Consider the following 241846-nt stretch of genomic DNA (forward strand, 5'->3'; position numbering starts at 1 on the left):
CGTATATTTGAGGCACCTTATTTTCAACATTTTTTGCTTTAAATTTTTCTGTAAAATTTTCCCTAAATGGTTCCTGAATAGCAGAAAGCATTAATATTCCTTGATCAGCTCTAGTGTGTTGTTTCACTATTAAACTGATAGTAGTTTTTCCAGATATTTTCTAATGGTTAATAAAGCAAATGGAAAATATTAATAAGAACACTCAAATGTGGGTTCTTATTTTATGCATTTATAAAAAGAATCTAGTTGCATGCAGAAACATAGTATAATTTTTCATGTTCCAAAATGGATTTCACAGTGGATTTCAATTTTCAGTATTTTAGTGAGCCCATTTTTACAGATGCTCTGCTATTTGAACAAGTTTGAAAGCCATTGTTGAATGGTCTGGATCTTATGCTTAATTCCTTATAGTACAGGATGAGTCAGGGTAAGTAATAGTGCTATTGGGTAATACAGTCAAAAAATAAGATTTAGATTTGAACATTCAAAGCATGTTTAGTTCCTGACATTGCCCATGGATTCTTTTTTTTCTGTACAGCTTGAAAATAGGGATTCTATTACATATTTAAGAAGTATAAAAATGTCAAGAAAGTTGGATAATATCTTGCCTAAAAGTGACAGGACAAGAAACAAAATTTGGGGAAAATGGGAGGGTTGTGTGTAAAATATACAAGTAGAGTTTTTGTAACAAAGATAAAGGAATGAGAATAATTAAAAATAAGAGAATAATTAAAAATAAGTGCTATTTAAAAAGCTGGCTTAGTTGAAATTTAACAGAAAACATGAGTTAAGAGGGGTCCCATTTTCTCTTAACGTCATTACTTCCAACTCTGACTTTATAATCCAATAAAAAAGGCCTATGTTCCATCTCATATTCTTCATAATTGATTTTCAGGGAGGTAATTTGTCAGGCTAGGAGGCGGTAAAACAGCAGTTGTTGACATTAGGCTAAGACTTGCGGCGGGGGAGGGAGCTCTTTGCTCATTAGCAGGAACCGTGTCTATTTTATCCCTAAGCCATTAGAAAAGTCTTGTACTTTGTATACAGACATTAGAGTGCAGTTGTGACTTTTAACACAGTGCTGAAACTTGCATGTGTGTAAAAATGCAGATTCTGATTGAGTAGGTCTGTGATGTGTGGGGCCTGATAGTTCATTTCTAAACACTCCATTGTGATCCGTACGAATCCTGATGTCTGTGAACTGCACTTTAGTAGGTAGGCCCAAGAGGCTTCAAGCTGTGAATTAGGTTTTGATAACCCAAGCAGATTTAAGTCTTTAGAATTGTTCCCACAAAAGATAAAAGGTAGTCTTTTTTAAAATAACTTCTTCAAATTTATGAGTTGGGGATGCAGAATGGTCTTGAAGGCCTCAAAATAAAGTTCAAAATTTTAAAATTAAAAGTAGATTTTTGCCTCATTTGGAGCCTTTTTTAAATATGGAAGATTTATGTTTTTAAATAGGCAGTTAAGTGTTTCATGTTATGAAGAACCTTATTAAAGAGTTGGGACAATGTGAATCTTATGTATATGTGGATTATGTTCTGAATTTTTTGTTAATAGAAAAGTAGATTTTCAAATATTAGAGATACCACATTGAGTCTCCAAATGAATCTTGCCTTCTAAGTTATGGGATTTTATTAATAAACATTGAAAACAGACTACTACTACCTAAGACTAATTTGCAGGTAAAGTTAGCAGTGCCGTAAGTGGTACCTGACAGATGTGCCTTGTTATTTTACTGAAGAGTTCTGGTGACTTTGCTGTTTTGTTACATGGTTGAAAATTTCTATTTCATTGTTAAAATGGAATTTGAAAGATAGTTGAATAATTTGATTCTCTAAAAATGAGTTTTTCTTGGCATTCTGTTAAGATGTTTATTTCCCTTACATATTTAAATAGTCTTTTTGTAAGAACTGCCCTCATCCAAAGCACTTAAGAAAGCCAGAAGTTAAGTAATGGCTTTTTTAAATTGGTTTATCAAAATTTATTGATTGCTTGATCTGTAAAACAAATCTGGGCTTTGTGGTTTCTAATGGCTCAATTAATGATAGATATATTACATATCAGGCTTTGTATATTGCTTTTTGAAAATATCCATTAAAATCTGAGTCATTTGGATTTGAAGATCTGTAGATATTTGAACAGTAGTCTAACAGAATTGAGTGTATACTCAGTTCTTGGAGTGGAATGTTAAATTTTACAATGTGGTCTTAACCATTTTTTCCTTTATATGCCAAGCCTTTCACCAAAGAACAATTGAAAACAAACATGAAGTGCCAAGCTGTAAATGCTTATTCCCCTGAAATATACCATTATAATAGAAGATAATCTCTCTCCTTATCTGAGAATATAAAACGGAAGGCAGTGTTTTAAGTTGATGTCACATGGAAGAGAAAACCTACGTAGCTTTTATCCTCTACTTGTGGCAGAGGAAACATCTTTAGGCTAGTGTACTCATTTATAATTGTGGATAAAACTAAGCTTATTAGCACACTTATATGCTGACAGAGATTGATGCACTGATAAATGATAACATGAGAAAGGGAAAGACAGATTGGGCTGAAATATTAATAAAGTGGTTAGGCCATTTAGTATAGGGACAAACAGTCCTATATGCTTTGAAAATAGCTGGCAGCCAGTGGTATCTGAGAGTCATTCTGTACATAACAGTACCATAATTAATGTTCATAAATACGTTGGGTAAATATTAAAAATATACATTATTTAATACTCTGCCCCCAAAAAGCAGTAAATTAAGAAATAATTTCCAACAAAAGGCAGTATTATTTCTTAAATGGATAAAACTACATGTAACTATAGGAAGTTCACCTTCAAAATAGTGTCCAGGAACTGAAAATGGAATATGGTGTAATAGTTATTTTGACAGTTATTTTGATAGTTAATTGAATAGTTAACAAGTTTCTAAAGAATTATTTTTATAGAGTGGAAATTTTCTAATAGGAAAATGGAATTAAGAACAGAATCACTTTGGAGTGTAGAAACTGAGAGATGGCAGTCTTACCTAGTCAGTTTTGAATAGAGCAGGGGTTGACAAACTACAGGCTGCCACCTGTTTTTTATATATCCTTTGAGCTAAGAGTGGTTTTTACATTTTCTAAATGGTTGAGAAAAGTCAAAAGAATAATATTTTGTGACACATGAAAATATATGAAATTAAAATTTCACTGTCGGTTTATAAAGTTTGAAACACAGCCATACTTATGTACATATTATCTTTGGCTGCTTTCCTGCACCACAGCAGAGTTGAGGAGTCGGACAGACGGTAGGCCTGCAACACCTAACATGTACATATTTACTAGCTGGCCCTTTACATAAAGTTTGCCAATCCCTGTTAGAAAGGATAGTTTTGTTCATAACGTGGCATGTATTCAATTTGGTTATTTGCTTGTAGCTGGCAGATTGAGGATCTTGCTTCCTTAATCTCTTGATTTCTATTGCTGTTATTTAGATTTTACTTTGTAAAGTGTTCCCCTGATTACATTTTTTCTTACTATTGCTCAAATGCACTATACTAGGAGATACTAGTACTTTGTAGGTACACTTTTTTCTCCTACTTAAACTTAAAATACAGTTACGTGTTTGCCATGGATGTTAAGGGACCATGATGTTTGAGGGAAAGGCATTTGGCACTAATTGGTTAAGTCACAACTGTGAAATAAATTGGAGGTTGGGGAGTTTGCTTTCTGTGTTGGTGAGTAATCGATTGCTTTCAATCTATCTTAACACTACCTCCAGAGGATAGACTTGATTAATATGCACTTAGAAAAGACTGAGAGAAGCCAAATCAGTCATTTATTAGCCCTGCGATATTTTTCTTCTCATCACTTGATGTATTCTAAGAGAGCTTAGTTTTACATTCAGAAAGTATATTTGATAAATGATTTAAGTTGAAACTTCACAGAAGCACCTGTTACTTCCCATCTACAAGTGCAGTTGAGGAATTAAGGGTGCAGCCAGTTTTATTTGTATAATGCTTGTACAATGTTTGGAGCAGGCAGACCTATATGAAAAGTGTATTTTCAGGTTCATTATGACTGGGTTGAGGGAGGGAGAATCTATCTGATCCACAGTAAAACTTTTCATGATCTATTGAGAGCTGACTGTTACCACTTGCCAATTGAAACTGGGAAACATTTTAAAGAAATGCACTTTAATCTGAAATAAAACTATAAAAACTAAACAGCTCTGGTCCTTGTGTTTTGTTTGGTTTTGGTTTTTGGTTTTTTAATTTTTTTGTTTTAATGAGACCTGAAATGAATAAGAATAGCATAATCCAAATGCCTACATAAAGTGAACATTGTATTCCTCCACAAACAAGTGAACCATTCATATTCTTGCCCCTTTTATGGCCTGTTTTTAACCATCAAGTTTCTTGTAATTCGTAATTTCATGGGTTCCACACACTTCTAAATCCATATTTCTTTTAAATAAGAAAAAAATGAAATAGACAGTGATGTTGAAAGATACTGTAATACTTTACTATGCCTGCTCTAACAGAGCCACAAATAGTGGCTTAAAAGAAATTTACTGTCTCAGTTCTGGAGACGAGAAGGCTGAGATAGGATGTCAGCAGGGTTGGTTCCTTCTAAAGGCTGTGAGGAGGGCCGGCCCCGTGGCTTAGCAGTTAAGTGCGCGCGCTCTGCTGCTGGCGGCCCGGGTTCGGATCCTGGGCGCGCACCAACACACCGCTTCTCTGACCATGCTGAGGCCGCGTCCCACATACAGCAACTAGAAGGATGTGCAGCTATGACATACAACTATCTACTGGGGCTTTGGGGGGAAAATAAATAAATTTAAAAAAATAAAAAAAATCTTTAAAGGCTGAGGAAGACAGTTCCATGTCTCTCCCCTAGCCTCTGGTGGTTTGCTGGCAATTTTTGGCTTTCCTGGCCACGTGGAGATAGCATCCCCATCTCTGCCTTAATCTTCACATGTACTGTGTGTGTGTGTCTATTTGTCCAAATTTCCCTTTTTTATAAAGACACTAGTTCTGTTGGATTAGGGTCTACCCTAATGACCTCATCTTAACTGATAACTTCTGCAACGACCCTATTAACAAATAAGGTCACGTTTGTAGGCACTGGAGTTAGGACTTCAACATATAAATTTGAGGGAGATGTGAAAAACCCTTAACATACATTTCACAAGTGTAACATCGGGTAGTACTGTGGGCACTGGTCATCAAGAGAACTGGGTTTGAGTTGTGACTTGAGTGTAATCTACAGATGTCATTTGTCTCTTTTATAACCTCTTGAAATTAGCATGAATGTCTAGTCACAGGTTCTTTGCAGCCTTAGGTCCTGTGAGTCTGGTAGTGGAGAGACACACAAAGGACTTCCCTGAAAATGGAGACCCAGGAGGATGGCTAGAAAGTTGAATGAACAGGAAAACTTGAACACTAGATATTGTCAGTGTGTTGAGGTGTGTCAATTGTGGTATAATAGGATTCATTTTAAGGTAATGGGAGGAGAGCATTGGTGGGGTACAGATGGAATAAGATTAACTATGAGTTGATAACTTTTTTTTTTTTTGGTGAAGAAGATCAGCCCTGAGGTAACATCCATGCTAATCCTCCTCTTTTTGCTGAGGAAGACCGGCTCTGAGCCAACATCTATTACCTATCCTCCTTTATTTTGGTCCCCCAAAGCCCCAGTAGATAGCCGTATGTCATAGTTGCACATCCTTCTAGTTGCTGTATGTGGGACGCGGCCTCAGCATGGCCGGAGAAGCGGTGCATTGGTGCTCACCCGGGATCCGAACCAGGGCCGCCAGTCACGGAGTGTGCGCACTTAACCGCTAAGCCACGGGGCGGCCCTGAGTTGATAACTTTTGAGGCTAGGAGGGGAGTATAGTAGGATTCTCTGCTTTTGTATGTGTTGAAAATTTTCCAAACCTTAAAAGAAAACCTAGAATTAAGAGATTTATGTTTTTTCTTTGTAATAGCAACTGCTAGTGTACTTTGGCAGCCTTATAAACTGAATAGGAAATTTAAAGACTAAAGCATTTATTGTTACAGACAGCATATACATTAGGTGTTCCCAAAATTTTGGGGAAAAAAAATCTCTAGTGCACGATGGGATTGTTGCCCTGCTTAACCTGGATTTTTAACCCATTGTAAGCGGAGATGGAAGACTTGGGAGGGAATAGTGGCGCTCTCTCCTACCATTAGGATGCTTAGGCATGGTCGCCTTTTTCTTGAGACTGTAAGTTTCATAAGAATACCAACTGTCTCTTGTTCATCAGTCGAACCCCAGCATCTAGCACGGTGCCTCCCATACAGGTGTAGTCACTGATGGTTCACAAGTGTGTGCCCTCTTCACTAGTACTCACTGTGAATCTCAGAGAGACTCACAGAAGCTTGAGGACAGCAGTATTACTACAGCTCTAAAGTAAGATGGACAGATCTTTTGCTTTTTAGGAAGGATACTCTAAATTTAAGCAATAAGCCACTCTTGGTTGGCACTCCACCCTTTGCCCATTTAACACCTTTGCCACATACTGGCAGCCCACTGGATACTGATGAGAAAGATCCCCTGAGGTTAGGTTTAGCCCCCACAGCTGTTTCTAAAACTTTGTAAGCCAAGTCATAAGGAAAGCTTGCTGAAGACAGGTACAGATAGACTTTTGACAAAGCCTGCTTGTGCATTTTTAACAGTCCTTTTTTTTTAAGTTTGATTTTTTTAGTGAAGTCTAGCGTAAGGGATTTGCTTTATTGAAATGTTTTATTTGTAGATCTTAAAACTATTAAAAATAAATAATGCTCATTCCATCAGCGGCATTTGTTGCAGAATTATAGATTTTATTAGTTACTAGCTTATCACCAGTTTATATTGACTATCAGCTTTATAACTTCAGAACCAGATTAGAAATAAAAGCATCAGCATTCAGGAAGCAAGGAAAAGGTGAATGTCTCTGCTGTTTTTCTCTTTAATGTGTTTAACATGTTCAGAATCCTTGTTTTAGAAAAGAAATACTCTTTAAGTATTAGTCTTTAGGAAGACTCTGGGTTGATCCAGCAATAATATAACATTGCAGAAACGTTTAAAATATCTATTCTGAAATTAAACATTTTAAAACCCAAAGGAAAATTTGATAATGGCAATTCAAAAAATATTGAACCTATGGGTTTAATGTTGTCTCAAGTTTTATGAGCAAGTCCAGAAAATAATGAGGAAGTAAATGTAGTTTAGTAATTGGACAGATTAGTGATACTAACACTTCTTTTCCTGGAGAATTACTGGGGTTCATATGGAAACGAATTCAGGGATGGTACAACCATAAATCATACTGACACAGAAAAACCATTAGGCAGCTTTAGAACTTGGCTAACAGTGGAGAGTTTAAAAGGATATACTGGCTGCAGGAGGTGTAGGTCCTGCAGACAGCCACGGCGCTTTGACATGCCTAAAGAGCTTCAACGTAGTTGGCTGGGAGCATGCCAGTCCTGCCAGTCCTCTGCACAGTGCCATACATCCAACCTTCATCAATAGCCTGAACATTTACGATCGCATCTCCACCTTTGAAGGACACCTCATCTGCATCAGCAGCCATATAGTCGTACATGGCACGGAAGATTTTCTATTCGTGAGGATGGAAAAAAGGAAAAAAAATATATTAGATTTGCAACAATTAATCTGAACACCTCATTTTAAGGTCTCTTATGCTTACTCCACAAATTTAAGTTGCACAAAAGAGCATGCGCAACCACCACCAAGAAAGTGAATAGACAATAGGAGAAAATATTTGTAAATCATATATTTGATAAGAAATACTATCCAGAATATATAAAAAACTACAATACCAAAAAAAAAGGTAGGGGGAGGAGGCAAAGGATCTGAATTCTCCAAAGGAGACATACAAAGAGCCAATAAGCACATGAAAAGATGCCCAACATCATTAGTCATCAGGGAAATGCAAATCGAAACCACAATGAAATACCACTTCACAAATACCAGAAAGATGATCAGCAAAAAGACAATGTTGGGGAGGATGTGGAGAAATTGGAATCTTTACAAACTGCTGGTGGGAATGTAAAATGGTGCAACCATTTTGTAAAAGTTTTGGAAGTTCCTCCCATGTTAACTATAAAGTTACCATATGACCCAGCAATTCCACTCTCAAGTATATACCCAAGAGAAATGAAAACATATGTCCACATAATAATAACTTGTACACCCATATTCATAGCAGCATTATTCACAACAGCCAACAAGTAGAAACAACCCAAATGCCCACCAACTGATGAATGAATAAAGAAAAGGTGATATTTCCATGCAGTGGAATACTATTTGATAATAAAAAGGAATGAAATACTGATATATAATACAACAATGGATGAACCTTAAAACGTTAAGTAAAAGAAGCCAGTCACAAAAAGACCACGTATTGTGTGATTTCATTTATATGAAATGTCCCAAATAGGTAAATCCCTAGAGACAGAAAGTACATTAGTGGATGCCTAGGATTGGATGGAGAGGGGAGAGAGAGGGTCAGGATGGGGAGTGACTGCTGATGAGTACAAGGGTATTTTTTAGGGTGATAAAAATGTTCTAAAATTGGATAATGGTGGTGGTTGAACAACTATGTAAATAAACTAAAAATCATTGGAAATGTACATTTCAAATGATGAACTTAATAGTATGTTAATTATATATTAATAAAACCATGTATGTGTGTAAAAAAAGAATGTGCTTATTTTATATACAGCCTTTTTTTCCCCCTTTTGAGGAGGTCAGTCTTGTGTTTTGGAGGAGAAGAATTTGAAAAACCATAGCAATATTGCATGTCATCTCTCACTTTGGGAATTTGAGAATATACCAGTAGTAAAAGTTTCTAAAAGCTATCCTTCACGGTGTTAAAAAAAAATTGTAACATAGGGGGAAGGGGAAATGGGGAGTTACTAATCAACGGGCATAAAGTTTCAGTTAAGCAAGAAGAATAAGCTCTAGAGATCTGCTGTTCAACCTTGAACCTATAGTGAATAGTAATGTATTATACTTTTTGAAATGTGGTAAGAGGGTAGATCTCATGGTCAGTGTTCTCATGACAATACAATAAAATTTTTAAAAATTGTAACAATTTAGAGATATACATAATAAAAATTGAAAGTACTCGAATTTTCCTTTTTTTTTTTGTGAGGAAGATCAGCCCTGAGCTAACATCCAATGCCGATCCTCCTCTTTTTGCGAGATATGAGGATACTGACAACTTAAATGGAAGACCTTTTTATTTTTATTTTATTGTATTTTTTTGTGTGTGTGAGGAAGATCGGTCCTCAGCTAACGTCCGATGCCAATCCTCCACTTTTTGCTGAGGAAGACTGGCCCTGGGCTAACATCCATGCCCATCTTCTTCTACTTTATATGGGACGCCACCACAGCATGGCTTGACTAGCCGTGTGTCGGTGCGCGCCCAGGATCCGAACCTGCGAAGCCTGGGCCGCCGAAGCAGAGCACGTGGACTTAACCACTGCACCACTGGGCCAGCCCCTCAAATTTTCTTTTTTTTCCCCCCTTTTTTTTATTGTGAAATTTTTGTTGTACATTATTGTTTATCAGTCACCATATAAGTGCATCCCTCCATCCCTTGTGCCCACCTCCCACCCCCTAGCCCCTGGTAACCAACAAACAGTTCTATCTGTGCATGTGTTGGTTTATCTTCCACATATGAGTGAAGTCATGCACCGTTTGTCTTTCTCTTTCTGGCTTATTTCACTTAACATAATACCCTCCAGGTCCATCCATGTTGTTGCAAACGGGACGATTTTTGTCTTTTTTTATGGCTGAGTAGTATTCCATGGTATATATATACCACATCTTCTTTATCCAATCATCAGTCGAGGGACATTTGAGTTGCTTCCATGTCTTGGCTATAGCAAATAATGATGCGATGAACATAGGGGTGCATAAGCCTCTTTGGATTGTTGTTTTCAGGTTCATTGGGTAGATACCCAGTAGTGAGATAACTGGATCAAAAGATATTTCTATTTTTAATTTTTTGAGGAATCTCCATACTGTTTTCCATAGAGGCTGCACCAGTTTGCATTCCCACCAGCAGTGGATTAGGGTTCCCATTTCTCCACAGCCTCTCCAGCATTTGTTGTTTTTTGTCTTGGTGATTATAGCCATCAAATTTGCTTGATAGGAGCAGCCACTGGTTAGTAATTTGATATGTAACCTACAGGCATATCTTTTGCATTCTGAAATATACACACATATATTCATATTCTTTTTTTTTTTTTTTTTTTTGGTGAGGAGATCAGCCCTGTGCTAACATCCGCCAATCCTCCTCTTTTTTTTTTTTGCTGAGGAAGACGGCCCTGGGCTAACATCTGTGCCCATCTTCCTCCACTTTATATGGGACGCCGCCACAGCATGGCTTGCCAAGCAGTGCGTCAGTGCGCGCCCGGGATCCGAACCAGCGAACCCCGGGCCGCCGCAGCGGAGCGCGCGCACTTAACTGCTTGCGCCACCGGGCCAGCCCCATATATTCATATTCAAGGATAGGTTTCCCCTTCCCCCCTGCATAAGTGGAACGATACTATAAATAATAATCTGACTTGTTCTTTCCTTTTAATATAGCTTGGAGGTCTTTCCATATAAATATAGATCTATCTCATTCTTTTTACTGCTGCAGAGAATTTCATATTTTAGTAATATCAGAAATTATTCAACCATTTCTATTTTTCTGGACATTTAATTGTCACCATTTTTTCTTATACTAACCCCCTAGTGTTTGTCTTTGGGCAAATATTTCAGAAGAAAGAGCTTTTAAAGCTGAAAGTATTAGGTCAAATGGTATGTGCATTTTAATTTTTTTAAAGAAGTTCACTACTATAATGTTCTAATATGATACTTTATTATTGTTTTAATTTGCATATTCCTGGTTAATGGTCATGGAGAACATTTTTTTTGTTCTCCATTTTTACTTCTTTTGCTGTAAATTGTCTATTCATATGCTTGGAGGTCTTTCTTATTTTGAGGGGAAGGGGAATAATTTGTTAATGAATTTTGGAGAGCTTTATGCTTTTTAGATATTAATCTTTTTGTTATGTATGCAGCAAATATTTTCTCCCAGTTTGACGTGTTTTTTTTGTTTTAAAAAAATTTTTAATTTTATGCTCAAATCTGTCAGTCTTTTTCCTTACACTTCTAGATTTTGGAACTTGCTAAGGAAGGCTTTCTCCATCCCCAATATTATAAAAGTAGTCTCTATTTTTCTGTAGTATTTTACCGTTTTGCTTTTGTATTTCCTGCTGATTTGTAATTCTTTTAGGGTCCATTTCTAGACTTCATTTTTTAAATCTATTCCCATGCTAAATCCATATTTAATTACAATAGCTTTATATATATTTTTTGCTCTTATATGGTTAAGTCCTTTTCTATTGTCATTTTCAAAATTTACTTGGTTATTCTTGCGTCTTTACTCTTTCAAATAAATTTTAGGATTAACATACAAAAATTTTTTAAATGCTATTGGGATTTTGATTGGAATTTCCTTGAATTTATGGATTTATTTTAGGAGAAATGACAACTTTACAAGATTCCCTTCCTGAAATATAATGGGTCTGAATACTTATTTAGATCTTCATTTATGTCCTTTAGTAAAGATAGTTTTCTTCATACAAATATTGTTTATTTAAATCATAAAGAAATATGTTTTTGTGATGTTATGAATGAGATTCAGAGTTTTAAACTAAGAGTTTTAAAGTAGTCTGGTGAATTGCAAACATGATTTGACTTATCTCTTCAATATATTAATAGGGTAGATCTAAGATGCATACATATATATATTCTTTTATGTGTGTGTGTGTGAGGAAGATTGGCCCTGAACTAACATCTGTGCCCATCCTCCTCTATTTTGTATGTGGGATGCCGCCACAGCATGGCTTGATGAGCAGTGTCTAGGTCGGCACCAGGATCTGAACCTGCGAACCTTGTGCTGCCAAAGCAGAGCACATGAACTTAACCACTGTGCCACCAGGCTGGCCCCTACCCATATATATTCTTTTTTTTTTTTTTTTTTTGTGAGGAGATCAGCCCTGTGCTAACATCCGCCAATCCTCCTCTTTTTTTGCTGAGGAAGACGGCCCTGGGCTAACATCTGTGCCCATCTTCCTCCACTTTATATGGGACACCGCCACAGCTGCATGGCTTGCCAAGCAGTGCGTTGGTGCGCGCCCGGGATCCGAACCAGCGAACCCCGGGCCGCCGCAGCGGAGCGCGCGCACTTAACCGCTTGCGCCACCAGGCCGGCCCCTACCCATATATATTCTTGAAGAATGATTCCAAGCAGCAAATGTTTTAGTTTAAGATAGTGGGTGGGACCAAAGAACCCAAACTGATCATTTGCTTTAGGTTTTTTTTTTTTGTTTTATTTTAAATCATTGAATAATGCTATTCAATTGAGTTTAGTAATGAAGGTTTTCTAATATAACTGTTAGTTAACATGAGATGTGTGGTAAAACAGCATTATATAAAATAGAAAGTTTGATTAAAAAATACAAAAGACCAGACTACCTATAATCGTTTTTACACACATCAAAAAATAAGAATGATTTGAGCACGTTCTTTACTATTTACTTACTCCAGCAGTAGATGGATGAGACGGGATAGAGGATACCGTTGTCTGTTGGGTGGCAACTGAAGATGACCGTTGTTGGAGCTCTACGGTTTTTGCATGTTTGTAAGCTGAAAGGAAGGGAAAACAGTTGATGAGAAGAAAACGTGGCTATTTAACACCATTTAATCTGTTTAGCAGCTGAGCAGTGCTCTTTCCCTAATTTAATAACAATGATTTCCAAAGAAGGAGGCATGAAAATGCAACATCTAACTTCATGTACCTCTTCACAATTCTAGTCCTTTCTCATTAGAAGAAAGGATCCAGATCTTTTTTTTGTTTTTCTTCCCCAAATCGTCTCTTATAGTAACCTCCGGTGAGCGGGCCGGCCATGGAGGTCATGGTCAGCACCATCCAGCTGTACCTGCTGAGGCTGCAGAGAAGATGCCCCCGTCGCTGTAGGTGGAGAGGCGGTGGTCGGCAGCTTCTGAATGCTCAGACTTCTCCTCGCCGCCGCTGACGCTCAGCGCGCTGGCGGATCGCGACTGCTCCCGGCTCCGGCGCTGAGCTTGGACTGGAGGAAGTGAGATTGCCAGAGGGAGCGGAGGTGAAACTTCTAGAGCACAGCAATTGAACCTCAGTTGGTGTTTGTGTGTTTATTTGTTACCAAGCATGGTTTTAAGTAGATTTTGATGGATTAAATGCTCAAAACTCTTAGGAGGCGGTGCCATCTTCATTTTCCAGATGAAGGTTTAAGTAAATCACCAAAGTTCACAGGACAGTGAAGGGGTACAGTCAGGCTTCAAATCCTGGAGTCTGTGCTTGACCGCTACTCCTTCCCTCCACCCTGCCCATTTTCACGGCTTACCAAAATGAATAGATTGTAATTTTCACATTCAAGCTCCACCTTCAACCTCTCCAGAAAGTTCTCCCTAACTTCCAAATTAATTTAGATGCCTTTTCTTGGTGTTTCCACAATCTGTGTGCAAACCTTTAAAATTGCACGTGTCAGGGTGTAACTACTGATTTTCTCGTCTCTCTTCGTCAGTAGTCTAGAGTATAAATCTTTTGAGGACAGGCACTACATATTATTTTATAATACGAATAGAAGGCATCAAGGCATGCAGCCTATTTTGTTGAATGACATCTTCCTTGCCATAAGAGAGTTCGGAACGTCGCTCAAGGTCAAATCCATTCTCTTCACTCTGCCTATGTATTTTTTTTTCATTATTTATCCAATAGAAAGATGTACTACTTTTTTTCTTTAGGAATAAAAATGATAATAATGAGGCCTGGAGAGGATTTACTCTGAGGCAGTGAAACGATCTTTCCCTAACTTGAACTTGTCTAGAAAATGAGTTTGGCCCGCTAGTCATGCTGAATGGGCGACTCAGGAAATTGAAAACCGTGGAAGAAAGGAACCTCAGAGACTGAAAGTCATTGACTCTAGCCCACTAAATGATAAGCCTTTTTTGGCATAACATACCATTAAGCATGTGTAAGCTTCGGGATTGAATGTTGTCTTCTGCTGGATCATAGTCAAACACTGAGCCAGGATTAGTACGCCAGACACGTAAACCTGAAAGTGAGATTAAGGATCAGAACAGATGTTCTTGGACTCTTTCAATAACTTGGAAACCAAGCCATGAACTTAGCCAGAGGAGGACTGAATAACACGAATTTAGCTTAGCTTCTAGTCATGTCTTCTCCTCAGAGGAGATCAAAGCATAAGGCAGAAGAGATGTCAGCTTTGCAAACTGTGAAATAACAGAGGTTCTTTCACACCTAATGAAAACACAGGTTGAGGTCCTCTATCCTTTGCCTTGCTGTAGATAATGTCTGTTCTTCTACTGCCCTTAAAGTTGATTTCCCCTACTAGGCCTCAGTTACCTGTAATAGTTTCCTGATCCTGGTCGTTCCGTTTTTGTTCCATTTCTACCACTTTTCTCTGAATACCTCGGTAGGTAATGTCACTGAAGTCCTGTGTGTTCTTCTTTACTCGTTCAGTGATAGGGTCTGTCACCACTGGTGTGAAGCATCCCTTGTGTTTCTCAAAGTCTTCATGATATTTCACCTGAAATTTCATGAATTCACTTTGTGAAAACATGATGGTGTGATTATTTCCTCTTTTATATGTTCCAACAGGCTGGCCAACCAATACTAAAGAATTCCTGACTCACCGCTGAGATGTTGCGTTGGGTCTCCCTCACCCGTCTCATCTCTGGGGTGTCCAAGACATAGGCAGCTCTGCCTTGTATTTGTTTCCGGAAGCTATCAGAATAAAGAACCTGATGGAGGAAAGACCATGAATGAGTACAGGTCATGGTACTATCCTAATTCTGAAGCCTCATAACCTTTCCAACAGATGGTGATACAAGGAGCTGGGGAGGGAAGCTTGAGTCAACTGAAAGGACCCAGCGAGACCCAAGACTAACAGTGGAACAGGTTAGCATGAAGATGGATGGGCAGGGCTCGCATCAGGAGAGAAAGAATTTGTTTTGACTTTGAAAATGTAATTTTCATTTTCAAAGGAGAAGGGGTGCAGTATAATTGTGAAGGGAAAGGGAAGAAAGCGGTCTCTTGAATTTGCTGGGAATTGTAGCACCAGCGTATTGGACAGTATTTGGCGCTAAATGTGATACTGACATTCAAAAGAACTATCATTTTTCATAGGTTTATGTCCAGATTTCATAAACCAATATGCTAATACAGAAATCCAAGTCCTCCAGACACGAAAAACCCGAAATATCAAAGCCAAAGAAGGCATCCATTTCAGAGTATTACCTGTTTCATAGAGTACCTTAAAAATAAGGAGCAGAAGACGGAGCATGTTAGGAAGTCAATTTGCTACAGGTGGTTAAGTAAGACTACCTTAGAGTAAAGTAAAAGGGAGAGAAAACATTGGCAATTAACTGGTTATGTCTTAGTATGATCATTTGGAATTTAAAAGCACAGTTGTGTTAATTTTAGTGTAAATTTTCAGTTGACTAAGGAAGTGCACATTTTTATGGTGTTAAAATGTTATTTTCCAAGAGGTTGCATTTCTCTTTTTTCATTTTAGTACGTTTTCCAGTTGAATGAGAAAGGCACGTTTTTATGATGTTAAAATGTTATTTTCCAAGTTTTTGCACTACTCCTTTTTTTAATCCTAGAAAATACCGAGCTAATGTTTTCTTGGTTGCGCTTAGCTCTCTCCATCTCTGGAGTGACAGGTGTCGAAGTTGCTTTTCTCATATTCTCTTTGTACAATACCTAGAGGAGCCAAGAGAGCATCCAGACATCAGAGAGCAGAAAACAAATTCTGAAAACCGTCATCTAGCTGGGGTTATGGCTCAACTATATCACACTGTGTAAGAAACACCTCAGGAAGATAAAGCCATTAAAATGTTATTGTATAAAGCAAAAGGTGAAGAAAGAATTCAATCAGTTTGAGCTGGTGGGGTTGGGAGGTTGTTTTTAAGTGGGTAAAAAAGAATTTTAAAAGATAAACAAAAGTTTTGGGGGAACTGTGAGATAAATTAGTGGTATAACCATGTTTGCCACGCTTGTTAAAAGTGTAACAATTTCTTTTTCCCTCTCTGAAATACCGAGCTAAAGTTTTCTTGATTGCGTTTGACTCTTTCCATCTCGGGAGTAATGGGTGTGGGGGTGGCTTTCCCCAGGTTCTCTTTGTATAACACCTGTGAGATACAAAGTTGGACCCAAAAATCACTAGGAGGCAATATTCAGGCTATTAAATAGAATGCAATTTAGGGGAGAAAACTCCAGGTTTGATCTATTACTATTAGTGAGAACAGCTCTCAAGAAGAAAGCCTAAAAAACAGTTAATGGCAATGGTAAGTGTAGTATGTCATTTAGAGGAGATTGTAAAAAACTGGCATTTTGTTTGTTTTTAACCCGGGGTGGAGTTAGGAGCAGGCCAAACTGCAGGGGTTACTTGGCAAAATTAAAAGCGCTTTCATTTCTCAAGACAATACCGAGCTAATGTTCTCTTGATTGCGTTTGACTCTCTGCATCTCTGGAGTGACAGGGGTTGGGGTGCCTTTCCCCACAGTTTCTTTGTACAAAACCTATGCGAGTCCAATGGATCCAAAAAGCCAAAAAGAAAAAGAAGAATTACAGTTACCAAAAGATTAGACGGAACAGATAATTTGTTACGAGGCTCAGGGCGCCAAACCATTTGGGCAATGAGGTTAGATGGAAAAAAATATGTTTCCAAAGGAAATTAAGTGTATTTACAGCAAGACACACATTTCTAGGGTAGGACCCTGCCCTGAAATCCTTGCAGCCTGCAAGACAGAACCGCAGTGTGCCCAAAACGGATGAAAGACCACGTTTGCTCTATGGCTAGTCTATGAATTTCAAGCACCGGACAGATCATCTAAACAGGACTTAGGGGCCTGGGCTTGAATGACATTCAGAAGGTGGAAGCTGTTCCCTATATAGCAGTGGGGGACTGGACCTTTTTGCAGGACTTAAACTCACATAGACACATCAGTAAAATCGTGGGCCCTCAACCAAGAAAAGGATGTCTCCTACTCTTTTTTTCTTACTATTATCTGTGCTCTGCCTCTTGCTTTAGTACAACATCAAACTGATCAGAAAGGCACAATGTTTTCAGCAATTATATCACTATCATGGTAAATCAACAGGAAATATAGTAACGCACCATGACAAATCCTCAACCTCAATGTCTCGCCTCAGTGTCATTTTTGGGGACACAGGAGGTTTGGGAAATGCCATTCAATAGGCAGAATTCTGTAAAAGTAGTGGTTCTCAAAGTGGAGTCCTGGACAGCAAGGTCACTTGAGAACTAGCTAGGAATGCAAATATTCTGGCCCCACTCCAGATCTACAGAATGAGAAATTATGGGGGCAGGATCCAGCAGTCTGGTTTAACAAACTCTCCAGGTGATTCTGATGCACACTCAAGTTTCAGCAGCACTGCACTCAAGTATTGGAGAAACCTGCAGACAGTGTAGATGTGGAGGGCCACAAGGTTCTTCATTACGTAAGCTAATGTCACCCCCACACAAACCCCCATCCCCCGGTAATCTATAAACATGTATAATATCACATAGCACAGAAGCACAGGAAATGGTTTACTAAAGTTAGCAGTGAAAGACCAAGATAAAGACAAAAAAACTAGAATTGGTAAAACAAAAAGCAGTTCGAGTGACACGTTCTTTTTTAAGTAAATTAATAATCATTTGCCAAAACCACTACCGGATCTTAATTTATGTCATTATCCCTGAAGGAGAGGATCAGGGGTTATTTTTTTCCCAAGGTCTCTTTGTCCAAATCTGACAGAGCAAATTAGAACCTAAAGTCATAGGTGCAAAAACACAACAAAATCACAATTCCAACGTTCCAGAAAGATCCCAATTACACCTATCATGCCACCCCCAAATTTCATGTGTATATAAAACAAAGAGACCTTGGGGGGTAGTGGATAGAGAGTAAGTTTGGGGAGACATGAGCAAAAGGATGTTTTATTGGAAAATCCGTTACTTCCTGATATTAGAACTTTCAATTATGGATTAAAGCAATCTTGTTATTATGGGGTTAAGGCCAGGAGTAGCCCTATAGTAAGGAAGGATAAATGTGATAAAGAAAGTCACAAAACTTAAGTTGTCTTTAAAAAGTAGGATTAATATGTATTATTTTAAATCATTAAAGAAGTAGTTTTTTCTTTCTTGCCAAAGTACCGAGCTAATATTTTCTTGATTGTGTTTGACTCTCTCCATCTCGGGAGTGACAGGTAAAGGGGTTCCCTTGCCCATGTTTTCTTTGTATAACACCTGTGTGATGAGAAAGCATCCAGAAAAACAACCGTAAGTAACATTTCATTTGTTTTGCGATTTTAAGGGGGAGTTCAACTTCCTTGCTACCAAATGACACAGTAGTTCAAGAAGCCAGGAGTTATATGCTGATAAGATGCCACGTATTACTTTAATGGCAGCCATTCTTGGGATGGGGAAACTGACTCTCTAGGGCAGTAAGGACTCAGCTGCTGGGGAAAGACTGTCAGAGTTATCCATGTTATTTTTTCATTTCTATGAGCATGGTACCTCCTAAACAATCACATGGGGATTTGAGATGGTTAGAACTCAGTTTTGCTGTTATCCAAGCGAACTAAAAGACAAGTGGTTTTTTAAAAAATATTTTAAAATACCAGGTGGAATAGAAATCAGAGTTAACTCAAATAAAAAATAATAGAATCCATAGTAGTATTATAGAAATGCAAAAGTATGTCCATTTGCTAAGTGAGGTATATTAGAAGCAAAGGAAAGGAAGTGGGTTTAAAAAAAGAATAGATGTTAAGTATCAATTTAACTATAGGTTAAATGACATCTTTTCCCTTTCTCTCCAAAATACCGAGCTAAGGTTTTCTTGATTGTGTTTGACTCTCTGCATCTCAGGAGTGAGGGAGATTGGAATTCCTGTCCCCAGGTTTTCTTTGTATAGCACCTGTAGGATAAGACAGCATCCAGAACAAAAAGAGCAATCAACCACTTTCACTGTCTTGTGGAGCAGTTGGGAATAGAAGGGCAAAGAGGAAGAGAGCAAATTAGAGGAAGGGAAATACCAGAAGCTTCTAGATCCAACCTGTATGAGCCTAGAGACATCTTTAAAAGCAAAGAAATGCAGGAAAGAGCAGCAAAAACTAAGAGATAGGAAAGGAAAGTTTAGTTATTTTTGTTGTTTGAACTAATCTCTGCAGCGCTGAGTGACGGAGAGCACCATGAAAGGGAACAATTAGTCCCCCCAGCTTGTTATGAGGAAGGAAAAAATAAAAAGGGCAAGAGACAGAAGGAGAGCCAAGGAAGTTATTTTTGATTTGGAAATGTTATTGATAAACCACATAAGGACATTTGGGTTTTATAAACATTGCATATATGAAGATACATACACACAAATCTTCTTTTGTCAACTTTCAAAAGAAGTCAAAGTATTTAATTTTTAGTTCGGGTGAACATATTGGGAAGAATTAATTATTTTTAAGGCAAATGGAGAGCAATGACAAGATGCTAAATAAAGAAACTTGAAAATATCTGTACAAATGCCAATAAGGATAGAGAAGGTTAGAATAGGAAACGAGGTCAATAGTCTGATCTTTGCAGAATAAATTTTTGTAAGTTTTACATTCAGTTCAAATTTGCCAAAGCAGGATAAACGTGGGTGCTTAGACATCGAGAATGTTATGTTTTTAAAGGCTGGAATATACTACTGAACACTTTTTTAAAAAAAAGTCAAATGATTACATTAATATTTAACCAAAATGGGAAAACTGATTCATACGAAATGGCAGCATTAAGTTGCAAATAAGACATGTCAACGTTTTTATTGGAATAAGCTGATTAGATTTTAAAATATAGCCATTAATCTTTTTAAACGTTTTAAAAATAAAGGGATTTTTTTTCGTTTAAATACCGAACTAAAGTTTTCTTGATTGTGTTTGACTCTCTCCATCTCTGGAGTGATGGGAATCGGGGTCCCTTTCCCGAGGTTTTCTTTATACAATACCTGCATGACACAAGAAAGCATCCAGAAAAAACAAGAGCAGTCAAAACAGCCCTTTCTTCTACCTTGTAGGGAACCTCGTATGAGACTACAGACATCAAACAGGAAGGACATTCACTGAGTCGACCTGTCTTTTCCAGCACAGATCTGGATGAGAACACATTCCATATTTCCTTAGCTAAAGTGCCAGTGTATTTGATGTTCAAGTTTTACACTAACTCATATATTAAATGTTTCCTCTGTCAGGAATTAAGGAAAAAAATACAAATAATTTTATAAGAGCACTTAAATTTTATAATATAAGAGCACTTAGTGTACAACAGAAAGATTATTTTTTAAGATTATTTTTAATTAGATTGGCAAATATTTTTTTCCCTACACAGAACATCTGTTTTACAGAATAACATATATTTAAAACCCCAGACCAAATCTATGCAATATGACAAAATTGGGTTTCATTGAGTAAAATCAAGTTGTAAAAAAGTGGTCAAGTCTAAAAGTCAATGTTTTAATACATAGTACTGTTTATTTCCCATAGTATCTTAAAGGCTCTCTGCACACACCTAAATGTGCATACAATTTTGCCTAAATGCAATCTGTGTAAAAATTAATACAAATGGTTACTTTAAAAAAGAAATTGTCCAGGATCATTAAGATCTCAAGTAGATATATACAATAATATACTTACTCTAATATAGAAGAAAATAATTAAAAAATAATTTTTAAAATTAATGTAAACCTTTCTAAAGAAAGGAATAATAATAATAATAATAATAAACCCACAGGGAAAACAGTGACTATACCATTCCAAAAGTAATATTAACTTACAATGAAAATTTAATAAAATTAAAAGATTGTTAGTGAATAGTAATTAAAAACAAAGGAAAACAAAACAAAAAGACAGTGGGACCAAAGAAAGTTACTGATCTAACTCTGTGAAAGAATCAAACTTTCAGAAAATGTTTAAACTGACAATTAAAAAATATTTTGGTTCCAACCTCCCCCACCCCCTAAAAAAAATCCAGCTCAATTTTCCTGACATTTGATTCTGCATCTCAAGTATAAGTGAATCTAAGATCCTTATATAGAAGTTTCACAGACTATTATAGAGTTTTTCAGCAACAACAATATTAATAAAAGAGAAAATAAAGTTAAATATAAACTCATTATCTGATTTGTGTATTTAAAAAAAGTCAGAAGGTCTGGATTTCTGCTCGTGGAATGGCTTATTTAGGACAGGTATCAAGATAAGATTGCTTTGGGTTCTGACACTGAGCGATTTTCTTTCTCAGTGCTGCTGTTTATCCAGACAGGATGGATGTGAAGGTAACCCCTGTTCCCAAGAAAGAGACATATTTCTATATGTGCCATCGAGTACTGTCTTTTCTTGCAACACTAACCCAGAAACAGTAAATAAAAAAGTTCCAAGTAATTAAGAGCTACATGGGTTTTTTTTGAACACCAATTAAATTGAAAAATCCCAGAAGTAAGATAAAAGGTGAGACGAGAAGGAAAGAAACCAATTAAAAGTTTTAAGGGACTATTATAGAAAGTATAACATGTTAGAGTCAAATGGTGAGTAAAAGATCCCGAAAACAGAAGGATTCAGTTGATGAGATTTAAAAAAAAAAGAATTTGTTAAATTGATTATTTTAAAGGGACTAATAGTGAGAACTTTTGTTTTATGGAAAGGTATTATTGTTTTTTTAATATGGAGTTAAAGGAGCTTTCTCCCAAATACCGAGCTAAAGTTCTCTTGATTGCGTTTGACTCTCTCCATCTCAGGAGTAACAGGCAGGGGGGTCCCCTTGCTCAAGTTTTCTTTGTACAAAATCTGTGTGCACAAAACCAACAGTCAAATCAGCCTGGACCCACCCTTTAGGTAGACTTTTAAAATAGTCTCTAAAAGTATTTTTGTTTGTTTTCATGATGATGTAAAATAGGCCTAAATAACTTTAAGAAATAGAACAAGTATAGACCATCTTTGGACAATGTCTGTCTCTAAGTGGCATCAATACAGACACAGCTACCAGGCTGCAGGCAAGAATCACTTACTTACATAGGCCTTCTCTCAAAGACAGAAGGATTAGGCCTTATTAAATAGCATTCAAGTTAACTGAAATTAATATCCATAATGAGTTGTTGATAACTCTAAATTAGGGAGCCAAAAAGAGACAGAGAGAGAGAGGAAGTTTTGGGGGAATAACATAAATATTAATAAATCTTAAAGGCTAAATAAATATTAGCTTTCAATGACCCTGAAAATATTCCAAAGGAAAGCTCATTTATATCTTGCCTGGTACAAGAAAATAGCTGAGGCAAGTAAGTTTGTATTTCTGAGTTATTGTGAATTGCTATGTTGTCTTTTGAATGAAAATGTTTAAGAATCACATTCTTTTAAGAAAAGCTGCAAACACAAAATATACACCAGAGTCACAATAAATACAAATAGAATTCCAATTCACATTGTCCATTTTGAAGGGGTGTTAGATTTTACTTTTGACTTGTGCCACACCAGTTAGAAACACCTAGTGTTACTAGAGGAGGAGTTGAGGAAGGAAAGACTGAGTATTACAGGTTTTTAAGGAAAGGGATCAATAGCTATGTTTCAGGAAAACTACAGTCAAGATTTCACACCAGAACTAAAGTAAATACTAAAATTAGATTTGGGTTGAAAACTGAGGTAATATTTGGTATCATAATTTTCATTATATGAATTTAGTAATTTTACAGGAAGAAATATCCTATGTTTGTAATGTGTTAAAAATATTATTTTGAAGGATTAAGGGATTTTATTTTTTGCCCCCTAAGAAATACCGAGCTAAAGTTCTCTTGATTGCGTTTGACTCTCTCCATCTCAGGAGTAACAGGCAGGGGGGTCCCCTTGCTCAAGTTCTCTTTGTACAAAATCTGTGTGCACAAAACCAACAATCAAATCAGCCTGGACCCATCTTTTAGGTAGATTTTTAAAATAGTCTCTAAAAGTATTTTTGTTTGTTTTCATGATGATGTAAAATAGGCCTAAATAACTTTAAGAAATAGAACAAGTATAAACCACCTTCGGACATTTAGTCATACACAGCACGATGTCTGTCTCTAAGTGGCATCAATACAGATATAGCTGCCAGGCTACAGGCAGGAATCACTTACTTACATAGGCCTTCTCTCAAAGACAGAAGGATTAGGCCTTATTAAATAGCGTTCAAGCTAACTGAAACTAATATCCATATTGAGTTGCTGGTAACTCTAAATTAGGGAGCCGGAAGAGACAGAGAAAGAGAGAGAGAAAGGTTTGGGGGAATAGAAAAAATATTGATAAATCTTAAAGGCTAAATAAATATTAGCTTTCAATGACCTTGAAAATATTCCAAAGGAAAGCTCATTTATATCTTGTCTGGTACAAAAATATAGGTGAGCCAAGTAAGTTTGTATTTCTGAGTTACTGTGAATTGCTATGTTGTCCTTTGAATGACAATGTTTAAGAATCACATTCTTTTAAGAAAACCTACAAACACAAAATATACACCAAACAGAGCCACAATAAATACAAATAGAACTCCAATTCACATTGTCCATTTTGAAGGGGTGTTAGATTTTACTTTTGACTTGTGCCACACCAGTTAGAAACACCTAATGTTACTAGAGGAGTATTTGAGGAAGGAAAGGCTATTACAGGTTTTTAAGGAAAAAGATCAATAGCTATGTTTTAGGAAAACCACAGTTAATATTTCACACCAGAATTAAAGTAAATACTAAAATTAGATTTGGATTGAAAATTGAGGTAATATTTGGTATCATAATTTTCATTATATGAATTTAGTAATTTTACAGGAAGAAATATCCCATGTTTGTAATGTGTTAAAATATTATTTTAAATAAGAATTAAGGGATTTTATTCTTTGCCCCTTAAGAAATACCGAGCTAAAGTTCTCTTGATTGCGTTTGACTCTCTCCATCTCTGGAGTGACTGGCAGGGGGGTCCCCTTGCTCAAGTTCTCTTTGTACAAAATCTGTGTACACAAAACCAACAATCAAATTAGCCTGGACCTATCTTTTAGGTAGACTTTTAAAATAGAATTGTAAGCGACCATAAGTGAGGCCATCTTGTTACGCTAAATGGCCCCAGCCCCTCCTCCGTGTGACTACTCGCTGCTCTGCCCGTACTCTAAAAAATTCACATGTTTTCCTGATTTATGGCCTCTGCTTACGTATGTACTCCCCAATAGCCTGATAAATTAAAACTTTGTTCTATGAGTTTTTCTCCAGGAACAGTCTGACCACAGGCAGGAAACACACCTCCAAGGTATCCATCACCGATGACAGAAGAATGGAACAATGTGATGCCTGGAGCCCATCATGCCTGGAGACCAACATCCCTGGACCCCCTCCTTACTTCCCATTTTCCCTATATAACTGCCTCAAGATTCTATAATCCTGGAAGATGGGTGTTTTGAGACATTAGTCACCTGTCTTCTGATTTGCCAGCTAATCTAATCTAATTAAACTTCATTCTCTATCCCTAACTCATTGTGATTAATTGGCTCAGATCGTGGCAAGCAGAGCAAGCCCACTGCTGGGTAACTGTCTCTAAAAGTATTTTTGTTTGTTTTCATGATGATGGAAAATAGGCCTAAATAACTTTAAGAAATAGAACAAGTATAGACCACCTTTGGACATTTAGTCACACACAAGATGATGTCTGTCTCTAAGTGGCATCAATACAGACACAGCTGCCAGGCTGGAAGCAGGAATCACTTACTTACATAGGCCTTCTCTCAAAGACAGAAGGATTAGGCCTTATTAAATAGCATTCAAGTTAATTGAAATTAATATCCATAGTGAGTTGTTGGTAACTCTAAATTAGGGAACCAAAAAGAGACAGAGAGAGAGAGAGAGAAAGGTTTGGGGGAATAAAATAAATATTGATACATATTAAAAGCTAAATAAACATTAGGTTTCAATGACCCTGAAAATATTCCAAAGAAAAGCTCATTTATATCTTGCCTGGTACAAAAAAATAGCTGAGCCAAGTAAGTTTGTATTTCTGAGTTACTGTGAATTGCTATGTTGTCTTTTGAATGAAAATGTTTAAGAATCACATTCTTTTAAGAAAAGCTACAAACACAAAATACACACCAAACAGAGCCACTATGAATACAAATAGAATTCCAATTCACATTGTCCATTTTGAAGAGGTGTTAGGTTTTACTTTTGACTTGTGCCACACCAGTTAGCAACACCTAGCGTTACTAGAGGAGGATTTGAGGAAGGAAAGACTGAGTATTACAGGTTTTTAAGGAAAGGGATCAATAGCTATGTTTTAGGAAAACCGCAGTTAAGATTTCACACCAGAACTAAAGTAAATACTAAAATTAGATTTGGGTTGAAAACTGAGGTAATATTTGGTATTATTTTCATTATATGAATTTAGTAACTTTACAGGAAGAAAAATCCTATGTTTGTAATATGTTAAAAATATTATTTTAAATAAGGATTAAGGGATTTTATTTTTTGTCCCCTAAGAAATACCGAGCTAAAGTTCTCTTGATTGCGTTTGACTCTCTCCATCTCAGGAGTAACAGGCAGGGAGGTCCCCTTGCTCAAGTTCTCTTTGTACAAAATCTGTGTGCACAAAACCAACAATCAAATCAGCCTGGACTCATCTTTTAGGTAGACTTTTAAAATAGTCTCTAAAAGTATTTTTGTTTGTTTTCATGATGATGGAAAATAGGCCTAAATAACTTTAAGAAATAGAACAAGTATAGACCACCACACAGCACGATGTCTGTCTCTAAGTGGCATCAATACAGATTATAGCTGCCAGACTACAGGCAGGAATCACTTACTTACATAGGCCTTCTCTCAAAGACAGAAGGATTAGGCCTTATTAAATAGCGTTCAAGTTAACCAAAATTAATATCTATAATGAGTTGTTGGTAACTCTAAATTAGGGAGCGGGAAGAGAGAGAAAGTAAGTTTGGGGGAATAAAATAAATATTGATAAATATTAAAAGCTAAATAAATATTAGCTTTCAATGACCCTGAAAATATTCCAAAGGAAAGCTCATTTATATCTTGCCTGGTACAAAAATATAGATGAGCCAAGTAAGTTTGTATTTCTGAGTTACTGTGAATTGTTATGTTGTCTTTTGAATGAAAATGTTTAAGAATCACATTCTTTTAAGAAAAGCTGCAAACACAAAATATACAGCAAACAGAGTCACAATAAATACAAATAGAATTCCAATTCACATTGTCCGTTTTGAAGGGGTGTTAGATTTTACTTTTGACTTGTGCCACACCAGTTAGAAACACCTAGTGTTACTAGAGGAGGAGTTGAGGAAGGAAAGACTGAGTATTATAGGTTTTTAAGGAAAAGGATCAATAACTATGTTTTAGGAAAACCACAGTTAATATTTCACACCAGAACTAAAGTAAATACTAAAATTAGATTTGGGTTGAAAACTGAGGTAATATTTGGTATCATAATTTTCATTATATGAATTTAGTAATTTTACAGGAAGAAAAATCCTATGTTTGTAATGTGTTAAAATATTATTTTAAATAAGGATTAAGGGATTTTATTTTTTGCCCCCTAAGAAATACCGAGCTAAAGTTCTCTTGATTGCGTTTGACTCTCTCCATCTCTGGAGTGATAGGTGTGGGGGTTCCTTTCCCCAAATTTTCTTTGTACAAAACCTGTGAGATACAAGAAAGTACCCAGAAGACATTCAAAACAAGCACAAAGATTAAGGATGGGAGACATTTGGGGGCAGGGGTGTGTGTGAGAAGGGAGTTTTTTAGTGAGTAATATTTAGTAAGGATAATGCTTTTACTTTTTACGTCACAATTTTAATGATAAACTCTACGCTACTAATTCTGGGAATGAAAAAGTACAACGGAAAGCAGTGAGTTATCAGATATGAGTGTAAAGATGAGGAATCTTGTGTTAATTCTACTTACAGTATTTCAGATCTAAGTACTCACACTTAGTTGTTAAAAGTGTTAAAATACTATCAGAAAAGTGAGTCACTTCGTATGAGTCTAGACAGTTTGGGTCAGGTAAGAACACACACACACACACAGAATTGTTGTTAAGATGTTACTTTTTAAAAAAGGGTGATGGGTTATTCTGGTAATTTTTTAAACGGGAAATAGAGTTTCTTATTTGATATATTTGTAAATACCGAGCTAAAGTTCTCTTGATTGCGTCTGACTCTCTCAATCTCTGGAGTGACGGGGGTTGGAATGCCTGTTCCCAAGTTTTCTTTGTACATAACCTGTAGGAGATAATTAGATCCAAGAAGGTAAAATGACCATGAATCCTTTGGATTACTGCTACATGTAGGCTATTTGGTGGAAACTCACAAAAACAATCCCGCTTTCAAATATGACACTCAAGGAATAAGGAAAAGAAATTGCACAAATATGTGTGTTCTTTCTTCAAAAGTAGTAATTTTACTGCCTTGAACACTGGTTACTAAATTATGCATTTCTATAGTCAACACATAGTGCACTTTTAAAATGCATTAATAGCGGTAACAAATTCGACAATGAGAAAAATCTAACCATTTCATAACATCTAGTATTAGTCCCTTGAATATACTAGACCCACAGTAGATTTGTACTTAATAAATAGGTTGCTTGATTTAGAGTTTTCTAATCACATGATACTCTATTCCTTCAGGGTTGTTGAGAATTTTCTTTGTATTTTCTACTGAAAATTCCTAGCCGGCTCCTTGTCTGTAGGCACCCTTAATGTGAGGAGACAAACAGTTTGTTTTTTCAGGAAGAGCGTCTTCCCTGAAACTGATGATTGCTGGATCATGTAAACTAGTACTTTTCGAAATGGGAGAAGTCCCTATTTGTTACGGGTGGTATCAAAGGATTGTAAATTTTAATGAACTGAGTAAGGAACCTCTGAGCCTCTCTCCTCCTTCCTTTCCTCCTTCCCTCTTAATATTAAGAATTGTCAGCCTAAAGGAAGGCATGGATTCTTTTCAAACGGATGGATTCTATGGTGTACTGGAGCATGGGGTGGGGAGCAACATGAAAAGCCCAGGGGTTCGTGGCACAGATTAATTCCTCAGGTCACTGACAAACTAGTGCTGGTATCTTTGTTTTGCTGGGGAACTTTCAGAGATTGTTAAAAACCTACCATCTTGGTACAAAGTTGTGTTTCTTTACCCAGCTAGGCAGCAGAACAGATCACGGACAGCAGAACAAAACAAAATCAGAGAAAGGTAAGAAGCTGCAATCAAAAGCGACAGAGGAGCTGCGGGCTAGTTGTCCTGGATTAGTGGACATGAAACTCTAAATGAAGTGTGCGCCACCAGGAAGCCAGAGTGTGAGCAGGGAACGAGGTCTAAACAACGGGAACGACTTGCAAGAGAAACATCGAGTGTCTTCTAATGGAAATTGAGTGAGAGTTCAGTCCTCCAGTGACCAGGAGAATCTCTAAGACCAAGGGCCTCACCTTTTATTGGCCATAAACTATTCCCCAAACTTCACACAGTCTCTTGCTAGTAGCCAGCAATTGCTGAGAATCTGCTTATGGACAGAAAGTGTGTGTGTCTCGGGGCTGGGGGGAATGTTGCAGAGGCAAGGCTAGCTGGACGGAAGGTCAGGAGAAATGTGTGTTTCACTGTTATTTCAGGTGTGGAGGACACCCCCCTCCCCCACACACACATTGTGTACAGGTGCCTGAAATTCCTATTAGAGAAAAGGCTTGATACATAATACACCCTGTGGGGAAGTGGCACCTTAAACATACACTGCATTTACAAGGAGAGAGCAGAGGATACAGGGCAAGAAATCTTGAAAGGGAGGGGAGAAGGCTGCAGAGACTTCACAAGTCTACCTAGGGTCTTCCTGGACGGTGGAGAATGCCCTGCGAGATACATACATGCATACACGTCTGTGTGTCTATATAAAAATTCATTTGATGTTACTTGTATGTTTGTATGCATATGCTTTTGGTTAACTAACTTGAGATCATCCCAATAACCTCATTACTACTGTTGGCACATTTTACTTTAGAAACCGCAGGCATGATGATTAATCAAGAAGCCAAGTCCCCCTCCTTGATTACGTGAAAACAGAGGTTTCTTATCTACTTTTGCAACCCTAGTGCCCTCTCAGGACTGGGGGAGGATTCACACCATCCTCAAAGCGTGGGAAGCCCTTGGTAGCAGGAAGAAGGGAGGAGATGAGCTAGCGGAGCAGTGGGGAGGTGGCTGGTTGCACAGACACGCTGAGAGTGTGGGCCACTACCGAGCTAATGTGCTTCTGTGTCTCCTTGACACGTTTCACTTCAGGCAGGTCAGGGACTGGGATCCCTTGTCCAATTGCTTCCTTATACTTCACCTGCAGATATGAAAATGGGAAACGACAGGTATTGTTACATGCTAGGTAGTTATTCTTTCCAGCACATGCATATGTTTCATTAGTAGCCCTGCAATTTAAATAACATAAGCTGTGCACTGAGTGGGAATGGTGCCCCATTCCTACGATATTGGGTCAGAGGAGAACTATGCCAAGGACGAGGACACTTGGTCTCTCTCCTGTGAAGTTATGGGTGGGGTAGAGGCGGGGGTCACTCCTTAGATTATGACCCCTTATCTTTCTTGTGTCCTCCAAAGTTTTACACCCAGCAGTTCATTTGACTAGGACAGACATATTCACATACATATGTCCAGAAAGGCTGATTCTTCAACTCTAACATATTCTGACTTTCTTACAAGTGACAAAATTTAGTCAGGCTCCTCTGAATCCTCTTCCCAACCAGGCCTCGACTTTTGGACTTCCGTATCCATCCTTGCTTTGCTCAATTTTAGCAAGAATTCTGCTAGGTCAGTTTAGCCAGAATCCCCCACGCTCGATATCTCACCACCCTCAATATCTGACCAAATTTCTCAGCCCCCCCATCCCCCAGGTGAGGTCTGATCACCCTGCCCTACCTACAGCAAGATTCCTGTTAGGTCGGTTTAGCTAGAACACCCCCACCCCTTCCCTGATGTTTTCTCTGAGTAATTTTCCACCCATTGATGGTTCTCTCCCCACCAACCCACCTTTGGCTATAAATTCTCACTTTTCCTTGTTGTATTCGGAATTGAGCCCAGTTCTATACTAAGATCTCTTTTCCTCTATCACAATAGTCCTGAATAAAATCTGTTTTTACCACTTTAACTACTGTCCACTCTGGTTTGCTTGGGCACAGCCCTCTCTAAAACATATCTAAAACATTAGATATGTTTTCCATATCTAATCTCCCCTCGTAAAAACTGCTGTGACACTGCACTATCAGATGACTGTAACCACAGGCACGTATTTTAGCAACTTAAGATGATTCTGGTGCCAAGGTTCTGAATGCAACTCAGACACCAATATAAATTATCAGAGGGAGGCAGACAATATTGAAAATGAGTCCATGGTGGGTGTCTTTACCGAGCTAATGTGGTCCTGTGTTTGCTTCACTCTCATCATCTCAGGTGTCTTTCCAATTGCTGTTCCTGGTGAGACATCTTCTTTATATAAAACCTGGGCATTCAGAATCAGGACAGTGTTACACAGAAGAAAGGAAACCTCAGCAATTCCTGGAGAAAGACTAGGAAACATGGCTTCTGTGAAAACAAAAGACACTAGAGAATGTTCTTAGGCAAATGTCAGAATACCTGATGTGTTCCACATCAGTATCAGTAATTCAAACCATATATACAACACAGAGCACTTTCTAGATCTTGAGATTTCTTTTAAGATTATCGTACTGTATTAACACAGAAAGCAAAAACCTAGAAAATGTTGATTAACAGAAAACCCCTCCCATATGAAACACAAAGTCCGTTAAAGAAATGCAGTCAGTCAGTTATTTTGGGGAGGGATAATTAAAGAAATCACAATGTCAAAAAGAAATCCATCTTCCTGGAGCAAGACAACACATGTTACTGCTCTGGGATTAAAAAATTTAAAAAAAAGAAAAATTTCTTTGTTAGCAGATTTAAGCTGTTATCTAGAATGGTGTCCAGAGTGAGGATTTTAGAGCAAATTATGGGGAACTTTAACAAATAACCACTAGTATTAACCAGGGAGGTTAGATGTTAATTGTCTGAATCAATGTGAAGCTAGTATATTTTTAAAGAGGAGAACGGAATTATTAGGTTAGCATTAAATGGAAAATAAATAGTAAATATACCGAGCTGAAATTCTTTTGATTTTCTTTAACACGCAGTATTTCTGGCGTGTCTTGAACAACTGTAATTTTTCCTTTACTGTTTTTAAGGTCGCACTGGTATTGGAGCTATGAAGAAAGAGTAAACATCCTGTTAAGATTTCAACATTGTTTTATATATTTTTAATTGTCCTATATTTTAATTGTCCTATATTGTATAAAGGAAGTTAAAATTCTATATTTTTAAAAAAATGTCTATGCCACAATAATCATGGTCTGATAGCCAAAGGGAGATTCTTTTTTTTTTTTTTTTTTAAAGATTTTATTTATTTATTTTTCCCCCAAAGCCCCAGTAGATAGTTGTATGTCGTAGTTGCACATCCATTCTAGTTGCTGTATGTGGGACGCGGCCTCAGCATGGCCAGAGAGGCGGTGCGTCGGTGCTCGCCCGGGATCCGAACCCGGGCCGCCAGCAGCGGAGCGCGAGCACTTAACCGCTAAGCCACGGGGCCGGCCCCAAAGGGAGATTCTTTAACAAGAATTTTGTGGAGACACTAACTTTTTGTGTGTGTGAGGAAGATCAGCCCTGAGCTAACATCCATGCCAATCCTCCTCTTTTTGCTGAGGAAGACTGGCCCTGAGCTAACACCTATGCCCATCTTCCTCTACTTTATGTGGGACTCTGCCACAGCATGGCCTGACAAGCGGTACGTCAGTGCACGCCCCGGACCCAAACCCAGGCCACCAGCAGTGGAGCGCACACACTTAACCGCTACACCACGGGGCCGGCCCCATTGAATTACTAATTTTTTAAAACCCTAAAACTTGTAGTGTGTCAAATTAGGTTTTTTAAATGTATCCCTTGCCTAGAATTAACTTTGAAAAAGACAGATGTCACCACAAATGGACGATGGTGATAGTTCATATTAAGTGCCAGGAAGCCACCAACAAAGTGACAGATGGGTCCTTCATGCTATGATTTGGGATTGAAATATTAGGTGAGCCCAGAGAAGAAGGGGGCACACATTTCCCGGGCCGTGGGTGGGAATTGTGGAGGGCTGCTCCGTAGTCCCATCACAGGTGGGATACCCAAGTGTGTATGCCCAGAGGCATCCTCCTTGCCCTGCCTCATCCCAAGTACCAGTGGCCTGTGTCTTAGATGCAATAAAAACTTACAAGGCTGAAGTTCTTTTGGTTCTCCCGGACTCTCTGCATCTCTGGGGTGTCCAAAACCGTCTCATAATATGACATGCCCTTCTCTGCATCTTCTTTGTACTTTTTCTGGGAATAGATTCCAGAAAATAAGGATGGTGAACACTGGAGATATGGGCCAGTGGGACCTAAAATAGCCCTTCCTGCTCAGCAAAGGGAAAGCACTTTGTATTTTCTTCACTGTTCAAGGATGCTAGGAAGTTATAAAGCAGAGCCCTCTTGGTCAGTGAGTGCTATGCCTTTTCTTTCCAGAACTGAGCCTGGGCATTTAATAGGACTCACTGTCATGGCAAAGCTGGCAGGGGAGGCCCTTGCTGGCTAGTCCACATGAGGGAGGTGACAGCCAACAAGGCTCCTGGCAGAAAGATGGGTATGCCTACAGTGAACTGGATGGAGCCAGACTATTCAACAGCCATGTGGAGAAAAGCAGGGTTAAGAGCCATCAATAAAGCCTCCCAAAAGCCAGTCTTAGCTGGTGACAAGGAGATTTTCCCTGAGCTCTGAGCAGGTGTGGTTGGGGTTCCTGGCTACAAGACTGAGCAGGAGGGCAGGCCCAGCAGGTGCTTCCAGAATACAACTCTGACGCTGCAGAAACCAGCTTGGCAGGACTGGCAGCTCTGCTAAACAGACTTGGGGTCCCTACATGATCAACTGACCTGCCAACTGACTGGCCAAAGACTGCGCTGAGCCAGCCATCACTTTTCTTGGTCTTTCCTGCCCCCGCCTGGCCTTGGTCATAGAGATGTGCCCAGATGGGCTGCTCGTCTCCCAGACACCTCCGCAGTCAATCCCCATGACTAAACTAATTATCTCCAGTTCTCCTTTGCAGTGGAACACTTACTTACTCTGCCTTAGGGCCTGATTTTTCTTTTACCACTTGTCACCGAGTCCTTCCATTTTTCTCTCTAGCTTTATTTAGCTCCAGTTTCTTCCACTTTTCAGAGAAGTTTGGGTGTGTAGAGCTGAGGGCTGAGGAAACAGACTAGCCACTTTTGTAATGGGGATAAACTATTCTTTCTTCCTATTTATCTATCTCTATCTATCTAAATTATATTATACGCAAATTTCATTTAGAAGTGTTGAATAATTTAATCTCCTCAAGGACAAGAAACAAAGAAGTAGTTTCAACCAATAAGAGATTTCTGCCTAGATTTTGTTCATGCCGCAAGAAGCCAGTTAAAGCAGATTTCTGAAAGGAAAGGGCAATTCACCAGGAACAGATATTTTCGTACAGGAAAAAGTCACTGGAATGACTCTTCTTAGTTATGCAAATGTTAGCCCACAGTTCTCATTGTTTTGGGAAAAGGGTAGAACTGGTCCTCCTTTTCTTTTCTTTTTTTAAGATTAGAGAGCTAGTGCTAGGCACTAAGACAGGTGATCAGTCCACATGTGGAACTTGGGTGTATTCTAAGAGGAAAGAGTCCCAGACTCCCTGGCATTAGGAAGTATTTAGTATATTATCCTGAACTTGTAGGTCAGCTCACACTGCTTCCATTAACCCCCAACTATGAGATTTAAAAGTTATAAAATACATACTCCCCAATGGAAATCAAGAAGCAATTTTATAGAAAGTACTAGCACCATTCCATCACTCAAAGGTAAACACTAATCTAAATTGGGAAGGAAGTAACATGCCTGGCCATATTTTAGGCCTTGTGGAACTAGCCAGAGGAACTAGCCAAGGCACTAGCTAAGGAAAACCCCAAGAAAGCAGAGTAAGTGGCTTAATCTCTCTCCAGAACAGGCCTACACTCTGAGGTTTTCTTAAAGATCAGCAATGTCAAAAGGCAGCAGGTTTATGGCTGGAGAGCCTCTCACAGCCCCAAGAGTGTTGGGCTCCCTGGCTCCCTCAGTGAACAAAACATGGTAGTTTGAGGCCCATATAATTTTGGTAATAAAATTCTCTCCCCCTCCCCCCAAATAAAAGACTCATTTCTCCCATTTGAATATATCTGTTTCCTAATTAAACCACTCTCTAGTAATAACTATGTTTTTCATGTATAAATTTATGATATAAAATTATATGTTGCCAATAAAAGATTTAAGTCCATGATTTCCCCAACCTGATTGGTCATTAAGAGATCATCTGTGGAGATTAAAAACAAACTGTCAAGTTAATAAACAGAAACTTCATTAAATTGGAGTTGGGAGGCCAAAAGGGTGAGCTCTCACGTCCAAGAGGAAGAAGAAGGACTTCCTCTTCTTGACTGGCAAGAAGTTCAGCCAATGAGAGACTGTCACAACTCAGCCTAAGAGAAGCCACTACACATCAAACTCTCAATTCCTCCAATGGACTCTGTGTTTACAACTGCCCTCTCAACTTCCTCTTCCCCTCTGTAAAAGAGTTTCTCCTTCCTTGCTGCTGAGGGACTTGCACGTGGCTCACCATGGTTGCAGATCTCGAATTGCAATTCTTTGCTGATCCCAAATAAACCCATTTTTGCTGTAGAAATAACTAGCTGTCTATTTGTTTAAGGTCAACAAAACAAACACAAACAAACAAATAAAAACAGATTTCCAGGGCCTACATTAGCCTTACTAGCTTCGAAATTCCAGGTTGGGGCCAGAAAATCTACGTTCCCAGGTGTTTATAAAGCATAGCCAGGTCAGATAACTACCGCTTTAGAATTCACTGATCAGAAGACAAGCAAAAATTCTAATTTGGGGCTACTCAAATAAATTACAGACTCCTGATATCATTGAAGATTAAAACAAATGAGGGTATATCCTGGTGTATGAAAGACATCTTACTTTTCTTCATTTTTCTATTTGTAGGAAGATGGAGAGTTATCTGTTGTGGGAGGAATCAGGATTAGATTGTGTGGTTGGTGTTGACGACTTAATCTCAATCTTGTTAAAGACAGTGATAATCCAAATGTGGATTCTCTACTTTGTTTCTTCCAGATTCACACACAAATTTTACATCCACATTATAAGAGACTTTACATGTTAAAATATTGATTCATTAACTATGGGTGGTACCATGTAAGAGTTCTTCAGTACCTTAATATTCCCTCATATAATCCATTTTAATTCTGATACAGAAATCTCAACTATGACTCAAACTTGCATCATAGATGAATCCCTTCTCTTTTATTGGGCAAAATTATGATTTGAAAGAACCTACTTATGTATTAATGGAAAGACTTTTGTTCTTCATGATTGCCATCAATGAGTGATATTCTGATGAATGTCTTTACCTGGCTTGAAAGGTTCTTGACTTGTTGCGCGTGAATGATCTCTGGAGTATCAACCACAGAAGTGAAATTGGCTTTTTCCATTTCTGCTGATTGCTTATACTTAATCTACAAAAGAACATTCAACAACTGGGTAAATGTTTACAATGTGTACAACATTTGTTGGCTTGGTTTAATTAAGAGGTGATCAATATTTATTTTCCAAAAAGATTCATTCATTTGACATTCAACAGATATTTTTTTCTATTGTGTTTATAGCTTTATCCTAAAGAGTGAGATTCAAAAAGAAAGGTTGTGTCCTAGCTGTTGAAAGACTTACTATCTAGTTGGGAATGGGGACCGGGAAGGGGGAGGGTAATAGGAAAGGAGAGAGATAATCAATAGATAGTAAGGCATGGATTGTTTACATATATAAGAACTAGAAGAAGGACAAGTAAGCAAAAGACCCACACCAATCAGTCTAAGACAATGTAGGACGCCTAAAAACTGTGTTTTAAATTTAGGTCTTGAAAGGAGGGAAAGAAAGAACTTTCAAAATATTCTAAGCAAGGAATTCTTGGTGCCAAATGAGGAGTGTATTGACTAACAGACAAGGCCAGGATGTCAGAGTCCACTCCAGCTCCAAGCAGCTGTTTGGTTCCCCAACTTCTGCCCTTTGTTCTGAATATCTCCTGTGGCTATGGACTCAGACAGGCAGACAAAAGCCGGTCTGGCGAAGGGTCCTTGATCCTTCTGTTGGAATGGATCCCATCAGGCAGTTGTTTAAGAATGTCACTATGTGCTTGACTATCATTGACCAACAAGTAAGATAATAGAAGGACAACATTGCGACCTTTTAATAGCAACTACTTTTTTGAAAGATCGACATGGAATAGTAACACTGACCTGGCTGGCAATATCAGTAGCATTCCTGGCCCTCATAAAGTCGGGAGTTTCATTGGCCATGGCATTCAGGCCTCTTCCTTTGACTTCTAGCTCCAGATCTCTCTTATATTCTTTCTATAGTAGCATTAAAAAAAAAAGTTACCAAACTTCCATGAATAGGTAATAAATGTATAGAATGACCATAAATCCACATAATATGCCACGTCAGTTGTTAGTGTTCACATTCACCATTCCATGTGGTAGGATAGAGTGGTGACTACTGAAGCCCACTTTAGGAAACTACTCTACTCATGCCAACACGAATCAACGTAAGGCCTGCTTTTGAACACTTCTAGCATTCTCTACTTAGAAAATTAAAGTATAAAGCAAATTTTAAATCTGATTTGCTATATAACTAGGATTGAACTTTGGTGCACATCAATCAGTGTGGTGTTTTAATTTAAATGAGCACACCAAAAGGATCAAGGTTAAATCAAATACTATTAGATAAATAACAGATTATGATAGCCACTATAGACACAGACTGTTATAATATTAACTCATCAGAAATTGAGATATATTTTATTTAATGGTTAATAACCATGTTGGATGTAGAATCTGACGTTCAAAACTCTCTTTTTATTTCTTCCCTGGTTTTTTTTGTGTAACTTGGCTGGAAAGGAGAAGATGCTCTGTTAATTATGTGCATGCAGTTGGCTGTGGGCTCACCTCATTAAGGATATGAGTGGCGTTCTTGGCTCTTAGCATGTCAGGTGTGTCTTCCATTTCACAGAGACCCTTCCCACGGATGCTTTCCTCTAGATCTCTCCTATATTCTTTCTATATCACAAAATAAAAGCAACAACATGACAAGAAAGCTTGGATTATTCCTCTTAGGTGAAGAGCCAAAAACACAAAAGACAAAACACCCTTCCAATTTTAAATATTTATAGTTTAATAATTGAAGATATGAATAAAGGCAGGGTATAAGCTTCATCAGTTAATAGTAAATATCAAATAAGAAACTAGAGATTAATATAATGCTAGGGCAAGCACACATTATTAGGTATTCAATTAGAAAATTAGAATGAACATGGGTGATAGACTAGGTAGTAGTACAAAACATGTGAACCCAACTTGAAACCCACAAAGTTAGGTGGTGATGAAGATGGTAGAAGGAACACATTGATAAGTGTCATTAGTGCAATTATTTGGATCAAGAAGGAAAGAAAAGATCAAGTGGACACTACCTCACTGGCTATTTTGGTTGCATATTTGACATGTAATAAAGCTGGTGTGACCTCCAGGCCAGTCAGGTTTCTGCCTTTAATGGACTCTTCATATTCTTTCCTATATTCTTTCTAATGTGAGTAGAAAGGAAAGACAAGTTAAAAAAGAATCTTTATAATAATTTATTTCTCAATTCTAGGAAGAAACAAAATTATAACATTTTCTTTCTATGTACGGCCTCTTAAATTGATCATAGTTCTGCTAATGGTCACACATTTGAAATGTGTCTGATTGTTCTGGAGATACTTTGTTTAGAGTAAATGGCCCCAAGGAGACTCCTTGGGGAGACTCAGAGGTTGAGAAACTTTGTTGGGTTCCTCATTCATCTGTCTAATATTGTGACTGGGGCTGGCCCACCAAAAGAGCAGAAGGACAGATGTGCCATCAAGACTCTGAATCCATTGTCATCTCTTCTGATGACATTTTTCTTAAAGTAACAAAAGATTTTACTTTTGAATTAGAAGTGACTCAAGGGGAAAAAAAACAACCCAGGGGAAGGAAAGCTTACGGGAATCAAAGGAAATTTGGACTTTTTCATAATCATGACCTATTATTTTTAATCATTGAATAGATAAGGTAGGCAATGAGGCACAGAGAAATCCTAAGGCTTTGTCCATTGTTGAGAGAAAGGGCCACAACCTCCCCCATCTCCTCTCCAATCCCTGGACTTGGCTGTCTCACCAGGAGGCATGGAATAAATGTTAGAATTTTATTTTTATAATTTTTAATTTTGATAGAATTTTAAATTTATAGAAAAGTTGCAAGAATAGTGCAAGGAACTCCCATAGATCCTTTACTCAGATTCACCAACAGTTTGAAACTATTTTAAGCTTTTGATTTTCTGGCATTCTATACATTAGAAAGCTCCACACACTGCTACTTTTATTAAAAACCATTTATCTTTATAGTTGGAGATATGCCGCATGGGGGAGAGGCAAAAAGAAATCCAAAATAAGCCTGTTTCCCAATGAAAACACCTTTTAAGATTCAAAATAAGATTCCATTCTTCTCCGCTACTGGTTAAAAAGGAAAAATAAAAATTTAGGTGCCTCTGCTTACATTTCTAGAATAGGAAATCTGGCATCTTGACTTTTGATGTTTTGATAAACATCTTGATCACTAATCTTTTGTCTGACTTGGGGCTTCCTATTAAGAGAAGAGCAATCCAAAGCCAATGCTGTGTCTGTGCAGAGGAATATAATTCTATGAAAATGATAGTTGAAATAAAACATATATGGTAAATATTTACTATTAAGACCATTTTTTATAACTGAACCATAGGATTTCTGAGATGAAAACTATTTTAGTGATCACAAGTTAAAAAATCCCATCCTCAACAACTTTTGGATAATACAAGGCTGGACATATTTGTGGGCAGAGTTTGTTTTCATCCGTCTGATGGTATGTTTGCTGTGTGGCATGTTTTTGTAGGACTCACCCCGCTTTGCATTTGCTGAGACTCTTTGGCGGTGATGTATGTTGGTGTTTCAAAGTCCAACATGGGCTTTCCTCGTTCCTTTTCATACTTTTCTTTGTATTTCACCTAGTGATGAAAAGCCTTATTAGATATCTCTCCTCTCTTCAATTTGTAGACAGAAACCAGTTTAGGATTAGTATTTTTTAGTTGATACATTATATCTAATTGGGTGCCATCTCATTGCCACTCAAAACAGTTTCCTGTTGTGTTTCAGATCTAGAACCTTTTTGGTGCTGCCTGGGGGGAAAACACCATTACTGTCTGCAAGGCATAACCAGGATTTGTGTTCGGTTCAAGGAGACGAAAGAATCACTGCAGAAGAATTTGCTGAGAGAAACGCTGATGCAAGGAAATGCGTGGGGAAAATCGCCCATAGATAAGATTGACCAAGATTTACGAAACCGGTGGCCAGATAGCATTAATGATTATTCTTAAAAGTCGTGTAGATAAGCAATATATTATCAGACTCCCACTAGGTGCCTTATAGATAACATCTCTGATGCTTGGGTCACCATGGTAACAGGTGCTTAAGGTGTTTTTCAGGAACTGAGGGTCGAATCCTTGTCCAGTTCAGGCCAGTTAAGACTATCAACTCATCAAATTGGGCCTGCATGATTAGGTGATAGGTGACCCTTGGACAACAGGGGGCCAAAAACTCCACCCTCAGATCATGCTAATGCCACCATTTTGTGAACATACATCCTATGAAGAGCCATGAAGCCTGACTACACTTGTATTGATCATCTATTACCTCACTTCTCCTTACCTCTATTCATCTATCCCTACACTTTGGACAACTTTGCCCCTTTATCCCATAAATATCCCTAATCCCCATTTTCAGGGAGGTGAGACTTGTTCTCCCATCTCCTCACTTGGCTACCTTGTGAATAAACTCTTTCTCTGCTGCAAACTTGTCATCTTTGTGATTGGCATACTGTGCAGCAGGCAAAATGAGCCTGGTTCAATAACATTTGAAATGTGTAAATGTGAACATTTTAACCATAGCATTAATTGATATTTCCCGTAAAATCTCCAGTTTTTCTTTCATAAGAACTTTTATCAGAGACCTGGTGTCTTGCTTGAATAGATAACACTTGCAACTTTACTTATAAGTCATTAACTCTATCTGGGTCATAACTGATCACATATTTAATGCAGACAATGTAAATTGGTATAAAAATGAAAACTAGGGGCTGGCCCAGTGGCGCAAGCAGTTAAGTGTGCGGGCTCTGCTGCGGCGGCCCGTGGTTCGCCGGTTTGGATCCCAGGCGTGCACCAATGCACCACTTGTCAAGCCATGCTGTGGCGGCCTCCCATAAAGAGTGGAGGAAGATGGGCATGGATGTTAGCCCAGGGCCAGTCTTCCTCAGCAAAAAGAGGAGGATTGGCAGATGTTAGCTCAGGGCTGATCTTCCTCACAAAATAAATAAATAAATAAAATTAAAAAAATGAAAACTAGTTTACATGTTGACTGACTTACTAATAAACCTGACATTCTCAAAAGACATCCAATGCTATTTTACAAATACAATATCCTCGTCTTCATAACATAATTAGGAATGATGGGATCATATAGATATTCATATTTTACCGAGGAGAAATTGAAAGACAGAGAGGCAGAGGCCCTTGTTCATGTAGCATCTTAATGGCAATCCTCAATCTCAGCTCTTTTTCTTGCAGCAAAACGTTAGAATAGAGGCCTGGGGCACATGCTACTTTAGAGATGACATGAGGATATTTCTAGTAATTTAGCTCTCTTGGTTAATGCCCAACAGGGGGCCTAAATAATGCTGAATTTGTCATATAGGAGGTCATGTGATAGCAAGCTCCTTCTCTAAGTTCTTTCCTCTGAGACTCTTAATTATTTTACAAATTTTGCAATTTCTTAAATACCCAGCGACTATTTCAATGGTGGACCTGATCATATCCTTTCTCTGCTTAAAATCCTCCTAAAGCTCCCTATCACTCATTATAATGTTTGCTAACCTGGGGTGCAGGCTCATGGGGGCACATCAGTGTTATTGTAAGAGGGTTGTCCCCCTTATATCATAATCTTTATGTTTCCACTCCCTGTCGGTAACCTGAATAACACACATTGCATGGATACGCACTATTTCTCCACTGCACGTCAATGCTGTTATCATTTATAAAATAAAATTTTGTTCCCAAATGTTGCTCAATTCAAAACCCCTTATATCTTTGGGCATTTTCTTAAGCAACGGTTACTAAAACTATAACTACTACCTGGGAGGGAATCCATGAATGTTTTTTACATTGGAGATGAATGTGCGTTAGGAAAAAAGTCACTCAATCTACTTACTATACTCTGTAATTCTGAGGCCTCTTTCAAATGAAGCTGCTCCAGGTTATCGGGGATTGTGTGGTAGTGGCCTTTACTCTTCTCGTAGTTCTTCTTGTACTGGTACTGAGGGGAAGTTGGCAAAAAAGGCACATTGATGGGAAAGCTGCTCAGCATTCCTATTTTTCCTCTTTAGATTAGACATTTACACCACAGCATCATCAAGACCAAATTAAAATCAGCAAACACTAAATAGGGGATTAAGAAAAAGTTTTAAAGGCTGAAAGTCCATGTTCAGTATTGTCAGTTAACACAGGATGTAAACACTTAGGTTATACGGCTTATTCAAAGTAGGTTTTAGAAGTGAAAAGTTAAAAGTGAAGGAAATTATTTCAAATGGTAATTCTGTGTTCTTAGAAGGAGGAAAGCGATTGATTAATTGGAAAAAAAAAGTTTAAATATTCTAAAAATAGAAGCATTTTTATATTCTGAGAGGTGTTAGAGTCAGTGGAGAATTGGTAGATTAGTGTTGTAATTTGGAAGAAGGCACTCAAACAAAAGAAGAGCTTTCTAGTAAATCTAGTGCCTCAGTTGTAGAGAAGGTGATGAATGTGAGCTCAGAGAGGGAATTTAGTTGCAAATGGATGAAACAAGCTGTTTCTGGAGCAAATGGCTGAACTTACAGAACTGGCAAGATGGCTTGTATTCAGGACATGATTCATTATCAGAGATTCCTTCATGTCAGTCACAGGTTTGTGAAGTTTCTTCAGGTCAGCCTTATATTTAACCTGTATGTTAAGGGGAAAAAAAGGAAATCACATAAATAGGAAATGGAAAACAGTACTGATGGAAACCCTAATAAGACATCCCATCCTGATACAAACACTGGAGATGGTGATGAAAAACTCTACCTCATTCACAGTAGCCAAAAAGTTGAAACAACTCAAGTGTCCCTTGACAGATGAATGGATAAACAAAATGTGGTATACACATACAATGGAATATTATTCAGCCATAAGAAAAATGAAGCTCTGACACATACTATAACATGGAGGAACCTTGAAAACATTATGCTAAGTGAAATAAGTCAGACAAAAGAGGACAAATATCGTATAATTCTACTTATATGAAATCTCTAATAGGAAAATTCATAGGAATAGAAAGTAGATTAGAGGTTACCAGGGGCTGGGGGGAAAGGGGAGTAGAGAGTTATTGCTTAATAGTTATAGAGTTTCTGTTTGGGGTGATTAAAAAGTTTTGGAAATAATGGTGGTAGTTGAACAACATTGTGAATGTAATTAATGCCGCTGATTTGTACACTGAAAAATAGTTAAAATAGTAAATTTCATGTTATATATTTTACCACAATTTAAAAAAACATACCTCACTTGCGAGATTATTAGCATCTTGCATGACTTTGTAGAGCTGGCTTTCTTTTGGATTGTATTTTGGTGTCTTGCCCTTCTCTTTGTTGAAATTTTCTCGGTACGTAATCTAACCGCAAATGCAAAAATCCAAATTATTCCTTAACATCAATTAATTTGAAGACTGAGGAATGGAGGAAATATAAATGCAAAAGAATATGTGTTATACTTAAATGATCATATGATTTATCATCCAAACTAGGACACTTTTATGAGTAAAAGGAAGCACTATTAATAATTATATTGGGACAACAGGCAATCAAGAAAGAGATCAAGTGATATTGTATTTGCTTGCTCATTTTTATATTACTCAGAGGTATAAAAGATAATCACCTCTTTTTAAATGCAAAACAAAAATAAGTGGAAAAAGGCTTCAAACTAAATTCAGAGACGGGATCTAACACATTTGATTCGTTATGTAATATACATTTGATACATTTACATAAAATGCAAAATTTTGGCCCTTCTAACTGCAAAACCAAAAGCATTTCAGGTCTACTGCAAGGAGTTCAAAGAGAGGCTGTAAATGATAAAGAAGAGTGAGAAGTAAGGAATCTGTTAAATTTGGAGAATTTATTGTTATTTTAAAATAGAACTTAGGCTATATTATTTTAATTTTTTTAAACTTGGCAAAAAATGGCATAACTTCTGAGTAAAAAAAGTACAGAATTTGGGGGTTGTCTTCAGTACAATTTTAGGCTAGAAGAAAGAAAGAAGTGAAATATTTTAGAATAGTGAGAAAAATAAGATTAAATATACTTTTAGGATACATAAAAGACTATGTAAAGGATGAAATAACTTCAATTTAAAAAATAAGCACAATGCCAGCACTAACGGTTCCTCAATAAATGCAATTTGATTGAATGAACGGAAGATATAGTCACCATGGCTAGGTAAAATAGCTAAAGAAGATGATTTATTTATAGAAAAATTCAACAGAATAAACTGCAAGTGACAGAAACATTTCTTTATTGAAAATCAGACTGATGCCTTTGTTGATAGTATTCTAGGATGAGGTCCAGAAGTAGAACTCCACTAGTTATTCACTCTAGGAAGAAGGAAAAATGAGCTATTTCTCGATGTTAGCCATCTAAAAGGGCAATATTTGACTCTCCAGGAAAACTAGAGTTTCTGTTATTGGTATGATGAAAGCCTCACATCTTCAAAGTTAGCACACCAAGATCCAGTCACCCAGATATTTCACTCTGCAGACATTTAAAATCAGAAGCCCTCATGCTTCATGACTTGACTTCACTTGCCCCCAAGTTTACATATCCAGCAGAACAGACAGGAAATGAGATCACTCAAATGCTAAGAACAATGAAATCTGCCACATCAGAGAAAATGCATTCACAATGCTGAGATTCATTTATTTTGAATAAATCTACAGCGGAAATACACGGGAAAAATAAGCATGCAGAACAGTACAACGTGATGCAGGCACACTGAGACAGACACACAAAGGAGGAAGCAGAAACACAACACAATAGGAAAACAAAATGTAAATGAATGCCACAATGGCCCTTCTCTGAAAGGAAATTCACTCTCAAAACGAAGAAATGAAAAGCCTGCTAAGGAAAGCAGGAGGTGGTGAGCTGGTGTCTGGACCAAAACGAAACTTTTCTTAAGGGATATAGAAACCCATAAGACTAAGGCTGATACCAAGAGCTGTGAAACACAGAAAAGCAAAGTAACTAGATGTGCGGAGTCAGACTGGGGAAGAAAAGATGCAAAGATGTGTCTCAGATGAGAATAAAATTTGCTTCTTTTAGAAGAATGGTGAAAGTCCTCTTTTCAACTTTTAGAAAATAACCGGTTTCTGAAGAACTACTTATTTAAAGAGCAGCAATTCCATTGGTCTCACTTCAGTTTCTTTTTCTTCTATTAATTTCAAGTAAAATAAAATTTCCAACTTTTTAATTAAAGAAAACTTATTCCTCCCCTCTCCACAAGAAGGCCCCCACACAAATGCAGCCTGGAGCAACTCTGGATGATATGAATCTGAGGTCAGAGCCTTCCTTTTTGACTGGATCTCCTTAAGAACGACTACATTTTGCATGATAAGGACACACATCAGATTCAGGACACCAGGAAGTCTTAGAATGGTGTCAGACTAGGCAGTAAGCGTAGTGAAACTACATACATGTGGCATTATGGAATGGTAAAGCTCTCTTTTTCCTGTTAACCATATAAGGCTGAGAGGCAACCATGCAAGGCCGTGTATCAGCAAGAGGCAACACCAGTGTTTATAATCCCATCAGGCTCAGATATCGGCCTATTATGGATGTAGTAGAGGAAAGTGGTTTTGAATCAATTATTCTTCCAAAATTTAATTGAATTAAAGATCTAACATCCAATAGTTCAGCTCCTTTTCAGGGACTTGAACTGTATATTGGTGCTTCTAAAGACTGAAGAGCAGGTCCAAGAATTAGACAATGTGTTGCTGTTAAGACTGTAAAACATAGGATGAAAGAGCTGTGAGTGAAAACATTTTAGGTAGTTTATTCTGTTGATTCATAGTATGCCTGACTTGAGAGACTGTATTAAATACCAGTCTCAAATATACCAAACATTAGCAATGGTAATCAGCAGAGATTTTCTTTGTGTGGTTGAGATTAGATTCCCAGTTCGTTTTTGTTTCATCTTTTAATTTGATTGGTATCAGCAACCTAAAGTACATTGGGAGGCTATCTCCAAGTCTACTCTATCTTCCTCTTCTAAGTGGCATGTTCCAGCGGGAAAGTTTCATGCAGGAAAAGATGGGTGTGTGCAAAACTATATCCTCTGACAAATTTCCACAGCATTCTACACATTTCAACACAAAATCAAACGAAAAGAGTGCAACTTGGTCAGTCACCTGACCAAGGCCAAGAAAGGAGACGAGAAAAAGAGAAAGACAGAGATATGGGCTTGTTGGTGTCAGTCTTACATCACTGAGGAGCGCATTAATTTTCTTAAGATGCCTCATCATAGGGGTGTCATAAGATGCGGCGCCGTGCCCCTGCCCTCTGCTTTGGCCTTTGAGGTATTCTGCCTAGAGTATGCAGTAAGACAGCACAGTCAGAACAGGGAGGGCCCACACACAGGGGAAGCCCCCTTGGGCCAGGGGCCACACCGTGAAGCTGTAAATCCTGAGGCAAACCTCTCACAGGAAGTAAACCCAGGAAGGTGAGCTCATAAAAGGATCTGGTTGGGTCTCATTCTCCACCTCATAGGATTCACTTAGGATTTAGAAAATTGAGTCTCTCTATTTTCAAAAACAGCAAAGTCTTCAAACTTTCAACATCAAAGTCATTTCTTTGTTTTCAACTTGATAATGTTATGACCTCAGAAATTTAAAAACATACCAAAATTTTTTACATTAAAAAGATCTCGTTACATTTCATTACTCCTGTTTTTTGTTGGTGATTTCACATCTTGGTCTCAAACGCTTATACAATGCCATTAATTTATAATAAAAATACTGCATGAGTTTTAAATTCAAAAAGTTTAAAAAAATCATATTTGCTTGTCATCAGTCATCTGAACCTTTTGTCTCTTCCTAATTCTGACTTGTTTTGTCACTTGATATTACTACTTTATATCTTCCAAAAGATTGGAATCTCATGTTTGGTATTGTTGAAAGTCATATGTACAACAACCAAATGTATCTCAACCCATGTCTTCGAACAAATACTTGAGAGAACAGATAATGAAGAAGAAGAAGGCAGGATCTCTAAACGGGAGAAGAAATAAGATATTCATGAGCTCAAGTCCTAGAGGACTAAAACTTGCTCTCTGAAAGATCTGGTGGTGGATTACGGAGTCTCTGAACTAAAGTCTGAAACCTTGTCATATCTCAGGGGTATGCTAGATAATTGGTCTAACAAGGGAAATTAGGTAATGTGGCAATCAGGTTTAGGCAACACATTTCTGAGTCCACCTTCTCAATAATAGGAAATCTGCTAGAATGAGGCATTCCCCCTCAGCACCCTGTGCATACCTTGATCAAACACTTACTCCAAATTGTACTTATTTATCCATGGACAGATAGTGAGGACATCTGCTCACCCCTAGTTCTTAGCATAGGCATTCAATATATGTATATTGAATGAAAGAATAAAGGTGACTGCATCTGATTGGGTTCTAGAAGGTAGAATTTCATGGCTCTTGCAGGTTAGCAAGTTCCCACAGGTGACTCAAGTATGAATCAGGCCCTTGGGATGTAACTCTCAGTGCCTGGGGAGAGGTTCCAATAGGACCTCAGGAGCTGATGTTTGTGTCACGTGAAGATAGTAAAGCACACAAACACCTAGACACATACCCATAAATGGAAAAGTGGAGAATGCGAAAGGCCTAGAGATGTTAAAGGGAAACAAGAGAGAAGGTCCTTAGCACACTTTTCATGATAGAACTTTCCAAAACTCTGCAGTGCCATCAAAGACCCATATCTCTTTGGTTGCTAAAATGGCACCTTCATTCTGGGAATTATTTCTTCCTGCAAGGTTTTTCACATTAGAGCCGCTGCTTGTCCATCTGTGTTACCTGGCTGCTCAGCTTGGCTGCCTTCTTGGCCATTTCAATATCTGGGCGACCAAGCATGCTGAGCCCATGGCTGCCCTCCTTCCGGTGCTTGGCTCTGTACTCCACCTGAATCAAAGAAAACCAAAATGGGCAATACATTCTAGGTGGTGGGTGCCTTGTACTCCTTTTTGGCAGTGACCACTGGGGACGGGGTACATTTTAACTACACCCTTACCTCACTGGCCTGTTTGGCTGCCTGCGTGGCCTTCTTGATGTCTGGTCGATCGGCCACTGTCGTGTAATGAAGATTTTCTTTGGCACTTTTTCTGTAAGCAACCTTTATTTGGAGAAAAAATATATTACTCACTCAAGAGAGTGCTGTCTTTCCAAAAGTCCTCCTTAAGCACAAGGGACCTTTTTATTAAAACCAAACCAACTCTACCACCATATTTTTTAAACTACCAGATGTAGAAATTAGGGCGACTACTCACTGGAACCAGCTTGACATGCACGAGTTTGGGGCCCACTGGCTCAGGGGGCCCCCCGAGAAGGTGGAGAGGGGAAACTTACATCACTCTGCTTCTTGGCCACTTCCATAGCATGTTTCACGTCTGGGGGCTCCAGCATGATGGAGTAGTTGGATTTTCCTCTCTCCTTGACAAACTTCTTTTTGTAATTTGTCTAAGAAGAGCCAGAATTACTTACGTGAGCAGAGGAGGCAGGAATAGAATTGATTTACTGGAGGAACTGTGAGAAGATCTCCAGGAAAATCCATGGCTCCCCATATTGGCATCAGTCTGGAACTTAGATCTCTGTTCCATATTCTAGTTCTTCCCTGGTATTTCTGTTCTGGAACCCAACACTTGAACCACACAGTAATCTTTGGAGAACTGACTACAAGCAAATTAATCTCTTTCATTTACCATTTCGACCTTTTTAAAACATATGGAACCATATAGGTTCATAAAATATAATACCATGATTATTAAAGCATTATTGATAATGATATACTGGGCAGAGACTACTGAGATACAAAGAAGTCATTTTACTTCTCTGAAATCCTTTAGCAGTTTAAGGATAGGAGAGGCCACTCTTAATCAGCAATGCTTCCTCCCCTTATTAACACTAGGTTGGTAACATCTTATAATGCAGATAACATGTCCTGTGCCAAAACCCACATCTGCCATAGTTGCTACAATTAGGAAGACAATAAATATCGAGTCATCTTTTAAACCAGAATTCAAAATTCACATATAGGTATTGATGGTAAGGGTAAATCAACATAAAAGAAAGCATAAGCAGAAAGGCAGGTACAGTCTGTCACTGGATTCTAAGATAAAGTGGCATTGCTGCGGCCCAGAATCCTGGGGCTGGTCACTTACCTCACTGACATTCTTGGTCACTTTCTTGACATGAACAGTGTCCCGGGTCTCTGGCAGTGTTGTATAGGAGCCCTGGGCCAAGCGCTTCTTCACGTAGTCCTTGTATTTGTTCTGAGGGAATCCACAGAGATCTTGTTAAAGTGTTTGCCTGGGGCATTAGTCCAATATGGAAACAGAGCATAGGAGTCGCTGGAGGGTTACCTCGGACACTAGATTGCTGACAGTCTTTGCCAGGAGGATCTGAGGAGTATCAGGCACAGCATGGCAGGTTCCTCTTTCCTTGACATGTTTCTCTTTGTATTTCAGCTGCAGGGGTGAAAAAAGCATTTCTTTAGCTTCTCTGGGTTTTCTGCATATTTGTATTAAGCTCCCAAGTCACTAGGTAGAGCTGAAAGATGGCATCGTTGACACAGTAGGAAGATGAAACTCAGTAAAAGATTTCATGTTTGGAAATCTTGGGAAATATACACTAGGTATTTTCTTTATCTCTTGCAAGTTGAGGCTTTAATAACAATCAGAATGGATCTCATAAAACCTTAGTTCAAAGCATTTTCAAATATGTCATTTGACCTGCCCCCAAACCCTGGGAGGCGTTATTATTCCTCCCCTCCAGATGAGAAAACTGCAGCATAGGAAGAGTAGGATCCCACAAAAATGAATACGTTTCCTTATAGAATCCAGCCAGGACATCAGATGCCCAATTCTTGTGGTGCGAATTATCTTGTGGTGCAATAGAAATCACACACAGTCACTCGGATTTAATAGCTTACCACTGCTGCCGCCCTTCTCTACCATGTCACTGGTGTTCACCGGGGGCAGGGTCATATTTCAGGAGCCATACCTGAGCTCCTATAGAACCAGCCCCTCTCTGTCCTTTCCTGAGTGTCCCTGGGGACTGTGCTGTAGAAAACGGCCCTGAGTGAGGTTAGGCTTCATGGAAGGGACTAGATACTTACATCACTTTCTATTAAAGTATTTCTCAGGGCCAGCACCATGTCTTTATCATCAGTGACAGAAAGCTTGCAACCCTTGAGGAACTCTCGGTCCAGCTTGTATTCAAACTGTAATAGAAGAAAGGCAGAGGAAGATGGGAAAAGGAAGGCAGGCACGGGAGGAAGCTGGCATTTGATTAAACCCATAGGCAGTCCTCCCGTTAGCGGCACTATGAGGACTTGCTATCAGAATCGGGGCAGGGGCCTCCTGGCCCCTCATTCCAGGCTGGGCTCCTCCTCTCCAGCCCTGCGGACAGGACCAAGCCTCCCCAACCTGCTCACCCCCAGCCCCTCCCCAGCCTCGCTCAGGACTCCGAACCATGTGTCTGGCTGGGCCCACTCATGGGTAAGCAGGCTCTGTGGCCAGGTCTGCTTCCTGAGCTTGACTTTTACTCCTCACAACCCTCCTGTCCTTCTTGGATCTCAAATGAGCTAGGGTTAACACCCACGACCGTGGTTAATAGGCATAATTATTCATCTCTCTCTGTCTCAGGTGTGTCATGCAGTTCTGACTGTCTGGCTCTCCTATCTCACATCGCTTTGCTGCAGGGACGACTTGGCAGCCTGGATGAAGTCCGGTCGGTCAGGGGTCCACCTCCAGTGGGCTTTGTTGGCTTCATACTGCTTCTTGTAGTCCAGCTGTTTTTAAGAAGATGAAAATAAATCATTCAGTAGGCTGAATTCATAACCACATGCGTGGCACAGAGGGACTCATCTTGCCTTTTAACACACAACAAATCACAGTTCTTTACGCAAGAGAGACCCCCAATGAAAATTTCTGTGCAGTCTGTGCAGCTAGTCAGCCACTCAAGGGGTCATCTTGTGGGACCCTTGGGTCTCAAAATAGGGGCTAAAACTTTTAAAGGCTCCAGGTGAAATGATTCTTAAAACTCTAAATCTGTCAGTGTAGCTTAATCATCTTCAGAGTCAAGTACTTCTAATTTCTAACTAAAGTCAGACTTAATTTTTTAAAAACTTATTAAACACTTACAGTGTTTATTTCTGGCCAGGCACTTTTCTAAGTGCTTTATAAATATTAACTCATTTAATTTTCACAACAGCTGCATGAAATTGACAGCTGAGGAACTGCCTAGAGGGGTTAAATCACCTGCCCAAGGTGAGACAGCTAGTGAACGTGGAGCTGGGATTCAAACCCAGGCAGTCTGGCTTCATAGGCGCTGGTGCGCTTGCTAGACTTTCACCATAGCTAGACAACTGGCTGCCTCAAGCCAAGTCTGAGGCACAGAAGTGTATGGAGTTTGATTTGAGTACCCCTGGGAAGAGCCCTCACTACCAGGCACATTTCTTTCCTCACTCTTTTTCTCCCTCTCTTTTTTTATTGTCAAGGTATAATCTACACACAATAAAGTGCACATGCTTTTATATATGCTGTTTGATGAATTTTTTCCCATTTTATTCAAACATACACAATAGTTACAAGAATCTTACAGAGAATACCCATATACCTACCACCTGGATTCTACAATATGCATTTTACTGCCTTTGCTTTATCCCACATCTATCCTGCTCCCCATCCCTCAATGCATCCTCAGGACACCTGTAAGCTACCTGCCAGCCCCAAAGGCTTTTCAGTTTGCTGGCCCTATTAAGTATATGTTGTGTCTGGCACCAGTGGGCACCAGTTGGGTTATAATGGTTTCATTATATAAACATTTATATATTTTTTAAAAGTCAATACTCATCTAAATGCACAAAAGTGTTTCTATGGTTGAGGCTTTGAGATGCCTCCTCACAATGAGTCAGTGCAGGAAGTATCTGAGGAGGAGGAAGTTGTAGGCCAACTCGTGACAGCACCAAGTGGCTAAAATGTTTTGTTGTTTTTTTTCCCAGAAGAAGCAGGCTCTAGATTTCGGGGCAAGAGGAAAACAAGGAATGTGGAGGCAATGAAAGACGCTGAGACACTTTCCAAAATGCAACCTGCATTTCAGAATTGAATCTCTATTTCTCAGCCACCTAACATGAAGGCTGAGTGGCTGTAACATCCGCAGCACAGGGTGAGGCCACCTGGCTCCTCCCCATTTGCCTCTGTCAGGACCAAAGGCAGAATTTAGATTTCTGTGTCATTACTCATGCTCCTGGGGCCTAACTCTTGATCTGGACTCATTAGAGCTCAATCCCCTGAAGAGATGTAAAAAGAGGTCATGTGTCCTGCAGAAGCTGATAAATCCCCTGCTAGGCTTGGGGAAGTTTCTGGAACTTACATTGGTGTTGACTTTGTAGGCGTCCTTGGCTGCTTTGATATGAACAGCGTCTGGCTTAATGGTGCAGTTGGACTTATTTCTTTGGTAATCTTCTTTGTATTTCAGCTGTGGGAAGAAACACAGGTTAATTTTGTATGGTAGCCTACTAAGCATTTTAAAAAACAGGAAATTAAAACCATGACTACAGTACACAAGTCTCCTTAAGACAGAATAAATCGTCGTGAAGAAATGATGCAGCCATGCAGCTGTGCAGACATGTACTTTACTGTCTCAGATCTTAAAGTCAGCTCCCCAGGACACGTTGAATATGTTCGCCAGTGTCACCATAGGATTTATGTCCCCTGAGCTTGTGCTGAAAGAGCCAGCTGGACAGCCACCCACATGTTTTCCCTTCACCAAATCAGAAAATCCTGAGTTCAGAACATCTCGTAAAGTGCTGATGGAAGAGAATCCTTCCCCCACTGGCTCAGCCAGACGGAATTAGTCTTGCCCTCCTTTTATGCCCTTACAGTTCTGGCTGTTATCATGTCAGGTTGTAATTATTTGTTTATCTGTCTATTCTTTCCATTAAGCTGAACCCCTTGAGGGCAAAGATTGTATATCATTCATCATCTCATTCCTAGCATCAGGCACATAGAAACCCAATAAATATTTGAAGAACAAATGAACTGATGGATGTAGTCTCTCTATCATCATTGCTAGAGCCACACCTAGCAAGTTTGGGCCTGTGTGGGTTTGGATGGGATGGAGAGGGACAGGGCAGACTTAGCCTCTGCGGGCCCAACACATACTTTCCTTACCCTGGGCCTGGGATTTCCAGCTTTACCCACTTGTGCTCCTCTCAAATTTCAGGGCCCTGGGGTCCCACCTGGGCCTTCTCACTAATTTTGAGGAAGGATCCTAGGTTTTAATGTGGTTATGTCTGAAGTAAAACTGTTCTAAAGAAGCCATAGTAGTGCTTACTAACCTTGCCTGATCATAAGAATCACAGTTTTCTGCGCTTCACCATACACCTAGTAAATCAGGATCTTTAGGGAAAGGGCTTGGAAATCCATATTTTTCATCAATATCTCAGGTTACTGTTATAATTAGAAAGTTTGGGGAAATGGATGCAGAAATGCTTCATTTTTCTACAGTGAGAGGGAATGGGCTCCTCCAAACAAGGGATCAACCTGAGAGATGTTTATGAACACCCGATGTTCATGTTTTGAGTGCCAAAACTTATTTTAACATTTTTCATGTATCTAAAGTATTTTATACATTTCTTCCCTCATCAACCGTGCACTGAATGTATTTAATGCTTTTCATGTCAACTCAGGGTCAACAATGTGAACTCATTTATTCATTTACCAAAGAATTCCTTAGCACCAGTCACAGTCAAGGCTCTGGGGGAGGGATGAGCTATTCCACAGTTGCCTTTTCTTTTCTTTCTGATACCCATGAAGTTCTTTAAAATATTTAGTCTGTTTTTTCAACTAAAATGACAGTAATTTTCAACCATAGAATCTAGCTATAAATCTGAAAATTCATGAATACAATTTCTCCTCAAATTCAGAGTATTAGAATATAATGGCTACCTTGCTCCTCTTAGTCAAGATAAAGCTTATGGAGTATTAATAGAGTTCATGGCACATTGCATTTTTCAAAACGGCCTCAACAATATCCTCCACCTACATGCTTCTCTGCAATGTGACTTTGACGCTTGTTCATCTGGAGGTGGCATTTATCTCTTCACCCCTTGAATCTGGGTGTGCACTGTGCCTAGTAGAACATGGCAAAAGTGACTGTGTCAGTTCTAGAGGTAGCCCTTATCTGGTCTGGAAGCTGCTACTTCCTGCCTCTTGGTAGCCAGCTACTGTGCTGTGAGATACCCCAAGCCCAGGGAAAGGCTACATGGAGGAGCTCCTGTCTATACAACAGCTGAGCTCCCAGCCCACAGCTGTCATCAACCGCCAGCCATGTGAGTGAGTATCCCAGATGTCCTGGCCCACCCGAGCCTCAGCTGGCTGCTAACATGGAGTAAAAGATCCACCCGGCTGTGCCCAGTCAGCTCACAGAATCATGAGCAAAAAAAGATTATTGTTGTTCTAAGCCACTAAGTTTTAGGCTGATTATTACACAGGGATAGATAACGGGACCAGGGTTTGTTATATCACATTAGAAAGAGGCCAAGATGAGAGGGATTGCAAAGCCATTCCATACTTACGTCACTGACTTCATCTTTGACCTTGCGGACATGCAGCAACATGGGTGTATCATGGATTGTGATGTAGCCTCTGGGTTTGGCCTTGTTGTATTCTAACTTATACAGTATCTGAAGGAGATAAAAAGGCAGAAAGAAACAACGTTATGCTACTCAATTTACAATGTAAAAATATAAATGCAAAGTTGGGGTTTTTTTTGAGTATATATAAAGGAAAGAGAATTAACTCAACGGGTGCTTTCGTGCTTTCTGCTTAGGCCCCACTGTCTCTCAAATGGGGCATTTGCCAATTTGGTTGGAAGAATTCATTATTGTGAAAGCACAGTCCTGAGCACAACAGGACACTTAGTGTCCCTGCCTCCCTCCCACTAAATGCCAGTAGAGTCTTGCAGACATTGTGACAATCTAAAATGCCCTTCCACATTTGCAAATGTCCCCTTAGTTTGAGAATCCATTCAGTGTTTCTCCTACTTACATCACTGATTTGTTTGTTGACTCTTGTAGTACGCAGGTGTTCTGGAGTGTCCACAATTGAGGTAAATTTGTCCTTTAATTTTTCATAGTTTTTCCTGTACTTGATCTAAATTTTGGAAGAGAAGAAGCAGTTAACTTTAAAAAGTAGGATAGAGGGCTTTAAGGAATCTAATTTACCTCTTGAGAGAGTCCCACAGCAAATAGTAGGATTATTATATAAGCCACAGACGCAGATGATGATGTCATGGTAGCTTTTCTTTAAACCCTAAGTGGAAATGTTTAATGTAAATCCATATTTGATAGCAATAGTCTAATGAAATGAGCAAATAATAATAAATGATATTTTTCAGTATATTTTCTACACTTGTAAATTAAGGCCCAGAGAGGTTAAGAGACTGAGCTAAAGGCTCATATAGAGTGAGTCTCAGAGCCGGGACTAAACCCTTGTTCTCTGGACTCTGACGAGTAATGATTCATTCACAATATGCTGCATCGAATATGTGTGATCTATTAAGGTATGTTTCCATATCAAAGATGTCATAGATGTAAAATAAAAAATACGTATGTACAGCTTAAAGTATTTATCATTTTTAAAAATGCATTCATTTTTGTAATTTCCAAGTCATGATTCATTTCATGCACACAAGCTTTTTCAAGCGGTACAGATACAGAGAGCGCAACAAAATTTCATGCATAACTATTTGATGGCCATATCAGGACAAAGTTCAGGCAAACAGGATGTTCATAGGGAGACCTCATCTTTTTCATTTCACATATTGATTTGATGTCAAACTAAAGTGATAAAACAAGTTGCTAATACAAAAAATTCATTAAAAACTTTTCTTGTCTGGAAGCAATAGAATTTTATTAACATTGTAACTGGTAGTTAAGCAACTATCACCGCTTTTGGCTGCGTCAAATTTACCTTTCAGCATGTGATGGAAATGTGGTGGTGTGTGCCTCAGTTGACCTTGTAGGAAGGCAAGGTTATCAGCAATCTCCTTAACAAGTGTGTGTAAGGACAGATACACTGGAAATAACCTAGCAGATTCAGCCTCAAACTAAAGAGGGGCCATGTATATGTACAATATTCAAAGAGCTGCAGTTTAATCATCATCTCTCCCAAAAGGTACAGTTCTAGTCATCATTGGACAAAGGACAAACTAGGTGAAAACATTAAATATTCAGATCTTTTAAATGCTGTTGAATCTACTTAATATCCTCAATCTCTAAAGAATCTGTCTCTTTGGGGCAAATATTGAAAAATATAAATTAATGTGAAACAAATTTGGAAATAAAGTTTGAAAGAGTCTCAGTTAATCTTACTAGGAGTTCCAAAGGTGCCAGATGATGTACCCATGATGGCTGCTGCATCATCACACGTGGCCACATCCAGAGCTCATTTATAAGGAATGAATATTTATGCAGCTTTATCATGTGAAACCAGCATGGGCAGGGGGCAGGGGAAGGGAATCATGGAAAGCACAAAGGTGAATGTCCCCAAGGCTTCTAAATCTCTTCTGCACATCACATCAGACATTACCTGGCTCCACATGTGTGTGTTGTAGAGGGCAGTCAACATATCTGGACGCAGAATTTCGTTACATCCTTGTTTCAGAAGCATCTTGGCACTAGACTTATATTTTCTCTGTTCATGCAAAGAGCGGTGAAGCACAAAAGAGACTTATGAAGACAGAAGAGAACATGGCTCTATATCCCAATCACCTCTGAGTGAAGAGATGTAGGCACACACACTTTATGTACTCACATATACATGTGGATGAAGACACCAAATACACTATAAGGCCAAACAGAATGACTGCAATACTTGTGGTTGACCATCCATAGTCCTTGTGAATGGGGAATGATATAGCTAGTCCCACCAAAATTGCTTTACAGAAAAGAAGACATCATTGGAGTAGAAAAATACAGAAAGGAGTTCTGTCTTCTTTTTTTCCATTAATTTGTTTCTTTGTTTTTGCTTTTGCAACTCAATTTGCAGTTTACAGGCCCTCCAGAAGAATAAAGGGTGGGAGGACCCAGCTTTTCTTTTCTTCTTCACCACAGCACATGTGAGGACACAGAGCATGGACTGGCACACTCAAATAGCTCATGGGCTCTTTGGGTGGCTAGACAGATACTTTGAAACAGAACATCTCAATATCATAGGCAGAACCTATGACATCCTTGCAGCAGACGGGACGACATCTCATGAGAAACCCAGAGCACAATCCTGTCTGGGCCGTCCAGCCAGCCTCATCACAGTACCTGACTGATCTGGTCGCCTGCGATCTTAGCCAGCAGATGTCTAGGCTCATCGACTACCAGGTGGTATTTATCTTTCCGCTGCTCATAATCAGCTCTGTATTTTTTCTGCTCAAACATCATATGAAATTATAGCAAGAGTACAAATTCAAGGCTACACAGAAATGTCGCAAGATAAACACTCCAGAGAGCCAGAAATATGTCATTTCTAGAGGTTGGCTCCCAAAGCATTCAGGGTAAAAAAAACTGGGAGGCAAAGAGAGTTAAGCGAAGGAAGATCACCTGGAGAAGCCTGGGGCTTGGAATAGATCTGATTTATGATCCCAAAATTGGAGTATCTTGTGCCTAAACATTTTCCATCTTCACATACGATGCCATCAGCAATGTTACATTTTATGATATCTTAACTTGTATTTAAAATAAGGCACCAATAAGCTACAGGTTAACTATCTAAGGCTGTGAGAATTAAAAAGCATATTCATGGACAAATTCTAACAGTCTTCTAATGCTGGTTAATTTATTTGATTAAAAAAGAGAACTGGAAATCCTTCAAGAATTAGAATAATAGAAACAAAATATATTATATTAAGACTGTCTTCCTAGGTAGCTACTGACAGTAATTCTTCAGAGTCGTGCCGCCTGGAAATCTACTGAAAATGAACTAAATCAAATTTAAAAACAACAAAATAGTCATATATTGAGATAAATATACCATTGGCTACAGTTTCATTTTTAGATACATTTTACTAATTTTCTGAAATTAGAACTTATATGAATCCGTGGAAAATTCAAAGACAGTAAATTAAATCTAAAACCATCCAAACGTAAGTTAATTCATAGCTTGCTTATTTCAGCCATTTTAAGCTAAATTTAACTTAAATTAACGCAAAGACAGTTCTAGGAAAGACTGGGTAGAATATAAAAGAATATTTTGTGGGCAAATGGATACTTCTCTGCACCACTGCATGAGTAACAATGGCAATAAATTTGAATGCGTGAATCACAACTATCCCCTTAAGGGTGGCTCTTCCAACCACTGCCATTTCTGTGCCTTGGTAAGGGATACAAAATTAACCTTCAACTTCTGGGTCTCCCAACTCTACACAGTACCATGTTTAAGGGAGTTTAGCTGACAGTCAACAAAATCCTTTACCTCCTTACTCTCATCACCCAAAGGGCTGTACTGCCCTATGCTAGTGCAAACAGAGGCAATGATTGTTGTGAGGTCCTCACACCACTCCAGACAGTCCCTACACTTGTTTTTTTTCTTGCTTTTGCCAGAGCCCATCAAATGGTGACATTATAAGAGTCTTTCCAAATCTTTATCTTGAATCTACACTTAGAATGTCTTTCCTATCATTTTATATATCGGGTTTTAATCAAATAATTCTATAGACTCCTTAAGGAACTGAATAGGCTTAATGGGATCAGGTCATACATACCTCATTCATCAACTGAGTTGCATACTTGAAATGTCTATTGATTGGACAATCCGCGACATACTTGAAATCTGACTTGATCCTTTCAAATACCTCTTTATATTTATACTAGAGAAAACAGAATGTGGTTACTTGATAGCAGGCGATGAATATCTTAAGAATGAGACATGCCACTTATCTTATCATACAATTGTTATAACTCATTCTCAGAGCCCTCTATCTCCCAAGGCAATGAAGGGTATACCCACCTGGATGTCTTAAAAACTAGCCCCAGAATACACGCTTTCATTGAATGGATGTCAAATAGATCTATGTTCTATATTGGGGAAAAATCCAAACTAGTTTCTCCTTCACTATTTTGCCTTGAAGGTATTTCCATGTGTACTTGAAGGCAGTTTTTAGTCCATTAATTTGAAATAATTTTCCAGTAAGTAATCAGATAATCATAATATTTTAGAGCAGGGGTGGGTTAACATCTAGACCACCACCTATTTTTGAATGGCCTATGAACTAAGAATGGCTTTTTTTTTTTTTTTTTTTTTTACAATTTTAAGGGATTGTAACAAAGAATATGTATATGTGACTTACTATCTGGTACTTCTCAGAAAAGTTTGTTGGCTCCTATTTCAGAACTCAAAGGAAGCTAACCCAACTGCTTCATTTTGTAAGTAGGAAAATGAGGTCATAGAAACAAAGTTATTTGCCTCAAGTCACACACCAACTTTGTAGATTAAAATAATACCACTTTATACTTGCTACCATATCAACTCTAACAGGGTAAATCACCCAGAGACATATTAACAGGGAGGAAATTCTGGAAGAGCCATGAGAAGTTGAACTGAGATAACCTTTTATCAAATTCAAATAAATGATATAAATAAGTGATGACTATAGTCAATAAAGTCAGTACAAAAAAAATTCCTAAGTCAAGTGAACAATTCAGTATGTACTCCAACTATAGTGTCTAGAAGCTAGATAGGGATGGAAATATGAGGAGCTATTTCCTCAGTGCTAATTCTCTCTGTAGGCACTGGAATATGTTGAATGGATGTGGTCATTATCTTTGAGTAGATATACCTTGCTGTAGAGAGTCTTGTTCTTTTCAGCCAGAGTGAAGTCAGGAGTATCGTAGGCATAGCAACCAATGCCTTTAAGCCAGGTCAGATCTGATTTATATTTTATCTGGGAGGAAAAAAACCATAGAAGAGTTTTAAGAACCTATTGCCAAATAGCAGTAGGTTAGGATAGATACAAGTGGAATACATAGAATCTCTGACTGCTGAGGTATATGGAATAATAAAATATTAAAACAACTATTTAAGAGAAGTTTCCAGTAATACTGATTTCTGCTCATTTTATGGTGTATTGTTGTATTGTATATAGAAACTTTCATTTTTAATACTAATTAAAGCAATTCAAATTTAACAGGCAGACTTGCCTAGTGGGTATATCATTAGTTCGGCAGCTGTATTTTCATATAGAGAGCTAAAATTTCTTTCTAAATGAGCATTATGTGTCTTAATTGCTTTATGAAGTTGCCTTTTCAATTGATCAAAAATAGGTTATTGCTTAGATGAAGTATATCACTTCCAGTCATGTAATATGATCTAATACATTTAGAAGAGAACGTACGCTCATAAATTTGAATATATTTTTCTCTTTCCCAAGTTGAAGTTCACTCATCTAGCAATGAGTTTTATGATTTAAACATCTATACACAAGAACTAAAATTTAACCAAGTGTTTAATCAGTTTTTATGCAGTGTTTGATTTCATAAGTCATATAGGCATATGAATTTATTTGTAAAAATAGAAGATTTCGAGACTCACATCACTGACAGCATCAGTGACTGCCCGATGGTGGAAATGCTCCGGGCGATCAGCAATGGACCTCCAGATTCCCAACTGGCTCATGTAGTTTGCCTTGTATTTCACCTGTGGTAAAAACACAAAGACAGCTATAAAGTCTCACCCAAAGTTAATGCAAAAATGTCTACTTATCTCCAGAGAGTTTTAGGAAAGGGAGGATACTTTTAAAAAATGATGGTGGGTTACTGAGCCCAATACAAATAGAAATATGTAGGGACATACTTTACTGATGTCATCTGTGACTTTGCGATGGTAAACAATGTCCAGAGCATCCTTCACAGTGTGGTATTTCCCTTTGGTCTTTTGAAACGTTTCTTTGTAGCGTAGCTAGAAAGAGAGACACGCATGGATTATGAAAAACCAGCAAGCTAAATAGTTGAGCTCTTTTAAGCTTGAACTCTCTTGAGTCTTTTCTCCTAGGTTTTCCCGTGAATAAATTTAGGAGAGATTAAAAAGCTAATTTCTCATCTTTGGAGAAAACTAATGAAATCTAAATAAAGTATGGAGTTTAGTTAATAATAATGTATCAATGTTGGTTCATTGGTTGTGACAAATGTATGACGGAAATGTAAGATGTTAACAATAGAGGAAACTGTGTAAGCTATATAGGAACTCTCTGCACTATTTTAGCAACTTTTCTATAAATCTAAAACAACTTAGTAAAAGTTTAAATGTAAGAGGAACAAACAAAAAGCTTGTTTGGGAGGAGAAAAAAAACAAACATAACCTTGTTGAGCCCAAGACATACTAATGTATATGGAAAGGGGAGAAAGTTCTAGTTGCTAACTCCCAGTATTAAAATGCCTTCTCCATGAAGCAGTCCTGAAATTTTATTTCATTATGATCTTTATGGTATGTCAAGAGACAACAGCTCTGACTTTAACCTAAGAATATGTTAGAAGATTCATCCCACCTATACAAGATGCATACTTCTTTGAGTAGTCTGTTTTCGATCTCAAACAAGTCTTGTATTTTTGGGTAGCTGAGCTAACACATAATTAAAGACGTCTTTTCTTTGACTTTGTAACTTTGTTTTTCAGATGGATAATCTCATCAAATCACTTAGCTCTACTTGTGGGGATAGCCACTGTAGATAAGTCAAACTTAATGCCCGAAACTACCCTTGCTACACTGGTCTATTTCAAAGATTAGAGTTATCAGTATTGGTCCTGAGAAAGCCCTAGGGATGGGGCTGTCCAACGGGACACAAGGAGGTCCAGGGGCCAATTTCACTGTGTAGCCACCCCCAAAAAGTGGTGATGCAGAAAAAGCTTGACTCAAATTAATGTTCAACAGTAACCTTGAAGTGATAAAGATGGGGATGTCACAAGACTAAAAATATCCTAGGGGATAGATTTTGAGAGCAGTATATGATTTTCTCAGCTTATATTTTCAGCAAGCTGGCATTGCTTCTTGCCAACTAGCAGACTCCTCTCAGCTCCAAATGAAAATTTCTGACAAAATTACAGAACTGAGATACTGTTCCAATTTGCTGTATTCTTTCACATTTCTGTTTAGGGATCACTGTAATTACTTTAAGATGCCTTGAAATCCTAGAGCTACGTTGCTAAATTGAGGGGTTATAGGGTTTCTTGAGCTTTTGGCTGGATTTAACTTCCAACATGTCACATCTTCCAGGGATTCTGTTTCTGGTAATGGGTGCAATGCATTCACAGTTGGGCTCTGAGACACGAAACTGGTAAGGACTGGCCATCTACCCTGGGTTGATTAATTTCATATCTTTATTAACAGATAATCCCATTACCATTAAAAGGCAGTCCTGTCCTTGATCATGTGGCAAGGTAAATGAAAGTCTGTACCTTTTACTTCTAACAAATGTGTCATTACAATGATCTAGGCAATCAAAAGAAGAAAGGGAACAAACATTTTCTGAGTGTCAACTAAGAGCCCAGCACTGTGCTAGTATGTTATATACCTTATCTTGTTTAGTTTAATTTAATTATCACAATTCTTATCAGCATTCCACGTATAAGAAAACAGAGTCTCAGAAAAATTAGGTAAATTATATAGAGTCATACAGCAGGTAAGTGACAGCGTCAGGATTTGAAACCATGTTTGGCTGACTCCAAGACCATGATTTTATGGCTAGACAACAATTAGTTGTCAAGTATCCCTAGGAAGTGCTACCAAAGAATTATAAGAAAGGTTCATACTTTTGCCCACAAGACCAATGAGAAAAATGACAGGCTTTTAGCATCTCCCAGCATTATTCTTAGCTACTTTGCCTGACTGGTATTTTTTGTGTCTGTTTTTGTTATTGTTGTTTTTAATGTTTCTGTTGTTTTCCTGATCCATGTTGTGGGCCAGGACTTTGAACTATGGATATGATTGTAATATCTTCTGTTTCTTAGGTACCTCAGCTGTCCCTATAACAACAGAAGAAAGAAGGAAGGGATGCATACATCACTGGCATTCCAGTAAGCCCTCTTGGCTCTGATGAGGATTGGCGTATCCGGAACCGGAGTGTATCTGTCCTTCATCTTTTCATATTGAATCTTGTACTTTTTCTAGGAAATAAAGATAGAAAAGAGAGACAAACTTAAGTTCAAGTGTTTTCATCTCTCCCAATTACAACCATGTCACAGATCCAGCCTAGGGACACAATATGTCATGCTCGATAGGAGAATAGCTTTGTCTTCTGTGTTTTGATGCTGCTGAACACAACTTATAGAAATGAGCTCCCTGATCAGAGGCAGTAGGTGAAGGTTTTAACAAAGGATTCTTTTCTTTAACCCAGTGCCTCAGTGCCAAATTCCTGACTTACCTCGCTGACCATGTCCTTCACGTCTCTAGCGTGCTTCAAGGCTGTTGTCTGGTTTCCAGCATGATGATGGGGTCTCTCTTTGGTGGCAAGTTCAACATACAGGTACTAAATAATCAGAGAACAGGGATCAGATGTTATAGAGGTAAAACATTTATTATTTAGTATTCAGTCCTCTTCATTCATTTCTAACCCTTAAATGGGAAGGCAGTGTCTATTTGTTGTTGTCCTGTATTTTTCTTTGTTTGTTATATGTGTTTCTGTTGATCTGTTTCTCTCTTTATCTGTAATTTGGAAACACATATATGCACTCCAGTTATCTAATATTCTTACTGTTAAGTATGGGCCAATCTAAATCCATATGATAAGGAATGTCAATGAAAGAATGAGGATTCTGATAGAGCCCTCAACGTATTTTTTTTCCATTTTTGCCTGAATGCATGAAATGCAGTTTCATTTGTCTGTGGATAATAGATAGGTCCTATGGAATGAACCAAGCAATGATTTTCACTACCTGGAGTCCACAGACTACTCATCCAATGACAAAAGTCGTACAGAACTTAGAAAAGCAAACTTGACATTACCTGCTCGTGTAAAACATAACCACGGTGATGATGGCCCAAAAGAAAACTGCTTCTGGAAGTGAAGGGGCATGAGGCTGTATCAAGGACAGCCAAGCGTGAGAGGCTGCTAAGGACCAGGAGTGGTCAGGCATGCATAACCACCCCCTGTGACGCCAATACAACAGATTTATGAATCTTCGTTTATGAATCTTACCTGACTCTGAAGCTTCTGCCCTCGCTTGGCTCTTAAAAGATCAGGAGTATCAGGAACGGAAGTGAAGATTGACTTCAGCTTCTTGCCTGAAGCTCTGTACACCAGCTGGACATAAAACAGTCATGACTGTAATTTCTGCTTCATGGACATGTTATGTTCTCCGCAGGCGCCTTTATTGCTCACTTTATGGAAAAAGCAGGGGCCCTCCCACTGCAACAATCTCAGTTTCTGCCCAATAAACCAATAATTTATTTGCCTCCCTAGTCATCTTTTTCTTTTTTCCTTCAAATCAAAATAAGAGACATTCTGTAGCCTGTCCAAGATTCAAGCCTCCTACTGTGTTCTTGGTCCCTTCTCACCTGTCCGTTCTAGGACCCTGTTTCAGCAATTATCCCCTTCCTCTTCATATCTTCAACTGGCCTGTTTTTCCGGCCCTCTCCCTTCATCTGCCAACAGACTCAAATCCCTTCGTTCATTAAGCCTTTTCCAATCTTGACCAACAGCCTTCTTCTTTCCTTTCACAGCCAAGCAGACCATGGTTTCTTCTTTTTCTTTCTTTTGATTAATTTCTCAAGGTGATAGTTTGGTTTCCACCCAACCACTCCAATGAAGTCACTCTCATCAAGACTACCAAAACCTTTACAATTGCCAAATCCAAGAAAGATTCTCTGTAGTAAGTGAAACTGCTCAGCAGTTTCTTTCCTGAAAACTCTCTTCTCTGCCTTCCATTCCACCATTCCACCCTACACAGTCTCCTATCTTTTTAGGCATTCCTTCTCAGTCTCCTTCTATGGTTCTGCCCTCCCCCAAAGGCTGCTATTAGCTGGAGTCAAGAGTTGGCCCCTTTTGCCCTATACATTCTCCTTGGGTGACCTCATTCATACCCAGGGCCTCAACCATCAATTTGAGATTGAGGAATTTCAAATCTATATAGTATCCAGCATCTCTCCTGAGCTCCAGACCCGAATTTTCAACAGTGTTCTGAACTTGAGTGACTTGTCATGTTTAACATAGAATTCTTTGTATTATCCCATCTCCAGCCCAAATCTGCTTCTTCTCCTGTTTTCTCTGTTTTGCTAAATGGCTTCTTGATCTCCCAGTCACCCAGGGTAGAAACTTGGGGAATCATCCTAGACTCTTTCTCCCTCATTCCCACATCAAAATGGTCATGAATCCTGGGCTCCTAACTTCATGATATTCCTTAAATCTGATCCTTCTCCTTTCCAACCACCACTGCCCTAGTTCAGCCTCCTATATCATTTCTTCTCTACACATTGTTAAGAGCCTCCTATCCTCTATTGGACCACTCCATATGGCTCACCCATCTTTCACAAGTCTAAGAAAGAGATTTTCTTAAAGCTCAGATCTAATGAGATCTTAATGCTCAGATCTATCGTGCTCAGAAATAATTCTTCAATGATTTTTCATCAAGCCCAAGATCCTTAATACAGCACCCATGAGGCTTCATAATCTGGCTTCTATCCTATATTTCTAGAGTCATTTTCCAACATTATTCCACACTCCCCATGTGCTATTTGAAACTACTCCCAATTTCTAGAACTTATTATGGCCATTTTCACATACTATCCTTTCTGCCTAGAATGTTCTTTACCCTCTTATCTGCATGGAAAACTCCTAGAGTCCATACTGTCTTGATTATTCCTATAAGATACCATTTATCATAGTGATGTCTGTTTCTTCTCACAGATTATGGGCCCATGGAATGCAGGGGCTCAGCTCTATCATCCTTTCATCACCTTGTGCTTAGATAAAAGATCTGAAAAATTATAGTCCTCTAATAAATACTGAGGAATTTAATATAATGAGGCAAACTAGAAAGTATAAATATATGATGAATAATTTATAATCACAGATATAAATGCCAGTTGATATATCTTGATGATATATCAGATGAACAGATAAAATGTAGGAAAGAAATAATATGTATATACACATGTATGTACATGTCCATTTCTTTACATCTAAATTATATACAAGTGCAAGTTAAAACAAAATATAGCTCATTGCTTGGGGCTGCTTTTGGTGTTACTACTGAAAGAAAGGAGATAAACTAAATAAAAATTTACTGTTTCTCCTAGGCTAAATTTCAAATAAAGCAAATAAAACTCAGAATCTTATAGTTAAAAGGAGCCTGAATCATTATCTAGTCCAATTCTCTAGCTCAGGAAATTGGCGTGTTGACATTGAAAATTATACAAGGTCACAGCAAATTGGAATTAAATCTGGGACTGAGACCCAACTCTCCCATGCCATTTCTATAATTCTCTTTGTACTATATTTCCCTTGTACTTAGGTATCCCTACTTTATGCTTCTTGGGACAACATCCCTGCTTCCCGGTACTACAAATGTATGTATGTCAAGAATCTGCATAATTCAAAAGACAATTCAAAAGTCCATAAGTTTAACCTTTTTTGGCCAACAAATTTTTTACTAAGCCAGTGTTTCCCAAACTTTCTTGATCCTAAAAAACCCCAAAGTCGCTATTAAAAACAGATTTGCAGGATCTACCCCACACCTTCTGAATCCAGGGTAGTAGCCTGCATTAGTGTTTTATCAGGCCCAGGTCATTCTATGATGAGGCAAGTGCAGGAGAAACTGCACTACTGAAAAATATCTATTGTTCTTCCTCAGTGTTGATGCCCAATATGCACAAAATCCCAATAGCAATTGGGAAGAAGAGAAATTAAAGGTTTAGATAATTCTGAATTCAGACAGCCAAGAGAAGTAAAGGTATTTCAGAGAGACCAATAAGAACTTTAAGTTACCAAACAACTGTTTATTATTTGGTAGCTAGAGGACAGATGTGATACTTTAAAATAGTGGTTTACAATGCTGGCTGCATATCAGAATAAGCTATGGAGCAGCTGAAAGCATGCAGATGCCCAGACATAGAGAATCAGAGTCTAGTGTGGGGTTGTGGGTCACAGCCCACTCAAGGGTAGTTTTAAAATATTTCACAGATGATTCTGATACTTAGCCAGAGTGGAGAATTATCTTTACTGAGATACAAAGAAAATAAGCATTCATGTCTGAGTGTTGGCACTGGTTAAAATAATACAAGGAAACTTTCAGGAAAGCAAATGGGCTCGATGTAGCTTTTGTAAAAGCTAAAGAATTAATCATCTTCTGCCTCAGGCTCACTAAGAGTGTAGGAAGCTGCACATCCCCTCTACCAAGGGCAACATTTAGTTTATCAGGGCATCTCTACGTCAAAGAGCATAAGGGATTCCTAATCAGCAGCCATCAGAGCTATTGAGAATGGAGAGTCAATGAAGTGGCCTGACAGCCAATGCTTGGCTCAGCTTGATGAAGTCTGATGGATGAGGCCACAAGACAAACTGAGAGTTGAATGACAATGGCCAACTGACCTATAATAAGAGCAACAATTTACATTTGTGGAATGCCCTTACCTTTACAAAGCACATTTAGTCATTGGCAAACACGGACATCTATTATGGCCAAGGCACTATGGGGTATGCATTTAAATAAGATGGGAGCCGACTCTCAAGGAACCAACAGTCTAGGTGAGAGCATCATATTTATACACAATTAACTACAAGAAATTAGGAACCTCAGTGCCAGGTGGGGCAGATGAAAATGAAGCTAAGTAGTTTGGAATTTATTGAGCTGGCAGCAGAACAGGGAGTCATTGAAGACTTTTCAAAGCAGGGATTAAAGAGAGAGAAAATTTTAAAATAAATTCAGCTTGGAGACTACAACAATAGTATAAGACAGAAGGACTTTCTCATCTATAAAATCATGTAAACTTTCAGCAGCCCGAGTCATAGGTAGGGCAAGTATCAATATCCTCATCTTACCCAAAAGGGATAAAATAAGTAAACTGAGGCAAAGTGAGGTCAATTGACTTGCTTAGATATGGTGGTCACTTTAATGAAGGGCAGAGGGGAGATCTTTTCCCTAGTGTGGTTGCCTGAAAAATGATCACTAGAGGAATGAGTCCCTTGTGGCGACAGGTTAAGCATCCTTACCTCACTCAGATGTGTCTTCAGTTCCTGCACTTTTCTGTATTCTGGAGTGTCAAGCACCACTTTGTATTTGTCTCGTGTCTTCCTTGCATTATCAGTGTACAGGTAATGAGACTTTAAAAAAAAAACAACAATGGAAATACAAGTTGATTAATCATTTAAGGAATTGCATGCCATGGTCACATGTTTTCTTCCAATGGCTGGCATGTGCAAGCCAAGCTGGCCCTCTACATATACTGGATGTCTTCCCAGGCAGGAACAAAGACAACCATCATTTAACTAAACTCATCCGCTTTTATAGGAGGCACAAAACATCTTAGTTGGGTCATGACTTGTTCAAGTGGGTTAATGACAAATTTCCCCTTAAAAGTAGCTACAAGCCAGGATTCTTTCTATCCAGCTCTTTGAGGCTGGTGATGGGGTCTATGGAAGCTGGTAGGGGTAGCTACATGCTGTGAAGATGTGCACTCACCCAGAGCTTCCGCAGGTGCCGGGAGCGGACCATGTCGGGAGTGTCATACAGGAAGCAGCCCAGACCCCTCAGCATCCTCAAGTCCTCTTTGTATTTAAGCTGTGTGGTAAAACCAGAAATATAGTTGGTCATGGGCAAATGTGAATCAGGAACAAAAAAGACAGAGTAGTGACACTTTTTTATTGATGTAGCTTTCATTTTGCTTCAACACGTCCACCCCGTGCTTAGTTTGCTTGCACTCAAATAAATCACAGGTTTTTATATTTAAATTGCTAACTCTGACTTCAGGAGAGAAGATTGTTATTTTTTTATTATTAAATTGATGGGAGAAAAGCATAGATTGAATGGAGTGGTCTTTTAGGAGAAGGAAACATCCAAAGAGAAAAAACATGGCAGCAGGAAGTTGTTAAAAGGTGTGGGAGTAGGGAGGAGCAGGAGAAAGACACTAAATAAGACCTGGGACAGAGGCCACTTAGAGAATGAGGAGTGAGTAATAATTCAGTGTTGAATGTACAATGGTCGTCAACAATTCTTGTATTTCCCAAATGATCCTCTTACTACTATTTCCATAGCTGGACAAATGTGGGGTCCTGCTTCCACACTACGTCACCTCCGACTTGTACACTCAGTTTAGGAGTACTCAATGGAAAAAGCTGTTCAAAGACCACTGGTTGGCTTAAATGCTGAAAGCATGCCTGCCTCTTGGTAACAGTCTTCCAGAAAGACCCTTGTGAGATGCTTACATCACTGGTGATGTCTCCCACATAGCGGCAATGGATCACTTGGGGTGTGTATGGCAGCGAGATCATGTGGCCTTGCATCTTGAAGAAGTCTGATTTGTAGATCAACTAAAGAAAAAAGTGCCCAGAAACACACACATTAGAGACCGAATGGTTGACATTCACCCCTGGGTTCTATAGCCTGTTGTATCTCCTAAGGAAATACCCACCTCACTGACAGCCTCTTGTGTCTTCTTGACTTGGCGGATTTCAGGTGTGTCGGGAGTTGTGTGAATCTTATCTTTCAGTTTGTGGTATAACTGGCGATATAGTCTCTACATTGGAGGAAAAACCATTCCAGGTGTTTAGTGTAGGAAGATGATGACATCTATTGACTTATCAACAGTCAAATATTTTATATAAAGAGCCATGAGAGGAGAGATTAAGGATACAAAAAATGATTGAGATTAGGAAAAAAGAGAAAACTGATATTCATTTTTTTTGGATGAAGAAATTTGAGGGCCGGCCCCGTGGCTTGGTGGTTAAGTGAGCGCGCTCCGCTGCTGGCGACCCGAGTTCGGATCCCGGGCTCCCACCAGCACGCTGCTTCTCCAGCCATGCTGAGGCCGCGTCCCACATACAGCAACTAGAAGGATGTGCAGCTATGACACACAACTATCTACTGGGGCTTTGGGGGAAAAAATAAATAAATAAAATCTTTAAAAAAAAAAAAAAAAAAAAAAAGAAATTTGAACACAAAGTCTTCCACTTTTTTCCAGACAGTTGGATAGTAGGAACAGGTATACAAACCAATAGTTTATGTAGAAAATCAGGGTCATGAGTCAGACTAAAATACAACCTTATTAAAGATTTTTTAAAACAAATGTCAAAAGAAGGAATTAATTTGTATTATAATCTACAGATGGGGTCTCCACAATGGCATTACCAAATATAGAAAAACATTGCCAAGGGATACCAGCATCAAAATGGTGACAAAAAGGACCCTCTTACTTCTCGTTGATGCGTAAATTTATAGCTGAAATACAATTAATTATTAATGCATTTCAAATAAAGCCACGGTCTTTGAAATTCAATATTTCCCCCACAGAATTAGCATTCACAGTACCTCACTGGTAACTTTGTTGACCCTCCGGACATTGACAAATGGAACGTCATTGGGGCCAAGTGTATACCCATGGGCCTTGATGTGTTCATAAACTTCTTTGTACTTGAACTGCAAAAGCCAAGTCAGAATAAGATCACTGATGGGTAAACAAAGAGCAGCATTACATTTCTCAAATAGAAAATAGCTGTCATTTTCATTTGAAAATTACTCTAAGCATTAAGTATAAGGAAAAGTCATTGAGAAAATTTTGATAGTAATCTGAGTCTTGAAAATTATTTTTTTGGCTAATAAAGCCAGGTCCAGAAAGAAATAAAATTCAGCATTGCCTAGATGAAATCTGTTTGTAGGCAGGTATGCAAAATATAAGAAAAAAAAATTCTAGCCCTGAGGGCTGGCCTGGTGGTGTAGTGGTTAAGTGCGCGTGCTCCGCTTCAGCGGCCTGGGATTCGCAGGTTCGGACCTCAGGCGCGCACCAATGCACCGCTTGTCAAGCCATGCTGTGGCGGAGTCCCATACAAAGTAGATGAAGACGGGGACAGATGTTAGCCCAGGGCCAATCTTCCTCAGCAAAAAGAGGAGGATTGGCAACGGATGTTAGCTCAGGGCTGATCCTCCTCCCAAAAAAAAAAAAAATATTATAGCCCCAATGTGGCTAGGAAATGCAAAGAAGAAACAAGAGAATATTTTTAACACTGATGAGTAGCTTTATGGACTGATTTAAAAAAATGACGTGTTAGGTGATGAAATCTGTGACTCTCTGCTTTGGAAACCACATTATTGGGCCACTGGCTATTAGACCCTGTCTGGCCAGCAGGTTTGATTCCCAGGATTCTGAAAGGCAACACGGAAGGGAGACCTTATTCTCCATCTAATGGCTGGTTTGTGGGTACGATCTGGATGTCAGAGTCACTGGGTTAGCCAACACTTCTCTAGGCCTTGTCCATGGGGTAAGCCCCAACCTGGCGCTTTTAAAAAGTGGGGAAGGTTAATGTCCGAGCTAATGCGTGGGTAAGCTACAGGTAATGAGAACCTATCTACCCCTTTTGAGCTTTCTATGAAATGGGCACAGAGGGTAAGTAGTGAGGCAAGTACCAGAGCCAGCAGCTGGGCAAGAAGTCCTTTCCTTTCAAAGGAACACACAGTGATGTTATACCTTCTGCAATGTTTCATTGCAGAAGGAAGACAATATTACCACCACAGATCAGTAGTGTGTGTATGAAGTTGCATTTCCTGCATATGGCTTGGGATAGTCCAGGATGCTTCTGTGCTAAGGGCAGCAAAAGTAGAGGCATCATGGCAGCCATGAACCCTGAGCCAACATAACTGACTCACACAGATGCAATCCCATGTAAGTCCTACGCTAACCCACTGGGCTGCCCAGCACTGCAGAATTGCAGGAGCAAGCCAATTCCACAGCACCCCTAGAAAATACACTGCCTCCCCTCCTCTACTCCCATCACTATATCATGTTGAAACTTCAGGGCGTGATTGGGTGGATGAGAACAGGCTATTAATAAATATTAGTGTCCCCCCTCCCACTTCAGACGCCATCTTAACAAAGAGGAGACCACTCACATAACTGCTCATGTATCGGGTGTCCTTCTTGTGTTTGAAGTGAGGGGTGTCCACTGGCAGCCTGTATCCAGTGGGCAGGGAGCGCAGGCCAGGTCCTCGGTACAGATTCTGCCAGAATGGGGAAGAGCGTGTTAAATGACATCTACATCACATAACCGATCCAAGTTAAACAAGTCATATCTGGCTCACATAAGATGTTCAATTAGGTGCTTAATGTTACTTATGCTTATATAAGTATTATGCTTATAATGATACCTATGCTCACTGAATTGATTTCAGGAAGAAATTAAGTTCTAAGAGTCCAGCAATGAATCAGATTACTCTTAACCTATTGTCTTTGAAAAAGAGAGCAATGAGTGAAGGGGCTTATAGAAAATAATTCTTCTATGCTTCTGAACATACGCCCAGTTGACTACATGGCATCGAGCAAAAATTTGGGAAAAGTATAGAAAGCAGGCAGCCAAGTGTCACCTCTGTCGTTAACCCCAACCTTAGGTGATATTTAAGCCATCACCAGTCCCTGAGACAGCCATAATTATAAGGCACATCTTTGGAATCCCACCCGCCTCATAAACACAGTGTCTTGGTGTCAGGCTATGAAGAGGTCAGGATGCTCATATTTCTGGCAGAAGGGGGAAAGGAGTTTCTCTCTGTGACCTTAAATAGTCTCTCAGGGGAGCTACAAGAGTAAGAATAGTATTTAAAATATGAAAAACCAAATTACTGTTAACATTCAGAATAGGAGAGTAGCATTAAAGGTTGAGACCAAAGTAGCACCACCAGGTAACCCAGAACAGAGACATTAAATATGAGAGTGGAATCTAGTTTCTTTCTCTTCTCAATTCCAACAGCAATTTCTAGCTTTATCTCTTATTGTTAATAGTCTTTTATGATTATATGCCTTGTCTTTGCCATCTTGATCTTAAGCTTTTTGAGAACAGAGATAACAGATTGGCCCTCATCTTTGTAACTTGTCAACATTGCTCTAAAAATGCCCATTGCTTGGGGCTGGCCCGCAGGTTCAGATCCCGGGCGTGCACCGACGCACTGCTTGGCAAGCCATGCTGTGGTGGCGTCCCATATAAAGTGGAGGAAGATGGGCATGGACGTTAGCCCAGGGCCAATCTTCCTCAGCAAAAACAGAGGAGGACCGGCATCGGATGTTAGCTCAGGGCTAGTCTTCCTCACAAAATAAATAAAATTAAAAAAATAAAAATGCCCATTGCTTGCTTGCTGGATAAGAGGACCCCGCCAGCCAAGAGAAAAGACAGTCTACGCGCTGTTTTGCATTTTGTTTTGCATTTACAATGTACAAGGTCAGGCTGAGAAGATGCTCAAGCCGAGGTCGTTTCTACAGAGGCCCATGGCCTGGCCCTCTCAGGCGGCGTCCCGCATTTCTGCTGGTCACTCTGTCCAGTTCTCACTGCTCACCTCACTCTGGAGCTTGTATGCGTGAAGGGCCCGGTCCAGATCCACGGTTTTCGTAGTTGGAGCCACTTTGCCTCTGACACTGTGCACGTAGTCATAGTGGTAGACAGCCTAGGTGAAGAGAGAAGCTGAGTGAGTGGATTCAGACTGCAGCAGCATTGTTAGAAAGAAGCAAAGTAAATGAAAACCCATGTCTCTCTTACACAAAAAAAAAGGTAATCTGCTTCCCTCTGCCTAGAGAACTCCATCTGATATATTATTGTGCCTGGTCCAACAGGATCAGAACCAGGCTGCGGACCCCACAGTGAGAAATCAGTGGAAGAGTCTGCTCAGGGATAAGACGATGAAGAGTGGGCATTTTACCTTTACGAGTCCCAAAACAACAGGTTTCAACGCTCCAACTCACTGGTGGGATTGAATATTTACTTATTAACCTGTGGGGCTAACAAAAGAAGAGCAGCTTTGTGCCTGTTCTGCTTGCGCTGTGTCAGGCATTACAGTGGGTGCCTTCCGTCCCCTTCCCCACTGCACACGTGAGAACGCTGAGCCTCAGAGGACTAAGCGAGTTCCCCAAGCCTCACAGACAAGGTGTGGTCGAGGCTGGACTCCACCCACGTCTCTAACTTCAGAGCCTGCTTCTTTCTCATCCTGCCATAGTTAGCTCTAATTTATTAGAAGGCCTAGACAGGGAGTCATAAACTGTTGCTCTTGACACAGGATACAAAAAGCAACTTTGGGGGGCCGGCCCAGGGGTGTAGTTGTTAAGTGCGCATGCTCGGGCGGCCCGGGGTTCTCGGGGTTTGGATCCCGAGTGCGCACCGACGCACCGCTTATCAAGCCATGCTGTGGGGTGACCTATATACAGTAGAGGAAAACGGGCACAGGTGTTAGCCCCGGGCCAATCTTCCTCAGCAAAACAGAGGAGGATTCGCAACAGATGTTAGCTCCGGGCTAATCTTCCTCACACACACACACAAAAAAGCAAAGAAGCTCAAAAATGTCAAGTATTTCATAGACTTAGATCACTTACAACTCCACCCCGGGGAACTGATTGACCACATCAGGTTTTAGGAAACAAGAGCAAATCTTAAGTACTTTCTAAGGCACCAACTCTGGTTTCCCAGTTAGAAAAGGCCTGGCACTGCCCAGTCTTTCGTTTTTGCTACTTCTGCTTGCGCCGTGGCCCTGTCTTTATCACTGTCCGCAGTGGGCACTTACATCACTTAGTTGTTTCCCACTTTTGACAGCCTGCACGTAGACTGGAGTATCAGTGACCAACTTGTAGTCGTTCCTCGTTTTCCGCACGTGCTCTTTGTATTTGATCTGCCGAGAAGAACATAAGCCTGTGTTAGACCATTCATTATGTTAGAAATTACTGGTTTCACAGAGGGTTTGGTTGCTTTTAAGTCATGGCATTTACATTCACTAACACTTATTCAACAGACCAGGATGCATTTGAATTTTATAACAATCAGCTGTAATCAAGGCTTATAGTCATATAAAGCTTCTAGTGTCTTCTAGGAGGCTTGACAACCAACTGTTCTTCTAGGAAAGTTTAAGCTTTCTTACTGAAATACTGATTTCAGTGTTAATTTGCTTAGCAAATTCTCTCTTTACAAATAGATCCCGTCTATAGCATCACAAACTCCTAACAAAAGAGATTTTCCTATAATGAGAATTATGTGCTCATTAATATATGCAAAACAGTCCAAAAGGTGGAGAGAAAAGCCAGGAGTCTCTTCTCTCCCAGAACACAATGGGACAGCTCAACTGCATTCATTGCTTAATAGGAATATCAAATGTATTACTGAGAAATGGCTGCTCTCTATTCCTTAGCATCTTTCTCCAGCTCAGCCATCCTCAACACCACTTAAGACACAGCTGGTCTATGACAATGTCCATACTCTCTCCTTGACTCTAGACTATGTAGAGAAGGATACACACTTAAAAAAAAAAACAAAACAAAACAGGGCAAACTCACATCATTGCGTAGATCATAAGCATGTTTGGCATGGAGAATTTCAGGAGTGTCCCAGACGTAGCAACCAATGCCTTTCAGCCAGTTGAGGTCATCCTTATACACAATCTAGAGGATTGCAACAGATGGAGAGGGTCAGAAAAATGAAACTTGACTCTAACTTTAACACCAAAGACATGGACACCCTCTGGACCCAAGATGACTTTGTGTAATGAAAAGCAAAAGGCATTATGCAATGAGGCCGAGGGTGCTATGGAAACATGGGCACACACAGAGCCCTGCTTTCAGGGACAGCTCTGAATTCCATTAGGATCCATGGGTATATAGGAAAGCAATACTGGAAGAAGGCTGAGGTGAAGAAATAGGTGAGTCCGCTTCTCTTCAGGGTAGGCATGTGCGCTCGGGGTGGGAGGACCTTCATAAGTAATGAGCTTACGTCGCTGATCTGATCTGTGACTTTCCTGACGTGACTGTTGACTTGCAAGTCAGGGTGGCAAATCCACTCATGGAGGTGTAGGCGATAATCAATCTCACTGACTTTCTTTTGAGAATCCTTGGCAGTAACCATCTCTACCATGTCGGGCACGATGTGGATTTTCATCTTGTTCTTTTCATAAACTGATCTGTACAGGCGCTGTGAAGGTAAAATAACATGTCTGTTATACAGCAAATCGTGCAAGGTGTCATGGCAATGCATGCCTTTCTTGTATACCACAGAAGTCAGGGTAGCCAACTTACAGCAATCAGTTGGGGCATGGTGGGGATTGGAATTTTCTGACACTTTCTACAGATTCATGGGGGCAGGGGAAGCAGCATGGGCTGAAATCACACTTAGCGTCTTCACATATGCATGGTGAGTGCCATATGCGTTACTAGAAAATGTTCTGAGTTAGAATAGATGGCTCCATTACTTGGCTTCAATTTGAAGTAAGCCCTTTGAGATTACTTACGTCAATGTTCAACTTGCCGACTCTGAGGCACCGCGCTGTATTCGGATCATCTTCAACACTTTTTGGCAAAGTATAAAGAGCTTTGAATTTTTCATATTCTTCTCGATATTTGACCTATAGAGAGAAAGCACAAAGGAAGAAACATAGTTTTGGAGAGTACTGGATCTACATTGTTAAAAGAGCATGAGCCTTAATTGGAAGGACCCGACTCTGAGACCCAGAGACTTGGGGTCGGCACTTCTCTGAGCTCGTTTCCTCATCTGTGCACAGAGGTAGGGGTATAGCGTTGCACCTGCCACAGGGTTATCCTGAGGATTAAATCAAACTATATCAGACAGTACTTTCTAAACTGTAGAGAGCTATAAAATTTTAGTTACTGTTTTTAAAACTCCTATACCAATACTAGTACTTCTACTGCTACTACAATTAACTTTTTAAAGATTACATAATTTTTAAAATAATCTCTTTGGCGATAATGGCATTGTTTTTCTTAGCCATAAGTGAAAGCTGAAAAATGTGCTCAGGAATTTCTCTGTTTTTAATAACTGAAAAGCCTGATGCTTTAGAGACACAGTCCTTGAATTTCAGTTTCTACAAGCTTTTCCAAAAATACAATGCAACTAACTTCTGTGGGAAAGCCAACTTTTAGTTCTTAAGTCATATTGCCTATTAATTAATAATCCATGATTTCATGAACTAGGAAGTAAGGCTCTTAAGGAGACTGAGATCCAATCTCCTAGCACATGAAAAAAATAACAATTCTCTCACAACTCAGAGGCCCACATCTCAGTAAAAAAAGGGGAGATGAGGGTATTTGTGTAAGAATTCCAGTAAAGACCTTCACTGACTGGAAACCAACCAAAATTCTCATCAGAATTTTCCGGAAAGTTAGTTCATATGCTCCTAACACCCAGCCAATACCTCAGTTACAAAGAAGATAGTATTCAAAGTCATCTTTTTTTGTTTTAAACTATGGTTGGAATCTTCCTTTTAAGGGGTTAATTGCTCTGTTTTGCCTCATTCCAAGAACAACTTGCCAGGAATCTTGCCTCTATGACTTTTCTCAGGACTAAAGGAAAAAGTCTCTGCTGAGCTTTCTAAATCCTATCTACAAAACTTCTCTCCCCAATGAAAAGCTTGCTCCTGTGGGCTAGTCTGTTTGCAGTCTTCCAAATACAGTTGGGGCTGGGCAAAATCATATGTATTAGTTTTTCCTCCAGCTAAAAATTAAATTAATTCCATGTATTATCTAACAAAGTCTTTTTCTAAATTATGCATCTCTAGGCCCAGGAGAGGGTAGTGAAGTCAATTTACTAGATCGCTATCATTTTAAATAAATAGAATAGAATTGAAATACTTAGAGTCCATTGTCTTTAAGTGTAGCTGTTAAGTACTCTTCTGTAAAACGTTATGTCAGAAGGAACTCATAAACTTCAGGGGTGTGTGTATACGTCAGTGTGTGTGAATGTGTGTTGACTTGCAATGTAAAATAAATTTCTCTCCATGGGTCTTGGTCATAAAAAAGGTTTGAGAAGTACTGGTCTAAAATATGATATAAAATGTTCATAATTAAGAGGTAAATGTCTCTAAATGATGTCAAGTTTCTGAAAGAGAACTGGGTTTATTAGAACATCAGTGAAGGTTAGGGGAAATTTTATAATAAAAGGTTTTACTTAAGAATATTCTAGACATAAACCGTTAAAGGTCATAAGACTTTATACTATATTTAAACAACTCATGTGATTTAGGATTTTTTTTACAATTATGTCCATATCTAAGAAAAGTTCTGCTTTAAAAAAGTAGAATTTCAAAAGATTTTTAAATTTTTATATTTCATAGCTATAAAGATTATTTATTTTTTAATCATTTATTTGGGGATGGTGTAATAACTAGTTTTCACATTCACTAGTTTATTTTTGTACTAAAGGCCACATAATTCTATTGCAAAAGAGTCTATTTTGTGTGGAACATCTATCTATTCCCGCCTCTGGCTAAAACAGGGTATATGTATCCATGTTGTCTGTAGGCAGCCTCAAAGATCACATCTGTGTCCTTATTGCAAGTGTTTGTGATTCTTTCTGGACTTCAGGGCCCTTGAGAGGAAGAAGTCAAGTGCACAGACTTGATGATGACTGGGCCTCTAGAGTTACTTGCTGGTATACCCCTTTGGAAGTGCGGGGAGTACTTCTGGGCAACGTATGAATCAGCCGGAAAAATTCCTGGAGTGGAGAACAGGGGAAGGCAGAGGGTGGGTAGGAAGGCTGGCAGATTTATACTTGACTTACAATGCTGGCCATATGCTTCTGGTTCTTGGCGTGTGTCAGGGACAAGGTGTTGGAAGGCAGGATGTAGCTGGTGGCTTTCACTTTATCCCAGGCCTCCTTATACAGGTTCTGTAGGGGTTAAAAATCGTGAATACAGAAAAATGCGTTCTGGTTATTTTTCAGGAATGGATTTTTCCTCTGCTTCTGTCCTTCTTAGACACTCCCTAACAACCCACAGATCTTCTCACTCTGTAGGATTCAAGTACTCCTAAATGAATAACTGGTTTAATGCCACGACCATAATTTCACAGTCCGTTGTTTTGTTGTTTATCATAGTATTTGTCCCAGTTTGACAGTTATTAGAGTTTTTGATGCCATATTCGTTCCCCATAGGTCTAGGAATTCCTGGAGGATGAAAACCACTAACTTAAAAAAAAATCTGTTTATCCTTCCTTACCTTTTTGGTAGCTAGTGGGAGCTCAAAAAATGTTGCCATTCCTAGGAATTTATTATTTAGGTACATACAAAAACCTATATGCAAATGTATATAGTAGCTTTATTCATAATTGTCAAAAACCAGAAACAACTCAGATGTTCTTTAACTGTGAAGGGATAAAGAAACTGTGGTACATCCATGCAGTGGAATACCATTCTGCAATAAAAAGAATAAACTACTGATTTACACAGCAACGTAATATATAAATGCATTTTGCCAAGAGAAAGAAGCCAGACCTAGTAGCTACATACTATATAATTCCATTTACATGACGTTGTAGAAAAGGTAAAACCATAGGGACAGAAAACATCTCTGCAGATGAGGGGGAGAGGAGACAGACAGCAACAGGGAAATTTTGGGGTGATATAGAACTTTTTTGTATCTTGACTGTGGTGGTGAATACATGACACTATGCATTTGTCAAAAGCCATAGTACTAGATACCACAAAGTGTGAAATTTACTGTGTGTAAATTAAAACAATCAGTCAGAATGGGGGAGGGGACTAAAATGGAATACAAACTGTAACAAATAAGTCTAATTATATTACAAATGCTTAACAAGACTAAACTGAAGGAAGTGGGGTAGAAAATAATTTAAGTTCTTTTGGAAAATAGTATCTTGACTGGATATTCTAAGGGTATGGATAAAAATAACTATACAAAATACTATACTCTAGTTAGTAAATTTGTTTCTCACAGGGGTATGGGTTAGCAATTCTGAAAAATATTTTACGTGCATACAAAAGTTGAACAAATAAGTAAATATATTACAGATAATGATCCAGGCTTTTCATTGGAAAGAAAAAAAAAAAGTTATAAGTTGGAAGAATAAGGAAAGGTAGAAGTTTGGAATGAACTCTGTGGTGTTGAATTGCATTGGAGGCATCAGTATGAACTCATGGTTTTAAAATATAGATATAGTTAGGTAAGTAGAGAAATAAATATAGATATGTATGCATACACAGGTTAGTGGATGTACATATGTTTCCCAAGCTCTGTCCACTTAAAGGGTCTAGAAGCAATGATACCTCGGTAGCAACGAGCACACCTAATGCTTAGATTTGGTTTTGAAATACCATTCTTTAATAAATCAACCAGGACTCCTTGGAGAGGTGGTTGATTCCAGGTCTAGAGCAGGGAAAATACAAGATGAGCCTCGAGCATCTTGTGGCGCCAGAAAGTAAGGAAGTGCTCAAAAAACACAATGATGGGGTATGTCAAGGGGACACACGACCCACTCTGAAAGAGATCCCAAAGGTCAAAGCAGAAACAATTTAGCAACAAAATAAACAACAATAGTATTAGACTATATCCCATAGAATAAAATATATATCCCTAAGTCTATACTGCTATAAATAAATACACAAATAAACAAATGGTGGGGAAGCAATAGTTTTTCCTTGCAGAAGAATTCCAATTAATAAATGTAGAAGGAATGAGGGAAAGAGAAATCACCAGTCGGTATATTCCACAGTAATAATTGTTGCAGACAAAATCCATCAATGGATGCTAAATACGTGAGACAAAGTTTGAGGAGAAACAATATTTGCATAGTCCCAAAGGATCTCCTCCAAGATATTTATTAATAACAAAGGGAGGGGGAGAAGTCAAGATGGCGGCGTAGGCAGACTCTGAACTCATCTCCTCCCGCGGACACAGCCAATTTACAACTAGTCGTGGAAAAATTACCCCTGAGACAGAACTGAAAACTGGATAAGAGGAACTCCTGCAACAAAGGACAATCCTAATTGAGGTGAAAGAGGCAGAAACTCCCTTCTGGAGAGGAAAAACTCCGCCTTCACAAGCCGCAGCGCCTCAGGGCTGCCTGGGAGCAGCCCACGGGTACACAGCCTCCCTGGAGGGGTGGGGCCCTGAGCCAGGGAGTGCCCCCGCTTTGGGCATTTTGTGGACCCAGCACAAGCGAGACGAGTGGCATAATATCTGACTTTGCCTGCTACTAAAACATTGGGGAGTACCCCCAGAAAACCTGGTTCACAAAGAAATTAAAACCGACTCTTAAAGGGCCCACGCGCAAACTCACCCGTCTCAGAAAGCATCCTAAAATCACCGGAAAGAAAGGTGCATAGTGCTTTGGTGAAAAGAGACTCAACTGATAGGCCCTGAGTGCATCTCAGTGAGAGGTGAGACCTCTCCAGGGACTGAAACATTGGCGGCGGCCATTGTTGTGGCCTGGTGTGGGCGTGCTGACACAGACGCCATTGGAGTTCTCCCTGAGGCCTGCTAGCCCAGGTCTGCCCCACCCACTAGAGTACAGATTTAATCCAGCTCAGCCAGCGCGGGCAGCCCACCCTAGAGACTGGCCCCACTCAACAACAAGCCCTCAGGCAACTTGTGGGCCTGCATAGATTGGTGACTGGATTCTCTGAAGCCTGGCAACTGAGCCAACTTCAGTGGGGCAGGGCGTGCAGAAGGAGCGGGTGGAGAGTGTGAGGTGGTGGTGGAGTGTGTGGGGCTCCCGCTGTGGAGAGACTGGGTCCACTTCGGGAGGTCGGGGCACGCACACTGGGCAGGATTGTGTTGGCTGTGTGTGTGGACCTGTAGATGGCAGGGCTTGTCAGCTGCAGCAGACTTGTGCTTCTCAAAGACCCACATGGGGGGTTCGCCCCACCTTCCAAAGCCTGAAACAATTGGGTGCTCTCGTGCCTGAGGCCAGCCCCATTCAGCTGCAATCCTCAGAGAGCTGACAAGAGACCTAAAGGCTGGAGGCTTATGGCGATTGTAAGGCCCTGAGCCTAACAACCTGCCACGCTGGGGGCCTACTCACTTAAAAGAAATACTGCAACACAAATGTATTAGAACTTGCAGCCAACTGTGCTGGGGCTCCCCACACACAATAAAGAGACTGAAGGGCCCACAACAACTACAAACAGCTGAGCATTACAATAGCTGACCAGGAGCATAACTCAGCCTACCTGGGCGCATATAGGGAGAGCAAACAGGCCACAACAGAAGGACACACGTAGCCAACATAGGGGTCACCCCTGGACATTGAGAACTGAGGGAAGCACACTGCAGGCCTCCTTGTATAAGGTGACCTTATACAAGGCATCACTTGTATAAGGTCACCTATCCAAGAGCAGGAGACGTAGCTGACCTATCTAATACATAGACACAAGCACAGGGAAAGAGGCAAAATGAGGAGGCAAAGGAATACATTCCAAGTAAGGGAACAGGACAAAACCCCAGAAAAGGAACTAAGTGAAACAGAAATGAGCAACCTACCTGACAGAGAGTTCAAACTAAGAGTGTTAAGGATGCTCACTGATGTGGGGAGAAGAATAGATGAACTCAGTGAGAATGTCAACAAAGAAATGGAAGATATAAAAAAGAACCAAACAGAAATGAAGAATACGATACTGGAAGTGAAAAATTCACTAGAGGGACTCAAAAGCAGAGTAGAGGATACAGAAGAACGGATCTGCGAGCTGGACGAAAGACTAGAAGAAATTACCCAAACTGAACAGGTAAAAGAGAAAAGAATTAAAAAGAGTGAGGACAGTCTAAGGGACCTCTGGGACAACATCAAGCACGCTAACATCCGTGTTATAGGTGTCCCGGAAGGAGAAGAGCAAGACAAAGGGGCAGAGAATCTATTTCGAGAAATAATAGATGAAAACTTCCCTAACCTAAGGAAGGAAGCAGACATCCAGGTACAGGAAGCACAGAGAGCCCCAAACAAGATAAACCCAAAGAGGCCCACACCAAGACACATCATAATAAAAATGTCCAGAATTAAAGATAAAGAGAGAATCCTAAAAGCCGCAAGAGAATGTCAAGTTACATACAAAGGAAACCCATAAGGCCATCAGCTGACTTCTCAGCAGAAACCTTACAGGCTAGAAGAGAGGGGCTCAATATATTTAAAGTGCTAAAAGGAAAAAACTTACAGCCAAGAATACTCTACCCAGCAAGATTATCATTCAAAATGGAAGGAGAGATCAAAAAAATCCCAGACAAGCAAAAATTAAAGGAGTTTGTCACCAAGAAACCAGTGCTACAAGAAATGTTAAAGGGACTGATTTAAGGGGAAAAGAGAAGACCACAAATAGAAAAAATTATCTATTTCCATGATAAGAAGGCAATGGATACAAATGCACAAAAAAGAGGTTAGATATGATATCAAAAACATAAAATGTGGGAGGAGGGGAGTTAAAGAGGAGCTTTCAGACAGACATCAAACTAAAGAGACCATCAATTCTGTATAGAAGGAGAAAGGAACAGAGAAGGACTACTAAAACACTGAGAAAAAAAGTTAAAAAATGGCAGTAAGTACATACTTATCAATAGCTACTTTAAACGTCAATGGACTAAATGCCCCAATTAAAAGGCATAGGGTGGCTGATTGGATAAAACACCAAGACCCATATATATGCTGCATACAAGAGACACACTTCAGACCTAAAGACACTCACAAACTAAAAGTGAAGGGATGGAAAAACATACTCCACGCAAATGGCAATGAAAAGAAAGCTGGGGTATCAGTACTCATATCAGACAAAATAGACTTTAAAACAAAAACTGTAAAAAGAGACAAAGAAGGGCATTACATAATGATCAAGGGAACAACACTTGTAAATATCTACGCACCCAATGTAGGTGCACCTAAATATATAAAGCAATTATTAACAGACATAAAAAGAAAAATAGACAGTAACACAATAATAGTAGGGGACTTGAACACTCCACTTACAGCAATGGATAGATCATCCAAACAGAAGATCAATAAGGAAACATTGGCCTTAAATGACACACTAGAACAGATGGACCTAGTAGATATATACAGAGCATTCCATCCAAAAACCAAAGAATACACGTTCTTTTCAAATGCACATGGAACATTCGCCAGGATTGATCACATATTAGGCCACAAAACAAGTCTCCATAAATTTAAGAAGATTGAAATAATACCAAGCATCTTTTCTGACCACAACGGTATGAAACTGGAAATCAACTACAGGAAGAAAATCAGAAAAGCCACAAATACGTGGAGATTAAACAAAATGCTACTGAAAAACGACTGGGTCAATGAAGAAATCAAAGAAGAAATCAAAAAATACCTGGAGACAAATGAAAATGAAAATACGACATGCCAGAATTTATGCGATACAGCAAAAGTGGTTCTAAGAGGGAAGTTTATAGCGATACAGGCCTATCTCAACAAAAAAGAAAAATCTCAAATAAATAATCTAACAATGCACCTAAAGGAATTGGAAAAAGAAGAACAAACAAAGCCCAAAATCAGTCGAAGAAGGGAAATAATAAAAATCAGAGCAGAGATAAATGAAATAGAGACTAAAAAAACAATAGAAAAAATTAATAAAACCGAGAGCTGGTTCTTTGAAAAGATCAACAAAATTGACAAACCTTTAGCTATACTCACCAAGAAAAAAAGAGAGAAGGCACAAATAAGTAAAATCAGAAATGAAAGAGGAGAAATTACAACAGACACCTCAGAAATACAAAAGATTATAAGAGAACACTATGAAAAGCTATATGCCAACCAATTCGACAATCTGGAAGAAATGGATAAATTCCTAGAATCATACAATCTTCCAAAACTGGATCAAGAAGAAGTAGAGAATTTGAATAGACCAATCACCAGTAAGGAGATCGAAACAGTAATCACAAACCTCCCCAAAAATAAAAGTCCAGGACCAGACGGCTTCCCTGGCTAATTCCACCAAACATTCAAAGAAGACTTAATACCTATCCTTCTCAAACTCTTCCAAAAAATTGAGGAGTGGGGGAAGCTCCCTCACTCATTCTACAAAGCCGACATTACCCTGATACCAAAACCAGACAAGGACGACACAAAAAAAGAAAATTACAGGCCAATATCACTGATGAACATCGATGCAAAAATCCTCAACAAAATACTAGCAAATCGCATACAACAATACGTTAAAAACATTATACACCATGATCAAGTGGGATTATTTCCAGGTATGCAGGGATGATTCAATACTTGCAAATCAATCAACGTAATACACCACATTAATAAAATGAAGAATAAAAATCACATGATTATCTCAATAGATGCAGAGAAATCATTTGACAAGATACAGCATCCATTTATGGTAAAAACTCTGAATAAAATGGGGATAGAAGGAAAGTACCTCAACATAATAAAGGCCATATATGACAAACCCACAGCTAATATCATCCTCAATGGTGAAAAACTGAAAGCTATCCCTCTAAGAACAGGAACCAGACAAGGATGCCCACTGTCACCACTCCTATTTAACATAGTACGGGAAGTCCTAGCCAGAGCAATTAGGCAAGAAAAAGAAATAAAAGAGATCCAAATTGGAGAGGAAGAAGTGAAACTGTCGCTATTTGCAGATGACATGATTTTATATACAGAAAACCCTAAAGAATCCCCCAGAAAACTTTTAGAAGTAATAAACGAATACGGTTGCAAGATACAAAATCAACATACAAAAATAGTTGCATTTCTACACACTAACAACGAAGTAGCAGAAAGAGAAATTAAGAATACAATCCCATTTACAATTGCAACAAAAAGAATAAAATACCTAGGAATAAACTTAACCAAAGAGGTGAAAGATCTGTACACCGAAAACTATAAAACATTGCTGAAAGAAACTGAAAAAGACACAAAGAAATGGAAAGATATTCGTGCTCTTGGATTGGAAGAATTAACATAGTTAAGATGTCCATACTTCCTAAAGCAATCTATAGATTCAATGCAATCCCTATCAAAGTTCCAACAACATTTTTCACAGAAATAGAACAAAGAATCCTAAAATTTATATGGAACAACAAAAGACCCCGAATAGCTAAAGGAATCCTGAGAAAAAAGAACAAAGCTGGAGGTATCACACTCCCTGATTTCAAAATATACTACAAAGCTATAGTCACCAAAACAGCATGGTACTGGCACAAAAACAGACACACAGATCAATGAAATAGAATCAAAAGCCCAGAAATAAACCCCCACATCTATGGACAGCTAATCTTTGACAAAGGAGCCAAGAACATACAATGGAGAAAAGAAAGTCTCTTCAACAAATGGCGTTGGGAAAACTGGATAGCCATATGCAAAAAAATGAAAGTAGACCCTTACCTTACACCATACACAAAAATTAATTCAAAATGGATTAAAGACTTGAATGTAAGACCTGAAACTATGAAACTTCTAGAAAACCTAGGCAGTACGCTCTTTGACATCAGTCATAGCAACGTATTTTCAAGCACCATGTCTGACCAGGCAAGAGAAACAATAGAAAAAATAAACCAACGGGACTACACCAAACTAAAAAGCTTCTGCACAGCAAAGGAAACCATCAACAAAACGAAAAGACAACCTAACAATTGGGAGAAGATATTTGCAAACCATACGTCTGATAAGGGGTTAATCTCCAAAATATATAAAGAACTCATGCATCTCAACAACAAAAAAACTAACAACCCAATTAAAAAGTGGGCAAAAGATCTGAACAGATATTTCTCCAAAGAAGATATACAGATGGCCAACAGACACATGAAAAGATGTTCAAAATCATTAACTATCAGGGAAATGCAAATCAAAACTACAATGAGATATCACCTCACGCCAATCAGAACGGCTATAATTAACAAGGCAGGAAACAACATGTGTTGGAGAGGATGTGGAGAGAAGGGAACTCGCATACACTGCTGGTGGGAGTGCAAACTGGTGCAGCCACTATGGAAAACAGTATGGAGATTCCTCAAAAAACCAAGGATAGAACTACCATGTGATCCAGCTATTCCACTGCTGGGTATTTATCCAAAGAACTTGAAAACACCAATGCGTAAAGATACATGCACCCCTGTGTTCATTGCAGCGTTATTCACAATAGCCAAGACTTGGAAGCAACATAAGTGCCCATCAAGGGACGAATGGATAAAGAAGATGTGGTATATATACACAATGGAATAGTACTCAGACATAAGAAACGATGAAATCCAGCCATTTGTGACAACAGGGATGGACATTGAGGGTATTATGCAAAGTGAAATAAGTCAGAGGGAGAAGGTCAAATACCGTATGATTTCCTTCATTAAGTAGTAGATAATAACAACAAAAAACAAACACATAGAGACAGAAATTGGATTGGTGGTTACCAGAGGGGAAGAGGGGAGGGAGGAAGGCGAAAGGGATAATTCAGCACATGTGTGTGGTGATGGGTTGTAATTAGTATTTGGGTGGTGTACATGATGTAATCTATGTGGAAATAGAAGTATAATGATGTACACCTGAAATTTATACAATGTTATAAACCAATGTTACTGCAATAAACAAAAAATTTTAAAAAATACATTGTCAGTAAGGCAAGTTGTAAAACATAAAAAAAAAAAATTAACCAAGGGAAAGATACTAACTTTACAGTGGGAATCTCAGCAGATAGAAACTTAACCAAGTGATCAAGGTCAATACCACCAGTTATTGACATCATGTACCTCCCGCTATGATGCACTGAGAAGGGCACATCACTTCTGTGTTATTCTTGCCAAAAATGCATACCCTCAATCTAATCACAAGAAAATATCAGATAATCCAAAACTGAGGGACAGTCTACAAAATAACTGGCCAATATTCTTCAAAAGAGTCAAGATCAGAAAAAGACAACAAGGAAAGATTGAGAAATGATCACACTGGAGGAGACTAAGGAGTCATGACAGCTAAATGCAATGAGGGATCCTGGACTGGCATCTGGAACAGAAAAGTATGTTAGTGAAAAAACTGGTGAAATCTGGATAAAGTCTATAATTAATATTGTAACAATGTTAATTTCTTAGTTTTGATCATTATAATAAGGAGAAAAGTATGCAGGAAGTTCTCTGTACTATTTTTGCACCTTTTCTGTAATTCTAAAATTATTTCAAAATGAAATTTTTAAAAAATGTTTGTGGAATTAACTAATTCAGAGGAGGAAAAAGAAGGAGTGCCTTTGTTGGTCTGTAAGCCACTGGCCACTGGAGAAGCCAGGGAAAGACAAGTTCAGAGTCAACAAAGAAGGGCTTCAATGGTACCTGCCTGCAATAAGGAAGGAATTTGTGTCAACTGTGTGAGATAGAGCAATATTCAAATGGGGGCTTATTTCATTGTAACCAGGAGGATTTATGAGATAAAGTAGGAATTTGAAGGTCCAGGAAAAAAGCTGGAAAAACCTTTGGGTGCAGAGTGCCCATCTCTTTTATTCTCTTATTGACTCTAAAGGGGAAAAAGGTAACCAAGATACAGGAGGAAAAAAACTCAACTCACACTGCTATAAAGATCCTTCAGATTCCTGATTCTGTCATGATCCACTGTTTCTACAACTGTTGTATATTTGTCCTTAATCTGATGATAATTTTCTTTATATTTCACCTACAGACAAAAAGCAATGGGTTATTCTTTTTTGTTGTTTGAAATTATATAAAGACAATACTGACTTGTTCTGGAAGTACAAGGAAGACGCACCTCACTGGCATTAATGCCACTTTGAAGAGCAGTCACGTAAAGTGGTGTGTCTGTGACCAGATTATAATTTTGTAGATTTTCTTTACCTGCTGCTGTATATTGTATCTGTGAAGAAAAACAAAAGTCACCAAAAACGGTAAAATACAGGTCTACCATTGACTTTAGCAGCTTGTGCCAACTTAGTTGTACCTTTATTTATTTCTGGGTTTCTGCTTTAATTCTACCAAAGAGGCTATCATTATCTAGTCTTGCAGACTTTGTATGGCTGTCAAAACTCATAGTTTCTCTTGACCAAGAGTGGGGTCTGGATCTTTGCCAGGTCTCCTTGTTCATTTGCTGTCTTTTCCATCCTATACTCCATCCCTGACAGCAGTCCCTCAATTTCAATAGTCTGCCCTATCAGAGGTGAACCATATGCTGGGAAATTGTCCAAAAATTTATTTTTAACTTCAAAACTTATCTACCTATTATCAAAGTATGCATTTGCATTCTACTCTCTGCAAGTTAACCTGATCAACTAGATGCTTTAAAGTAGTTCACTATTAAACAACTCCCAGATAACTTTCTGTTATAAACGTTTAATACCTTAAACCACAAGAGAAACTCAAACTGGGAAGGTCTAGCACCAGAGCAGGCCACCAGGAGAGGTGTCACTGGGCAAGGGGCCTTTGGTTCTGTTATATCATACACTGTTAAAACCGCTTTCTCTGCCTGGGCACAGAGACAGCCTGGCTATCCCCACACTGAGAGCACCATGGATTTCATTGACCAATAGCAAGCTAGTCTTTCTAGGAAGATTGGCTCACCTGACTCTGGAGGTCATACGCTTTCTTGGCATGGAGGATCTGGGGTGTATCCCAAACGTAGCACCCAATGCCTCTCAGCCAATTCAAGTCACCTTTATACACATTCTGCAGGAAAGAAGGAACAATGAAAGGTGGCAGGTACTCACTGAATTTACAACTGAGCATTATGATAATTTCCAATCAGCCCTTGGCTATGGTCAGTGCTTAGTGGTCACAGGGTGGGCCACTCAACAGGTGGAAGGTCTTTCATGCACTGGCCTAAAGAAGCTTAGGAGGAGAGCAATAGCTAAGTTTCAGTCTAGTGTTAAACAGTTTAAATATTTAACATAGGTATCCCATGGCCTAGAGGGGATTCTTACACCAAAAAGTGGTTACACATGCCACTTTGTGTTGAAAAACAGCAGGGTTTATGAATACAGGGACAATTGGAGTATGAAGGGCCAAGGCAGAGATGGGTAAAGCCTGTAACTAAGCCAAGCTGCGGAAAGGACATCATACATCACTCAAGATCTCCTGCGCGTTTCGGGCCCGTATAACGTTGGGTTCTCCTGGGAGAGATGTCCACTGGTGGAAGTAGTGTCGGTACTCCAGGTCACTGAGGATGTACTGACACCTTTTAGCCAGCACATGATTCATCATATCAATGGGGATATGAACATTTGCTTTGGTGTCCTCATAATGTCTTCTGTAGTTCAACTAAAGAATAATATTTTTTAAAGGCAAAAATAAGAAAGGAATTAAAATGTAAATTGTTCAGATCAATCTCTTTTAGAGTCTCATTTCCAATACAATATAGATCAGTACCTTTAGAATAGGCTAAGGTTAAAAAAATACTTTAATATAGTCTTCTTTTTCAACTTCTTGTCCTTTTATAACACAGGGTAAATAGTGACCTTGTTTTCTCCTTTTTCCAGATACAGAGCCCTCATTGCTTGTTTCGTAATGGAGGAGAGAGGGAAAGGGCAGAAACCCATAGCCATCAAAGATACACAAGGCTAACTGGCAGGGGTGGGGGGAAGTCTCAAGACTGACTCATTCCTCATTGCCCCATCCCCAGCTAACATTGAACCAAAGCGCAGATTATAAATGGGCAGACTAATAGTACACTGAAGTGTAGAAATCCTCTGTTAAAGTGAACTTTGCTTACCAAGCTCCTTATCTTTTGGAAATCCAGACAGTGAACCACAGCAGGGAACTCACTGATTTCTTTTCCAGCCAGGTAGTGACCCTTCAGCTTCTCATATGTCTCTTTGTATTTAAGCTGTGAAGTAGGTACAACATTGAGAATCACTGGGATTTTCTAACCAGCCCCTTGTTCCCCTATAAAGACTCTCAAATGTACGAGAGAGAAAAGTCCTACTGACCTCACTGTTCACAAAGTCGGCATGCTTGGCTCCAACAATGGGAATATAGCGTTCATCCAAGGTATAGCCATAGGCCTTGGTTCCCTCCCATGCCCCTTTATACAGTATCTATAACAAAGAAATGTTTGTCAATAAAAGTTTGCCTTCAACTTCTTTCAGATACCACTAAAAAGAAAGTGGTAAAATATTTATGTTTAAAGGCAAGGCTTCAATCTTTATTTACAGCCATCCGTGTGCCTACCTAAGAACAAGGCAGAGTCATTTGGCTTGTTGCAAATTAAATCCACACACTCTCAGGCATTTTATAACAGAGTTTAACTAAACTTACAGTTCTAATAAAAGTGAAATTTGCACATAGGGAGAGAATCATCAAAGATTACTTGGGCATACACACATACCCACTACACATACACCACTGTTTAAATTAGCTGAATTATATTTGGAGGGCAAGTCCTCCATTGGCTAGCTGGAGATATTTGTACACGATTGCTAAAGAGGAACCAGCCTCTCCTCATTTTTCTCTGTTGGTTGTTGTCAGGCCTGTGTGCACCCAGAGCTTGTACAGCACCTGTTACATTATCATCTATCTAGTTATTTGTATGCCTGGCCCTCTCACTTGTATGGGCTCCTGAAGGTCTTGTCTCAATGAGCTTTAGCTCCTCAGTGCCTGCTACAGTGCCTGGCACATCACAGGAGCTCAAAAAACACCAGCTGAATAGATGCTACTTGCCCTGAATAATGTGATACTTCTAATAAACAAGACTAAATAGAACAAAAATACTAAATCTCCTCATAAGTTCAGTTGTTCACAAAATCATTCAAGAATATGAATACTGACGAGCTTAAAATTAGGGACTGAATTGTATATCACATAAAATAGAACTTACGGTACTATAGAGTTTTCCCATGTCTTTGGAGTGGGTGATATATGGTGTATCTGGAGAAAATATATACTTGCCCTTTATTAATTTATTAAATGTTTCTTTATATTTTACCTAAGGAGAGAAAACAAAACAAAACCTTTGGTTACTCTGTCTATTTAAAGTTTCATTGGATCTACCTAGCAAGATATTAATCAGTCTAAATTTAGAGATTAAAACTAACCAGTTGGTTGAATTTTAGTTCATTTTAGCTAATAAAATAATTTGGACAACAATATAGATATTGTGTAAAAGTAGGTACAGTATACCACCTACTAGTGACTTTTAAGACATTCTCTCCCAAAGATTATCTTATAATTTACCCTCCTCATTTTCTTACAAGCAATTATCTGGAGTTAAGCAAATCTGTTCAGTGATAGACAACTAACTCCCCAGTCTATGTTTCTCATTATACACAAAGCAAACTTACATCACTTTGATTGACTGAGTTAATCTTGGCCAAAACAATCGGTGGAGGATCCACCACACTTGTAAAGTTAGGATAGTTGTCAAGAGCATCTTTCTTATATTTTATCTGCAAAGAAATAGAGGCGATTAAGACAGGTCTCCCCATACAGGGTACGTATACCTACGTGGCAGGTAAGGAGGCCAGCCAGGCATTAGGTAAGAACAGGCTTTGCATACCTGATTCACCATATCCTGGTTCCTGGTAACCCTCACGTGCTCCACAGAATCCAGGGGGATCCAGCCAATGCCTCGGAGCCACTCCAGGTCAGCTTTGTAGATATTCTGAGAGCAAGAAGAGAGACTTGATGCTGGCATAAATGACTCAGACAGAGAATTACAGACGGCAGACTAGAAACAATTTTTTTCAGAAGCTTTTAAGGATTTCTTTCTAGTAGCTGTTGTCTCATTGATTCAATCATGATTTCATCTGAGCAATATTTCTTGAGCCGGTTACTATGCATGAGGCACTGTGCTAGGTGCTTTGATGGATAAGTATAAAGAAGGAATCTATGCGAGAGAAGTCATTTGCAAAGTGGAAAGCGGTAAGTGCTATGAGAGCAAGACCACTCAGGTGCTGTGGGAGGCAAGGGCAGGGAGCCATTGTCTACAGCAGTGAGTGTAAGAGAAGGTTTTACCAAGGAGGTTGTTGTTTCAGATGGACTTGGTATATTTAGCCATAAAGAAATTTGTGGGGCATTTAGACTAAATAAAGGAAATTACACAAGTGAATGCTCTTGAATTGTAGGGTAGGCGGAGTTATCCCTCCAGCCACACCTATCTCTACCCTCCCCCACCTACCTCCTGGACTCTCTCAGGCCACCCCACCCCAAATGAAGAGGAGTCGCTAATCTAATTAAAGTTCCACAATGGTCAGTCTGCTGCAGCAACCTGTGAGGTGGGATGTTCAAGTTCAGCACCTGTGCTGCAGGCAGTTTTTGACTTCCTGTTTCTGTTTTGGAAATGATGAGAAGACTCAGGTGGGGTTAGCTCTTCAGTGACCTGAGCATCATGTAAATGCATCGTGTTTCTGTTCCCTACAGACTGCTGGTGCCAGGTAGAGATCTTGATTCCGGTTTCAGTGCGAGGTGGCCTAAGTCATATTCTCCCTCCTAGCTTTCCCAAAGCTCTGCATGAGGGATTCTGGGCCTTCATTTGGCTCATCAGCACTTTGTGTCCCTTTTGCTTTGATTCCTTGCAAGCAACTCCTTTATTAAGGCCTTGAGGAACGAGATGCTTGGCAAAGCAAGAAAGGGGCATTCCCAGGTCCTTGACTACACTACTATCTAATATTGTCAAAATCCCATCTCAATCTCGATTCCCACCCAAACCAATTATTATTTTAAATCAGTTGATAATTTTCCAGGCAAACATGAGTGAGGAGTTGCTGATGGCAGGGATGGTACAAAAGCAGCAGATTTTAAAAAAATTGACTTTGAAAGTTATTCAGAAATACACAACCAGTAGGCAAAGCTGTCAATCAATCACTGCTCTTGATCTTTCTCTACTTCATATCCAACCTCAATTCTCTTCTGGGAACCAAACAAATGTTTATGGCTCCAAGTTTCAAAGACTGGTGGCTCCCGAATGCTGCTTATAATTCTCAAAGTATACCATACTTTTCTGGATAATTAAGAAAAAAAAATCACTTACATCACTCTGTAGGTCATAGGCCTTCCTTGCCTGAATAACGTCATTTTGGTCAGGATGACATATCCATTGATGCAGGTAATGACGGTAATCAATATCACTGGCAAGGGCCTGCCCCTCCTTGGCGGCCAGCACAGACACCATATCAGCAGGTATATTGACTTTGGCCTTCGTTTTATGATAGTGCTCTTTGTATAGTCTGTCATTCTGAATCTGGCCTGCGTGCTCAAACCAAACCAGCTTAGGATCATCTCTCATTGTCGGAACACCAACATAATGACCTCTTTGCTTTACATGTTCAGCTTTGTATTTCAGCTGGTGGGAAGAAGAACAGAGATTCCGTCAGCTTTGACAAGCACACAAGGCAAAGCGGGCTTGAAACGTCAGTAAATCCAGGCTCCCAGCTCTTTGTGTCACCCCCTCCCAGAGAATAAATAACAAAATGCATTGAAATAAATAAATAAATAAATAAATATGAAGAGCTATCCATTTAAAAGTAGAAAAATATGTACTTGTTTTCTAATTCTGGCAATATTTTATCTGAAGGCCTACAGATTTTAGGGAAGCCAGGGAAGAGAAGAAAATGCAAAGAACACAAACAATAGCTTTCAAAGAAGCCAAGAAGAAGAAGAAGAACGCCCAAAGCCCATGGGAAAAGCACCAGAGGGAGCAGGTACTCCAACCACGCCCAAGCCCAGCCGGAGTGCCGAGCTGACAGGGAACACTCCAAGGTGCCATGCCTTAGCATGACTGGGTTCCTGCACGGGTAAGGTCTAGCCTTTGCAAAGTGCACTCATATCAGGATAAATTACCTCGCTCTGAACATCACCAGAGTGTTGGGCATGAACAAATGGCACAGCATCCGGAGGCAAAATGTAACCTGTGGCTTTTTGCTTCTCCCAGCCTTCCTTGTAGAGATACTAAAAGACAGAGAGCCACAACAAAGCGTTAAACTGAGGAGTCAGAATGAGGCATAACTCAGGTGCATGCATCTCCTACACTTATATTATGGTCCTGCGTCCCCACACAAAGTACCAGGCACCCGGGTAAAATCCATACCTGGTCCAGTATCCGGGCTGCTTCCTGGGCAGTGTGCAGCAGGGGGGTTTCTGTGAGGGTGTACTTTGATTTGGTGTCATTCCAATCCTTCCGGTATTTAATCTAGAAACAAGAGGCAAGGGGGTAAGTGACTTGATGTTAAGAAAACATAATATTGTTCAAGCAAATGCCAGCATCAATCATCTAAATGATTACAATCTGTTTCTCAGACAATGATGGCATGCTGAGTGGAAGTAGGTGGGAAGGCTTTGGAAATGACATCTTCACAATTGGGCAATTTTAGAACAACAGCCATGTACTTACATCATTTAGGATCTCACCACTTTGTTTCGCTGTCACATAATCGACTCGGTCATCCACAGGCGTAAAGTTGAGAGTTTCTATTTTTGTGCGATATTTTTTCTGTGGGAAAGAAAATATCTTTTAGATAGTCGTAGTCCCTGGTCCTGGTCCCGTGTGAGCTGAGAAAGAGACAAAGATTTGAGAATCCTTTCTACTAGAAGCGTAGAGCACTATATTTCAATGGCATCTTCTTGGTAATTTGGCTTTATTCTCAGCATTTTATTTTTTAACAAATGGGTTGGCTTCTTATTTGTTAGTGTTAGTGCTGTCCAGTTGATTCTGACTCCCAGTGACCCTGCCTGGTCTTTTTGAACCATCCTCTCACCTACTGGCGCTATATCAGACGATGCTCCACTGCTATTCATAAGGTTTTCATGGCCAATTTTTTGACGGTAGGTGGCCAAGTTCTTCTTCCTAGTCTGTCATAGTCTAGAACCTCTGCTGAAACCTGTCCACCATGGGTGACCCTGCTGGTATTTGAAATACTGGTGGCGTAGCTTTCAGCATCACAGGAACACACAGCTGCCACGGTATGATAACCGACAGACAGATGGTGTGGTTCCCCGACCTGCAAACAAACGGCGGCGATGGAAGTGAGAAGATCGAATCTTAACCACTAGACCACCGGGGCTGGCTTGGCTTCTTATACCTCCCACAGATTTTAAAGTAGCAGGTTTGCTTAGCTTCCAAAGTCATGTAATGCATTATTATATGTATCATAATACTCAATACATTTTTTTCAACTGGACGAATTTCTCCCAAGTATATTGCTATTGCTAACAAAAGAAGTTTTCCATTTACACAATTCAAAGCATCAATGAGTTAACTGGATATAACATTATGGATGTGGTCCTATAATGAGATAGAGATTATTTAGGAAAAATGTATATCTAGCTTAAATGACAGCAATTGAAATTATTAAAATTGCTGATAGGGAATGACCGCATTTTGGATCACGTATTTTTGTTCAGTCTTTTAGGAAATGTACTGAATGGCAGGATAAAATCTTGGAATACCTCATTGAATATATCTGCAGCATGTTTGGCATGATTGACAGAAACAGAATCACTTGGCATCCACCCAATTCCACGTAACCATTCCAAGTCGGCCTTGTAAACAGCCTGTGAAAACAAGGGGGTGATGAATTCAGCAACCCTACCGCATGGTCTGACTTATTCAATCCGTTGGTCTCATGGAGAAATACAATTTGAGAATGACATACTCAAGCAGCCAGGCAGGTAACATAAGTAAATTAATTAGGAGGCCAGGTTGCATGATAAACTGAGTGTTTTCTCTTTAAAGGGGGTTAGCCTCATTTCATCTCTAGGTTATTGTTGCCAGGGGTAATGCACATCCAGAGCGCCATCCTCTGATTTTTCAAGAGAAATGGAAAATCTTAGATTTGTAGACTAAATATCCTGATTTAAAAACCTTGGCAACTTGATGGAAAAATTTTTAACACTGTGGCAATTAAAACACAGTATCTGTGCCTACATCCTGTCCATAGACTGCCAACATTTTACTTATGGTATAAACTTCAACTGCTACTTAAATTCTATAGAAATAATATTTTCACAGTCGTTGTCTTTAACCTGATACAATTAAGAACTATATTCATACTACCATTTATTTCTTGATATCAAGTCTAGATCCTTCATGGCTTTGATGATTTTGATACCATAATATAGATCTAACTAAAACCAAATTCTTGGCTGTATAAAGACATGAAGTGACAGTACAAGGATGTAATGTCATAAACTTTCTGGGAATCATGGCAAATGATAGAATAGTTCATGCTAAAACGCAGCCCACTCACATCGCTCTGCAGTTTATAGGCTTTCTTGGCCTGAATCACATCATTCTGGTCAGGCAAGCACATCCATTCATGTAGGTAATTGCGATAATCAATGTCACTGACAAGAGTCTGGCATTTTTTAGAATGTGTGATGGAAAGCATATCTGCAGGGCTTTGGAACTTAGTCTTCCATTTGGCCCACGGCAGCCGGTACTCTCTCTCATTCTGAATCTTGCCAGCTATCAGAGCCCACCGGATCCTGTTGTCATCCTTGGCTGTGCGGGTACCCACATAGTGTCCCTTCTGTTTCTCATGGTCAAGCTTGTATTTATACTGGAGATGGAGAAACAAAGCAGATGGATCACAGTATGTACTCTTGACGCACCCAGGGCATTTGCTTAAAAAACTGAGAAGTGAAACAAGGCCACACTTACGTCACTGGCGATCTCCCTGGAGGCTTTGGCAGCCTGGATAGGGATGGCATCCAGCCGCACATCACAGCTCATCTTCACTTCATCCCAACCTTTCCGGTAAATGTTCTGAGGAGGAGAAAAAATAAGGTATCATTCCAGATTCAAATTTACCAATACCTCCAAGGGCTCAAGTAGAATTAACATCATGGGAGTACAGTTTTGAAGTCCCAGAACCAGTTAAAGAAAAGAGAATAGATGAAAAAATCATTCTACACCATTGTATTGGCACATGAAATCATGTCTGGAGTCCAAAGATCTGGGTTTGATAAGATTTCTTTCTTTTTAATTTGAATCATAGCCTCGATGTAGTTGTTCACGGTTAATGTAAAACTGTTTAGCTGCTTCTTGTGTTGGTGTATTAGTAGCATTGGAATAAAGTTTAAGTCCAGACATTAATGGGCCATTATTGAATTTCTCTAATTCAATACTTCCATTTATTTAATTTTTTAATTCAATACAATTTTGTAATCTTCAGAATTATAAATTTTTTACATTTGTGAGATTTTTTCTCCAATATATTTCTTAGATCTTCTTACATGACTGATGATGCATATTATTTGGGAATATTAGATCTTCCTGTTGAAGCACAAGTGGATCTAATATCCATTTTCTAAGTGTAACACTTTTTTGTTTGTCAAGAGAAGTTTATTAAGGTAGTGACTGATTTACAGGTAATTTTCAAAATATATGTGAATACTTAAATGGATACATTCTGTATTGACAATGTCAGAAAGACTCAGAAATAACAGTAATTTAGATGTATAATTCAGAAATCACACCCATCAGTATGGGAGCTTGAACGGTGCAGAAAGGAGAGGTGAATTTCAGTTACTGACAGTTTCATGGCCTTTGCATATCTGAAAAATGAGTGCTCAGATAAATTGTGTCCTTGTAAGTATGGACAAGTTTTGTATGAATTTTCATTCAATTTTTTATATGAATTTTGAGTGGACCTATTTTAACATTTGACTTTTTTGTACAAAAAAAGTATTCTCCACATTTAAAGGTATTAAACTAGAGAATATTTAAAGAAAACTTGTCATTATGTTATTTTAAACTTTTTTTCTTATATAATATACTTTTGTTTGTTTATGTGGTCAAATATATTTTTTATTTGAACTAAAAAGAAGCTGGGCTTGAGACCCAACTTCTTCACCTACAACTTTGAGAACATGGGCAAATTTCTTAATCCCTCAAGTCTTAACTTTCCCATCTGATAAAAACATAATAAAATACCTTACTCATGTGCTTAGTGTGAAGATAAATGAATCCATTTAACATGAATTTTTTTGGTTACCTATGAAATCATAAACAAATATTCTGAAACAGTTGTGCTTTTTGAGTGATGGAAACAGTTTTAAATAGTGAATTTTATCGAGATTTTAGTAATGGCCACACCATGTGTAAAGAAAATGTACATTTTGGTTAGCATTCAAATGGGACGTTTAATTTCTTCCGAAAAGCAAGCCATTCTCATTAATATTTAATATCTAAAGATAAGTTTACTTTGGGCATAGTTTCAAATACTAGTCGTGCTTACATCATGTCATCAATGGGAGGATTCTGGCTGAGAAATTTATCACGCAAGAGAACACACGAGACTTTCCAGACTTCCCCTGGCAAAGATGCCTATGGATCAAAAGGAAGAGGCAGAGGGGCTGGCCTGGTGGCATAGTGATTAAGTTCGCACACTCCACTTTAGTGGCCCGGGGTTCGCAGGTTCGGATCCTGGGCTTGGACCTATGCACCTCTTATCAAGCCATGCTGTGGTTGTGTCCCATATAAAGTAGAGGAAGATGGGCATGGATGTTAGCTCAGGGCCAGTCTTCCTCAGCAAAAAAGAGAAGGATTGGCATTGGATGTTAGCTCAGGGCTGATCTTCCTTCCAAAGAAAAAAGGAAGAGGCAGAGGAGTCTGTGCTGCAGTGAAGAGCTGACTGCTTCTCCATCCAGTCACTTTGTGACAAGAGTGTACTGTGCCATAATACTGATTCTGGGCTGAAAAAAATGTATCTGCATCCCAAAATTTTGTTTTCTTCACAACTCTTGGAAAAATTAGCTCCCAAGTGGCTCATTACAATAGAGTTGATGGTGCAGTTTGGCACATGCCGAGGAATCTTTGCTTGGCAGGCTCCTTCTCTCACAAAGATTTGTTATTTTTTGAAAGATGCAAAATTCCAAACCACGGTCAATTGCACTAAGGTAGTATCCTTCTTCTAAACTCATACTTATTCCATACACAGGGAACCTCTGTGATTCATGAAGGTGGTACCTTTCTTGAATTTTGGTGAATTGTGTAGCTAAGCACGTAACTGAATTCTCGTTTTACCTAATAGAATTTTAAGTTGATTCTCTTGCTTCTCCCAAACGTAGAATGATTTATTCTGCAAATAATGATAATTTTGCCTTTTTCTTTCCAATATTTGTCTCTTATTCTTACTCATCAATTATTTTGGCTTGAATGAGAAGCTTACTCACTTACTAGTACTTCCAGCAAATGTTAAATAATGGTGATGCTGGTGGGCATCCTTTTAATCCTGACTTGAATGAAAAGCTTACATACTGATGATGATCCTGCCCTTTGATTTGAGATTTATTCTTTTAGTCATGTCATTCATTTATTCTTATTTTGATAAGATTTTATTTTTCAAAAAGAAGGATGGATATTGGATTTTGTCACACACCTTTTCAAACCTAATAAAATAGGCATATGATTCTTCTCTTTTGTCCTATTACACTGTTAGGTTTCTGAATATGGAACCCTCCTGGCATTCCTGGATGAACCCTAGTTGTTTGTATCATATCATATTCATGTACTACTGAATTTCATTTGTTTACGTTTTATTTAAGATTTTCCCCATTATTATTGGTCTCCAGTTTTCATTTTTGGAACTATCTTTGACAAGTTTTGGTAATTGTGATGGCTTTCCTTCTTTCACTGGGCTCTAGAGTAGTTTGTTTATTTCTTGAAGTCCTACGAAATCATCTGGATGACACTGACATTTGAGAGGGGAAGGAAAGTCTTTAATAATCCCCTTAATTTCTTTTTTTTCGTGGGGTCAATTTTGGTAATTTATAATTTCTTAGAAAGTCCCCTACAGATCCAGGTTTTAAAATTAATTTGTACAGTTAGCAAAGAAATCTCATAATTATTTTGTGTACATCTGAATCTGTCATTAATTCTCTTCCTTGCTTGTGTGTCTCTTCATTCCTCTTTCCTCTTTCTTGTCCTTATTCCCTTCTCCCTTCTGTCATGTTGACATTGGCTCGCCAATAACTGGCCTGGCCCAGTGACTTAGAGCCAGGGTCTGCTCCTCTCCTCACTCCTGGTCAGGCGCTTATGGTAAGGAGTCTTGCCCACCCTCCCTCACTCAATCTTCTCTCCCTGGGCTATGAAGAATTCCTTGGTGATATCAGAGCATCAGCTGGGTAACTTTCCAAACAAAAGGTAGTCTATTGTGGTACTTACCTTGCTCACATTAACAGCATTGACTCTAGCGAGATTAATTTCTGGAGTATCTGGCATTATGTGGATCGAAGTTTTATCCCTGTCCCAAAGTTCTCTGTACTTTGGCTATGGGAAGAACCAATAATAACAAAATTACTTAACAATTTGTAATTATGCTAGTTCTAATGCACAACTTTCAACTTTTCTGATTCAAAATCTTTCCATACGAAGGCAAAACTTTTAGAATCTTTTCACATAAATTACTCAAATTTGATATGAAATCTATATTAATACCTTTTATTAGTACTTCAAGTTTTTGTTTAAAATTAATAAGCAACAGTAAAACAACCCTGTCAACATTACTTATTAAAATGCTTGCTATCATCATTACTATCTGACAAATAGATTACTAGGTTAATTATTAATCATTTATTTATAACACTGACAATTTTAATATAGGGGAAAAAGTGACTTACGATACTAATGTTTTCAGCATTTGCTTTAGCAAGGACAACTTCAGGAGTGTCGACGACACTTGAGTACTTGAGTTTCACCACAGGTGTCCGATAGACACTGTCTCGCAGGATATGCTGGGCATTTCTGACTCTCAGTACTTCAGGAGACCCTTCAGGCATCCAGCCAATGCCACGCAACCACTCCAAGTCAGCCTTGTAGAGAGCCTGGGAAAGAAAGCAAAGTTAGATAGAAGCAAGGCTTCTTTTTTTAAATTGTCGTAAGGTAAGGAAGAAGATTTTTATGTTATATTTTATCTTACATAAACAATAATAAAAACTGAGCATGGGCTGACAAACATAATTCCTCGTGTGCACAGCAATGATTTGTTTGCTTTGTTTTCTGTGGCAGGGGGTCTGTGTTGGGCACTTATGAACATTCTATAAATTAAATGATGCAGAAGGAGCTCTCTGTTTGGGAAAAAATTTGGATAATATTTAGGTAATCATCATACTAGCCAATGTGGACTTTATAGCAATAATAATGGCTCTCCACACAGCAGCCAGAATGATCTTAACAAAATTCACAATTCAATTCTGATGTCACAACATTCCCTCATCCTATGGTTGCTCTTTGGCCTTGGGATAAAGATCAAAATCTTAACATGGACTAGAAGGTGTCAATGGTTTGGCATCGATCTCGACCTATTCTTCCAGCCTCCTCTCATGCGTGCTTCCCTTTGACATGTGCATTCTGACCGCACTGGTCTTCTTTCGATTTGTGGTCTGCAGAGAGCCCCTTGGCCTATGTTGGTCATTCAGCAGGAATGCCCCTTGTGTCCTCCTCATGGAGGCAACTCCTACTCTCCCTCCATAGCCCCCCTAAATCAGCACTTCCTCAGATAAGCTTTCCCCACCTCTCTTTTTCATAGAGCCAAGGATCACTCTTTCTCAGCCATCTCATTTTTCACTGATATTCTCTAGTTAACATCTATTTCTTTGTTATCAGAGTGAACTTCCTAAAGTCAGAAACTTCTTGTTTCTTCTTTATTCACCATGGTATCTTTAGTGCTTAGCCTTACGCTTGGCACATGGTTCATTTAATAAATATTTTGAAAAGGATAATTAAGAATTCAATCCCTAATTTCACAGTTTTGATCTCAATTGGGTTTTCTTTTTTCAAGATAACACCTCCCTTTGAATTGGGATTTGCATTTTCTTGGTTATCTAAACCTGTTTTCCCTTCCAGATATAGGTAAGTGGTTAACCAGGCAAAGTTGCTCTATGTTAAACACCAGTTATTAGTTTCAACAAAAAACTTTGTGTTCTTCAGAAATGGTATTTTAATAAGATACAAATATCAGCCTAAAAAGGTAGTAAGAGTGAAAAACGTAGGAAAATGTGTGTAAAGTAGGAAGGATACTCAAAATTCAGAAGAAGGGATTCTCAAAGAGAATTATATACACATTTTTAAAGTTTCCCTTCTTCATTCTTTAAGAACTTGGTGATATGTGTTCCTTACTACACTAATGTGGTTCATATTAATGAAGAGACTGCATTTCTCTAGAAACTGTCCTAAATTCACCAGTTGGCGATTCATTTCAAGTGATGGATATACTTTCCTATAGTGAACTCACTCATCTCTTGAAGTTTAATGGAACCAAGTTCAGATAATTAAAAGAAGGTATTCATTCTACGCAAAAATTAATATCGCGATGGAATCCATCATTTCCAAAAGATTGAATGGGCAGAAAATATGAGTAAGTCTAAAAATACTTTAGGTAAGTCAGTGAAACACCATGTTGTGAATAATACCAAGTGAGGGGAAACTAGTGAGTTTGGAGCATTCTGCGAACATTTGAAATTAATTTCAAGGCAGACAGCCCTGTCATTGTTCAATTGAAGGACCATGAGTATTCTCGTACTTAATAAACTACGAACACCTCACACATTAACAAATCTATAGAAAAGTTATGGAAGCATCATTAACAATGAAAATGAAAACTTTCTGAAAAAGCCCAGCAGTGACGTAGGCAATTAATAAACTTGGTGAAATTCTAAAGGGAAGTGCTTCTGTAGGGGGAGTGGTGCTTTCCCCAGCACTGGAAAGAGTGACCAGGCAAAGCTGGGGAAGGCTTGCTTCCCGGGGCTTAGCTCACGACTTGGTTGGTGCTCCCCAACTAGCACACACTTACATCACTCTGCAGGTCGTAGGCTTTCCTGGCTTGGATCACATCATTCTGGTCGGGAAAGCAAGACCAGTGGTGCAGGTACTGCCGATAGTCCACATTGCTTGCTAACTCTTGACCTTCTTTGGCAGCACTGATGGACACCATGTCCACCGGGATGGAGATCTTGGCCTTGTGGTCATTGTAGGCCTTTTTGTACAGCCTGTCATTCTGCATCTTCATCACGTTTGCTGCCCAAACCAGTTTCGGGTCTTCCTTGGCAGTGCGACATCCAATATAATGGCCTTTCTGTTTCTCGTAAGTAGTTTTGTATAGGTACTGGTAGATGTGAACAGAAGAAAGAAGAGTTGTTTTCCCAAACTCACTTTTTCTAGACAGCCTGATCAAAATAACTCCATCTCCCTTAGATTACCCTTTTGGGGGCACTATTTTTCTTTAATTCCATACTATAAGTTCTATACTTCTGGAGAAGTTGGTTTGCCTTCTATGTATATATATGCAAGAAAATATTGTGAGCACCCCAAGGCAAGAACTGTGCTTTTGGATTATCTGCTAACATAGGATAGTACAGTGTTTCCCAAACTTCACTCTTATGTTTTGTCACAAACAAGTAACATCTCTACTTCATTAAGTCTACTTGACTCTTTGTTTAAATAAATTTATTTTAAAGTGTAAACTTATTTTAAATATATAGTCCTATTTAAATGGAAAAAATCAGTATTTTTCTAGCATACTTTAAAACAAACACACAACTATTTTTAAAAATGCGTGTCCATGTATTGCATAAAATTATCACAGAACCGCCTATGCATGCTACACTTCAAGATACAACAGAATTCTTTGTGTCCACTGAATCTCTATAAGTGTTTGTAATTAACCTGATACTGAGAAGATTCTGAAAAGAAAATCAAAATCTGTTCTTAAACATAAGAACAGAACCAAGCAGAGATGCAAGAGGGTCATCAAATTGTCATAAAAGTTGTTCTCGAATTTGGAATTTTAAAACAAGACACTAACAACAATGACCTCCATTCTACTTAAATGTAATTCCTGGGGAACTAAGTTAAAGATTAATACAGTATTAACTCCCAGTGTGTCTCTCAGTTAGCGTTTGTTACACTGGGCAAGGAGGAGCTCTTACATCACTGGCGATATCCCTGGAAGCCTTGGCATGCTGGAAACCGATGGCATCTGCTCGCAGGTCATAGCCTGTCATCTTGACGTCTTCCCAAGCTTGCTGATATTGTTTCTGCAAATGGAGATTGCAATGCCACAGTCAATCTGAAGAGGGAGCTACGGAGTCAGTGTTACTGATGGGCTCAGGAATACATGTTAACAGTTACACTGAAAATTAATCTCCCCTTAAGATTTATAAAATAGGCTGGTTTTGTACTGGACTTAAGTTCCAGTCAATTTTTGACGACATTTAGTAAACTTGTCTCCCAGTACCTAGTTTTTTTAAAGAAGGAAATTTAGGAGACCATAAATCACGTGAAAATGAGAAAAAATATAGTGTTTGGTGCTTGAAAGGAAACAATCAATGATGAGCCACTAAAAAGCGAAGTAAATATTACTGTACAAACCCTTGTATGCTTTTATGTTGTATTTTTTGCAAAACCACTGCATTTTTCCTCCCAACAAAGATAAGGACTCACATCTTTATATTATAAACACACTCGCGGGCACACACACACACACACACACACAGACACACACAGCACTTATCATTAGCTCAAAGACTAGAAATAGAAGGAATGGTAGGGAAATGCCTTTTATAAACTCTCTCTGGAGCATATCAATAGAAAGGTTCGTTTAGGCAGAGAACATCGGGTAAAGTGAGTGGATGTGGAGTTCCTTACGTTGCTGATCTGTTTGGCATTGATTTTGGACTGAAGCATCAGTGGAGTGTCGGCTGGCACATTCACATTAGCCTTCTCTTTGTCCCAAGCATCGCGATACAATGGCTGGTAAAAATGAGAAACAAATATGGTTATTAGTAAATAAGTCAATGACTACATAAGTAAAACTATAGGTACAATTAAAGATTCTCTCTGGTTGTTCTCAGATATAAATGTAAACCACATTCAGTTTTCATTAGTGTTTTATTTAGACAGTGCCAAAGGTGACTTCAACAAGAAGAATATATTCATGTGTGATATAACATACATGTAAAATGAGTCAGAAACATGGTAGTAAAATGATCTTTTTCCATTGATTCACATGTAATTATCTGCCAGGTAAGCCCACATTGCGGGTAACTATGATAAACCACATTGATAATCAAGTCCTAGTTTTCTTGGCCCAAATAACTATCATCATGTCTGATATTGGGGCTACCCTGGACTTTCCAACTTATTTCATGATTAAAAAGCAATAAGGAGGTGGCAATTTTGTGATCGTGGTATTAGCTTGTGGACCTCTATTACAGGCAAGATCTCAAAATGTGTTCAAAGGATGTATCAGAGTGTGTGGAACATGAAGATGCCTACCACACTTATATTGACCAAAGAGTTATCTAAGCAAATGAAATCTGGATACTGTTAATTGACTGACTGCATGAAATTCTATCTGGATACATGCACGTTCAAGATTCTAATGCTGGTATTAGCAGATTCAAGTTCACAATTAGAATTTTTATTGAGGCTTCTTCCATTTGTCTGAACATATCATCAGCCCGCCTTACCTCACTGATCTGTAGAGCATTGGTCTTTGCCAGAATGACTTCTGGGGTATCAACAATGCTGGTGAATTTGAGGGCCTCAGGCCTTATGCGATACAACCGTTCATTCAGGAGATTCTGGGCATTCTTCACTCTCATCACTTCCACCGAACCCTCTGGCAACCATCCAATACCCTTCAACCACTCCAGGTCTGATTTGTACACGTTCTACATGAAGGAGAGGACCACAGAGTGTGGAAAGGTCAAATTTGCCCCCTGGAGCACAATATCAGCAAACCACACGCTCCCTCTATTGAAATTGGTTGGGTGGCCAATCCCATGAAACTCAAGGATCAACATTAACTGTTAACATTCAGGTGTTATATCTCTGGGAGAAGTTCACGGTATCCTACGGGAACTGGAGCAGGGCTGACAATGGTACTTATGGACTGAAGACACAATGGGACACAATTTTGTTTTTATACAAGGTTGAGCTTCTATGCTCACCACTTGAAATCTGCCTTTTATGTACCACTGGGAATAATATCTGTAGGAATTTGGGAGGAAAAGGTCCTCAGATGCATGTAGAGTGAAAAATAACGCATACCTATATCTCTATATAGCTCTCTCTCTCTCAATATAAGTATATATATCTATATGCACATTTTTCCTATATGTGTCAGATAAACTGGAAATCCAACATTTCCTTATATTTATATCTGTTTCTGAAATTTACATGTCCATCATGCAAATGTAATGGATCAGAACAAGTGGGACTGAAATTTTCTACCTAATTACGTAGAATAAGAGAAGATTTTCATCTTGATGAATAAGGCCTTGCCAGATAAGAAGAAATCCTCTATAAGATAGAAAATGTTCAGAAAAACTCTCCTCTCATGAAGCGTACAGAATATGTTAGGTTCTGTTAAGTTTACTATTTAAATTATGTCCCTAGGGAGTACCCTGTGACTAAACACACAGACACACATCTCCCCATGAGTCTGGTGATAATATACGCACATCGCTCTGCAGTTCGTAGGCTTTCTTGGCCTGAATCACATCGTTCTGGTCAGGCAAGCATGTCCATTGGTGCAGGTAATTGCGATAATCAACGTCGCTGACCAGAGTCTGGCATTTTTTAGAATGCGTGATGGAAAGCATATCCACGGGGCTTTTGAACTTAGTCTTCCATTTGGCCCACGGCAGCCGGTACTCTCTCTCATTCTGAATCTTGCCAGCTTTCAGGGCCCACCGGATCCTGTTGTCATCCTTGGCTGTGGGGGTACCCACATAGTGTCCCTTCTGTTTCTCATGGTCAAGCTTGTATTTATACTGGAGATGGAGAAACAAAGCAGATGGATCACAGTATGTACTCTTGACGCACCCAGGGCATTTGCTTAAAAAACTGAGAAGTGAAACAAGACCACACTTACGTCACTGGCGATCTCCCTGGAGGCTTTGGCAGCCTGGATAGGGATGGCATCCAGCCGCACATCACAGCTCATCTTCACTTCATCCCAACCTTTCCGGTAAATGTTCTGAGGAGGAGAAAAAATAAGGTATCATTCCAGATTCAAATTTACCAATACCTCCAAGGGCTCAAGTAGAATTAACATCATGGGAGTACAGTTTTGAAGTCCCAGAACCAGTTAGAGAAAAGAGACTAGGTGAAGGACTCATTCTGCATCATTCTTGTGGAATATGAAATCATGTCTGGAGTCCAAAGATCTGGGGTTGATAAGATTTCTTTCTTTTTAATTTGAATCATAGCCTCGATGTAGTTGTACATGAAAAGGGTTTAGCTGCTTCTTGTGTTGGTGTATTGGTAGCACTGAGTTAAGCTCAGACATTAATGGGCTATCATTGAATTTTTTTAATTCGATCTATTTAATTATTTAATCCAATCCCATTTTGTAATCTTCAGAATCATAAACTTTTTACATTTGTGGAGTTTTTCTCCTCTAATATGGCTTCTTAGATCTTACATGATTGATGATGCATATTGTTTGGGAATATTATCTTCCTGCTGAAGCACAAGTGGATCTAATATGCATTTTCTAAGTGTAGCACTTTTTTGTTGGTCAAGAGAAGTTTATTAAGGTAGTGATTGATTTACAGGTAACTTTTAAAATATATGTTAATATTTAAATGGATACATTCTGTGTTGACAATGTCAGAAGGACTCAGAAATAACAGTAATTTAAATGTATAATTCGGAAATCACACCCATCAGTGTGGGAGCTTGAACGGTACAGAAAGGAGAGGTGAATTTCAGTTACCGACAGTTTCATGGCCTTTGCATATCCGAAAAATGAGTGCTCAGATAAATTGTGTCCTTGTAAGTATGGACAAGTTACACATGAATTTTCATTCAAATTTTCATATGAATTTTGGATGAGCCTATTTAACATTTGAATTTCTTTTAAACAAATTGTATTCTCCACATTTTAATGTATTATACCAGAGAATAATGAAAACTTGTCATTATGTTATTTTTAATTTTTTGTTTTTTATTTTGTTTTATTACATATATTGTTACTCTTTTTTCTTATGTAATACATTTTTGTTTGTTTATGTGGTCAAATATATTATTTATTTGAACTAAAAACCTCTGGGCTTGAGACCTAACTTCTTCACCTACTAACTTGGAGAATGCGGGCAAATTTCTTAATCTTTTCAAGTTTCAACTTTCCCATCTGATAAAAACAAAATATCTCACTCATGTGCTTAGTCTGAAGATGAAATAAATCAATTTAACGTAATTTTCTTGGTTCTCTATAAAATCATTTACAAATATTCTGAAAATATTGTGCTTTCTAAATGATGGAAGCAGTTTCAAACAGTGGATTTTATCGAGATTATAATAATGGCAACACCATGTGTAAAGAAAATGTACATTTTGGTTAGCATTCAAATGAGATGTTTGATTTCTTCAAAAACACAAGCAGTTCTCATTAATATCTAAATATCTAAAGATAACTTTACTTTGGGCATAGTTTCAAATACAAGTCTTGCTTACATCATGTTATCAATGGTAGGATTCTGGTATTTCCACCTGAGAAATTTATCACGCAAAACAGAGTACACGAGACCTTCCAGAATTCTCCTGGCAAAGATGCCTATGGATCAAAAGGAAGAGGCAGAGGAGTCCATGCTACAATGAAGAGCTGACTGCCTCTCCATCCAGTCTCTTGGAGACAAGAGTACACTGAGCCATAATATTGATTCTCGTCTGAAAAAAAAATCTATTAGCGTCCTAAAATTTTGTTTTCTTCCCAACTCGCAGAAAAAATTAGCTCCCAAGTGGATCATTACAATAGAGTTGATGGTGCAGTTTGGCACATGCCAAGGAATCGTTGCTTGGCATGCTCCTTCTCTCACAAAGAGTTATTATTTTTTGAAAGATGCAAAATTCCAAACCATGGTGAATTGCACTAAGGTAGTATCCTTCTTCTAAACTCATACTTATTCCACACACAGGGAACCTCTGTGATCCTTGAAGGCGGTACCTTTCTTGAACTTTGGTGAATTGTGTAGCTAAGCACGTAACTGAATTCTCATTTTACCTAATAGACTTTTAAGTTGATTCTCTTGCTTCTCCCATACATAGAATGATTTATTCTGCAAATAGTGATAATTTTGCTTTTTTCGTTGCAGTATTTATCTCATTGTTACTCAGTAATTATTTTGGCTTGAATGAGAAGCTTACTCACTTAGCTAGTACTTCCAGCAAATGTTAAATAATGGTGATGCTGGTGGGCATCCTTTTAATCCTGACTTGAATGAGAAGCTTACTTACTGATGATGACCCTGCCCTTTGATTTGAGATTTATTCTTTTAGTCATGTCAGGAAAATATTCTTTATTCTTATTTTGATACGATTTTATTTTTCAAAAAGAAGGATGGATATTGGATTTTGTCACACACCTTTTCAAACCTAATAAAATAGGCATATGATTCTTCTCTTTTGTCCTATTACACTGTTAGGTTTCTGAATATGGAACCCTCCTGGCATTCCTGGATGAACCCTAGTTGTTTGTATCATATCATATTCATGTACTACTGAATTTCATTTGTATATGTTTTATTTAAGATTTTCCCCATTATTATTGGTCTCCAGTTTTCATTTTTGGAACTATCTTTGACAACTTTTGGTAATTGTGATGGCTTTCCTTCTTTCACTGGGCTCTATGGTATTTTGTTTATTTCTTGAAGTTCTGAAAGAATTCTCCTATGAAATCATCTGGGCAACCCTGGCATTTGAGAGGGGAAGGAAAGCCTTTAATAACTCCCTTAATTTCTTCTTTTTCTGGGGTCAATTTTGGTAATTTATAATTTCCTAGAAAATCCCTTATAGATTCAGGTTTTAAAATTAATTTGTCTAAAGTTTTGCAAAGAAATCTCATAATTATTTTGTGTTCATCTGAATCTCTCGTTAATTCTCTTTCTTGCTTGTGTGTCTCTTCATTCCTCTTCACTCTTTCTTGTCCTTATTCCCTTCTCCCTTCTGTCATGTTGACATTGGCTTGCCAATAACTGGCCTTGCCCAGTGACTCAGAGCCAGGGGTCGGCTCCTCTCCTCACTCCTGGTCAAAGGCTGATGGAAAAGAGTCTTGCCCACCCTCTCTCAGTCAATCTTCTCTCCCTTGGCTATGAAGAATTCCTTGGTATGATATCAGAGCAACAATTTGGTGACTTTCCAAACAAAAAGGCAGTCTGTTGTGGTACTTACATTGCTCACATTAAGAGCATTGGCTCTAGCGAGATTAATTTCTGGAGTATCTGGCATTATGTGGATCGAAGTTTTATCCCTGTCCCAAAGTTCTCTGTACTTAGGCTATGGAAAGAAAAACAATAAAAAAAATTACTTTGAAATTTGCTAGTTCTAATGCACAACTTTCAACTTTCTGATTCAAAATCTTTTCATAGGAAGGTAAAAACTTCTCGAATCTTTTCACACAAGTTACTCAGATTTGATATGAAATCTGTATTAATACCTTTTATCAGTACTTTGAGTTTTTGTTTAAAATTAACAAGAACAATAAAATAACCCTGTCAACATTATTTATTAAAATGTTTGCTATCATCAATATTCTTACGATCAGACAAATAGATTGCCACGTTAATTATTTATCGTTTATTTATAACACTGACAATTCTAATATAGGGGGAAAAGTGACTTACGATACTAATGTTTTCAGCATTTGCTTTAGCAAGGACAACTTCAGGAGTGTCGACGACACTTGAGTACTTGAGTTTCACCACAGGTGTCCGATAGACACTGTCTCGCAGGATATGCTGGGCATTTCTGACTCTCAGTACTTCAGGAGACCCTTCAGGCATCCAGCCAATGCCACGCAACCACTCCAAGTCAGCCTTGTAGAGAGCCTGGGAAAGAAAGCAAAGTTAGATAGAAGCAGCGGTTTTCTTTTTAATTGTGGTAAAGTAAGGAAGCAGATTTGTATGTTATATTTTATCTTACACAAACAATAATAAAAACTGAGCATGGGCTGACAAACATAATTCCTTGTGTGCACAACAGTGATTTGTCTGCTTTGTTTTCTGTGGCAAGGGGTCTGTGTTGGGCACCTATGAACATTCTATAAAGCTAAATGATGCAGAAAGAGCTCTCTGTTTGGGAAGAAATTTGGATAATATTTAGGTAATCATCATACTAGCCAATGTGGACTTTATAGCAATAATAATGGCTCTCCACATAGCAGCCAGAATGATCTTAACAAAATTCACAATTCAATTCAATTCTATGGTTGCTCTTTGGCCTTGGGATAAAGATCAAAATCTTAACATGGACTAGAAGGCATCGATGGTTTGGCATCAATCTCGACCTATTCTTGCAGCCTCCTCTCATGCGTGCTTCCCTTTGACCTGTGCATTCTGACCGCACTGGTCTTCTTTCGGTTTGTGGTCTGCAGAGAGCCCCCTCGGCCTATGTTGGTCATTCAGCAGGAATGCCCCTTGTGTCCTCCTCATGGAGGCAACTCCTACTCTCCCTCCATAGCCCCCCTAAATCAGCACTTCCTCAGATAAGCTTTCCCCACCTCTCTTTTTCAGAGAGCCAAGGATCACTCTCTCTCAGCCATCTCATTTTTCATTGATATTCTTGAGTAACTTTCTTAGTTATCAAAGTGAACTTCCTAAAGTCGGGAACTTTTTCTTGTTTCTTCTTCTTTATTCACCATGGTATCTTTAGTGCTTAGCCCAAGGTCTGGCATGTAGTGTATTTAATAAGTATTTTGAAAAAGATAATTAAGAATTCAAGCCCTAGTTCCACAGTTCTGATCTCAAGTGGTTTTCTCTTTTCAAGACAGCACCTCCCTTTGAATTGGGATTTTGGTTTTCTTGCTTATCTAAACCTGTTTTCCCTTCCAAATATAGGTAAGTGGTTAACCAGAAAATTTGCTCTATGTTAAACACTAGTTATTAACATCATCAAAAAACGTTGTGTTCTTCAGAAATGGTATTCTAGTAACTAGTTAATGGATACAAATATCAGGCTAAAAAGATGAGGAGTGAAAAATGTAGGAAAATTTCTACCTTAATAAAGAACGATATTACACATTTTAATGCATAAAGTGTGATGGATACCCGAAATTTAGAAGATGGCATTCTCAAGGAGAATTATATATGCATTTTAACAGTTTCCCTTCCTCATTCTTTAAGAACTTGGTTGATATGTAATCCTTACTACACTAATGTGGTTCAGATTAATGAAGAGACTGCATTTCTCTAGAAACTGTCCTAAATTCACCAGTTGGCAATTCATTTCAAGTGATGGATATACTTTCCTATAGTGAACTCACTCATCTCTTGAAGTTTAATGGAACCAAGTTCAGATAATTAAAAGAAGCCATTTGTGACAACATGGATGGACATTGAGGGCATGATGCAAAGTGAAATAAGTCAGAGGGAGAAGGTCAAATACCGTATGATTTCCTTCATTAAGTAGTAGATAATAACAACAATAAACAAACACATAGGGACAGAGATTGGATTGGTGGTTACCAGAGGGGAAGGGGGGAGGGAGGAGGGTGAAAGGGATAATTGGGTACATGTGTGTGGTGATGGGTTGTAATTAGTATTTTGGTGGTGAACATGATGTAATCTATGCAGAAATAGAAGTACAATGATGTACACCTGAAATTTTTACAATGTTATAAACCAATGTTACTGCAATAAACAAAAAATTAAAAAAAAAAAAAAAAAAAAAAGGTATTCATTCTACGCAAAAATTAATATCGCGATGGAATCCATCATTTCCAAAAGATTGAATGGGCAGAAAATATGAGTAAGTCTAAAAATACTTTAGGTAAGTCAGTGAAACACCATGTTGTGAATAATACCAAGTGAGGGGAAACTAGTGAGTTTGGAGCATTCTGCGAACATTTGAAATTAATTTCAAGGCAGACAGCCCTGTCATTGTTCAATTGAAGGACCATGGAAATTCTTATGTTAAAAAACTAAAAAAACTGTACATGTTAACAAACCTATAGAAAAATTCTGGTAACCATTAAAAATGGAAATGAAAACTTTCTGAAAAAGCCCAGCAGTGACGTAGGCAATTAATAAACTCAGTGAAATTCTAAAGGGAAGTGCTTCTGTAGGGAGAGTGGTGCTTTCCCCAGCACTGGAAGGAGTGACCAGGCAAAGCTGGGGAAGGCTTCCTCCCTGGGGAATAGCTCACCCCTCGGTTGGTGCTCCCCAAATAGCACACACTTACATCACTCTGCAGGTCGTAGGCTTTCCTGGCTTGGATCACATCATTCTGGTCGGGAAAGCAAGACCAGTGGTGCAGGTACTGCCGATAGTCCACATTGCTTGCTAACTCTTGACCTTCTTTGGCAGCACTGATGGACACCATGTCCACCGGGATGGAGATCTTGGCCTTGTGGTCATTGTAGGCCTTTTTGTACAGCCTGTCATTCTGCATCTTCATCACATTTGCTGCCCAAACCAGTTTCGGGTCTTCCTTGGCAGTGCGACATCCAATATAATGGCCTTTCTGTTTCTCGTAAGTAGTTTTGTATAGGTACTGGTAGATGTGAACAGAAGAAAGAAGAGTTGTTTTCCCAAACTCACTTTTTCTAGACGGCCTGATCAAAATAACTCCATCTCCCTTAGATTACTCTTCTTTTTGGGCACTAATTATCTGTAAATCCATACTACAAGTTTTGTACTTCATGATACATTGGTTTGTCTTCTATGTATATACGCATGAAAACATGGCGAGCACCTCTCAGGTTAGAACTGTGCTTCTAGGTTATCCATTAACATAGGATTGTCCAGTGTTTCTCAAACTTCACTCATTGTTTGCCACCCTCATATGTTTTGTCACAAACAAGTGCCATCTCTACTTCACTCTTTAAGTCCACTTGCTTCTTTGTTTAAATAAATTTATTTTAAAGTGTAAACTTATTTTAAATATATAGTCCTATTTAAATGGACAAAATCAGTATTTTTCTAGCACACATTAAAACAAACACAACTATTTTTAAAAATGCTTGTCCATGTATTGCATAAAATTATCACAGAACCGCCTATGCATGCTACACTTCAAGATACAACAGAATTCTTTGTACCCACTGAATCTCTACAAGCGCTTGTAACTAACTGATATTGAGAAGATACTGAAAAGAAAATCAAACTCTGTGATTAAAATCAAAAACAAAATCTGTTCTTAAACATAAGAAGAGCAGAACCAAGCAGAGATGCACGAGGGTCATCAAATTGTCGTAAAAGTTGTTCTCAAGTTTCGGATGTTAAAACAAGACACTAACAACAATGACCTCCATTCTACTTAAATGTAATTTCTGGGGAACTAAGTTAAAGATTAATACAGTATTAACTCCCAGTGTGTCTCTCAGTTAGCGTTTGTTACACTGGGCAAGGAGGAGCTCTTACATCACTGGCGATATCCCTGGAAGCCTTGGCATGCTGGAAACCGATGGCATCTGCTCGCAGGTCATAGCCTGTCATCTTGACGTCTTCCCAAGCTTGCTGATATTGTTTCTGCAAATGGAGATTGCAATGCCACAGTCAATCTGAAGAGGGAGCTACGGAGTCAGTGTTACTGATGAGTTCAGGAATACATGTTAACAGTTACACTGAAAATTAACCTCCCCTTAAGATTTATAAAATAGGCTGGTTTCGTACTGGACTTAAGTTCCAGTCAATTTTTGATGACATTTAGTAAACTTGGTCTCCCAGTACCTAATGTTTTTAAAGAAGGAAATTTAGGAGACCATACATCATTGAAAATGAGAGAAAAGATATATTGTTTGGCGTTTAAAAGGAAACAATCAATGATGAGCCACTAAAAAGAGAACTAAATATTACTATACACGCCTATGTATGCTTTTATGTTGTATTTTTTGCAAAACCACTGCATTTTTCCTCCCAACAAAGATAACGACACACATCTTTATATCATAAACACACTCGCGGGCACACACACACACACACAGACACACACAGCACTTATCGTTAGCTCAAAGACTAGAAATAGAAGGAACAGTAGGGAAATGCCTTTTGCTAAACTCTCTCTGGAGCATTATCTATGAAAGGTTGACTTAGGCAGAGAACATTGGGTAAGGTGAGTAGATGTGGAGTTCCTTACGTTGCTGATCTGTATGGCATTGGTTTTGGACTGAAGCATCAGTGGAGTGTCGGCTGGCACATGCACGTTAGCCTTCTCTTTGTCCCAGGCATCGCGATACAATGGCTGGTAAAAATGAGAAACAAAGGAGGGTTGATTAGGAAACAAGTCAATGACATGAATAAAATTATAGGTACAATTAAAGGCTCTCTTTGGATGTTCTCAGATATAAATGTAGATCACATTTACTTTTCATTAGTGTTCTATTTGGAAGATGCCAATGGTGACTTCAACAAGAAGAATACATTGGTGTATGATATAATATAGACGTAAAATGGGTCAGAAACAGGGTATTAAAATGATCCTTTTCCATTGATTCACATGTAATTATCTGCCAGGTAAGCCCACATTGCAGATAACTATGATAATCCACACTGATAATCAAGTCCTGGCTTTCTTGGCCCAAATAACTATCATCATGTCTGATATTGGGGCTGCCCTGGACTTTTCAACTTATTTCATGATTAAACAGCAATAAGGAGGTGGCAATTTTGTGATCGTGGTATTAGCTTGTGGACCTCTATTACAGGCAAGATCTCAAAATGTGTTCAAAGGATGTATCAGAGTGTGTGGAACATGAAGATGCCACCACACTTATATTGACCAAAGAGTTATCTAAGCAAATGAAATCTGGATACTGTTAATTGACTGACTGCATGAAATTCTATCTGGATACATGCACGTTCAAGATTCTAATGCTGGTATTAGCAGATTCAAGTTCACAATTAGAATTTTTATTGAGGCTTCTTCCATTTGTCTGAACATATCATCAGCCCGCCTTACCTCACTGATCTGTAGAGCATTGGTCTTTGCCAGAATGACTTCTGGGGTATCAACAATGCTGGTGAATTTGAGGGCCTCAGGCCTTATGCGATACAACCGTTCATTCAGGAGATTCTGGGCATTCTTCACTCTCATCACTTCCACCGAACCCTCTGGCAACCATCCAATACCCTTCAACCACTCCAGGTCTGATTTGTACATGTTCTACATGAAGGAGAGGACCACAGAGTGTGGAAAGGTCAAATTTGCCCCCTGGAGCACAATATCAGCAAACCACACGCTCCCTCTTTTGAAATTGGTTGGGTGGCCAATCCCATGAAACTCAAGGATCAACATTAACTGTTAACATTCAGGTGTTATATCTCTGGGAGAAGTTCACGGTATCCTACGGGAATTGGAGCAGGGCTGACAATGGTACTTGTGGACTGAAGACACAATGGGACACAATTTTGTTTTTATACAAGGTTGAGCTTCTATGCTCACCACTTGAAATCTGCCTTTTATGTACCACTGGGAATAATATCTGTAGGAATTTGGGAGGAAAAGGTCCTCAGAAGCATGTAGAGTGAAAAATAATGCATACCTATATCTCTATATACCTCTCTCTCTCTAAATATAATATAAGTATATATATCTACATGCACATTTTTCCTATATGTGTCAGATAAACTGGAAATCCAACATTTCCTTATACTTATATCTGTTTCTGAAATTTATATATCCATCATGCAAATGTAATGGATCAGAACAAGTGGTACTGAAATTTTCTACCTAATTACATAGAATAAGAGAAGATTTTCATCTTGATGAATAAGGCCTTGCCAGATAAGAAGAAATCCTCTATAAGATAGAAAATGTTCAGAAAAACTCTCCTCTCATGAAGCGTACAGAATATGTTAGGTTCTGTTAAGTTTACTATTTAAATTATGTCCCTGGGGAATACCCTGTGACTAAACACACAGACACACATCTCCCCGTGAGTCTGGTGATAATATACGCACATCACTCTGCAGTTCGTAGGCTTTCTTGGCCTGAATCACATCGTTCTGGTCAGGCAAGCATGTCCATTGGTGCAGGTAATTGCGATAATCAACGTCGCTGACCAGAGTCTGGCATTTTTTAGAATGCGTGATGGAAAGCATATCCACGGGGCTTTTGAACTTAGTCTTCCATTTGGCCCACGGCAGCCGGTACTCTCTCTCATTCTGAATCTTGCCAGCTTTCAGGGCCCACCGGATCCTGTTGTCATCCTTGGCTGTGGGGGTACCCACATAGTGTCCCTTCTGTTTCTCATGGTCAAGCTTGTATTTATACTGGAGATGGAGAAACAAAGCAGATGGATCACAGTATGTACTCTTGACGCACCCAGGGCATTTGCTTAAAAAACTGAGAAGTGAAACAAGGCTACACTTACGTCACTGGCGATCTCCCTGGAGGCTTTGGCAGCCTGGATAGGGATGGCATCCAGCCGCACATCACAGCTCATCTTCACTTCATCCCAACCTTTCCGGTAAATGTTCTGAGGAGGAGAAAAAATAAGGTATCATTCCAGATTGAAATTTACCAATACCTCCAAGGGCTCAAGTAGAATTAACATCATGGGAGTACAGTTTTGAAGTCCCAGAACCAGTTAAAGAAAAGAGACTAGGTGAAGGACTCATTCTGCATCATTCTTGTGGAATATGAAATCATGTCTGGAGTCCAAAGATCTGGGGTTGATAAGATTTCTTTCTTTTTAATTTGAATCATAGCCTCGATGTAGTTGTTCATGAAAAGGGTTTAGCTGCTTCTTGTGTTGGTGTATTGGTAGCACTGAGTTAAGCTCAGACATTAATGGGCTATCATTGAATTTTTTTAATTCGATCTATTTAATTATTTAATCCAATCCCATTTTGTAATCTTCAGAATCATAAACTTTTTACATTTGTGGAGTTTTTCTCCTCTAATATGGCTTCTTAGATCTTACATGATTGATGATGCATATTGTTTGGGAATATTATCTTCCTGCTGAAGCACAAGTGGATCTAATATGCATTTTCTAAGTGTAGCACTTTTTTGTTTGTCAGGAGAAGTTTATTAAGGTAGTGATTGATTTACAGGTAACTTTTAAAATATATGTTAATATTTAAATGGATACATTCTGTGTTGACAATGTCAGAAGGACTCAGAAATAACAGTAATTTAAATGTATAACTCGGAAATCACACCCATCAGTGTGGGAGCTTGAACGGTACAGAAAGGAGAGGTGAATTTCAGTTACCGACAGTTTCATGGCCTTTGCATATCCGAAAAATGAGTGCTCAGATAAATTGTGTCCTTGTAAGTATGGACAAGTTACACATGAATTTTCATTCAAATTTTCATATGAATTTTGGATGAGCCTATTTAACATTTGAATTTCTTTTAAACAAATTGTATTCTCCACATTTTAATGTATTATACCAGAGAATAATGAAAACTTGTCATTATGTTATTTTTAATTTTTTGTTTTTTATTTTGTTTTATTACATATATTGTTACTCTTTTTTCTTATGTAATACATTTTTGTTTGTTTATGTGGTCAAATATATTATTTATTTGAACTAAAAACCTCTGGGCTTGAGACCTAACTTCTTCACCTACTAACTTGGAGAATGCGGGCAAATTTCTTAATCTTTTCAAGTTTCAACTTTCCCATCTGATAAAAACAAAATATCTTACTCATGTGCTTAGTCTGAAGATGAAATAAATCAATTTAACGTAATTTTCTTGGTTCCCTATAAAATCATTTACAAATATTCTGAAAACATTGTGCTTTCTAAATGATGGAAGCAGTTTCAAACAGTGGATTTTATCGAGATTATAATAATGGCAACACCATGTGTAAAGAAAATGTACATTTTGGTTAGCATTCAAATGAGATGTTTGATTTCTTCAAAAACACAAGCAGTTCTCATTAATATCTAAATATCTAAAGATAACTTTACTTTGGGCATAGTTTCAAATACAAGTCTTGCTTACATCATGTTATCAATGGTAGGATTCTGGTATTTCCACCTGAGAAATTTATCACGCAAAACAGAGTACACGAGACCTTCCAGAATTCTCCTGGCAAAGATGCCTATGGATCAAAAGGAAGAGGCAGAGGAGTCCATGCTACAATGAAGAGCTGACTGCCTCTCCATCCAGTCTCTTGGAGACAAGAGTACACTGAGCCATAATATTGATTCTCGTCTGAAAAAAAAATCTATTAGCGTCCTAAAATTTTGTTTTCTTCCCAACTCGCAGAAAAAATTAGCTCCCAAGTGGATCATTACAATAGAGTTGATGGTGCAGTTTGGCACTTGCCAAGGAATCGTCGCTTGGCATGATCCTTCTCTCACAAAGAGTTATTATTTTTTGAAAGATGCAAAATTCCAAACCATGGTGAATTGCACTAAGGTAGTATCCTTCTTCTAAACTCATACTTATTCCACACACAGGGAACCTCTGTGATCCTTGAAGGCGGTACCTTTCTTGAACTTTGGTGAATTGTGTAGCTAAGCACGTAACTGAATTCTCATTTTACCTAATAGACTTTTAAGTTGATTCTCTTGCTTCTCCCAAACATAAAATGATTTATTCTGCAAATAGTGATAATTTTGCTTTTTTCGTTGCAGTATTTATCTCATTGTTACTCAGTAATTATTTTGGCTTGAATGAGAAGCTTACTCACTTAGCTAGTACTTCCAGCAAATGTTAAATAATGGTGATGCTGGTGGGCATCCTTTTAATCCTGACTTGAATGAGAAGCTTACTTACTGATGATGACCCTGCCCTTTGATTTGAGATTTATTCTTTTAGTCATGTCAGGAAAATATTCTTTATTCTTATTTTGATACGATTTTATTTTTCAAAAGGAAGGATGGATATTGGATTTTGTCACACACCTTTTCAAACCTAATAAAATAGGCATATGATTCTTCTCTTTTGTCCTATTACACTGTTAGGTTTCTGAATATGGAACCCTCCTGGCATTCCTGGATGAACCCTAGTTGTTTGTATCATATCATATTCATGTACTACTGAATTTCATTTGTATATGTTTTATTTAAGATTTTCCCCATTATTATTGGTCTCCAGTTTTCATTTTTGGAACTATCTTTGACAAGTTTTGGTAATTGTGATGGCTTTCCTTCTTTCACTGGGCTCTATGGTATTTTGTTTATTTCTTGAAGTTCTGAAAGAATTCTCCTATGAAATCATCTGGGCGACCCTGGCATTTGAGAGGGGAAGGAAAGCCTTTAATAACTCCCTTAATTTCTTCTTTTTCTGGGGTCAATTTTGGTAATTTATAATTTCCTAGAAAATCCCTTATAGATTCAGGTTTTAAAATTAATTTGTCTAAAGTTTTGCAAAGAAATCTCATAATTATTTTGTGTTCATCTGAATCTCTCATTAATTCTCTTTCTTGCTTGTGCGTCTCTTCATTCCTCTTCACTCTTTCTTGTCCTTATTCCCTTCTCCCTTCTGTCATGTTGACATTGGCTTGCCAATAACTGGCCTTGCCCAGTGACTCAGAGCCAGGGGTCGGCTCCTCTCCTCACTCCTGGTCAAAGGCTGATGGAAAAGAGTCTTGCCCACCCTCTCTCAGTCAATCTTCTCTCCCTTGGCTATGAAGAATTCCTTGGTGATGATATCAGAGCAACAATTTGGTGACTTTCCAAACAAAAAGGCAGTCTGTTGTGGTACTTACATTGCTCACATTAAGAGCATTGGCTCTAGCGAGATTAATTTCTGGAGTATCTGGCATTATGTGGATCGAAGTTTTATCCCTGTCCCAAAGTTCTCTGTACTTAGGCTATGGAAAGAAAAACAATAAAAAAAATTACTTTGAAATTTGCTAGTTCTAATGCACAACTTTCAACTTTCTGATTCAAAATCTTTTCATAGGAAGGTAAAAACTTCTCGAATCTTTTCACACAAGTTACTCAGATTTGATATGAAATCTGTATTAATACCTTTTATCAGTACTTTGAGTTTTTGTTTAAAATTAACAAGAACAATAAAATAACCCTGTCAACATTATTTATTAAAATGTTTGCTATCATCAATATTCTTACGATCAGACAAATAGATTGCCACGTTAATTATTTATCGTTTATTTATAACACTGACAATTCTAATATAGGGGGAAAAGTGACTTACGATACTAATGTTTTCAGCATTTGCTTTAGCAAGGACAACTTCAGGAGTGTCGACGACACTTGAGTACTTGAGTTTCACCACAGGTGTCCGATAGACACTGTCTACTTGCAGGATATGCTGGGCATTTCTGACTCTCAGTACTTCAGGAGACCCTTCAGGCATCCAGCCAATGCCACGCAACCACTCCAAGTCAGCCTTGTAGAGAGCCTGGGAAAGAAAGCAAAGTTAGATAGAAGCAGCGGTTTTCTTTTTAATTGTGGTAAAGTAAGGAAGCAGATTTGTATGTTATATTTTATCTTACACAAACAATAATAAAAACTGAGCGTGGGCTGACAAACATAATTCCTTGTGTGCACAACAGTGATTTGTCTGCTTTGTTTTCTGTGGCAAGGGGTCTGTGTTGGGCACCTATGAACATTCTATAAAGCTAAATGATGCAGAAAGAGCTCTCTGTTTGGGAAGAAATTTGGATAATATTTAGGTAATCATCATACTAGCCAATGTGGACTTTATAGCAATAATAATGGCTCTCCACACAGCAGCCAGAATCATCTTAACAAAATTCACAATTCAATTCTGATGTCACAACATTCCCTCATCCTATGGTTGCTCTTTGGCCTTGGGATAAAGATCAAAATCTTAACATGGACTAGAAGGCGTCGATGGTTTGGCATCGATCTCGACCTATTCTTGCAGCCTTCTCTCGTGCATGCTTCCCTTTGACCTGTGCATTCTGACCGCACTGGTCTTCTTTCGATTTGTGGTCTGCAGAGAGCCCCCTCGGCCTATGTTGGTCATTCAGCAGGAATGCCCCTTGTGTCCTCCTCATGGAGGCAACTCCTGCTCTCCCTCCATAGCCCCCTAAATCAGCACTTCCTCAGATAAGCTTTCCCCACCTCTCTTGTTCATAGAGCCAAGGATCACTCTTTCTCAGCCATCTCATTTTTCACTGATATTCTCTAGTTAACATCTATTTCTTTGTTATCAGAGTGAACTTCCTAAAGTCAGAAACTTCTTGTTTCTTCTTTATTCACCATGGTATCTTTAGTGCTTAGCCTTACACTTGGCACATGGTTCATTTAATAAATATTTTGAAAAGGACAATTAAGAATTCAGTCCCTAATTTCACAGTTTTGATCTCAATTGGGTTTTCTTTTTTCAAGATAACACCTCCCTTTGAATTGGGATTTGCATTTTCTTGGTTATCTAAACCTGTTTTCCCTTCCAGATATAGGTAAGTGGTTAACCAGGCAAAGTTGCTCTATGTTACACACCATTTATTAGTTTCAACAAAAAACTTTGTGTTCTTCAGAAATGGTATTTTAATAAGATACAAATATAATCCTAAAAATGTAGTAAGAGTGAAAAATGTAGGAAAATTTCTACCTTAATGAAGAATGACATGATACGTTTTAGTGTGTAAAGCAGGAAGGATACTCTAAATTCAGAAGAAGGGATTCTCAAAGAGAATTATATACACATTTTTAAAGTTTCCCTTCCTCATTCTTTAAGAACTTGGTGATATGTGTTCCTTACTACACTAATGTGGTTCATATTAATGAAGAGACTGCATTTCTCTAGAAACTGTCCTAAATTCACCAGTTGGCGATTCATTTCAAGTGATGGATATACTTTCCTATAGTGAACTCACTCATCTCTTGAAGTTTAATGGAACCAAGTTCAGATAATTAAAAGAAGGTATTCATTCTACGCAAAAATTAATATCGCGATGGAATCCATCATTTCCAAAAGATTGAATGGGCAGAAAATATGAGTAAGTCTAAAAATACTTTAGGTAAGTCAGTGAAACACCATGTTGTGAATAATACCAAATGAGGGGAAACTAGTGAGTTTGGAGCATTCTGCGAACATTTGAAATTAATTTCAAGGCAGACAGCCCTGTCATTCTTCAATTGAAGGACCATGAGCATTCTCGTACTTAATAAACTACGAACACCTCACACATTAACAAATCTATAGAAAAATTATGGGAGCATCATTAACAATGAAAATGAAAACTTTCTGAAAAAGCCCAGCAGTGACGTAGGCAATTAATAAACTTGGTGAAATTCTAAAGGGAAGTGCTTCTGTAGGGGGAGTGGTGCTTTCCCCAGCACTGGAAAGAGTGACCAGGCAAAGCTGGGGAAGGCTTGCTTCCCGGGGCTTAGCTCACGACTTGGTTGGTGCTCCCCAACTAGCACACACTTACATCACTCTGCAGGTCGTAGGCTTTCCTGGCTTGGATCACATCATTCTGGTCGGGAAAGCAAGACCAGTGGTGCAGGTACTGCCGATAGTCCACATTGCTTGCTAACTCTTGACCTTCTTTGGCAGCACTGATGGACACCATGTCCACCGGGATGGAGATCTTGGCCTTGTGGTCATTGTAGGCCTTTTTGTACAGCCTGTCATTCTGCATCTTCATCACGTTTGCTGCCCAAACCAGTTTCGGGTCTTCCTTGGCAGTGCGACATCCAATATAATGGCCTTTCTGTTTCTCGTAAGTAGTTTTGTATAGGTACTGGTAGATGTGAACAGAAGAAAGAAGAGTTGTTTTCCCAAACTCACTTTTTCTAGACGGCCTGATCAAAATAACTCCATCTCCCTTAGATTACTCTTCTTTTTGGGCACTAATTATCTGTAAATCCATACTACAAGTTTTGTACTTCATGATACATTGGTTTGTCTTCTATGTATATACGCATGAAAACATGGCGAGCACCTCTCAGGTTAGAACTGTGCTTCTAGGTTATCCATTAACATAGGATTGTCCAGTGTTTCTCAAACTTCACTCATTGTTTGCCACCCTCATATGTTTTGTCACAAACAAGTGGCATCTCTACTTCACTCTTTTTTTTTAAGTCCACTTGCTTCTTTGTTTAAATAAATTTATTTTAAAGTGTAAACTTATTTTAAATATATAGTCCTATTTAAATGGACAAAATCAGTATTTTTCTAGCACACATTAAAACAAACACACAACTATTTTTAAAAATGCTTGTCCATGTATTGCATAAAATTATCACAGAACCGCCTATGCATGCTACACTTCAAGATACAACAGAATTCTTTGTACCCACTGAATCTCTACAAGCGCTTGTAACTAACTGATATTGAGAAGATACTGAAAAGAAAATCAAACTCTGTGATTAAAATCAAAAACAAAATCTGTTCTTAAACATAAGAAGAGCAGAACCAAGTAGAGATGCACGAGGGTCATCAAATTGTCGTAAAAGTTGTTCTCGAATTTGGGATGTTAAAACAAGACACTAACAACAATGACCTCCATTCTACTTAAATGTAATTCCTGGGGAACTAAGTTAAAGATTAATACAGTATTAACTCCCAGTGTGTCTCTCAGTTAGCGTTTGTTACACTGGGCCAGGAGGAGCTCTTACATCACTGGCGATATCCCTGGAAGCCTTGGCATGCTGGAAACCGATGGCATCTGCTCGCAGGTCATAGCCTGTCATCTTGACGTCTTCCCAAGCTTGCTGATATTGTTTCTGCAAATAGAGATTGCAATGCCACAGTCAATCTGAAGAGGGAGCTACGGAGTCAGTGTTACTGATGGGCTCAGGAACACATGTTAACAGTTACACTGAAAATTAATCTCCCCTTAAGATTTATAAAATAGGCTGGTTTCGTACTGGACTTAAGTTCCAGTCAATTTTTGATGACATTTAGTAAACTTGGTCTCCCAGTACCTAATGTTTTTAAAGAAGGAAATTTAGGAGACCATACATCATTGAAAATGAGAGAAAAGATATATTGTTTGGCGTTTAAAAGGAAACAATCAATGATGAGCCACTAAAAAGAGAACTAAATATTACTATACACACCTATGTATGCTTTTATGTTGTATTTTTTGCAAAACCACTGCATTTTTCCTCCCAACAAAGATAACGACACACATCTTTATATCATAAACACACTCGCGGGCACACACACACACACACACAGACACACACAGCACTTATCGTTAGCTCAAAGACTAGAAATAGAAGGAACAGTAGGGAAATGCCTTTTGCTAAACTCTCTCTGGAGCATATCTGTGAAAGGTTGACTTAGGCAGAGAACATTGGGTAAGGTGAGTAGATGTGGAGTTCCTTACGTTGCTGATCTGTATGGCATTGGTTTTGGACTGAAGCATCAGTGGAGTGTCGGCTGGCACATGCACGTTAGCCTTCTCTTTGTCCCAGGCATCGCGATACAATGGCTGGTAAAAATGAGAAACAAAGGAGGGTTGATTAGGAAACAAGTCAATGACATGAATAAAATTATAGGTACAATTAAAGGCTCTCTTTGGATGTTCTCAGATATAAATGTAGATCACATTTACTTTTCATTAGTGTTCTATTTGGAAGATGCCAATGGTGACTTCAACAAGAAGAATACATTGGTGTATGATATAATATAGACGTAAAATGGGTCAGAAACAGGGTATTAAAATGATCCTTTTCCATTGATTCACATGTAATTATCTGCCAGGTAAGCCCACATTGCAGATAACTATGATAATCCACACTGACAATCAAGTCCTGGCTTTCTTGGCCCAAATAACTATCATCATGTCTGATGTTGGGGCTGCCCTGGATTTTTCAACTTATTTCATGACTAAACAGCAATAAGGAGGTGGCAATTTTGTGATCGTGGTATTAGCTTGTGGACCTCTATTACAGGCAAGATCTCAAAATGTGTTCAAAGGATGTATCAGAGTGTGTGGAACATGAAGATGCTACCACACTTATATTGACCAAAGAGTTATCTAAGCAAATGAAATCTGGATACTGTTAATTGACTGACTGCATGAAATTCTATCTGGATAAATGCACGTTCAAGATTCTAATGCTGGTATTAGCAGATTCAAGTTCACAATTAGAATTTTTACTGAGGCTTCTTCCATTTGTCTGAACATATCATCAGCCCGGCTTACCTCACTGATCTGTAGAGCATTGGTCTTTGCCAGGATGACTTCTGGGGTATCAACAATGCTGGTGAATTTGAGGGCCTCTGGCCTTATGCGATACAACCGTTCATTCAGGAGATTCTGGGCATTCTTCACTCTCATCACTTCCACCGAACCCTCTGGCAACCATCCAATACCCTTCAACCACTCCAGGTCTGATTTGTATACGTTCTACATGAAGGAGAGGACCACAGAGTGTGGAAAGGTCAAATTTGCCCCCTGGAGCACAATATCAGCAAACCACACGCTCCCTCTATTGAAATTGGTTGGGTGGCCAATCCCATGAAACTCAAGGGTCAACATTAACTGTTTGTATTTGGGGCTTAGATCTCTGGGAGACGTACATGGTATCCTACAGGAATTGGAGCAGGGCTAACAAAGGTACTTGTGGAATGACAGATACAATGGGACACAATTTTGTTTTTAAACAGGTTGAGCTTCTGGGCTTACCACTTGAAATCTGCCTTTTATGTACCACTGGGAATAATATCTGTAGGAATTTGGGAGTAAAGGGTCCTTAGACGCACATACAATGAGAAAAAGATATATTCCTATATCTATATATACCTCTCTCTTTCTCAATATAATAGAAATATATATATATACACATTTTCCTATATGTGTCATATAAACTGGTAATCCAACATTTCCTTATGTTACTTCTGGTTCTGATATTTAGATATCTCATTATGCAATTGTAATAAATGGATCAGAACAAGTGGGACTGAAATTTTCTACCTAATTACATGGAATAAGAGAAGATTTTCATCTTGATGAATAAGGCCTTGCCAGATAAGAAGAAATCCTCTATAAGAGAGACAATGTTTGGAAAAACTCTCCTCCCATGAAACGTATAGAATGTGTTAGGTTCTGTTAAGTTTACCATTTCAATTATGTCCCTAGGGAATACCCTGTGATTAAACACACAGACACACATCTCCCCAAGAGTCTGGTGGTAATATACGCACATCACTCTGCAGTTCATAGGCTTTCTTGGCCTGAATCACATCGTTCTGGTCAGGTAGGCACGTCCATTGGTGAAGGTAATTGCGATAATCAAGATCACTGACCAGAGTCTGGCATTTCTTGGCCTGAACAATTGACATCATGTCCAATGGTGTATTGTGAATTCCTTTAGACTTCTCATAAGCTTTCTTGTATTCTCTTTCACTCTGGATCTTGGCAGCATGTATGGACCATACCAGTTTGGGGTCATCTTGTAGGCTGCGGAAACCCACGTGGTGGCCCAGTTGCTTACGGTAACCTTCTTTGTATTTGTACTAAAGTTGTAAAAAATCAAATAAAAAGTCGTATGAAAATAATATACTAAGAGGACTTTTCATTAAATATTTTCAGAATATTTTCTCAGCGTTAATGTAAATGGGCTCAACATTGGCTGTCATTATCTGTTTCAGTTCACTTCAAGGAAATTAGATAGGGCTATTTTAGGTAGTTTTATAGAGGACATGAGTAAATCAGGAGGGACATAAAATGGTAAACAAGAGTAAAAAAAAAATAATAGCTAACATTTACTGAGCAATCACTATACACCGGACACTATTATGAGTACTTCAAATGTATTAGGTTGATCCATATAAACTTGCTGAATTTTTTAGTTAAAAATAGTGAATAGTGGCGATTATAACCTCACTTAATCCTCATGACATTTCTATGTGGTAGATAATATTATTATCACATGTTTCAGATGGGGAAAATAAGGCACAGTGAGGGTAACCATTGTCCCCAAAGTTGCCTGTCGAGTGTAACACTAGGTCAGATGGCCCCACAAAAGTACTGAAGATACCTCAGGTAGGAAAAAGTCATATGTGTGGTTTTGGAGACAGACAAGAAAGGTGCATGTTTCAGGAATGGAAAGCAAGTTTGTTGGTTTCGATCAGAAGATGACAACAAATGGACTGTGGACAAGAGTTTCTATCTTGTCATCACTTGTCCTAAGTGTCTTAGGACTAAAGTAAGATAGTTTCTGTTTCTTTCCTATATTGGGTAACATAGGAAAGTTTGGACGAGAGAGAAAGAAAACTGGGAATAAGGCAGATACTGTGGATCAGCTATGGTTTTTAGAGATAAAACTAAGGAATGAGGAGGAAGAAAGAGCTGGATACATAAGATAAAAAATAGAGAAGCAGTTGGAGAAAGGGAACAAAAGTGGCTTAAAGATTTGGAACTGGGGGGGCTTGTAGGGCAATTATTTTGACAGTTAGTAAGTTTTAAAATTCCTATTAAATACACTTCAAAAGAGCTTCAAAATACACTACTAAGAGCATTATACATAAGCCTCCATTATAAAATCTTGTATATAAAATGTGATTTCAATCTTAAGTCCTGTATGAAACTTTCATCTGTGATTAATATTTATGGAGAATGTCATAAACATTTGTAGGATAAAATGACATTGTATTGGTTCCTGAAATTTTCCCAAGAATTTAGCATAGACTCTTCATGATATTTTACTTCTACTTAGAAACAACTTAGAAGTTATTTACACAGATACCTCACCTATGTTAACTTTAATGTGTTTCATCCCATTTTAATGTTTTTAAATAGGGAAAGTCTTTAGCGCGAGACAAAATGCAATTGTTTGCATAGATTTTTAAAAACCCCAAAATTCTTGAAAAATGCTCCGCCCATTTGTTGTACAGAAAAGAAAAACCACAAGGAAATAGAAGGACCTTACCTCGCTGGCAATTTCTCTGGAGGCTTTGGCATGTTTGATTTCAATGGCGTCTGCTCTTAAGTCATATCCTTTCTGCTTGGCCTCATCCCAGTCTTTCTGGTAGAGTTTCTAATGAGGGAAAACAGGTTTGTTTACAAGAATTGAAAATAAGCAAATATACTCAAAGTAGTCATAATATGAATCCTAAGGCATAATATAAACAAAGGCAGCATAAGGAAAAGAGTCACTTCTGAGTTCTTCTTTTGGTTATTGGCTATTTACTTTGTGGAGAGCAGGATACTTCTGATAAAAATTTTAAAGCTAAACAACTAAATCTACTAATATTTGAATATTTGCATTCATCACAATATGATACACATCTGAAAATATCCCACCACACAGTATATTGGAAACTAAGACTCAACTGTGAAGCTAGAGAACCTTCCTCAAGGTCCAATATAAGACCTGATAAGCTTTATCCTAATGTTGCCCTTTGACTTCTCAGAGGTCTCTGCTAAAGGGATGTGACCTAGATATTCATACATATCCTGCTCTTTGGGTATACAGTCATGCGTCATTTAACAACAGGAACACGTTCTGAGAAATGCACCATTAGGTGATTACATCATTGTGCAAACATCATAGAGAGTACTTACACAAACCTAGATGGCATAGCCTACTACACACCTTGGCCATATGCCACTAATCTTATGGGACCACTGCCGTACGTGTGGTCCATCATTGACTGAAACTTTGTTATGCAGCATATGACTGTAATTAAAAATTATCTTTTGGCTTTTCTTATGGCCTTGAAATGTCAAACAAGAAAGCTATGGATCAATCAAAAACCTAAAGACAATAGAGACTGTTTCCTCTTATTCTTTCACGTGTAAGAGGCACTTAACTAAGGATTTCCTTATTCTCTATTAATATACAATGAAGCTGAGCTGTGGACATTGGATATAAGACAACAATTTCAAGGTTGAAAGGAGGACACCATTAGGCGTTAGGATTCAGGTATGCCAACTCTTGCAGTCCAAGGACCCAGCCACGTATCTAAACTAACGTTTGAAGACAGAATTGCCATTCATATTGCATTGGGAATGGTAGCTAAAGAGAAAATGTCTAGTACCAAGAGCTGTACACATCTCTAAGACAGGTCATTTGTCCATTATAACACACTCCACACACTGACAGATCTTGTCCCATAAGGGCATTTACACTTCATACTTATGCCTCTTACATTGCTGATCTGCAAGGCATTGATTTGGGCCTGCAGTATGAGTGGCGTGTCAGAAGGAATGCTGACATTGGTTTTATCTTTATTCCATGCTTCTTGATACAGCCTCTGTGGAGAGAAGGAAAATACTACTTTAATACAGCAATAGAGAGTGGATATCTGAAACATTAAGACTTAGCATCTATTTAACCTGGAAAAATGTTTTTATATATGTTTGTGATGGTTAATTTTATGTGTTAACTTGGCTGGGCCACAGTACCCAGATATTTGATAAAATGTTATTCTAGATGTTTCTGTGAAGGTATTTTTTGATGAGATTAACATTTATATCAGTAGAATTTGGGTAAACCAGACTACCCTGTGCAATGTGGGTGGGCCTTGTCTAATCAGTTGAAGGCCTTAACAGAAAAAAGACTGACCTCCCATGAGCAAGAATTTCTGCCGGCAGACAGCCTTTGGGCTTGAACTGCAACTCTTCCCTGGGTCTCCAGCTTGCTGACCTATCCTGCAGATTTTAGACTTGCCAGCCTCCACAATTGTGTGAGCCAATTCCATAAAATGAATCTTTCTCCTCTCTCTCTGTCATCCTAGTAGTTCTATTTCTCTGGAGAACTCTGACTAATACAACGTTATGCCATTTAATATGAAGCATTAAGCCACAAGTTTTAGTATTTAAGAGGAGTTAAATAAATACTTATTTCCCTCAACTGCAATGGAGTGACATTTTTTATTTCAGTGCTTCAAAGTGTGCATGTATGGCAGGGGAAAGGCACGTTGACATTTGCCAGAGTTCTACTTTGAATGAGCCTTCACCAACTAATCAAGAGATTCTTAGAGTTGCTCCCATCACTATAAGTCTTTGAAGAGGAACGGACTACTTGCTCAGTTTGGGTGGCATCATCCGAAAACAGAGTCCCATAAAAAGAAAGCTTGGTAATAGGATTGTTCTTACCTCACTCATTTGCAGAGAATTGGCTTTTGCCAGGACCACTTCCGGAGTGTCAACAATGGACGTGAATTTCAAGGCTTCTGGTCGCGTTCTGTAGAGTCTTTCATTCAGCAGGTCTTGGGCACCCTTCACCCTGGTCATTTCCACTGAGCCTTCTGGCATCCAGCCGATGCCACGCAGCCACTCCAGGTCTGCTTTATACACATTCTAGAAAGATATTAGACAGAAATTTAGTTCCAGTGTTAGACATACCACCCTTAATTGAAAAATAAAGTCCATGGGAGTGAGGGGTTGATAAGCATAGGAGATAGTAGTTCCAAAAAAGTAAGACCTGAGATTTTACATGACTCGGGGGTTGTAATATTGAAGATAGAGTGATTTGTAAAAGCATAATTATTTATATTAGCCATGAATAGGAATAAAATAGTAATAATGCTGAATTTCACGATAATTATTTGATATTTAAAAAAATTATATCACTGAAAAATTTTTTAAGGGAATTTTGTTGACTCTCATTCCATTTTCATCCTATAATAACTGACCCAAGGAAACTCTGTTTAGTGTTTTGGATATAGTACAATAGTGGCAGTTATTTTAAAAACATTGAAATAATTTATGTTTGTCTGAAATATATTTTCATTTCCAGAAAGTACAAATGACATGAAGAAAATAGTCTGGAATCTAGGCCAGGGAATACAGGACATGACCTAAGTAGGGTTCTTCATCTATATTCTTTGATTCCCATGGCAACTCCTACATATGAGTTTTGTACTAAATGATGTGAATGGTGCCCCCCTGGAGTTGTGCAGTGCACAACTGTTGGGTCAGTCCACAGAGGCACTGACTGGACAATTAATAAATCAATGTCCTCCCATTCCACCTTTCCCCAAATTCATGTTACATACATCACTCTGCAGTTCATAGGCCTTTTTTGCTTGGATAACGTCGTTTTGATCAGGTAAGCATATCCAGTGATGCAGGTAATTTCGATAATCAATGTCACTGACTAGAGTCTGACATTTCTTGGCCTGCAAGATGTCTAACATGTCCACTGGGCTACTGAACTTGGTCTTCCACTTCTGGAAATCCTTCTTGTATTCCCTGTCACTTTGGATCTTCCCTGCATGTATGGCACACATAATCTTGGGGTCATCTTCAATGCTGTGGGCTCCAATGTGGTGGCCTTTCTGTTTCTCGTATGCTTCTTTGTATTTGTACTAAAATGGCAGAAATACAGGTTTAAAAACACAGTTTTAAGACCATATGCATGCTAACAATTACAGACAACACAAAAACCCACAAGCAAATGGACAAGAATTTCATATTGCAAACATTTTGCCATCTCTAAGCAACTTTTAACTAACATTTTATACTATCATAAATGTAACTATAGTGTAATCATATATCTTCATTGGTGGAAGCCTTCCCTGCAGCAACTCTTAACTACAATTCAAAAATGTATTTTTCTTCTCTGTGACAACAAAGGGAAAGGTCTTAGAAGGTAGGAAGCAAGACTGGGGAACACATGTAGAAGCAATTACCAAGTGTGGCCCACCAGCAGCGCTATGGTTGTTCTGCAACGTGAGACCCAAGGGGGTTAGACAGAAGATACTTACGTCACTGGCGATGTCCCTCGAGGCCTTGGCACTTTTGATGGAAATAGCATCAGCTCTTAGATCATAGTCCTTCATCTTTGATTCATCCCATCCCTTGGTGTAAAGTTTCTAGAAGGAGAATAATACACAACAGAAAAATAAAAGTGTTTTAGAAAGTTAACAGACCTATCCCAGACAGGAAAGTGGTAAGGCTGAAAAGATATCTTAATTAGTCCTAGAAAGGCTTAAATGACAATCAGGAAATCTCTTACTTGGCTGACATTGGCAGAATTACTCTTGGCCAGTAGGATTTCTGGAGTGTCTGGCATCACATGGATAGAGGTTTTGTCAGCATCCCAAGCTTCCGTATATAAATGCTATGGGGGGAGATGAGATAAAACCCTTTGTTAAACCAACACATTTGAGTTATTACCAAATTTAACACATTTAACTGTTAAAAAAAAAAAGCCTTTTTAAGGCTATTTGGTGGTGAGGCAAGCGAAAGGGCAGTGGGAGGAGGGAAGCATGGCAGTATTTAAACAGCTGTATGATAGTTTTATAGCTAATATGAACCAATATAATGGTCTCAATTATTAATTCTTTTCCTCCAGTGAATCTCAAGCTTACTTATAGGACCTCCAAGGATGGAGCTTGGCTATAGAACTCCACCAGGTCCGTGCTGTGTGATCTTGAGAAAAGTACATAAGGCCTCACTTTCCTCATTTCTAAGAGGGGGATAATCATATTTTTTTAATTGTGTGTTTTTCGAAGATTAACTATAACATAAGCAAAATGCCTGAGTCATAGTAGGCACTCAATGAATTTTATGGTGTTTCCTATTGTTAAGGATCACCGTGGTTGCTGTTGATGGGCGTGGTATAAAATAGAATTTCTGGAGTTTTAATACCCCAAGCTCTGGACTTTGCTACTAAGAGCTAATTTCATATCCTGCACTGAGCACTCAGTCTCACTACCTGAATGTTTGGAAGACATCCAGGCAGGCGTGGGAGAATTCAGATGAGTTCAACTCAATCTAAAATGTGCATATTAAGGGCCTACCCATTGGATAAAGAATTAGCCCAGGATCAGTAAACAGATTGTAGAACTCTGGAGAAAAGAAGTGATCATCTATTTTGTGTAATGAAAGCAAAAGCAACAATAGCAGCTCACTTTCCAAAGTGGATTTCCACCACCTAAGGCGGAAGAGCGAACCAAGCAACTAATTTGAGTTGTGCACTGGCACTGCTCTGAACACTGGGTTTCCCAGATTGCAGAACGAAAGGCTAAACGGCTGTATATTTCTTAAGGATGGATAAAGAGAGGCCAATGGCTTGAGTGTGCTCCACCTAGGGGAATGTGCAGGGAAAAGCAATGTCTTTGTGGATGTCTCCAGGTCACTGCTCAGAAGAGTGTGTGCATTACTCCAGAGAAGTTATCCCAAGCTATATCCTCATGCACACAGAGAATTAGGGGACACCATGTTGAAAAGAGCATGGAGGTCCAACTAGAACTCAAGCGGATGCCCTATTGAAGACCTACATGAGAATCAGGCCCGTTACATCTCCTTTCCCTGGAAATGCTTAGAGTGGCATTTCTCACTTTATGAGCCAAGTCTGTGGAAAGTAAGACTCAGGCAACTGGAAACAGCTGGAGACTCACCTTGCTCATCGTCAGGGCATTGCTCTTTGCCAGGACAATCTCTGGGGTGTCTGTAATGCATGTGAATTTGAGCTGGTCTACAGGCTGGCGGTACTTCTTCTCACTCAGGATTTCTCCAGCTTTCTTCACCTTCTCGACCTCTACAGAGCCAATCGGCACCCAGCCAATGCCTCTCAGCCATTCAAGATCAGCCTTGTAAATAGCCTGAAAATGAAATAATGTCAAATATTTGCAGAAATTACATAGACAGCCTGGTGTCTGATCCTGATTTAGCATATACAGATGATGTATAATTTCTGGGAAAACCCACAGGATTGCCTTACTTGGGTATAGTGTGGCTAGTCAAACGCTTTGTCCCTGAAGGTAGCCAAAGTTTGCTGTTCTAAAGAACTCTCTCTAGTAATATGTGATTTCACTGATACAAAACCATTTTAAGAGAATTACTGCCTGCCTCCTGATACAAAGTGTTTGTTCTCTGATGCCTATACCGCCTTGTGTGGGAATAATACTCTGTTAGAATACGGTTTGTTCCTATCTCATAGGGCAATGGCCTTCACAACCGGTCGTGTAACATAAAGAAAGGATGGGGCCGGCCCCGTGGCTTAGCGGTTAAGTGTGCGCGCTCCACTGCTGGCGGCCCGGGTTCGGATCCCGGGCGCGCACCGTCACACCGCTTCTCCGGCCATGCTGAGGCCGCATCCCACATACAGCTACTAGAAGGATGTGCAACTATGACATACAACTATCTACTGGGGCTTTGGGGGGAAAATAAATAAATAAATAAATAAAATTATAAAATGCAATTTCTGTTAAAAAAAAAAGAAAGGATGAACACTACTGGCTGACCACATGTTGAATTAACGTGTTTTCTGGGGACAACAAAAAGGGCATCTTTTTTCATATGATTCTATATATGTGCTTCTAAGCCAAAGAGTACATATATTTTTCCTCTTATTTGTCTTATCCTCAGTCCCCTCTCTTGTGTTATTTTATATACTTTATCTTTCTTTCATTTTTCTTCTTTGAATTAAAATAATTGGCTGAAGGAGAATTTTTCTCATAAGCAAAGGTAATAATTCTTTTTGTGTTTATGGCTTTTTCAGAAACTCTTTTTTATAGTGTCACTACGTTTATCATTCTTTCAAAAGTGACTACTTGTCAGAGACTGATCAAAAAACAAGAAGCTTCTATACCAATGCGGTAGAATGTGAATCCCAAGAATAATCTACTAGTTGACAACAAAAGGACCTAACATATTCCTAGAAAGCTCTTGTTTTCAGCTTCTTAGAAAAATTGTCTCAATATGTACAATTCATTCTTTTTTTTTTTTTTGAGGAAGCTCAGCCCTGAGCTAACATCCATGCCAATCCTCCTCTTTTTGCTGAGGAAGATTGGCCCTGGGCTAACATCTGTGCCCATCTTCCTCCACTTTATATGGGATGCCACCACAGCATGGCTCGACAAGTGGTGCATTGGTGTGCACCGGGGATCCGAACTTGCGAATCCCGGGCCGCTGCAGTGGAATGTGTGCGCTTAACCGCTGCGCCACTGGGGTGGCCCCTGTACAATTCATTCTTAAACTTCCTTTCACAAGTTATAAGATATTTCCTATAAGTTAAGTAGTTAGAAAAATGATAATACAATCAATGCATTTGGAAAATTAGGTTGCATTAAGCCAGAAAATCTTAACCTGGCATCAATGAACTTGGATAGAAAAAACATAATATCTTTATTTTCATTAACTTTTAACTGAAATATAGCATTTCTTTCACTTATAAGTATAGGCAACAGATCATAGTAGCATTACCATTACATGGGGCTTTGTTAGCAAGAGAAATCACAAATGTTTCATATCCCATTAGAGTTGTTGCAAACATCTTAAAATACTTACACCCATCACTTCTTTGAAATTAAACTAGTTATTACACCCACTGTTAGATATTTTTATTTAATGTGTTAATAAAAAGTATATATATTACTACATCACAGATTTAGTTTAATATTTTGATAACCGTATTTTGATGTGATCAATTTCTTTTGAAACCAATATATACATATACTTCATTTTATGTATTTCATGACATTGTCCTGAGAAGTTGTCTATAGGTTTCATCAGACTGCCAAAAGATTCCACAGCATAAAAAAAGTTAGAACCCCTTCTTAAAACCTTTTAAACATATGTTAAAGAATATTAGACCCACTTACATCACTCTGAAGGTCATAGGCCTTCCGAGCATGAATGATGTCATTCTGATCGGGGAGACAGGTCCATTCATGTAGAGGATGCTTGTAGTCTATGTCGCTTACAAGGATCTGGCACTTCTTGGCCAGCACCACCCCCAGCATGTCCACGGGGCTGCTGAACTTGGTCTTCCACTTCTCAAAGTCCTTCTTGTACTCCCTGTCACTCTGGATCTTGGCCACGTGCATGGACCACATCATCTTGGGGTCATCCTTAACGTTTCGGGCCCCAATGTGGTGGCCAACCTGTTTGCGGTAGCCTTCCTTGTACTTGTACTGAAAAAAGAAAAGGGATATGAGTCTAATGATAAGAATATCTCATTTATATCACATTTCATAGTTTTATACACACATTATTTCTTTTGATTTTCCCCACCACTAGTGTGAGGGAGAAAGGTTAATATTATCAACCCCATTTTATAAAATAGAAACCTGAAGTCTAGAGGGGTTAAGTGATTTGTTCAAGGTCACATTAGAAGTAGGTGGCAAGCTGAGACTAGAATGGAGAGCTTCTGGCTCCTAATATTTTTTACCTTCTACTAAATTATACTACCTGGTTTACATTTGATTGCTTAACAAATAAAGATAAAACATCTTGTACAAACTAAAAGAACATTTACCTAATTTAAAGATGTGGCTATTTTTTTCTAAAAATGTGTTGATATTAAGAATATTTTAGAATATATCCCTTATAATTAGAACTTCGAGTGAATTTCCTGGTCCAGGATATGGGCTACATTTAGATAGTTTCACCAGGAAATATTTCCCTTATTAGCCTATCAATGTCATTGAACTTCCACCATGAGAGAGTCATGCCTTGGGTTAACACTCTATCTACTTTTAAAATTCAAAGATAACATGTTATGGCCCATTTTACCATGAGATGATCATAGTGTGGGCTTCTCCAACTTAATAGCCAGAAAAAGTTTTGGTAATAGAAGGAATGAAGCATCAGTCTAAGGCATGGGATCCTTCCAGAAGAAGGGAAGTCTGGATTTGGGTCCTAAGGAGCCCTGGTACAGAATGAGGGCATTGGTCACTCTCAGTGGCTGTTTCTGATAAGAAGAGAAGGACTAGAGAGAAGAGACAAGTGGGTGCTGAGAAAAAGCTTCTCTTACTTCTCAATTTGTTCTTATACCCAGTTAGGGACATCTTGGAAGGAGAATCCTACTAAAAGTTACAAAGAATGAAACAAAAGTCTAAAACACATCCATCATCTAGTCTTCCTTTAATGCCGGAGTAAACACATAGAAGTAGTGGGAAAGAGTTTGCATTTATACTGGCTGATTTACACGTGCCATCAATGTTTTTTTTTACAAACATCTGGGTCCACCGCTGCTCAATTTCTGAGGCTCAAAAATATGAACCCATTTTTGTTGTCCATAAAACACTTATTTTTTAAGAATATTCTGTCTTTGAGGAACAGGTATAGTGGATATAGCATCTTGTACTTTTCTTTGTTTTCATTTGCAATTTGGCACGTAGGGGAATCAATAAATGAAATTAAGACTTGTAAAGACAATCAAAATTCTGGCAAGAAAAACTATAAAAGCTGCCATTTGTGAACATCTTTAATAAACGCCTCTTCCAAAAACATCAGCTTACATCGCTAGCAATATCTCTTGAAGCCTTGGCTGCCTGGATTGGAATGGCATCCAAACGCAAGTCATAGCCTTCCTTCTTGGACTCTTCCAAAGCAAGTTTATAGAGTTTCTGTAGAAAAGAGAGTGATTAATCATTACTCCTTTCATAAAAAATGAAGTTGTTTATTATTAAATTTTCTCTGTCCTCACTTAAACCACAGAAAGAAATCCACAAAGTCAAGTATTAGGGTGGGCTTGCACAAAACTTTGCTTCATAGGTGCTCAAGGATTTTAAGGCGCATGTTCTAAACTTTGGGATTTTGTTGATCAGTAAATTTCAAAAAATTTTGGGGGATATTAGCATGTGACTGCCAAAACTTTGTTTTGCCAAAAAAGCACATGTAATAAAACAATTATTTACTATCACCATCATAATATAAAAGAAAGGCCATCTTAATACTAAAGAAGGAGAAAGAATAAAGGCAGTATTTTAAAATGGAATATATTTGGATTTATTAAAAACTTAGTGAGTACATTGTCCTTATTTTTTCTCATTTTGATGTGGACTATCATCACAGACCATGATCAATCTGTACAGTAGGGTTTCAGAATCATCGCCCTAATGAAAACGTGGTTCTGAAAGAGATGCCTAGAAAAATGCTTGCAAATAACATTAAATGGTAACCAGAACGTTAATGAAGCAGTAAAATAATACAGGACGTGATAACTCGCTGAGTTCCAACCCAGTGCCTACCTGCTAAATAGTTGTTGAATAAAATAATGATTTGGTACCCACATTGACCCGCAGGGGAAGGCTTTAGGAGTATAATTCCTATTGGGATATTTCTCCATAAACATTCCATTCCCTGATATCCTGTTGCTAAAAGGCTGGCCTACTTTGTGGACATACCACATAGCCCAAAATTGAATCAATGGAGAACTATCTCTTCTACTGACAATGTTAGTTTAGAGTACATATAATAAATTAGTCAAAACATTTCATTAAGGAAACAGTTATAATAGTTCATTTTTGTCTTTCTGTTCATTATAAGATCAATAGTTTACTCACATCACTGTAGTTTATTCGGTTGAGTTTGGCTAGCATGATTTCTGGTGTGTCAGGCATGACGTGGATTGTTTTCTTATCGTTGTCCCAGGCTTCAGTATACAAACGCTACGGGAAAAAAATGACGAGAAAAATTAGTTTGGAGTTCACAGACACTTTTCTTTTGATTATGTGCCAGTCACCTCTCCTCTATCCAAAGTAGAAATAAAATGATTGAAGTTGTATAAATTCCTACCTTACAGGTAGACAAATTTCAAAGAGTTTTTAGCTCATCATTTTTTACAGACTCAGAGTTTTTACTGTTTCTTATTAAAATTATTTAATGGTTCTGAAAAGTATAATTAGGTTGCAGTATTTAAATCTGTACTTATGAAATAATTACAGCACATAGTATTTTTAATATCAGTTTAATATTTTGAAGTATTACTAAGTGACTATGGTATTATAATGGAAAAATCATTTTGAAAGGTATCATAAATCCTATAGGAATCTTTAAAATGTATTAATATGTGAGAATTTTTACCTCGTTCTGTGGCGAATTCCTATATCTAACAGTGAGGACTGAACCCACCTTATTCATGTTGATAGCGTTGTTCTTTGCCAGCACCTGCTCCAGAGAGTCAGGTATGCTGGTAAATTTCAGTGTGTCCGGACGCTGACGGTAGATGTTATCACTCAGGATCTCTGTGGCCCTCTTGGCTTTAACAACTTCCAAGGAGCCAAGTGGAACCCAGCCAATGCCTTTCAACCATTCAAGGTCTGACTTATACAAATTCTGCAAATCAACAGATAAGAAACACATTTATTAAATAGTGTTTCAGATTCATAGTCACCAAGTGGCTCATGCTAGAGAAATGCAAAAGTGTTGATGTACAGACAAAGGTCCCAGCACAGTCGATCACTCATTCACAAGCTTATTGAATCCTGAGCATATTTTTTTCCTGAGCATTTTTTGGTACAGAGGATTGTACCAAGAGGGATGAGAGATTTTTTTAAAAGTAAAAGACACAGTCCTACCCTTGACGGTATTACAAGATTTTCACACAAGAGCAGAGCTTCCTTCGCCTTGGAAAATGTGCTCTAATAGCGCTCAATAAGACCACACATTAAGACCAATGCCGTGTGAGTGTTGCAGTCACAAAAACTCTTGCCTTTTTCTGGGGGAGCGGGGAAAGAGGTGAAATTCAACTATAGTGGTGAGTTTCAACATAGAGTAAAGTTAAGTTTTGCAAATCACATTCTTTATTTGCATTTTTAAATTGAGATATAATTGACATATAACATTATATTAGTTTCAGGTATACAACATAATGATTCAATATACGTATATATTGCAAAATGGTCACCATGATAAGTCTAGTTAACATCCATCACCACACATAGTTACACTTTTTTTTTCTTGTGATGAGAACTTTTAAAAAACTCTTGCCTTTGTTTCCATCTTCAAAATCACAAAATATCAAGTGTGTAATGTGGCGTTGTAAAGAAAATATATTAGATATTTCCCTAACTATTCATTTTATTTTACTCTCAATAGGATATGCTAACTGTTAATAAGAATTAGACGATTGGTTTTGAAAAAGACAAGAATGTCTTAGCATTTTCCTGTCATTAGGTATAAAATATGAATGTTTATTCAAATAACTTAGCATAAATACTTCTGTTCCCACTCTCTCCACACTATCCTCCACTGACACACACAAAAATTTCCACCTCTTAAGCCAAAAACTTGTAGCTATATATTTCTGAAGACTAAGTTTTACCTAACTCAGACAAAGGAAGCCCAAATCACCAGGAAGAAATATACCTGTATATAATTGATGGTATATACTTTACTTCTTTCACATACTTCTTCCAATAAAAATTGGAAATGAATTGTAGTGCTTCCAATGGAAAACTCTTTTCAAACATTTAATTGTATACTGTTTAAAATATACAAATTTCCATCCTTTGGCACCAGTCAGAACCTACGGACATGTTTCAGATCTGCTTTTAACATGCAGAACCAACGTCAATGATACTCACATCACTCTGGAGGTCATAAGCTTTCCGAGCATGGATGACGTCATTCTGGTCTGGCAGGCAGGTCCACTCATGCAGAGGATGTTTATAGTCCACGTCGCTGACCAAGGTCTGACATTTCTTGGCCAAAACGATGCCAAGCATGTCGACTGGGCTGCTGTACCTTGTCTTGTATTTCTCAAAGTCTTTCTTGTACTCACGGTCACTCTGCACTTTGGCAATGTGGAGGGACCACATCATCTTGGGGTCATCATGTATTGCCCGGGCGCCAATGTGGTGACCCAACTGCTTACGATAAGCTTCTTTGTATTTGTACTGAAAGAGAGAGACCAGTAAATAAGGAGGAAGCATCAAGGGCTATGCCCTGTTTTTCTTTCTGAGGTGATGCCTTTCTGTGAAATCTTTAAGACACCAGAGGAGTTTCATCACATGATGCTACACATTGGAGCAAGCTTACACCCAAAGAAGAGGATGTTGTGCTCATTTGCACACTTCCTCAGAATAACTTCACAGTGATTCCTTTATATTATGCTGGAAAATTACATGTTGATAAAAAGTGATTTAAAAGCATATGTTCCCTAGTATGTTCATTGAAAGGGTGAGCTCAGTTACAGTGATAAACAGTGTCTCAGAAGTCAGTCTTGTGGGTGGACCCACCTGAGATGTTTACATGGTTCTTAATTTTTTTCCCTAGGGTATTCTGAGAAATAATTTCCTCTGCACAAATAATCTGGGAGGAGTAGTTTCAAAATGGGCAATTTTTGTTGTTTGATGGGCACAGAGTTTCAGTTTTGCAAGATGAAAAAGTCCTGGAACGCTACTGAACTATACACTTGAAAATGGTTAAGACAGTAAATTTTATGCTATGTGTTTATCAGAGGAAAAAGAAAAAGAAAAACCTCAAAAACGGACAGTTTTGCTACTCTTGGATTAATATTTAAGTTGTCCAGAAATCTGACATCTTCATTTTTAGGATAAAGGAAAATTGATTTTGTGGACCCCTCAGAGAGGAGACTTACAGTAGTCCCTCCTATCCAGAGGGGATACGTTCCAAGACCCTCCGTGGATGTCTGAAACTGTGGATAGTACCGAACCCTATATAGACTATGTTTTTTCCTATACATACATATCTATGATAAAGTTTAATTTATAAATTAGGCAGAGTAAGAGATTAATAACAATAATAACAAAATAGAACAATTACAACAACATACTGTAATAAAAGTTATGTGGTCTCTCTCTCTCTCTCTCTCTCAAAATATCTTATTGTACTGTATTTTTGGACTGTTGGTAACTAAAACCACGGAAAGCAAAACCATGGATAAAGGGGGACTACCGTATAGCTTTTTTGCTCTCCTATGTCCTTCTTCAAGCCATAAGGGAGAATTCAGTTAAAGCCTGCTTCTTTCCTGACATCTTTGCCTTGAATGTGTCCTAAGGAGAGCTCGTAAAGTTTTGTCCTCAACGTATGTCCATCTAACTTTAATCAAGGCACTCAGTCTTATTAAGCAAAAACCAAAAGCCAAGAGTCAAAGAAACCACATTCTAGTCCAGGCTTTGTCTCTATTGATGCCTGTGATCCTGGACAGGTTACCTTTTTCTCAAAGCCTCAATTTATTTGCCTAGACAATGAAGGCAGTTAAGACAGATGATGCCTGAAGAGACTTCCAGCTGTATTCCGGTAATGTGATTCCCTATACAGTGGGCTGGCCTGCTAACAAATGTAAGGACTTGATCAGCTCTTACATCACTGGCAATGTCCCGGGAGGCCTTGGCAGCCACAATGGGAATGGCGTCGCTTCTCAAGTCATAGCCTTCTTTCTTGGCTTCTTCCATGGCCTGGCGATAGAGGCTCTGAGGAAAGAAGTGGTAGCTTTCAGATATAGTACTCATTTTCACTCTAAAAATGTATTTTTGTTAAAGGAAGACTACTTGTGGATACAGAATTGCCCTAGTATGTTCAGCCTTAAATAAAACAAACAAAAAATCTCTCTTTTTATCCAAGCTATTTACTTAAATTGAAATTTTACATTCAGCAGATTTTAACACTACAAGTTCTCTTTCCATAAATCTGTATAGATTTTAGACATTAAGTCAACAGCTCTCAAATGTGTCTAAATCATTCAGCACTTGCTCTTCTCATGAAACAACCAAGAAATGTTGATTAATTTAACTCCAAATTTGAATTAGGAACAATTTTACTAGCAGAGAATATGATTATATAATAATATGCAATAATAATACTACCACTATGAGCACGTATCTATCATCAAACAGTGCTGAACTCAGCATAACCCACTGTTTCTGAGTATCTTTGTTCATATCGATTTGCTCCCTATTTATTCATTTTGTCAGTTGCTTGAAATTGCTAGCAGACAGGGGGATAGCAGGTATCAAAGATTTATGGGTCAAAAACACAAAATTGATAAAATTTTATTTGTTAATTTTTTCTGTGAATTGGTAAAACACCCACTGTTCAGTTTCCATGGCAGGACAGATGCACACAGAAGGTGGAACACAGGCGTTCCACGGGAACACAGTTTGAGAACCACGGCATTAAACAAATCATCTATACCAGAAGTCTCCAGCTTTTTTTGCTTCTGAGACACTTACAAGAATTTTGACCAATTCTATACACTGTTAAAACAAAATAAATTTTTAAATAATTGCTAATATTGATATTCAAATAATAAAAATAAGATAAATAAAATATACATTTTGATAAATAATTTTTAAACATAAAAAGTAAACATTTATTGGACCTCAATATTTTTGTGATTTATAGGATTAAATTGGCAGAGTTTCTTTTTTTTTAATACTCTTGGTTATGTATCACGTTAACTGTTGGTACAGGTATGACTCTTTTTTCCTCTTTTTAAAAATAAAATCTTTATATAATCACACAGTTAAATATTTTAATGTATGTTTTAATATTTAAAAATGTATATTTTTCTCATTTTGAAAAATTTCAAACCTACGGAAAAGTTATAATAATAGTACAATGAATACCAAACTACCCAATTATTAACATTTTTGCCATATTTGCTTTATCTCTCTCATTATATACGTGTATGTGTGGTGTGTATATTTATTTTTTAATTCTTCTTCTTATTTTCAATAACAAGAACCAATTAAGAGTTAAATTATAGACATCACGACCTTCACCCCTAAATACTTGAGCATGTATCTCCTAAAATAAAGTTATTTTTACACAACCACAATATATTTACTAAATTCAGGAAATTTAATATTGACACAATACTATTACCTAATATACAGCGAATATTCAAATTTCACCAATTGTTCCAGTAAGGTGCTTTATAGCAATGTTTTTCTATCTAGAATCCAATTCAGGGGCATAAGTGGCATTTAGCTGCCTAGTCTCTTCATTGCCTTTAATTTGTGCTTTTCTTGTTTTAAAGGGAAAGAAAAGTGACTACGAAAGAGGAGGTGGAACACACTCAAACGGGAGGGCGGGGGTTCTCAGGCAGATAATTTAGAAAAGAGTACCACGGAGGTTGAAGCTATGCTAAACAATTTGCTTAAAACAATACATGCCGGCATACCTGCTGGAAAGCCTCTGTGTAGCCTCGAGGACACCTGAGATTTGAAGGTAGCTCCCCCCAAAACAGAGACATAGTCCTTAAATTTGTCTACAATGGAATAATTTAATCTTTAATTTCAGTTTTCGCCCTTTCTTCTATTAAGAGACTTATTGAGTCAGGAAAGCAGATCCAATACCAGTAGAGAGTACAGGAAAAGGATTTAGAAATTACTTATGGTTTTAAGGAAAAAAACAATAATGATCTACAATTCTTTAGGGCTTTATCTTTCTTTCTACTTTATGTTGTTCCGTGTATTTTTCATTGTTGAGGCTGTGTAAAGACAAAATCTTAAATGTAAGGAAAATCCTTAAAAAGTGTGGCAGAAATAATGAAAACTAATTGCTTCATCATTATGCCCCATTCTCAAATTAGATTGAATTAAGAATATTGGAATAATATCTGGATTTTAAATATGATGCAGAGGCACTTAATTTTTAAGTGACTTAAGGGTCCTAGAGGGACATTATTGTATGTTTTTAATTAGATTAGATTAGATTTATTAGATTATTGATATGTGGCAATTTACATTCTTTTCAAGATGAAATTTCACAAGGAAAAGCTAAAGTAAAAATAAGAATAAATTTGATACATTTGAGATAAGGGCATTTGTTCTTAAAAATTTCTAGGGGCCAGCCCTGTGGCGTAGGGGTTAAGGGCGCGTGTTCCACTGCTGGCAGCCCGGGTTCAGATCCCGGGCGCGCACAAATGCACCGCTTGTCAGGCCATGCTGTGGTTGTGTCCCATATAAAGTAGAGGAAGATGGGCATGGATGTCAGCCCAGGGCCAGTCTTCCTCAGCAAAAAGAGGAGGATTGGCAAATGTTAGCTCAGGGCTGATCCTCCTCAAAAAAAAAAAAAAAATTTGTAGAAATGTTTATTTTGTAACTGGAGAGTCAAATACTTCATCTATGATATTTTTCCTTTGAAGAATAAACGCTCAAATTTGTCTTTATGTATAAGTGGGAAAAAATGTGCTTGAATCATCTCATGGCTTCAGGTCAAACAAATAGATTTCTTTCATTCTTCCAACATTTGCAAAAGATGCAGGGTTGAAAAGAGAATGCTAAGTTACTTATCCAAGAGAACTAGAACAGTAAATGAGAATTTAAGAGAAAAAAAAGATGTGGTTGCTTTGTTTTGTTTACGTTTATTGAACTAAATATGGAATGAAGGTACCAATGGTAATGGGTTGAGAAGAAATTCAAGTGGGCCCTTCTGAAATCTAATCTTCAGAAGACAGTCCTTAGGGAATTAAGGTCATCGTGCAATTTTAAAGAAGGTAAATCCAGCTGAAATTTATAGAAATAAAAGGTAGCTCAATTTCCTCACAGCAGTCTGGAGGAAAAAAACCTACCACATCTGACCTAATTTTAACAAAAGGGAGAGGCTTAAAAGCATCATTACAATTTGGGATAGGAACAAACTTCATCTTTCTCGGGGTGAGACAGACTTGCTGGGAAAAGCTAACCCAACAGAGAAGGTATGTGGCCAAGGGAAAAATTGCTCATTCAAAATGACAGAATCCAAGGTCAATCAAATACTTATGATCAGGCTTGTCCTTGGGTCTAGTTTATAACGCTAGGCAAAGGGAAATGGTATCCTCTGCAATTCACTAGTCATGGTTATTTGATATAAGCACGCCTCTTCTTTAGGACTACATTATTATAGGCAAAAGTCGTTAATTCCGGTAAAATAATGAATGTGATCAAGTTTTGAAAATGAGTACTTAAATTTTCCAGCGTTCTCAAACTGAAGAAAAGTTGGCCCTCCCTTTTTTCTTTTTAAGAGAAGACACACAAACACGTAAGAGATTTGTATTCGTCTGGAATAAACCAGATAATTCTTGACTTTGGCAAGAACAATTGGACAAGAAGCTGTTTCTGCACCAGTATTTCTGGACCGCAAAGATATGTGATGACAAGTTTAGTGAGACTGGAGATAGTGCATAAAAGAATGTATTTTATTGTCCTTAGGCAATTTCGAAATGGACGAATTTAAGCACTCTCATTTCAGTTCTTGTAAATAAACCTCAAGTTATTTTGAGTATATTAAATAAATCTAATTTTTGTGATGACTTGAGTATAAAGGGAAGAAATTAAAATTTATTAAGCAACTATTTTGCACCAGGTTCCGTGCTGGGCGTATTATATATACTACCTCATTTAGTCATCACAAAAATTCTTCAAGATAGGCATTTTTATCCCATTTTACAGATGAGGTAACTGAAGAAAAACACACAGAACAAATTTTGAAACAAGTACTAATTTTATAAATGGCAATAATTTTTTTAAATTAAAATTACAATATGTTTCAATCATTAATAGTTAACCTTGAGAGTTTTTTTTCCCCTCCTGATATTTATTTCTCCATCTTTCTATCTATCAACTTTTTAAATACAAGGATACATTTGTCAGAGTAGGCTTATGGGCATAAAAAAACAAAACTAAGCTAATTGGTCCACGTGAGAATTAAATCCATAATTCTGACCACCTTTCAATGTGGTCAGATCAAGGAGATAAAACAAACGGTCTTACCTCACTGTAATTTATTTTATTTTGTCTTGCCAACATAATTTCAGGTGTGTCAGGCATGATGTGGACTTGGGTCTTATCTTTGTCCCAGGCCTCTGTGTATAACCGCTGTGAAGGATAAAAAGGTTAGTGAATTAGAAAAATAATGTTTGTTGTAAACAGGAGTTTCCAATTTAGAGATCACGACAAAGTGGAGAGCCAGCCTACTCACTGCCTATGCTGTGTGCTGTACACTAACACACTCCAATCTCTTTGATATTACAAGGTATTACTGTTACTAAATATAAATATAGACTAAGATATGAACAGAAAATGTGTGTGTGTTTCATTATAAGATCACATCCACTCCAATTAAATTAAAAGCAAGTATTTTCCAAGGATATATACATGTCCACATGTACCGTGGCTATATTAACAAATCCTTCCCATGGTTTTGTTTGTTTGTTTGTTTATTAACTGCAAATGTCCCTGGATATGCCATTTCTAGGTTTCTTTTTGATAAACGTTATGGAGATTGGCGTCTGACTTGTTTGTTCTATACTTACCTAGATAAGTACCCCACAAGAAAGACACTTCGATACCAAGCCGTGGATAACTCTCATAGACTTCAAACCATTTGAACACCAAACGATGTCCCATTCTTAACCCTGGCTATTTCGCAAGAGATGTCAAAATAGAAATTCCCACACATATTTTTGGGATCCTAATGTAACTGAATAGAGAACTCACCCAAATCACTATATACAGGATAGAAACTGGATAACTTAACTAATCATAGACATTCTCAAGGACATACAGCCCTGTTTTCTGTTCTCCTAAATTGGGGGGCTCACCTTGTTCATGTTAATGGCGTTGTTCTTAGCCAGCACCTGTTCCAGGGAATCGGGCACACTGGTGAACTTCAGCCTGTCCGGAGACTGGCGGTAGAGGTTGTCACTCAGTATCTCTGCAGCTCTCTTGCACTTGACCACATCCAGAGACCCAATGGGGACCCAGCCAATACCTTTCAGCCACTGGAGATCTGATTTATAAACGTTCTGGTACAATCAAACACAAAAGCAAGTATTACTGAAACTGTTATGACACTTGATTTCAAAAATGAAAGAAAAAACTGGAAAACTTGGATAGCCAAACTTGATGTCTATGTCTTTTAAAATATGAAAGCCAAATTGGATATAGCCTCATGGTATTACGTTCTCTCTAGAAGAAAAGTAAGACATAGTGAATGAAGGACAGAGAGAAGAAATGTTATTCTTTCTGAAGGCTCTACCTAATCCTAGACCATTATCTGTGTATTACTATCATGAGCACGGTCACCAGTAGTATTTAGCGAATCTCATTACTCACATCACTCTGGAGGTCATAGGCATGCCGAGCATGGACAACATCATTCTGGTCTGGCAGGCACGTCCACTGGTGCAGGTAGTTCTTATAATCCACGTCACTGACTAGGGTCTGGCACTTCTTGGCCAGCACCACTCCCAGCATGTCCACTGGGCTGCTGAACTTGGTCTTCCACTTCTCAAAGTCTTTCTTGTACTCTCTGTCACTCTGGACCTTTGCCACGTGCATGGACCACATCATCTTGGGGTCATCCTTAATGTCCCGGGCTCCAATGTGATGGCCGAGCTGCTTGCGGTAACCATCTTTGTATTTGTACTGAAATAAAAGGGGTAGTTTTAAAAGCAAAAATGAGTAGTAAGAGCTAAAAGTCTTATTAATTTAAAATTTCTTTATTTTAAAATTGGTAATTCTTGCAGACAAAAGGAATCATCTGAATATCAACTTCTCTCCTCATCTTAAACTCTGATTAGACTTCACAGCAATACTCTAATGGGAACAGTCCAAATTGCCTAGTTCTATGGTTTGCAGACATTAAGTCCCTGGAAATAAAGGCAATAACACTTTTCAGAAAATCAATGGGTATTGTATACTGGCGTCTTTCCTCTTGGGCCAATGAAATCACAAACCCAGAAGTTTTACATACAATTTTGAGAATGCTTTTCCTCAGTCCACAGGTATTATTTCACCCCACCCAGCTAACCCAAATCTGGCTCTACTGACTTTCACTGGGTCACTCGACTCCCTGAAATGGACTGGCTTGTGTTTTGTATCCTGCATGCCCTGCTCTATCAGAGATCAAACTTGGCTGAGGTTTGTTGGGATTCCTCAAGTAAACAGATTGTATACCCATAAGAAAGCATTTTGTTGGTGGTGGTGCTAAGTGCTGACTCTGGATGTTTTTTCTACACTTTAGGCAACAACATCACACAAATCTAAACGTATATTTACAAAAGTCTGAATTATCCACCAAGGGACCCACTTCTTCCAGGGACAGCAAAAAGAAATCAGGTTTACCATTTTGTTGTTTTGGGTTGTCTTTGTTTTTCTGTTTTCATTTAAAAAGCACTCAAAAGGAAGAACTTAGGTAATTTTTCAAAGAAAGACTTGGCAAAAATCCAAAGCAGGTTTGGGTAAAGGTGCATTTTCCTAGACTAGGCTGTACCAGGTCTTTTTCTGGTATTGAACCAATACATGTAACCAAGTTATTTTTTTAAACTCTGCTGGCATTTTCTCATTTCTGTGAGGGGTATGTGCCTAAAATATGGAGATGAATGTCTCAAAATTATAGATATGGGCGCCAGCCCCGTGGCTGAGTGGTTAAAGTTCCACACACTCCACTTCAGCAGCCTGGGTTCGCAGATTTGGATCCCGGGTGCAGATCTACTCCACTCGTAAAGCCACGCTGTGGTGGCAACCCATACGCAAAATAGAGGAAGATTGGCACAGATGTTAGCTCAGAGCTCATCTTCCTGAAGCAAAAAAAGAGGAAGATTGGCAATGGATGTTAGCTCAGGGTGAATCTCGCTCAGCAAAAATGAAACAAAACACAACAAAACAAAATGATAAATATGGACAATTGTAGATTCAAATTCAATTTGTACTAAAGTTCAGGACACCGTCTCTGCCTAGGGGACCTGATTATTAAAATCTTTTGGAGCTAAAAATATGAAAGTTTTTTTCAAATGAAAATAATTTCTTTTATTTAGAAAAATAAGTCAATAAACGTGCTTTAACTGGCACCCAGAGGCATCTTCCCATTGTAATAACCATCCTTCCTCCCACTCCACCCAACCATGTAACTACTCGGAGTGTTGCTACTCACATCACTGACGATGTCCCTAGAGGCCTTGGCTGCCACGATCGGGATGGCATCGCTTCGCAAGTCGTAGCCTTTCTTCTTTGCTTCTTCATTGGCAAGTTTATACAGACTCTATAGAAAGTAAGTCAGAGTTAAAGCAAAAGGTTTGACAGCAACAATTTGGAGATTTTCAAGCGACACCACATAATTTAAAAACAGAGGAGAATTAGAAACAATCTAAATTTCCAGCAATATTTGAAAGTAGATAAATTGTATTATATCCTACCAAAAAATACTATACAGCGTTAGAAACAAATGAGAGTTGTTTATGGATAACACTTCTTTCTCACGCCTGAGGTTTCCTTTCTATAAAGGGAGCTCAATTATTTTATCTCTGGACTTTCTCCTTTCCCTGCCCATTTACTCTCTCTGCCCCTGGAGAGGTGCAGTGACTTAGTGATTTATCTGATTGGTAGAGATGACCATAACGGGGCATGCTCAGCTCAGCTCTGACCTGCTCCCTTTAGAAATAAGCCCAGGGCTCTCCCCTGTTTCTCTGTGCTCTACGCAGGACCTCACCCCTGAAAGCAGTGAAGCTGATTGCCCTGCTCCACTGCGGCCTATGCCTGGGTGGGGTAACAAATTCTGGGGTTCAGTTAGCAGGCTCACTTGGCTTTCATACAAACGTGCCCTTAACCTAGCTTTAATAGTAAAAAATGTGAGATTTTGACTTCCATTTCTACTCCTTTGTTTTACTTCTCAATTTTATTCAGGATCCAGGTGGGAAAGAGGTGCATATTATTAGAGGCCCCTTTGATAGGGTTGCCAGATTTAGCACATAAAAATATAGCATGCCCAGTTGAACTTGAATTTCAGATAAACAACAAATAATGTTTTAGTATAAATAATGAGCCAGTATTTTATCTGCCAATCCTACCTACCCCTTGGAAATGTCAAAAATACTACTCAGTCCCAGTGACCCACATAAGCAATGGTCATAAACTGAAAAGATAATGTGACTTCAGTTTGCCTGTGGAATCCTATAGAATATAATATTCAACATAGAGATGAAAGGTTGAATGGGCTGAGTGTTCATATCATGAAGCCCCATGCACCACTGAGGCCCAAGAATCTCCATAAAAGTAAGTGTAGAAAAACAAACAATAACAACAACAACAACAAAAATGTAGCACCACAGAATTTTGCCCCTACCTCACTGTAGTTGATTTTGTTCTGCCTTGCCAACATGATCTCCGGGGTATCAGGCATGATATGAACTTGAGTCTTGTCTTTGTCCCAGGCCTCTGTGTATAAGCGCTATCAAAGAAGATGTTGGTAGAAAACCATTTGAAATAGAAATTACAAAAAGTCAAATTAAAGTAGGATTATTATTGCTTTCATTAGGAAAAATAAACTAGACTTGGATATAAGGTATTCAATTGGAGGTTTGAGTCTTAACGCTCATTATCAAGGTTAAAACTGGGAATGATAGAAATGACTTAGAGGATTTCAAGTATGCAATTTAAGAGGTAAATGTGACCCTACACCTTCCTGGATAGTTTTAACTCCACTAGTCATTAAAGTATAATAGCACCTTTTCACATCTTCATGAAGCTTGGGGCAGCTGGGGCTCACCTTGTTCATGTTGATGGCGTTGTTCTTAGCCAGCACCTGTTCCAGGGAATCGGGCACACTGGTGAACTTCAGCTTGTCCGGAGGCTGGCGGTAGAGGTTGTCACTCAGTATCTCTGCAGCTCTCTTGCACTTGACCACATCCAGAGACCCAATGGGGACCCAGCCAATGCCTTTCAGCCACTGGAGATCAGACTTGTAAATATTCTGTGAAGAGGAAAAAGGCAGGAACTCTTCACCAAGACCAAAGGATTTAGGGTAAAGACACAAACGAAATCAATAATAAAGTACAATTCTGGTTGTTGGATTTTTTTTTTTCATTGAAAACAAGTATTAGGCAGACTAAAAGAGGATCTATGTTCTAAAATGACCCAGAAAAGTCTGCTGGCCATAACAAAAAGTCACCAAATATTTCAGGTTGTTAGGAGAGGACTGATCCAAACTAATATCTTCTGTCAGTCAGTTCAGTGAATGTTGTTAGCATGTCCTTGGGCACAGGAAAAGAATGCCAAGTCAGAGTGAGAGAAACCACATATACGTCCAAGAACAAGCTATCAGCAAATAAATGTTAGGTCTGGTCAAATGAAATACTCTGAAGCTACTAAAAGCCATATTTTTAAGAATATTGATGACATGTAGAAATGTCATTAATATATTATTAAATGAAAAAAATAGCACATAAAACAATGTGTGTGGATAAGTTATACAAACAGGAGTGCACTTTTTCAGTGATTGGATTATTACTGCTTTCTCGGTTTTTTTCTTATATTTCAAACTAGCTGTAATGCTCTTTTTAAGAAAAAAGAGAGAGAGAGAGAAGTTAAAATATAATAATGAAGTAGAACCCCTGAAGCCCTGAGGCAGACCTGTGACGGTTTTAACACTGTCCAAGCTTCAGGGCAATAAATTTCATTGGTCCAGGGCCCCAGTCTCTTCCGCACCAAGTTCTCAGGACAGAAAGCATGGAATCCTTTCCAGAATTTTCTTCCCATATCTTTATTTCTCACTTTATTTTAAATCATTTTTTTCTGCTAAAGATTTTTGTGTACCCATTAAACATTCATAACTACTTTACGACAATGGAATTGGACCTTTGCTCAGCTCACTGGAAGGGTTTCACCAGTAACAGCAACTAAGTAGAAAATATAGGCTGATATTTTGCAGTCTAGACAAAAAGCCTATTGGAATTGCCCTATGCTGATTAGTTATTGCCCCCTGAATAACAACAGCAAGAATGAAAACAATAACATTTTATACCTCTGGAGTACTTTTTTACTTTTAAACGCTTCTTATCTCATTAAGACCATGTCACAGTGTGAGGGAGTGTCACAGCGAGATCTCGAAAAGGCACTCAACAAATAGATGGATACGAGAAGTCTGTCAATGCTGTCACTTGATGGGTGAGATTAACCATTTTTAACTACCTTTCATGTGCAGGCAAAGCGTTTCTTTTTTGGAGAGAATTGCAAAACACAGGGTTCTGTATGTTGAAAGCTACAGAACAGATGTGGGAGTTTTCACAGGTGGGCTGTACAGTTTCTAGAAACAGCCAATTAATGTATAACTATTATTAATTCGTTTTATTCTCCAAAGTCCTCTCATGCTTAATAATTCCTTCAAACATTTATAAATATATGCTGCAGGAAATGTGCTTCTCACACCCAGATTTGAGATGGTGCATCTGCTTCTAATAGGAACTGGGCTCTGTCATTACCATGTGACCCCTCTGAAAAGAGAGCCGTGCCAAGAGGAGGAAGTGTCAGGGAAAGGATCCAGTCATTTCACAGACACAGTGACTTCTTTTATTTCATAGGAATAACATTTAGCACTGTAGCAGGCATCAGTATTCTACCAATTATTGCCTCATTTGTTTTGCAAGGAACCTAAAAGCAAATTTCGGAGTAATTTTTTTTTAATAAAAATGTGATGTTTCTTCCTCCTTAAAAAAAAAATAAAAGAAAATGTCTCCCTCTGGTGGATCCTGAATTCTAACATTGCTTAATACCAGTTTTTTTTTACAAGACTAAGTCCTGTTTGTAAACCTAACTTCGTTATAAAGCCTATTAATGTATTCACAATAAAGCAATAAAACTATACTCTTGCTCCAAATCTCATTCACTGACCAATAAATCCTAGCTTGAGTAGGCCAATGGAGTGTATATAAAGGATAATTATTATATAGTTTGAGTTATTTCTGCAGACAGCTCTTATAAATGCTGTACTCACATCGCTCTGGAGGTCATAGGCGTGCCGAGCATGAATGACGTCACTCTGGTCGGGCAGGCAGGTCCACTGGTGCAGGTAGTTCTTATAATCCACGTCACTGACTAGGGTCTGGCACTTCTTGGCCAGCACCACCCCCAGCATGTCCACGGGGCTGCTGAACTTGGTCTTCCACTTCTCAAAGTCCTTCTTGTACTCCCTGTCACTCTGAATCTTGGCCACATGCATGGACCACATCATCTTGGGATCATCCTTAATGTCCCGGGCACCAATGTGATGGCCAAGCTGCCTGCGGTAACCATCTTTGTATTTGTACTAAGATGAAAACACACAAATCAGGTCTTTACTGTAAGCCCTTAGAAGCCGCAAGTCTGTACAAAATCATCTTGCTTACATCACAGTTGTAAGTTGACTTTTGCTTAAGCACTAGCTCAAGCCGGTGTCCTGACTTTTATCCTAGAAGCTTATAGAGGTAGTAAAAATAGATGGAATCCATATAACTGTAGTGTATACTCCAAATCACCTATGGCCTGGTAATAAGGAATACTTCTGGAGGCAGGAAGTGCACACAATGGGGAAAGGCCACCTGTGGATGTGGGTCAGAGGCCGTTTGAACCAGGGAACTTAGAGAAATGGAGCTTATTCCGTAAAAGTATGTCAGGAAAGAGATGCACTTGGTAACGTGGTACATTTAAATGAAATATATAAATGTAAAATGAGTGTCTGATTCCTGCAAGGATGAAATACTCGGGTCAAGGGCTACCTGCAGTAGCAACAGAGAATTTATTATTTCGTAATAGATTCAGGCATACAGTGATGGCAGCAAATTTTTGGCATCATTTCGAAACCTGGTTATACTAATGAAGCTGATAAGCAGCCCAACTGGTTAGAGCATGCTCCTAATAAAGTCATGGGTTCTAGTCCCCCACGGGCCAAGAATGTTTTTATTATTCCACGTCCAAGGACTTCGTCCTGGAATCTGAGGCAATTATCCAAAATACTCACTTCTAGTCTCAAAGATAGCTGAGTGAGAAAGTATAGATGAGTCAGCAGGAGGCAGGGGTACAGTGGAAAGGAATGAGGTTGTTTGGAGTTTCAACTCCACCACCCACTAAGAGTTTGATTTTAGGCAGGTTGCTTAAGCAATCCACAAAACAGCAATGACGACAATATTTACATCTTGGGATAATTATGAAGAGTAAGTAAGATAATGCATGTAAAGCTCTTAGCACAGAGTTCTCAATACTTCTTGGTTGTTATTATTTCATTGTTTATTATTATTGGCATAAATCCATTTGTGGAGAATTTCCAAAATACATAAACTAAAGTGAGTCACTAACATGATTTTTCCTATATAAAAGACAGCATATTACCATATACCCGAATAGTGGGCCTCGAGTTTTAGACCAGTGATCTGTTCCTCAAGAATCCCCTGAGGCACCAAGACAGGATGATGGTTTTATTCTGGGAAGTAGGAGCTACACAGCCAGGGGCTATTATTAAGGGTGCAACCTTGGGCTAGTAGCCACTTCTGGTACTGATCAATTGCCTTCTTTTCATAATGTTACAAGGGTGAATTGCCATGCCCCTTGGTTGCAATGCCCCCAGGGTGAATTACAAAGTGTCATATGCATTTTTTGAATACTGTGTGTTAAAGTGCTGCATAAAGGAAGGCCCTGATTCTCACGGGGAGAACTTAAGTTTGTTAGGTACACTTTCTGTAAGCACCGTGATCATTTTTATACAAGCATCTCCAAGCCTGCAGCTGCACGCTAACAATTTCCACATGAACGGATCTTTCTCTATTCTTGGTGGACCCGTTTTCACTGAAGATACTGTGTCCTCAAGGTTACAAACCCCTTTTATAAACATCCAATTTTTCATTTCCCTCGAAGCTAGGTTTTTGAAAAATCTCACACAAAATACATCAGGATATATTTTCAAAGGTCCAGGAAAGTTCTTTTTAAAGATTTAGTTCAGGGAAAATGCCACTTCAGACTGATCACAGACAAGAAATAAAATTGACAACTCACGTCACTGACGATGTCCCTGGAGGCCTTGGCGGCCACGATGGGGATGGCATCGCTTCGCAGGTCATAGCCTTTCTTCTTTGCTTCTTCGTTTGCAAGTTTATACAGATTCTACATTTGGGCAAAAAAACAATCAGCTAGAGTTGACATTCATATCTAAAAACTGATAGGAGACAGAAATAATTCACTAAGTTCTACACAGTAGGTGCCTATAATAATCTCACTTTTGAGAGTTCTAAGCCTTCCGCATTTTTTTGCTGAAGTTAAGACATATAAATGATATCTATAGAAAACATTACACCTTTTTTTTTATTTTAAAGCTTATGTTGAATTAACTATATACAGATATTATATATCATTTAAAAAATTGTAGTTGCAACAATGAATTCGTTTGGAAAAGAACTGGAAAAATTACTCTGAAACTCATGGGCCTAAGGTGGTAAAATGTGAATCAGAGAAAAAGACTTGATAAATTGTTGATCACGGAAATTAATTCAATCCAAACTTATTCTGCACTGACTCTGTATCATGACTGTGCTGGGTACTTGAGAATCAAAGATGAGTAGGAGGGGCCGGCCCGTGGCGTAGCGGTTAAGTGTGTGCGCTCTGCTACTGGCGGCCCGGGGTTCGGATCCCGGGTGCTCACTGACGCACTGCTTCTCCGGCCATGCTGAGGCCGCGTCCCACATACAGCAACTAGAAAGATGTGCAGCTATGACATACAACTATCTACTGGGGCTTTGGGGGGAAAAATAAAAATAAAATAAAATGAAAATTAAAAAAAAAAAAAAAAAAAAGAGTAGGAGACCTCTCCCGTCCTCAAGATTTCTGGAAGAACTGATGGAAAGACTGACAACCTATGGAACAAGCTGCTGAAAAGTCAAACCACGAGAGCTGGTTTAACCATATTATTAACAAAGAACCCCAGGAAGGAGTAATTTATTCTGAATTGAGAATCAGGAAAGTTCCTGCAGAGGGAGTGACCTTTGCTTTGACCCTGAGTGATGAGTGTGGTTTCAATAGACTGAGGTCACAGTGGAGGGCAGAGGGAGTTGCATGAATCAAGGCACAGGGGAGTGAAAGTGCAGAGGTGCTGAAGGAAGGGGGGTGTGGGCTCAGGGAGAAGTGGCAGGAGAGGACTGAAAAGAATCTTGATGCTAAGATAAGAGTTTGCGTTTAATTCTACAGCAAATAGGAACAACAAAAATCTTTGAGGAAGAGTGACATAATCAAATTTGCATTTTATCTTCCTCTCCTAGATGAGAAGGAAGCAAAATAGAATTGAACTCAGCTGCTAGAGAAAAACCGAGAAAGCAGACCAGCCAGGTTAGGCACTCAGTTCAGCGCCATCTCCTAGTGCCCCTTCAAATCAACAGCAACACCTTAGGATCTCTGAGCTTTTGTAGCAAAGATAGAGAGTTGAGAATTCCAGAAAGCCTGAGTGGCTGGTTACAGGGGCTCTGTGTCTCTTGATTCCTACACGTACAATACATGCTTTCCTATAACAATGCGGTACCTCTATTACAGGTTTAGGGTAAAATTCTCTCCTCTTCTGTCTGAGAGTAGCACTTGATGTTTTTAGGTTTGGATGACAATTAAGAGCTAGTTATACAATCACTAAATTATAGTCTGCACCCCAAAAGTAAAATGACTTAAGATGGTGGCTTATCTATCTAAAATTTCTAAGTTATATTCTGCAGAAGAGTAATGTACTGTTGATTCATGCTGTCAAAAAAACAATATTTTCCTTGCTGATAGCACAAAGCTGGGGGAAATAACTAATACATCAGCTGAGAGACTCTTAGATTCACAAAAATCTCCACAGTCTTAAACCAATAGGCTCAATTTGAGAAGAAGAAATTGCAGAGAGATAAATGTCAATCTTTGAACTGAGATTTAAATTGCAAATATATAAATGCAGGATAGAGGAAATCTAGCTTAAGCCTAAGAAAAAGCTCTTAGGGTTTCAGTCGATCCCAAGTTCCATGTGTACCAGCAGTGACAGAGCTGCCACCCTGAGGCCCAGGGTGCACAATGGAGGTCAAATATCCCGAAGAGGAACTATGACATTCAACTGTGCTCTACTCTGGTCACTCCTTACTCGAAGGATTTCTTTCAGTTCTGAGAGCCACATTCTAGCAAGGATGTCATGTGAGGAATGCCTAGGAACTTAGGATGCTTGAATTAGAAAGACGCCCCGAGGTGAGGTGGGAGGGTAGACACCGTGGTAGCTATCTCCAACTCTGTGGAGGTGGCACAGATTGGTTCTACACAGCCTCAGAGGACTATGTGGCTCTGCAGAGAGAAAGGTTGTGACTCAATACATCAGAAGCACCTACTAATGGAATTTTCCAGAACAAATGGGTTGATTTTTGAGATAAGCTCCTTGTCACTGAGAACACTTAAGCAAAGGCAAGATGACAATGTGTTGGGTAGGGACTCCAGTACTAGAAGAGAGGCTGATCTCTCAGCCTAAACACCTGTGGTTCCAAAATGGGAACACATGGTTCTATGCTGACAGAGAGTGAGAAGGAAATGGGCTTGCTAATATATCCACTGACAGATTCTCTTTCTTTCTCCGTCTCTCTCAGCATTGATAGTACTGTGATTCTAATCCTTGACTTTAATCTTATACATTAAAAATGTTGAAATTTGATCCTAAATTACAGTTTAGGAAAAATGAATCACACATGGAAAATATATTTAGCATAGCTATATAGCATAAGGAGGAGATACATGTATATTCGATGCACTGCTAAGTTCCTAACTCAAAAAATTAATAAAAGAAAAAGGTCTGATAATCTTATGGTTACTGCTTAAATCATTAGTTCTTACAACTTGCCCTTCCTAAATGATAATTTGTATTTCTCAAAGTTTGATGTTTAGAATGGTGATTAAGAAATGTAGGAGTCAGTATTCACATGAAGCAAGAAAAGAGATTCTTTATAAAGTTGTTGTTTACTATTGTATCACTGTGGAATAGATTAATTGAAATAAGAAACAGCGTGCAAATGTCATAGAATTAGCATCTGCTCCCACCTCACTGTAGTTGATCTGGTTCATTCTTGCCAATGTAATTTCTGGTGTGTCTGGCATGATGTGGATCTGGATCTTGTCTTTGTCCCAGGCTTCCGTGTACAAACGCTATCAAAGAAAATATACAACGGCATCAGGAAAAAATTCATTGAGTAATTAATAGAAATTTCAGGGCCACAAAAACTTTATAAGTAAAATAACAAAAGCTTATGCATTTTGTACATATTATGTATTTTATACACATCTTCAAGTAAAATAATCAGTTCATAGTAGAACAGATATTGATAAGTGCCTTCTGAGCATCTGAGGCGTATGTTAACAATTAAAAGGAAATTAAGAATATCTTTTATGCAAAGATGATTCTTCCACAAAAATACACATTTTTACCAAAACCATGAAACTACTGAAGTAAATATTAAAATATAATTGACATAGATAGATAGATAGATAGATAGACAGACAGACAGATGATTGGTAGACAGACAGATGTCTTTTGTTGCTCAATGCTCTCCTTCTTTCTTTTCTCAATTACGCTTCTTTTTCTTTGATTCAGCTTTAGGAGGCCTACCTTGGCTCTCTGAATTTCAAAGCCTCACCTTGTTCATGTTGATGGCATTATTCTTAGCCAACACCTGTTCCAGAGAATCAGTCACACTGGTAAATTTAAATCTGTCTGGAGGCTGGCGATAGATTTTATCACTCAAAATTTCAGTTGCCCTTTTGCATTTTTCCACATCCAAAGAGCCAATGGGAACCCAGCCGACGCCTCTCAGCCACTGGAGATCTGACTTGTACATATTCTGTTGAGACAAATCGTCAATACATATTTATCCCTGCACTGGGAAAACATTTTCATCTGAAGGAAATGAAATAAAGCAAAAGCTCTCTTAAAATATAGTTTGGTGGACAGGCAGGATATCAGACAATATTCCTTTTTGGTCTGTAGGGTTAAAGGATTAACACTCACAAGGAAAGAAGAAATGCTATTCCCCCCTTGCAGAGGCTGGTGGGTTTGGTGCCACTTATTGCTACCTTCTCAAGGGGTATTAATTCATTGATTTCCCATCTTTGCTGTCATTATAATCCTCAGGTACTCACGTCACTCTGGAGGTCATAGGCCTGCCGAGCATGGACGACGTCACTCTGGTCGGGCAGGCAGGTCCACTGGTGCAGGTAGTTCTTATAATCCACGTCACTGACTAGGGTCTGGCACTTCTTGGCCAGCACCACCCCCAGCATGTCCACAGGGCTGCTGAACTTGGTCTTCCACTTCTCAAAGTCCTTCTTGTACTCCCTGTCACTCTGGACCTTGGCCACGTGCATGGACCACATCATCTTGGGGTCGTCCTTAATGTCCCGGGCACCAATGTGGTGGCCGAGTTGCTTACGATAGCCTTCTTTGTACTTGAACTAGAAGAAGAAAGAGACTGATAGTCGCCTATTTTAACTTTTAGTAAAAAGCAATTACTAGGCCCAGATTTTCCTATTGATTAAAAATATGATGATTTTCCCCTGAATACGTAAATGATACACGCATCTTATAAGACATCTAGAAAATAAAGCATTTATGTATACAAAAAAGAAAAGAAAAATTAAGACATTATTCTGCCATTCACTGATAACCATTGATAAAACTGATTTTTGAGGGGTGTGTGTGTGTGTGTGTGAGAGAGAGAGAGAGACAGACAGAGAGAAAATAAAATTAGAGTAGGAGTCATACTGTATATGGGTTTGTGCCTGCTTTTTTCAGTTATTATATAAGCATTTCTCTGCGTCATTAAATATTCTCCACAAACATGAATTTTAATAGCAGCACTATTTCATTATAATGATATATGTTAATACTTTTAACCCTCCCGTGGTTATTGAGCATTTATTTTTAAATTATGATGGTTATTTTCCATATTTTGGAAATAAAGGAAAAATATATCTTGACTTCATAGACAAAAGAAATCGAAGGACAAAAGTTTCTAGAAATGTGAGCAAATCCATCTTTTAAAGAAAATAAATATCTGCAGCCTATCACTGGATGCAGATACAAACATATGGTCCACGTGGATGGCTGGACTTTGAACAGAATAATGTATCCCCCTCATTCAGCCCTTGTGAGTTCATTGGTTCTTAGGGCATGGGTTGGGTTGTGAGGAATCCTACAATGAGTTTGTATATAAGAAATATATCATGTGGAAAAGCCAAAAGGATGTCTGAACTATAGTCGTGTCCAACGCTTTTGTTCAGCAAGAAATGGGCAATATTTTGAAATGCCTGTAGCTAGGGACTCAACCATAACTAGAATTTAGCCTTTGTGTTGAGAATTTCATTACCATTATTTTGAACTATCGACTGAGAAAAACTGTTAGCAAAAACTTGAACCTCATAGCTTACGCGCTCTACTACATATCCAGGAGAGAGAAAGAATCTTGGAGGCAAAGCTAAGGCAAAGAACTTTTCAGGCCCACTTACTTCACTTGCAATGTCTCTGGAGGCCTTGGCCGCCCTGATGGGAATGGCATCTAGCCGCATATCATAGCCTCTATTCTTGGTTTCTTCTAGACCAAGTTTATACAGTTTCTGAAATAGACATAAATGATCATAAGTTTGATTTAGAAAGTACAGTGTAAGGAAAATATATCATGCACCATGAATATATTGCTTACCTCACTGTAATTTATTTGATTTTGTTTAGCTAGTAAAACTTCAGGGGTGTCTGGCATTATGTGGACAGCGGTTTTATCTTTATCCCAAGCTTCTGTATAGAGTCGCTAAAACAAGCAAAAGAGACATGACTAGTACAGGCCAGTAATGAATAGACACATAAGAATAACTTTGTTCTTAATGAAAGTAAAGAAAGTCTGCTCTGTGAGTTGACATTTATAACACCTTCAGGTCTAGATATCTCTTGTCAATAAGAAGCACAACACTTAATTACAAGGCACTTTAATACCAAGCAAAAGAATTGAATATGAATTTTCTTTTATAGAGACAGATTTCAGTGTTTATACACACACACACACACACACACACACACACACACAAACTAATACCCTCAAGTAAAGAAAGGACTTACATGGTTCATGGTAGTAGCATTGTTTTTTGCCAAAACCATTGGGATGGAATCCATAAGGCTGGAAAATTTGAATTTATCTGGGTGCTGACGGTAATTGTGGTCACTCAAAATCTGGGTAGCTCTCTTGTTCTTCTCATCCTCAAGAGAACCACTAGGTAACCAGCCAATGCCTTTTAGCCACTGAAGGTCGGACTTGTACAAATTCTGAAATTGTAAGTGACAAACCACTAAACATAAGCATAATGATATGCCCCTGAAGAAATAAAAGTTTATGTTTATATATTATACTATACTATATATTTTAATGCTTGAATTCTTAGAAAACTTTAAAATTTTGTTATGTTTTGTGAATCATCAAAATATTCAGATTAGAAGTATACTTTGAAAAATATTTTAAACAGCAGCGTGTAGAGAATGACCCAACTGTTCTAGATCAACAATCTAGAGGCTTCCACCAAAGCAATGAGGGCTTTGCTGGCTCTTTCTTTGTGGAACAATGGTACTCGTGACTGGATAGAGCGTGGGCATTAGTCCAGGGAAGTAGAACTCAGTTGTATAAACTCAACTCTCCTCGCTTTGGGGGAACTTTGGTACTAAGGAAAGCAGACTCGGTGTTTTGTTGGCCAAAGGAAAATCTTAGACTCACGTCGCTCTGGAGGTCATAGGCAAGTCGAGCATGGACGACATCACTCTGGTCGGGCAGGCAGGTCCACTGGTGCAGGTAGTTCTTATAATCCACGTCACTGACTAGGGTCTGGCACTTCTTGGCCAGCACCACCCCCAGCATGTCCACGGGGCTGCTGAACTTGGTCTTCCACTTCTCAAAGTCCTTCTTATACTCCCTGTCACTCTGGATCTTGGCCACGTGCATGGACCACATCATCTTGGGGTCGTCTTTGATGTCCCGGGCTCCAACGTGGTGGCCAAGCTGCTTGCGAAAGCCTTCTTTGTACTTGTACTAAAGGAAAAAAACATGTCTCATTCCTTTCAAGGTTAACGTACGTTGCCATCTTTGTGATAAATTACAAAGCATATTAACCCAAAATATTTCACTAAACCTAGAGAGCCACAGGTTAAGATTAAAGGCTAAATCCAGCTACAAATTCCATACATAATAAATGCATCCTTGAGCTTATTTTCATCTCATACTGCATCTCTGGGATCATTTCACTCTGTTTTAATTTGTTACTCTTTGGAAGAATTTGTTCAACTTAAAATTAAATTAAGACTGCTTTGAAGTGATAAATTGCAATCAAATGAGTATGAACAGGGACTAAAGTCTTACTTCGCTGGCAATTTCTCGAGATGCTTTTGCCGCTTTGATTGGTATGGCATCAAGCGGAAGATCGTAACCTTTTTTCTTCAGCTCCTCATAACCCATTCGGTAGAGTTTCTGTTAAGAGACGAAGATCACTTTGGGAAAAACTGTTTTCCATAAACAACTGCAGAATAATGGATCCAACATGCTAAATATTTTAAGAGTTCATGAGAATAGTATCTGTGCTCGAGAATAGTCAAATGTAATTATGCCCATTGATTTCTAACGATCCTGTTTTAAACTTTAAAGCTCTTCAACTACCTAGATTAACAAAATTAAATGTCAGCTCTTCCAAAATACTCATGAGAATGAGACAGAAGTAAATTGATAGAGAAATGAAATTAAATATCATTTAGGTGCTGTTTTCCAATTAACTTTGAGTGTTTCATTAGAAGTTTTTGTTAGAAAAGAGCAACGCCTTTCCATCTAACACCTCTAGTGGGGAAAAATTATGCCTAATTGTCTGTGTCTTGCTGTAGCTAACGCACTGTGAAATAGAGTCTATTTCACAATACAGGGCAGTCCAAAGTAGGATCCACATCTGTAGGTAAGAAACAAAGTCCTTCATAATTTTTAAAATGTAAGATTTTTTGAGGAAAGTTTAAATATTGAATTAAAAAAGCTTAAGTGAAATAATTTGTTTCTGTAGATTGGTTATATAATTAAATAATTAAGACTATAATTTAATGTACTTTATCCAGAAACCAGATTGTTTAACATGCCTATTGATCTTAGACTTGTGTTTATGTTTTAGTCCTTTATGACATTACTCTAATACATTATTTAATATTGAAGTCTATTAGAGCTTACCATTTGTCTTTAAATATTTAATTTTCTCCTATAAATTTCAGGAGATTATGCTATGATGACGATGAAAATAAAAACGGGTTTTTTATGCTCATTCATCAAAATTTCATTGAATTTCATGTGTGTCAGGCACTATACTAGCTAAGCACTGCAGATCCAATACAAATTGACTCTGCCCCCAAGGAGCTCCTATCCACGTAGGGGAGAGTGATATAAACTGTTACATTATGATGATACATGTAATAACGGACTACAGGAACGGACGGCACACCCTCTCAACTCTGCCTGAGCTAGAGAATGCCAATTATTTTGATGTTCAAGCTAAAAGCCACTAAATGAGGAATCTGAGTCACATGTAGTTTATTAATTAAAATGATCTGGGAATTCAAAATAACTCCCAAATAAATTCACTGCAATGGAAGCAATTAAAATGAGCTTTCTGAAAACATATGCTGAATCTGGAAACTTACATCACTTGTATTGATTAAGTTTGCTTTAGCCAGAATAATGTCAGGTGTGTCAGGCATGATGTGGACTTGAGTCTTGTCCTTGTCCCAAGCTTCTCTATAAAGTCTCTAAAATGAGAGATAAGAGTTTTTCAGTGGTATTCTTAGTGAATGACATAGTTAACAACACACAGGACTATTGAATTCATCTGAATTAGCCATTATAATTGATAGTATAAGCAGAAAATAGGTACAGTATTTCTTGATTTATCTGAAACAAAATTGCCTTTCAAAATATAGATTATGGATTACCTTTTCAAAGTTATAGATAACCCTGCCTATAAGCAATCAACCCAAGTACTTGAAGCCTTTGCCAAGATCATCAAATGGAGCAAGGTCTCCATCCTGTTGTATTATAAAAGTCTCCCTCACTGTTTAATTGGAACAATTTGAGAAGCCCTTGCCTTCTCAAAAGATGACATATTCAAGGTATATCCAGAAATTAAGGAGTCTCATTTCCTATGTGGTTTATTACTTATAGTTATACCTCATAATTATTTTGGGAGATTAGTATTTCCAAAAGGATTTTGTACGAGAATTTATCAAAATCTCTTATATGTCCCTCTATCTTTCTCCAACAAAAGACAAGGGGACTCAAACAAAAATCTCATTGATTTATTAAAACCAGGGGATGAAAGTCTGATGAAAAAGTTTGAGGATGTTTACATTGTCAGAGAATCTCCCCACAAGATACTTAGCAATTACAAAGGATAAAATAGTAACTTGACAGTGGAAAGACCTGGCAACACCATTGTAACCAAGTGATAAAAGTTAAAATTCAATAATGGAACAAATTGATATCATGTGCCTCCTGATACGATGTATGGAGGAGGACACAACATGTATTATCCTGCTAAAGATACAAAACCTGAATCTAATCATGAGGAAACACCAGACAAACCCAAATTGAGGGAGATTCTACAAAATAACTGGCTTGTGCTCTTTACAAATGTCAGGGACTTGGAAGACAAAGAAATAGTGAGAAACCAGTCCAGATTAAAGGAGACTAAAGACATGACAAACAAATTCAATGTGTGATCTTGGATTGGATCCTGGATCAGAAAATATTTATCTTATATAAAAGAAATTAGTGGTAAAAGTGAATAAATTCTGTAAACTACTATTGCTTCAACATTGATTTCCTGATTTTGATCACTGCACTGTGGTTATGTAAGAGAATGTTCTTGTTTTCAGAAAATACACACTGAAGTATTTAGGGATACAGTGGCATCATGAAGCAACTTACATATATATATACATGAAAGATAAAGAAAGAGAGGGAGAGGGGGAGAAAGAAAAAAGATGCAAATGTGGCAAAATGTTAACAATTGGGGAATATGGCTGAAATATACATATATGTAAATATATATAAATTATTTATACACTTTTGCAAATTTTCTGTATGCCTGAAATTATTTTAATATAAAAATTTTAAGTCTCATTGGTTCCTTGAACTTGTCATTTTCCCTTTGAGGTGTACAGTGTGGGGTGTGTGGGGTTGGCACTTTCCTCCTTCCTGAACATGCTTACTACAGTCCGTATAACCCAAAGAAGCCCATTAAGACCTCCAGGACCAAAACAAAGCAAGGCTTGTGAATTCCCATACACATTTATCCTGGTTCTGCGCTAAGTTTTCTGATGAAGTAAGATCAGAGTTTCTCAACCTCAGCACTATTGGTGTTGTATACCAGATCATTCTTTGTTGTAGGGGGGCTGTCCTGTACATTCTGGGATGTTTAGCAGCATCCCTGACTTCTATCCACTAGATGCCAGTAGCATGCCACCCTCAACCAAAAAGATGACAACCAAAAAGGTCTCTAGGTGTTGCCAAATGTCTACTGTGAGATAAAATTGTCCCTGGTTGAGAACATTAAGGTGGACCATTTATTCAGTGGCATGTGTCACTTTCTCCCCATGGAAAACAGAGAAAATGCTAAAATTGGTTTAGCATATTATGTATATTTAGATCCTTCTGAGACCCAAATGGTTATTATTATATATCAACTTAAACTTTCTTACCAGTTTCAGAATCTCAGTGCATGAAATTCAACTTTCTGTAATTCTTAGGGTTACGCTTTTGACTGAGCAATGATGAGTAATCTTTCTCTTCTCTGCATAGAATTACTCTACACTGCTATCTTTCATGTATTTTATTCAACAAATATTTAGTGAGCACCTATTACATGCCAGACACTGATGTCAGTGCTGGAGAGGGAAATAAGTTGAAGATATACTATCTTCAACTTATACTATATATATAATATATATATAGTATTATGTATTTATCTTGATTCAGTCAAATGAAATGCATTATAATCACTTGGCAGAAAATACACTCTTGACAACATTTACCCTGTGCCTGTGTGAGGTACTCAGAATATGTCCCTCTCATACACTCTACTCCAACAAAAAAAAATCTAGGTCTTTAGTGCACTCAAGTTTCAAAGAAAAAAAGTATTTTCAATAGTTTTCTCATTACACTTTGGATAAATAAATAAATAAACAAGCAAGCTTTGGGTGGCAAAAATTGATACTAACCCACTTTTGTATGATCTATAAAAGGTGTAGCGTAGTTGTTAATTCAAATGAAGCAACCAGATACAAAACATTATGCTGTGTTGTGCTATGCTGTGTGATGCAGTGCTATGCCATTCTACTAATTGATTAAGCAAATGCTATTGAGCATCTACAAGGTACCAGGCACTATAATTTATTTTATTTATTTCCAAAGTGTTACTCACATCACTCCTATTTTTGGCATTTGTCTTTGCCAGAACTATGTCCATGGCGTCAGGAATGCTGGTGAACTTGTTTTTGTCTGGAGGTTGACGATATTTCTTCTCACTGATGATTTCTGAAGCCCGCTTATTCTTTTCTGCCTCCAAAGAACCCAGGGGACTCCATCCTATGCCTTTCAGCCACTCAAGATCAGACTTATACAGATTCTGTGAAAATACAAAGCAAGCCATCAAAATCCCATCCTCATCTGGACCCTGGACTCAGGTGATTCTACACATTACAAACAGATGCATTTTAGATATTCAATAATAATTCCTCTTTGTAGTTTCTGTCTTTTTAAAACTAAATGGCTACTCCTACAAGATATGAAGTAAAATATAAACATTAGATTTAATATAAACTGACCTCACTCTGTAGTTGATAAACTTTTTTAGCTTGAATAACATCGTTCTGGTCGGGCAGGCATGTCCAACGGTGCAGGTAATTCTTGTAGTCCACATCACTGACCAAGGCCTGACACTGCTTGGCCAGCACCACTCCCAACATGTCCACTGGGCTGCTGTACCTGGTTTTCCATTTCTCAAAGTCCTTCTTGTATTCTCTTTCACTCTGCATTTTGGCTACATTCATGGACAACACAAGCTTTGGATCATCTTGCAGACTCCGGAATCCAATATGGTGGCCGAGTTGCTTGCGGTAGCCTTGTTTGTATTTAAACTGAAATCAGAGGAAATAGTTCTTTTATCAACATAAACAGAAGTCAAGTTAAGCTCAGGTTGGTTTGTTTGCATGTTTGTTTTCCAAAACTGAAATGAGAAAAGGGATGTCTATGTTAACATAGTAAGAAATGTAAAAACTTAAGTGGAGGCTTTCAAAGAAACATAATGTAGTTGAGTATCAAGAAAAGCTATGATGAGAAATTAATTCCAACTAGAGGCAGAAATATATGCTGGAATGTGCTAGATATTTTTTATGCTGACTTTAGGGTAGCATTTGATAACGCTCTTGTGATATCCTTATGGGAATAATGGAAAAGTATGGGCAGAATGGCAGAAAAATTAGGAAGAGGCAGGACTTGATGGGACAGACCAAAGAGTATAGATTAATTTATTAAGCAGCAGGATTTTTAGTGGCTTGCCATATGGTTATGTCATACAAACTTATTCTGTTCAGGATCCATATTTTCATGCACATGTGGCTAAAACCAGCTAAATATGTTAGACTAGCAAGAAAATTCCAAAAGATCTCAACATATTGCCAAGATAGGTCAAAATGGGCTACATAAATTTAAGAGAGTGAAAGTGAAATCCAGTATTTAGATTCAGTTGGGAAAAACTGCATTAGTACTAGATGACAATAACAACAGTGATAATAATAATAGTAATAATAGCATTTACTTGATGTTAGATGCTGAGGACACATTACACCTCACAGAAGGAGGTTCTACTCTCTCATGATATCCAGCTTCATGGTTGTATATATGAAAAATACTCAGGAGTTTAAGTTGACTATAAGCTCAATATGGGCTATCTGAAAAAATTGCTTACAAAAAAGTAGTGTCACAGATTCTGTAATCTATAGTCAATCTCTTGAGTGAGATATTGATTAAATAACCTTTAAGTTATCTTCTAACTCTAAATTCCATGACTCTAATTTATTAAATTGAGTACTTATAAAAATAGCTCTAATTTCCAGAAATTTTATAGATACAAGAACTATTTGAAACTGAGAGAAGATACAATCTCTACAATAGTGGGAAAATTCATTTATAGTTAATTTAATTTTAGGGTAAGATTTCAAAAGGTTCTAACTAATAGGTTCACACAAAAAGAAATCAGGTGTTATCAAAAGTTATGTTGCTGGGAAATTACTGACGCTATTTCTTCAATTCCTAAACTATCTTTACTTTATGGGGAGGACATAACATGAAATGAAAATGAGTTTGCTTTCTGGGGAACATTCAAGTACCATTATTTCCTTAGGTTCATCACCACATAGATTCATTTTAATGAGGTATTGAGCTGCAGGCTGGAGAATGGGTAATAATGCATCATCTAATTTTCCAACACTTCTGAAGTGCCACAAATTAATTGAATTAGAGAGAATCTTCCCTTATATTCTTAGAATTTATTGTCAAATTCTGTCTTTAAACACTCTTTCTCTCCAAACCTAATCTTTGTTATGTTTTGTTTTAAAGCTTTTGATTAAGAGGTTGTGCTTTCCTATGAAATTCTGCTAATTTAGTCCCTAGAATCAAAGTCCTCTGAATTTTTTGCGGTTAATTCTTGGGATTAAGAATGATACCGTTACATATATGCAAAGTATCTAAATAAAATATTTGTAAAAATTTAATTAATAAATAGGAACCTAATCTAGTTTATTCACCAAATTTCCTACCCCTTCCAATCATAACTAGAAGTTAAGTAGGAGAGCAAATATCTTTGTTTTATGAACTTTGGGCCAGATATCCAGCAGAAAGTTAAGCCCTCTGGACCTTAAACCTAAATTCCTGAACTTTCCTGTATTTTCTATGCCCCAAGCTAATTTATTATAATTATGTAAATGCAAGGATGGGCTAAATAAAAAGAACTGGCAGCTAATTTTGTGTGTGTGTGTGTGAGGAAGATCAGCCCTGAGCTAACATCCGTGCTAATCCTCCTGTTTTTGCTGAGGAAGACCGGCTCCAAGCTAACATCTATTGCCAATCCTCCTCCTTTTTTTCCCCCCCCGAAGGCCCCAGTAGATAGTTGTATGTCATAGTTGCACATCCTTCTAGTTGCTGTATGTGGGACATGGCCTCATCATGGCCGGAGAAGCGGTACGTCTGTGCGTGCCCAGGATCTGAACCCCGGGCCGACTGGCAGCTAATTTTTAAATATATGTATATAAAAATCTCTCAACAACAGGTTGTTGCAGTTGATTTATTTCTGGCACTTTGAATTTGTCTCAAGTAGACAAACAGAAAGCAGGAAAATTGTTTTCAGGTGAGTAGGGGAAAACTGAAATCTCTGGTTCCTTTGTAATATCTAGAAACATAGCATCTTAGTGTAATGCTAATGTAATCTTCCTCAACCTCTATTCAGGAAGCCCCTTTTTTGATTCAATCAGTCAGAAAGAAGAGTGAATTTTGGGTAAATGAAGAGGGTAGGAGAAGATGAAGGCACAGCATTACATTTTGAAAGGTAAGGCCTATCTTTAAAAACAGTTACCAGAATTAAGGTACCTGATTCAGATAAAAATATATCCTTATAGAAGTCAAACTAGTACTTACATCACTAGCAATGTCTCTTGAAGCTTTGGCCAACTGTACAGAAATTGCCTCAAGTGGGAGGTCATAGCCTTTCTTCAAAGCTTCTTCCCATCCAAGTTTATAGTGTTTCTAAAAATAAAAAAATTATTCAGCACTATTCAGTGTATATTAAAACCCCAACAGATTATTAAACAAAAGTTTACCTAGAGAGTAGACATCAGATTCTAACATCACCTAACTTACCCCTAAAGATATGGATAAAAATGAAACAAGCTGTTTAATAGAGCATTGACTTAGCATCACATGACCTGGCTTCCATTTCTGGGCTCTGAGACTCCCCCCGCCCCAGTGGTATAACTGAACAGGACCTTTTCTGTTCAAAACAATATGGGCATACCAGGTTCATCAGGTACGATCCGCTGCTGTTAAGTACAATCTGGGCTCACTATTTTGAACATAAATGCTAAAATAATTGATAACAAAAAAAAGTCAGGTGACAAAATTTTAACTATCTAAGTGATAAAAGTAATAGATGATGAAATGCCTTTTATAAAGTGCAATAAATGAGTTAAGCTTTCTGAGTCAGATTCATTGAATGGATGCATGTGCGTTAAAACTGGATAATAATAAAAATAGCTGAAAGTCTTCCAGGACTTACTACGTGCCAGGCACTGTGCTGAGAGCCTTACACAGAATTTCTCAGTTGGTCCTCATAGCAATTCAATGTCATAGGCGCTTTTATGGTCCCAGTTTTAGGGATGAGGATACCAAAGTGTAGATCTGATATTCTACAACTCATAAATGGCAAAGCCAAAACTCATACCAGGTCTGTTTGATGCAATTTTTTCTTTCAGCAACTATTTATTGATTTCCTACTCTGTGCCTGGCACAATGAGTGCTGAGATAAACAGAACAGGCACAGCGCCTGCCCCCATGGAGCATACAGACACAGCTGAGGCTCCTGCTTTTAACCACCATATTTCGCAACTTCCCTAGGCTAGCCAGTTTGAGTCACTCATTTCCACTGCTTCAGCATTTACATCACTTATTTACCATTACATAATTTAATAAATTTAATTAGTTTCAAGCCAAATTTTTATGTAGCTTTACCTGACTGAATATCGTTTGATTCTGCTTGGCTTGTAAAATATCTGGTGTATCTGGCATCACATGAATCTTGGTCTTATCTTTGTTCCAATCAATGGTGTATAAGTGCTAGGAAGTTAAAAAAGAAAACATTTGAAATTTGAATAACTTTTTAGGATAAATAGGAAAGAAAAAATATAACAGAACACATGAATCACTTAATTTGAATTAGATTCAATTAATTTAGTAACTAAAGTAGTATATAATTCAGAAAAGACACCAAAAACAAACTCAGATTTTAAAAAATAGTCTTTTAGATATTTTTCTATCTTCTAGAATGGATTGAAAGTGCTTAAGAAATAGTAATTTAAAAACAAATAATTTCTAACTCAATTAGAAGAGCAGGGGAAATAAAAATAAGACGCAGGCAGCAGAAGAAAGTGATATGGAGGTGTGTTCTGGAACTGTTTGCCGCTGCATAGAAGTGGTGGATCCAAATAAATTTCCCAAACCCGACCCAGAGGCTGCTAGCCCTGCCTCACTGGGAGCTGTGTGGAAGGACGGCTGCTCTCTCTACCTTGTTCAGAGTATGCGCATTCCGCTTGGCAAGAACCATGTCCATGGAGTCGAGCAGCTTCTTAAACTGGAAGTTGCTAGGGTGCTGGCGGTATTTCTGATCACTGGCATATTCAGTTGCTTTCTTGGCCTTCTCCACATCTAGGGAACCAGCTGGACTCCAGCCAAGCCCCTTGTACCATTCATTGTAGTCCTGCTTATATTCATTCTATAAAGAGAAGAGGCGAAGTCTACTTTACTTTATCAATTTAGACACAAAAATGTGGCATAGAAGCCTGTGATCTCCCCTCCCATGCTAGGAATCCAACCATCACCCAGAAAGAAGAGAGCCTTACATCACTCTGTAGGCGATTCATATTCTTGCTCAGCTCGATGCTCATGGCGTCTGGAAGGAGGACGTATTTATGAATCAAGTGCTTGTAGTTGGTGTTGGTGACATTGGCTTGGGCGTCCTTGGCAGCTGTGACACTGAGCATGTCAGCAGGGGTGTGGTAGCTGGTCTTTGTCTTCTCATAGTTTTTTCTGTACTCCCGATCAGATTGCGCCTTAGCCACTTGCATGGAATGGACTAATTTGGGATCATCTTCAAGACTGCGGAAACCAACCATTTTCCCCCTCTCCTTTTCATAATTGTGTTTGTATTTATACTGCGAAGAAAATTTGAATATTTATTCAGAGCAATTCCTTTGGCTAGAAATCATTCTAGTGTCAATATTCTGTATTTTATAAAAAGCGATACTTGTACGGAATTCTACAGTTCACAAAACACATTCACATTTATTTGTGTAACTTTTGTGTGTGTGTGTGTGTGTAACTTGATACAACTATACCTTGTGAGGTAGATAGCAAAGTTATTATTACTGCCCCCACTTTATAGATGAGTAAGCTGAGACCCAGAGAGGTGAGTGACTTGCTAAGGTCGCCAAGGATTAGAACCCAGGTCTTGTGATCATACACTATGCTGACTTCCACATACTCTGTCGTTAACGTCAAAGAGATCTTTAGTAATAGATAATAAGAGTAGAGCAAATGAGAGAAAAAAGCAGAATATTCTACACAGTTTTCTGCTGCCCTGAGAAATCACCCAGCCTGTCTCACTGGTGAGAATAGGCTCAGTTATGAGATACACAACATAATTTTAGAGTAGCTTTATATGCGTGAGACTTGTTTTCTTTTAAGACTCTCTATATTGGTATAATGGGGAAGAAATTTTACTATTTATCACCCAATCTCCCTCTATAGAGAGGAGATGCTGCTACATGGAAAGCTTCTTATTCTGCCTATCTCTTGTGGGTTTGAGTGAGCAAGTTAGGGGATAGGAGCCAGGAGAGCCAGAATACCCCAACATAATAGAAGGAGAACAATTTGGAGTTCTCAGGACAGTGTAGGAGTGGCATAGGGGTGGCTCAGTAGGAAAGATGAAGGGCAGAGATGGAAGAGGATAGAGAAAGTATAACTAGAGGGTGGCTAAGGAAAGAGTGCTCTGAAATGTGCTCCTCCCATTACCCTCAAATCATTAAAGGCTCACTGTGAGTGGATTTCCTGTGGAAACAATCAAATGAAAGAACTGAGTTTCATATAGGTGATGTGTTATGGTAGCGGTGTGTTGGCACACCAGCTCTCTGGGGGATAAAGCCCTAATTTGTAGCGCTTGTCAATTTCTGTGGTGTAAATACTCCCACCATGTCTGATGTCAAGCTACCAATAGTTTAACAACTGGTTTGCAGAATTCCCAATTATTTAATAATCAGTTGTCATGAGCCCAAAAGATCAGCACCCCCAGCTCACCACTTCGTGAGACATCCTGTTAGGAAGACAGAGCCTAAGAGGCTAGAGGCCAGAAATATACAAGTCTTTCACCAAGAAAGCTTGGTGAAAGACTTTGGGCTTCTACAGGCCATAGCTTTGGTGATGGAGATCAAAGTAAATTCACCCAGATCTCATGAGTCAGGGAGCTGATATCTACGTGGTCATAATGTGGGGAGCATTCTGTTTTGCAGAAATATCAGAGAAAACACAAGAGCAAGGCTAAGAAGCATCCACAGAAGAGAATGAGGCTATTGTTAGCAGGCACATTGTTTTCATATTTTATCCACTCAGTGTTTCCGGAATTCAGCCCTTATTATTTTAGTAGATTAGAAACCCCCAGCCAGCTGACTGCTTTCCTTCAGACTTACATCACTTGCAATATCTCTTGAAGCCTTGGCAGCTTTGATAGGAATTGCATCAGTTCGAAGATCATAGCCTTTCTTTTTGGACTCTTCCAAAGAAAGTTTGTAGTGTTTCTGCAAAAGGAGGCAAGGGGAATAGTTTTCTTCTAAAGAGGAAAGTCTGAATTTATTTTAAAACAGCAAACTAGCACTGCAGCATCATTTTTATCTTTCAGCAGAGTGCTACATCAGTGGTTCAACAGCTGAACGTTCTCACAAGTAACATAATTGTGTTTGAAAAACAAAAACCTATTACAAACTCAAACATATCTTCAAGAAACCACGAGAATAAGTAAAAGTTACTGCTCTCTATTAGGTTGTAAATATGCTTTAAAAAATGTGAAAGCCCAATAAGAATGCATCATTCTTATTGATGCATTTTATCAAATGAGAGTCAAGGGAAGACTACAAAACAGCCATACTCTTACATCAAAAGAAAACTTCACTGTTTTGCGATTGACTTTTTTTTTATATAATTGTGTGGATTCTACAATCCAGAAAGAAGTCAGCAATCCCAAATCCCTATGGAATTCATACAGAGAAAAGAAAAAAAACCTGGTAGGATTAGAGGATTTCCTAGCAACTATGGTTAGGATGAGAAAGAAGTGAAATAAAATACCTATGCATTTTCTAACATTAAGCGTTGCATATTCCTTATTCTTTATTATGAGGCTTGCTCCAAGTTTTTCAAAATGTTCCTCTTCCCTTTCCATTTAACTTTTCCCAAGATCTCCTCTTTAGGATCATCTCAAAAGCTTGATGGAGGGACTCTCTAAGAACGAAGGCCTAGGATTCTCATTTCCTTTTTCTCTTTTCCTGACCCCCAAGCCCTTCTCTTCCTGCCAAGTCTCTTAGTTTAATCAGAACTATCTGCCCCTAAAACAAAATCCAACCGCCCTTCAAGTTCCTAACTGCTGGGTCCCAAGCCCCATTGACAGGCCTACTCCAACTCTTAGCAAAGCAAGATTAGAAAGAGAAAGATTCTCATTTCTGGATTCCTGCTATTATTTTCAAAACATTCACTCTCATAATTGAGAGATATTAATTAGTTAATTTGTTTCTACTGGTTCTAATAGGCGAGAAAGATGACAATAGGGAGAATGGTACTCACGTCACTCATGTTAATTGCATTTGCCTTTGCCAAAACAATCTGGGGGATATCAGGCATGATGTGGACTTTGGTCTTATCAGCCTCCCACGCTTGTTTGTAGAGGTGCTAGAAAGAAAAAAACAAACAAACAGTGGAACTTAGTATTTAAAATCTTGAAAGGAGCATGCTTAGGACATATATATCATTGTACATAAATATAAATATTTTATGCATTTTATTAGCTAGATTTTATTTTTAAAAATTTAAATGGAAAAGGTGCCCATTCAAACAGTACAGTGGAGAGGATGGAAGATGGAAGATAAATTGGACTGTCCTCCTATTTTACAGCCTGGTAGTAGCATCTCCATCTTAAAATTTTTTGTGCATATTAAATCCCACATATAGTCCTTTTTTAATATAAGTGAGGTCATATAATACATAATGTTCTACATCTTGCTTTTTTTACTTAATAACGTAGCTTGGACATCTTTTATTCTTCTTAAAATAATTTACTTCATTCATTTAAAGATCTGCAGAGTATTCCAGGAGGAGGTGTAACTCAACTGGTTTAACCAATTCTCTGTTGACAGACATTTAATTTGTTCTTTCCAGGCTTTTTCTACTGAAAGCAATGGTGCCCTAATCTTTGTGGTGGACCTGGAGATGCACCCACCCAAACACCCACTCAAGGAAAGACTTGTTGTCCCAACTGTTGGCAGATAGCCTCCAGCTGTCACCTGCTTCAGGGTTTGCTGCCTCACTCAAGAGCACGCTCTTCCCTGGTGGCCACATTCAGTGACTCATCAAAGAGGGGGTATAAAGGCCTGGCCATTTCTGCCCAATGCAGAATGCTTCCGGCAGGCCATATACACTCGAGAGCCCTCTGTGGGGTTGGCCTGGGCTTTGCATGGCCTGTATCACTGTTGGACCTCTCCTTCTGCCCAGTCCTCCCCTCCACAGGTACTGATCCCAAAAAAATGCCCCATACTCCAAATTCCATCTCAGCATCTCCTTTTGCAGACCCTAGACTGCAAAAGTATTATTGTATATATACATATGCATGTATATCTTTGTATGTATGTATATCTTTGCATGTATATAAGGATTTCTGCAGGGTATTAGGCATCTGAATTTTTAATTTTAACAAATAGTAACAAAATTTTGACTAAAAGTTTACATTAACTCCTTTGCCAATATTATAAATAACATAAATTTTTAATCTTTGCAAATCTGATAGTTGAAACATGCTATTTCTTTGTTTTTGCCAGGTTTAATTAAAAAACAAAAACAAAATTCTTCTAGAGTCTTCTTCTAGATCAGGGGTTAGTAAACTTTTTCTGTAGAAAGCCAGATAGTAAATATTTTAGACTTTGTGGGCCACAGAATCTCTGTTATTAACTACTTAACTCTCTTGTTCTAGTACAAAAGCAGTCGTGGATGATACGAGAATGAATAGCTGTGGCTGTGTTACAATAAAATTTTATTTGCAAAAACAGTCTGACCTCTGGTCCAGACGAGCACAATCCAATAGAACTATCTGCAATGATGGAAATGTTCTCTGCAATCCAATACAACAGCCCCTAGCCACATGGGTCTACTGGTCACCTGCAATGTGGCTAGTGTGAATATTATTTCATTTTAATTAATTTAAATTTAGATCACCAAATGCTACTAGTGGTTATAGCATTGGACAGCGCAATTCTAGTAGAAAGAGCAATTAGCTAGTCATCAGAGTCCTGGTTCTAGTCCAGACCCAGTCATTGACCTGCTGTGTGTCTTTAAGGGAGGTGCCTTGCCTCTCTGGGCTGCACTTGACTCAAATCTGCAATGAGAGGATTCAACCTGATGATCACCAAGGTCTCTCTCAGTGTTGAAAAAAATGAAAGATTTAATTTAATATTTAAAAAATAAATGTATGTTTGTGATAGTTTAAATTCTAAATCTTAAAAGGTTTACTGAGATTTGTGTCTTGTCTTTTAGGCCAGTTCCTTTCAAGGAGGTTGCACTTCTTGACAAATTTGTCTGTTTTCTCTCTCAGAAGACTCCAGGGGATTTACTCAGAGAGTTAGCGTAATACAGCTCGATCTTTCTAGCACAACTAGGACCATCATTTTCTGCAACTGTTTCATGATCAGGTCCAAATAATTTTTTCCCCTTTTTTGCTAATCAACGGCATTTCTAATTGTGATTCACACAATATAACCAAAGCCGCTGCAATTATTTTATTATTTGTAACCTAAAAACTGGTGTCCAAGGTTGATGCGCTTGTTGATCCTGAAATCAACTTACGGCTAGTAATTGTAAAACTATAGTAAATCTTCTCTAAAGGCTGGAATCATTAATGATCCAAGGAAGTACTCGTGGAGAACAATTGCTCTCAGGATTGCCCAGAGAAGGTCCTGGCTCAGAATGCTGCTGTAGCCATGTAATCTGGGAGTTTTCTTTTATTCCATCAAAGCAGCAAGGGAGCAGGGGGTGGGCTGCAACACCCAGCTGTTATCAGCCAAACAATCTGCAGATTCAGCATCGTGAACTTCTACTCAACTTCACCTTAGATAATTTTCAAGAATTGTATTAAAAGAAAGAGTCTATATTTATTTTTTTACATCTATTAGGTAAGGTGGTTCACTGAACATTTTGGGGGGGCACTAATTCGAACCATTGAACATGGGGGGGACTTTTTTTTAACTACAAGGCCCTTTTTCAAGGTAGAGTGAACATTAATTATGATGCCCTAAAACTGTTAGCAATACCTGTAGATTAAATGTAAGATACGCCTGGATTCTTCCTGATGCATATGAAACACTCCATTATTGAAAGACTTACTTCATTCATAATTTTTGCATTTTTCTGGGCCAAAACCATGTTCATTGAGTCCATCAAGGTGGAATACTTCAAAGTGTCCGGGTGTTGGCGGTACTTCTTTTCACTAACAATCTCCATGGCTTTCTTGTTTTTCTCAGCCTCCAGTGAGCCCAGAGGGAGCCATCCAACGCCCTTCATGAAGTCGGCATAGTCAGCTTTGTACTGATTCTGCAAAAGAGGAAAGGTTCTAGGATGAAAGGAAACCACAACTTTCAAGAACCATGAGTGCATGTTAATATTTCATAAGTTCCACTTCAGTTTTCAACCAATAATACATTGAACTTCAACTATTTTTATCCCTCAACTTTTATCTTTTTTTACATTTCCCTGCATAAGAAATTAAAAATAAGCAATAATATCTTTGTGATTTATATGTTTTTCTCAATGCCTTCATAAAGAAAAAGTGCTAAGAAATATCAAATTAATATCAGGTTAATCTGCCATGTGACTATTATCTCAAGAAAGGTAACTATGCTGGCCTGACTGACTTACAAAAATTCCCAAGTTCCCTTGGTTAATAGATGACTTACGGAGACTCCATTTCTCTTTTCACTATAAATCTTTGATCATCCACCACCATTACAACTCCCTCAGGCATGCCAGAAACCTCACTGGTACTTCGCACAAATTTCATTTGTTTCCCCTCAGTTCTGGCATTTTCCTCTACAGCTATACCGTGGTTGCTTCCATTTGGGCACTTGTGTACCTCCCTGGCAGCTAATACATTCCCAAGAGAAATGTAGGCTTGGCGTGGTCTGCCTTTGGTTCCTAACTTAAATTCACTTCTCCCAGCCACCAAATGGCTTCTGTAGCTGAATCCTTGGCTCTCGACTCTCTGCGCCTTCCTCACACTCATTCTGATAGCAGCTTCGGCCACGACCTCCTCAGTATCTCACCATTAAGTAAGATAGGCAGTCACAAAGGTGGAAGTAGTGGAATGAGAGCTGCTTGGAAGTGAGGGGCAGGAGCTATCAAGTTATCTGCCTTTCTGCTTTCCTTCTTACTCCTTTATCAGGAGCCCTTTATGTTTCTGACTCTGTTTGCTAGACATATTTCCTTCAACATGTTCTTTCTGAACCAAATTTCATTTGCTATTGCTGAATCCAGCATCCAACAATGCTCACAGCAATAAGAGAAGAAAATGAGACTTCAGTTTCTAGAAACTGTTCCTCTTTTGTCAAAGAAAATAAATCCAACCTAAGGTAAAAAATGAAACACATCATTGGGAAATTGCGCATGAATTTCTTCCAGGATTTTCAAAGTGTCATTACTTATGGTCGTTCATGATTTGCTTATTATCTAGAGTAAATGCTCTGCAAATGTTGTGGCTGCCACCTACATCACTTTGAATCTGCATCATATTTTTGGCCAATTCAAGGCTCATGGCGTCAGGGAGCATGTTGTAGCTGTGGATCACGTTCCTGTAGTTGGCGTTGGTGGCCACTTCCTGAGATTTCTTGGCTGCCACCACACTCAACATGTCCACCGGGGTGTGGAAGGACGTCTTGGATTTCTCATATCCCTTCTTGTATTCCCGGTCTGACTGCATCTTGGCCACCTGCATGAAGTGCACCAACTTGGGGTCGTCCTCCAGGCTCCGGAAGCCAATTTGTTTCCCTTTGGTCTGTTCATAGGCTTGCTTGTATTTGTACTGTGGACGGAAATGAAAGCATAGTGATGAAAATGGTGAAGGAAAGAGAACAAATTATAATTCACTAGATGCCACTAGCTTTGCCATAGGTGTAGGGTTTTAGAGCTGCTCTAATCTTAGAAAGGGAAGAGCTCACGAGGGTCAGGGAGGAAAATGCTTTTACTTCAAATTTCTTGACAGACTTGAGTCCATGGAAAGAAAAGCATCTCAGAGTTAATCAAACAGGTGTGTAAATAAATTGTTTTAGGGTGATTTAGAAAGCAGATTTTCCCATTCAGCTGTGTAACCTGCAGAAAAGGCTGCAGGCATGATTCCTCATGTTGTATCTTTAGATTCAGGAAAGAGCCTACCCATGGGTTTCCTGGGTAAAACGTGTAGCTTGCATCCATGTGTTTGCTTAGAAATGATTGGAATACTTTAAGAGCAACTTATTTTAACAAGACCCAGTCACTTTTTACATTAAATAATGAACAAATGATTAGAGGGTCCTTGGACTGGGTGAAGGGACGTGTCTTATGTGTTATACAGGTTGATGGTCCCACCAACACTGAACAGAGCTGACTGCAGCTCCTTGCACACACACATGCTTGGCTCATTTGCTCTTATTCACTCAGCCTAATGAAGGCCCAGTGGAAGCACTTACATCACTGGCAATGTCTCTAGAGGTTCTTGCAGCCCTTATTGGGATAGCATCAGGCCTCAGGTCATATCCTTTCTTCTTTTCTTCTTCCCAGTCAGCTTTGTACAGTTTCTAAATGATGAAATAGAAAAACACCAGCATCTTGTTATTTGGGTTAGAATAGGGATCTTGATTTCAAAGTGGTGACATGTAGAAGACAGACATTCCATAAATATTAGCTCCCTTCAATCTTCTCCCCCACTTTTGTCGTTGTTGATCTACTTACATCACTCATGGTGATTTGGTTTACTCTGGAGAGTAAAATGTCTGGAGTATCGGGCATGACGTGAATGGTGGTCTTGTCTTTGTTCCATTTCTCAGTGTAACGCCTCTACAACAAGAAGGGTAGGCATGTGATTGGACAGCAGGACAGGTTTGTAATGTGCTGTCAAGAGGAGGAGACCCACATCTCCATGGTAGAAGAGGTTATATCTGACATTGGAAAATGGATGAAATAGCAAAAAAATGGGCTGATGAGCCTGGACACACAATGAGAAAAAAATCATCACACAAGGGAATCCTCTTCCACTGAAACAACAAATGCCATCTTGCCCCAACTTCACACCACATGGAGTTTTGCGGTTCTGTCGCATCCTCAGCGTGGTGTTGATAGATAGCCTGAGGGTCAGTATAAGTGAGAGCTCTCTAGAAACAACGAAAGTTATAGAATGCCCCCTCCCACCACCACCACCACCACCACCACCACCACCACCACCACCACAACCATCAGAAAGATTAAAACACTGACGAACACCATAATGGCACTGCCAGGCTCGATGGCATGAGCACTAAAGGGTTCTCGGGCTGAGGCCAACAGATGAGTTCTTACCTTATCCATATTCAGTTTGTTACTTTTGTTAAGTGCTTGTTCCATTGTGTCCATCGCATATGTGAACTTCAGCTTCTCAGGGTGCTGGCGATACTTCTTCTCACTAAGAATCTGTCCTGCTTTCTTTGCCGTCTCCACCTCCAGCGACTCTATTGGGATCCACCCGATCCCTTTCATCCAGTTGGTGAAGTCAGATTTGTATAGATTCTTTACAGCAAAAAAGGATATTTTCATTTCAGAAAGAGTCAGGGCATGGGTTTCTTTGGCTAGATGATTTACTCATTATCAAAAAGAAAGAAAGGGGGGACTTTTTGGAAAAAATTAGTTATAAAAGTGATTATATTCCCGGTAGTTTTGAACAGGAAATCCTGACCCAATAATTCCTTTAAAAAATTAACTTTCTTGCAGGAAAAGTTAACAGAATTTTGCACTGAAAGGGATATTATATCGCACCCATTTGAACCTCTTAGTTTTTCACAAAATGCATCATCTATTAGTTCTAACATCCAATGCTTTAAAATATACATACAATAACCAAAAAAGAAAAAGCTACATATGGTTCAAATGAGTGAAATCCTAAAACTCCAAATTCTAGAGAGGATCCTTAAGTAGAGTGAGTCCAGCCAGGTTTAGGATGGAGTAAGAGGAATTGCTGATTTCTTGTTCTTCACTCCCACTAGCTAACTAATTAGGATAACTAATTCTATGTTGACCATTTGTTGACTGTTACATACATCACTTTGAATCTGCATCGCGTTCCTGGAGTGCTCCACGTTCAAGGAATCGGGCAGCAGAGTGTAGCTGTGGAAGGGCTGCCTGTAGTTGACGTTGGTAGCAACCTCCTGAGATTTCTTGGCCGCTGTCACACTGAACATATCCAATGGTGTGTGATACCTGGTCTTGCTGGCTTCATAGCCCTTCTTGTACTCACGATCTGACTGCATTTTGGCTACATTCATGTAGTGAACCAGTTTAGGATCATCCCGAAGACTGAGAAATCCAATTTGCTTGCCTTTGGCTTTCTCATAGGCCTGCTTATATTTGAACTATAGAAAAGAAGGGCAGACAGAAGTTTGATAGGGTAGATTGGAGGAAACACTAAAGTGTTAAATCAAATTTACATAGCAAATTAGCAATAGCCAAATTCAGTCTGACTCTAGATAATGTCCAAGATTTTAAGTATTTTTAAATAAACAACTAGCAAAATATTTCTAATGGATGGTATTGAGATCTGCTCTGGGGATAATTAAGAATGGAATAATTTATAGTTTGTATCTAGATGATTCATAAGTAGATTCTTTGAATATGCTCAAAGGTTCCTGAAAAGATTTTTTGTTAAGGATTTGTTATTTTTTTTTATTATTATTATCTGTTTCCATGATTAATTTGCAGTGTCTTATAAAGTATTTGCATAACCCTAAGTAATTTTCAGCAAAGCCCTTATACAAATTAGTATATTGGACTCCAAATGAATGAGTTTTTACTCTATCAAGGAATTATATCAGTTCATATAGAAAATATAACTTACTTTGTAAAAAGTAATTAAGTAAGTAAGTAACTACATAAATAACTAAAATCTTGTCATTTAATCTACAATTCTTCCTGGTTTTCCGTATTTAACCAGAACTATTCTTTGTAAAAATTATATTATTAAAAAATTGTATTCCTTTAAAATACTTGGAGACTTTTTTGATTTAGTGACATTTTGGTATACCAAGGCTTTTTTTCTTGACAAAATGCAAACAAAAAGCAGTTTTTTGGGGGTTTTTTGCTGAGGAATATTCGCCCAGAGCTAACATCTGTTGCCAATCTTCCTCTTTTTTTTTTCTTGAGGAAGACTAGCCCTGAGCTAACATCTGTGCCAATCTTCCTCTTTTTTCTTCTCTTGAGGAAGACTAGCGCTGAGCTAACATGTGTGCCAATCTTCCTTTATTTTGTATGTGGGTCACCACCACAGCATGGTTGACAAGTGGTGTAGGTCCACCTGGGATCTGAACCCGTGAACCCGGGCTGCCAAAGCAGAGTGCATCGAACTTAACCACTATGCCACAGAGCCTGCCCCAAAAAACAGTTTTCAAGTTCATAACAATGATACTAATGAGAGTTCCAAATATTTCACAATTTTAAAAAAAGAATTTTCTTCTTTGTAACAACTGTATTGAGTTTTTAAAGATTTTTAATTGAAGCAACATAAAAAAAATCATTGGCACTTAGGATATTACGAAATATTTTTACACTATAATTTTTTATTTCCTTCCTAATATAGCTCATATAGCCTCACATACCATATAAAGATTTTTAAAATGTAGAGAAAGTGCATTTACTACTTTCAAATTAGACTTACATCGCTAGCAATATTTCTTGAACTTTTTGCAGCAACAATGGGAATGGCATCTGGTCTCAAATCATAGCCCTTAGCAATGGTTTTCTTCCAGTCTGCTTTATAATGAGCCTTGAAAACAGGAAAGGTTATTTTATTACTTGACATAGTTAAAAGAAGAATGAAACAGGATACCAAAATCTTTCTTATAAAACATGGCATAATATATCCCTTTCTAGTAAGATAATTTACAGAGTTAGGGCTATTCGTTCATCTTTTATGTGTCTATCAGATTGTTTTAAAAAACATCAGTAAACTATACACACAGTATGATCTCAACTGCTTTAAAGATGTATATATGTTTGCATAACAAAGCAATGGAAAGGTAATGTGGAATAACAGAAGATTTTAAGTTTTTTCATGGTTTTCTATATATCTCAACTTTTCTGTAATAAGCATGTAATACTTTTATTTTCTTATATTTTTTCTAATGAACATTTTAAACTTACAGGAAAGTATGGATACTAAAATAAAAAATTCAGATGTAGTACCACCCAGTTTGAATTAACCTTAACATTAAATATTACTTAATCAAAGCAGGAAAAAAATTTTAAATAAACAAAAAGCATAGAAATGAGTACCAAAAAATGTTTATTTGGAGATAAAAGAGAGTCTAAAATGTTAGGAAGAATGACTAAGGCATCTTTAAAGAAATTAATTTTATCCAGGTTTGATTATGTTTTAAAATTAGAATTTACCAACTCTTTTTTAAAAAAAGCAAAATGAAACAATTCATAATAGTGAATTTAAACATCACCACCAATTACATACTTAGACTACCTGAGAGAGCAGCTAGTTACACACAAAAAAGAGTTTCTAAAGGAAATTACAGTAAATGTTTTTAGAAGTTTTAACAAATAACTGAAACAAAAGTTACATAAAGCAATACCTATCCTTACTACAGACTATTCACTCCTGTATGAATACAGGAGGAAAAACTCCTGTATTTTCCAATCTTGTCTATCTCATTTTGTTCCTCTTTTTAAAAAATGGAATGCAACCTACTAGATTGGTTTTATAACCAATGAGTCATAGCCCACAGTTTGGAAAAGTCTTCATTAAGCAAAATTTTATGGTGGCTTCTAGTCTCATATTCTGTGACAAGGGTCCAATCTGGAGACTGTTGGTAGGCCCCTGTACATGGAGAGCAAGGAGGGACTGAAGAAAGAGGCAGACTACTCCAGACTGGTAGGTGGCAGATTTGATAAGCAAGGGAACTTACTTACATATGAGGCTTGTCTTGGGCAGCCACAAGACAAGTAGATCTCCACACCTGCCCACCAGACTCTTAAATGTTTATATAAAGTACTTAATGGGGGTTCAGTCACAAATATAATCCAGATGGTCTCAGTAATACCTTACTTTCTCAAGGCTAAGTCCTTGAAAATGGTTCCTACTACGGGAACAGTGGGCAGAGCATACATTCCAAACACAAGGGAGAGGGTGAGGAGCCTCTGATCGCCAGAGTCCAGCTCTCAGGTCAACCAGCAGTCACATCCTCTTGACGAACTCCTCCAAAAGAGACTCAAAGGGTCCACACTAGTTTGCTCCCCTTAAAATTCTCAGCCTAAGAGTTACGAAAAACTGGAAAGGAGAGGCCCGCATAAGCAATATTAGACGGGCACCAGGCCAAATACTCACATCACTCATGTTGAGGGCGTTGACCTTGGCTTGAATAAACTGAGGCAATCCGGGGTCCATAGTATACTTGTGCTTCAGTTTCTCCCCCTCCACCTTGTAGTTCAACTAAAAATAAAGGAAGCAGCATGCAAACGTCATTAGCTGACATAATGTAAGTTTCATCTAGCACACACTCCTTTAAAAAGGGAAGGCTATTATTTGGGTTTTTCCATAGACAAGGCAAATACCTATACTGTCACCCACAGGTGGCATTAGTTGACATATTCATTTGCTCATTCCACCAATATTTATTGAACAGCACTGTGGGCCAGGCAGGGTGGTAGGTTCTGTGCTTAAAGTATTGAAAAAGGCAGACCAGTTCTGTTGAAGCTTATAGTCCAGAGGAGACAGACAATAAACACGTAAACCATAAGATATAGCCAGAATGTGGTGTGATGTGTTGTAAACAGAACAACTGCAGGAAAGAAACAAGTGTGGTCCGCAAAGGCTCTCTAAGGAGGTAACATTTATGCTTGAGCCTAAAGAAAGCGGAGGGGTCCAGGCAGAAGAAGAGCATTCAGGACTCTGAGTCTGGAAAGGCCATGACCAGCTTGAAGGACCGAAGGCAGCCCTTATCACAGTGCTGGAGAGTGCCGACGGGGGCCAAGAGGATTAGACAGGACGGGGAGCAGGGCCATAGAGCTGAGGGCCTTTTCAGCCAAGTTAACAAGTTTAGATTTTATTTTAAGTTAAAGGAGAAGTTACTAAGAGATTTTAGGTATAAGAGCGAAAGGATTGATTTATGTTTTAAGACCGTCTCCCCGGTTGTTGTGTGTGACCCCAGGCAGGGAGTCCAGGCGGCTATTGCAGTTGTCCAGTTGAGTGATACGGAAGCCAAAACTGGGGTTGTTGGCAGCTGCAAGACAGAGAAGTGCTGAGAGACATTAGGAGGTTGACTCAGCAGATTTATTGGATGTGGGGGTTCACCCAGGGAGGCGTCCGTGGTGACTGCCAGGTTTCTGGCTTGAATAACTAGGTAGATGCTGATGGCATTTACTAGGTTGGGGAAAACAAGTAGTGAGCGTACAGTAGCTAAGTGGAAAAACACAGGGAGAAGTGACACCTCAGTCAGTACAAAAGTAATCAGAAGAATCTATACCATTTATTTCCACGAAACTAGAATTAATCTTGAAATGTCTGTGGTAATATGGAAGCAGGGACTGGCCTGAGAAACAAAATCCACAGATAATCCTCAAATCTGAGCCAAGCAAAGCATTCCCCACCTTCCAATACCTGGGGCTAAAAACACAAAAGGTCATCCCTTCTTTGCTTTTTACTTACCTCTCTCTTTCTGGTGGGGTTATTTGAATAGAACTCTGAAATTACCAAATGAGGTGAAGCACTGAGCATCGTAATGAGCCTTGAGCTAAGAATAAGGATCCAGATAGACCTGGGCTCAGAAATGAGACTTTGGATGACTCTGAACGTAAACTGCTTATCTCCACCCCAGAGGCCTCTCTCTGGATCTCCTCTCAAAACACTGAGCTATTATACAAGGGGATTAGGACATTATGCCTTCTCTCCGTGCAGCTAGGTAGAACTGTTGCAGCCCAGAGGAATAAATAGCTTGGTCTGCAATTCAGACAGTGACAGATGCTAATAGAAATAATTTCATCTCATATGTATAATGGGCAGGGATCTGCTTATAAATAGCACAGACTCTCTATATTTGGAAAATAAAGCAAATCTGGAATCTCTTCCTTCTCCCCTCCCCGTTCTCTTTATGTTCAAGTTCCATGTTGCTTCAAAAATAAAACCTTTCAAATATACCTCTGAAAGCAGTTGATTTGGTAACATACATGCACCCTCACGTGCTGAATTAAGAAAGATGGCGGAATAGTTCAGTCACAGGGGTTATTCACAAACAAACACTTTTGAAGGGAAACCACTTACATCACTTAGCTGCTTTGTGTTGTGCTGAGCCAGAACCATGCCCATGGAATCAGGCACACTTGTGAACTTGATGGTATCTGGGTGCTGTCGATACTTCCTCTCATTTAATGCATCGCCTGCTTTCTTGGCCTTCTCAACCTCCAGAGAACCAAGAGGCAGCCATCCAATGCCCTTGAAAAAGCTGTTGTACTCGTCTTTATATAGGTTCTGTAAAAGAGTAGTCTCATATGAGGAGATAGCCTAGAGAATATGCAAGAGATGTTTCTGAAATCTGCAGTTCTACCCGGGGGAAACGAACAGCACCTCTTCTGGCATGCTCGTGTCTGTAACGGAGCTCTTGACTATGTCTGTCTCAGAGCTTCTTACCCAGAATTTGGTAACAAGAAAAAGCAGTTCTGTTGTTAGAGTGCGTTATACAACAGAGAGGGAATCTAGGCCACATATTTCCATGGGTACTGCTAAAGAAAAATTGTATCTCTTTTGACAAGAAATTGGGCTTTCCTTTTGATTTCACTGAAAACTCCACAACTTCGAATTTCACCCACACTGTCATCAGGCTATTCCTGATCTCAGTTGGGGAGAGACATTTTCATTGAGCAACAGTAAATGAACACCATTTCTTCCCTTCACAGAGGACAATTCTTGCAGAAGTCTGGCTCCTGCAGAAGGAAATGAAGTGAATATTAAATACCCTCCCTATGCACCTCTCCATGAGTCATGCTGCTTCACGAAGCCTTCCTGGCTCATTTCAGATGACTCATTACATAGATTTACATGTATGAGAGTGTGACCTTGAGTTAAAAAAAGAAAAAAATAACTTTCCTGAATTCAGAAAGCATACAGAATGCTTCTATTTTGCATTAGACATATCACCATTGAAGCAGACCTGCCAGGAGCAATCATTTCTGCTTGCTGAGAGTCATAGTGGCTTATATACTTAGTGGAATATGGTTTTATCTTTTTTTTTTTTTTTTTTTTTTAAAGATTTTATTTATTTATTTTTCCCCCAAAGCCCCAGTACATAGTTGTCTGTCATAGCTGCACATCCTTCTAGTTGCTGTATGTGGGACGCGGCCTCAGCATGGCTGGAGGAGTGGTGCCTCAGTGCGCACCCGGGATCCGAACCCGGGCCGCCGGCAGCGGAGCGCACGCACTTAACCGCTAAGCCACGGGGCCGGCCCCTGGTTTTATCTTTGATTCATAAATTAATAAAGACAATGTCAATCGTTACAATAGGAGCACAGAAAGTCAGCAAAAACAGCTTGTGCCCCATGCCTTTGTTAGTCTTTCAATAATGATTGTTTGTTTTAAAGTATATTTTTCTAATATCTTACTGTATTGTGAAGTCTACTAAAATAGCAAGAAATGCTCATCCCTTAAGTACCAACATCTCCGGGTCTGTATGTCGTACACACTTACATCACTCTGAATTTGATTCATATTCCTGGTGTGCTCCAGACTCATGGCATCAGGTAGGTATGTGTAATGATGTATTGGCTGTTTGTAGTTGACGTTGGTGGCGACATCCTGGGCCATCTTTGCAGCTGTAATGCTAACCATGTCCCTAGGGGTGTGGTAGCTGGTTTTGGTGTTCTCATAGTTCTTCTTGTATTCACGATCGGACTGCATCTTTGCCACATTCATATAGTGGACCAGCTTGGGATCATCCTGGAGGCTTCTAAAACCCACATGCTTTCCCTTTGACTTCTCGTGAGCTTCCTTGTATTTATACTGCGGAGGCAGAATTTGGTTAGCAAAATCATAGGCATTGATAACAGTAGATGCAGTAATTATATTCACACACAAAGGCACTCAGAACACTGTGAATTTCTGGAAGATTGTACAAGAAAGGCAAACCATACCCCCAGAAAGTTCAGAGTGAAAGCACTTCTTTCCAACAGTCCCAGGTTACAAATGGGTATCATAATAAATTCAGGACAAGTTTCTTTTCTTTGCTATAAATCCTATAGATGATTTGCATGTAGAACTTTATTTAAAGCCAATTGAATTGTCACACTTAATATAAACCTGACACATTTCAAATTTAAGACCAATACCTCTTGGGTTTTCCAGGGATGTGTATCTTCCTAATCCAGTGTTATTTCATATCATGGAATATTAGATATTATTGAGAAAATCTTCCATTTTCTGTGCCAATTGGCCTTGTGATATGTGCACAAAAGGTGCAGAAGAAACTCTAAAGAACGGTACATGCAAGACATTAACACTCAGATCTTCTCGGGGTGAGGAGCGGAAAACAGTACTGTCATTGTTGTCTCAGGTTGACCTAATAGGATTAAAATGAAAAGACTCTTCTCCCTAGGTGGCGTCAATTTAGATGCTGCATAGGCATCGTTCCGGGCCTTCACCCAACCAATTCCTCAGCAATTACTCTCCAAGTTCACTACTGAAGCAGCTGCAGATGAATTAAGGAACTACAGCAAGGGCAGGAACCACTGGGGGCTTTCCCCATCGGTAAAAACCTAACCACAAAAGCTCTGCTGTTCAAGCTCTCTCGTGGCTGGAATCGGCAATGGGCTGTAGACTGAGCTACGCTGTATGAAACAGGTCAACACCTCAATTTTTATATTGGAGAATTCAAATCCACCTAAGCTCTGCAGACACTCTGCTCCTGCCATTTAAGCACCTATTTATAAACAAGAGTTTAACAGGCAAAAGGATTATCAAGTAATTTCTAGTCATATTAGAAAAAAAATGATAACGTAAACTTCAAACTTCTACTTTCTCCTTAAACGAGAAATGTATTTCATAGTGATGTGCAAACCTTTGAGGAATACATTTTCAGTACCATCCCCACCAGGAAAGCTGTAGAATTCTTACACCCCTATCTCCCACGTGGTCTGTACACATGGGTGGTTTCTTTCTTCTCATCTCTCAAACCAAGACTGTAGCCCCTGGAATAGTATGTGACAGTGATGCCTACAGGGCATGCCTGCTTTTTGAAAATTTTGTTTTTCAATGATGGGAAGGCATATAAGTGTATACTTTTTCTATTACAGATGAAGTGGGCATCAATTTACATAAATCAAAATTATACTCTGGAAAAGTGGGCTTTTTCCCATTTGGTTTATAAAATCTGTACATTTTATATTAACGTCTTTTCAATCTTCTTAATACAACTATAATGCAGGCAGTCATCTGAATTTAATGTGTTAGTGTCAGTCAGGGTGTTCTCACCGAAAATAAATGTGGGCTGTCAGGGAAATGTGTCAGTGAAGGCAATTTGGGCTATGAATCAGGGGAGAAAGCCACTGTCCAATTTATGACAGTTCTACCAAGTGGGGTCAACTGAAAAGAATCACAAAACGTTGAAAAAGTGACAGGTTTTCAAAACAATATTTCATGGAAAATTCGAATGTCATTAACTCAAGATATTGTTTTCAGTGTGGTATCATTTAAACAAGCACACATTTGATTACTTTTTAAAAAGGCAATCACCCAGATTTCACCTAAAATTTTTACTCACATCACTGGCAATGTTTCTTGATGCTTTGGCCGCAGTGATGGGAATAGCATCACCCAGCACATTGTTGCCTTTGGCTATTAAATCATGCCAGTCCCGTTTATAACAGACCTGGAATGGGAAAGAAAAAAAGATGTCAGCATGCTGTGTATTAATCAGCTAAAGTGATTCCTCAACTGCTGGGACTGTTTTGTTCTTTTCCAAATATAAGCTAAAGGAATCTCTTATAGCACATACTGTTTTAAGAAGCTACATTAACAAATTTCACACTTTGTATACCATGAAATTATTGGATTCTGCACTAATTATTCACCCAAATATGGTTTTGGCACATACTGAAGAGGGATATTGAGAAACTGGAGTAGGTACAGAGGAGAGTAACAAAAGTTCTGGAAACCATGGTATGTGAGGACTAACTGGAGAAAATTAAGTTGTTCAGTACTATGAAAGGAAGGTCAAGCGAAGACCTGGTAGGTAGCTTGAGAAATTTTAGGGTTGTTGTGAGAAAGAATTTCATTTATTCTTATTTTTTTGGAGGATAATAACCTCCTCCATATGCAAAACTAGGAAAACTAAGTAGAATTTTTAGAGAAATAGATGCTGGGTTCTACGTAAGGAAGAATGTTATATCCTTTAGAGTTGTCCTACACTTAAAAAGGCCAACTCAAGAGGTAGAGCCATCATCATGAGATATGCTCCAATGGGGATTATGTGGGAAATTGACCTACATACTTGTCAAGGCCCCATCCTAATCTAAAATTCTATTATTTTATTGTCAGGTCTGGATTTCACGCCCTATCAAAGACCCTACTTACATCACTTATATTGTAAGCATTGCACTTGGCCTGGAGAAACTGAGGAAGATCAGGACTCATAGTGTACTTATGTTTCACATCTTCTCCTTTAGCTTTGTATAAGACCTGCAACACACAGTCACAAAAATAAAATGCATACGGGTAGTACAAAAAGGAAACTATATTAATTGCATGCTTAACAAAGTTATTCCTAGCACAATGCCCCTCTATTTCTATTGTTAAAAATTATCAAAGGCATTTTCCTATTTTTAAGAAATGCAAGTATCTTGCTATCTTTAGGAAGACCCAACAACTCTGTGTATTATAAAAGAGACAAAAAAATCCTTAAGAAAACAGAAATCTTTGACTGCCAGAGATGAATGGAAAATAAGTGCAAACGCAAACACTAACATGAATAATAGAATTCACCGAAGCCGGAAAAGCTCCTTCTTTGCTAGTGGAGTTAATAGTTCCTAGAGTCTTGTTTTTTGTTTTTGGTTTTTTATTCCAAGAAAAAATGGTAGTTAGAATGAGTCTTTCACTTCTGCTAAAAACTTTCCACTAGTAATTGTATCAGTAAAAGCATATAATAATTTCCTCATAATATCAAGGTGCTTATACATAAATCCTGTATACTCTAAAGATTTACTATTTCATTTACCCTCTTTTGTAATGTTAAAGATGTCTGAACAACATCAAAGTATATGATATAAAAATCACACTGTATCCTCCTCTTGCTAATGGAAAAGAAAATGCTTAATTTCTAAAACTAAAACAGAAGTAGAATCACAAGTAGATTTTCAATCTCTTGTCATTTATCATGTATACCCCCCTTTCCCAGGCATGTCTGTGTGGAACATCATAAGTAAACTGGTGTGTATGTATCACAAGTAGTCTGAAATGGCTGATATCTAAATGTATCCCCAAATACTAAATAATTTCTTCGCGAAATCCAAGAGCTATCTTTACTTCCTCACTGCCTTTAAAGATTTTATTTATTTATTTTTTCCCCCAAAGCCCCAGTAGATAGTCGTATGTCATAGCTGCACATCCTTCTAGTTGCTGTATGTGGGACTCAGCCTCAGGATGGACGGAGAAGTGGTGCCTCGGTGCACGCCCGGGATCCGAACCCGGGCCGCCAGCATCGGAGCGCGCACACTTAACCACCAAGCCACGGGGCCAGCCCCCTCACTGCCTTTAGAAACCATATATAAGCATTCACAGAATCCCATTCATTTGACTTTCTAAACATCTCCTTTCCCGTTGCTACTGCCTTAGTTAAAGTCCAAATAAGCCTTCTATTGCATTTCTGTAACAGCTTCCTAATTCATCTCCTTGCCTCCCATCTCTCCCCTCTCCAATACAGTCTCTGCACTTTTAGCCAGAATTATCTTCTAAAACACAGACCTGATAATGCAAGTCCATGGATTAAAAATCTTCAGTACCTCCTGTTACCTAACCCGTAATGTCCAGACTATAAATTAGCATACAGGACCCTCAATGACCAGGTTACAATCCCAAACCCTTCACTGTCCTTCCATTCATTACTTCGTGACTGTCATCATATTTTTCCTTTTGCCAGAAACACGTCCTTCCTTTATTTTCCAGGAATGCTTGGGTAGATGGTTACCCTCTTCCCTTGTGCTTACTTACTTAGCACATGCCTCTCCTGGAGCATTCATCTCTCCATGTGACAATCCATGCCTTAGTCTTATACTCTTGTCCTATAACTTTGTTATATCCTATATCCCACTAATCCTCCTCTAGTTCGTCTTTATACATCAGCACGTATTACAGTGCCTGGCACATGGAAGGTGTTCAAAAGCATGTATTCAACGAATTAATGAATGAACGCTTTTGATGTCCCTTTAACTCCTCTATACACCAAACTCTCCTTTAGATCTGACTTTCGCCAGAGCATATACATTGCTCATGGACAGACAGGCAAACGATATACTAATCTCCACCAAGACTTAAGTAAAAAAAGTCTCTGTAATAATTGTATATGATGAATTCTGAGAGCAAAATCATATGTGTATTATTTCCCTGTATTAATATTTTATATATGAAAAGCAAATATGAGCAACTTCATAGAGAACTGAATATCATGAAATTGCCACAATAAAGTGTCTGAGATTTAAGTTTAAATTTTGTTTGTGTGTGTGTGTAGTATTAGAATAGAACTTTTTGCACCATGTCAAATTTATCCAATAACACAGTATTTCAAGGCAATTAAAAAGGCAGACATTTTAAAAAGGAAGGTAAAAAGAAAGATAGAAGAAAAAGAAAATACTAGTGCCCAAGCTAAAAATAATTGTAATTATTATTTTTAAGTTAAATAAATAAAATAATAATTCTAAAAGGAAACATACTGGCTCATAAGAATAAAAATTTTGAGCTGACGTTTATTTATTTTTTTTTCTTCTGATCTTCTAAGTAGATTTTTTTTTTTCAGGAAGATTGGCCCTGCACTAACATCTGTTGCCAATCTTCCTCTTTTTCTTTTTTTTCCCCAAAGCCCCAGTACATAGTCGTGTATCATAGTTGTAGGGTTGTAGCTCTTCTCTGTGGGATGCCACCTCAGCATGGCTTGATGAGTGATGAGTAGTCCTGCGCCCAGGATCCGAACCGGTGAAACCCGGGCCACCAAAGTGGAACGTGTGAACTTAACCACTATGCCATTGGGCCGGCCCCCTGACATTTATTTTTTTTAAGCCTCCCTCCATCCTTTGCCCACTCTCTTTTGTTGTACTCACATCACTGATTTGCTTTGTGTTCTGTTTCGCCTGGACCATAACTGGGGAGTCCACGATGCTGGTAAATTTGAGGGTGTCTGGATGTTGCCTGTACTTCTTTTCATTCAGGGCATCACCCGCCTTTTTAACTTTTTCTACTTCCAGACTGCCGATAGGTATCCAGCCTATGCCTTTCATCCAGTTGTTGTAGTCCTCCTTGTAGGCATTCTACAGCAAAGAGAGAGAAGAGGATGAGTGCCCCAGGCAGTGGGTTCTCTCACGGCAGTCTCCAACCTTAGAAGGGCATTGCCTTGCGGAGTGGATGTCGCTTACATCACTCTGTATGTGCATCATGTTTTTAGACAGCTCCAGGTCCATGGCGTCAGGCAGGTAGGTGTAATGATGGAGCGTATGCTTATAGTTGACGTTGCTGGCAACATCCTGAGCTTTCTTAGCTGCCACCACATTGAACATATCATGGGGCGTGTTGTATTTCGTCTTTGTCTTCTCATAGTCTTTTTTATACTCCCAATCTGACTGTGTCTTGGCCACATTCATATAATGAACCAGTTTAGGATCATCCTGGAGACTTTGGAAGCCAACCATTTTCCCTTTGGCTTTTTCATAATCTTTCTTGTACTGAACCTATTGGAAACAAAGTAGGCATATTTTTAAATTCAGTTATAAATATTTTACTGAACAATGGGACCATGAATTGAAGCAATTGAGCTCCCCAGAAATTACTTTACTTTAATAAACCATTAGATATTCACTTGCAAATACTTAGAAACGTAGCTTGGTAAAATAAAAAATGTTATTTTAAGCCTATCTGATTGTCTCTCGTTGCTTCTGCCACCCAAGAGAGTTGGGGTGGGGGCATTACATAATTCATATCAGTGACGAAGTAAAATGAGTTCCTTTCTACTTATACACTGGTGGAGAAAAGTGAAAAGATAAATATTTCACAATCTCTACCAATCATATTGTGCTGTGAAAGAAGGAGACTCCAAATAGCTGGCTATCTTATTAGAAGTAGAATTGTAGTAGTAATAGTAGAATTTTAGTAGTAGTAGTAGAATTTTAATGAGTCTTTGTATATTCAAAGGGAGACCCAGAGCCAGTGGTGTGTAAACCCTAATTGGCTCTGAATAATACAGTGAGGAGAAGCGAGCTACCTCAGGGAGACCTGGGAAGAAATCTGGGAAACTGAGAAGCAGAGATGTGAGGGAAGGCTTGTGTGTATGTCCGGGTGGGGTGTGGCTGGAGGAGGGCACCCACAGAGAAAGGGGAGCAGTGACAAATTCTGGAGCAGGGATTTGGGGACACAGACATTTATTATTCGATTGCAACATATTTACGTTGGTGCAATGTAAACTTCATTTCGAACAATCAATGAAGTTGTGCTTGGGACCTAGGAAATCAAAAGCAAGGGGCCGTGTTCCATCCCTGGATCAGGCAGAAAGAGAAGTAAAGCCAGGGGAAGAGAGCCCAGCTAAGCCAGAGCAAAACCATCATGTGCAAACAAGGAGCCAGAGGTGATCAGAAAAAATGAAAACCTCAGAGTATCTGCAGCAATCATGGCGCTGGGGCGGGGGTTGGGGGGAGGTATCCCACTGCCTATAGGCAAGGTGGGGGCTTGAGTCAATTTTGTTTAAATCTCAAAGAGCAAAGTAACTTCAGCTCACATGAGGGTTAAAGTAAGAAAGGAAAAGAAACAAGTCTTATCTTTAACGGAACCTAACGATGACTATTAGGGGCTCTGACACTTGAAGCCAATTCATCAGTATGTAGATGCAATGAAGTAAAAAGAGAGCAAGGGAAAGAGAGAATTCATATAAATTAAGCAAGTTTTGAGATAAAGTTTTACCATAGGAGGTTATTATGACTTAAATAGTACGTAACTTCTTTATTTCCACAAGAAGGAATAATGTGAATTTGTGCAGAAATATAGATGAGAATTTAGAATTAGAGTGCTTGATTAGAACTGATCAGTAAAGGTTATAGAAATCCTTACTCTCCCCAAAAATTCAGATCTATTTAGGGAACCTTCCTTTCTACATAGTTTTCAACTGGACTTGCTTCCAGTCAGGGAAAACAGACGTGGTGACTTTTGGATAACAAGACCAGCCCGCCCACATTTTCTAGTGACACACAGGTGACCACCAGCTGGACTTACGTCACTCGCCGCCTGCCTGGCAGCCTTGGCAACTCGGATGGGAATCGCATCGGTTCTCAGGTCATATCCCTTTTTGCTCAAATCTTTCAAGTCTGCTTTGTAGATATTCTGAAAGAAAAACGTCATTTGAATATAACTCAGGCCACGCTTAGAAAAGGCTTAACCCGTAATCAGCTGCTGAGCGCATGAGCACACCTCACTGATGTTGTAGGCATTGACTTTAGCCTGAACGAACTGGGGCACATCTGCTGGCAGGCTGTATTTGTGAATAATTTCCTCTCCTTTGGCTTTGTAGGCGGTCTGGAAGAGAAAAAAAAATGCATAAACAAACAAAAAAATAAATAAAGTAGAGGAAAGCATTTAATGGCACAGGAAAATAATTTTAGAGCACATCACATTGCCCAGAGGTGCTTTTCATGAAAGACGTTCTCTGTGTCAGTCCCATATTCACCTGACAATGTCTGTAGGCATTTAAGGTCTCACATGCAATTGCACAGGGTTCTATCTTAGTGCTGGTTCAGGTCCCTTGTGCAAATGTCCCTTGGGATGCACTAGGAACTTCTGGACTTAGGTAAGGGCATCTCGAGGAAGTTAGCCCAGGGAGGTGGCCTGATGAAAACGCTGACCTGCAGACGCTTTCCTGAGCATAGGAAAAGCTAATAGGGTGGGCTACACCAGCTGCCTGTATTATATTTTGTGGGTGACTAAAGGGACTTAGGGGTAGTTTTTACCATATATATGATTTTTGTCTTAGCTCTGACTTAAAATTTAACTCCTCCATATGATGTAGTACGTGTATTCATTTTCTCGATCTTTCCTAGAAATAGGCTTGTGTTTCTTGTCATCAAGAGGAGCCCCTCTTCCCTTTCCCTTGGAAAGCAATGTCCAATGCCTGAAAGGATAGTCAGCACAATATACCTAACTCTCTAAAGATATGAATTAGGTGTGCTATTTTAATGAAAAGCTGGGGGAATTATGCAGTTGCTTATGTAATTGAGTCTTCCTAGATTAGATTACAACTACAAGTGATGAGTACATTTGGACTACAAATGTATTTTGTGTCAGAGAACATTTACTAAAATACAGGTAGGCTTAACACTTACATCACTCCTCTGGGCCTGGTTAATTTTAGACTGTACTATAATCGGAGCATCTTCAATAGAGGTAAACTTGAGAGTGTCTGGATGTTGGCGATATTTTTTCTGTTTGGCAAATTACAAAGAGAAAAATAATAATATTACTTTCACCGAAGGTTAATATAACAAAATCCTTGAAATTTATTTTGGTGGAACAAGGATCTTTCCTGATTTTAAAATGTAAAAATACTAGATTCTTGTTTGGCTTGGGGAAAAAAATGAATCCAACACAAAAGCCAGTGTTAAAAAAGCTGGTTTAATTTAGGATTATTTGGGGCAGCACAGACCAATACAACTTTCAGGAACCAGACTTTACTTTCTTAATTTCTTGCTTGTGACATGAAAGTGGGCACTCTCAGTTAAGCAGGATCTGGAAATATCACGAAGTTTTCTAAAGGATTAACAGAAAAGCAGGCAAGGAGATTCGAAGTGTCTTTGCATGACACTAACAAGTTCTCAGAGATGTTCTTTTCCCTGTCACTCCACCAGTGACTGAAGGACAGAAGCTCTCCAGTCAAGGGAGGAGGAATTGAGGAACTAGGGCAACAGCTAAGGATTATTAATGAGAGAGAGGACTTTTGCTTTCCGAGCCTTACTGTGGTTAGTACATAGGTTATCACTAACTGCTGAGGGAGCACAAGAGAGGGGACGTGGGGAAGGTGTCTCATTTGGGAGCTGGCAACTTCTGGCTACACTTATACCTATATTTTTCTCCATTTCTTCTCCCAGTCCTCTTCCTTTGTGAGTATTACACATCCCACTATTGAGGATATGGTAACATTGCTCTTTCAACTTCAGACTTCTGAAAACCACTAACCCAGAACTTTTTCTGAAAGATCTCCGAGTAGACAAAATGGTTTTCATCAAAAACAAACAAAAGCACAAAACAACAAGGACAGCAGAAACTTGAGTGTGAAGACCACCCTCACTCAGCACCTCTGTCCCTTCTTTATGTAGTCTAACCTCCTTGATGATGGATTCACCTCACTGCGGTGGGAATGTTCAGCTGTTGGCAGAGGAGGGACAAACCAAAATGTGGTATAGCCATACAAAAGAAACACTACTCAATAATAAAAAGGAATGAATTACAGACACATGTAAAAATATCGATAAATCTCAAAAACATCATGCTAAGTGAAAGAAGTCTGATACAAAAGAAATTTCCAGAAAAGACAAAACTATAGAGACAGAAAGCAGATCAGTGGTTGCCTGGGGGTGAAGATGGGAGCAGGAATTTTTCAAGGAAACTTTTTGGGATACTAGCATCATTTTAAAGTTCAATTGTGGTGATGGCTGTACCACCATATGAATTTATTAAAACTCACCAAGGTGCACACTTAAAATAGGTGAATTTTATGGTAAGCAAATTATACTTTGATAAAGTTGCTAAGAATATGTTTATCATGAATGGTTAACATAAATGCTTTTGGTGATGTAAAGGAGTATGCTTATCTACCACGATAATTCATGCACATGGTGGGTTTTTTTCCTCAGCAACAATTACTAGAGAAGGAAGTGTTAAAGGAGGCATTTCCTATGGGGTTGAAGGTTAAACATGACACATTCACGCTGTGACACACATGCTGGCTTTACCTCGTTCAGGATGTCTGAAGCTCGCTTTGCCTTTTCCATTTCTAGGGACCCAAAAGGCACCCAGCCACAACCTTTCATCCAGTTGTTGTAGTCAGCTTTGTATTCAACCTAAAACACCAAGAGAAAGTTATATTTCTTTTGCTCAGCATCATCCGTATTCATAAAAATCACTAAAATTTTACCCAAAATGATGTTTTGAAGATTTCTGACCAGCTTCATTATTGCATACACTAAGGTTATTGTAAACATTTCCTTGGTGAGAGATTTAACAGCCTTTAGGTTTTCACTGTTCTAGTTGACATATGTTCCATTTCATCCTTATTTCCAGCTGAATGGAAGTATGTGAAACTCTAGTTCCAATCTGGAAAATGCTAAATGCAAAGCTGCATTTCAAGGAATAAATGAAATTGTGAGATTTAGATAGTCAAATGCAAGATGTTTGCTCACTGGAACTCTAAGTATTATGTTTCTATGGGCAAATTAGGACTGAAGGCCACATTGATGGTAGATAATTTTGCTCATTTTCTGATAAGATAAGACTTGATGGTAGTTATTTGTACTTAGTGTTTGCACACATTGCCCTTCATGTGTCATGGTCGGCTTAGGAGTGTTTCTACGTTGGCTAACAATGCACTTTAAAATAGGTGCACTTGATAACTTGCTTATGGAGAGCAGTTATCATTTGAAATTGGTCCTGTCTTGAGGACAGTTACTTAATATTATTAAAACAATGAACCACTCTTGTTATCTGGCTCTAGGTGGTACCTAAAACTTATATTCTAAATACAAAATTCAAATTTTTGTTCTTTAGTATGGGCCTTTTAATTGGAATCAAAAACCATTAGGTAACTGCCTTTGAGAGGCTTACAATCTATTTGGGAGAAAGAAACATAGAAAAATTAAACAAATAAATAAGGTAATAATGCACAAAATAGAATTGTTAGTGATGGGGATGTAAAACTGTGCAGCTGCTGTAGAAAATAGTATGGTGGTTCCCCAAAAAATGAAAAATAGAATTACTATACGATCTAGCAATTTCACTTCTGAGTGTATACCCAGAAGAACTGAAAGTAGGGTCTCGAAGAGATACTTATATACCCATGTTTATAGCAGAATTATTCACCATAGCCAAAAGATGGAAGCAACCCAAATGTCCACTGACAGATGCATGGATAAATAAAATGTGATATATACATATAATGGAATATTATTCAGCCTCAAAAAGGAAGCAAATTCTGACACATGCTACAACACTGATGAACCTTGAGGACATTACACTAAGTGAAATAAGCCAGTCACACAATTACGAATACTGTTATGAGCCCATTTATATGAGGTCTTTAGAGTAGTCCAACTCAGAGAAACAGAAAGTAGAAGGGTAGTTGTCAGGGACCAAGGGGAGGAGGAAATGGAGAGTTGTTGTTTAATGCATATAGAGTTTCAGTTCTGCAAGATGAAAAAGTTCTGGAGATTTTTTGCACAACAATGTGAATTAATCAACACTACTGAACTGTAGACTTAAAAATGGAAAATATGGCAAATTTCATGTTATGTGTATTTTACCACATTTTAAAAAAAACAGAATTGCTAGGATAAAGTATTCAATTGTGTAGCTCAGACAAATTAATTTGCTTAAAGAAGCTTCAATCTGCAGGAAAAAACCCAGCTACTATAAAAATTGATGCTGTAAATGATATGATATTTTATTTTCAGACAAGATAGCAATCTATGTAAAAAAATATTAATGATGATAAATGTGATCATTATGGTAGTGGTGGTGATAATAATAGTGAATGTTTACTGAGAATTCACCAGGGCCTGGCACCATGCTAATTATTTTGCATTCATTTAAATCTTCAAAACAATTCTTTTGTTTTATTCCAATTTTACAAGGAAGACTCTAGACTCAGCAAGGTTGATAACTTTCCAAAAGGGAACAGTGATGGGGTGCATGCTAGACCCACGACTCTAGACTCAGCAAGGTTGATAACATTCCCAAAGGGAACAGTGATGGGGTGCATGCGCTAGACCCACGCTCTCTAACTCTGAAGGGTGTGCTCTTATAGAACCACAAGGGTAAGCTTTCCATTATGTACTTGCCACCGACAGAAGACAACACAGGTACCTCTGAGAATTGCCAAAAACATCACTCAACTTAGAAATCTTTTTCAGTTTCCACCTTAAAAAGGGAGAATAGAGAAAATCTGATTACTCACATCGCTCTGCAGCGCATAAGCCTTCTTGGCAAGGTCCACGTTGATGCTATCGGGCGGGTAGCTGTAACTGTGTAAGGGGTGCTTATAGTCCACGTCACTGGCAATTGCCTGAGATTTCTTAGCATGAGTCACTTGAAGCATATCAAGAGGTGCTGTGTAGACAGTTTTTGCTTTTTCATAGTCTTTACGATATTCATGCTGTGAATAGAAAATTAGTATTTATAGCCACAAATCCTCAATGGACTTCCAGAAAACCACAGAGATCTCTCATAAACAATAAATACAAGTAAAGAAACAGATCCAAACATCCGAGTAGTTATTTTTTCCTAAAATTTGTTCATATGTTACACATCTTTGAAACTCCCCCCAAAATCATATATGGACAAATCTTCTCAGATCTCTTTTTAGATCAAATAGCAACTGTCAGACATTAGGAAAGCGCCACAGCTTCTGCTTCAGCCAGGAATTATTTTATTTTAAAACAGAGGTTTTCAAGGACCACTAACTAGCATTATTTCTACTAAGGTAATCTAACATTTGACAAGTTTTCCAATAAAGAAGTATTTTTTTAATTGATGAAAACCACATAACAATCATTTCATACTTCTGGTTTTATAAAATGACTACTTCACAAATAGTGTACACTTGACTTCTTGGCTTTTCTAAAGTCATCTTTAAACAGATAGTTACTGATTTTTCAACCTGACTATCTTACTTTTGACAATAGATAAGCCCTACTGAGAATCCCAAAGGTTTTCTCATACCAAGTTTAATTTTGGTAATAATTTAAAAGAAGATTCCAGTTGCAGTAATTATAAGACCTCAAAGGAAAAAAGTTTGTGAAACTGAGCTATTAAAGTAACCTTGGCCCTTATGCACAGTGTTCTCATAAAGCAAATGTCCTGACTGAGCCTCAGAAGGCACTTTCATTGGCTGGTTTTCTGGAATGGTTAGATAGGGTGCTAATTAGGTCAAAATCCCAGCTTCATCATGTCCACTCACCAACTACCTTAACAGAGAGAAAAATTCTGACCCAATGCCCTTAGGAAAATTCTAAACCTATTACATCTCCCCATAATCACATAAGCTTTAAAGGCAGTGATCCAAACCAGCAAGTATAGATGTGCACTATAAATCTTCTGTAGAAATTCCTTTTGCAAGTGATCTGACCTTTTAGTTTCCTTAGGGAGTGTGATCTTCCCTCTAATATTTTGTGGTTAGTCACTTTCACTGAATAAATTTATCACTTAATTGTAAAATCTAGACCCTGGTTTATGAAAACAAAAGACAGAAACTTTCTGATGGTATGCAAGAACACTGAAAAAAAATAAAGACAGTTTGCCTTTATTAGAAATAAACTGATAAAGCAATGTTGCAATAGCAGTTGGGGTGTGGAAATGTTTTTGACTAAATTGTTTTGACTCTTTTGTTCATATTCATACCGGCTCACACAGACCTCACATATAAAATGTTATCAAAGGTCCAAAGCGCTTTAAAAGATTCTTTTTAAAAGCTCTGAGTGTTCTATATCTGCAGCTTAGCATTTAGCCTGGATATTATGTGAGAATGACTCATCACTGACTATTTCTTTTGGTTGCCAACATCAATCAATTAACAAGTATTTATTGAAGACTTATTATGCACCTAGAGTTCTAATGGGTTCTGTGATAGGATGAAAAACAAAAGATAAAGATATATGTGCTCTCAATGGAGAGCTATGACTTTTTGAGTTGAAAAGGGATAAGGAATTAGCGAACAAGATAGTGCTATGTACGTGAGCACTGTATACTGACATAATTTGATGTGAAGTTATTGGAGAAAATCATTGACTAGGATGTTTTAAAGTGCTATATGACTATATACTAAATACAAAATGAGTTAAAGAAGGTATATATAGATTCTTATATGAACACACGGTTAAAATGAAAGTAAATGATACAAACATCTTTCTCTTTAATTGTGAAAAACTATTATTTGCAAGCTATGTTGAACGTTCTTACCCCTCTTAAGAGATTCTCTAAATATTTTTAAAACACAGTGTATATTGAAATTTGCAATAGTAGGTGTTTGCCTCTCTATAGTCAGAATTTTAACCAAAAAATGATAGATGGCCCATAGACAAGCCTTAGGGAATCCATAAATTCTCTGACATTTAGGCACAAGGCATGAAAATAAAGTTTGTTTTTCTAGATGGATTGTCCAAATCTTTTATCAGATTCTCAAAGGGGCCTATAATCAATGGAGTATTTTTCTTGGACCTAGGCCAATACTAATTACTCAAGTCAATAAAGAGCAATGATAGCTATACTAAGATTTTTACCTGTGACTCACGATTTTTCTTCCAAAATAAAGACAGTTTTAAAATCATCACTTTAAATGTTATTTTTCTATTAGAAGAAAATGTGAAAACATGTAGTGATGTTTTCCAAAAGGTTTTGAAAATTACAATTTATAGTCTATTAAATATTAACATTTACATTTTTCAAAGTGAAATGGAGACTAAGTGCAAATCAGTAATTTCTCCCCTTAAACGTGAGAGGTGCAAGAATCTGGGGCATCACCCCGCTTCTAAAGTTCTCCCAGCAGTTTGTTGTTGTAAACTGGAGAGATCCCATGGATATGGAGTCCTTTTACAAGCTACTGCCCTGGGCATGTTAACAGGGACGCCATCTTGAAAACAAGACAGATTTAGGAAAGCACTCACATCACTCTGGTTTTTGGCCGCCTTCAAGCAGTTCAGCATCTTGGGGTCGTCATTAATGCTGAGGGCTCCAATCATTTTCCCTCTGCTTTTCTCGTAGTCTTTCTTGTACATCACCTGCAAAGACATCACACGTGCCAGATCACACCCATCAGGAAACATCGCTGAGGCCCCCCTGCCCAGGGGCCCAGGCCATACTCACATCGCTAACATTCCTGCTGTTGGCTTTGGCTGCCAGCAGGGGAATGGCATCCACTTTGATGTCAAACTTCTTAGCTTTGCTTTTCTCCCAGTCGTGCTTATAAATATTCTGGACAGGAAAATTTCAACAAAGGAATTGTAAGAAAAACATCTAACACAAATTCATCCAGTAAAAATAAAAAACATTGAAAATTTGTGTACATAGGCTTATCTCACCTATAAATACCATATTTACCAAATGGTAGTATAACTATTAATTTATCTATCATCCAGCTTCTTCCCCCCACCACCAAATAAGTATAATGTATTCTTTCTAAGGTTCTGTGAACTTTCTAAAGACTCTGCTATCCTGATGTACAAAGGATAATATAAAATGAAAACCACTTGGAGAAGGCGAAATGTGACATTTACATAGGAGAGCTCTTGTAAAACTCTAAGGAGTAACAGAAGGGTAATTGAGAGAGTGTTTCTGATAGTATTAGAGACTGTGGAAAATGAAATCTGATAGCTAAGTAAGAGTCTTAAAAGCATTATGCCTTAAAAGCTCCACCTATACTCTGGTAACAATCTCAGTAGTTGTTTATTTGCATAACTCCTAATCTCGTCTTTTTAAACACCTATAACATTTCCTCTTCTCATGCACATACAAATACAGGCTTCTGCGACTTTGGTACTTACATCACTCAGGTTATAGGCATTGACTCTGTGTTGGATAAACTGTGGAGCATCTGCTGGTATGTTGCACTTGAACTTCTCACCTTCATGTTTTGCTTTGTAATTCAGCTGAAAAATAGTAGACGGTAGCCAAACAGTTCAGGGGAGGAACTTCCTTGAATTTATGTAGGAGAGTGTATATAGCTAAGTCATTTCTACCCTTTTTAGAAAGATGCCTCAAAGAAATAGTCAATCCAGTAAAAGTCCAGCGCAGGGCCCAGACTGACTCCCTCTTTCAGAGATTGTGGTATAACCAAACTTTGGGTTGTCATTTTGTAAATACTACCACAATGTACATACGGGAAACTCATTGTCTGATCTAAACTTCCAGGCTGTACCTTGAAGGCATGAACATTCAAAATCTATGAAATTCTGTAATCAGAGCACTAACAAAAATAATAATAATTCTAAATAACATGCCAGCACAATTAAAAAGACATGTAAATATTTTCTAAAGAATTTACAGTCCTACAAAATTTAAAGTCCTACAAAATATAGGACTTAATTTAAAATGTTCTAAAGGTGACATTAGGTGGATGGAAAAGAGTACAAAGAGGGCATGGGGCTGTTGAATTTTGGAGATAAAGGCAAATGCACAATACTGAGAAGAACTGTGCAATAAGCATCTTCAAAGCAGAGCCTGTAGCCCAACCAGGCCAATGAGAAGAGTGCGTGGGGACTTGGCACTGCGAAAATCACCACGTTCCTCTGCAGCTTGCCGCGTTCAATGGGATCAGCGATGTCAGCGTTTAGGTGCTCTTTCTTGGGACGCAAAATATGAACATGCTAGGAAAAGTTGCACAGGAAGCACTATGACTTCTGGGTTATACTGATGTCATTCTTTACCAAATGCACATGAGCTAATCCGTGTTACTAAGACACATTTTGTAGTAGGACGAACTGTACATTTCGTCTTCCTGTCTTGAGAAGGACGTGCCACTTCTCAGAATTTAGTTGTGTTAGCACCTTGCTACTGATAGTGTGCTCTACCAATCAGCAGCATCGGCATCACCTGGGAGCTTATGAGAGCGTCAGAATATTGGGTCCTGCAGACCTACTGAATAAGAATCTGCGTTTTTCACAGAGTCACTGGGTGACCCACGTGACTGTGCATGTTTGAGAAGCACTGCTGCTCTTGCCCTGATCTTGGCATGACTGGGCCATTCTGCCATAGATCTTCCTTGCCTATCCAATCTAAAGCGCCCCCCCGCCCAGTCACTCTATTCTCCTGTCATCCTATTTTAATTCTGTATCACCACTGTGTATTACTTTTCTTATTACTGCCTGATGTCTTTCTTGTTTCTGTGCTCTTTTTCTTTTAGTAAAGTCTTTGTTAGGAAACTCAAGAATGGGAACTGCTTGCCTACCCAAGTGGATGCTTTTGTTGTTGTCATTGTTTATTTAAGTGGCCATGAAGTTTTAGTATGCGTTATTTTTGGTATGTGACGGATCCTAATGAGCAAATTCCCACTAAAAATCAATGAGTTATTGAAGATTATTAGTTATTTTTATTATTGCCTAACACCATTTTCCCTGAGGCTACATTCAATTTGGCAGCTTCATTTGCGTTTTATTAAACAAATCTTGAGGTATGACACTGTTGGGATGATAGATGAGCCCATGAAGATTAAGCATGTAAATACTTATGTTTCAAATAAGCAAAACATTCTGGGTCACTCATATTTACATAAATTAAGGCACTTACATCACTAAGCTGTTTCGTGTTGAGCTGGGCTTGCAACAGCACAGGAGTATCAGTGACGGCTGTGAATTTGGTCTTATCTGGATGAACTTTGTAGGTATGCTAGAGAAGAAGATGTTCTTTAATGAAATTTCATAATGTGTCTTTATATTCTTGTTCATATACGCACTAACATGTAGAAAGTTTCCAGCCAAAAATAGTTTATTTCCTGAAAACTGGGTTGATATGTTCCCACTTCCTCTCTCTTTCTCAATGTCTCTCTCTCTCTCAATCTCTCTCTCCTGAAGTTGCCTCTAAACTGGTCTCCTTGCTGCAATTCAGCAACCAGATTAATCTTTCCCCATGCTGAAGCCCTACAATGGCTCTCCACTGGAGTTGGTATTCAATCTAAACTGTACCTTGGCTTACAAGCCTACTCTACAGAGTCCACCCCCTCCTTCATCTCCTACCATTTCACCTCTTACTACTGTCCTTCTCCCCAGTACACTTCAGCCACCTCTTCCCTACAATTCCTTAAATGCCGAGCTTGTTCTCTTCTCAGGCTGTTCATCCTGCTGCTCTTACCTTGACCTTGGCATGGCTGCACATTCCTGCCTAAGACCTTCCTTGACCACCCAATCTACAGTGCCCATCCCATCTCTCTCTCCCACATCATCCTATTTTAATTCTACATTAGCTGTCTTCTCATTGACTGATATCTTTCTTGTTTCTGTGCTCTCTTTGTTTATTATCTGTCTCTCCCTCTCAAACGCAGGCTCCCCAAATGCAGCCCACCTTGTCCTATCTTCTTTCTCAGCATCAAGGACAATGTTTGGCACAAGCTAGTCCCCTCATGTAAATTTGTTGGATGAATGAACACCTGTCTCTCACAAATCGCCATGTCCTCCCTTTCCTCCAAAGCCATGTATATATAAACTAATGAAAATAAAGATTTATAAAACCTGAAATTATTTTGTCACAAATAGGCTTCTTCACAGTAATTTTTGTGTTCCCAAATTCCACCCAAAAAGCAAAATTTAAAATTTAGCATCTCATGCTAATCACTAGATGCCAGCATTTAAACTCCTGCTAAATTTACCACTAGATGGCACAAGAATCCCAAACCCAATTTCAAGAATTCAGGGCAGCTGACTTACATCTTTACACTGGTCTAGCTTCTTGATTGCTTCATATTCTTGTGTTATTGTCTGAGGGAAATAGCATTTCCCTTTATCTTCTTCATATTCTGCTTTGTAATTTTTCTATAATGAGAAAGAACAAAAATAGATCATGATTGTTATTGTTCCCGAACAATGTCACTGAGAGGCATGAACAATTGTCTTCAAACTTACGTCACTGTTTTGAGCTGAAACTTTCATGCAGTGTATTTGATATGGGTCCTCAAAGCTGCCTATGTAATGTCCCAAGATATCCTGTACATATGAATTTTTATATTTAGCCTGAAAAAGAAAACATATGTAACTCAGATTGACAGTTACTTGTCAAACACGGAAAAGCCCTCAAACCCCAGAGGTAACCACAGCCTTTCACACCTCGCTGAAGTTCTTCAGCAGAGTATCAAGTTGATATTTAGGGGTCTCACAGTAATTCATGCTCTTTGCCTTTGTCTTCTCATAGTTTTCCTTGTATAATCTCTGTCAGAGGGAAAAAATCAAACAAAGAAAAGAAAAGAAAAATTTATCTCAGGGTATTAAAAAAATTCACATCATTGCTATACTTTAACCAAAAGAGCAAATTTTGTATTTTTTCAGCATTTATTTTCCACAAAGCAAAAAGCAGAATGAATATGGTAGAGGCTCATGTCTTGTATAATCTAGTCTGCTATAACCATAAATAAGTTCATGTTACTTATCCTCATATTTCTCAGTCAGAATAAATCAGAGCATACCAGTGCTGCTGGCTAATCAACTTTTTATCTTAAAATAATTCTTTCCACCTGAATGTGTTTGATGGAAAATGAATTTTTTAACAGTTGGTGCAAAATAATATAAAAGGTATAAGGTACCTAGATATTTAGGCCCAGCCCTAGAAAAGTATTCAGTCCAGCGCTTGACGAAAACACATTTTACACCACCTATGGAAGTTGGCTTTTATCATTAAGACCTAATATTTTATTTTATAGCAGTAATACATTAAAAGATGGTTTTTCCGTTTTATTTTACTTATGATATATTTCTTCACATTCTCTTTAATTCTCCCATATAGAAATCCAAAAATATACTTAATAAACACTGGAATATTTATAAATGATACAGAATAGGGAGTATTTCTTTTTTGCTATAAATTAGAAAAACAATTTTTATAAAGAGTCATTTTATTTTAAATAAGTATTTTAAAGTCTTTAAAACGAGATCAATATTTTAGAAAATTCTTAAAATAAAATACTTTGCTTTTGAGGTTATGCTTCATCTAGTTTTTCATACTTTGTCTTTAGCCTGATTTTCTCACTTTTTGCCTTTTATTTTTCTGTATGTATTTTGACAAAGTACCTTAAGTCAAGTCATGGTATGGAATGAATACATGTTTATACATACTGAGATATTGAGCCTGTTTCTAGGAAAAACATCAATGATATTGCTAGCATATTTTCCCCCTAATAAAACAGAGGGCATTAAGGAGATTAAGAGAAACTTTACAATATTCACTGGTGTCTCAAAGTACAGAGACATCATAAGAGTGAGGAAGTTAATCCTTGACCACTGGGCTTTCACGTTAAATTTGTCTTCCTGAGTCTGAGATTTCGTTTAGGCTAGCATCCCACCCAAGGTTATGTTAAACAGCAAGTGCAGCCACATCTGAAAACAAGACAGAATTACAAAAGCACTCACATCACTCTGGTTTTTGGCCGCCTTCAAGCAGTTCAGCATCTTGGGGTCGTCACTAATGCTGAGGGCTCCAATCATTTTCCCTCTGCTTTTCTCGTAGTCTTTCTTGTACATCACCTGCAAAGACATCACACGTTCCAGATCCCACCCATCAGGAAATGTGGTTGAGGCCCCCCTGCCCAGGGGCCCAGGCCATACTCACATCGCTAACATTCCTGCTGTTAGCTTTGGCTGCCAGTAGGGGAATGGCGTCCACTTTGATGTCAAACTTCTTAGCTTTGCTTTTCTCCCAGTCGTGCTTATAAATATTCTGGATAGGAAAATTTCAGCAAAGGAATTAGCAAAAGCGATATGCATGTTATCACACTTTAAAGACTACAAGGTAACTCAATACCTGTCTTAATATAAAATAGATGGGCCATATTCATTGTCCAGGAAATCACGAATATTTTAGATAATTCTCCTCAAGCTGAAGCTTCTAATTCTCTAAGATTAAGCCTCTCTACTCTCCATTAGAATATTTCATCCAATTAACTTAATTCTAGTTATCGTACTAATATTTGATTTTTAACACTGAATATTTTATAGAGCGGCACAAATATTCTACAGTTAACTTACTTTTTATAATATAAAGGCACCACTTTCATTTGATCTCAAAATCCTCTGCAAAGGTTGTTTCATGAGTCATTATGATACTCGTTGATGATGGATAATCTTAGTACTTATTTATAGAATTGTTGAATAAATGGAAACCTCCAAGGCACTTATATGGTGAGTGACAAACAATAATGTACAACAAAAATTTCACAATAAAAAAAAAATACTCTAAAAAAAAGAAAACTGAAACCCCCAAAGGTAATTTGACATTTCTATAAAATTAAATTTGTAAATGAAAGATAGCAATGGATACCTGGCCTTATGCCTTTTGAATACCCTATATCTTTGTTAGTGCAAGTTCTCTTACATGTAGAAATAAGTATCATTTGTGTGAAATAAGGGACATTATAGGCCTGAGGGACAAATGAAATGAAATTATATCTTAAAAAATCAGGTCCTAAAAGAAAATTAATTATAGTATACTATAAATGAATATATGGTTAAAAGATCTAACATTAAGATTTGCAATTAAACCTACCTGAGTGGTGGTATTTTGAGGGTTGGTTAAAATATTAAGATTGTCTAATTGTGTGAAGCTACTTGCAAGATTGCTACACACATTTCATAAGGTGAGTTCAAAGTTACCTTGGCAGAGGCATGGGAACACAATGCAAATGTTAACTGTTATTCCCATCTTTAGCATTGAAATATTTATTCAGTGAAGCAATTCTAAAATAAAAGCACAAGTTGTCAGCATATCACGTGGCATAGGAACTTACGTCACTCAGGTTATAGGCGTTGACTTTGTGCTGGATAAAGGCAGGGGTATCTGGAGGTATATGGCACTTGAACTTTTCACTTTCATGTTTTGCTTTGTAATTTAGCTGAGAGAGAGGGAAGGAGAGAGAAAGAGAAAGAGCCAATTAGTTCTGAAGAAGAATTGTTTAAAAACACAAAAAAATTTTGTGTGGTATGTTTCATAAGATAAAATATAAAATACATTCTGTTCAATAACAACCGACAAAGTTAGGATCAAAAGAGAAATCCAGAGCTAGGGTAGACCACCCTGCATTATTGCCAACCCGTGTGCTGGATACGTGACAGCTGTTACCACATCTGTCACCATGGTAGGACCCTAAAGGGAGGAGGTGGCTCTTTCGGATATGTTCCCCTCCATGCATATCACAATTGGCCCTGTAGGTTCTGAGAGGGACAGTCCTTTCTTCCCTTTTGTTGTCAATGCTTACTGACTAGAGAATCTTTTCTAATAAATCTGGTGACGTCTCCTCACATACATTATGGTTTGTTGATACTCTAATTGAAGTCTTCATTTCTGGCTATAAATCTACAGAGGTTACTTTTATTTTTATTTTTTTAGTTCAACACAAGTTTGGAAATTCATACTTAAAACTCACATGATACAACTTTTCTCAAAGACTCTATTTTCCAAAACTTATTTGAGAGAAATCCCATGTATTGAATACTTGCTCTGGGCCAGGGTGTGTACTATGCACATTTCTCCTTTCACTTAATCTTCAAAACAACCACAAATTATAAAAGGGAAATATGAGGTACAGAGGGGTTAAACAATTTGCCTAGGCTTCCAGGTCATAGATGACAGAGCTGGAATTTGAATACCGTTTTCTCTGACTTGAGTACTCATGTTCCTTCCGGTGCATTAAGCTACATTAGTTTCCCTTATAGAATCATTTCCCCCCAAGAAGATGCAAGGCAACTTAAAAGGAAAATATTTTAGGTGATTACAAATATATACAAATTTAACTTGCTAAAACTTACATAGCCTTTTTTATAAATGTTCAAGTCACTGGATTTTATGTGTAGAGTTATGATATGTTATCCCACATAATTGGGTTTCCTGGATATTGAAGGGAACTTACATCGCTCAGTTGTTTGGAATTGACTTGGGCTTGCACCAGAACAGGAGAGTCGGTAACTTGAGTGAATTTTGTCTTATCCGGATGGACTTTGTAGGCATGCTGTGGGAGAAAAGGGACTCGGGTTTAGCAGTGTCACCTGTCAAGTTGAAGTTGGCCTATAGGCCAAACAAACAGAAACCCATCCCCCGAAAGAGAAGCAACTTATAGTAAATAAAACACATTATTTTTTCTAATTAGACTGCAGTTTCTTTGAGATGTTCTTACATCTGTACAAGAAACTTTCCCATATCTTCAGATTCCTGATAACTTTTCTTGGGGAAAATGAGCTAGAATTAGCTCTTGAAACGTGTGGATGACAACAGGGAAAAGTAGTGTATCTACCACAAAATAAAGTTTATTTCTATTTATCCTCCTGCTTGCATTTATTTGTAAGTGTCAAAATTTTAAACATATCTTGACCACTAGATGCTATGTAGGGCAGTAACATTTAAAGTTCATGCCGCAGACTTACATCTTTACACCTATCTAGTTTCTTGATTGTTTCATATTCTTGAGTTACGGTCTGGGGGAAGAAGCCTTTGCCTCTGTCCTCTTCATATTCTGCTTTGTAGTTTTTCTATGAGGAAAAGAAATCAGACACAAGGATGCAACCATTGTATTCATGCTCTAAAAAATGTGTTGTTTGGAAAGTTAAACAATTGCCTTAGAACTTACATCGCTGTTTTGAGCTGCAACTTGCATGCAGTGTGTATGATATGGATCCTCAAAGCTGCCTACATAATGTCCCAAAATATTCTTTAAGTAGGAATCTTTATATTTAGTCTGAAAGACAAAACATATTTCATTTATTTATTGGCAAAATGATGGGTCTTTTCTTTAATAGAAGGAGTGACTGTAAGATTGCTTACATCACTACTGAAGTTGTGCAGAACTGTATCAAGCTGAAATTTGGGGGTCTCACAGTAATTTATGCTCTTTGCCTTTGTCTTTTCATAGTTTTCCTTGTATAGTTTCTGTCAAAGAAAAAAATCAGTTAAAGTAGATTCCTGTCACTCCCACACTGATTATAACACGCGTATTCTCCAACACTAAACAAAAGAAGAAGAAAAAAGATCTTACTTGTCAACTGTCTTAAAAACTGACAATCAAATATCGGGGTGTCGTGAATGGTAAGCCTTTCCTATTAGCAATTATTGTAAAGCCTAAGTTTTTAACATTCTCCAAAAAATTAAGAAACCAATATGCTTCCTTAAACCAAGCCCTTAGTTGCAGAGATTCTCGTGTATTTCTGAACTGCTGCCTTCTCCATCTCCCAACTCACATACTCTTCCCTCACTGATGGTGCCACAACAACCAGTAATATTCTGAGCAACAATGAATTTTTCATTGCTTTTTAAAAAAACCTTTATGGAAAAAGTTTAACATATGTTGAGAAATACACACTCCCTCTTCCTCCTTCTACAAAGGAAAAATCTCTTATCATATGAACAGACAGTATACCTTAAAAATAAGATATATACAAGAACTCAAATCATGAATCTACTAACTCTTCTTCTCTGCTAGGATTTATCTTTAGCTCTAACAACAACAATATATGATTATTGGATTTTAAATGCACAATTGATAAAGCAGATCATGGTCACTTCTTCATGTTTGGTTTTGAAATTGTAAATCATGCTATTCGTTTTTAATATTTTTATTTTGCTGTCTTTATCAACAAAGTGGATTTGAATCTAGGCTTTATGTGTTGGATGAAGACGACTTGCATTTAGGAAGCATGAGACATGCTCTGCATTGATTTCCCCACAGAGCTCCTTGGACAGGTCCTTTTACACTCTCTCACCTGCCCCTCCACTCTCTCCACCCCTCAGTCACATGTGCACATTTCTATGGTGCTGACTTAACTCAAGCGACAAAGAGAAGATAACTAACCCACACAGAGAGCCACATATAATTCTCAAATATTGGGAAAGCTTCACACAATCTAACCATAAGGGAAAACTCAACTGATCACATGTTCAGTCTCTTTACATATATAGTCATCAAAGTGGTCTTGGGCTGTCAGTCTTTTAATGCCAGGCCCAGTTCTCACTTATCTATTTTAAATCTAGTGGATTAGTCAGGCTCTTAACAAGGCCTCAAGTGGAAATTCCAATGTAGACTTAGAGAGCCATGTTTTAAGTCCTGTTATCTGCCAATGAGCTTTTCTGGGTCCTAGATCTGAGTAGAAAATGGTGGAGGTGGGGGAGACAAGCTGTAAAACACAGGACATTTTCCTTCTCCAGGCAGCAGGCTTGAAGAACACAAGGGCAGAGTGCTAACACTGCTTCATCTCTCTCTCTCTCCTCCCCTTTCAAAGTCTCCTTCTGCCTCTCTGTAAAATCACGACGCATCTCCTACAATGTACTCCGCCCTCGGAGGCACCAGTACCTGGAACCTACAAGCAAATGAGGATTTCCCTGCCTATTGAACTAATTCCACAGGCCCCCCAAAATTGACACACCTCATACTCAGAGGCACTAATGCCTCCTGTGGTTAGATAGTTCTGAAACTGCTACCCCATAACTGTAAAGTATTTGCAAAGTTATATTTGCATTTGGTCATTATAGAGGGACAGAGATTTCATCTCTCTTGCAGCTAAGGTTAAAAAACACTTCTGACAAAAATACACTTACATCACTTAGGGCATCTCCTGCTGCCTTCAGCTGCCTGAGCAGTGGGTTCTCTGTAGCAGGCAGTATATTATAATCTGCTTTCCCTTTACTCTTTTCATAGTCTTCTTTGTATTTTACCTGTAGGAATGAATAAAGTGATAAAGTAACTCTCCGGGTTATTTTTGCTCTCGTCTCTATTACAGATATTATGACATCATTCCACAAATCAATTTTCTCTTGAGAAAAATGGCAGCTTGACATTTTATAAACAAAATACTCATAGTAACTCATAACAGCAGTAGAAGAATTGCATAAAATTTCAGGATATCTTTTTTCCCATTCATTCCATTCAAAGATATCCATGGGGTGCCCATTACATGCCTGGCTCTGGGACAGATACAAGAAAGAATAACACATGGTCCCTGCCCTTGAAGACAGAGAGAGAGAGACATAAGTAACAGGAGAAAGATACACAAAGAATGACAGCACACCGTGTTCCAGACACCTGCTGCTCCAGAACCCTCACTCAGCTCTTAACCTCCAGCTGCCTATCTGCCAACACATTAAAGAAAGCAAGCTAGAAGCATCATCAATCTACCCTTTTATGCCTTATCTGTGAGATGTGTGTGAGCACGTGTGTATTAAATGTACACGCAGAAGGAGGAGGAAGGGCTGGGGGTGGGACAAATGGTGGCAGCCTCACCTTTTCCTTCTGTCCTTTCCACTTGGCACCTTTAATTCCAGCTATGGCAGAAGCAGTAAGCGAGGTCCCAAAAGCCTCTGTCAGGAGCATGTCCAAAGGGAGGAGAACAAGAAACTGATCCTAGTTCTGACCATGATCTCAGTGCCAGCCATTTATTCAGGCAATATGACCACAGAATATGACAAGTTCAAGGAATCCTAGATAATCTACCAACATTTAAGAACCTCAGAAAACAAATACAATCAGCTTGGTATCCACAGGCAGGAGATACACAACTAAAACACAGTGCACCTCCCCCTAAGCCCACACGGAGGACTCACAGGGGATTCTCTACAGGAATGGAAGACATAGATGACTTCTCCATCTTATAGAATTGTGTATTTCCTTGAAAAATGGAAACAACCAGAAAGGAAATTCCACCACCTCTACTATCCCCCCACCTGCATCTGGGATACGCAGCCTCCTCCCAGTTTATGGATGAACTGTCAGGGCTTATGGCAAAAGCGACCCCTTCCTCTTAAGCACCAGATACCCTCCCCTTTCACCACTCAAAGACATCACTCCAGCCACTCTGCCCTCCTCCAACATCACCACATTTTCCCTCTACACTGGATTTTTTCCCATCAGCATAGAAACATGATGCTTTTGCCTCCTATCTTTAAAAAATACCCTCTTCATCCACTTATCCATCAGCTACTGCCTCATTTTCTTCTTTTCTTTTCAGGAAAATGCTTTGAAAGAGTTGAGTTTACTTTCATATTCTTCTCTTTCTCTCTTCTCATTCACTTATGAACCCTCTCTAAGCATACTAAACCAAACTGCTCTCATTAAGTTCACCAGAGACCATATATTGAGAAATCCATTCCAGAAACATTGGACATAATTATCACTCCCTTCTCCCTTCACTTCCCAAGACATCACTCTCTTCTGACTTTGCTCATACCTCATCACGCTGATGTTTTCACGTGGAAGCACTCCAGGGTTCAGTCCTTAGAGCTTTCTGTCTACCCTTGCTCCTTGATGGCCTCCAGTTTTATGACATTAAATACTATCCACTTGCCAATGACTCCCAAATTTATAAAACCTTCCTAGATATCTCCCTTGAAACTTCAGTTTCGTATAGTCAACTGCCCACTTGACATTTCCACTCGGAAGTCTAAAAGATATCTCAAGTCTTACATGTTTGAAGCTGGGCTGTCTCCCCTCCAAAAAAGATTATCCACTCCCTCCACAGTCTTCCCTATCTTAATGAAGGGAAACACCATCCATCTAGCTGCTTAGACCAAAACTTTTCTCTCATATCCTACACCTAACTCATCAGCAAATCAGGTCAGCTCTACTTTCAAAATACTTCTCCTCACTTGCCCTGCTGTCCCCTTGTCCAAAACATCACGTCTTGCACCTGGATACTGAAATAGCCTCCTACGTGAAGTGATCTTCCTGCTTTCAGTCCTCCAGCAGGGCCAAGGCCAGGGTTAGAATCAAGTCTGATTGGCTTTGAAGTGTATGCTCTTTGTGCCCAACCTGCTTTAGAATGCCAAGTTGTCCAACTATTTACCAAAGTCACTCTATAGAGCGTATGAGCATATCCGTGAATTCATGTATCTTGTCTGTGACTAGATTTTCACCAGTTAGCAGGAAAATAAGAAAAATAATGGTAGTGGTGAGTGTGGGAGTGTCTATATTCCTATAAGGCTGCCAATTTTCTTTTCTTGAGGGGTCCTTCTGCCTGAGATTACAGTCTTTTTACATCTGGGTATCAAAAGGTCCTTTATGAAATGTTGAAGATGGTAATTGGGTCTTGTTAATGCTCATACATAGCAAATTTTTAAAAAAATTTAGTCTCCCTATTATAATCCCAAAGCACTATTTTTTTGTTGTTCCCCCAAGAGCCCTCTTTTTTTTTCATTATACAGACATGCGTGGCTTAACAATGGGGATACTTTCTGAGAAATGCATCATTACGTGATTACACCATTGTGCGAACATCATAGAGCGTACTTACACAAACCTAGATGGTATAGCCTACTACACACTAGGCTATATGGTACCAATCGTATGGCACCACCGTCGTATATGCGGTCCGTTGTTGACTGAAATGTCATTATGTGGCACGTGACTGTTTTCAAAAGCAAGAGTTATAAGAAATTCACCCACACCAAGACCATCAAGATAAATGAGAGAATTTCCTTGTACCTTGCTAGCTGCCAACCCAGCTTGTTTATTCACTTTGTACTCTGGTGTTTCGGTCTGCATGAAGTAGATCCGGTCTTTCATATGCTCAAAGTCTTCCTGGTATTTCCTCTGTAAGACATTAAACATACTGGATAACTGCTGTGGAAGTAAACTGTACAAGGGTTTTACACGGAGGACAGAGGCTCTTTGGAGAAGTTACCTAACGCCATGCTCCTCTTGGCTTTCGCAGGTGAGATCACAACTATAGAATTCAGTGCCATCACAAAAACAATTAGCAATTTAACAGAGATTTGGAGCAATTATAAAAGGCTGAAAAACAGCCTGCAAGAAGGAGTTCTCAAAAGCCAGGGGCAGAGAACTTAAGAGAAAGGAAAAAGAAGACTTATGTTTTCCAGTGAGGAAAATCTGGGAAGAAACTAATCAGTTTCATAAATGTACTGTCTGGGTTTCCTAGGCAAAGAATATATTTAAAAGGGCCCCTTTAGGCTGTACTCACTTTGAAACTGTATTGTTCCTGGGAAAACTGAGGCGAGAATAATGGAATCTGATCAAAACAACATTTCTCAAAAGGAAGGAAAGATTGTGGGATTTCTTTGTTAATAGGAACTCTACACAGGTTTTGCCCTCAAAAAGAGGTGTCTGGATTCAAATGTTTGGCACCACGTCAGGAGCAGCAGACAGCTAGAAGTCATAAAGGAAAGTGTCACCATCTCCACCTAAGGACATCCGGCCATCCCTTCCTACTTACTGTGCTGATGTTATCAGCATTCATTCTGGCAGTTGCAACTTCAAAGCAAGGTGTCTCACTCCATTTGCCTTTGATTTTATTTTCATAGTCTTCTTTGTATTTTTGCTAGGAAAAAAAGAAAAGAAAGAAAGAAGAGAAGCAAAATTGACAAATAAGACAGCAAAGTAAGTGGTAATGGTCAGCTTTTTAAAAGATCTTGACTAGGCCCTTCTTGGGTCCTTAATAGATGTCTTCAAATCTTCCAGTGTGGTGCCAATTTACCCAACAAGAAAGTTAGGTGAGGGAGGTAGAGGTACTAATTCCCCCTCCTCTTGCTGAGTTTGGGGACTTAGTTCATTCAGAACTCATGAATGTTTCCTGATATTTGAGGGAGGAGAGTCAGAAGCATCTTCCATTTGTATTTCAGAGTTATAATAAAACCACTTAACTCCAGGGGCTGGCCCCCTGGCTTAGCGGTTAAGTGCACGTGCTCCGCTACTGGCGGCCCAGGTTCGGATCCCGGGCGCACACCGAGGCACCGCTTGTCCAGCCATGCTGAGGCCGCATCCCACATACAGCAACTAGAAGGATGTGCAACTATGACATACAACTATCCACTGGGGCTTTGGGGGAAAAAAAAGGAGGAGGAATGGCAATAGATGTTAGCTCAGGGCTGATCTTCCTCACAAAAAAAAAAAAAAAAACACTTAACTCCAGATTTCCATGCCAGATGAACTTAGCCATTCATTTCTGAGCTTTACCAAAACTCCTAGTTACCCAGAAAGCAACACCACAACAAAATTGGGCTTGCAGGATAATGAATAAGACTTCCTAGTTTACTTAAAGAAATTTTAATGAGAACAGACAAGCAATTCAAAAATTGAACTGTTGCCCCATCTTATTCCCAAACACCACCCCACCTGAATCTCAGGCTGTGAGCATCTCGAAGAAAGAAATTATGTCTCCTTCATTTTTGTATCCTCAGAATCTAACACAAAAAGCAGTGATGGTGCTCAGGGCAAGCTACGCCAGGAGGCACCACTCTGGTATGCGGATTATTTCAAGTTGAAGACAATAAGGACTCAGAGAACTCAGGAAGGATATTTGAGTTTCCCCTCCCAAACTGCCTAAAGAATTTAAAACAAAAGATCTGTTTCAGAAAGGAGTTATTATCATGACAGCTATAAAGATAATGTAGGATAGAGGTTACAATAGAAAAGGCACCAACAAGCCCATCTTATCGGAAGTTCTGTCTCTCTGGCCACATTCTCTGGATGGCCCTGCGAGGAACTGCCAGACAATCATTTACAAGGGAAGTCTCCATTTGTAAAGGTATCTCCCTCTCTGTATTGGAAAGAGGGGGGACGACCTCATTTCTAGAAACTTATCAATGTGGAAGCTGAGGCCTTAAAACTGCATAATAAACCTTACTCTTGTTTACAGTGCTTTAGTGATAATCTCCTGTAACTGACACCCCCACCCCCAACATCCTCCTTGTCTTTGGTTGAACATGGTATTTAAGACGAGAATTTCTGCAATTGTGTTGAGAAACGCAGTGTCCCTGCTTTCTCCTATGTATACATATTATTAAACTTGGTATTATTTTCTCCTGTCTTGTTAATTATTTGGCCAGCCATAAGAACCTTAAGGAAAAGGGCAGAGGGAGATTCTCCCTCTTCCCCCGACAGCAGCATGCAGAGGTTACCTCATAAATGTTCGTTCAACTACACTAAATTGAACAAAGTCCATGATATGTGGTTTTGAACTACATTGGCCTGAGTGTTCTCAGAATAAAATTAACCCAGCTAATCCCAAAGCTGGGCACATGAGCCAGAGCCAGAGCTAGGTTAGAGCAGCTTCCCCTCCTCGGCTCATAGAAATGTGTTAACAGACACAGCAAATGGATCTCAAGGTGTTTGCATGCCTACCTTGAGAAGAGTGCACACACTCTTCAAGGACAAAGAAAGTGGTTTTCTGGTGTACGTTTAACAGAACAAGTACCATGGATGAGTGATGTGCAGAGCCAGTAAGTTTGAGGTAAAGAAGCCCAGCCCTCCTCAAACGCCCTATATCTTTCCTTCTCAAAGGGTTAATATGTTAATTAATTCCCAAGTGGTTTTCATAACTATAAATTTTAGAGCCCCGGGCCTGAGTTCAAAAGCCCTGGGCCCAAGACTTGACTCCATCATTACCAACAGTGGGACTTAGCCGCTCCAAGCTTCAGTTTTCTCAACCACAAGTGCTGCCAATAATAATAATACTTACACAGAGGATTGTTAGGAAGATTAAATGAGATCATATACTGAAGAATGCTTTGTAAACTCTGTAGTGATAAACAAATGTAGGGTATGATAATTATAGTAACAATAATCACTATTACTATTATTATTGTTATTATCGTAACAGAGAGTAGGAAACTCTAGAAAAAAGAAAATTGTATGTGTGCATGCGTGTGTGTGTGTGTGTGTGTGTGTGTGAATTCTTCAGTGGAAATCTTTGCTGAGATAAGGTTTGCATTATGCTGCCAATTAATTTGTTTACCCTCCTCTTTTGAATCTGTAAAGAATTAAGTCAATAAAACTGATTTTTCGATTTGTTAAGACTGCCTCTGGAAGTGTTTCTAACCTTTTTGGGGAATAGATCTCTTCAGGAATCTGAGAAAGCTACAAAATGCCCATAAACACTTACAAGCTCAGAGGTCCTTGATGTACACACACCCCAGGTTAAGATCGCCCAATCTACAATTTTTTGTAGGGATACTGCCCATCCTCTGCTTGCTGTCAAAGGAAGAAAGCTCTAGGGGGGAAACTCTAGGATTTGTATTTAAATTTGTAATGTAATTTAAAGTTGAAAAGACAGTAGATATTCTTAATGAGGTCCAAAATTTGGGCTATTATAGAGAAATAAGAATCCCAGTGTAGATTTGTTAAAGAAAATCAAGTAGGAGATTAATTCTCACAGTGAGAGATAAATGTCTGATTTTTTGAAAGATATTAAAACAAGATGCAAAACAAAAGTATAAGACCACCCAGCCCCCTCACCCAAAGTCATTCCTCCCCTCTTCCCCTTCACAAGCTAAACCTTCTTATCTTCCCCTACCCAGAAGCCGAAATGGGTCAAGATGGAGGTGAATCTCTCACAAACCACTCCTGAATACTCTCAAGTCTGGGAAGATTTTCACTACAAAGGAGGAGATTGAAGCTTAACTGCTGAGGAAGTTATGGCCTTCCCCTTCATTTGCAGGTAGGAAAGAAGTTGAAAGGATAAGGCCTGCAGCTAGAGGAATGAGAGGGAGAGAGGGGTGTGTGTCCATGGGGGACCACCCCTGCCAGCTGGGGGGTCTCACTCTGCACATTTGGCAGCGAGGCCTGAGTGTTTGTGTGGTACATGCAGAGGGGTTAGCCATACCAGGGGTCCCACATCCAACCTTCCCCCCAACCCCACCCTAACCCTTCTCTCCAACTGTAGTGTTTGGAGTCGATCAATGGAAACCTGGAGACAAGAATCGATTTAACTTTCTCTAGGATTTTGTGTTTGTTCATTTAACAGAGGAAAGAACATCAGGTCAATTATAAGCTCTGGGACACCTTCTCTGGGGAAGAGGGCAACACATGTGGTAAGATGTAGTAAGACTGCTTCCCCAAACCCAGAAGTCAGCTGAGGGTGCTTTCACTGGCCCACACACTAGGGACCCTAGTGTCTTGCTTAAGCACATGGGCTCATTTTCTACTTTCCACGTCTGCATCTGTGATTTTGATGCAGTTATCAAATGGAAGGACTACATAGCCAGTTCATTAATCACACTTCTCCTTTTCTGTGAGTAGCTAAATACTGGGACTCCTGATGGCTTCATTCACAAAAAAAGTTACCCTCTCAGGGAGGGCGGCGGGGTCCCAACTGGTATTTTCATTGCCCACAGTGGGCTCAGAGCTGCCTTCCTGACTCAATCAAATCTCTTCTGGTGAAATCAACTGGAATCTTCCTAATTCTAGTGATAGAAGAACTTCCATGGTTTCAGAATATCAGAACCTGGCCTCTTCATGCCGTGTAACAATATGTCACTGAAAGATGTTTTCCTGGGTGATAGGAGTGTCTTTTGTTCTAAAGAGGCAAATCCTAGATAGCTTCAGGATGGAAGTTGATCATCAGAAAGACCAAGGCATGATGATAAGCTTGGAAATTCCAGCCCCACCACTCATCCTCCGGGGAGTGGAGAGGGGATGGAGATTGAGTTAATAATCAACCATGTCTACATGATGAAGCCTCCATAAAAATGCCTAATGTATGGGGTTCAGAGAGCTTCCAGGTTGGTGAACATCCACATGGTCAGAGAGTAGTGCACCCTAACTCTACGGAACAAAAGGTTCTGTGCTCGGGACACTTCTGGACCTTGCCCAATGTATCTCTTCATCTAGCTGTTCATCTGCATCCTTTATCATATCCTTCATTATGTAATAAACATAAGTAACTGTTTCCCTGAGTTCTGTAAGCCATTCTAGTAAATTATCGAACCTGAAGAAGGGGTTGTGGGAACACTGGATTTAGAGGTGGTAGGTCACAAGTACAGGAGGCCAGACTTGCGATTGATATCTGAAGTAGGGGTGGTCTTGTGGGTCTGAGCCCTTAACTTGTGGGATCTGACGCTAACTGCAATTAGATAGTGTCAGAATTGAATTGCATTGTAGGACACCCAGCTGATGTCACAGAATTGGTTGGCATGGGAAAAAACCCCACACATTTGGTTTCAGAAGTGTTGTCGGTAGAGAGTAGAGGGAACATTTTTTCTTTTCAATTCTAGATCCCAGTTGGGTATCAACTGGAAATTCCAACCTGAAATCTTGTATTTTTCCTACTGTGAATCTGGAAGAAAGCAGAGAGGCAGGCACAGAGAAACTAAAGGGACTTCCCAGTGTTGCACTCAGAACCCCACTTTCAGCTGCTTGTAGTCTGCAGAGTTTCCTCACCAAGTGCCCGCTTACATGAACAACTCTGCCTGCCTGCCCATCCATGTTAGAGCTACAAAATGTAGCTGAGCCAGGAGGAGGTGCTGGTATGTAACTGATGGCTTTGGCCAAAGACAAAGGTGAAAGAATTGATAATGACAGGTAGAGTAAGGAGGGCTCGTAAACAGAATGCAACAGCAATATAATCATTACAGGTATGTGATCATTATATTAACATGTTAACCAGAGGCTGTAAGACAAAGGGATGGATCTGGAAGACATGATTCGACAAGGAAATGCTAAGAGTTTAAATGCACAAGAGTGAGTAGGTAAAGGAGATTTTACCTAATTTGGAGAGAAAGGAAATGATGATATTGAAACATGGGTCAAAGCAGCTTGATAGTGGGGCAGACTTCAAGAGAAAGGAAATGAGTCCCACAGCTAAGTCACCCCTGGCAGCCCTACGCGTCTCTTATTGGATGGTTTGTTGCCGGATGGACTGCTACCAATCACAAGTCCTTCCAATGTGACTATTATTTTGAGTGTACAACAGCCATTAAGAATTTGGAAATCTGGGTAAGGCTGGGATGAATAACATCACCATGGCCAAATCTGGTGACCTTCATCCACAGCCATTGTCCCCTTGGCTCATGTTGTTATTCCACAAGGACAAACTCAGCCCTAGCAATGCTTTCAAAGTACCCAACAATGTCACCATATCCAACTGGAGTGGTGCAGTCCAATAGGCATATAGGCAGCCATCACCGTAATTCTAAATTTTCTAGTAGCCATATTTTAAAATGTAAAAAGGAATAGGTGGAAAATTAATTTTAATAATATATTTTACTTAACCCAATAGATCCAAAAATATTATCATTTTAACATGTATTCAATATAAAAATAAATAATGCGCTATTTTAAATTCTTTCTGTCATACTAAAGTGTTCAAGATCCAGTGTATATTTCACCTATAGAGGACACTCAGTTCATCCCATCACATTTCAAGTGTTCAATAGTCACATGTGGCTAGGGGCTATTATATTAAAGAGCACTGCTCTAAACTAACTGAGAAGTCTAAATTAGCGGAGAGAGTGATTATAGAGGAGTACTCACATTGCATACTCAAATAAGGTAAAAGAATGTTGCCTTAGTAAGATATTTTTTAAAATATGCTTTAAATAAAAACTAAAAATAGATTTCCTTTTCTTTCTAAATGACCACTTGAAAACAGCTTTTTCTTTTTCTTCCAAAAAAGATAAATCCTCCTTCCTCCCCAATCTTATTCACAATATTGACACATTCAGTGGGCCATCTCTTTATGGACAGTTCTAAAGTTAATTTCTGCTTAGCCCTGGGCAAAATTTCAGGTTCATGGTATTCCTATTAGCGAAATTTTACTGCACTTACTAGATCTTTTATCTAAATAGCCCTTGGTTATACAGTTAGGTAACCTGCAACATCAGATACTAAAAAACATCACTGAATAGATTTCATCATCCGTAACTTTTTTTGGTTCTCATTTACTAGAGACATACTTTCCCCAAAAATACTTAAGATAGAAATCTTGAGATTCCATCAAAATTCAAGCAAAAGACCAGACTGAGACTCAACTCCACAGAGGGCATGGAAAAGTATTTAAAAGCAGCAGTATCCCAAGAAAAGTGGCCTGATTTGGACTAATTTTAAATAGGAATTTAGCATGGTGTATTCATCAGTTGAACATCTGTCTCTCTGCATTCCCTGTCAGGGCTGCATTCCTCAGAGCTAGTTCACCAGCCTAAATATAGGCAGACTAAGCTGGCCTTAAAAGTTATGAGGTACGCTGCCCACTGCTGTCAAACTAAGCTATGTCCGAGAGACCGCTCCTGCATTCTTATTTTCTCTAAGTCTGTCTGAGGACATAAAACTATGCAGAATCTTCACACTGAATTAAAACAATCATATCAGCCATGGAAATGTGTGGTTACTTGGTTACGCTGTTAATATCACTCCCATAAGTCAAAATGTCAAATAACATTAGGCCATGGGTTCTGTTTTCAAAATGCAGCTTTCACATTTATCAACCATCTCATTCATCATTTGTCATTTATCAATCAACTGAGTCATCAAGTTGATTGAACATAAATTAACATGGTTCCATGATGTTAATGGATGTATTGCTTTTGCTGTAGTGTTTTTAGAGTCACATGCAAAACTACTCTGTAATTGTGTTGCATCTTTAGGTTCATCTTAGCTAGTTTCTCAGATGGTTGAGATTATTAAGCCGAGTTTTCAAGGGAAACAGTGTCCCAGCCCTATTTACTTACCTTGCTCACTTGATTGGTCACTTTCTTGGCAAATTCTACTTCTGGAGGATCCGGCAGAGATGTGAATTGAGTCCGCTGTTCAGCATGACCTTTTTTGTAGGCAATCTGACAAAATTAAAGACACGGATGCTCATGAGCCATAGAAAATCATTCTGCTTCCCATGTTCCATATGTTGGCGTTGTTTAGAAAGACTGTGTTTTCACCTTTATTTGAAGTCTTAAATTTTAGACTACATACCACATAACCATAATTTATCCTTTTAGACGTTACCTGCCCTTGCTCTCAGTAGTACTAGTGATTTTGATTTCTTTGAGTCTTCCCTATTCTCCAAGACTGTTGGCCCTAGATCTATTTCCTTCCACTCATCTCCACACTATGATTTGTGACTGAAATTATTCTCTTAAGCAGCATTCTCAACTCCCAACTTCTTGTCTTTACATCACACCTGCTGACAAACCACCCCCCCCCCCCCGCCCCAGCTCTGGATCAACTCAGCCACACACTTCCTCTGTTCTTATAATGCTGAGTGCTACTGGAGAAAATCCCACAAGTCTTTGGATTGGGTAATGATAACATAATAATTGGAGTTCAAAGGGAAACAAGAAGAAGGTACAGAGTAGAGAGAGAGAGAGCCTCTTGAGCCCAAGTCCTTAGCTTGAAATCTATGTGCCTAACCAATGACATATTCTGTGAACAACAGCTTGCTTGGAGCTCTGTGCCCAATACTCTGAATTTATGGTGTCCAATTGCCACTTTGCCTTTATGGAAGCTAGAACATCCCATTATGTAGCTCTGGTCAGTCTCTATTCCCAGTGGCTAGTTTAAACCCAATACTGTCCTTAAGCCCCCAATCAACTCCACATTATGCTCAACTTCCTCTTTTATAGAATAAAGAAAAACCATACACTTATTTTTCTCTATCCTCATCCCTGCCTCTCCCGCCTGCTGTATGGCTCAGAGAAGCATCTTTTACAGGGCCTGAGTCCTGCACTCAGGCTGCTCTTCCTCCAGTAGCTCTTTGTAACTGGCTTTATCAGTCAGCCCTCATCTTTCTTACAGCTTCCACTACTCCTTTGTCGTTACACCTTTCCTTCCGTCTGTAAAAGGCCTCTCTAGCCTTAAAATAAGTATGGTGTTCATTAATCATGCATCCCCTTCACTCTTGCTCTCCCTTTCTCTTCACCACTGACTCCTCTGGCTTTTTCTTCCATCAGTCTTGACCCCTGCCTCCAACAATGCAGACCTAGTCATAGATCCCCAGACACATGAAGCCCTCTTACGTCTCTGGAGCTCATACACGCTGCTCCCTTTCCCTGGAATGCCCCAACGCCACCTTCTCCCCATCAGCCTGCAAATTGCTACTCGTTCTCTGTGTCTCGGGACAAGCACAATTACCCCTCCTGTGTCCTCCCTGACTCAATGACCTTCTCCTGGGATCTCACTCAACTTGGCCCTTACCTCCTTAAAAAGAATTATCAGATGACACCGTCACTGTTGTTTACATGTCTGTCCCTCTTTGGACTGTGAGCTCTGAGATGGCAGAGAAGATATCCTCTCATCTGGGAACTTTTGTGGCCTGCACAGCACCTGACTGGAGCTAGGGTTCAATGACGGATTTCTGAGTGTGTGTTTTACACACTGAGGCCATTGGGGAAAGTCTGAAGAGGAGAATTACCCTCCCAATTCTTCACTATGCAACGGTGAGACTTGTACAGATTATTTCTCCTTCCACGTGGCAGTATTCTTATTTATAAAGTAAAGAGGTTGTAGAGTTCCAAGGTCCCAACCATCTTCTTCATGATTTAACCAAGTCTAACTATACCTTATCTTTATAATATCTACTTAGCGCATATAACAAAAGTTTTCATGGACATTAAATCAGTTTTTTAAATGTACCTATATTAATTCCACTGCTTAATTTCTTTTAAATAAGTGAAGACTTATTTAGGCATGGGGCAACCTGTATTTTCCATGGCTGACCAAGTCCTTAGGGAGAAAGTAACATTCTGCCAGGAGAAATGCTTATTAGGTATATGACATCCTGTCAAGGACTTTCAGAGAAATCAGATCTAGAAGTCCTAATTTCTCAGGAACCTTGGTCAGAATTCTGTCTAGTTAGAAATCTGTACTCTGGATCAGCTTAAAGACACTCTTAGTGTTTGCAAAGTCTTTGGTCTCTACTTAGATAATAATGAAAGCGTGATAGTTAAAGAGGGACACAGGAGGAAGGTACAGGAGAGAGAGAGAGAGCCTCTGAACCCAAGCCCTTAGCTTGAAATCTACATGCCCACCCCAGTGCTCTGTTCTGTGAACAATAGCCTGCTGGGGGCTCAGTGCCCAACAATTGCAGAAGTTCGTGGTGCTGCCAACAGTATTAACAGGCATGTCGGTAATCTGATACTTAGTGCATACTTGGTCTACAGTAAAAATAAAAGCCATACCTTAACCGCCAAGTCTTTCTGAGGAAGGGTGGGAAGATCTTACTTCATTGTTATGTATTCTCCTTCGTTATGTCTTCTATGGCAATATCTCAAAAAATGCGGTCAGATTTAATTGTTCAAAGTCCATAGCACTAGAATGGCATAGAGGTAACCCTTCATCTCTCCATTTTGTGGATAAAGGGAAACACTAGGAGATTAAGTGTCTTCTTGGAAACCTCTCCCCAGGCTTACATGACATGGCATTTCCTGGTTCCCCTTCAATTTCTCTGTCTGTTCCCTTAATCTTTTGCTGACTCCTTTCCAAATGTCCTAAATGTGGGTGTCCTCCAAAACTCTGCCCTTGGCCATACACTGTTCTGCCTCCCTCATACACTTTCACATCTTCACCTGTCACTTTTATTCTGATGACACTCAAATATTAATCTCTTGTCCTGATCTCACACCTATGCTGTAGTACTAAATTTCTAATTTATCTATAGGACGCCTTGATCTGAATGTTCCTTCCGTTATCTCAATTCTATTTGTCTTTTCACTAATCCTTCTTTACCAGTTGTACCCCTATACAGCCAGACTACCAGTGTTTGTCATAAACTCATCTGTGGCTCCTTTCTCTCTTTTGTCTCCATTATCCAATGTCATTAACACTTTTTAAATACTTATTACCTTCAGATTCCTTTCTTTCTCTTCTTTGCCCCGTCATCCCTCTGATCTGTCTACATTACTAAAATAGTCTTCTACAAATTATCACAATTTTTCCTAGTCCCAATCCACCATATTGTCCATCAAAATTTCTCTAGATTCTACTTTTATCATATTGTTTTTCACTCCAAAATCTTACGATGCCTCTTATTGCCCACCATATCAAGTCAAAGCTCTTTTGTCTGATTTTCAAGATTCTGCTGCCAGTTTCTTACATGTGCAGTCCTACCTTAGCACCCACAGCATTCACTTTCTTTGTCCCCAAAAGTCCAGACTCAGTTCATCCCTGTCTTTTTGTTTGAGTGCTCTCTCCTTGAAATGTCTTTCCTGTTCATCAGTCACTGCCCATTCCCTTGGGATCACCACCCTTACACAGTCTTCTCTGACTACTCACATGTGTCCTGTCTTTCACTTAGCAAGTATTAGATTGTAGTGTTTTGTTTTGTCTTGTTTTTACTGTTTTCTTATTGATTGATATATAACACTTTTTTCTTACCAACCTGATTATAAATTCTCAAGGGAAAGAGTGAAAACTTCTTGTCGTACTTTTCCATCCTGCCAGGTATGCATGCATAATTGACTTTCAATAAATAAGATTGATCAATTGATAAAAGTCACACAATATTATATATTCATGACATACAGAATCAAAAAGCTAATTTTAAAAGAGAAGTGGGAAGTCTCCACACATTAATATTGGTGACATGTAGGGGCCGGCCCCGTGGCGTAGAGGTTAAGTGCGCTCCGCTACTGGCGGCCCGGGTTCAGATCCCTGGCACACACCAGCACACCGCTTGTTAAGCCATGCTGTGGCAGCGTCCCATATAAAGTGGAGGAAGATGGGCACAGATGTTAGCCCAGGGCCGGTCTTCCTCAGCAAAAAGAGGAAGGATTGGCGTGGATGTTAGCTCAGGGCTGATCTTCCTCACAAAATAAAATTGGTGACATGTATTAGACGACATTAAAATTTTGTTATATCTTCTTTAGTTCCTAACTTGCCATCTGGAAGGATAGCAGTATATCTGTGCTATATTTTAACCAATTTCATGCAAACTGGGATAGAAAATATGTCTGCTAAATCTGCAGGTGATATCAAGTGAGAGGTAATAAAAATTAGATCTCAAAAGCTGTATACACCGTCAAATGAGTGTGTATAATTTCAGTTCAGGGCACGATAGAATCCTAAGATCCATTGGAAGTAAATCCCAATAAGTCTCAAGAGGCCAGCTGATTTGCTAAGTCCGTATTGAACGTAAGAGGTTCCAGGGATTTAGCTGACATTTGAATGAAAAATAACTTGTCATTTTGTAATACAGTGATCTCCTGAAAACTAGAGCAATAGCCTTTGAATTTTCAACATGGCCTCTAGCAAATCCAGGGGTCAAGAAATAAAGTACCTTAAAACAGGGGGAAGAGCTGGGCCCAAGGGATGCTCTCTGCTGCTGCTGCTTTCAATCCTAAGGACTCTATTGGGCTTTATAAGTTCCTCTAATAAACTGTTTTCAAGGTCTAGGATACTAAAATTCTGGCCAATGGAACTGCTGATTTTTTGCTAACTCTGAAATACCCTCCGTGTACACTGGTGACAAGAGCTCTGTGTGGGATAACTACACACACATGTTTGGACAAGTATGTCAATCGAGTCCCCCATGCAGAAAAAGGAGGACAACTACAATATAGACTTTATGATTAGGATAGCAAATCAAAATCCTTCAATAAGATTATTCACTTAATAAATTTGGGAAGGTGGCTACGATTCCAATAGGTTTTTTAAATGCCACTCTAGCGTCACAGAAAAACTTCAACTCCAGCCAAGGGGACAGAATAGTGCATGTTCTAGTGGAAAAAATATTGGTCATGGGATCACAAGACCAGGCTTGTAGTCTGGGCTCTGCCACTAACTGCGTATGTGACCCTAGACTCAAGTTCGTCCTATAAGAAGAGGTGACTAAATTATATCTAATATAAAGTATAAAATCTAATTTAAATTAGATATCACAAATTACAATGATTTTAGATATATTCCTCCTCAATAAGGGTATTCTGTCTTAAAGAACTGCAATGAGCAACCAGCCAGAAGATGTAATTCAAGATGTCCTGATTCCACACTCCCTAATGGTGCTGACTGCGTTTCACTTACATCACTGAGAGCTTTCTGGGCTTGGGCAACCCTCCTCAGCTCCGGGCTATCGTTATATGGGTAAAACAAACTTTTATCTGCTTCCCAGTCTTCAGTGTACAGTTTCTAAACCAAAAAAGAGTGAAAAGTTGTGAGACAGTGAAATCACACTTACATGAAATGCATAATCTTCAATTCATTCATCAATGGCACCAAGAACCAAGGGCAAGGTGGAGCAAAGGTAAGTGGAACTCACGGATAACCTCCCCCTTTCCATCCAGTCCAAGTCAGATTTATTAATAGCTTATCCCACTTCTGACAAATCTTACTTGCAGGAGGGCAGATGTGTCTGATTTTGTTTCATCTCCTTTCTGTCACTTTACCTGCCTCCTGCAACAAGTACTAATGCAAGTGTAAGGAGCCAGGAAGCTACCTAGTGCAGTTTCTGTCAACAGCCAGTAATATCCAAGGTATAGCATAGGGTCTACAGAAAAACTTAAAACATTTACTTTGTGGGTCTCTCAGAGCTGGATCTCAGGTGCGTCTTCCTCCTCCAGGACCTTCCTCAGGTCCCCGACAGGACCTTCCCCTCCACTCTGCCCAAGAGCTTTCTTCTCAGTTCCTCCTTGCCAAGCCTACCCCTGAAACCTCAGACGTCTCAAGGCTACTCACAAAAATATTGGGGCATCATACTCCTGATTATCAAGAGTTTACCAGGTATTCCTTTAAAGGACGTGGAGGGAGGATATAGGAAGAGAGAAGTGACAACGGAGCAGAGGCCCTTACCTTACTGAACATGGCTGTGTTCTTAACGGCTTGGACAAGTTCAGGGGCATCAGGGGGAAGCAGGTACTTATCCTTGGTGTCTTCCCAGTTCTGCTTGTATAAAACCTAGACAGAAAGAGCAGAGGACCTGTGGCTTGATGTGTCCCCCAAGAGCATGAAGATTTAGAAAACAAAGGAGAAAGAGTGCTGTGAAGATCTTTCATACCGAAGGTGTCCTCGCACAGAGGCTGCCGATGTGCCCATGTGTTACTATCATCAATTATGAAAACATTGATCATGTCAACATCCCATAATACTTTTCCTGCATTAGTAAGCTTTTACTTTGAAAAGTCTAATTTTTTTAACTAAATCATGACTCTAATTCTCTATAGATTCCTTTCAAAGGTTGCAACTTATCAGTCATTGGCTGATGTTTCTTTTGACTTACATGGTATTTTTAAATAGTGTTTTTAATTAGTTGCCTATATTTGAAATTTGGAGATTTCTCATAAAAATTCAGATCCCAACTTTTTTAAAGAAATAAATAAGAGACTCTGGGGACACCGGGACTGCATTTTGTGCAGCAACTGCCTGGAGCAAAGTCACAGGGCACAGGCTCTTCTGTACACCATAGCTCCTACGGCTCACTTCGGTCATCTGCGCAGCCTCCCTGACACGTGGGGGCGTTAGAGCTCCCAATGCCTGGGATTCGAGTGAGACTGGTAAGCAGGATCAGGCCTGTCCAGTCTTCTCCTCTAAGGCCAGGCAGAGGTAATACACATGCTATTTAGTTTCCCAGCCATCCATACCATGATCTTACCTTACTGACTTGCTGCGACACTTTCTTTGCATGTTCAATGTCCTTTGCTTTTTCATCTACATGACAAATAGTTTTAGCAACATCGCCATCTATTCGATACTTAACCTGCAGAAATAATGCACAATTAGAGTCCACGACAGGCATGAACATGTCAATATATTAAAGAATATCTTATAATCAAAGAGCATTGACCCAATCACTCTATGCCTGTATCACAAAGCAAAGTTTCTGCATTTTAGACAGAAAACTGTGATCTCCAAAGATCCGCAGAGCACCTGCATTTACTGCCTGTCTGCTTTCCTGGCTGAATTTCAGCCTCCCTATGCTCCAGCATGGGAGACCACAGCGAGTCGGAACTTCCATCTTATATAACCTCTTAAGCTAAATTGCTAAGCCAAGCTGTTAGAAATCTCTTTGGGTTCACATTAAGAGGAACATAATCTATGGCCAATGCTTCTTCTAGATTTCTGGAGTGGCTCACGGTAATTCTCCCCCTATTCTCTCCACACCTATTTAGAGCCCAAAATTCCTAGTGCTAGGCATATCTTTGCAATGTCTGTCTCCTTTATTTTAGCAGTGCAGCCCACCTCACTGAGTTGATCTTGTACTTTCTTGATTCTGCGAAGTTCTGGAGTATCGGTTGTGATGGCATATGGCTGTCCTTTTGCTTTCTCATAGTTCTCCTTGTATTTATTCTGAAAAGAATACCAGATATTAGCCTTAAACCTGACAAGACAGCAGCAGAAATTTCAGGCAATATACTCATCCCCATCTGATTAAAAAAAAATTCTGCAAGTTATGACAATTATCAGTTGTAATAGCTTTCTTTTTGTCTCTTACCCCGATCCTCAGCAAAAACTAAAATAGATTTGCTAATTGCTCTTCCTAGACATGGTTAGATATGGGAGACAACAGTTTTATTACAGACTATTGTCTTGGAAATGCCCTAAAATGATTCTCTCAATGTTTTTATTGTCTGAATACACACATAAAAAGCCTGAACCTCAATAATTTTAGAAAATAAACCTAGAAATTGAGTCAAGTATGAAAAGATTTGATTGCTAATACAATGCAAAAATATTCAATTCAGAAGCTGCAACTAAATCTCAGTGGTTTGGGTAGCTGAGACACCAGCTGAATTAATGGAAAGTCTGAATTGTGGACTATTTTGAAAAGGAATGCAATTTTATTATTTCTGCTAAACATATAATGAGTTCTTGCTTTAAAAATAATGTGTATAATTTATCATTATTAATGCCTCAAGAATACTCTTGAGTGGAGTAGTCAACAATCTAAATTGTACTATCAGTTTAGTTACTAAACACTTTAAAAATATTATAAGCGTTTGCCAACATTTTGTTCACACGCTCAGAAATTCTAGGCTATTAAGTGTCTAAATTAATGAGATTTTATGGCAATAAATTGACAAAAAAAATTTCTCTCTTTGCTGAATACTGCAGTGATAAAAGAGGCAAGACAATCTTGTTTTTAGAAATCTAAGTCTTAGGATCATTCAAGAATCTAAATTAGAAATTTACCAAATAGTCCCTAAGAGTTAACACTAAATCAAAAGTGAATATTTATTAGCCAACCACAATAGGACGCTTTTGACCAAAGCACTAGTCCTATATAACCCAATGTTTCCCCGAGATACTTTTCATTTTTTTCAAGCCACCAGAGGACATGCAATCAGGCCAGCAAGTGAGATCTCAGCCCACCATGGACAATCAACAAATTGAATCCATTTGAATGGGTCTCAATCTGCTGCCAGTCAGTGTAACTTAGAGAACTGCACACGGAAATTTAAGGACCAGGGACCATCAAGAGCAGTGATTCCCAGAGTGGACTGCACATTAGAATACCTGGGCAGCTTTTAAAACTCCTTCCACGTGGGCCCCAGACCCAGTCTGATTAAACCAGAATGGCCTGGGCAGCAGTAGTTTTAAAGCTCCTAGGGGATTCCAGTAAGCAGCCACAGTTGAAAACCACTGTCCTAGGGTACAATCAAACATTCCAATATTCAATTTCAGATGAGTTCTTAGTCTGATCCTGGTTTTCTAAACTGCATGTTCTTCTTCACTATACATCTCTTAGAGACCTTTTCACAGACTGTGAGCTAATCCACTTAAGAGGCATCCTGCTCAGACATAGTTTGAATAGATGTTATTTAGCTTCCATGAACTGATTTCAGTCTAATCTATATTTATGATTTCATTACTCTAGATTGGCTAAGTAATAGTGATTAAATACCAGCAAATGCTTTATATTTGGTCTTTTGCTTATTTTGCAGGAATAATTTGAATAAGGATGCTTTCCCTGATGCTGCAACGGTACCCGTGAATTACAGGAAAGGAAAACTCAAGAGTCACAAAAGCTTATATTTCTGCAAAATAAGTTTTGTCTTGTACACAAAATCCAGAGAAACAAAATCCAGCCAGCTTCCAAAACAGACTTGGTTGAGATTAGTAATTTCTCAATAATAAAACCAGATTAGCAGAAGTCAGTTGAAACTTACTGTGCTAAACAGATTCTGCATTTTCTGACTGTGTGCAATGTAGGGGGTCATGAACTTGGAAGGGTCGATCTTCTTCCGGATAACTTTCTTTCTCTCCACTGGCTTTGCCAGTTCTGGCTGTGCCAGCACTGATCTGGAAGGCTTTGATTGCCCATAGTCAGATGTTGTTGTCGTAGTTTCATAGAAGTGTGTTATTGTCTGAAAATTTGACATGTTGTTCAACATAGTTATGAAAGCAAAAACTACGATACCAGGATCCTGCTATTCTGACTTCAAGTCAGACTTAGATTCCTGGTGTTACTTCTCCATATCTAAAACAAGCCAAAGCAGGAAATCACACACTAGAGCCATTTGAAGGCACATTATGTTACATATGCTTAACGCTGGTTGTTCAAGATTGCATTGCATGGAGTAAAAAGGTTACTCCTTAGTAATTTGCAACGTTACCTTAAAATTCCATTTGCAGAAAATAACTCACTTTAAGGTAGGATAAAAACCAGAAGTAAAATATTCTTAAACATTTAAAAATCTTCTTAAATTGGGGAAAGTAAAAACAAACTTGGGATCAGGGAACAAAAGATTAAGACAATCAAGTAAAACTCAAATTCTAAACTTTTAAATGAATCTAAGAAAAAGTCAGTTGCTTGTTCTGCAGGCATTAGGCACTCTCCCCTGTAGTATCAGACAAAGAATAATGAACTTTAAAAAAATGAATCACATCAGGGCCGGCCCCGTGGCATAGCGGTTAAGTGCGCACGCTCCGCTGCTGGCGGCCGGGGTTCGGATCCCGGGCGTGCACCAAGGCACCGTTTGTCAAGCGATGCCGTGGTGGCATCCCATGTAAAGTGGAGGAAGATGGGCACAGCTGTTAGCCCAGGGCCAGTCTTCCTCAGCAAAAAAAAGAGAAGGATTGGCATGGATGTTAGCTCAGGGCTGATCTTCCTCACAAAAAAAAAATGAATCACATCAATATTACAAGTGATTACCATTCTCTTGGCTTAGTCAGTTAATTAATGTGAACTAGAGTGCCATTTACACTAATAAATGCTTAGGTGGACGAGAATAATGATGACAATATAGTGGGGTAATTATCCTCACAGCAGTCCTGTGTATGTGGTAAGTGGGAAATTACTGTTTCTTATAACAGGCTGTAGTGGCAGAAACTAAGGCCCCAAGTTTGGGTTTAGTCCAAAGTTAAAAATACTATATGTAAGAAAAGAAGTTAAGTAGCCAAGTCTTCAATCCATCTCATAGTATAATTTCCTTCACAGCTAATGTCATCTGCACAAGGGAAGAGTTCTAGCATCAATTATGGAAAGAAAAACCTAAGTAATAAGGAAATTATACATCTAATGACAACTCCCCGTAGTGTTGTCAGATCATTGCTAAGAGGCTGCTTTCTGCTTGTTATTGCTCACGTATGGTTGACCTTGAGAAACTAACCAATTTACAGCATCTACAGATGTTAGTTTTCATGCAGTCACAGGCTCACTGAGCAGGCTTCAGGGTTAGCCATCCATATCACTGCTTGCAGTGCTCAAGAGAAACTGGTCCTTGCAGAAAATGAAGCATGAGTGAGGTATTTCACCTTGAAACAAAGTTCCAACTTGGAATATTTATGGGAATGGCTTTCTCGGAATTCCTAATGTGCTAAAATCTGACTAGCATTTCATGGCATCATCAGGGACAAAGGCTTGGAGGCACCATCCTGTTGGCAGAGATGGTGCCCCTCAAGTTACAACTCTACACAATAAAACTGCTGGTCCCCATGCCAACCACAAGTCCAAGGCCATCTCTTTGCTGCAGTCAGAGGGTGGTGACAGCCACTGACATTACTCTAATTAGCATCACCTACCCCAAAAATAACACTGAGCAATGGGGGAAAGCAACCTGCAGCCATCTTGGATATGTTGAATAGCAAAAACAGTGATGAAATCGATCAAACAGACAACATTCATTCTCGTACCACCAGCTGCTGGGCATACACAGGTGAGTGCTCCTCCCTCAGATGCTCCCTTTTGCCAGCTCTGTGGCCCCGGGAGCGTGAGAGAGGAGCAGGCTCTTCCTGCTTTAATGAGCATGCAGTTCATGCAGGTGTGGGCTGGGTCTTACCTCCCTCGGCTCCCCTTCGTAGACTGTCTCTTCTGTGTAGTACTATAAATAGAGCACAAAGGTATCATCATGAGAACCAAAGCAGAAATCACCTCGAGTCTGCTTCAGCTGAACCTCACAGGTTATTTCACTAGCCCAGTTAATTTGCTATATCTGTGGGAACAAGTAGCCGAGGGAGCCTGTCCATACTTAGTGAAACTTCAGGGGAGCTAAAGTGAATGCCATCAGACTGGACAAGGGGATGCAGAGTGATGAGAAAGGTGTCTGAAGCTGGTTATTAATCAGGGGAAGCTATTTTATTTGGGACAAGTAAAATTTTTTCTTATGGTAACTAAGATTGAATTTGCTGAGAAAAAAATATAACAACAATCTCGTGAGTTTGTGGGTTGGGCAGAGAGGAACTGTGATAAAACTCACTGTTTGCTAACTAGCAATAAAACAAAACAGAAACCTCAGCGTGAATAAAATTTTTAAATGGATTGTATCATGGAAATAATAGATCCATAGGTGTATATACACCTCAATTATCCCTATACCACCCTGACTACTAAGTAATGAGAGCTTCCTCCAGAGTGATGGGTGAATCCTTTCCAGTAGTGTGGTGGTGCTAAGAGGAAAATTTACAAATGTCAAGGGGAGAAGGAAAAAATGAGAAGATTCCTCATCACAAAATGGGGGAAAGTTAGGCAGCAATTTGCCTCTGACAGCTCTAAGGTGCTTGCAGGCTGGATCTGAAATCAAATCTACTTTTGTTGTATTTCTGACATCACCAGCAATAAATAGACTCGGATAGGAGCTGGCTGACATTTCGTTTCAGATGCGTAAGGAGAGTGGAATCTTGCCCTTAGTCTCACCCAGAAAGCTGGGTGAACAGAAGGAAAGACTGGTTTAGGCCAAGGCACACAAGGAAAGGGATAAAAATGAAAGACTTGGCTCATGTTCTCAGTCAACAAAATGTATAACATTTTATGCTTCATTTTTCTTTTCCCTGCCACCAAAACATATAGGAAAAGGGAAAAACACTAAATGCAAAATTTCCCTCCGAGGCCTCCTTTCTTCCTCCCTTGGTTGGGTGAACTCTCATCAAATTACTTAACCATTATCAATAGGCCACATGCTCTATTTCACTCGCGGAAAAATTAGTGTAAAACTTGCCTAATGTCCCTCACTCTTGCATTTTCTTTGCTTCTGTACTATTTCTTTTTTTACTTGAAATCTAATTCTGTCTCTGTGTCCTTACACATAGCAACAGAAATCACAAGCTCTAAAGGCACAGAATATTTCTCTTTTACATATTTGTGCCTTCATCACATGGGAAATATCATTTGGACACTTTAGAAAATACTATTTGATGCTGATCCACATGGAACTGTTCCTCTGGCCACACAGAACATCAGTGACTTGAGAAGAAATATTAAACTAAAATGAATGATTCACAACTGTTTTGGATTTTCTCAGCATCCAAATAAAAGCAGCTCTTTGGAAATTTTACCTTTCCTGGGCTCTCACCATTGGTAAATATATCTTAGAAATAAGCTTATAAAAAAGGCAACATTATCCAAATGGTTGGCATTAACTTCTATGCCAAATCTCAGTTTTTTTTTAGATCTGTGCCACTAATTAGATAGTACACCTGTGCTTCTTTTCCTTTCTTTCAAATTTTGTTTAAGTTTGAGTAGAGGGTCACAGCACAATTTTATTTAGATGTCCAAGATCCCTAAGAAATATATTTTTAAAGCTAGACTATTTTCTCTAATCTGCCACCATCCCATTCTCATGGCATCGTTTTTGAGGTCAGAGAGACCTTGGTTCTGAATTTCTGGCAGGAAGTCTATAAGTTTAGCACCTGCTGGTCAGACCCAGAAGCAGTAATGGGAACAAAATGGCAAGGATGAGAAGCCTAAAAATAGCCCCTTCCATTTTTACGACATCTAGTTAAATCAATCAAGTCTAGCACTAAGGACAATTTTCAGTGACCGATAAATACAATTATTTTAAGAAAGGTAAGGATATTTAAGTGGGAGGCTAAAAAGTATTCCTGGTATTACCATCATGGAGAAGGCAATTTAATTTATAATTGTGTTAGTGTTTGCTAGTGATTATTCTGACCCTTAGGGGTGTATGTAAAATGCACACTAGTGATAATATTGAACATTGAGGATGTGGCCTTTGGCGTTTAAACCAGAACAGTTGAATGTTATATTGTATGAGATTTGTTCTGTTTTTTTTGTTGTTGTTTCATATTCTTCAGTAATAAAAGCAATTTCATTTGTAGAATAAAATAAAATTTTGTTCATCTAAATATAGACTGATCCATAAAATAATCTGCCAAAAAGAAATTTTGGCACTTTCATTTGAAATTTGATTCTGGGTTAATTTCATTCTTATTAAAAAGCACGGATTTTCAACACTGCCTCCAAGTGTCTCGGGCACTAGGAGATTTTCATGTGTTTAGATCATCATCATTAATTGGTAATTATTAAGCACTTTCAGATTCAAAGGCAATGTATTTATATGGATGTGAAGCTAAAGGCAAGAGCTGGTGAAGAAAAACCATAACATGATAAAAACAAAATTATATAAAATAAACAATTAACAACTTTGTAAAACATGTCAGACATCCACCAATAATCAAGATGCCCCCTATGGTCTTTGCTCTTTTTCAAAATTCAAATGCAAAAGCTAGTCTTGTTCCCTTGGATATATATAATGGAGTTGGTGGGAAAGTGTGGCTCCTACTGTCACTCAGAAGCAACACGAGTTTATTTTTATATATGTGTGTATATGCACATATATGTATTTATAAAATCTCATATAAGCGTATAATCTCATATATATTATTCTGATCATTTAATCCATATTGCCCTATAGATAGGCTAGTTAAAGCAAAGAGTAAGTAGTTCTTTTTCCTCTTTTGCTATGCAGGCACTAAGAAAAAGAGTTTAGTTTTCAGAATTTTCATCTCCTCCGTCCCTTTGATCAGGGGGTTGGGAGTTGGGGAAGAAGGTAGTTTAAAAGACAAATTAAAATCCACTTTACTCCACACTTTGTTTTTCTGAGAGTTTAAAGAAAAGCAAAGGTGGGAAACAGCGATATTTCTTTTCAATTCTAAATCCCACATAATTATAGTGAAACTGAACGTAAAATATTCCTTTTTCATGCTTTAATGATGACTCCTTGTGAAGTTATAATAGACAATGTATTTTTCGAATGATTAATTCACCTACAAGGCTTTGATTGTTGCTACATAAAATACTTTGCTGTCAGAGTTGGGTTTTTTTAATCTTACCTCCACCACCTCCTCATATTCGTCGTCGTCTGCCATTTTCCCAGAGTAGTAGGGGCACCTACAAACTTTTCGTATTCCAGACAGATGAAAATACATTAGAATCTCTCCCCAGGACTGAAATCATCTTATAACACTACAAAAACAGGATTTAAAACTAATCCATTCTACACAGTCATACACTTTTGCAGGCTAAGTGAGAGAAGACATTTAAATACAGGTCTGAAAAACTGAAGCTTCAAATTTCTTTCTCTTGATTCCTTCAGGAACGTGTTGGGTATTGCTCCTTCTAGTTACA

General features: G+C 38.6%; 1 protein-coding gene across 9 annotated transcripts; it reads right to left on the reverse strand.

Moving 5' to 3' along the window:
• Positions 1-6851: 6851 nt before the first annotated feature.
• On the reverse strand, positions 6852-241587 carry NEB (nebulin). Of its 9 annotated transcripts, XM_087435196.1 has the most exons (181): positions 241552-241587; positions 238263-238304; positions 236151-236348; positions 234223-234330; positions 233636-233740; positions 232837-232941; positions 232072-232176; positions 226791-226895; positions 219563-219667; positions 218815-218922; positions 215937-216053; positions 214170-214274; positions 213976-214083; positions 213773-213877; positions 213262-213360; positions 212143-212247; positions 210969-211076; positions 210770-210883; positions 209474-209575; positions 209273-209380; positions 209078-209182; positions 207945-208043; positions 206204-206308; positions 205527-205634; positions 205328-205441; positions 202624-202821; positions 200408-200515; positions 198782-198880; positions 197874-197978; positions 197679-197786; positions 195836-196147; positions 195524-195730; positions 192789-192893; positions 191977-192084; positions 189909-190220; positions 188490-188696; positions 186558-186662; positions 184881-184988; positions 183271-183582; positions 182537-182743; positions 181934-182038; positions 181672-181779; positions 180717-181028; positions 179339-179545; positions 176534-176638; positions 175390-175497; positions 173548-173859; positions 173214-173420; positions 172661-172765; positions 171572-171679; positions 168706-169017; positions 168303-168506; positions 165526-165630; positions 164216-164323; positions 163577-163888; positions 162931-163134; positions 162521-162625; positions 162327-162434; positions 160962-161273; positions 160460-160663; positions 159867-159971; positions 156831-156938; positions 154801-155112; positions 152578-152781; positions 152155-152259; positions 150967-151074; positions 149148-149459; positions 148634-148837; positions 147804-147908; positions 143412-143519; positions 141669-141980; positions 140215-140418; positions 139647-139751; positions 138600-138707; positions 136959-137270; positions 134754-134957; positions 133367-133471; positions 133116-133223; positions 132405-132716; positions 131503-131706; positions 130554-130658; positions 129332-129439; positions 127605-127916; positions 126604-126807; positions 125782-125886; positions 125066-125173; positions 123877-124188; positions 121668-121874; positions 121216-121320; positions 117916-118020; positions 117503-117814; positions 116502-116705; positions 115680-115784; positions 114965-115072; positions 113784-114095; positions 111230-111433; positions 110778-110882; positions 107479-107583; positions 107066-107377; positions 106070-106273; positions 105246-105350; positions 104528-104635; positions 103393-103704; positions 101222-101425; positions 100767-100871; positions 97260-97364; positions 96847-97158; positions 96047-96151; positions 94992-95090; positions 94689-94790; positions 94442-94549; positions 93633-93944; positions 92160-92264; positions 91945-92049; positions 91482-91589; positions 90595-90702; positions 90378-90491; positions 89729-89926; positions 89231-89335; positions 88425-88529; positions 88227-88331; positions 78481-78588; positions 76196-76309; positions 75682-75879; positions 75249-75353; positions 74486-74590; positions 73271-73378; positions 71840-71947; positions 70265-70372; positions 69369-69473; positions 69163-69267; positions 68420-68518; positions 67951-68061; positions 63940-64044; positions 63166-63270; positions 62804-62908; positions 60603-60707; positions 60342-60446; positions 59590-59694; positions 58516-58620; positions 57077-57181; positions 56352-56456; positions 54810-54914; positions 54338-54445; positions 52132-52236; positions 50444-50548; positions 49874-49978; positions 49119-49223; positions 48918-49028; positions 48106-48216; positions 47771-47872; positions 47557-47661; positions 42992-43102; positions 42292-42396; positions 41630-41734; positions 39271-39375; positions 37793-37903; positions 37272-37382; positions 36564-36677; positions 35682-35786; positions 32446-32550; positions 31294-31398; positions 30549-30641; positions 29376-29468; positions 27290-27382; positions 26709-26801; positions 25632-25724; positions 24020-24112; positions 22920-23012; positions 21844-21936; positions 20013-20105; positions 18287-18379; positions 16557-16649; positions 16167-16259; positions 15739-15831; positions 14760-14867; positions 14470-14653; positions 14066-14158; positions 13004-13153; positions 12607-12710; positions 6852-7599 (listed from the first exon to the last, which is right to left on the reverse strand). In XM_087435196.1, exons 1-181 carry the CDS (start codon positions 241585-241587, stop codon positions 7426-7428), a joined length of 25668 nt encoding a protein of 8555 aa, XP_087291322.1. In that variant the 3' UTR covers positions 6852-7425. The 9 variants fall into 9 exon arrangements, with proteins under 9 accessions (XP_087291322.1, XP_087291323.1, XP_087291324.1 ...); XM_087435197.1 differs by lacking the exon at positions 57077-57181; XM_087435198.1 differs by lacking the exon at positions 56352-56456.
• Positions 241588-241846: the final 259 nt, after the last annotated feature.

This window comes from Ceratotherium simum, chromosome 9 (assembly GCF_057802395.1).
Source record: "Ceratotherium simum simum isolate JZ-2026a chromosome 9, ASM5780239v1, whole genome shotgun sequence".
Lineage (NCBI taxonomy): Eukaryota > Metazoa > Chordata > Mammalia > Perissodactyla > Rhinocerotidae > Ceratotherium > Ceratotherium simum.

Coding starts and splice junctions, on each gene's coding strand:
- NEB (XM_087435196.1), bottom strand. CDS start 241,587: ATGGCAGACGACGACGAATATGAGGAGGTGGTGGAG. Junction 92,050..92,159: donor ACCAGGATATGGTGAATCAG/GTATGCAAAGCC, acceptor ATTTCTTTGCAG/ATAAAATATAAGAAAGATGC. Junction 16,650..18,286: donor ATCAAGAAAATATTAGCTCG/GTACTTTGGCAA, acceptor GGACTCGCATAG/GTTTTGTACAAAGAAACTGT.